The following is a 288358-nucleotide window of genomic DNA, read 5'->3' on the forward strand; positions in this document are numbered from 1 at the left end:
AAAACTATTTGCCCCCTTCCTGATTTCTTATTCTTTTGCATGTTTGTCACACAAAATGTTTCTGATCATCAAACACATTTAACCATTAGTCAAATATAACACAAGTAAACACAAAATGCAGTTTTTAAATGATGGTTTTTATTATTTAGGGAGAAAAAAAAATCCAAACCTACATGGCCCTGTGTGAAAAAGTAATTGCCCCCTTGTTAAAAAATAACCTAACTGTGGTGTATCACACCTGAGTTCAATTTCCGTAGCCACCCCCAGGCCTGATTACTGCCACACCTGTTTCAATCAAGAAATCACTTAAATAGGAGCTGCCTGACACAGAGAAGTAGACCAAAAGCACCTCAAAAGCTAGACATCATGCCAAGATCCAAAGAAATTCAGGAACAAATGAGAACAGAAGTAATTGAGATCTATCAGTCTGGTAAAGGTTATAAAGCCATTTCTAAAGCTTTGGGACTCCAGCGAACCACAGTGAGAGCCATTATCCACAAATGGCAAAAACATGGAACAGTGGTGAACCTTCCCAGGAGTGACCGGCCGACCAAAATTACCCCAAGAGCGCAGAGATGACTCATCTAAGAGGTCACAAAAGACCCCAGGACAACGTCTAAAGAACTGCAGGCCTCACTTGCCTCAATTAAGGTCAGTGTTCACGACTCCACCATAAGAATGAGACTGGGCAAAAACGGCCTGCATGACAGATTTCCAAGACGCAAACCACTGTTAAGCAAAAAGAACATTAGGGCTCGTCTCAATTTTGCTAAGAAACATCTCAATGATTGCCAAGACTTTTGGGAAAATACCTTGTGGACTGATGAGTCAAAAGTTGAACTTTTTGGAAGGCAAATGTCCCGTTACATCTGGCGTAAAAGGAACACAGCATTTCAGAAAAAGAACATCATACCAACAGTAAAATATGGTGGTGGTAGTGTGATGGTCTGGGGTTGTTTTGCTGCTTCAGGACCTGGAAGGCTTGCTGTGATAGATGGAACCATGAATTCTACTGTCTACCAAAAAATCCTGAAGGAGAATGTCCGGCCATCTGTTCGTCAACTCAAGCTGAAGCGATCTTGGGTGCTGCAACAGGACAATGACCCAAAACACACCAGCAAATCCACCTCTGAATGGCTGAAGAAGAACAAAATGAAGACTTTGGAGTGGCCTAGTCAAAGTCCTGACCTGAATCCAATTGAGATGCTATGGCATGACCTTAAAAAGGCGGTTCATGCTAGAAAACCCTCAAATAAAGCTGAATTACAACAATTTTGCAAAGATGAGTGGGCCAAAATTCCTCCAGAGCGCTGTAAAAGACTCATTGCAAGTTATCGCAAACGCTTGATTGCAGTTATTACTGCTAAGGGTGGCCCAACCAGTTATTAGGTTCAGGGGGCAATTACTTTTTCACACAGGTCCATGTAGGTTTGGATTTTTTTTCTCCCTAAATAATAAAAACCACCATTTACAAACTGCATTTTGTGTTTACTTGTGTTATATTTGACTAATGGTTAAATGTGTTTGATGATCAGAAACATTTTGTGTGACAAACATGCAAAAGAATAAGAAATCAGGAAGGGGGTAAATAGTTTTTCACACCACTGTATCACAAATAACATGGGAAATTACCAAGAGAACCATACAAAGGAGAAAAAGAGAGAATGGAAAAAGGCTCCTCAAGGATTATCTCCCATTATTGAATCCGTCCACTTAACAGGAGCTCTCCTCAAAACTATAGGGTTGGTGAAGCACTTTTTCTTCATACATTGAACTGCATTTTGATCAAATGTTCGCTGTCTGTGCTGTGTTCTTGCCACCATATACTGTATATGTATGTAGTACAAATAAAAAGAGTATTGTATAAAACAATTAGAATTAGCAACATAATAATTACAGATTGTTGTTATTCTTCACTGGAGAGTATAGGTAAGTCAGCAGAGTGGAGTCTGCTGCTACACCACTCAAAGAAAAAACACTAAGTCAGGAGAACCTCTAAAATTTGTGCTTGGACGAAAGTAAATAGAAATCTTTTCAGTTCTGAATAATTAATCAATTCCTCAATTCTGAATGTAATAATTAACAATGCATAAATGGTAATTTTAAAAAAATATTGCGTCTTGAATTTGTTTGGAATTTTTCTCTGGATATTCTAGTTTTCCTCACAAATTCAAAATATGTGAATGTTCGGGTGACTGCCAACTCTAAACTCACCCTGCGTGAATGACTGTTGGTGTATGCAGGAGTGAATGAACAGTCTAATGGACTGTTGCTCCATACAGAGTTCATCCCTCCCCCTTTGAACCCAGTGCTGCCATCATAGAAACCATGAAGTAGGAAACAGATGGAAGGATCTGGATGGAAAAGACATGGAATAGAAAGATTAATTCAACATTATATAAAGATCAGCTTTTTCTATGCACCACTAACAGTATGCTACAGCTTTCACAGAGCCTGTGTGACTGCTAGATGTCTGTTGGGTGTCATCTTAAGTATGCAGATGCAGGATTTTAGAGAGCATTTTGAAGGGGAAGTCTTTAGCATGGAGCAGTTTTTTTTTTTTTTTAATAGCAGAAATTTTCTTTCTTTTCAGTCATTCTGGTGTGTGTTCTGACCATATTGTATGTATGATATATACACTGGGTGTCCTAAAATATGTATACACACTTTGAATGATTATAAATAAAAGGTATTTAAAGATACATCTAAGTTTTTTAATTCAACTAAAGAACACTAATGTAGAATCAGTTATCACTGGCTGCTCTGGTCCATATTTACAGAATTTCATTTTGGTGGGCTTCTCGGTGCTAGAAGCCATGTGATCATTTAAACCATGCTAAATGAAAAAACAATTATAACTGTAAATAGCTGATAGTTTGACAGTTACCCCCACTTCCTCATGATGACAGTGCAGGAAGAAATAACTTGTCCAGAGTTTGATAAAAATATATTTAAAATAAAACTGTCAGCCTGGCAGTGTCCACCATTTAGTGCTGATGTAATCTGTGGCTTGTCATAGCACAACTACTGACTCACAAAGCTGCATTCCTAAGAGAGTTGAACTTGTAACTGCTGAAATGCACTTACTCACTGGCAATTCAGATCTTACGTAACAATGCAGTACACTGTCCCCAAAATCCATCATGACTGCATACATTGAGAAATATTTGGAAACTGAATTCTGTCAGTCTGACCCACCCTTTTTTTTCTTTAAGCAAACATCTTGCTTTCATCTGTGGGGACTTTCCAGATTGTTTTTGCTTTAGCTATAAATGAACCCACCAACCTGCTCTAGTTGGATACTATCTTGATTTTGTTAGTGTTTTCTGTGGGTGACCTCCCACATCTTGAGGACATACAAGTTAGATTTATAGCCCTGCATTGGACTGGTATTGTTTCCAGGCTTGTATCACACCTTATGCCCACTACTGCTAGAATAGACACTGGGCTCCCACAACCCTGAACTGGAGAAGGGGGTTTACAAAGCTTCCTGAATTTATCTGTCATGAATTTCTCAAACTATCTTCATACACTTGCAACAAATGCAAATATTTGGAGCAAATATGGTTAGAATGCAGGCTTGGCCACTGTCTGTGTAAAGACAGCATGTTCTCCCATTGTCCACATGAGTTTTATCCTGATGACAAGACACACAGCTGTATTTATCGACAGCACCTGAAGATCCTGACGCTCTAGCCTCTCTGATCCAGCGTCTTGCTTGCATTTCCAGATGGATGATCAGTAACTTTCTCACAATAAATAAGGAGAAATCAGAAATCTTAGTGATTTGCAAAATAGATAAAGTGTGGGTATTACAAATAAACTTGATCCCTTAGGTTTAAAAGTCAAGTTGGAGGTAAAGAATTTAGGGGTAACTATTGACTCTGACCTAAATTTTAAAACACATATTAATCAGATTACTAGGACTGCATTTTTTCACTTACGGAATATAGCTAAAGTTAGACCTCTTATAACTTTACAAGATGCTGAAAAATTAGTTCACACTTTTGTTTTTATTCAACTAGATTACTGTGATGCACTCCTTACAGGACTACCAAAGAAAGACATCAATTGGTTACAGTTAGTGCAGAATGCAAGAATCTTAACTAGAAAAAGAAAATCTGAGCAGATTTCACCAGTCTTACCATTGTTACGTTGGTTACCCATGTCATTTAGAATTGACTTTAAAATACTACTATATTTTGGAATGTTTGTCCCCTTACGCTCCAAGTTGTAAACTCAGATCTACTATAATTCCAAGAGCCAACCTGAAAAGAAGTGGTGAGACGGCTTTTTGCTGTTATGTGCCTAAAATTTAGAATACTTTACCAATAGAAATTCGCCAGGCTAATGCTGTAGAACAATTTAAAAAAACTGCTAAAAACCCTTTATTTTAAAATGGCTTTTTTTGTAGCTACATTTTAGTTGTATCCCTCTTAGTCTATATCTGCATTGAATTATCATTTACTTCTGGATTCTGCAATTCCGTACTAATCTGTACTATTCTCTGCTGTCTTTTCCGGATCTTCTGTGCTGGAGATCTGCACCACCACCACCACCTAATCAAGGTACCATGCTGCCCCCTGTGCTTATGCATTGAATGGCAGGTGTCCTAGATGTCCACATGACCATCATCTTCAATTTCTTCTATGTGAAGCTTGAAATCCATAAGGACTGATTTAGACCATTTATGTTAGGTAGAATGCCCAGTGAGGGCTGGGTGATCTTTTGGCCTTGGAGACCCTGTTTTTTTTTTTCTGTCCTCCTGGCCATTCGACCTTACCTTTTTCTTTGTTACATACTGTATAACATTATTGCCTAATCTTGTTTGTTTATGTTTTATATTAACTTTCTTTTATTTAATTTTGTAAAGCACTTTGAACTGCATTGTTTGTATGAAAACGTGCTATAAAAATAAATGTTGTTATTGTAGATTTATCCCAAATTTCAAAGAAGTGTGTACTACATTCATTACTCACTCTGAATTAGACTTATATAAAGAAGTATGCTCAGTACAGATGGGCTGTTGTTCCATTCAAAGCTGTGTTCTACCATGCACCTAATGTTGATGAGATGGAATAGACAGGTTCAGCATATAGATGAAAACAGAAGATGAATATTATTTTATACAGTCAAAATAATAGTTGCTACAGGAAAGTCAATTAATTCATCAACTATCCTTATGAAATAATAGTCACAACTGGGGGAAAATCCCTCTATTTGTAACAAATACCAAATTATCAAACTCACTTGAGCCAGTTAAAGTAAACTCACATGCACACTCACACCAGGCCATTTTAAAACCAGCTGTTAACCTACTGAGATACAAAATATTTCTATAGGATATAACAGCCAATAATGATCAATTATTGCAACTTCAATTTTACCTAAATGTTATTCATATAAAAATCCTCTGTTACTACCACGAGCATAATTCCTGTATAAAATGTTTCACCTATTTAAAAAGCATCATAAACATGTAGACACATACAACCTCCATGCTCTGAGCTTCATGCACATGATAATTCTATCCGTGTTTCTCCATGCTCTGAGCTTCATGCACATGATAATTCTATCTGTGTTTCTGCCTTGTACACTCAAGTTCACCATAATTCTGAACTTATCTTTTGCTTCCTATGATTTTGACCATTTAGCCCGTTTAATAACTATAATTAGTTCTAGCCCATACAAGACTTCCTGTATTTCAAGTACTGAATGCAGCCTTTTCCAGACCATATCCTGGCTTTTTTTTAATGCTGTCTGTTGTGTAGAATCAGATCCATGTTTATGAGTGGTTCAGATAGCTTTCAGTGTGCTTTGTTAGTGTGAAAACATAAAAAGATGTAATTGAACAAAATGTATGTGTGTATAGAAAATAGGACAGAGTGATGAAACTTGTTTGTGTTTGGCGTGCGTGACAAAAAGCATGTATACTTTCTAGAAGTTTCTTTTGATGATGTATGTGACAAGAAAATATACCTTTAGGGTAATGACTTTACAAAATTGGAAAAGTACAATGAGTCAGGATGCTATTTTTTGCTTACGTGGTCAACGATCAGGAGATTAGAAAGGTATAAAAGAACAAGGACATCTGCGCTCGAGGCAGATGAAGCGCGGTGTCCTAGGACTGTGTTTCTCTGACATTTTACCCTTGCCTGGTATGTATTAATAAAAGGTTTTGACTAATTTTAATTTTCTTCTCTGTCTTCAGTCACAAAAAGTGTCCACAGTTTTTGGCGCCCAACGTGGGGCAAGAGACGGCCGGTCGACTCCTCCGGCGAGACCATTTCAGTGATCCGTCTTACCAGCGGACTGCCGTTAACTTGAGCTCCGGCAGCAGAGCATGCAGCTCCGGCAAAAGTTAGGACTGCCCTGTCCTGAAACAGTTCTTGCGTGAGGAGCCCCTGGTCTCCTCTTTGCTACATCCACGGTGACTGAACGGATTTCCAGACAGAGCTTGCACACTTCCAGGCTGGGGTAAGCACCGGGGGATTTCCGAATATTTTTTTTATTTTCTAAATAACGGGAGGGCGAGTTTCCTGTTGACCGTCTAGTCATACTCATATCTCAACGGGTTGCTTAAGGTGATGGAGACTTGACCCAAGCAGTTTGACGCATACGAAAGGTCTGACGAAAGGATACTGGCCTCACCCATATCCTAGACTCGGCTGGACGTATTGATGTAGTATTCTGCTGAACCGAATCGGACACGAAGTCACCTGAGCTGGAATCCGGGGATGTGAGCGGACAGGCTAACGGGACGAGTAACGGGGTGGTATGGAAATATAAACCGAAAAGAGCACAGATTACAGGATTGCTGTTAGGACGGAATGATACGTAGCGCTATGGAAGATATGTAGCTATGGAAGATATGTAGCGCTATGGAAAAATAAATAAATCTACATACGGAATAAGCAACAAAACCGTGTTCTCCTGGGAACTGGATCAGTACCGATAGTTAGGTGTCTCCCCTTGAAACTAAGAAGGGAACAGTTTAGGTTTAGTGAGTGGCACACTTAATGCCTCGCTGATTCATACGTACAAGGGATTAGGCGAATCAGTATATAGTTGGAAAATTAAATACAGAACCCGGGAGAGCAAGGGGACATAATGGGAATTTATAACAGTAAGCCTGTTAATCGCCGCACAGGGGGGATCAAAATCATTAATGCTGGAAGGATTATTTTCGGAGGATCAACAGACGCCCCGTAAAAATGGGTCTCCTAGAAAATTTATAGAAAAGAAGACAGGTTTAGATTTCAAGAAGGCATGTAAGAAATGGAATAGACAGAGTGGTGGGCGTTGGCCAATAGAGGGGACAGGAGATGTAAGTGAAATACAGGAAACTAGGAAGATCCTGTGTAGGAATAAGCAGGGTTGTTATAATAGTGGACCGTATCGAATGGATATGATCGATAGAAATTTAGAAGCAGTACCCCCTTTATCCTATTATTTTTTTCCCCTCCCTTTATCCTATTATTTTTTTCCCCTCCTCAGAACCAACCTCAGGCACCTCCATTATCCCCTCCTCTATCCCCCATTCCGACTGCCCCCCCTGCACTACAACTAGCAGAAGTTTCTCCCGATGATTCCCCAGGCACAGATCACTATGACTCACCCTGTACTAGACAAACCCCCATCTCCAAATGCACTCGAAGTCACAAACCAGCTCCAACTTTTTTCTCATCTAATCCTTCACCTTCACTTACTTGCCCTTTAATAGAAGTTCCCAATCCCCATTATAACCCTGCCCATCCAGCCGGACCCCAAAATCCCACAACAGTTATGATAAATCGGAATTGGGACATCCAAGAACTAAAAGATGTCGTGAATGCACTTCCAGATCCAAAGGAAGTAGGAGGACTAAAATTTGTTGAACAACTTGATCAGTTAGATAGCATGTATAAGCCTAATGCTGCTGAATGGACCCAGGTACTTCGTCGAAAGCTTGGGACCACATGGGCCACTGTTAGCAGGGGTGTCCGCAATGACGTTCCATGGGTATGGGACCCAGCTTTAACTCGAGGACAGGGGATAGGTGGAGAAGGCGAATGGGCACATAGGATTCAAGATCTTATGGCTAATCACTCGGGCTTGGGAAATGCTGATGACCGCACCCGAGCTGCAGTTCCACCTTTTGTTTCCGGTTTGCGCCTTGATATACAAAACAAGGTCCGCACTTCCTGTATTGAGTGGGAAAGTGCCACGTTTGTTGAAGTCAAACGACATGCTGAACATGCCGAATCGAACTCTCATGCCAAATTATTGGCAGCACAGATGAACTATTATACCAGGAATACTCCTGACCAAGGTCGAGGATATGGCTTTAGAGGAAGGGGACGAGGACGAGGAAGAGGACGAGGTGGTTTTAGAGCTCCTCCTGTTGACCACACTAAGAATCCTTTTATTCCCTCTCCCTTAAATTCCAATGCTAATTCCTACTCTTGCTACGCCTGTGGTGAAACTGGACATTTTCGTCGGGAGTGCCCTTACAGACAGCAACAGCCCCCACCTCCCCTTATTCCACCTGTTTCCTCTGACACCCCTGACTAACAATACTGGCCATAGGAAAACGCTGGGACCTCCAGCCACTTTTTTCAACTACCTTTGCTCACCCATAATTCAGAGACTGATCCTTTACTGACATTGTTCGTTGATGGCACTGAGACTATTTTCTTAATCGACACTGGTGCCACTCGCTCGCTGGCAAAGGTCCCTACTTCGAACGAAACTGTTACTGTGCTTACTGCTTCTGGACAACCTCACCCTCTTCAAGTGTCAAAACTTCTTCAAGTCCAGTCACGTCCTGGCGGACATACCTTGTTCAACCCCAAAGTTGTTGTACCCCTTACCCCAAACCCTCTTTTGCAGCATGGACTTTAGATATTTCCCCACACACCATTTCTCCTCAAAGCCCTACACTCTTTTTCCCCTTGTCTTTTTCCCAATTTACAGGCCCCTGACATTTTACACTGTACTGCCCAATACTTCCCTATAGAAGTAGACACCACCTGGCTAGAATCTTTCCTTACTTCTGGTATTTGCCCCGAAACCCTTCACATCTACTGTGTTTTTATTTCATCCACAAAGGTAGCTGCTTCTGTTCATTTTACATGCTCACAGCACATATATTATCTTGGCAAAATAGTGCCTCATATTTTTCTTTAGCTAAATCACACACTGTTAAATGGGAGAAAATAGGACCATGGGTGGAAAAATGCTTTGAAAGAACAGACTGGTTACAAGTTACTCCAGGTATTTTTGATACTTCTGACCATTTAATAACTAAAGTAGTGTTTCAAAGGATAGCCCACTGTGAGCCTCTGGTGATCCATCCGAAATCCTCCTTCCGCCCGCACCGTGCCCAATATCCTCTGTCTCCCGAAGCAGAGGCTGGCATCTCCGCCGTACATCCCGATCTCGTCAAACGCGGTACCGCCGATGGACATGGACTGTCATGCCTCAGGGATACAGAGAAGCCCTTTGTGTTTCTGGTTAAGCTCTTGCCCAAAAATTTAGAAGGCTTTTGGCCGGACGGGATACAGTATGTAGATGGAAATGATATGTAGCGCTACGGGAAGAAAATTGTACAATAGATACCCAGAAATTGTTGCTGTTTTTGGGGGACAATAGATACCCAGAATGTTTTTGGGGGACAATGGCCATAAAGTTTCTAAGGTTAAGCTGCAGCTAAACAAAATAACAGGTTATGTCTGTTTTAGGTATTCTGGGCTACTGCAGACAGTGGGTTCTAAATTTTACTGAAAGAGCACAGCCGTTGCAACAATTGGCTGAGAAGGCTCTCTGTAACCTCAAAACTACTCTTTTATCTGCGCCCGCGCTAGGTTTGCCTGATCATTCTCGTCCATTCACTTTGTTCGTGGACGAAAAGCAGGGATTTATGAATGCAGTACTGACGCAACAACATGGAGATAAACAAAGACCGGTGACTTATTTTTTCTAAAAAAAAAAAACTGGATCCAGTGGCCGCAGCACTTCCTCCGTGTCTTCGTGCTGTGGCTGCAACAACAGAAGCTGTATTAGCAAGCACGGATGTACTTCTCATGAAATTTCTTCTGTCCTTTTCTTTTTTTTCTTGTGACGTGTGTATGTTTGTTTGTCCTGAAGAGTGGAACTTGCTTTTCTTCAGAGTCCATTTGTTTCTGTTTCCTTTTCTGCATTGTTTCCAAATATAGTGTAAATATAGAATAATACTGGGGTGAAGTGTGTTGAAAATGGTTAGGGGTGATTTTGTGTGTTATAGAGTGTATTAAAGGGATCCCTATGAGTAATTGGTTTAGCGCAAATGAATGTCTCCACTTTTGTTTAAGGCTTGTAAATATACAAAAATATTTTTCCTTTTAAACCCTGATCAAGTTTGAAGGAAAAATACTCTTTTAATAATATTACATGAGAAGGGAGACAAGTTTTTTGGCGATAAGCGGAATGTGTCTAATTGTGATATGAATGGAAGTTGTGTATTTTAGGTACTATAAAGGAAGAGCATGGTGACGCAGTGGTCAGCACACTTGATACGAATAAAGGTTCAAGCACGTATGTTTTCCTTGTTAATAATAAGCATGAAGGAAAAGACGCGTTTAAGTATGTTGCATAGATAACCTTTAAGCACAACTTAAGACCAGTACTGGCAAACCCATCCAACATCAGAAATTGATCGAATCCCTTTTAGAAGCTATAACCAAGCCATCGAAGCTAGCGATTGTTAAATGATAGCTCACACAGGATCCTGTTAGCAAAGGGAATGAATTAGCTGACCACTTTGCTAAAGAGGCTGCATATAATAACACACCAATTTCTTTATTCCAACAGAGAAATGACCAGGACCCTGATAATCAAATTATTTCTTTACAGAATGCAGCCACGGATATCGAAAGGAGAAAATGGTCCAAAGAAGGGTCCCTTTCTGATGGAGTCTGGACTCATAAACACACTAACAAACCTTTTCTCCCAAAAGCCTCTTTCCCAGGAATGGCAAAAATCGCCCATGGCCTCGATCACGCAGGAAGAGATGCCATGGTTCGAGATGTTGAAAAACATTGGGAAGCTGTAGGTTTCTCTACATATGCAGAGCAATTTTGCAGATGCTGTGCAATATGTCAAAAGTTTAATGTGGGAAAAGGTGCCCAGGTAAGTCCCGCCGTTACCCCTAATCCAATGGGTCCGTTTGAACACCTCCAAATGGATTTCATTGAACTAACCCCGTCTAAAGGGTACCGATATTGTCTTGTGATTGTCGATGTGTTCTCCCGATGAATAGAGGCTTTCCCTTCAAAACATAGCGATGCCAAAACAGTAGCTAAAGCACTAATTAAAGAGATTATTCCAAGATGGGGTATCCCTCAAAAGTTACAAACAGATAATGGCACTCATTTTGTGAACTCAGTTATAAATGAATTAACCACCTGGCTCCAAATTAATGTGCACCATTATTGTAAATACCATCCCCAAAGCGGAGGCATCGTAGAACGATGCAATGGCACTTTAAAAGCTAAACTCGCAAAAATTTGTGAACAAACTAATTTATCATGGCCGGATGCACTACCCTTAGCTTTAATGGGACTAAGGGGGACGGACACACCGACAACTGGGACTATCGCCGTTTGAGATTCTGACCGGACGTCCCATGCCCGTTGGCATGGTTGTAATGAGAATTTGCATACTGTGGACAATGATTTTCTCTCTGGTCTTGCAGGTTTGCGAACCTCGTTGAAGGAAATCCACCAGCAGGTTAATCAAGCCTGGAGGACCAGTCCCCTTTCCAAGGATTTACCAATTCCTTTGGGCACCTGGATCCTGGTTCGAGATACTCGGAGGAAACACTGGCATCAGCCTAGGTGGAGAGGATCATTCCAAATTCTTCTATCCACACCACACGCCGTGAAAGTTGAAGGACTGCCTGCCTGGATTCACGCCTCACATTGCAAGAGATGGCACCCTTGATTGCTGTGCTAATATGTTTTTCTTTTCCCTTGTCTACTGCCCTGGTCACCTTGACTTTCCCGTTGGGAATTACCACATCAGTGCAGTTTGATTTCTGCTCTATTATCAACTGTGGGACTGGTCGACAAGCCCAGTGGACCGGATCTGACAAATACGTGTGTATGAGGGGAAGTGACTGCGACAACTGGCAATGGGTTTTTGCTAACACTGGAACTGAGGACTGGGGTTATCAACCTTTTGAGGCCCAAAAATACGGTTTGAAAAATCGGTTTTCTATCATAAAAGGACATGCCTCTCATGAATGTGCTGACAACCATTGTAACCCCTTGATCATTACTTTGAAGAACCCCTCTTTACATGACTCAGGTATTTATGTATTAGGGGCATATGTATCTGGAACAGACCCTTTAGGGAGATTTCTAATTAAGATTGACGATCCTGTTACTAACACCCCTCATTCTCTGGCACACACACCCATCTCCCCAACTTTTGGTTCAGATTTTTCTCCTGTTAGGATTATGAATATTTCTACCCTTTCATCCACTTTTTCAGTAGAAACTGGTTATGGGAATCAGAATAGATGGTTGCAGTGGGTTCTCTATTCAGCTAAGCAAGTTAATCGTTCTCATTGTTATGTGTGTGCTGCAGCCCGTCCTCATTTAGCTACAGTCCCTTTCCCATTATCTAACATTTCTGACCCCGTGGGGTTGCCCTGCCTTCTGTACTTATTCACTACTTCCAAGAAACCCCTCTCTGGTTCAAAGTGTTCTAATCTATCTATTCTTTTTTCCCCCCACCCGTCACATGGATACCCCTATGTTTCAAACTCACGAAGGAAATTATACATGTTTCAAATCTTATGGAACGACATGGGTAGGAGAATTACCATTTTCTTTCTGTTCTCAAACTTTTCAGGTTAACTTTTCTCTGAACACCGTTCTGTCTTCCTTTCTTCTCTCCCAAACCACTCCTAGATCAGATATTTGGTGGATGTGCTGTAGGTCCAAATTATTTGCCACCCTTCCCCCTAACTGGTCTGGTACCTGTGCTCCAATCCAATTAGTTACTTCTATCCTTACCTCCCTCTCACTCCCCATATTATTCCACACCTCCTTTTTATTTCCGACATACCCGCTCTCTTTTCCATATGCCTACTAATATCTCCTTACATGGCCCTGGAGTATACATAGATGCTATTGGAGTCCCTAGGGGTGTCCCAGACAGATTTTAAGCTAGGGATCAAGTTGCTGCCGGTTTTGAATCTATCATACCCCAAATTACTATTAATAAGAATGTAGACTGGATTAATTACCTTTATTATAACCAACAACGTTTCCTTAACTTCACCAAAGACGCTATTGAAGGCATACATGAACAGCTTGATCGTACTTCTCTGATGACTTGGCAAAATCGTCTAGCCTTGGACATGTTACTTGCGGAAAAGGGAGGTGTCTGTGCTATGTTTGGTGATGCTTGTTGTACATATATTCCAAATAATACCACGCCAGATGGATCAATAACTCGTGCATTGGCAGGCCTCACTGCTCTCTCTAATGAACTTTCCACTAATTCTGGCATTGCAAATCCTTGGGATCAGTGGTTTACATCCTCCTTCGGATCCTGGGGACAATGGATAAGATCTGTTTTCATTTCTTTGGTTGTGACATTTTCTCTCCTCCTCCTGGTTGGTTGTTGTATTATTCCTTTGGTTCGCTATATAATATCTAAGTACTTTACCGCCTCTATGGAAAGGGCATATATGCTACATGAGGAGCGCATGTCTCGTATAGCTTCTTCCACTTCCTATCCCCCTTCCCCTTCATCAACCATTTCAAGATAGAATTATATAGGCCCACATCATTTTTGTTCAAAAAGGGAGGAGTGTGAAAACATAAAAAGATGTAATTGAACAAAATGTATGTGTGTATAGAAAATAGGACAGAGTGATGAAACTTGTTTGTGTTTGGCGTGCGTGACAAAAAGCATGTATACTTTCTAGAAGTTTCTTTTGATGATGTATGTGACAAGAAAATATACCTTTAGGGTAATGACTTTACAAAATTGGAAAAGTACAATGAGTCAGGATGCTATTTTTTGCTTACGTGGTCAACGATCAGGAGATTAGAAAGGTATAAAAGAACAAGGACATCTGCGCTCGAGGCAGATGAAGCGCGGTGTCCTAGGACTGTGTTTCTCTGACATTTTACCCTTGCCTGGTATGTATTAATAAAAGGTTTTGACTAATTTTAATTTTCTTCTCTGTCTTCAGTCACAAAAAGTGTCCACATTAGTCACTTAGAAACTGAGGCTGGACAGAATGTTATGTCTGCTTTAGCCAGAAAAGCACACAGCAACAGGCAAATTAAAACGAGTCTGACTGTTGGTGCTACAGTGTTCTATCTTTTATATGCTACTGCTAAGTGAAATAAACAACTGCCACTCCAATTACATAACCTGGAATGCCATGTTCTTTCTTATGGGATAAGGAATACTGAATATTTTAGGTAACAGATGAAACAGTGTTAGCACTGCTGCCTCACACCTTGAGGATCCTGGATTTGTGTCTTGTATATGATTGCTGTCTGTGTGCATGCAGGTTTTCCTCCTGCATTCTGAAGATGTACATGTTACATCAATTGTTGACACTTAATAGGCCTGGAGTCTGCACAAGTGTGGTCTTCAATGGACTAGTGACCCATGCAAGGTTAGTTTGTGCCCTGTGGGCTGAATCCCCACTGACCCTTAACTGGATAATACAGGTATGGAATAATGGATGGATGGATTTTCAGTTCTTGTTCATCATCATTTTGGTAATGAAGTGTTCCAGTTTGCCTCTGACTGTTTTTCATATTAGGGCAGTATGATTTTTTTCCTCTCCTTTTCACCCCTATAGTGGTTTTATAATAACTAAAGAATTTACACATACAAATGAACAATGAACCCCACGATCCTACACTGCTATGAGTGGGGAGGGGGTTGGATGGATGGATTTGGCCATAGTGATTCACGCCAGGCTAAACAACAACCGCTCTCCATGTGTTTTTCTTCAAGTCTCTCATAATGAAGAAATATTTCAAAATATATAACCAGACAAAAATAAGCAAATACAGCTTATTTCGAGAAGAACCAGTCACTCATCTTACCAAGTTTGTAATTGATACCTGACAAAGTCCAGTTTGCCTCTGACTGTTTTTCATATTAGGGCAGTATGATTTTTTTCCTCTCCTTTTCACCCCTATAGTGGTTTTATAATAACTAAAGAATTTACACATACAAATGAACAATGAACCCCACGATCCTACACTGCTATGAGTGGGGAGGGGGTTGGATGGATGGATTTGGCCATAGTGATTCACGCCAGGCTAAACAACAACCGCTCTCCATGTGTTTTTCTTCAAGTCTCTCATAATGAAGAAATATTTCAAAATATATAACCAGACAAAAATAAGCAAATACAGCTTATTTCAAGAAGAACCAGTCACTCATCTTACCAAGTTTGTAATTGATACCTGACAAAGAGTCACGGTGTTCTTGGTAATTTGGGGTGTATTCAAGGAAAAAGCCAACTGAGGACCTGCAAGGTGTTTGTTTCTCACACTACATACTCTGATGTCCTTTTCCTCTTATTCAATTGTCTATCTTAGCTTTTCCTTCTTTCTCTATCCTGGTCAGATCAAGTTTGTACTCTTCTCTCAAGACAATAATATACACCTTTGTATGAAATAGATAGATAGATAGAAATCTTCAGTTTCTTGGCAATCTGTCACATTAGAATAATGTTCATTCTGCCAAAAAAAAACCAAAAAAAGAGATAAGCTGAGGGAGTTTACCATTAAGACACTGAAGGAATGGCTGCTGAGAATGGAGCTTTGCTGTCATAAATGAATAATAAATTGAAAAAACAGTCATTTCAAGTAGTAATAACCATTAGAAAAACTACTCTTGGCTATTTTAAAATCAATTTAATAGTAACTTGATATAAGGGTAGCAATCTCTTGCAAAAACCTTTACATTTCTGGATGTGTCCAAATGCTTGATTGATAGCGTATGCTAAACCTAAACATAGCCATAGATAAATGTGTTGAGACAAAATGACTGAGGCAATTAAGATGTATCCATCTATTTTCTAAGTTGAGTATCCCGTTCACAATTTCGGACGCTGGCACCTATACCAAAGCAGTAGGTGCAAGACAGAAAAGAAGCCTAGATGAGGGCACCAATCACTCATAAACTCCCACAAAAGGCTAAAGTTAAATTCTCACCTAACCTATGCATGTCTTTGGAATATACCGCTGAGAGCCCAAGATTTTTTCTTTTCCCCTTTCTTCTTTACTTTCTATTTGTATATTTACTGTTACTCAAAAAACTAATCGTAAGACAATGTACAATAAAGTCCTTCACCAACCAAACATAATCCTGTTGCATTAAATTTTTTACATATATCATTTGTCATCTTTACCTTGTTTTTCGGCTTCCTTAATGAATATAAATACCATCCATCCATCCATTTTCCAACCCGCTGAATCCAAACACACCATTGAAGTTCAATTTTAAATTAAATGAACAGTAGATGACTGTTGGTCCATTTAGCTTTGTTTATATGAAATCTCCCAATCACCATTTTTAGCCATTCAGACGTGGACTTGCTCTTCTGATTTCAGTTGTTGTCCTGCTGCATAACCCAATTGTTCTTGAGCTTCAGATCACAGTTGACAAAACATTCTCCTTCAGTACTTTTTGGTCGAGAGTTGAATTCCTGCTTCCCTCCATTATGGCAAGTCACCCAGTTCTGAAGCAGCAAAGCATCCTCACACCATCACACTACCACGACCAGGTCTCACAGTGAGCACGATGTGCTTACTATGGAAAACTGTCATGTGTTACAGGACCCATGTCTTATAAAAGAGTTCCACTTTTCACTCATCAGTCCACAGAACCTTATTACAAACAGTTTGAGGGTGACCGAGGTGTTTTTGCCAAATGTTAGGCAAGGCTTTATATTCCTTTTGTTTAGCAGTGGTTTTCATCTTGCAGCTCTCCCACAGTTACCATTAATTGCCAGTGTCTTTCTAAAGGAATCATGAACGCTGACATCAACTAAAGTGAGAGAGGCTGGTAGTTCATTAGATGTTCATCTGTAATTTCCTAGATGAGTTTTCCATGTGCTCTTGGAGTAATTTTGCTAGGCCAGCCAATCCTGGGCAGATTTACCACTGTTCCAAGTTTGCTCCATTTGGAGATGATGGCTCTCACAGTGGTTTGCTGTAGTCCCAGGGTTTTAGAGAACGCTTTGTAACTCTTTCCTGATTATTTCAATAACTTTCTTTCTCAGGACTTCTGGAATTTCTTTTGACTGATGCATGGTGTGCTGCTGCCAACATCACATTGCTGGAAAGGTTGATTTTAAATGATATTTAAATTCAGTGCAGCTTGCAGTAACCAAACTTGGGTGTGTCTAGTCCAATTTAAATCCATTATCATTTAAACTTACTTCACCGGCTGACTTTTTCACATGGGTGACGTTGGCATTGGTGAACTTTTTTCTTTCAATAAATCAAATGATCATTTAAAAACTGGGTTGTCTTTTGTATCATACATTTGTTTGGATGGCAAAAACAAGTGTTATGAATGAGCACAAAATGAGGAAATCAGGATGACAGCAAAACACTTTTTCACTGCACTTTATACTATTCTCTAGATTTGTTAATCTTCACATAACACAACTAGTGGTTAAGTTCTTTAAAGGTAGTATTAATCCAAAGAATTTTAATTTTCACGCAAAATATATGGTATAAATATATAAATAGAAAACTTTTTTCATTAGCACAAAACTGTTTAAATTTGGCCAGGTTTAGTTTGCGTTTTACGTGTAATTCTACAAGTGGCTTCTTTGACTTTACAATTTATTTAGGGTTATCTACACAGTTTTTCGGTCATTACTATTAAATTTTGCAGTCCGAAAATGAATCTTGAGGTCATTACACATCTCCTTATATGGACATTATTACATTTTCTAATAATTTTGTGTTTCCTATATAAAAATCACTCATAGAAGAGAGTGGTTTCACAACAGCAAATGCTGTATTTTCTATGGATTAAAGCGATCACCTTGTCAGGACTGGCACTAACAACGGTGGAAAATCCAAGTCTTCGCTCCACGCCTGCAGCGCTAATTACGCTCCGTCCCATTTTCGAATTCTGGTCAGGTCGCGGTGGGATCAAACCCTCTTATCTGATAAGTCGGGGGGCACAAGCTTGGAGGCAATCTTTGATGGACACACTTATACCCCACACATGCACTTCCTCTCATTACTTCGGTAACATATTAATGATAACTAATATTACTCATAACGTGTTAGCATTATTTAAAGAGGCGTGGCAACTCGAAACGGCGGGTTTCGTCCTCTTCTACAGCTTCACGCTTTCCTTCTTTACCCACAACACACGCCACCTCCTGCGATTCCATTGCACTCCGTGCTCAGACGCAGAACGCGCGGGCGCCCCACGTCATCACGGGTCAGAGTTCAAAGTCCGCATAAACAAACAGCGGCGCGCACAGTAGCATGGCGCATTTGGCTGGTTGCGGGTCGTTCTTGCGGCCGTATTGGTCTGCGCTATGTTTTTGTCCATATGTAAATGTGCTACGGCCGTCTGCTGTCATGGTGCAGACAGCGCTTCGTGCACAAGCAAAACAGCATTGTCTTCTAACAGGCTGCGTGGTTGAATGCGGAGCGGGGCGCCGCTACAACTCTACCAGCTCCGAGGCCAAACACAGCGGTGGAGACGACCTGAGCGTTAGGTATCTGGATGGAGAGGACTCAGGTACGCTCCACCGCCTGTGCAGTAGTCCGGTATCATCATATTATGGAGGGTGTAATGGTGCTTCAAGATCATGGGAAGAGATGGGGGTGTGAATTGACTGACGTAAATGGGCTGGTGGGGAGGTTATACAAAACGCACCAGAAGGCCTTCCAAATGTGACCTTGCGCAGGGGCAGCGCATATTCTAACACAGCATGGCGAATGTGACATTGCCGTAAATTTATTATTATTTATCAGGAAGAGGAAACGTAATCCATTGAGATTCCCTTTCTTGAAATGCTACCAGTGGTGGACAAAGTCGGCCGTGGACTGCCGCCGTAACTGCAGATTTTCGTTGCCGCCAGTCTTTCAATGAGCAGGTTCTTTGAGGTTCTCAGATCCTGCACGGTATTATCATCGTGTTCAGACAATCTAACAGGATGGGTTCTGTCGTTCTCCGTATTATAGTGAACTTTTGCTGTTTACATTTATTTATAACACCACAGCCCCCACCTCGCGTCTTTCCAATGGCTTAGTACTTGTGATGCGAATGACAGGAGCAGTTTCGGACTTTACCTTCACATTAGTTTGCACGTTTTCCTTATTAAACAGGTGAATGTGTTACTGATGAAAAGCGTAAGACGCAACAAAACAAATGTGTGCTAGTAAGTTATTTAAAAGCAAAGTTGCCAATCACGCTTAGTTTAAGCAATGATTTGATTTCTATTTTTATTTTTATATTCCAGTAATTCCATATATTCCTGCATTTTATAGCGATGTACATTTCTGATCATCAGGCTGGCTGAAATGAAAACCAGGAGCTCCTTTGGCATTCTAGGAGTGAATTTGCCCAGAGTAGTGCAGCATAAAGTGTATGCGTATATGGTCCACCATCTTACTATATGTATGCTAACCTAATTTAAAAGTGTTTCTCCTTGTTCATTTAAGATGGACATGGAGTACATTTTTAAATTTAACCATTAAGCATCTAGCAACACCCATGATATGTATATGCATTTGGTTGAATTTTTTTCTGGACGTTTTGGTAAATAAGTGGCTACAAATTTAAAGGCGCCAACTGTTTTGCTTTAGGTAAGGGGTACTCAGATCCAGTCCTGAAGGCTGGCAGTGGGTGCAGATTTTTATTCTAACCAGTTTTGTAATTCCAAGCAAGACCTAGCAGATAATGAAACTTTAATTATGTGGTTTGTTTGTGCTTTCATTCTTCCATGACAAATCTACACATTGTAGAGTTGTTGTTTTCTGAGAATGTCATCCATATGTTTATTTGTCTGGAACAGATTTGTACCTCTTTGCCTTTCCATTCTCGTCTTATTTATTCCAAAATATTGTGTTACCACAAGATACTTAGTGGTGCATATACACAAGTTTAAATGAAAGCTCCTTAGCTGGGGAGCTAGTGATCCCTTTGTCATTTGCACCTTATTATGAAATGATGGCAGGTTAACTAAGACAGGCAATAAACGATTCTGAGTCCTTACAAATGAGTTAACTAGAACTAAATCCCCCCCGCCCAAAGTAAATATTAGTTATGGATAAATGAGTTATAAATAACTTGGTTAAAGCAAAATCCTGCAGCCAATGTGGTCCTCCAGGACTAGAGTTAAGTACCCCTTCTTTAGGGTATTGTGAAAAATTGCATGTTTAGTTGGCTTGGTGCAGAAATTGATAACATCTATATTCTGTTTACTTATATATGTAGTTGATGCTTTCTAGAATTTTAATGCCTTGGCATGCACACTTTGTGGTACTGGTTTCAATTTCTGTATGTTGAAAACATAATTAGAAGGGATTTTTTTCTGTTTAATTTGAAAGCTATATTCTTTAAGCTAATGACATGACCACATTGTAAAGTGTAATCCATAAGTCTGACCTATTGATTTGACTTTTGTTTGTCAAAGTTCTTGCTGATTGCTAGTAGGAGATGCTAATGTGCATGTCACTGTCCTTTGAGAAGGACTTGTAGCCCTGCCTGTCAGAAAGACGGAACTTCTTTCAGTGTAATCGGTATATAAGGTGGTTCACAGAAATTGAGTTTTTTTTTTTTGGGGGCAAAAAATATGCGGATTGAAGTTTCTGTTTGTCTTATTCATTCAGACATGTTGTTCATGTCTGAAATGCAGTAAACAATACCCTAATACACATTTGTTTATTTTATCGATTGATTGCCTGTATTATTTGTCCTTTGAGTCAGTATCCTTGTTTTCTATGTTTCTGCTGATGAATACATCTAAAATTGCCCTTGGGATTAATAAAGTTTAACTAACCTAATCTAAAGTTGAGAACCACATTTTTGAGATTTGCAGTTGTGTGTATGTGCTGCACTGTCCGTAACCTGAAAATATTTTAAATTCAGCAGCCATTAATAATTATAATTGATCACCATGGATTTGTGATCATCTGTTTATCCCAGAGTATCAAATGTCTGTGTTTAATTGAATATTTATTATAAAGATAATATTGGAGTCCAAGCAGTATATTATCCATTGTATCTTAACACAGTCTGTTTTAGTTCTAGTGAGGTAAATCTATTGTTCCTTTGTTATTTCCTTATCTCAAGTTATAAAAGCTAGTTATTGCAGGCAGGGATTTGTAAATAAAATTGCTGAGAATGGGTAAATGCTGAAGACATCCATCTTTATATTCATTTTGTGAACTGTTTTTATTGTTGTGTTTTTTGTTACATCTGTACAGTTTTGTTTTTGAATAGTAAAAAATAATAGCCACTTAAAATGAGCTTGTACAGTATCTGCAATTCACACTGGCAAGATGGAGTAGGGGAATAATATATTACAACATCCTTGTTCATAACATAAACAAGAGTTTGTTCTGTTTTTGTTGTGGTTCTCTTCCCCCTTGCTATCTTTGTAGAATATAATGGAATTGTACTTTTTCTATATCAAGACAAGCATACGTTTTGCAGTATTTGATGAAAGTAGTAATCTTTTTAAAATACTCTGCTTTTTACTACAGACGCTACGTAATTATTGTTTGACTGTTTTTTTTCTTTTGAATTAAAACAGTGAGGTTCAGAAACCTGAGGGTTCTGTGTCAGACAAAAAATAAGCCACACTCCCACGTTGTTTTCACTGATTTCACTGCAGTGTAGATAGTGCATTAATTGTTGCTGTTGAGTTCATGCATAATACTTTTCCCCCCAGATATTGCATGCATTAACTTATTGATCTATTCTACACATACAGTTGTAACATGTTCAGGAATACTGATGAAACTTAAACATGACACCATCTCTTGGAAATATATTTATTGAACTGAAAAATGGCTATGCAAATAGTGTATCCTAGCTTGGATACATGAGAGAAATATTTCAACAGTTTTGCCTTCAGCAAAGGAAATAATGGCCATTGACTGTTTCAGCCATCTCCTCTTGTTATCCCACATCCCTCTTACAATTTTAATGACAGTAAATAATCACATATTTAGAAGACATTCTATAGCTGCTGCAGATTATATTGATATAGCTCCAAAAATAATGAAGAGACAATAAAAATGTGGAGTGGGTAGCCTGCAGAGTTTAGCTTTTGGTGTATGAAACTTGCAGATATTCCGCTTCATGTAGCTTCGGAGGTTTGGAATTATACAGTCTAAATTTTTCTTATTGTTGTTTTTTTTTTTTTTTACCCCACAAAAAAAAGCTTAATGAAGAACACACATATAGGTGACAATAACAACTATTTAATTTTTGCCTGTATTTTTACTTGTAACTTAAAATTCTTTGAAAGCAATTAAAAATGAAACAGAGAAAGGTAGAAATGCAAAAGATTGTTGTTCACTAAATATCTTTCTGTAGTTCAAAGAGATAGGAAAGCCTCGTTTATTAATTCTGAGGCATCAGTCAGAAAACTAAAATGTCTCATGATTAAACAAGGATTTTAATGATAAGATTTATAAGTTAAGAAAATGGTTCAAATAAAATCATGTAGCCAGTGAGGACCTCCAGGACCAGAACTACACACTCCTAATATAAAGAAAACAGGAAGGATTGTTACCAGTCCTGTTAACTCTGTTTTTAGGAGACTTCTGATAGGGTACCACGTGAAAAGTTAGTGATCAAACTAAAATGTGGGAATTCAAGACATGGTGTGGTGCAAAATTGGCTCAAGCACAAGGAGCAGAGGGTCATGGTGAGGGGAGCTTTTTCAGAATATGGTAATGTTAAAAGAAGATTGGTTGTGGGGCCACTGCTCCTTTCAATATAAATGATCTACTGTATGTATGTATATATATATATATATATATATATATATATATATATAACCTGCTAGTTAGGTTCGTAGATGATACCAAACAAGGTAGAAGGGCAAATCATGCAGAATTATCTAGATTACTACCTGGACCGCATACAGGCTTGGGCAGATTTGTGAGAGATGAAATTTAATGTAAAATATCACATGTCAGAAGTTGAAATGTTAGATTTGATAATGCAATGGGAGGTCTCAAACTTGAAAAGTATGCCTTATGAGAAGGATCTAAGGGTTATAATGGACTCGTCACTGTCTACATCAACATAGTGTGCAGATGTGATCAAGAAAGCTAATAGGTTGTTATGTCTATAATCACAGTGTCTGGAGTACAAGTCAAGGGGGATTAGGATTAAGTGATATAATCAGGTGGAACACTGTGTATAGGTTTAGTCTACATATTGCAAATGAAGATGTAGCAGTGTCAGAGAAAGTCCAGAGGAGAGCAACTAGGCTGGCTTTGGGACTGAGAGAGGTATGTGCTCTGAGGAGAAATTGAAGGAGTTGAATCTGAAATTAAGCGATAACATGACTGACGTGTTTAAAATTATGCAGGGATTTGGTAAAGTTAATTTTTAAACAAGAACACTGTTTAAAGGGACACATTAAGGGTAATTTCAAAGTAAGGGGAATTTTCAATTCCACCTGGGGGGGGGGGGGGGGGGTAAACATTAACATTATACATAGTTATTGTCTGTTTTTACCTGCATTATTATCAATCTTTAATATTGTTTTTTGTATCAGAATGCTGCTGCTGGAGTATATGAATTTCCCCTTGGGATTAATAAAGTATCTATCTTTCTTTCTTTCTTTCTTTTGAACACATGAGAACATTCACATGAGGAACCAAAGATACATGGAGTACATTACCAAGTAGTGTGGAGGAGAGTAGGACTTGAGGGTGCTTCATATATTGATATGATGTTATTTTGATCAGTCAAGGTAAATAGGATAGGTGAGCTCATTAGGCTGAATGGCCTGTTGTCATCACAGTTGTAAGTCGTATGGAAAGATGTTTTGTTTACAGAAGGAAGAGTTTTTTTTTATTTTATTTTTTTTAATTGCAATTGTATTTGAATTGTAGTCTTGTATTGGCAGATGGTTTTCTTGCTTACTTACTTGGTCTTAAGGGTATTGGAAGAAGTATTATTGTTTCATTTATCATTATCCGGGGATTAAAACAGTGTATCAAATCAAAAACCTAAATCCATTTTCCAGTTCATATTCCCTTGCCCATGCTAGATTTAGTTATATGGAAAATGCTGTGACTTAATAACACTACACAGGAGCGGCCTACTTGGTGGAGGCAAAAACATATCCCAATTAAAGAAAATTTCTTATTTTAGTTTGACCCCTTTAATATGATCATCTTTTGTAGAGCAGTTTCAAATTTTTGCATCTCAATAACCAAAGTTTTCTTAATTCATTTTTTAACAATACCTAACTACAAAGAATAAATGCCATTTTTTATATTCAAGCTAGCATTCTTTACCAAGGTAAAGCAAAAAACTAAAGTCCTTCCTGTCAACCAAGCATGTTCTTAGTAGGCATCAAGAGATCAGATATTAAGAAACACAAAGTGCAGTTTCTAGTGTGATTGTAGTGCACTTTATTAAAAGCCTCAGTGTTGCTGTCCATGTACATTATGTATGATAGGGGCTGTTGGCTTTTTTCTGTGAGATTTTCTGTGGGTGCAGATTTTTGATCCAGCAAATTTCTCTGTTAGCTAACCCCTTCTGTAAATGCGAAATGTTATTTATTTTTATATATTAGCTCTCAATCTGTCATATTGGACATGCTGTGAATTATGCTGAAGTACAGTAGATTAGTACAGTTACATCCATTTCAACTTATTTCTTTTAAAGTGTTATTGAAGTGTATACTTTATGATGAACACACATAGGTATCAGTGAGACCAAGTTTAATTTTGGAGCCTTGTTATTTGCCAATTTTTAATAGAAAAGGAACAGACTCTGTGACTATTTAAGAGTAAAAGAAGCAATTAAGGGTTTTAAAAATCTTAAGTGTATGAACTAAAATTCATCTGAAAATGATTATCTATTTGTAGCAGTTGACTTCTAATTAAGAAAATTGCCTTCAGTGATATCTTGCAGCTGCTGTTGCCCTCTGGGAATTGGTTTGAAATCTCTGGTATATTGCTTTATGTACAGTATGTTATGCTCCCTTTGTTATGTGTTATATTTTGCTATTTCTAATATTAATTATTCCTTGGGGACAAATATCTATTGATCAATCGTCTCCCCCAAAAAAATACATATAAACAAGAAGAAGGGTTGTGTCTTCCCATGTCCCAAAAAGCTGTGTTAGGCAGATAATTCAAAATTATGAGTTACAAATGGATATATAGGTGAGTGTTGCCTTTGATGGGGTGTTTCATATTTGGCCACTGCCTTGTGCCAGTGATGCAGGATATGGGTTCTTTTCCCCATGATCCTAAGTTGGACTCGGTGAGTTTAGCAGGTTAGATAGAGGTGCAGAGAACAGACGGATGTTTATATTCATGTTGGTAGTGCCTTTCAAGTTATTCATGCATCATAATTTAATTCTATACAGCTCCCTCTCCTGTGCCTAAAATATATGGCAAGTCATTTTGATGGCTGAAACATTTTTATCTTAAAGGCAAGCATTTATTTATGTGAGTTGTCATATGCAGTTTTTGTACAAGTTGTTTTACCGTATAAAAGTTGGCATTTACTACCAAACAAGCTTGTCCTAAAAAGTAATAATTCGATGGGCTCATCCTTTTACATGTGAATGAGTTTCTTTACAGTACAGTTTTCTGAGAGAAATCTGAGTGACTTAATAAGAATGAACAGCCTTTGCTTTTTGCATAGTACTGTATATTACATCAGTTCATCTCTTTGCATTTATTTTAATTTGAGGGATTTTAGAGTAGATAAAGCAGCAATAAACAAAAAACATTTTGGACTTTGAAATCTGTTACATATACAGATTGTATAGTATTACAAATAATAATAATACAGAGAGTGCTGTTTATTAGTTAAGACATTATAATTAAAATAATCAGCATTTAATAGAATGGTAAGGATTGCTGCCTTTAAGCTCATAGCAGATTTACATTGGAGGGATTTTTGTTATGAGTTTTACCTCCGCTTAAAGTTACTTTTTATATTTTCATTATATATATATATATATATATATATATCTATAACTTTTATGGACAGAATTTCTAGGCGCAGCCAGGGTGTTGAGGGGGTCCGGTTTGGTGGACTCAGGATTGGGTCACTGCCTTTTTGCAGATGATGTTGTCCTGTTTGCTTCATCAGGCCGTGATCTTCAGCTCTCTCTGGATCGGTTCGCAGCTGAGTGTGAAGCGGCTGGGATGGGAATCAGCACCTCCAAATCCGAGACCATGGTCCTCAGCCGGAGAAGGGTGGAGTGCCCTCTCAGGGTTGGGAGCGAGATCCTGCCTCAAGTGGAGGAGTTCAAGTATCTCGGGGTCTTGTTCACGAGTGAGGGAAGAATGGAGCGTGAGATCGACAGGCGGATCGGTGCGGCGTCCGCAGTGATGCGGGGCTCTGCATCGGTCTGTCGTGGTGAAAAAAGGAGCTGAGCCATAAGGCAAAGCTCTCAATTTACCGGTCGATCTATGTTCCTACCCTCACCTATGGTCATGAGCTATGGGTAGTGACCGAAAGAACGAGATCGCGAATACAAGCGGCTGATATGAGTTTCCTCCGCAGGGTGTCTGGGCTCTCCCTTAAAGATAGGGTGGGAAGCTCAGTCATCCGGGAGGGGCTCAGTAGAGCCGCTGCTCCTCCGCATCGAGAGGAGTCAGATGAGGTGGCTCGGGCATCTGATCAGGATGCCTCCTGGACGCCTCCCTGGGGAGGTGTTCCGGGCACGTCCAACCGGGAGGAGGCCCCGGGGAAGACCCAGGACACGCTGGAGTGACTATGTCTCCCGGCTGGCCTGGGAACGCCTCGGGATTCTCCCGGAAGAGCTAGAAGAAGTGGCCTGGGAGAGGGAAGTCTGGGCATCTCTGCTCAAGCTGCTGCCCCCGCGACCCGACCTCGGATAAGCGGAAGAGAATGGATGGATGGATATATATATATATATATATATATATATATATATATAAAATACTACACTAGTATTGTGTTGTGCGATTTTCTTTGGCACTAGGTCTTATTTGTAGTGTTTTGTATTGAATGATAGCAACAGCTGGTTCCACTTTTATGATCAGAAATGTACGTTTTCTGTAATAGTCCATCCATTTTGCAAACACACTTATCCTGAGGGTAGTAGTCTTACTTGCAATGTAATGTTTAAACAGTGGCCATCAGTGTCATGGTCTGTGTGTTTTAGATATTGCTAACTCTGTTTTTTTCCTCACGCTTTTGCTTAGTCATAATCATTTTTTATTTATCGAGTAAATTAACTATGTAATTGTAGCATATGTTGGTCCTCATAGGTTGTGACACATACAGATTGACATTTTATATTTTTCTGCGGTATATAAATCATAGGTTTGACAAAAAGAAAATAGACCAGGGTCAGAAATTGAACGTAAAAATAAAATGATAGGTGCTCTATTCTGTCATCTTTTTTTCAACTGTGACTTTGGTCATCCTTTTTAAATTTGTGGAGGTTACATGAAATTCTTACTTCAGTATGTGGTTCTTTTGGCAGTTGGTACATGTTGTGGTATTTATTACACTTTACTAGTGTAATAAATAGCCTTTTTTAACTAAAGAGGGTGATGCACACTGTGTTATGGCAATGAAAGGGAATTTCATGGCCTTCATCCACCCAAAGTACATTTTCATTTTTGAGTTAATCTGTCCACATTTTGCTGTTTCTGGTTGTTAGCAGTCCACTCAGCTGTCAACATTTTATTTTATATCTTCTCTATGTTTAGCAGTTGAGGTTTTTGCAGTTCAGGAAATCTCTGAGCTACTGTAAGAATGAATATACAGTGATCCCTCGCTATATCGCGCTTCGCCTTTCGCGGCTTCACTCTATCGCGGATTTTATATGTAAGCATATTTAAATATATATCGCGGATTTTTTGCTGGTTCGCGGATTTCTGAGGACAATGGGTCTTTTAATTTCTGGTACGTGCTTCCTCAGTTGGTTTGCCCAGTTGATTTCATACAAGGGACGCTATTGGCAGATGGCTGAGAAGCTACCCAACTTACTTTTCTCAATCTCTCTCTTGCGCTGACTTTCTCTGATCCTGACGTAGGGGGTGTGAGCAGGGGGCTGTTCGCACACCTAGACGATACAGACGCTCGTCTATGGTTTCTACTTCGCAGATTTTCTTATTTTGCGGGTGGCTCTGGAACACAACCCCCGCGATGGAGGAGGGATTACTGTATACTGTGGTGTGAATGCTGTCATTCTTAGATTTTTTTTATAATTTTATAATTAAAGCTACATTTTTTTTTTTTTATAAAATTCTAAATACTGTCTAACCCTGTTCATTGTCTTTTAATGTTGAGTATTTTTTTTGTCTGGTTTCTATCTTTTCACATGTCATCTGGAAAATGGACATTTTTGTACACATTGATTGAAAAGTGGTAGATAGGTAAATTATATAACACCATAAAGCTGTGAATCTCTGTTTTGTCAAATTAGGTACTAAATCAATATTTTCGGTAGTGTTAGGTGAAATTATGTGATTTTTGTTGTCTGTTTACAGGACCAACAAGATTGACCCATAGTAGCAAGTCATATTTGATGCAGTGTGAGCTGAGAATTGGAGTTCATTTGTATACATAGCTGGTGTAAAGGACACATTGTTATGAATTATGATATTAGTGAGGATTTTTTTTTGCTATTAATCAGTCCTTTATTAGCAGACCTTATTTTATGGAACATTTCTCCAAATTTTGTAACTGCATTTTAAATATACAGTAATTCGATATTTCTATGGGTTGAAGAGAAGGCAGGGGCCATCCACGGTGGTTTACCATGTCAGCCCAATGTAAGATTCACTCCTACATTTACTTACACTCACATGGGCATGGACAAATTTGTTGGTAGCTCTCCCCGAAAAAAGAACCCACAATTGTCCCTGAAATAGCTTGAAACTGACAAAAGTAATTGGCACCCATCATTGTTCATTTTGTATTTGACAAAAATCAGACTTTGCTTTAGAGTTTTGCTTCAAAAGAACATTTCAAACAACAACAGAAATGAAAATGGCATAGGGAAGAATAATGGGACCTTTAATATTTTGTTGCACAGCCTTTAGAGGCAGTGACTGTAATTGTCAATAAGACTTCTGCCCCTGATGATAGGTATTTTGGCCCACTCTTCCTGAGCAGACTGCTCCAGCAGGTTCAGGTTTGAAGGTGCCTTCTCCTGACTGAATGTTTCAGTCCTTTCAATAGATGTTCCACAGGATTCAAATTAAAGCTCATCTAAGGCTACTCCAGAATACTCCAATATTTTGTTTCTAGCCATTCTCGGGGGCTTTTAGCTATGTGTTTTGATCCTGTTGGAGAATCCATGACCTATGATTGAGACAGAACTTTCTAACACTGGCCAATACGTTTTGCTCCACAATGTCTTAATAGTCTTGAGATTTTATTGTTCCCTGCACAGACTCAATGCACCACATGCTAGTCGTGGCAAAGCAGCCCCAAAACATAACGTAGTCTTTGTTTTACAGCAGGTATGGTGTTATCTTTGAAAGCTTCATTTTTTTTGTCTGTGGACATACAGCTGATGCAACTTTCCAAAAAGCTCCAGTTTTGCCTCATATCCAAAGGACATTCTTCCAGAAGCATTGTACCTTGTCAATATGCATTTTAGCACATTACAATTTAGCTTTTTTCCCCAAACAGTGGAGTTCTCATGGATCTTTTTCCTTTCAGCCCGCTGTCACTCAAAAAGTGATATATGGTGAGATCAGACACTGATGGACCCTGACCTTGGAGTTCAGCTTGTATCTCTTTGGAAGTTGTTCTTGGCTTTTTGTCATCCTTTCTCGCAATCGTCCTGCCCATTTTGGGGATGATTTTCCTCTTGTGGCCACGTTCAGGGAAGTTAGCTACGGTCCTATGGACCTTAAATGTCTTTAATATATGCTGCAGTTGTCACAGGAACATCAAGCTGGTTGGAGATGATCTCATAGCCTTTGCCTTTAAAATGCTTTGTAATTTTCTTTCTGATCACCTCAGACTACTGTCTTCTTTGTTCAGTGTGGGACACAATGATACAAAACAACAGAGTGATTTATTTTCTCCATTTAAATAGGCTGAATGACTGCACGATTGGAGATGTGTGAGACTAATTACTGTAATGAAAGCAACTAATTTGAAAAATCACTCTAATCCAATTATATATGATCTTTTCTAGAGGTACCAGCAAATGTGTCCAGGTCATTTTAGAATATTTGTGCAGAATAAGCAATACTTCATCTCTTTTCACACTTACTTTGCTTTACTCAAACACATATCAAATGTATGCAAGTGTACATGGGACAATTGTTTTCATTTAATCACTTTTCAGGAGGCATACAATACCAACAAATTTGTTCACATCTACTGTACCTTGTAAAGGTTTTAGTATCGATAACAGAGTTGTTGTGCTGTAATTTTGACTTTTTGGTTTGGTTTAAAGCCACTGTTTGTTTTTGTAACCTCCATTTACATAAAGTAACATTGCAATCTCAATTGCACATGAGAAGTGGTCTATTATTTATGTACTGCATGTTCAATCTACTTTTAAACGGCTATCAAATATCTAATCAGTAGTGTACAGTGGGATGTCAAAGTCCTTAAAGTTATTGACATGAGCGATTAGGACATGACTTAAATTACACCTTCTGGTTTAAATCTAATTCTATCCGAATATTGCTTAAGTCTGTGGTACTCAATGTGTTTCAGATGGATGTATAACGGCCAATAGTCTGATGCAACAGATGTGGCACATGTCACCAGCTAAATGGAATTAAAGGATTACTGTGGTTAGAGATGGGCTTTCCAGGTTGATATTAAAGTAAACGTAAAAGAAAGACATGTAGAATCTTGTGAAGGTTGGACTACAAACAGACTGATTTACCAGAAGTGAGTGAGCTCTCATTGCAAGTGAACAGGGGTACAGTAGGTGGGTCAGCATTGAAGTAAAAAAATGTTATTTTGGTTCAAGGCTGCTGTGGCTGCAGGTTCTTTCTACAACTCGGTTGCTTTCAGTCTACCTCTTCAAATAATGTTTATACTGTAGATATTTCTTTTTTCCGAGAGTATCTTCCAAGTGATTTGTAAACTGGGTCAGATTAATACTTGCCATTTCTTCATTTTTAGCTTTTCTGTTTCTTTCCAAATAATTTTTTAAACCACATACTCTGTGATGAGCACACACTGTTGTAAGTGGGACCACATTAGGTACATTTTTCTCTAGTTCAGTCCTTGGCAACCTCTGTGGCTGAAAGTTTTTGCTCCAACTAATTTCAGTATCAGTAACTCATTGTACCTCCAGCTGATCTCATTGTTTGTTTCACTAGTGTTTTTTGTTCTTCTCATTCTCTGCAATCAGAAAAACACATAAGTATGATATTTTTACATTTATAAGAAATGAAGAACATTGGTATTCTTGCCAGTGTTTTAAATGATTAACTTTTTGACATTTTTCAGTTCAGATTGTTGTTCCTTGGACTTTGTTAGATTAAAATTAATAGAGCAATGACAAAAAACAAGCAGCATAGGATACACCATGAGAAGACAACCTGCAAGACTGCATCTACTGTACTTATATCTTGCATGCTCATAAGTAACATTGGTTAAATAACCAGAATGGCTTTAAAAACAAAGTAGAATTTTTTGTGATGGTGATGAAAATCTTAAAAATCAAGATTAAAAACATTTATCCTCATTTTACATGTATAATGCTTGGTACATTCCACTAAAACCCGGTTATCTATTTAAATTGACCCTAAAACTTATAAAAACCAAGAAATAACAGCTCAGAATAATTAAGATGGCAGACTGTTTAACAGCAGAAGTTACTTGGGATCAAAACCTGCATCCACAATGGACTCCGAGTACTGAACTTGAGAACCATTTAAAGCAACCATTTAGAAATAGTGCATGCAACTACTTAACAATAAAAGAAGCAATTAAGGAATCAGAATCTTAAAATGTTAGGTAACTAAAATGAAGCACAAATGTGTTGCTTGAGTTTTTTGCCTAAGCAGCAATAATTAGTTTTAAATTGATAAATTGGGTTAGAATGAAAACCAGTAGCCACTGTTTCCCTTCAGGGCTGCACATAAGGACCTCTGGTATGGTATATACAGCAGTCCTCTTATTAAAATCATTACAGTAATGTAGAATGGTGTTGGAAATGAGCATTGATGCCAGTGTGTAAAAAGTAGTTAAGGAGGTGTGTATACTTGTTCCTTTTATGCATTATAAAGTTCTTATTTGTGTTCATTAATTCTTTTCGCTCATTGTGAATTTACTCCTGCCTACACAATACAAAGTTAATGAAGCATTATACTTGCCATTAGCGAAAAAGTCAGCTGGTGTGATTAATGGTGATAGTTTTGGATCTAGTTTGGTTGTCAGGCAGTAGCCTGGGAGTTTTAAATTAATATCTTTATGACAGCGTGACATATCTGAGCAAATTAGAACTCCTCTATGATATGAGGAATGTGACTTTGTGAACGGCTTTATTCATGATTGTTGATCTCCGGTGGTATGTAGATCACACTATTTGAATCATGGATATAAGGTTCCAGACTGCTTGCTAACTTAAATTGACCCATTCTTAAACCATCACTGGACAGATTAACAATCATTCTCCACACTATATGCAGACATGTGAAACTTGGTCATTTGGGGCCGGAAAGCTGAATGTTTTTTGTTTTAATGAACTTAATAACAATATTGGCACTGCTGTGTGAAAAAGCCTGTTAGGCCTTGAAATACATATAAGTCTACGAAAATGACAAAATTTAATAATTGATGATGATTACCTTCAATATTATAAATGCAATTAATTATTTCAGTTAAGAGAACAATGAAATGTGCACCTTGTTTTGCCAACTGCATACATTTCATTCTTGTTTCACAGTATATATAGCAGAACCTCCATTTCTACAGGAAACCACTTAAATTGTTAATTTGAAATTGTTAAATTCTGGATTAGTTGGAAAATTAAAAATGTAGTTTTTAATAATGATTCCTTTTTTACAATAAAGATATTGGCTATTTGTTATAAAATTTGTCAGTTTTTAGTATGGTAAATTATAGATATAACACTGTTAATAAAATTTGCATAAAATTTTTCCTTTTTCCTTTAAAATGTTTCTTTTGAAAAGCCAGCCATCAACACCACTCACCATTTCAAAAAATATAAAATGGGGGGGGGAAGGTAAATATGGAAATATTATATTGGATTTCTGCTCTAGAAAACAAATGTTACAGTAACATAAGATTAAGAAGTTAGAGTGAGCACTGCTTGATAGTTTTGTTGTACATACATGTAAGCACATTAATTGTAACAATGTGCATAGCAAGCTCAAAAAGAATTTAGTTAGTAATGCATTGTTACATGCTGCTGCCAGACACGCTTAGTCCATGAGCAGTGGTGTCCATATTCTCTGAGAATACCTAAGCTACTTCAAACAGAACATAAATCTATTTAACATTTTAAAGGATGTGGTTTGGAGTCTTAAAATGCATTTAGCATTTAACACATGGTTGGGCAGCATCGATCCTGGAGGGCTGCAGTGGCTGCAAGTTTTTGTTCTAACCCAGTTTCTTAAAGAGAGATAAATTGTTGCTCATTTCTCAAGTAACATTTTGATGCTTTATTGTAGTGGTCTGTCTTGTTAAGGTTCTCCACCCTTAATAGCTTATTTCAGTCTTAAACAGCTGCATTTTTTGTTTTTAATGGTACCTTATTATCAATAAGATGCAAATGACAAAGGAGCCAGTCGTTCTCCTTTTAACTTGATTGCATTTACACCTGTGTGGATTCATCATTCACTATTTGGTTTAATAAAAGAGAAAAATGTGACAGACTGAAAAGTATCCATTTTAGGCTTCAAATAATTTGGATGATATCATTGGAAAGGAAAAAATCTACAATATAAGAACCTAACATTGCAGACTAACAAGCCATAAAATTAAATAAGGGCTAAGTTTGAGAAGGATTACCTTTCAATTAAGCAACTAGGTTTGAACAAAAACTTGCAACCACTGTGGCCCCTCCAGGACTGACATTGCCCACCCCTGATTTAGCATATAGTAAGTTCTGTAAAGTGACTGCATATGATTTGCCAGTGCCTTAACAGCTAGTAAATGTGTTTGTGCTTGATCACTATACACATGTTCGCTGCTTACAGTGGTCTATAACTGGGGGAGTACTAAATGAAATATAACAATTGTTTCCATGATTAGTATATTGTGGCTGTCATAATCGCAAATAATACACAACTGTCCAGCCCTAGTAATATGGTAGAAATATTTTATAAGCATGCATTTCTGTTTTGAGTTAATGTATCTTCAGGGCTTCTGTGGTTGGTAGATAGGTCTTTTTTAATAGTTCTGAGTAATGTGCTGATGGTGGTGTTATTGTTGTTCATGTTTTTAGCAGGTGTTGCAGTAGCAAGTAGTACAACGCAGCAGTCCATTTTGAGAATGACAGCATTGTAAAGATGGGAAGGGGAGAAATTTAAATATAAAAGTGACATTAGATTAAATCACTGTGTAAAAACTGAATTTTAGTGTGTTTTGGGTAATAAAAGCTAAATTATTACAAATATTATGTTTACCTTTGGGTTAATTTTTGCCCCTGTCCTTGTATTTTATGGGGCAAAATGTTTCCCCTGATTATTTCCTGTGTTTGTCCAAACCCAAGTTTGCATAGTACATTGAACAGATGTCTAAGATGACTGGTATCAAAAACTTTTTCTTCATTTAAAAATAGAAGGAATACTGCAAATACTGCAGTTAATATATGTTACAATATTTAACTAATCCATTTGATCTTGTGATGTTATAGAAAAGTGCAGTTTGTCTACAGTTTGTTAAAACATGTCAGACTGTTGACATTATTGTTCAGGATGAAAATTGGTCTGTAGGATGAATCATTTTTTTGTTTATTGGAAAAAACAGAAAGTGATACCTGGTGAAGTGTGTTTTGCAATATGTTATCTTGTCTAGCTTCCTTAAACCTAGCTAATATTAACTGAGCTAATTTAACATCTTTTTTTTTTTTTTTTTTTAAGATTCCATTGAGTAACCATCTGGGTCTGTGGTTTTCTCACTGTGTAAGGAATTTATAGCATCTTACATTTCAGAGCGTTTCAATGATTTATTGAGCCCATCCACGCACATTGCATTAAGCTGTGACATTTTTATTTTACCTGGGGACAGCTTTGGCAAGTGCCTCACTGTTTATACAGTCCAATGTGTATAAAATCTTGCAGTTTTCTTAAATATGTTTGCTATATTTCTTTGTGCCAACTATATTAAATTTTGCATCAATTTTCTGAGCTAAAATCATATTAGCTTTAATGTTCTTAATGGAAATGATGTAGCATAATAATTAGTTGCTTTGATGCTATTATGGTCAAAAAGCTTAATTTTGATACCCTTTTACTTGTAATTTATTTTTATGCAAATTGTATAAAATGTTTTGGCCCCTTAAATGTGCTTTAAATGTTTCCTAGAGTGTTTCTGCACAGATCTCTGAAAACAGTGCATTGATGTATGTGAAAATACTTCATGTAATGAAAATGAATTTATATTAAATTCTGTATCAGTCTTCATCAGCTAGTATAGCTCAACAATTAGAGTGGAACAGTTAAAGACGGCATTTGCATTATAGTTGCACAATTTGAGTGAGGTCAGTAAACTCTTAATAAATATAAAAAAAACATCAAAGGTGTTTGGAAAAACCTCCATGGGTACATCCTAATGAAATTAAGGTCAATTTTTGAATCAGTTCTCAAAGACGAGAGATATGAAAGCTCTTTTGCCTGTTGTGTTTACTCTTGAGAGTTATTCTTGAATGTTTCATCTTATAAAATTTAACTATTGATTAAAATCATTTATTTTTTTATTTCATTTGTCACAATAAAGTTTTTAATCTTTTTTAGCTTTCATCAGAAATTCTAGATTTTGTTTGCCACCTTGGAATATTTGCAGTGTTTCAGGTGCCAACCAGTGATATCTCAGAAAGGCTAAATGTGCTTGGAATATGATGAACATGACACAGAATCTGTTTAATGCCACAGAGCTAAAATTTACATTGTAATGGGTGTGCCTGATTGTTGAGGATTTGATGGAATTTATTAAGAACCAGATCCTCCTAAAGCTCTTATTGCACTGATTTTTGTTCCACTCCAGTGTCCCTACTCTGTGCTTTAATATGGCACTGGAGTTTGATTTTTGTCTTGGGCATGCATGATGCCAAAGACACAGATTAAGCCAATCTGATCTTTCTCTTTGCAGAAGAGTAAATAAAAACATATGGTGAGTGAGGCAGCTCACTAAAGTTTTTAAATCTATGCAAGAAAATAAGCTTTTTTTCTATAGTTTTTAGATGTTTCCAAAGTATTTTCATTGATTTGTAACTGGTTATCAATCTCCACCCCAAAGTATTTGTAGGATGTGACTCGTTCTACTAGCTTATCTGGCGCTTGTTTGTATATAATGTGAACAGTACAGGAGACAATATGCTACCCTGGGACATTCTGGTATTAATGTTTCTTTTAAATGTGGGATGTTAACATGCATTTTATATCATGAAGATGGGCACCAGCCATTAATTTTACTCAGTTTTGTTCAGTTTTTTGCTTATACCATGTGCCCAAGTACTCCATTTTGTTATTTCTGGTTTTGAATAATTTACACCCTCTTTCATTTGTTTCATATCCATCCAACTTTAATTATCAACCTTCTCAGTCCTTTAGTGGAAGGCAATGTCTGCGTCCCAGAAAGACATAATCACCAATTTTTGATAGCAGACATGTTGTTTGGAAAACCATAATGGAGTGCACTTTGCTGTAAGTTTTTATAAGAGTAGCTGTCATGACCTGTAATTGAAAACTCTGGAGCTTTACTCACAGATGTTTCATACAGAGTAGCATTGTGAGACTCTATGATATTGTTTATGTTGTGGTTTATACTTGTGTGTATTCTTAATCTATCTACATTTTTTTTTATCTATGTGTAAAACTCATAGAGTAGTTATGAGTAGTTAGCAATTATTTGTGTGTAACATCATGGGTTCCAGAACTCCTTGTGGGCCGTTTGGTATAAAGGTTGGAGATCAGAGAGACTGCCAACTGCCTTTATTATTATTTTTTTTTTTTACCATAGTTGGTATAATATTCAGTGTACTATATTATATCCTCATCAGATGAGATTAGTGCATTTCTTACTGTGAATAATATTTCCCATGGTAATCTGTAAATATCTCTCTCTCCTTCTTGATGAGAGCTTGTGTACTTCACTCTAGCAATGGAACAGTAATGGCCAATACAGATAGATAGATAGTATTTCCCGCATTATATCTGTTCATACCACTTTCCTTAATTTTTTTAACTTTCAATGCAATTTCAGTTTTAGTAAGTTTCCGAATTCACTGATGACACAATGAAAAACAGGATTTAAAAATATTAAATGAACTGTAAGTTTTGTTTTTAAGTGCATTATTACCTTTAGAAATAGGCTTAGTTTGAAGAAAACACAAACTGTATTATTTGTATGCAGCCTAAGAGAGGATATACAGTCCTTATCATTTTAGTGCACTTCAGGTTTGGGGCTTCTGTTTACTGTTAATGAGTTTGAAATCAGTAAAACTTTAGCTTGAGGAGCAATGTATTTTGGGGTCTTCACACAGATGCACTCAAGTGTGTGTGTATATATATGTATATCAATAAAATATAGTAATTATCACCTCAATATTATCAATATAACTTTGGAAAGTATAATTTGTAATATTTTTGTACATTAATAATTTTGGCTTATTTTGTTTTAACTTGTTTTGAGAATTTTTATTTTTGTCCATATCAAAGAAATGTTCCTAAATGATCCTGTATTTCTTATCAATTAACCAGGTTGCTGCGCTGCCTGCTCATTTGTTTCATTTAGTTGATTTCTCCAGGATTTTATTAAACATATTAAAAAAGGTCTATTTACATATTAAAGTTCTTACTGTTAATATCTATACACCATTATACATGGTAATATTATCACAGTTTGTGTCAGCTATTGCTTTAACATTCGATGTGCAGTACAGTAATTGTAAATACTGGATCGAGACATCCCCAAATGCAGAATTATGGCAAGGAGACATATTTTAAGAAAAGCTGTATTTATTTATTTTTTTAAAGAAAATGTAAGCACACAGACAGGGTTAACTAACTAGATAGATAGATAGATAGATAGATAGATACTTTATTAATCCCAAGGGGAAATTCACTTACTCCAGCAGCACCTTACTGATAAAAAAAACAATATTAAATTAAAGATTGATAATAATGCAGGTAAAAACAGACAATAACTTTGTATAATGTTAAATGTTAACATTTGCTCCTCTGCCTAGAGATGACACTGTTTGGTGGATGCAGTGGATTTTCCATAATTGATAGGAGCCTGCTGAGCGCCCGTCGCTCTGCCACAGATGTCAAACTGTCTAACTCCATGCCAACAATAGAGCTAACTATAACTATAGGTCACAATGCAATGTACAAGTAAACAACAAAGCAAACCCCGTTGTCCCACTGAGTCATCTTGTAAAGGTACTGATCCCTTCTATCTCTCTCGTTCTCAATTTCATTTTGTCTCTTTGATATACCTTTTTCCTGGCCTTTCAAAAATTTACCACTTGCTGTACTCCTACTTTTGCCCTCCTTGAGTTTCTGACCTGGAGCTGGTTATTAAACCTGTTCTTGGATTTAAATCTGGCACAGCCTAGGAATGATTTTGGGATCAGCAGCAGCCAGGTCAAGTTTATTTGTATTTTTTGTAGACACCAGACAAAAACTCCTATATGCGACCCCTAAGTCCCCCTCACGGAATCATTTATATACAATAGAGCACATTGTCTCTATAGTGACAAACGTTTTGGAAGAATCATGTTCCGTTTTTGGTTTACTCTTCTGACTATTTGGCATTCCATGATGTTTCTGGTCATAATGCCGCCTGAGTGTTTTTTGCCATTAAACATTGAGGCAAGTATATACTTTCTTCAAATTAAGTGCATTTTAAGGCAGCTTTGGAGAATGTGAGCTACATCTTTTGTTCAATAGTTTGCCGTTGTTGAACAGATGTTACCAAATCAGTTTGTAGTTAAGACCCAGAGGATTGCTGAACACATAAGACCATTTTGTATATTTGGGATCAAGCTGTTGAGTATTAAAATGTACTATATCTATAAAAGTAAACTTGTAGTATTAAGTAGTACTCTGTAACTGGTGTTAGTACATTGCACACTTCAAGGAAAGCCAACTGTAAAAAATAGCTTGGCTGAACCCAGCATAACTAGGCCATAATGGTTTATAAATGTTCAAAATAAAACATTCTCCATAACAGAAAATGTCTGGTTACCAAGTGTGATAAACTCAATTATGTCCTGAATAAGTGGTTCTTTTTTCAGTCTACCATATTGTTTTAACTTTTATCAAGTACAGTATATATGCTCAGTAGACAAAGAAACAGCAGAGAGGTCTATATAGAATGCTTCCCTTATGCTTTGCTGAAATATCAATACTCATCCTGATACAAGGAAATGAGTTGGCTTTTATTTACTTATTTTTTTATTTATTGCATTTTTTTAACCTGTTCCCACCACAGAACACATTGGTAAAATGTTTGTTACGTATTCCTTGCTACTGGCATTCACTGTGAAAAATGTTCTTTAAATTGACATTTTAGTTGAGCAAATTGCACTAATTTTCCAGTAAATTGTTGCAGCAGTGGAAATATTAGTGGCTATGTGAGCTAATTTTAAGCCATTAAAGGCTAATTTATCATGGGACCATACTTCACTGTGATTAGTCAGTCATACCTATTCTTTCTTTTGTTTCTTGTAGGAATCGTGGTAGTTGGAATAAATAGGCCAAAAGCAAAAAATGCAATCAGCAAAAATCTTGTGAAAATGGTAGGTAATAAATATAAAGCTCTTTATAGCAGTTTCCAGATTTTAGTTTTATGTTACCAAAAATAATTTCCTTATTTTCCTTAATTTCAGATGAGTGAAACGGTGGAAAACGTGAGGGGAAACAAAAGCATTAGAACGGTAATTCTCTGCAGTTTAGTGCCTGGGATATTCTGTGCAGGTAAAGACGCTTTTTTCCAAATCATACATCAACCTGATTTTGTTTTATTTTTGTTGTTCTTACTGTGGTATATGAGAATTGTTGTTCTGTGCTTTGTGGTAATACAAATAGAGCTGCTATTCTCATATGAAAATCTCTCTCTCTCTCTCTCATATTTTTTTTTTTTTTACAGAATAACGTTTTATTGACATGGAGAGTGGTGCTGTGGTTAATTTTGGTGCTTCATAATTTCAGTGATCTGAGCTTCAGTCCTGTACCCAATGAGAGTTCATTTGGAGTCTGCATTTTCTCCTTCCGTCTTCATTGGTTGTCTTTTGTATACTGCTGTTTCATCTTACATTACCAAAAAAGTAATGCAGCATAGGTTAGCTCACAACTCTAAATTGGTCCTTTGAGAATGTAGCTATATATGAAAGTCAGTCATGTCATGAACTAGTGCCCTTCCTGGGGCATGCTTCTTTGTGCCCTGTCCAGCTTTGGTAGGATTCCCATGCAACACTATAAATTGGATTAAGTAAGTATTAGAATGCTTTGTTGTGTTGATAGTAACCTGACTTGAATAGGCGGAGCCATGTTTGCATATAACGTTGGGCTCATAAAACATTCTCTTCCTTATTTACACACCCTTTATGTCAAATACCAATTTAAACACAGAAGTAAATTGTCTTATGCAAAGTTGGGTTTAGCTGTGAATTACTAAGGAAACATTTACTAGTTTTAAATGTGAATAAGACTGGGTAGACAAATTATCTATAATAATAAAAGGCAAAGCCCTCACTGACTGACTGACTGACTGACTTATCACTAATTCTCCAACTTCCCGTGTAGGTGGAAGGCTGAAATTTGGCAGGCTCATTCCTTACAGCTTACTTACAAAAGTTAGGCAGGTTTCATTTCGAAATTCAAAGCGTAATGGTCATAACTGGAACCTCTTTTTTGTCCATATACTGTAATGGAAGGCAGCAAGATGGCCGTAGGAGACTGAGTTGCGTGTCGCGTCATCACGCCTCCCACGTAATCACGTGAACTGACTGTGAACTCAGTACGTAGAAAAGAAGGAGGAGCCCCAAAGAGCGCTGAAGAAAACACTCATTACACAATTGACAAGGCAGCGAAACAATAAGAAGCGAGTGAGTGACGCATACAAGCATCTTCATAAGACACGAGGTATAAAAAAGCACGGTGTAAACCGTAAGTCTAAATTAACTTTATAGAAACGCTCCCGCTGCCGTTTGCAATACCATATTCGCGAGATACAAGTTTAATGAGAAGACACGAGGTATAAAAAAAGCACGGTATAAACCTAACCTTAAATTAACTTTATAGAAACGCTGCCGTTTGCAATGCCATATTCGCGAGATACAAGTTTAATGAGAAGACACGAGGTATAAACTAGAGTTTGCATCACTTTGTAACAGAGTTAAAATTGCTGTAGCGAGAACTTTTAACTGCCGGGTCTTAGCTAACATTAAATAAACCCGTGGACATCGCAACATCACACAAGAGAGCGGCTCACGTGAAGTGACTGAACGCAGCAGGAGTGATCACTTCCATGAATCAAACCTCTTCAAAAAACACATTACACAATTGATAAAGTAGGAAAAGAATATGAAACAAAGCACGGTATAAACCGTAACTTCAGATTAAGTTTATAGAAACGCTGCCGTTTGCAATACCATATTCGCCCCCTGCGAAGCGCGGTGATTTTGCTATATATATTAACTATTTCAACCATTGTATGATCTGCTTCTCGCAACTGAAAGAGGGCACCGTGGCAGAAGTTAGCCGACTTGCTCACCAACCACAAGCGTTACCTGGTAGGTAACCACCCATACAATCAGGTTGTGAATCAGACTACGAATGCCTGCAATGTAATTACCCCGATCTACATGCTGTCAAATGAACGAACCACACGCCGTAGCACAACGTTAGGGGCTTTGCCTCTACGTCCGAGGATCGATTCCAGTAAGGGAGTGCAGTGACTGTGTACTCCTAATGAGCCCACAATTACGGCGAAACACGTGTCGCATACTATGCATCTTCAAAGCACGGTGTAAACAGTAAGTTTAAATTGAGTTTATAGAAACGCTCCCGCTGCCGTTTGCAATACCATATTAGATGACTTTGTAACAGAGTTAAAATTCCTGGAGCGATAAATTTTTAACTGCCGGGTCATGTCGCGTGTTCTTGGGTAGGTACACCAAAAAATGTATACATTTATGCATGTAATGGGCAAACAAAAAATGTACTATACCCGAAAGCACTACAGTAGTACTCAATGTATCTTTACTTCTTAAATGTTAATGTTTTACTGTTTAATAATTTATACGCTTCTTATATGTTATTCAGATTCTTTTATCAAAATACCAGTAACAGCGCACTGCACGATAACGTGGAGTGAATATACTTGACATGACCATTCATAGTATTTATCCTCTTTCTCTGTACGTTTACCATTCGTTTGCTCAGAGGTTGATGAGCTTGCTGCTTAATGAGCAGCTCTTCACCCTAGCGTCCCGCTGCTTCTCTTCTTTCGTCGGCATCTTTTCCCGTTAAAAACTGATTTTTTTTGAAAACTTAGTATGTTTTCTTTAATTTTTCAGTTAAGCTGGCACTTAAGTCTTCAATCTGCCTCAAGAATGATTAGCGGAGGTGGTAGACAATGAAAACGTCAGCCGTACGCATCCGCCACGCACGCACTGGTGCGCGCAGCTGTCAGTTGACTCTACAATAAAATAAAATAAAGATAAAAAGAGCAATAACTTGCAGCACCGCTATTCAATTACACTTGCCTAACGCCTCTCCTAAGGGGAAATACTGTGGGATCTGGGCATCCGTCAAAGCAGCAATCACAAGCCCGATTAGAAAGCAGGAAGCTGTGATTTGTCCTCTCCCTCCCATGTAACAATCGCAGCCCGTGTTGCAACGCACTATGTATGTATATGTATATATGTGTATGTGTGTGTATATGTATGTGTATATATATATATATATAATATATATTTGTTCATATGTGTGGGAAAGCGAATAGTAGACGTGACGTAGTATATGTGTACCAAATTTCAAGTCAATAGGTGAAACGGTTTGCGAGCTACAGGTGATTTAAAATCCTGGACAGACAAACGAATAGCCACGGTAGCGTATTATAGAAGAACATTTTACTGTTTAATAATTTATATTTATATGCAATGTGCTTCTTATATATTACTTCATATTCTCATATGATAATGATGTTAATGTTGTTTATATTGATTTCTATGTTATTGTAAGTGCCCTTTATTTGTGGAAAAATAAATTTGGCAATTAAACTTATTTTATACATACATTTTATTTTTTTCTCTTGCACTCAGTGAGCGAATCCACTGGGTAATCAGCTATATATATATATATATATATATATATATATATATATATATATATATATATATATATATATGTGTATGTATGTGTATATATATATATATATATATATATATATATATAGATATGTATGTATGTGTATGTATGTAGATAGATATGTATGTATATGTATATATGGGTATATATATGTAGATATACAAATATGTATATGTATATATGTGTATATATATGTAGATATACAAATAAGTATATGTATATATGTGTATATATATATATATGTAGATATACAAATATGTATATGTATATATGTGTCTGTATGTGTATATATATGTTGATATATGTATATATATATGTGGATGTGTATATGTATATATATGTATGTATATATGTTTATGTATATATATGTTTACATAACCTCTTTAACACACTACTTCTCCGCTGCGAAGCGCGGGTATTTTGCTAGTAAATGAATATAGTAGTCTGGGCGGCACGGTGGCACAGTGGGTAGCGCTGCTGCCTCGCAGTTGGGAGACCTGTGGACCTGGGTTCGATTCCCGGGTCCTCCCTGTGTGGAGTTTGCATGTTCTCCCCGTGTCTGCGTGGGTTTCCTCCGGGGCACTCCGGTTTCCTCCCACAGTCCAAAGACATGCAGGTTAGGTGGATTGGCGATTCTAAATTGGCCCTAGTGTGTGCTTGGTGTGTGGGTGTGTTTATGTGTGTCCTGCTGTGGGTTGGCACCCTGCCCGGGATTGGTTCCTGCCTTGTGCCCTGTGTTGGCTGGGATTGGCTCCAGCAGACCCCCGTGACCCTGTGTTCGGATTCAGCGGGTTGGACAATGGATGGATGGATATAGTAGTCTGCCAGGTGTACTTTGTGGTAGCCTTGCTTTATATACAGGGTATGGGGTTACCTGCAACTTTTTACAGCAGTGTTTATTTTTAAAGTTTTGTTCCACACAAATGCATAGCACTCTGTCTTCTACTCCAACAGAAAGACAATCAGCAGCTTCGAAGAGAATATGTCAGTAAATAAATGAGTTTTAAAGGATTATGCAATGTTCACTTTTTCCAGTTTGGCCTGAGCCGATGGTCGATGATATCATCCATCTCCGATTGGCTGGGCATATCACCGTTGTATATACACATTATTGACTGGCTTCAAACATTTGCAGAAATTTCCTCAAAGTGTTAAACTGCTGTCCCTTTTTTTTTTTTTTTTTAAAGCTGTTAGGCACTCATATTCACAGTGCATGAGTGCTTAGCTTTTTAGCAGAAATGCGGTGGAGTTGAGGGAAGGCAGCCTGATCAGTGCATCGTGTGCAGAGTTTGAATGGGAATAGTGCATGTGTATTTGCAGCCCCACACTGCTCTGGTGCTTGCAGGCTCTGACAGAGCTGGTACCAGTGGTGCTTGATGCTTATATACTAATATACCTGCTCCAATATCCAAGGGGGATTCCTGACCCCTTTGTGTAAAAGTAATAATTAACTGAGAGGAAAAAGACACAGATTAAACTTTTGTTCCACATCAAGCTCTGCTTGGAGGAAGATAGTGTAGTGTCTCGGCTGTAAAGTGACATGTCTGTTTTAGCATGTCATTTGTTTTTTGGCACCAGTGCGAATGTCCACCGCCAGTGGACCTTAACCAGTGCAAATTAAAACCGGGGAAAGAAACTTGAGGGCTAATCTGCCCGGTCTCCCTGAAAATAATGATATTTACAGGAGATGGCCTCATGCAGCTCTCTATGCAAAGAGAGGAAAGGGTTAAAACAAGAGCTACAGCTGGCTGGGTAGGTTTGGAAGGGTTAACGAGTAACAAATGGGACTAAAAAGAGCACAAGTCACATTAGTGAGTTGGTGTGCTTTGGAGCTGAATTATGTGCCAGAGCAACAGTCAGGGTGTTCTCCACTGACTAGTCCCTGGGATGGAGAAGTGGCAGTCAGGGATAATTGTAATATATTTTATTTATATAGCTCCTTTCCCATGCTCTAGGTGCTTAAAACAAAATGATGCACACAGTTTCTGCATAGAACAATAAACAGATAAGCACAGGATATACAAAAGCATTAAACGGAATAAAAGACAGAATAAACCAGAGTGTAATACTAAATTCAATACTAAAAGAAATGCCTGAACAAATCACATAATTTATAGTATAACATACCCACAAATTATCCTGAGCATCTGGACAGAGAGGTAAACTGAAACAAGGGGCAGAATTAGGCTAAGGTAAAAGCCTTCCTGAACAGATGAATTTTAAGTTGTTTTTACAAGAATGAATGGCGTCAGCTGATCTAACTAATTTTAAGCGTTCATTTCAAGTCGGGGTGCTATATAACTGAAGGCCATGTCTCCCATAGAGTGCAGGTTAGAGTGGGGCACAACAAGATTGCCACAATCAGAGGACCTTAGCGGCGAACAGGAGCATTGTGTTGGAGAAGTTCACTGATGTAGTCTGGTGCAAGGCCATTTAAAGTTTTGCAGCTTATTAATCTGATTTTATACTCAATCTTGTAAGACACAGGCTGCCAGTGAAATCAAAGTGGCGTGTGTGGGGTATGTGTGATGTGCTCACTGTTGCTGGTTCATGTAAGGACTCTTGCAGCGAAGTTTTAAATTAACTGGAGATGTGATCTAGGATTTGAAGGGGTACCTGTTAGTAGGAAGTTAAAATAATAAAAGCAGGATGTGATAAAAGCATGGACAAGTTTCTTATCATTAGAAAAGGAGAGGAATGAGCACACACAGGATATGTTACGGGGGTGGAAGTAAAACTTTCTTAATGTGGTTTATGTGGGCAGAATAAGAAAGGGAGGAGTCAAAAATGACACCAAGACTCTTTGCATTAGAAGAAGGTCTAATGAGATCATGGGATGCAAATAGTTATAGCTTATTGCTTTTCTTACTGTAACATCACTTAAAGACACTATTCCTTTTTTAGTCATTATTGAAACCTTAAATAAGAATAAACCTTTTTAACTTTTTTTTTTTTTTTTTTTTTTTTTTTTTTTTTTTTTTTAGTCCACAATTCATATTGTCCTCCTTTCTCCTCTATTCATGTAGAGGGTCACTACAATAGGAATGGAGTTGTACTGTCTACTGTCTTAACTCTTGTACATTTCTGTTATTAATAATTATTTTAAAATGCTTGATTAACATTGAGTAACATGTCAAAGTTAGTGTGCACATTGAGAGGATGTCCCACCTACCTACATCATTTTAGTGGTGTAAGATTAGAACGTTTGAATGTCTGTCTCACAGGACAATGCTATTCATTCCTTGACACCTGCACATGTGTTTTGATTTACCTGAACACAAGTAAATTTATGTCCCCTTTGTCATATTTTAAAAAAATATTGTCAACTGTTGTCTGAGACTGCGAGGCTTTGAGCTTGAATCAAGTTTTGTTAGTCTTTGTGAGAGTAGTTTTATGCAAATTGCGTTACATTTTTACCCATGTGCGTATTTAATCTTTTTTTTTCCACCCTTTATTTGTTTTTAGTGCTTCATGTTAATCCTCAACTCATTATGTTATAAAGGAAATTCCACCATTACTAACAGTAGACAACAGTGTGACATCCACAGCACGTAAAATTTTGTACATAATGTATAGTATTTCATGAAGTTAGATCGGTACCATGTTGGATCACATGCATACCTCCAGCGAATCACTCCAGGGTTCTCTTGATACAGCACTAAGACCACCCATTTGTAAGGGTCTCGGTACGATTGTTTTGGTCTGCACTTAACGAGCCAGACTTTTGCGAAAATTGCACCACTGTTTGAAGAAGCTAGTCCAAGTGAACTAGGATTGAAAATGTCTTAAATAAGAGCATTGATAAAAAGTGTCAGGTTATTAAAGGTAGCAACTGCTGCTAAAAAACCCCAACCCCATTAACCCCTGAACCATCAGCTACTTCAGGATAACAATTTCATTGTCTAGCTGGATTACAGCATTTATCTTTGAGCACTGTTTCTCAACCTTTATAGCCCTGTGATCCAGTTTTACCTATTTAAGTCACTTCATGGCCCACAGACATTTTAACAGCAGGGTTGTTTTTCCCTGTTGTGAATCAACTGAAATTAGAGTAGTGGGGGGAAAGTGTCCCCTTGGTGAAACTAAAGCAGTTGGGTACTTTTCTGTATTTAATATTTGTATTTTTATTTATTTACATGTTATTTTTGATACATGGTAATCAATGGCCCCATAATTTAGGAAACTCAGCAAGCAAGGTAGGGTAACTTAGCTAGTTAGTAAATTTAAATATAGCTTACTTTTTTTAATTTATTTTTTTAAAGTAATGATGAACTTTCCATTTTGGAAGATGTGCTTTGCTGACAATAATAACAAACAGATATTATAAGAGCAAGACTTCATACCAATATTTAATTAATAGGTAACTAATGTCACATGCATTTTGGGATGTGCACTTGTAATTTGATGACATGCAGAGTAAGTGTTCCCTGCATCTACAATCAGGGCCTCCAACACTGCTCTTCTTCTGTCATCATGAAATACTTTCAAGTGCCTTACCTTCCCAGATTTCCTTGTTAGCGTGATTTTGGCGCTTGCACAAAAAAATCAGTCAAGTTTTTATTACATTTCCCTCTCTTTAGAACATTAGAACACTCTAGATGAGAACAGGCCATTCAGCCCAACAAAGCTCGCCAGTCCTATCCACTTATTTCTTTCAAAAAAACATCCAGAAAAACATCATTTCTTCACACTGACTAAAATACTTTTAACAGTAAAGAACAGTTCAGTTTCCTATGGAGTGCATTGCTTCCACAATCATACTTGTTAAAAACGTAAGCCTTCCTATGTGCATTCTGCATCAGTGCCTACAAACATGGAATGCAGGACCTGTCAGTGATACAGATAAGACAAATTTCACAAGAGGTGTCATCAGATGTGAAATGACAATTTATCATGCACCACCTCCTCAAATGAAAATTTAATAAAAAAAAAAAAAAAAAAGGAACCAGCTGTGTTGAGCACATCAACCCTGTAAAGGTGGCGTGGGTGCACACTGCACATGGGCCTGTAAAAGGAATCTGGAGTGCAGAAGTAAGATCATTGTGAGTAGGTTTCCAGGAAAAATTATACAGTCAAACAGCACCAAAGTAGTTCAGCTTCTAATAATGAAGCACAAGGTCTAAAAATTTTTACCTACTTTCCATCCAGGATATGAAAAAGCTTGCAGATGTGTTGAGCAAATACCCATTTTTACACAAGTGGACAGATATTAAATTTGCATGCATGGACATTGGTATTTAAACAGTAATGTACAGTGCAAATTGTAAATGCAGTTATATTTGACCTTAGGAAATGTCAGTCATTATGGTGTCAGGAATTTCAGCTAATAAAGTTTTCATTCAAGGTAATAGAAACTGTATTACAGATGAATAAATCTACATTTCACTGTATTTATTTGGTGATAAATCATTTCAATGAATAAACTCTAGTTGAGAGTCAATAGTTTTTAGTTTAAAATATTAATCGTAGATTGATTTGTATTCTAAAATTTTCTTACAGTATATATGGCAATAGATCCAAACATTTTCTTTTATTGATATTCACCTTGCATTTTCTTTCATTTTCAAATTTCAGTAGGTTAGATGATTTTCTTTTACAAAAAATGCTTAAATGTCTAGAGAGCCATATGAATTTCAAAGAGTCAAAGTTATCAAGAAAAGTCTCAATATTTGAGGCTTTAACCAGTAAGCACAAAACAGCTATGAAAGAAGGTTATTCAAAAAATCGGAGAAAAAGAAAATTTGAATCATGGACCTGGAGAAGATTAATGCCCATGGTCTGCTACATGGACAGATTAGTTGGTTTAAATTTTATTTTATGCTGGAGTTATAGTCAGGTTTAAGCTAAAATATTTCAGTTGCATAGTAAGGAAATTTAAAGCAAGAAATATCAAACAAGATAGATGCCTAAATGGCATAAAGCAAGATACTGTAGTGAATAGTCGTCCCTTTCTCCCACAGTCACTAACTAAGATATTTTAATATACGTGCCTGGCATGTTGTTAAATTGTTTGATTTTTCCCAAAGCCTCTGGGTTTTTGAATTTAGTATATTTGCTATTCCAGCCTTTTTATTAGTGTGTCTGAATTCGTGTCTTTTGACTGAACAATGTACAGTTTGCCTTCTTCATCCAAGGACTGAAAATATTCTAGGGGTTAATCCGGAAACTTCCAAAAAGCAAAAGTTGAATCTACTGCATGCAACCCTGTTCTCCTGTTATCACCACCTTTATAAAAGAAAACCTCTTTCTCGCTCACTTATCCTACATTGGCTTCAGAGCACTACCAGCCTTTGAGAGAAAACCTGAATTGAACATGTGTGAAAGTCGATGTTTCTGGAAGAATGCAACTGTTTTTTCTTCAGGATTCCTCTGTACTTCAATACTGTCTTCACTCATAGCATGGTTTATGGCAAGGATGCTGTTCATGGGATGATGACCAGTAATATATGTTCTAAATGTGTTGGCAATTTTCTGCACTGTGGTGTGCTGGGCTGGAAACATCACTTCAAGAGAGGCTCACTAAATCAACAAGCTAATAAATGGACAGGCTCAGTTATGGGATGCACTTGGTACCTTCAGAACGTAATAACAAAGGAGAGAATTGAAACAAAACTGAGTGCCATTATGCTGCACTTCCTGCCTCTGACGTACTGAGTACTTTAAGTCGGCAAAGTATTCAGCAGAAATATTCCAAGAAACGCTGCCGGGGCTCCTTCCTACCTTTTATAACAATATTAATGTACATTTAATATATCTCCCATTGTGAAACCCATCTAATCTATTTCAGGCTTGCATTGGGCCAGAAACATCCATTGCAGTCCACTCAAGAACGTGACCACACTCGCACAGTTTGTAACCCTAACATGCATTTCTTTGAGAATGTGGAAGGAAAAGTGTAGTATCTGGATTTAAACCTATGAAAACATGGGGAGAAGATGTAATCTCCATATTACCAACATCTGGCTGTGGGATTCCAACCCAGCACACTGTATCTATGAGGCTGCAGTCCTCACTGTGTATGTGATTTGTGTATATTTACAGTCATATGAAAAAGTTTGGGAACCCCTCTTAATTCTTTGGATTTTTGTTTTATCATTGGCTGAGCTTTCAAAGTAGCAACTTCCTTTTAATATATGACATGCAATATGGAAACAATAGTATTTCAGCAGTGACATTACGTTTATTGGATTAACAGAAAATATGCAATATATATCCTAACAAAATTAGGCAGGTGCATAAATTTGGGCACCCCAAAAGAGGTATTACATCAATACTTAGTTGAGCCACCTTTTGCAAATATAACAGCCTCTAGACGCCTTCTATAGCCTTTGAGTGTCTGGATTCTGGATGGAGGTATTTTTGACAATTCTTCCATACAAAATATCTCCAGTTCAGTTAAATTTGATGGCTGCCGAGCATGGACAGCCTGCTTCAAATCATCCCATAGATTTTCGATGATATTCAAGTCAGGGGACTTTGACGGCCATTCCAGAAGATTGTACTTCTCCCTCTGTATGAATGCCTTTGTAGATTTCGAACTGTGTTTTGGATCATTGTCTTGTTGGAATATCCAACCCCTGCGTAACTTCAACTTTGTGACTGATGCTTGAACATCATCCTGAAGAATTTGTTGATACTGGGTTGAATTCATTCGACCCTCGACTTTAACAGGGGCCCCAGTCCCTGAACCAGCCACACAGCCCCACAGCATGATGAAACCTTCACCTAATTTGACAGTAGGTAGCAGGAGTTTTATTTGGAATGCGGTGTTAGTCTTCTGCCATACAAAGTGCTTTTTGTTATGACCAAATAACTCTCAATTTTTGTCTCATCAGTTCAAAGCACTTTGTTCCAAAATGAATCTGGCTTGTCTAAATGAGCATTTGCATACAACAAGCGACTCTGTTTGTGGCGTGAGTGTAGAAAGGGCTTCTTTCTCATCACCCTGCCATATAGATGTTCTTTGTGCAAATTGCGCTGAATTGTAGAACGATGTACAGATACACCATCTGCAGCAAGATGTTCTTGCAGGTCTTTGGAGGTGATCTGTGAGTTGTCTGTAACCATTCTCACAATCCTGCACATATGCCACTCCTGTATTTTTCTTGGCCTGCCAGACCTTGGTTTAACAGCAGCTGTGCCTGTGGCCTTCCATTTCCTGATTACATTCCTTACAGTTGAAACTGACAGTTTAAGCCTCTGAGATAGCTTTTTGTAGCCCTCCCCTAAACCATGAGACTGAACTATCTTTGTTTTCAGATCTTTTGAGAGTTGCTTTGAGGATCCCATGCTGTCACTCTTCAGAGGAGAGTCAAAGGGAAGCACAACTTGCAATTGAGCACCTTAAATACCTTTTCTCGCGATTGGACACACCTGTCTATGACGTTCAAGGCTTAACAAGCTAATCCAACCAATTTGGTGTTGCAAGTAATCAGTATTGAGCAGTTAGATGCATTCAAATCAGCAAAATTACAAGGGGACCCAAATTTTTGCACAGCCAGTTTTTCACATTTGATTTAATTTCATACTACTAAATACTGCTTCACTAAAAATCTTTGTTCAGAAAACACTCAGATGTTCCTAGGAAATGAAAGACATACCACTGTTATCTTTTTTGTTGAAAGTAGAGTAAATTATTCCCAAACTTTTTCATATGACTGTATACAGTAATATATACTCCCTCACAGTACATGTATATGAAGTAATCTATATTATATATATATCTAAAGTGTTTTTCTTAATCATACTAAGCGACTGGTAAAATGCAAAAAGCCACCAAGATCAAATTTTACTGTGTGACCTTGGTGACTTTGAGTGCAGTAATGAGAACTGGATTTTCAGTGGTTAATTTTCAATTCTTCGTTGACTCACTTCTAAGAAAATTGTTATGAAAGATCCCTTTAATAATTCTATGGCTGTTGCTTTCATCACGGAAATGTTTTTGAGAACTTGACTATAATGAACTGTTTTTAGTCTAGTTAGTTATTAGAATTAATGAGATTTGAATTGAATTTGTGTAGATTTTTTTTTTATTTTTCTTCTTTGTTCTGCAAGCTTAGTTTAGATTCTAGAGCAGTTCTGAATTGTCCTCCTGTATTTAGAAACTTGGAAAATATTAAAAAATGAAAGTAAAAAAATCTTTTTAATACTGTAGTATGAAAATGATTTAGACTTGTCTTTTTTTATGGGGGATCTTTCACAATGAACATGTTGAATAACAAATAACTGAACTATATACAGTAATATGCCACTATTAAACTTTTAAGTAAGCTGGTAAAAACCATACATTTTGCATTATTGTATGCATAATGAAATTCATGAAACTAATCTATCTACTATATAATAAAACACTAAGGTCTGTGTGTCCAGTTCCTATGAGCAATCTGATTGGTCAGTTTGGCTTTGGTGTTGTGACAGAAGACATTGCGAATGTGAGGCGAATTAGGAGGAGTTAAGGTGCACTCTGAGAGAGTTTCCTTCAAAGACGGAAGGTATAGATCTTCACAGGAGGTGAGAAAGGTGCTTTGAAACGAAGCAGGCTTTATGAGAATGTGCTTGAGAGAGGGTGTGCCAGTGAAGAGATGTTCACACACGCAAGTAGAGAGCAAAGGAGCTGAAGATACAAGTAGGGAATTAAATAACAAATTTTTAAAATTATTCTATTACCTGTGTTTGACTGGTACTGTGCCTAGTAACTTAAACAATAAAACACAACTTCAGTGTAAAATGACAGTCATTCTGACCTGTAGGAGGTACTCAAACAACAAATTTATAGACCTTTCTACATCTAATACCTCTCTCTCTCTGTCTTTATTACCTATTTTTTCAAATTCCCTTTGAGCCTTTCCTTTCACTATCAGTGTTACTAGACAGAGCTTTTAAAGCCACCCTAGAACTACTTCCCTACAAATCAGAACTCCAACCTTTATTAAAGTAAGTACGAGGGGCTTTCGATAATTTATCTACCCCAGTAGGAAAGAAAAGCTTTTTCAAAAAAATTTTGTCCACTTTTCCTGCAATGACTTTAACCCTTTTGAAAAAAGAAAAAAAAAAATCTTCTGTTTGACCTTCAAACAAGGACGTCACAGTTGCCTTGATGTCTTCATCACTTGAAAACTACTGTCCACAGAGAGATTTCTCTCTGGATAATCTGAGGGAGCCAGGTCAGGACTGGGTAGATGGTTCAGCTGCTGGAACCCACATTCTCAGATGGTAGCCTGTGAGTGATGTGACATGTGAACTGGTGCATTGTCGTGAAGAAGCATAACAATAGTACAATATCTTGATCTTTTAGTTAGCAGTGAGTTCCACTGCATCTTATGTTGTTTATGTTGTTTTTACAACTTCTTTTTGAATTTTAGAGGTAATTTGCTACTGCTTGGAACAGATTGAAAGATACAAACAAGATAAACCCATGGATACTTTTACAATGTTCCCATACTGTGCATTAATGTGGCTATTTTTCCTTTAAGTAAATTAAGGGCTGAACTGGTTGAGATCTCTTTGTAGACTGACTGTAAAATGTTTATTTAGTAGTCTACAATAAAGGAATGTGATAAAGAAAAGCAAAGGTATAATACAGCAACACGAGTACAAAACAGACAATACTGTTAGTGATTGAAAAGTCAAATATGAGGGAAATACAGTTGCATGACCTTCATTTTAAGGCGTTGTCATTTTTTTACTTTTCCAGATGTGAAGTATTAGTAATTACTCCATGTCAACAATTATTTGTCATTTATCATTCAACACTTCTCTCTCACTGTTTGATTTGCCATTTTTCACTTCTCACACGTCGTTCTCATTTCTGTCTCATCAGCTGTCACATTTCACTGTCAGGTTTTATTTTATTAATAAAAAAAATATCATGGTCGAGTAGTGAGTGGGATGCCAGTTTCACATGATAAAGTGAATTGGACAAAGTTCATGTCAAATTTTTTGTGTGGTGGAAATGCCATGTAAAATAAATATAATCTCGGAGTTTACTTAGATTATCTTTCGGTCTGATATGCTGGTATCTGATTCAAAGATCAGTATTGGTAGTTTTTATGCTTATGTAAGAAAACCTTTTAAAGATTTCCTTCAGTTAGACTTGAGAATGCAACAATATTTTGGGAAAAATATCTTGTTAAAGTCACTAACTGTGCTAGCTTACTTACAGAATAACATAATGTTCTGAAGATATCAAAATTAATTTTTAATTTTTTTTAAAACATCCTTACAAGTGAAGCAAGATGAAATATATATCTGCACTTAAACATTGTGATAATTATTAGCATAGTTGTTTCAATTCTGTGGCTTTTTACATAGAATGATTGTGTTACTCAAAATTCAGATTTGATGCAATTTGGAGGAGTAATCTAATCATAAAAATAAGTTTCAGGGGACTTTCTGTATACAATGGCTTGGTTCCTGTCTGGGTGAAATTTGCATATTCTCATATGTGGGCATTCTTATTCCTTTGGGTTTTCTTTTCTCCCCTCCCTATATATTTAGTGGGTTATTGACAACACCAAATTAACTTCCCCAACTAGGGTTTGTAGTAACTGTGTGAGGGAATGCAAATTGTTGTTGCAGTAGGAATAAATTTAGATAACAATAGCACTTATTTCTGTGACTCATTTTCATACACTGGATGTAGGTCAAAAGTTCTTTACAATATATTAAAGATATGGTTACAAGAAAAAAAATGAAATTGGTGGAGATTGATAATTAATAATTAACATACAAAATATAAATCAACACACACTTACATTAAATAGATAAATAGATAATATTATTATTAGAAATGTGGTGTCCATGGTCAGGTGGCTGGAGAGGATAGAAAAAATAATAAACTCCATATATTTTGGAGACAAAAAGAAAATCTGCATGGGCTCCAAGGCCAAAAGAATGCACAGCCCCTACTAGGCATTATACCTGACAGAAATGTTCTAAAGTAGTATCTTAATGTTTTTCAGGGTTTGTCCTAAAAAATTTGATGCATTGTGTCTTGTGGAAAATTAGGCATCTTCTTTCATTTAAGCTTCACAGGCAGCCACATAGAAAAGAAAACAACAAAAAAGAGATTAATATTTATTGCAAATTAATTGAAGAATATGACAATTCTATACATGTATAGTCTTATCAGGAGTAGAACTAAAATATAACAATGAAAAAGCCAAATAAAGTGGGTTTTTAGCAGTTCTGTAGTGTTCACCTGGCATATACTGTATGTATTGGTAAATTTATTCTTGGTTTTTTGGTGCATATTAGCAAAGGGCCATCTCACCACTTCTTTTCTGCTTAGCTCTTGGAATAGAAAGTAGTCCACCATTAGAGGATCCAAGGTTACAACGTGGAATGTAGGTGTTGTTTAAAGTAGTTATTTGTAGTCAGTTCTAAAGGACGTGGGTAACTAATATTACAATACTAAGACTGTTGAGATGTTCTTTTTCTGGTTAAGATTCTTTCTGTTGCATTTTTAATCTACAGTACAAATAGATAAAGTACATACTGTTGAGGATGCAGTTACTGCAGATAGTTTAGTAAAGTTAATGCCAGTATTTGAGCTGGGTTGTTACTTTTCATTATTGTGAAAGCTATATCAAAAAATATTGCTAACTGCTTTAACGCAGGTGAAAGAAAAGTTGCAAGTTACTTAAACGGGTGATTCATCTCATCCGGTGAAAATTTGGCCTATTGGTCATTAAATTATTTTATTTTTCCTTCACTTGTCTTTTTCTTCCAATTGCGTGTCTATACTTTGTAAGCCATTGTTGTTGTTATGAGACCATGAAGGTGATTGTTAAAAAGTTAACATAATCTAATTTCCTGTTAGTCAAAATTTGATGTTGTGGAGGTCAAAGCCTTTCTTGGCAGCACTGAGCGTAAAGTGATCATTAAACAACAAAAATATAATTTGGATTACTCTGCATGCCATCTCTACTACATGAAAAAACTAAAATTACTTTTTTAAAATATTTCCATAATTTTCATTGTTCAGTATATGAAACAGTTGTTGTGAATCTGGAGGCGGCACTGAAATATTTAATTAGGTGCCATTTTATCTGGATCTTGATCAGTTTGATTGTGAACAATAAAGTAAATGGAATTTTTGCTGTAAATAATATAGGGACTGCCCTCCTCCTCCCCCATCCTTTTCTGAGAAGGGACCAAATGTTCACGCAATTGAAAGTTGTAGGTGGTTCAGCCATCATAAAAATCACTACTTTTTTTTTAACAGTGTAGTAGAATCATAACTGTTGTATTAAGCACATTTTTCTTTACGTTGTAGAATAAAGTGTCCTCTAGTTTATAGTGGAACAACCTTAGAATTTACATTTATTCATTCATGCATTGTTTTCATACTGTACATCACTACTTCATAAAGATATAATGCAGCCAAAAAAAAAAGTGAAACTGGTTTTAATTAAAAAGTAAAAAGGACTTGGACCTTCCACTGATGTGTAAAATTTTAATATTGTTTTGTTTGGTATTTTTATTTATTTATTTATAGATGTCTTGAAAATTGATTTAGGATTTGGAAAGAACTTTAAAGTCAGTTTTTCCTGGTAGTAAGAGTACATCTGAAAGCTTTGATGCATTATGTCACATAGCACATTTTCCAAAGCAGTCTTTGGTGATTAACAAGTATTGATCTGCAGGTGGTAGTTATTAATCTTTCACTATGTATATTAACAGATTAACTGCCTACTTAATTACAGAGATGTTCTGAATCTACAAAGGATTTATTTAATTGTTTATTTTTACTTAATTACAGTAATGCAAAGAAAGCAGTTGCATAATTTTATTAGAAGACTTGTAAATAGCAAAAAAAAAAAAAAAAATTGTCAGTCACTTGTTTTTTTTGTAAATATTTTGTCCATTAGTTATGAATACTCAAATCTAATAAATGATATCCTGTCGTCCACCAAACAAAACTTTGCTGGGTAGTTCATTATATGGTTCTTTATTTTTAGCCAGGTCAGCCCAGCATGCACTCTCTTAAGGAAATATTTTTGATCAACAAAACCTTTAATTAGAACTTGTTACTTTTGTTCAGAGCATGTCGCTAATTTGTTTTGTGCAATCATGAGTATAGATTTAAAGTATGAGATATTGAGTTATATTTTTTCAGTAGTGCTAGTTTAAAAAAAATTGGTTGCATATTAAGCAAAATTAGAATTAGGTCATGCTTTAAATGGAAAGGTGTCACTGAAATATCCATTACAAAAATGCAAAAAAATTTAAACACACCTTTGACCTGGACCTTTTAGTCTTTGAAAACAATTCATATTTTTTACATTTGTAGTTGAGAGGATGCTTGTTAAATTAGTAATAATAATTTTTATTGCATACTAATATAATATTCTTTCAATGTGCAATCTTTTTCTATTTAACAATTTCCTGCTTTAACACTTTTCTCTTTTTTTGCTACTTTTGTTTAGCTATTGTCAACCATACAAATAATTTTCTTATTTAAATATTTGTTACCTAAATTTTTTATATAAATATTAACCACATGAAAGGGACATTTCTTTGTTCATTATTTTGGTCATTGCTCAGTAATGTCAAATTCATTTTGTTTCGTCTATGCCTGTTTACAAATAATAAATATTTCAACCAGCACATTATTTTCTCTTCACAAATATTTTATATAATGTTATCAAGTAAATTAATGTAAATTAAACAGACCAGACTAGTGACCCAACAAGTTCTGTGACCATGCAACTAAAATAGTGCTCAAACCTTTTCAAATTCTTTTTATTTTAATTTATTTATTTTCATTTTTTTAATTCAGCAAATAAAATGTAACTGCATATTACCATTTTCATAAAAATAGCATTTAGTTGTTTACTATAAAAAATTTACTTTTTTTTTTCACTTCAAATTCAGCAAAATATGTTATTTGGCCAGTGGTGTCCAAACCCTTGCATATATTGCATTTATTTTATAATTACACCCGTGCATGTTTTAATTTTGCTTTTCTTCAAATTTTTAATGACCACACACATTTGCAAAATTATTCCAAGACTGAATTCTTTTTTTGTTTGTTCAGGAGCTGATCTCAAAGAAAGATCAAAGATGCACCCTAGTGAAGTGGGGCCATTTGTATCAAAAGCCAGAGCTTTAATGAATGAAATTGGTAAGTACTAACCTGTTGACATTGAAATAAATGAAGTGATTAAGGTAAATTGTTCAGTGCTATGTAAAAGTTTGGGCACCCTCATGAAGTTGCATGATAATTTGCTCCGTCTTCATAAGAGAAGATCACAGCAATGTTCCATTTTTTTTACTATAGAAATGTAAACAAGGGGATGTTTATCAGACCAAAATTCTCATGTAGCATTATTGAGTTGTGTGAAATAAAAAAAAAAAATGTAAAAAATGTGAAGTGCAAACGTTTTGGGCGCCTTATAATTGTATTAATTTGAAGACCTGTAGTCATTTAATGCTGACAGGTTTCAGCACAAAATTGCTTTGTTTAGCTCATTAGATCTTAAACTACAAAGACAATTACAACCAATAATGAAAAAGGTTATTTAACATAGGTAATTGCTAGTTGTGCTTGTCCTTGGTTCTCTCTTAGAGAGTGGCAACATGGGAACCTCTAAAGAACTCTCTACTGACTTAACAAAACTAAGATAATTTGTTGTTATGAATTAGGAGATGGGTACAAGAAATTATCACAAAGGTTTGGACTGTCAGTCTCCACAGTCAGAAATGTAGTTAGGAAATGGAAGGCCACAGGAGCAGTCCTTGTGAAGGAAAAATGTGGTAGGCCAAGAAAAATATCTGAAAGGCACACCCTAAGGCTGGTTAGAATGGTCACAGACCACCTCCAGAGAGCTATAAGAACATCTGGCTGCTGATGGTGTCATTGTACATCATTCCACAGTTCAGCACACTTTGCACGGGGAACAGCTTGGTGGAAGGGTGATGTGTAAAAAGCCTTTTCTGAGTACTTGCCACAAGAAGAGTCACATGAGGTATGCAAAAGCGCATCTGGACAAGCCAGAAACATCTTTGAGGAAAAAAATACTGTGGTTCAGATGAGACTAATGTAGAGTTATCTGCTCACAACCAGAGGCGCTATGTATGGGGATAAAAACTCACAGCATTCCAGAAGAACTTGCTGCCTACTGTGAAATTTGGTGGAGGATCCATTATGTTATGGGGCTGTGTGGCTAGCACAATTACTGGAAACCTTGTTAAAGTTGAGGGCCACATGAATTCCTCCCAGTATCAGCATATTCTTGACAAGAATGTTCAAGAGTCAATCACAAAATTGAAGTTACGCAGGGGTTGGGTGTTTCAGCACGACAATGATCCAAACCACTGTTCAAAATCTACTAAGGAATTCATGCAGAGGCACAAGTACAATGTTCTAGAATGGCCATCCTAGTTCCCAGACCTGAACATCATTGAAAATGTATGGATTGATTTGAAGCAGGTGGTCCACGCTCAGAAGCCATCAAACCTGACTGAACTGGAGGCATTTTGTATGGAAGAATGGTCCAAAATTACACCAGCCAGAATTCAGGGACTTGTCAGTGGCTGTTGGAGGTGTCTACAGGCTGTTGTTTTAGCAAAAGGAGGCTTTACTAAAAATTGATGGAATTATTCCTTTGGGGCGCCCAAATTTATGCACCTTCCTATTTTTGTTTAAATGCACATTAAATTGGTTCTGTTGGTCCAATAAAAATATTTCACTACTGAAATGTTGCTGCTTCCATAAGGTATAAAATATATTAAAATGAAGTTGCTGCCTCAAAAGCTTAGCAAGTTATAAATTGATAGTGATTTTTATCAGAGGTGCCCAAACTTTTACATAGCACTGTAAATACACCAGAAGTAACCACACTTCTTGTATGTAATAAATTTTGTATTTATTAGGCTCACTTCCCAACCTCCTAATCTACACAAGGGCTTTTATGATAAGTTTGGTTTTAATACTCAAATATATATTTGCATTATTTCACAAAAATGATAGTTATTATGCAAAGTATTTTGTAAATCTTCCATGGGCTCACCACCTACGGGAGGGGCCAAGGAGGTCGGGTGCAGTGTGAGCTGGGGTGGTGGCCAAAGGTGGGGACCTTGGAGCTACAGAAGCTGGCTCTTGGGACGTGGAATGTCACCTCTCTGAAAGGGAAGGAGCCTGAGCTAGTGCGCGAGGTAGAGAGGTTCCGGCTAGATATAGTCGGGCTCACCTCGACGCACAGCTTGGACTCTGGAACCAATCTCCTTGAGAGGGGCTGGACTCTCTACCACTCTGGAGTTTCCCCCAGTGAGAGGTGCCAAGTGGGTGTGGGCATACTTATTGCCCCCCGACTTGGAGCCTGTACATTACCCCGGTGGACGATAGGGTAGCCTCCCTCCGCCTTTGGGTGGGGGGACGGGTCCTAACTGTTGTTTGTGTATATGCACCAAACAGCAGTTTGGAGTACCCACCCTTTTTGGAGTTCCTGGAGGGGGTGCTAAAGGGCATACCTTCTGGGGACTCCCTTGTACTGCTGGGAGACTTTAATGCTAACGTGGGCAATGACAGTGAGACATGGAAGGGCGTGATTGGGAGGAATGGCCCCCCCGATCTGAAGCCAAGTGGTGTTTTGTTATTGGACTTAAGTGATCATTACGGATTGTCCATAACGAACACCATGTTCAAGCATAGGGGTGTTCATATGTGCACTTGGCACCAGGACATCCTAGACCTCAGTTCGATGATCGACTTTGTGGTCGTGTCGTCGGACTTGCGGTCACATGTCTTGGACACTTGGGTGAAGAGAGGGGCGAAGCTGTCAACTGATCACCACCTGGTGGTGAGTTGGCTTCGATGGTGGGGGAGGATGACGGTCAGGCCTGGTAGGCCCAAACATGTTGTGAGGGTCTGCTGGGAATGTCTGGCAGAGTCCCCTGTCAGAATTAGCTTCAACTCTCACCTCTGGCAGAACTTTGACCACGTCCCGAGGGAGGTGGGGGACATTGAGTCCGAATGGGCCATGTTCCGTGCCTCTATTGTTGAGGCGGCTGACCGGAGCTGTGGCCGTAAGGTGGTCGGCGCCTGTCGTGGCGGCAATCCCTGAACCCGTTGGTGGACACTGGCAGTGAGGGATGATGTCAAACTGAAGGAGGAGTCCTACCGGACCCTTTTGTCCTGTGGGACTCTGGAGTCAGCTAATAGGTACCGGCAGGCCAAGCGTAATGCGGCTTCAGTGGTTGCTGAGGCAAAAACTCGGGCATGGGAGGAGTTTGGGGAGGCCATGGAGAACGACTTTTGGATGGCTTTGAGGAGATTCTGGTCCCCTGTCCTTAGTCTCAGGAGGGGGAAGCAGTGCAGTGTCAACACTATATATGGTGGAGATGGTGCACTGCTGACCTCGACTCGGGACGTAGTGGGTCGGTGGGGCGAGTACTTTGAAGACCTCCTCAATCCCACTAACATGCCTTCCAATGAGGAAGCAGAGCCTGGGGACTCGGAGGTGGGCTCCCCCATCTCTGGGACTGAGGTCACCGAGGTGGTCAAAAAACTCTTTAGTGTCAGGGCCCCGGGGGTGGATGAGATACACCCGGAGTTCCTCAAGGCTCTGGATGTTGTAGGACTGTCTTGGTTGACACGTCTCTGCAACATCGCATGGGCATCGGGAACAGTGCCTCTGGATTGGCAGACTGGGGTGGTGGTCCCCCTCTTTAAGAAGGGGGACCGGAAGGTGTGTTCCAACTACAGAGGGATCACACTCCTCGGCCTCCCTGGAAAAGTCTATTCGGGGGTTCTGGAGAGGAGGGTCCGTCGGATAGTCGAACCTCTGATTCAGGAGGAACAGTGTGGTTTTCGTTCTGGTCGCGGAACAGTGGACCAGCTCTACACCCTTAGCAGGGTCCTGGAGGGTGCATGGGAGTTTGCCCAACCAGTACATGTATTTTGTGGACTTGGAAAAGGTGTTCGACCGTGTCCCTCAGGGAATCCTTTATGGGGTACCGGACCCCCTGATAAGGGCTGTTCGGTCCCTGTATAACCGGTGTCAGAGCTTGGTCTGCATTGCCGGCAGTAAGTCGAACCCATTTCCAGTGAGAGTTGGACTCCGCCAGGGCTGCCCTTTGTCACCGATTCTGTTCATAACTTTTATGGACAGAATTTCTAGGCGCAGCCAGGGTGTTGAGGGGGTACGGTTTGGTGGACTCAGGATTGGGTCCCTGCTTTTTGCAGATGATTTTGTCCTGTTTGCTTCTTCAGGCCGTGATCTTCAGCTCTCTCTAGATTGGTTCGCAGCGGAGTGTGAAGCGGCTGGGATGGGAATCAGTACCTCCAAATCCGAGACCATGGTCCTCAGCTGGAAAAGGATGGAGTGCCCTCTCAGGGTTGGGAGCGAGATCCTGCCCCAAGTGGTGGAGTTCAAGTATCTCGGGGTCTTGTTCATGAGTGAGGGAAGAATGGAGCGTGAGGTTGACAGGTGGATCGGTGCGGCGTCCGCAGTGATGTGGGCTCTACATCGGTCTGTCGTGGTGAGAAAGTAGCTGAGCCATAAGGCAAAGCTCTCAATTTACCAGTCGATCTATGTTCCTACCCTCACCTATGGTCATGAGCTATGGGTAGTGACCGAAAGAACGAGATCATGAATACAAGCGACTGAAATGAGTTTCCTCCACAGGGTGTCTGGGCTTTCCCTTAAAGAGAGGGTGAGAAGCTCAGTCATTCTGGAGGGGCTCAGAGTAGAGCCGCTGCTCCTCCGTATTGAGAGGAGTCACATGAGGTGACTTGGGCATCTGATCAGGATGCCTCCTGGACGCCTCCCTGGTGAGGTGTTCCGGGCATGTCCAACCGGGAGGAGGCCCTGGGAAAGACCCAGGACACGCTGGAGGGACTATGTCTCCCGGCTGGCCTTGGGAACACCTCGTGATTCTCCTGGAAGAGCTAGAAGAAGTGGCCGGGGAGAGGGAAGTCTGGGCATCTCTGCTCAAGCTGCTGCCCCCGCGACCCAATCTCGGATAAGCGGAAGAGGTTGGATGGATAGATGGTATTTTGTAAATATCATTGCTGCTTTATTATGGCATTACCTCTTTTATGAAAACTTTTCAGAATGCAGGCTTTGCTGGCATACATGCTGCAGGCAATGCTGTGTACATGTGGATTTCTGTCTTCTTGGTAAAACTGGAAGATAGACAGTTTGATAATAGCAGCGTTTCAAGAAGAGTACTGAAACAGAAGAAAGGCATTTTAGTATTGCAAGTTGAAAGAGTACCAAAGATAGGTTTTGACAGAAAGATTTTGGACCTTTTTTACTCTTTGTTCATAACAGCTTGAATAAGACTAATTTAACTATTAGCTGTAATAATGTACTGTTGAAATACTGTAACATTTGAGATGTATCATGGTAGCACAAGAACAAAAGACTTTTGACAAACGAGAGAAGACAATTATCACCATCAAAATTATTTTTGTAGCTGTTAAATGCATTGCTCCACAATTACATTCAAATAGTTTTTAAAAGTTGTGAAAATTTCCACTTCCATTGCTTCACCTGGTAGTTTATTCCATATACCCATGACTGTTTATGTGGAGAAATGCTTCCTTTCTTATTTCTTATAGGCATGTTCTCTTAATTTCCACCTATTTCATTGAGTTTCAATTGTCCTTAAGTGAGTGATTGACTGTTTAATTGAAACAGTTCAGCTGGATGAACATCATTGTCTACTGATACATTTTGACAATTTCAGAATGCCTAGATTGGTACTTATACAGGCTTCTTTGTTCACAACTAAGAGATTAAAGGAGTTGAATTCCCTGAGCCTGTTAGAGTAGTATATGCACTTTATTCCAGAAATGCACTTGTTTGTTCTTCTTTTGACTGCTTTCAGAGCTGCTATGTCTTCTCTTTTATAATACGGTGACGAAAACTTCACAATGCACTGATCAGCCACAACATTAAAACCACTGACCGGTGAAGTGAGTAACATTGATTAACTTGTTACAGTGGCACCTCTTTAGGGATAAGATACTGAATATTAGGCATCAAGTGAACAGTCAGTTCTTGAAGGTGAAAATGAGCAAGTGTAAGGATCTGAACGACTTTGACAAGGGCCAAATTTTGATGGCTAGATGACTAGAGCATTTCCAAAATGGCAAGTATTGCGAGATGTCCCAGTATACAGTGATTATTATCTACCAAAAGTGGTCCAAGGAAGGACAGCTGATGAATTACTGACAGAGTCATGGGCACCAAAGACTCATTGATGCATTTGGGAAGTGAATGCTAGTCTGACTGGTTGAATCCCACAGAGTAATCATCATCACACAAATTGCTGACAAAATTAATGCTGGTGATGAAAGAAAGGTATCGGGACACACGCAGCCTCCCAGTTTGCCAGGAATGGGGCTGTGTTGCCTCAGACTGGTCAGAGTGCCCATGCTGACCCCTTTCCACCTCATAACACGCTTATAGTGAGTCATGTAAGCATCAGAACTGGACCATGGAGCAATGGAAGAAGATGGCCTTTTCCTTTAGATCATGTGGATGTCTTCATGGTTGTGCATCATTCATTTTGGAAAGAGTTGGCAGCAGGTTGCATGTACTATGGGAAGAAGGCAAGCCGGTAGAGACAATGTGATGCTCAGGGCAGTGTTCTGCAAGGAAATCTTGGGTCTTGGCATTCTTGCGGATGTTGCTTTGACATTTACCACCCACCTAAAGACTGTTACAGACCATATACACCACTTCATGGCAACTGTATTTTCTGATGACAGTGGCTTCATTTAGAAGAATAATGTGGCTGCCACACTGCAAAAATTGTTCAGGAATGATTTAAGGAACATGACAGAGAGCTCAAGGTGTTGACTTGGCCTTCAAATTCCCCAGATTTCAATCTGAGCAAGAATCTAAGGGGTGTGCTGGAAAGACGAGTCCCCTCGACGGAGACTCCAGCTTGAAGAATCTACAGCAGACATCCTGGAGCAGATACCACAGACTTGTGGAAGCCATGCCTCGACAAGTCAGACCTGTTTTGGTAGTACAAGGGTCACCTACAAAACATTAGGCAGGTGTTTTTAATGTTGCAGCTGAATGGTGTAGACTCCAGATATCGTTTAAAACATTTTGAGCTTGAATATGACTTCGCTTGATTTATATTTTTACAATATAATTTTACATTTTATTTGCCTTTTTAATTGATATGAAACCCCCTAAATTATTTTCTATGGTTCTTTCTTGTACGTCAGTATTTCCTAGCTTGTATCTCTTATTGATTGTAGCTTTTGCCTGTATATAACATTTTGCACTTTTCTACATTAAACTGCATTTTACAAGTTTTTACACAGTTTAGAAATTTCCAAGGTGTGTTTGAATTTCTTTTGCTGCACTCTTGAACTTGAATGTCATCTGGAAATTTCTCAGGTTTGCTAGTAACAGAATGTACTGTATGTCTGTACATAAAAACAATTTAAAATTTACTTTTGTAAAAGTCACCTTTGATGCCATTGGCTTCTTTCCATTTTTCAGATTACCAATCAAAAGTGATAAACGAAATTTGACTAACCATTTCAAATCACTTTCTTTTCTTTGAAAAACAATCCCATCACCCCCTGAGGATTTTTGCTTATCTTTTAACACAAACACTGCTACAAGCACACCTGATTCTTTGGTTTAAAAAATTTTTAAGCATACAGGTATAGTTCCTTTTCATTTCTGCCTGAGGCATTACACTTCTTTTTTTATTTCTTCTTATTTTGCAAGTAAGCAGGTATTTATGTATTTTTTTTACATTTTTGTTAACATTTTCTTGTGCATCTCTAAAGCCTTGTTTCATTTTCTCTTTTAACTTTTGAATGCTTGTTTCATAGTTACAGTTTACAGCATCCTTGGTCTGGTTTTTATTTTTTAATGATAACCTTTAATTTCTTTTGCAGCTTTTCTTTTCTGTTTTATTGTAATTAGATATTTTTGAAAATACCTTTCTAGCTCTTGATCAAAATGATCGAAGTGATGCAGTCTCTTATATTTACAGGCAATTATTTTTATTTTACTGCCTTTTATAGGCAACAACAACAACATTTATTTATATAGCACATTTTCATACAAAAAGTAGCTCAAAGTGCTTTACATAATGAATAAAAGACAAATAAGAAATTAAAATAAGACAACATTAGTTAACATAGAAAGGAGTAAGGTCCGATGGCCAGGGTGGACAGAAAAAACAAAAAAAAACTCCAGAAGGCTGGAGAAAAAAATAAAATCTGTAGGGGTTCCAGGCCACGAGACTGCCCAGTCCCCTCTGGGCATTCTACCTAACATAAATGAAATAGTCCTCTTTGTAGTTCGGGTTTTCACAGAGTCACTTGATGCTGATGGTCATACAGACTTCTGGCTTTTAATCCATCCATCCATCATTGTTGGATCATCATGGTGCTTTGGGTAGATGGTGGTGGCACACGCCACCACCAACAGGACACCAGAAAAGGAAACAGAAGAGAGAGTAGGGGTTAGTACAGATTTTGAATGAATAGTTATTATTAGGGATGCACCGATACCACTTTTTTGGAAAACGAGTACGAGTACTTGCATTTCAGTACTTGCCGATACCGAGTACTTAATAAAAACATGATTAGGTATACCCCATGTCTGGGGCATTTCCTCAAACACATGCGCTATAGCCTAGCTGGTGTGCGAGCCGCGGAATTGTTTTGCATGTAATATGGCTCGTTGCGGCGTGAAACTCTCGTCTATCCACTGGGAGGTTAGGCTAATTAGCGACACGGGGCTAACACTGCTTGTTAAAATATCCGTGGTGAAACTAAACGCAGAGGAGGCTTGCAGTAGGCTGTGGATATGTTTTTTCACGGAGTCGTGTAGTTTAGGCAGCTCCGTGTCAGTCATGTAGCGGCGGCTTGGGACATCATATCTGGGCTCCAGAACATGGAGGAGACGCAGGAATCCCACATTTTCTACCTCCGAGAGTGGCTGGTCACTCAATGCAATGTACTCGATAATTGCCTGTGTTATTTTCACAGCACGTGGATTGTCTCTGGACATTTTCTCTCGTCTTGCAAGAGTTTGCTGCAGCGTGGGTTGTGTTGGTTTAGAAGCGTGGGTAAACTCTTTGTACTCGTTGTCGTGTTGGGATTTTAGGTGCTTGATTAAATTACTTGTGTTAAATGCGCTACCTTTTGAGCCTCCTCTGGACAATTTCGCTGAGCACAATTTGCAGTCCGCTTTTGTTTTGTCGTCTTCATTCACTTTGAAATAGTTCCACACGTCTAGGGTTACCACTTTTAATACAAAAAAATAAGGGACGCATACTGCAGCGGGGGCCACATCCCGTATTACCCAATCAAAAGTAGGAAAGGAGGCATCTTCATAAAATACGTGGGGGATGATTTGCATGAGACGCTGCTTTAAAAAAAAATGATAAAAAAAATACGGGACAAAACCCGTCCCGTATTGATTCAAAACGGGACGCGCAATTTCATTCTCAAATACGGGACGATTCCGTATTTTAAAGGACGGGTGGCAACCCTACACACGGCTGACATGTCTCGCCTCGCCTTCTCCCCGCTCTGAGCTGCAGCCGGGGCCCTGGGGCGGGCACTCGGCGCCTGTGATTAACCCCTTACACGCCGCTCAAACATAGACATTTCTCAGACCGTGGTATCGGTCCCCGGTATCGGGGGACTTTTAACGAGTACGAGTACTTTAGAAAATGTGGTATCGAGGCCGATACCAGATACTGGTATCGGGATCGGTGCATCCCTAGTTATTATAATGAATTGGATATACAGAGTATCAGGATTAAATTACAGTGAAGTTATGAGAAGGCCATGTTAAAATAATGTGTTTTCAGTAGTTTTTTAAAGTGCTCCACTGTATTAGCCTGGCGAATTCCTACTGGCAGGCTATTCCAGATTTTAGGTGCATAACAGCAGAAGGCCGCCTCACCACTTCTTTTAAATTTTGCTCTTGGAATTCTAAGGAGACACTCAGTTGAGGATCTGAGGTTACGATTTGGAATATAAGGTGTCAGACATTCCGATATATAAGACGGGGCGAGATTATTTAAAGCTTTATAAACCATAAGCAGAATTTTAAAGTCAATTCTGAATGACACAGGTAACCAGTGTAGTGACATCAAAACTGGAGAAATGTGTTCGGATTTTCTTTTCCTGGTGAGGATTCTAGCAGCTGCATTCTGCACTAATTGCAAACAATTGATGTCTTTTTTGGGTAGTCCTGAGAGGAGTGCGTTACAGTAATCTAGCCGACTGAAAACAAACGCATGAACTAATTTCTCTGCATCTTTCGATGATATAAGAGTTCTAACTTTTGCTATGTTTCTTAGGTGAAAAAATGCTGTCCTAGTGATCTGATTAATATGCGATTTAAAATTCAGATTACAATCAACGGTTACCCCTAAGCTTTTTACCTTCGATTTGACTTTTAATCCTAATGCATCCAGTTTATTTCTAATAGCCTCATTGTATCCATTATTGCCAATCACTAAGATTTCGTTTTTTTCTTTATTTAATTTGAGAAAGTTACTATTCATCCATTCTGAGATACAGGTTAGACATTGTGTTAGCGAATCAAGAGATTTGGGGTCATCAGGTGCTATTGATACATACAGCTGTGTGTCATCAGCATAGCTGTGGTAGCTCACGTTATGTCCCGAGATAATCTGACCTAATGGAAGTATGTAGATTGAGAAGAGCAGCGGACCCAGGATAGAGCCTTGTGGAACACCATATAGAATTTCATGTGTCTTTGAGTTATAATTACCACAACTAACAAAGAATTTTCTCCCTGCCAGGTAGGATTCAAACCAATTTAAGACACTGCCAGAGAGGCCCACCCATTGACTAAGGCGATTCTTAAGAATATTATGATCAATGGTGTCAAATGCGGCACTCAGATCTAAGAGGATGAGAACAGATAAATGGCCTCTGTCTGCATTTACCCTCAAGTCATTTACTACTTTAACGAGTGCAGTTTCTGTGCTGTGATTTGTTCTAAAACCTGACTGAAATTTATCAAGAATAGCATGTTTATTGAGGTGCTCATTTAACTGTATAATGACTGCCTTCTCTAGAATTTTACTTAAGAAAGGCAGGTTAGAGATGGGTCTATAATTTTCAAGAGCAGAGGGGTCGAGATTATTTTTCTTAAGTAGGGGTTTAACTACCGCAGTCTTAAGACAGTCTGGGAAGACCCCTGTATCTAATGACGAATTTACTATGTCAAGAACATTATCAATAAGCACGCCCGATACTTCTTTGAAAAAATTTGTTGGTATTGGGTCAAGGGCACAGGTGGAGGGTTTCATTTGAGAAATTATTTTATGTAAATCAGGTAAATCTATCCTAGTGAAAGACTTTAATTTGTTTATTATGGAGTAGTGGGGTTTAGGAGGATCCTTAGTGTTGGGGAGATATACTATGTTATTTCTAATATCATTAATTTTTTGATTGAAAAATACAGCGATAGCCTCACAGGTTTTACTGGAAGTACTTAGGAGGCATTCCTTTGAGTTACCTGGGTTTAACCGACGATCAATCGTCGAGAATAAAACTCTGGGATTACTAGCATTGTTATTTATAATCTTAGAGAAATAGCAGCGCCTCTCAAGATGGACTGTGTTATTGTATTCTGTTATTATAACTTTTAATATTTCATAGTCAATAGTTTAGTTTTCCTCCATTTACGCTCAGCTCTATGGCATGTTCTCTTTAAATCAGACACTCTTTGGGTCTTCCATGGTATAACAATGCTAGAAGATTTTTTAACTGTCTTTTCAGGTGCAACTAAGTCAACAGCAGCCCTCACTTTAGTATTAAATCTTTCCACCTTACTATTTACATTCTCCTCGCTATTATAGTTGGCACTATAAACGGACTGATTGGTTAGAATGTTTGTAAGTTTTAAAGTTGCTGATGAGTCAAAGAAGCGTTTTTTAACAATATGCTTCTCATGAGTGTTTTCTATCATTATTTCTATATTAAAAAGTAGAAGAAAATGGTCTGATAGACCCGTATCAATGACCTGCTTTATATCAACTTTTAGTCCTTTAGTAATTACTAAGTCTAACGTATGACCTGCTTTATGTGTAAGCATTAGTTTACATTAATTCTCCAACTCCCAGATAGAATGCTGTAGCTTCAGTCAGACCAGTAATTTAGCATCTGTTGTTTACTTTCCTTAAGATGTGACAAAAAAAAAATATTGATTTTTCAGAGTTCTGTTATGCATCATGCTTCATTCACAGATCACGCCTTTCACGATCCATAGTACTAATCATCTGATTTTGAAAATAGTTTTACTTGTTTCTGCCCCTGCATAGTGTGTGAAAGGCTGTGTCCAGGACAGTGTTCTATCTGTATGTTTTATGTGTTTATTTTGGTGTTAGAGTGCCATAAATCTCCATTCTGTTACATGCTGATTTGCATGCAATTTATGCTTTTATTTCGCATGAAAAAAAAAACATTCTTGACATTTTATGTTAGCAAAGTGATCTTTGCTTGAGTGCTGTGTGAGTTAAAAGTTGTATTAGTTTAGAGACCTCATGTTTGAGGAAATATGCCATCCTTATCAGATGAATCACTTGATTAATTTTTTCCTCTCTTTAAATGTTTGTATATGTCTTCGCTGTGAATTGATTAAAAGATAACTTGGAAGTCTTAATTGTAGCAAAGTTTAATTGAAATATCAGGTAAAGCTCAGTGTTCAATATTAATCTTAAATAAAATCACTGCATTATGGCAATATAGCTTAAGATAAGTTTATGTTTAGGTTGCCAAACAAGGTAATTGTTTTTACCTCACAAATTCTGCGTGTGCTTTGAAAAAATATCTTTAAATATAATATACCTGACAATGGATGATTGTCTAGCAAAGGTAGCGTGATTGGCGGATATAGTGGCTAAGAGGTGTTCAGGGCAAGCAGAGAACTGTTATGATCAAAAGAAGCAACATTATTGAGAACTTGGGATACTGCAAGTTGTGGTGTGTGAGGTATCCTGAATGCCTGTTCTTTCAAATAGCTTGGTGCTTGGTGATGTATTTTTTGTTCGTTGTGTCATAGTGACAACCTTATAGTAACTTTGAGGGCAAAGAGTTTTGAACTGTTGTGCACAACTCAGCAGGGACTGCATACAAATGCAAATACAGAGGTACTTATGAATAAGATGGAAGGATCAGTTGGGATTACTTACGGCAAATAGGTCTTTTTGTGCATTTCTTGTTTTACAGTCTATAATTCGTTAAGTAATGTTACGTGGTTTAGTACTTTGAGATATTGTGACATTTTATTCTAGGGGTGGACTGACAGCATAGGGCTCATTATAACAAGTAATATAAGGGGCGTAATAATACAGGCCTGCCGTGGGTTGGCACCCTGCCCAGGATTGTTTCCTGCCTTGTGCCCTGTGTTGGCTGGGATTGGCTCCAGCAGATCCCCGTGACCCTGTGTTCGGATTCAGCGGGTTGGAAAATGGATGGATGGATAATGCAGGCATTATCGGTTTGTTCTCCCTGGATCTTTGAAATGATGCACTGTTTGAGCTAAATGCATCTGTGCTGCTTTTCATTAATTTTATTTGGTATAGTAGTCAATACATATTTGCATCTAATTTTTTAAAGTGGGGATATTTACAATTTTGCTTAAACCAACTATGCAGTTGCTATGGTACTCCCACAATGCAAGAAGCTATGAAAGGAAAATACAAGGATATGGCATCATTATGAGAAGGTATGTGCAGAGTGGGGGATGAGGCCACAAATCTGAGTATAGAAAAGACAGGTGTACATAAAAAGTGAAAAAATGGGCTCTTGCATGTGGACTTCATTTTTTTTGCAATATTTTGTTGTACAGGATGTTGAGTCTTTAACTAGTATTGTATCAAATGACGTGGGCCTGTTATAGGATGAACACTTTTAGTCAGATACCTGAACAAGTAACTTTTGCCACACTTATTATAATTGATAATAGTAATGCTCCAAATCAGCTGTATTTCAACTGCACTTAACATTTTTAGTCCTTCCTTCGTTTTCCTCATTTCCTTTTCTGCAATACTAAATTTATGTTTTAGCACCGTACCAGTGCTTGCCAATTCCCACCCAGTGGATTAATGCTCTCTATGTCACTGTTTTAGGCACTGTCCTTTGAAGGATAACTCTCTGTTGTTGAGCTAGCTGGAATTTATGTGACTTTGGCAGACCTACTGTTTCTATTGGTTTCCCTGCAGCTGCCGATTTAAATGGTGGAGCTCCAGGTCATACTGTTGGTGATTCCAACTGATGCATGCTGTCAGCTTTATTACATTTTTTTTTTCTCCTGCTTACTTCTGTGAAGTAAATCTGCTTGGAGCATTTTTTTAAAACTTATGTGATTTTCAGGTCTGTTATGTATACACAGAGTGTTGAACTAACAGTTTCAGCTTACCTGGATAGATCTGACCTTAAGAAATGTCAAAAATGTGCAGCCACTGTTTTAGTGCTGTTGTATGTGGCAATTATTTGAAATGTAACAGAATGTCATTATAGCTTTCAATCTGTGTACAGTCATTAAGCACAGGGTATTTTACTCAGACTCTCATATCACTGACCTTCAGAATGTCCGTATCAGAGGGCTGTCCAATGTAATGTGGTCTTCTTTTCTTCTTGATTGAAGTGAGCCAGTGTTTGACACATGGTTCAGGATTATACTGCTCAAGATGGACTTTCTTTGCTGATTTTGACTAAATCCTCCAAGGTTAAGACATTGAGTGGGTTTCATACTTTGGTTTCATTCTGTTCTGTAATGAAAAACCGCATTCACACTGAGCTGATGAAATTGGCAGAAAAAGCAGGATCTCAACAAGATGTTTATTATTGTGGAAATCGGTACAATAAAACTCTTTTGTCAGTAAGACTTAACAAGAAATTGTTGTAACACTTTTCTGAGAATCAGCCTTTAATCAGAATTTTTAACAATCTCTTCCATTTGTATAGCCTTGACATCATATGCATTCTTCAATAGGACTTCTTGGTACCGTTTAATTAAAGTGTCAATCTCATTTTCTCCAAAAGTGTTTAAATCATCTGGCCATGAATCATGACAGAAGAATGAGAAGCAACTTATGATCTCAGACCCATGTTAGCTTTCTTGCTGTGATTACCCCTCATATTTACAAACTGGCTTTCCAGTTCCTTGACTCTAACCTCCGCTGTTTTCTCAGCATGCAGTTGAAGATTATGTCTAATGTTGGTGAGACTTGCGCCTTTGAGTTGGATATCTATATTACTAAACGACAGTTTAATTTATGCACGGCAGATGCACCGAAGCGCATGCGCACTGCGCCGCAGCGCCACAGAGGCAAACCCAGCGGCTTCCCAGAGTCAGTAGGTGGCGCACAAACAACACAACCTGTAAACTAAACTTGCTCTAATCCACTGTGCCAACAGTCGGTGTCAGCAGAGGCAAAGGAGTCACGGCTCCAAATGGACAGAGCTCGACGATTTGTAATACAAAACCGAGCCCGTAGTTCCCAGAGTCAGTGCGTGGCGCCCAAACACCACAACCTGTAAACTACACCTGCTCTAATCCACTATGCCAGCAGTCAGTGTATGTAAGTTGGAGTATGCTTCCTAACAGTAAACGACTTCTACCTAACGACACAGCCACAGAACAACAAAGACGAGACTGCATGGATAAAAACAATACACGGAGGCTCCTACGATGCGCTTCAGACACACCAGAAGCAAAGATGTCACGGCTCCACAATGAAAGAGCTCAACTAACGGAAATACAAAACGAGCCCGTATGGATAAACAAAATGAATGAACGCGCCCACAACGCACTTCTGACACAGCATAGGCAAAGGATTCACGGCTCCAAATGGAAGGAGCTCAACGATTAGTAATACAAACACGAGCCCGTATGGCTACGACCTGTAAACGAGCTCGTATGGATAAAAACAATGAATGAAGGCGCCCACACAAAGAAACCGCTTTAGTACAAACATGTTTATTTAATTAAATGAAAACTTTACCATGGCTATGACCTGTGAACTAAACCTGACGTAAAGCGTGCACGCAGGTTGTACAGCCGCCCGAACGCGACCGCCCACACCACCGCATATACCAACTTCATTTAGTAATGTAGCTCTCCATGCCCGGATCCGCCGCCATGGTCACTTCAGCACGCGAATCCGCCGCCGTCAGCAAACGACGTCTCCCTGATGACACAGCCATAGAAAAACAAAAAAGGGACTACATGGATAAAAACAATAAACGAAGGTGCCTACAACACGCTTCTGAAACACCAGAACCAGATGAGTCACAACTCCAAAAAGAAACCGCTTTAGTACAAATATGTTTTTTTAATTAAATGACATTTCCCAGGACGCACCCACCCTCCATGATATTTCATCCCTCCAAATATCGGAGGGAACAGAAAGTGATTGCTATTCTTGGATTTGCAATTCTTTCGAGAATCGCGGGGTTGCTGGTTGTATTGATACTACTCACTGACTTTCCCTGCCTTTTATTTTCCAGTCTGTCTGAGATCTGTGTGTTATCCCGGGGCACCACATTTTTATTCTGAGCAAATGATTCTAGCCCAGTGTACTGCAGAAACTCCTGCAACTTTTCTTTCCTTAATGGTCTGTCTGATATCCTATTGATTTGTGAGAACACAACTGCCAATAGCTGCTGCGCCTTGAGGCAAAATTAAAGAAAGCAGGGGGCAGGTGTTTCTACAGCTCTGCTCCAGCTGTGAAAATCAGTACCTAATCAACCCCCCCTACAACCCCCCGTGGATGAGACAGAAGGCCACAGTAGACATGAAGGTGATAAAAGGTTGTATAACGTTTTTGAAGAATATTAGCTAGCTGTCTGTTGTCCATTTGTAAGCAGCAGACAGGGGGTACACATTTCTATGACCCTGCTCCAGCTGGGGCAATAACTTTACCTTGCAGTGGATAGGACAAAAGGGCACAGTGGAGAGAAAAAAATGACCAAAGTCTTCTTAGATTTTTTTAAATACAGTGCATCCGGAAAGTATTCACAGCGCATCACTTTTTCCACATTTTGTTATGTTACAGCCTTATTCCAAAATGGATTAAATTCATTTTTTTCCTCAGAATTCTACACACAACACCCCATAATGACAACGTGAAAAAAGTTTACTTGAGGTTTTTGCAAATTTATTAAAAATAAAAAAACTGAGAAATCACGTGTACATAAGTATTCACAGCCTTTGCCATGAAGCTCAAAATTGAGCTCAGGTGCATCCTGTAACTGCACTGTAGGTTTAGCTCAATTTTAGCCATCCAGTGTTCATTTTGTAAACAGAAGAGCATTTCAATGACGTAAGGCTGAGCTGAGGAAATGAGTGTCCCTTCCAATCAATGTAATGGAGAGGCACATTAATTATGAAAGTTCTATAGAAGACTTTCTTCAGCTATACAGTTTTGATTTTCCAAGCAGCTGACAGGAGCATGCATTTCTGAAGCAAATGCTCAGCAGTGGCAATGTGGAAATGAGTGTACCCTCTGGTGGAAGGGGTGGAGGGGCACAGTAGAGATAAACATGCTCTTGAAGATTGTCTGATAGGCTTATTAAAGATACTGTGCAGCAGTTTAACTACACAGTTTTCACAGTTCGATCAGTTTTAATCTTCCATGATCAGCTATGCATGTAATATACAGGAAAAAGAGTTTTATAGGATAATGATACCTTCTGTGAAAATAAGATCCTTTAATGGACAGCGGTGAAATTTAAGTTCCATAACAAAGCCTATTCTATTTAAATTTTTTTTTTCCCCTTGAAAAATATTTGAGTAAATGTTTAAGAGAAAGGCACCATGTATGGTGTGAAAGTGGATTAGGACATTTATTCTAACAATTTGTCTTTAAAATGTATTTGTACAGAGTTATTGAGTGTTGAGTAAAGAATTATTAATTATATAATTAGTATTAATTTTTTCCTAAATCTTATTTTTCATGTTTCTTTGTTGATGAGCTCACATTGAAAAATTTATTGATAAATGAATATATAGTGTGCATGCAAAAATGACTGAAATAACAACTAACAAACTGGCATTTAGCGATACCATTTTAACAAAGTTTATTATCCACCGTTAATCACACAGCGTCCCAATAAAATGACAATAACATGTAGTACACCTGCAACTTTAACACACAGATGCACCACATTGCTGTGCATGAGGAAACATCAGGCAGACGGCTGTGCCTGCATGTTTACTGACAGACAGGCTGGCGTTTTTCATTGAGCATGCGTTAAACCAAAAGAGAAACAGCATGCAAAGATGTTTGAACATGAAAAAATTCATGACAATCACACCTTAGTGTGCCTGCACCAAATCAAAAGGGACACTGAATTCCACGGGGCACAGATATTTTCATAATAATTTAGACATGATGGGCAGATGAATTTCAAATGTTTTGCATGTCTTCCTTGCGTTTTGATGACCTGTCGCGTCATATTCAGCCCATCATTCATCATTCTGGAACAAACGTAATCAGCCTGTCCTTGAAATTCACCATATGGAATTCACGGCTGGTGCCTCAACCATGTTGTGTACTTAGAAATATTTTCTAGCATGCATCTCCAAGTCATATGTCGTTTTTGTTGTTTGTCCCTTGCACCCTGTGCGAATGCATGAAGTGTATAAACCAGCCTTAAGTGTAATGTGGCTCACAGATATCCAAGAGGGACCGGGGAACACAGCCTGATTAAGCCAACAGGACCCCATTATCCTCAAAAAACAGATATGTGATCCTGAGGCCACTGAACTGGACACCCATCACTTCTTGGCTGTGCCTAGAAATTCTGTCCATAAAAATTATGAACATAACTGGGGACAAAGGGCAGTCCTGGCAGAGTCCTACACCCACTGGGAATGATGCTGACTTTCTGCCAGCAATGTGAACCAAGCTTTTGTATCAGTTCTACAGGAGCCAAATAGCCAACAACAGTGGGCCTGTTACTCCATCTCTCGAAAAACACCCCACAGGACAACTCAAGGGACACAGTCAGATGCTTTATCTGTGTCCACAAAACACATGTAGACTGGTTGGTCAAACATTCATGAACCTTCCAGAATCTTTTCTAGGGCAAAAAACTGCTCTATTGTTCTGTGCCCAGAATGAATTCTATATTGTTCCTCCTGAGTCTGAAGCTTGACCAACAGCTGGATCCTCCTTTCCAGAACCCTACAGTATACCTTCCTAGAGTGGTTCAGTGGGGTGATTTCCCCCTAAGGTTGGAGTACACCCTCTGGTCGTCTTTCTTAAAGATGGGTACCACCATCTCAGTTTGCCAATCCTGAGGCCAGGCATTGTCTCTGACCTTCACGCTATTGTGAAAGAGGCATGTGAGCCAGAGCCTTTAAGAACTCTGGGCAAATATCATGTATTCCTGGAGACTGGCCAGTGAGGTTTTTTTTTTTTTTTTTTTTTTTTTTATACTACCTCAGTGACTTCAGCTTTAGTGATGGGTGAGTCCTCCTCCGAGTCCCCTGAGACTGCTTCCTCAATGAAAGGTGAATTAGTAGGATTTAGGAGGTCCAAAAAAGGGTTCTTCTACTATCTGACTGTATCTCCGGGTGACGTCAGCAGCAGTCCATCCCTGCTATAACCGTATGGGTAAGGCAAGGCTTTTCCCTCCAAACTTGCCTGATAATTTACCAGAATCATTTCAAGGCTGACCAAAAGTAAACTACCACGGCCTCCTTGAATTCCTCCAACAACCGAGTTTTTCCTTCTAAAAATGCCATTGTTGTGCTCTGCTTGGCTTTTCTCTACCTGAGAAGCTTGAAAAACCCTCCTCTTAGAGTCTGATGGCATCCACCACCAGGTTTAGGGATTATCACTTCAACAGACACTAGTGACCTTTTGACAGCAGTGGAGTCACAGAACATGGCCCATTCGATTCAGTCTCCCCTGCCTCCCTTGAAATGCAAGAGAAATTTGTTTAAAGGTACGATTTGAAGATCTCCCAGATGGGGGAATCTGCCAAACATTTTCAGCACACTCTCACTATTCATTTGGGTCTAACCCAGTCTTTATAGCATCTTTCTTCATCATCTGATCCACCTTACAATCTGGTAATAATCAGTTGACAACTCAGCCCATCTCTTAACCCGAGTGTTTAAGACATATGGTCGTGGATCTGATGACACAAATATGAAATCATTCATTGACCTATGGCCTGGTTTATTTATGCTTGAATGTGGCTTTTGTTATAGACAAAGTGTGACCTGCACACAGTCACACCTTTCCAAATTTCACTGTCCTTGCCCATGAGAGCATTAGTCCCCCTGTGGTTGTGGTTATTTAAAGCCACCTTCGGATGCAAGCCTCTCTGACATTTTGCAGCATCTCTTCCCTGACCTCGCTGCAGGCCGTGCAGATTCTTTCCTCAAGCTGTGACAGGTTACGGGGCTTAGTGGCATACACCTTGCTTTTGATATAGCCCCACAAAAAAAGTCACAAGATGTAAGGTCTGGGGAAAACTGAGCCCATTCGAGGAGCCCCTTCGACTGATCCATCAGTCAAGAAACTTGATGTTCAGGAAATCTCTGACTAACCTGGCAAAGTGGGGGGGGGGGGGGGGTGGGGGATCATGGTTAAGGGTATAATACACTTACAAAAACTGCAAAGCCTAAGTTGTCATGCTGATGGCTTCAGTCTCTCCGAATGATTCCTGGAACGAAATAGAATAAAGGAAGTGTATAGTGACTTTTGGGACACCCTGTATATTGTTTTGATCTTTTCATGTCATTCAGTTTGAAATTGGTTGATTTTACTATGTATTTTTAGCCTACCTACATTTTTTATTTAATTAGTAGCTTGTGAAGTTTGTTGCTATATTTTTGTCTGTGAACTTGTTACAGCGTTCTTTTCCTGCACTCAATGTTGAATGTTATGCAAAAAATAAACTGAAGCTGACCAACTCATTTAACGTGAATTTTAACTGTGGAAGGGGCTTCCTGAGCAAAACATTCCTATGACATTTAATAGGTTATGCATATAGATAGATAGCTGGGGATTAATAAAGTATCTATCTAAGGGGAAATTCACATACTCCAGCAGCAGCAGCAGCATACTGATAAAAAGCAATATTAATTAAAGAGTGATTAAAAACACAGTGCAAGTTAAAAAGTGCAAGGTGGAGAGTGCGAGGCAGGTATAACAGACAATAACTTTGTACAATGTTACCGTTTACCACACCTCCCCACCCCGATGAAATTGAAGAGTCGCATAATGTGGGGGAGGTGCTCAGCGTCCGTTGCTCCGCCACAGATGTCAAACTGTCCAACTCCGTGCCTACAATAGAGCCTGCCTTCCTTACCAGTTTGTCCATGCGTGAGGCGTCCCTCTTCTTTATGCTGCCTCCCCAGCACACCACCACGTAGAAGAGGGCGCTCGCCACAACCGTCTGATAGAACATCTGCTGCATTTTATTGCAGATGTTGAAAGACGCCAGCCTTCTAAGGAAGTATAATTGGCTTTGTCCTCTCTTGCACAGAGCATCAGTATTGGCAGTCCGGTCCAGTTTATCATCCAGCTGCACTCCCAGGTATTTATAGGTCTGTACCCTCTGCACATAGTCACCTCTGATAATCACGGGTCCGTGAGGGGCCTGGGCCTCCAAAAAATACACCACCAGCTCTTTGGTTTTGCTGGTGTTCAGTTGTAGGTGGTTTGAGTCGCACCATTTAACAAAGTCCTTGATTAGGTTCCTATACTCCTCCTCCTGCCCACTCCTGATGCAGCCCACGATAGCAGTGTCGTCAGCGAACTTTTGCACGTGGCAGTACTCAGAGTTGTATTGGAAATCCGATGTATATAGGCTGAACAGGACCGGAGAAAGCACAGTCCCCTGCGGCGCTCCTCTGCTGCTGACCACAATGTCAGACCTGCAGTTCCCAAGACGCACATACTGAGGTCTGTCTGTAAGATAGTTCACGATCCATACCACCAGGTATGAATCTACTCACATCTCTGTCCGCTTGTCCCTAAGGAGCAGAGGTTTGATGATGTTGAAGGTGCTGGAGAAGTCCAGAAACATAATTCATAAATCCGCTCCTCTGCCTCTGTCCAAGTGGGAGAGGAATCGGTGTAGCATATAGATGATGGCATCCTCCGCTCCCACCTTCTCCAGGTATGCAAACTGCAGAGGGTTGAGGGCGTGGTGGACCTGTGGCCTCAGGTGGTGAAGCAGCAGCCGCTCCATGGTCTTCATCACATGTGACATCAGGACTACAGGCCTGAAGTCATTCAGCTCACTAGGACGTGATACCTTTTGGGACTGGAGTGATGCAAGATGTTTTTCATAGCCTCGGACTCTCCCCTGTTCTAGGCTCAGGTTGAAGATGCGCTGTAGAGGACTCCCCAGCTCCAGCGCACAGGCCTTCAACAGTCAAGGTGATAATCCATCTGGACCCACTGCTTTGCTGGCACGAAGTCTATTCCGCTCTCTGCTTACCTGGGCTGCTGTAATTGTGGGTGGGGGAAAACTCTCTCCCTCTCCTATGCTGGTATCAGCAGAAGGATGGGTGGATACAAATACAGTACTCTGAGGTGAGAGTGAGAGTGGGTTAGGGTGGTCAAACGTGCTAAAAAAGTTGTTCATCAGGTTTGCTGTCTCCCTGTCTCTCTCGATGGAGGCACCCCGCTTCGAGCTGCAGCCAGTGATGATCTTCATCCCATCCCACACTTCCTTCATGCTGTTATTCTGCAACTTTTGCTCCAGTTTTTTCCTGTACTGCTACTACGCTGCATTGAGCTGGACTCTGAGTTCCTTCTGCACGAGCTTGAGCTTATGGTGATCACCGCCTTTAAAAGCCCCTTTCTTTTGGTTCAAAAGGCCATTGATGTCACTTGTAATCCATGGCTTGTTGTTAGCATAGCAGCGTACTGTTCTTACTGGAACTATATGCATATAGAAGTTGATGTAGTCAGTAGTGCAGTCAACAACCTCCTCAATGTTGTCACTATGTGTCCCCTGCAGGATATCCCAGTCTGTAGTTCCAAAGCAGTCTTTCAGAGCCTGCTCTGCCTCAGGGGACCACTTCCTGAATGAGCGTGTGGTTGTAGGTAGCTCCCTCACTCTTGGTTTGTATTGAGGCTGAAGCAGAACCAGGTTATGATCTGATTTCCCAAGCGCAGGCAGCGGGGTGGCGCTGTATGTGTCCTTAATGTTTGCATACAGTAGGTCAATAATCCTATTTCCCCGGGTGTTACAATCCACATACTCGGAGAAGGCAGCTAATGTTTTGTCTAGCGTTGCATGGCTAAAATCTCCAGAGATTAGCACAAGTGCCTCGGTGTGCTGTGTTTGTAGTTTAGCAACAGCAGAATGGATGATGTCACCTGCTATCTCCACGTCTGCGTGAGGAGGGATGTAAACAATAACAACAATGATGTGTCCAAACTCTCTGGGCAAGTCATAGGGACGCAGACTTATGGCCAACAGTTCGATGTCCCTGCAGCAAGTGGAGATTTTGACATTTACATGTCCAGAGTTGCACCACCTTGTGTTCACATAGAGAGCGAGTCCTCCTCCTTTCTGCTTCCCGCAGGTATTTGCGTCTCTGTGCGCTCTAACTGTGCTAAACCCGGGTAGCTCTACATTAGCATCTGGGATGCTAGTTGTTAGCCACATTCCTCAAAAACACAACAAACTGCATTCTCTGTAGGTCCTGACATTTTTCACCAGTGCAGCCAGTTCATCGATCTTATTTGGTAGTGAGTTCACATTTCCCAGAATGACAGAAGGCACCGAAGGCTTGTATCACCACTTCCTCGCTAGACGCTTAGTGTTTAGCTTAGCACCGGCTCTGCTGCCACGATACGGCCTTCTTACCTCGTCAGGTAAATAGGGAACCACACTGGCACGGGCCTTTGTTCTCAGTGCTAGAAGTTGACTACCTGAATAGATGAGTCTCGGCGTGTAAAAATGCATGTCCAAGTAGTAAAAAAAAGTGTCCAGGAAACGAGTCCACATAAAAGAAAGTGGTAGGAGTGATCAGAGAGATAGAGAAAAAGGTAGAAAGATAAAGAAGATAAAGTCCTACACGGAGCTGCTGGAAAGGCTTCCACTCACGGCGATGCCTAACTAATGTGCCTGACTTCTTAGCACAATAATATTTATATATATAATAATATATCACAAAGGAAAAACTCAAAATGATTTTCAGCAATGGCATTTTTCATGTTTTGAGCTAAACAGAGTTAAAGTTGTTCAAATAGATTTGAATTGTATGCTTCAGAGTTGAATCTTGTAACAGGAACATTCAAAGAAAAAAAACCTATTGGTCCCAGAACCAAAATATAATAAACATGATATCCTAATGCAGACACATACATAGTTAGAGATTTAATAAGTATGATGAAAACTAGCTAACAACAATTTCTGATGGTTCAACCAAATTCTGTCCAAAATTTTTCTGTCCTTGCAGCCATCTGATCTTACTTTAGGCTATACTTAGTAACAATGAATAATGTTATTTTTGTTTCATATACTGTAAACTTTTCTTCCTTCATCTTGTAAAGCATTTTGAGCTACACCATTTATATGAAAATGTGCTATATAAATAAATGTTTTTGTTAATTAGAGATTCATCATGTTCTTATAAGTAAATAAATACATTCTGAATGCCAATTCCAAATTGACCTCCGTGGGTATGTGTGGATTTGTACATGATAGAGCCCTATACAGAGCAATTTCCTGCTTGGGACCTGATGCTGCAAATGAAGCCTTTGGACCGCCACATTCCGAAATTTGATGAAATGGGTTAGAGGATGAGAGGATACCTTTAAAGCAATTAAAATATTTCAACCATGATCCAACCCACTTAATCTAGCTCAGAGTCATGAGGGCCATCATATAGAACTCAGAATTTTGTTCATTGTGATGTTTATCATATATATTGTTTAAATATTGAAAGTTGAGAATGGAAAAGTATATCACTGTTGAAGAAAGAGGATATTTGGAGCCAGTTTGCAGTTGATGAGATCATCTTCAGGGATAGGTTTGATAAGTTTGATAGAAGGTGGCAGAAGTAGTGATCAGAGCCACCCTCCAGTCTATACATGGTCTGTACTTGTCATGCTGCCTTATGAGATCTACTAAGATAGAAGATAGATCAGAGACCCCACCCACCCAGCCCATGGATGGACTGTTCAAATTTTTTGCCCTATGTCAAACGCTACCGCATTTTGCAGTGCAAGACTGCTAGACTCGGTAGGATTTTCTTCCAACAGGCTATAGGACTTCTGAACTCCCACTAACGACAATCAACATCCTGACCTGCTGGGACTGTTAAATTCCTGAACACAGGCTGTTTGAACCTATATATTCAGAATCGCACATCTCCTAAAATGCTGTTATTTCTGTGCATTATTGTAATGTTTTTTGTCACTTGAACACTTTACAGCTATTCACTAATTTGTCTGTTGGATTATACATATATTTTCTTTCTTTGAGGTCTGTTAAGTCTGTCTGTCTGATGTACTGTATAACGTGCTCTTGTCTATATTTGCTTTTGTACATTGAGCCTACAGAAACACAATTTCATTCAGCTATGTACTCCATCTTGTATGGTTGGAATGATAATAAAGTAAATCCAATCCACTAGATAATGACCCTCTCCATTTAAAAAAAAAATATATATATATAGCGTTGTGCTCAAGAAAGGTGATAAAGAGCTCAGGTTGATAGCTAATGATGTGCAGGCAACTCTTGCAATTGGTAACCTCCATACCTACATAAATGCAGTGTGAAATGATCTGAATGTGCATGGTGTCAATAGGAGGCTGGCTGCCTTGTAGAAAATAACTTTAGAAACTTGTTGCCCATGTCATGTTTTCTAAAGACTATATTTTTCTATCACAATACTAATAATGAAATGTTATGTGGACAGGTGAGAGAGATTTTTGATAAAGTACACAGTATTTGGGGAGAAAAACAAAATCTGTATACCAACACCAAACCTCATCCCTTGTCTGTGAAATACTTTGGAGCAAGCACTGTGGTAGGTGACTGGTTTTGGTGCATCCAGTCCCTGAGGGAACAATGAAGTCAAGTAATATGAGGAAACTTTGTGATCTGCAGTTAAAAAAAAAAAAAAAAAAATGAACCATGCAGCATTACAATGACCTCACACAACAGTAAATCAAGGTTAAACAAATGAAAATGTGTTTCGGAATATTCAAGTCAGAGTCCTAAGTACAGTCCTATAGAAATTTTGTGGAAGGATCTAAAGCATGCCATCTTCTCAAGACATTGCAGAAACCGAATTGAACTGGAGTAGTCCTCTAAACAGAAATGGAATAGAATACCTTTGTAAATGTTGCACTGTTGCTACAAAAATTGTTTGGTTTCAGTTTTTGCTGCTAAAAGGAAGTTTGTATTGTTTAGAATTTTTGACATTGAATATTTAAGGAATATTATTAAGATTAAATGATTACTTTTGAATCCCATATACCCTGTACACACAGTTTCAATTTGGATTTTTTCCACCTCTGTTTTTTTTTTTCACAAAAGATCTGATTGAGTGGATTGTGTAATACCCCAAGTCCATAGTTGGTTATGCTTGCACTCACTGTTTCTGGGATATCCTTCAGCCCCTGTAATTGTTGCAGTTAATATTGACATGACAGAATTATATTTTTGTGTGCTGTTTGTTTCATTGGACTGTTTTTATCTATTATGTCAAAGATGAAGATCAAATCACATTTTAGGAGCCACACATTCAGAAATTAAAAAAATACAAACGGTTCATAAACATTCCTATCACTGCATTTAAAGTTTATTATATAGAATGTATACATTGTAGGTGAGTCAAAAGAATAACACTATTTTATCATTTAGTCAATAATAGATGTTTTGACTGGTCTTCTCTGTATGATATTGCTTGACTGAATGACCTACTATAACAGTTTAGAACTGGCATGTAAATCTCTCCTTCACATTTGTTTTGTTGAATGTTACCAGTGACGCAGATGATGATAATTAGAATTAAACTGTGACTTATGCTGTGAGATGCATGAAACCATTACCTTAGTAAGCCTTGTTATTCTTTCTTCAACTTGGGGGGATGACTATTGTTTGTTAATACCTTTTTTTGTTACGTATATTTTACTGTGTAAATGTTTATTGTTTACAGTTCCTTTAATGATTTTAATTCCCTTTTATTATACTTTTTACAGGTACTCTTCCTGTGCCAACAATTGCTGCTGTAGATGGTGTTGCCTTAGGAGGAGGCCTAGAAATGGCATTGGCTTGTGATATAAGAATAGCTGGTAAGGTTGGAAGACTTTTTTCTTTTTTGTGCAATTAGACTTAAACAACTGTTGTAAATACCAACAGTCAGCTCCGACCTCACAGTTGTACATACTCAAAGATAAAACTGCTGAATACAGTATTTTGCTACAGCTAACTTGTATAGTAAGCTTGTGGTGCATTGTTGTAAATGAGTTCTTTTCCTAGAAACTATGAAAGTAACCTATTACATATTTAATCGTTTCAATAAGAAAACCTACACAAGAATGGCCAGAATGGTACCAAGGTCTGAGTCATAAAGTAAATGTCCAATAGATATCTTATTATATCACTCTCATTCGCCTGAAATAAAACGTATAATAAATCATCATTATACAGTGCAGTATATACACAAATCAATAAAATCTGCCAGACACATTAATTAAAAGGGGAAAGCCAGATCTTTATCCTTATATACCTATTCCATGCGAAATATAGTTATTATAATAAATATTATTTGCTAAAATCAAAAATGGTTAGTGTAGACTTAGAAGCAACAAGGCACACAAGGAGGTCGGAAAAGCTTAAAATGTAAAGAATAGCAATTGATCAAGATCTAAGATTAAATGTCTTCTGTAACTAAGCTTAGAGAAAAGCCAAGCAAAATGACACCTTTTATTGGCTAACTAAAAAAGATTACAATATGCAAGCTTTCGAGGCAACTCAGGCCCCTTCTTCAGGCAAGATGTAATCTTGTAAATCTTGTAATCTTGTAAACTAAGTTTAGGAAACCATCTCAGAGAATGTTTAATCCCAGAAAAAAACATACTACTTGACTTAGAGAAAATAGCAAGCTAATAAAGAATTAGTACAAGAGGAAAAAAAACTTTGTGCATTTTTGAATAAAAGCATGTCAATTACATTTTTTAATAGATATTTTACAATCCTAATGCCACACAGTCCTCGGCACGTCACAAAAACCTTGACTTGGGGGGGAAGGTGATTAGACAGAAATGCCATTAGCGACAGGCTGGAATCAAATCATTTCTCCAATTATAACCATTATCCTACATATTTTAATCAAGTTTTATATGATGTCATTTTCTTTCCATATTTAAGCTGGTTAGAAATTTCATTTTACCGAATCTATGCATTTTAATTGAATTAAATTAATTTCTTTGTGGGTGCCACATAATTTTATTTTTGGTCGCATATGACCAACAAAATCTTAGTACAAGAAAAACATTTACTTTTTACTTTAAAGTGAATTTTTTAATAAAATCGTGTCACTTAAAATTTTTTTTACATGTTACAGAAATTTTGGCTTAGGTGGGAAAGTGATTTGACAGAAATGACAGTAGCGAGAGAGTAAAAATGAACTTACAATCTTAAAGTGACACGTAACATTCATTCTTGTTCATTTCTTATTTCAGAAAATCCTAACCACATTTGAAACCTTACACATGTGAAGTACTGGAAATGTGCATTTGTCTGTTGGTGAATTGAACCTTTCTTAGAAAATCCCAACACTTTATTCCCAGAGCCCATATTGCCAAATCATTGAAAAGAGTATTTCACTAAATTTGCATATAAGTGATGAAAAATTGTTAAATTAAAAAAAAAAAAATTAGCTTGTGTACATTGATTGTAAACATTCAACCATTTGATTGAATGTTCAACATGCTAACCACTTGACCAATGCTGCTTAACTGTCATATCGAAGTAATTTAACAAAAGTTCAATATCAATTAATCAATGATTTTTTTTTTTTATCATTAATTTGCCTACATTGATCTTGAATGTTCGACTGTTTGATCGAAGGAGAGGTTCATGCTTTTAAAGCCAGATGGGCAATAAGAAAATATAAAATATGGTCCAAATTTTACTTGTTACATATATTCTTTTTTTGCAATGCAATTACTTGAAGAGCCAGTTTGTAATTTTCCAGAAGATGTGTCCAGAGCCAAAACGTTTGCATTGATATGTCTTTACTCCCAACGATTTACTAATGAGAATTCAACAACATACCTTTTATTTTTAGACAAGGTTGTAATTGTTAACTGAACATTGTTTCTCCCCCTTGTTCCCATAGTTTCACAAGAGATAAAATCTGACTTCCCCAAGAGGAGATTATGAACTTATTTAAAATTTGTTGTATTTAAAATCGCTTATGACAAATTGCAATTTCTTGGTGTACAATTTCCTGACAGACCAATTCAGTAATTTTCCATGTAGAGGACTGGTGACTGCAGTGATAAAAATTGTAGAAAATTGTATAGACATATATGAGGAACAGAATTTTACCATTACGAATTTTAACCTGTATGAACAGCATCTTGTTATAACCACTGTATTTTTGTGTTGTATGCTGTTTCTGCTTTTATTATCTGCAACAGTACTGTCCAAGAAAAAAGCATAGTCATCCGGTTGTATAAGAGTATTCAGTATTCACTGGTGGATTCGAGTTTCCAATAACATAAAAGTACAGAAGACTTATTTTTTGATGGTTTAATGAATGATGATCGTAAACTAGATTCATACTGTAAATTTTTTTTTTGATAGTTAACAGTCTCTATTCTTGTGTCTGCTAGGTTTCAAACCGACTGAAATGCTTAAGAACAAAACTGCTATCTCTGTACATTTCTTTTTATTGCATCATCTTATTTTTGGAAGAAAGCAAAAAAGGCACATACTGGATTCATTTTGTATTTGGGTCTTTTCAATAACAGAAAATAAAGGAAAATTAAGTTTAGTTTAAATTTATTTAGTAAGTTTAGTACATCTCACTTAAGGTCCCAACTAGCCTTTTTGTCAGATGTTTCTATGGTATACTGAAGTATAATTACAAGCATTTCATAAGTTTGAAAGGCTTTTATTGACAATTATAATAATAATTTTTAATAATTTTTTGCATTTATATAGCGCTTTTCTCACTACTCAAAGCGCTCAGCAATTGCAGGTTAAGGGCCTTGCTTAAGGGCCCAACAGAGCAGAGTCCCTATTGGCATTGACGGGCATATGGTGGTCCAGATCTAACTTTGCAATCATTGCATTGCATTAAAAGTTGCATTGTTAGATCTGTACCACCCTGTACATTAAGTTTATGCAAAGAGTCAATATTTGCAGTGTTGGTCCTTCTTTTTCAAGACCTCTGCAATTATGGTATGCTGTCAATCAGCTTCTGAGCCAAATCCTGTCTGATGGCAGCCCATTCTTGCATAATAAATACTTGGAGTTTGTCAGAATTTGTGGAGTTTTGTTTGTCAACCCACCTCTTGAGGATTAACCATAAGTTCTCAATGGGATTAAGTACTGGGGAGTTTCTTGGCCATGGACCCAGAATTTCAATGTTTTTTTTCCCCAAGCCACTTAGTTATCATTTGTGCCTTATGGCATGGTGCTCCATCATGCTGGAAAAGGCATTGTTCGTCACCTTACTGTTCTTGGATGGTTGGGAGTAGTTGCTAGAATCGATTGCCTAATATGATTTGAAATTCTTCCTTATGAATGGGGTCTAGTAAGCACTTCCAATCAAGGTGAAGGCGGGTTGAGTTTTCCGATTGGCGTGATGCAGGCGAAGTTGGATCTTGGAGTGGACAAAATAATGGTCTGACCCACAGAAATCGCTAAATCCAATGTGTGGCCTCCCTTATGCGTGGGCTGGCTGACATGCTGAATCAGATCAAAAGACTGCAGTAAATTCAGGAATTTTCTTGCTTTCAGGTCACAATGGGTATCCACATGAAAATTAAAATCGCCTACAATTCGATACCTGTCATAGTTTGTTGTTATTATGGACTAGCCAACCCGTGGCATAATTATTTATTGATGGGTGAACACTTCCTGAAAGAGACAGTTGTTCAAATGGGGTGGGTTTGAGGATACAACTGTGAGTGAATGAAAAGATGGAACTCTGGAGAGAGCAACATACAATTGTCCGTGACAGAAAACTGGTTTTGGCAGATACAGGCGTATCTTTTTGAAAGTTTGGCCCTGTGCCTTATTAACTGTCATTGCAAAGGCGAATCTAACAGGAAATTGTCTGCGTGTAAAAGTAAAAGGCAAATTTGAATCTGATGGGGTCAGGGAAATCCGGGGAATATGGACAGTTTGTGAGGTAGCAGCTGCGATTGTTTTACACTATAGTACATTGCAGTGAATGCTGGTAACAGTCAGTCTAGTGCCATTACAGAGACTTCTTGCATGGCATGAGGTTTCTGAGAATCAAGACGACTGGACCAATTTTAAGTTTGAGTTTATGCGGAGGCATGCGAGTGTGAGTAAGACTGCTAAGAAATTCTTCGGGGAATGAAAGTTGATGTGCAGGATCGTCTGTGACGATGGAGTCCATGCTGGTGAAAGTTACTTCGTCGGTAGGGATAAGTTTCAGTACCTGCTCATTAAGGTGTAGCGAGTCTTCGTTGGTGACACTTAATATAGCTTGCGTACTGAGTTGTTCCGGAGTCACAGTTGAGAAGTCGATGTCGCCACATAGTTGTTGAACGGGATCAGAAATAAAAGGAAAACAATGTGAAGGTAATGTTGCAGGTGTTCCGTTTTTCCCGTCTTGCGAAATCTTGTTCGTGAGGAAGAGCTGTCATATTTGTCGTCAGTGTAAGTACATGCATGTGACGCCACAAAGGTTGCTTGTTAATGCAACCGGTGACAGTAAGTGCTAGAGTTGGCAGGTGGGGCTCTGTCGTGCGTACCCCATGATGCGGGAGGAGGGTTAGAGTTGGCGAGCGGGGCTCTGTCTTGCATGCGTGCGTATCCCGTGGTCGGGCGACTTGGTGGATTATATATAGAAAAGCAGCTGGAACCGAAAAGAACAATGAAAAGTCAACGTGGCTCAGAGATGCATGTGGACTGTAGCAGAGACGAAAGTGACTGAGGCGGTGTTTAGTGAGGTGCTGCATGCCTTGAGAGCGAGGGTGGACTTGGGAGGAAGGTTAGAGTTGGCGGGCGGGGATCTATCGTGCGTATCCCATGGTCTTAGAGTTGGTGGGCGGGACTCTGTCTTGCAGGCGTCTTGCTTGTCATGGTCTGGTCTCTGTCTTGCGTGCCATGGTCGGCTGCTTAGTGAATTGTTGGTGGTCGTGGCCCATGTCTTGCTTGCCATGTCTTGCGTGCGTCTTGCTTGCCATGGACTTAGTGAATTATATATAGATACTAAGCCTGAGAATTCCTTGATTAACTTGTACAAGTAGTCATCTTAGCAAGTAGCCATTAATGAAGTACAGTAAGTAGCTAATACAATGAAATTTCATCTACATGGTGGCCAGTTCACTGCCCCACCTGTAACTTTTTTTTGACCCTGACCAAGTTACTGAGATATTCTTGCTTTCATTAAAGTTTGCATTAATTGTTATACATACGCACAGTGTGGTGATATTTTAACTAACATGTTTCCCAAAAGGTGGTGGCAGTACAAGTAAGAGTGTAGAATTTGCATGTTCTCTTGTGTGTTGTTTTTTTCCTCCTACATCCTAGAGATTTGTGGGTTAGTTTATATGGTGGCTTTAAATTGGCCCTTGTTAGTGCAATTGTGTTTGTGTGAACAAGCCCAGAAATAGACTGGTACCCTGTCCACAGCTAATTCCTTCTTTTAACCCAGTCTTTTTAGGATAAGCTCTTGGCTCCCACTGACCTTTTTTTTAATTTTATTTACTTTATTTGCCTTACACAATACCTACCTCTTAGCACTGCCAAAATGAACCATATCTTACTTCCCTATTGTCACTTCAACAATTTTTGGCTACTGTACCTCCCACCCAGAGACATTTTTACCACAGTACACCTCCTCGGTCCATACTTGCTATGCCATTTGGACCAGAAATTAGGTACTTTTTGGGGTCCATGATAAACATAACATCTAGTTCTCCAGCTTACAGCTTGCTATGTCTGTTGTAAGCATTTATGAGAATAACTGGATAGGGCTGTATTACTCTCTTAAATTAACTAAACTAATTCTATACTACCAACAAATACCAGGGTCTTGGTAGTCCCCTATCCAGTTACTCTTACACTTTCATTTGCATCTATAGAAACCCCAGTGCTCTTCCCTATTGATTAGGCCACTTAAATTCTCATGTTTGGGGCATTGGCTAAATATGAAATGATTCCTTTCTCATGGCTTTTCAGGTTAATTTCTGTAAAACATCCTTTTGTGGAATGGGTTACAGCAACACAGAATGTGCATCATGGCTTTTCAGGTTAATTTCTGTAAAACATCCTTTTGTGGAATGGGTTACAGCAACACAGAATGTGCAGACTTACAGCACTCTGTCATTCAAGTCATTTACCAGGGTTATCACATCCCTAGCTTGATTCATGTCTCTCTTCCTCTGTCTGGTTCTGCAGGTGCATTAATTAGTTTTTGAAAATATACAAACAGAATGGACTGAAAAAAGTATTGAAACAATAATTAACAAAAATGGCATCCTGAAATCATTGGTGATTATGATGAGCTATGGTTTGTCCCTGGAAATGAGAAAACTGTAGGCTTTTATTCTAATGCTTAAGTTTTAAAACAAATATTAAATATTTGCAGATGAGTTCAGGTAGTGAGAACATATCCCAGCAGCAAAAACCAATTCCTGGACATAGCTTCAGTCTATTGCAGGACACACTCACTCAATTTAGCATCATCGATTAATGTAACTTGCTTGTGTGTATAGAAAAAAAACATGCAAACTCCTCGCAGTTAGTGTCTGGGCTGAAATTTGAATCTAGGAATTTAGATTTGTTTGTTTATTTAATGCTCTTAGCTACTATTTTCCTTTGTGTGTTTAAAAAACTAAACAAGTAGATGCAGTTCATTGTATTTTAATAGTTAATGGGTTTTGTTGGAGATCATCACTGTATGTAACAATTAAGCATGATTCACACTTATACTCCAAGGGCATATGCACTATTAATACTTTACGGTGCTTCCACATGACGTTTTGGCCACCCGTCTTCTATCCAACAGGAGCAACACTACTACTGCATAGTGGCACTTATAGAATCGGGATGCTGAGTGGAGAGACCAGAACATTTAAATTCAATTTTATGTATTCAAACTGTAAAAACCTGATATAAGAACAAAGAGCAGTATTAGTGCATCCCTAATTATTAACAGAAATGTAAAAATAAAATTTAATATCAGACAGGAAACCAATGCAAACTTGCTAATTGAGGATAAAGCAATCAGTGGTTCTGGTTTGAGCCAACTCTTTTGCAGCATCATGTTTAAACTGTCATAACATGTTGTTAAAATATGTGGAAAACTGGAAAATGATAAAACCATGGCAAAAGTAAATCGGAGCCATAACAACTTAAGCAGAACTAGATATTTTTTTTCCATTATAAAATGATTTTCAGATTGCAGCAGTACCTTGGGATTCAAATTGATGTTGCTGTCATGGGTTGTGGCAAAACTTGTAACAGAAGATGATTTTTCAACATATATGGTTGCATATGAGGGAATCAGAAATTTTGAATTGGCCATGCAAACCTAAGAGAAATAACTTGTTTTTTTAAACATGATTTTTCTTTGCATGACCTGTTAAAACAGGATATTTGGTGTGCCAGTGTTTAAGGAAGTTAATAAGGCTGGTTATCCAGGAATTCTAGTAAGTCAACACTCTGGATCTGAGGGTGTATTATGTGACTTTATATTACAGGGTCTGACGTTATATTTCCAGGTAGATACAAGCAGGAAAAATAAAACTGAGAGGATAGTTTTTCAGTCCTTCTTTTTTGTTCATGATCTTATAGAAACTGTTGAAAAATTCTTTCTGCTTTTGTCAGTAAAGATGTGGAATTCTGAGTGCAACAAAGTGGCATTTAATGAACTTCTTGGATTTTAAGTATTCACTTTATAAATGATTTTTTTTAATCATTTTCATTAATTATTTTTTCTATTGTAAAACTTTCAAAATATATTTAAATGTAAATGACTTTTAATCTTAACATTTTATCATTTTAAATCTGGTCATAACATTAATCTTGTCAGTTATGTTGATTATGTAACCTAACTACATCTATAATTAAAAGATAATTATAGTCTTGATATAATAACATACTTTAAATACATCTTTCTCTTTCTCCTATAATTATATAGTGGTTTGAAGGCTTTGAAGTAAGTAAACAATTATAGATAAAAATCACTGCCATAAATGAATGATTATTGGTGTGCAAAGAATTGGAATTTTAAAGTATAGCATTAAAAGTAAAGCCACCTTCTGTTTTGCACTGTATTCTTTGTGTGGTTTGCATTGATTTAGACATTAGAAGTGAAGGCTGTCATAACATTCTTTTGTCACACCCAGTTATTTATGCAATGTTTGAATGAATGTTCTTGTTCTACTTTCTCAAACACTAATTATTTTAGAAACATTCTTACAAAATAATTTGACATTTGATTTTTGAGTCACTGAAACCTGTGGTAGGAATCTATCTTGGGCATAAATTAATACCCAAACCTTGGTCTTTATTTTAATATCAAGCGGAGTGATTTCATGTTTGTTCTACAAATGACATTGTGTTTTTTCTGAGTTGTATTTGTTTGGTTAAAAACAATTAGAACGTGGGACTTCATATAGTTCAATATAGCAGAATGAGCCTTAAACTATGTGTAAATTGTTGAAATTGTAGCATATAATAAATACCGGTAGTTGACTTATGATCTGATTTTTGAACTGTATATAGATGTACTATAATGTGGCTGACTATATGTAGTTGGACTTGCCCTTTTGGTAATGGTATGGCTCCTGTACCAGCAATCTTGAACTGGACCAGGTGGATGTGATACTGGGTAGGTTGGATAATAAATGGGATTTGCATACTGTTATTACTGAAAGAGGTTAAACTTTACTGTATTTTTCCCTGTAGTTTTTGAGCATAATCCTTTTCAAGACCCTTTATGCCATGACCTTGAAACAATCCAATTAATAGCTTATTCTTCTCAGATTCAGACTTAGAGTTAAGCAATGGGCTAAGAACTTAACGTGTTCCTCAGCCATGTAGGCAAAGTGTTGTCTGCACGTTACAGTTTTTGTAGGTTTTATGTAGGATTTTAACTTTATTAACAACGCTGCTACTAAGATATCTCATCAGGCAATGGGGTCACAAATTGTATTTGCTTTAGGAATGTGGAAAGATGCAGAGGGAATCAACAAAGTTCAACTGCAGTGCGTAAAACAAGATGGGAATAGATAAACAAAAAAAAATCTGTGTTTTACAAAATATATGGAAACAATTGGAAAACTAAAAAAGGTTAAAAGCCATTTAATTCTTCCTTCATAATAGTGAAATACTGTACGTGTATATGCATATTAATTAGACAGACTGAAACAGTCCCTGCTCTCCACATTTGAGTAAAGCCAAAATTGAGCCAGAAGCTTAAAGTGCAAAAAGAACATCTGTTCACAGTTTAGCTTAGTCTTGCATTTCCTGTTTAAGCAAAGATAAAGATGTTATAGCCATCACATTGTATATTTAGCAATATGTGTCATTGTTTATAAGGGAAAGAAAGTGTTAGTCTTATAATCACCAATCTACAGATCTATCCCCACTCCAAAGTTTTTAGTGCTGGTCCGTACCATGAAGATTCCGCTTAATATTATATTAAATAAACAAGTATGCACTACATTTTTTTAACATACCACCTTACCTGTTTTTTTGTTTTTTTAACACTTGTCTACAAAATGAATTTACTCATGAATATTCTGATAAAACAAATCGCCAGTGTTTTGGAAGATATGCTTAGAATGCATCCTTTCCTTTTTAACATCAGTGCAACAGTTCCCACAGCCTTAAACACAGAAATTGCAGACAGGGGGTTTTACATTGCAGAGGAGGTATTATATTTGTTACACCACAGACACAAAGGCAAATGTGTGCACAGGACTACATCAGTACTCTTTTCCATCACTATACTCCACCCACTAAGGTCTACTGATTCTTGTAATCTCATTGTACCTCTAACTAATCTGTGCTCTGTGTGTTGCAGAGCCTTCAGCTCTGTAGTGACCAGGCATTGGAACAGCCTCCCAAAATTACAGAGATGAGCCAACTCAATTTGTTCTTTCATAATCAACTTAAAACTCATTGTTCAGGAGGCATTAAACTTACTCTGGCATTCTGATCCTCCTTTCTGTTTACCCCCTTTGTCCAGTTGCCCAGGAAGTAAAGATGCTCCAAGTTTGTTTTTAAGGCCAACACCGATTACTGGTTTTCATGTTACTTGATTGGTGAATTCCGATACAGATATATATACATATATACATTTTTTTTTCCTTTAACATTAGAATCCCTGAAGCCTATGAAAAAAGTCGTAATGCCGGACCACCTTAAATTTCCTCGCACCTCTTCATCAGCGTCTTTGTTTTGCAGTTGTGTCGATCACCACAAGTACCAAACAGCCTGCTATGCCATTCCCCACCAACGCACCTGAAGTCAGCAGCAAAGTTCTCCCAGCTCAAGTCTGTTTATCTGGATGTGAGATGCCTTGAATTGTATAGGGTAAATAATAGACCATTATTTGGAATACATATATTTCATGCGTGTTCCATGTCTACAACGATCTTGGTAAATGAAGGATGACTGGAAATGCGAGGCAAGAAATGTTGAACACATAACTAAAACAAACTTTTTTTTCATGTACTACTAATAATTGTCAAAATGCTGACGGGAAGTATATAATGTATAAAGACTGAAGTCTAAATATCAAATAAATACTTTCAAAAAAAGTATAACAAAACAAGTGCACTTTTATTCAAAAATATAAGCAAAGAAAAATAAATTATTCAATTAAATTGTTGCTGTCAATGTGAAAAAGCTGACACTCAAATATCAATTGACATAAAGTCGACTGTCCGCTTGGCTAGTGTAGAGGTAAAAGCTGTTGCCATATAAGCAAAAGGTTGCGGGTTCCAGCTTGGGCTGTCCCCATTTTGAGTAGTGGTATCACATCCTAGTGAGCTGAATGACTTCCAGCCTGTCGCTCTGATGTCACATGTGATGAAAACCTTGGAGCGGCTGCTGCTTCACCACCTGAGGCCACAGGTCCGTCATGCCCTCGACCCTCTGCAGTTTGCATACCAGGAGAAGGTGGGAGCGGAGGATGCCATTATCTACATGCTACACCAGTCTCTCTTCCACTTGGACAGAGGCAGTGGTGCTGTAAGAATTATGTTTCTGGACTTCTCTAGCACCTTCAACACCATCCAACCTCTGCTCCTTAGGGACAAGCTGACAGAGATGGGAGTAGATTCATACCTGGTGGCATGGATCGTGGACTATCTTAAAGACAGACCTCAGTATGTGCGTCTCGGGAACTGCAGGTCTGACATTGTGGTCAGCAACACAGGAGCGCCGCAGGGGACTGTGCTTTCTCCGGTCCTGTTCAGCTTATATACATCGGACTTCCAATACAACTCGGAGTTCTGCCACGTGCAAAAGTTCACTGACAACACTGCTATCGTGGGCTGCATCAGGAGTGGGCAGGAGGAGGAGTATAGGGACCTAATCAAGGACTTCGTTAAATGGTGCGACTCAAACCATCAACACCTGAACACCAACAAAACCAAAGAGCTGGTGGTGGATTTTAGGAGGCCCAGGCCCCTCATGGATCCCGTGATCATCGGAGGTGACTGTGTGAAGAGGGTGCAGACCTATAAATACCTGGGAGTGCAGCTGGATGATAAATTGGACTGGACTGCCAATACTGATGCTTTGTGTAAGAAAGGACAGAGCCGACTATACTTCCTTAGAAGGCTGGCATCCTTCAACATCTGCAATAAGATGCTGCAGATGTTCTATCAGACGGTTGTGGCGAGTGCCCTCTTCTAACGCGGTGGTGTGCTGGGAAGGCAGCATAAAGAAGTGGGATGCCTCACGCCTGGACAAACTGGTGAGGAAGGCAGGCTCTATTGTAGGCATGGAGCTGGACAGTTTGACATCTGTGGCAGAACGACGGGCACTGAGCAGGCTCCTGTCAATCATGGAGAATCCACTGCATCCACTGAACAGTATCATCTCCAGACAGAGGAGCAGCTTCAGAGACAGACTGCTGTCACTTTCCTGCTCCACTGACAGACTGAGGAGATCGTTCCTCCCCCACACTGTACGACTGTTCAATTCCACCCGGGGGGGTAAACGTTAACATTATTCAAAGTTATTATATGTCTGTATACCTGCATTGTTATCACTCTTTAATTTAATACTATTTCTTTATCAGTATGCTGCTGCTGGAGTATGTAAATTTCCCCTTGGGATTAATAAAGTAGCTCTATCTATCGATCGATCGATCGAGCTGCTGTTATTATTATTACTATAATATAATAAAACATACATTTGATTTGAGTCTGTAACACTCAGTGTAAGTTTTTGCTACTTGTAATTCAGTTTTATTCTCTCAGTCACGTTCACATGTTACATCAAACTTACCTCTCCCTCTCTGAGTTGATGCCATTTATCTCCACTCTTTTCATAAGAACAGCGATGACCACAGTTGGTGCTGTGGTTGATGCCTGCTCAGAACTATTTGTTGTAACGGCAATCATAGCTATGATGGCCCGTGACTGCTATCAGATTATCATTTGGCATTTGAGATTGGGCAAGGTTGGGAAAAAAAAAACATGTTCAAATGACATGACGTTTTCAAATAGTGATGTTTTCATGTATGAATGTGTGTGTGCATGTGCAAGAGAGGCAGAGACAGATTTGAGGTCATTCAAGTGGTTATTAGAATGTAAAATTAACACCTTTGCAAAGGTATAATGAAACAAATGTGCTTTTATTCAAGAATAAAACCGAATAACAAAAAATTCAAGTGACAACAAGTAAACAAACTTGAGCTGGGAGAACTTTGCGACTGACTTATATATCGGTGCATGCTGCTTGACACATTTGCATAACAAAGACACTGATGAAGAGGTGTGAGGAAATTTAAGGTGGCCCAGCATTACGACTTAACCGTTCATTTTATATTAACAAAATGAAATTCTGTAGGCCTATTGTTCAGTGACCATAAAATACTAAAATAAATAAAATTTCCTTAAAATGCATACTTTATATTATGAAGGAATTTGAGAAGGCAGACATGCAATATGCTGTAGTCGTTGTGGTGTGTCGGTTAGAACACAGGAACTAATCCAACCATTTCAGAAACATTGCTTTAATGTTGAATTGCCAGAAACTCACATGAAGTAGAACAGCTGTACAGGTAGGTGAGCAGGTGTTTGTGCGGTCATTTGGTCAGCAACGCACAAACTTAAACTTTCTCTAACGGCTCCAGTAGTTCCGGCTTTCACGAGGTACATCTCACAAACTCACATGCTCACTGCACACTCCACGGTTTTCACGTGACCATGCTTCAGCACCTTAAAGGCATATAAGCCTTTTTTTACTCTTTAATTAATATATGTACAAAAATATTTATCCATAATACATCTAGTATAAAAGAAAATGAAATGCTACTCATTTTTACAAGCTGTCATATTGTTTCATTTTTTTACTGAAATATACCAATATGAAACAATTAATTAAAAAGAGTACTTTTCAGCATTTCTCTAATAACAAAAATATATATATGTACACATATTCTCACACATTTAATTGATATTGGCAGTTAAACACTGCTTAAATGTAAATATACTTGCACTTAACAGGTTTTAATCATTTTAAATCATTAATTGAACTACAGCTTTTTGCTGCTAAATTATACATTTACTATATTTATATATGTTTTGTATTTTCTTTCAGTATATCAGCTAGGCATTCGTAATTTTTGATGTGCAATTATAAAATTTGAATTACCACTTTAATTATGTAGTACTTATTTCTTACCAAACCTTATGCTGTATGACACATAGCAACAAATTGTACATACAGTAAAAGTGTTTTTTTTTTTAAAAAAAAAAGAGCCCATTGTTTACTAAGCAGTAATTTCAAATTAATCTTTATCGTTTCTTTTTCCAATTGAAAGCGTAAGCTTCTGCATTTTAAACAAGCACGCTGTCCAAAGTAAAGCATTGTCCATTTTAAAGGACAAAATAAAGGTTTGAATTCCTTAAATTAGCTTTTCTTGCCATTTGTCTATTCGTACAGGACAACTGCGCCGATTACTTTTTTTCAGTTTATTATTTCACTTTCTTTAACGTAAAGTCTAATATTCCAATTTCCTCTCGTTTACTACTAAAACAAACCTCCTCTCACTGTTGTTTGTTTACAATACAGGATGTTTGCTGCAAGAGAAAAAAGAAGGATGCACGCTGGCTCAACTGCCGCCTTATTTCACGTAAAGGAACACGGCAACTAAATTACAGTAAAGCTTAGAAAAGCACGGGCTGGAAAATATTGGTTTTGGTGATACGCCTTTTTTCTGTATCACCGATAGGATTTTTTTTTTTTTTTTTAAATTCACAATATTGGCCGATTGATCGGAGCATTCCTACCAGGTAGATTCGTTTTTGTACCACAAACTGTTATTTGTTCATGGTTTACTTGTCCATCCATCCATCCTCTTCCGCTTATCCGAGTTTGGGTCGCGGGGGCAGCAGCTTGAGCAGAGATGCCCAGACTTCCCTCTCCCTGGCCACTTCTTCTAGCTCTCCCGGGGGAATCCCAAGGCGTTCCCAGGCCAGCTGGGAGACATAGTCACTCCAGCATGTCCTGGGTCTTTCCCGGGGCCTCCTCCCGGTTGGACGTGCCCGGAACACCTCACCAGGGAGGCGTCCAGGAGGCATCCTGATCAGATGCCCGAGCCACCTCATCTGACTCCTCTCGATGCGGAGGAGCAGCGGCTCTACTCTGAGCCCCTCCCGGATGATTGAGCTTCTTACCCTATCTTTAAGGGAGAGCCCAGACACCCTGCGGAGAAAACTCATTTCAGCCGCTTGTATTCGCGATCTCATTCTTTCGGTCACTACCCATAGCTCATGACCATAGGTGAGGGTAGGAACATAGATCGACTGGTAAATTGAGAGCTTTGCCTTATGGCTCAGCTCCTTTTTCACCACGACAGACCGATGCAGAGCCCGCATCACTGCGGACGCCGCACCGATCCGCCTGTCGATCTCACGCTCCATTCTTCCCTCACTCGTGAACAAGACCCCGAGATACTTGAACTCCTCCACTTGGGGCAGGATCTCGCTCCCAACCCTGAGAGGGCACTCCACCCTTTTTCGGCTGAGGACCATGGTCTCGGATTTGGAGGTGCTGATTCCCATCCCAGCCGCTTCACACTCCGCTGCGAACCGATCTAGAGAGAGCTGAAGATCACGGCCTGATGAAGCAAACAGGACAACATCATCTGCAGAAAGCAGTGACCCAATCCTGAGTCCACCAAACCGGACCCCCTCAACACCCTGGCTGCACCTAGAAATTCTGTCCATAAAAGTTATGAACAGAATCGGTGACAAAGGGCAGCCCTGGCGGAGTCCAACTCTCACTGGAAACGGGTTCGACTTACTGCCGGCAATGCGGACCAAGCTCTGGCACCGATAGTACAGGGACCGAACAGCTCTTATCAGGGGGTCCGGTACCCCATACTCTCGGAGCACCCCGCACAGGATTCCCCGAGGGACACGGTCGAACGCCTTTTCCAAGTCCACAAAACACATGTAGACTGGTTGGGCGAACTCCCATGCACCCTCCAGGACCTTGCTAAGGGTGTAGAGCTGGTCCACTGTTCCGCGACCAGGACGAAAACCACACTGTTCCTCCTGAATCCGAGGTTTGACTATCCGACGGACCCTCCTCTCCAGAACCCCCAAATAGACTTTTCCAGGGAGGCTGAGGAATGTGATCCCTCTGTAGTTGGAACACACCCTCCGGTCCCCCTTCTTAAAGAGGGGGACTACCACCCCAGTCTGCCAATGCAGAGGCACTGTCCCTGATGTCCATGCGATGTTGCAGAGACGTGTCAACCAAGACAGCCCTACAACATCCAGAGACTTGAGGAACTCCGGGCGTATCTCATCCACCCCCGGGGCCCTGCCACCAAGGAGTTTTTTGACCACCTTAGTGATTTCAGTCCCAGAGATGGGGGAGCCCACCTCCGAGTCCCCAGGCTCTGCTTCCTCATTGGAAGGCATGTTAGTGGGATTGAGGAGGTCTTCGAAGTACTCCCCCCACCGACCCACAACGTCCCGAGTCGAGGTCAGCAGCACACCATCCCCACCATACACAGTGTTGACACTGCACTGCTTCCCCGTCCTGAGACGCCAGACGGTGGACCAGAATCTCCTCGAAGCCGTCCGAAAGTCGTTCTCCATGGCCTCCCCAAACTCCTCCCATGCCAGAGTTTTTGCCTCGGCAACCACCAAAGCCGCATTCCGCTTGGCCTGCCGGTACCTATCAGCTGCCTCCAGAGTCCCACAGGACAAAAGGGACCGGTAGGACTCCTTCTTCAGCTTGACGGCATCCTTCACCGCTGGTGTCCACCAACGGGTTCGGGGATTGCCGCCACGACAGGCACCGACTACCTTACGGCCACAGCTCCGGTCAGCCGCCTCAACAATAGAGGCACGGAACATGGCCCATTCGGACTCAATGTCCCCCACCTCCCTCGGGACATGGTCAAAGTTCCGCCGGAGGTGGGAGTTGAAGCTACTTCTGACAGGGGGCTCTGCCAGATGTTCCCAGCAGACCCTCACAACACGTTTGGGCCTACCAGGCCTGACCGGCAACCTCCCCCACCATCGGAGCCAACTCGCCACCAGGTGGTGATCAGTTGACAGCTCCGCCCCTCTCTTCACTCGAGTGTCCAAGACATGTGGCCGCAAGTCCGATGACACGACCACAAACTCGATCATCGAACTGAGGCCTAGGATGTCCTGGTGCCAAGTGCACATATGAACACCCCTATGCTTGAACATGGTGTTCGTTATGGACAATCCGTAATGTGCACAGAAGTCCGATAACAAAACACCACTCAGGCTCAGATCGGGGGGGGGGCCATTCCTCCCAATCACGCCCTTCCAGGTCTCACTGTCATTGCCCACGTGAGCATTGAAGTCTCCCAGCAGAACGAGAGAGTCCCCAGAAGGTATGCCCTCTAGCACCCCCTCCAGGGACTCCAAAAAGGGTGGGTACTTCGAACTGCTGTTCGGTGCATACGCACAAACAACAGTTAGGACCTGTCCCCCCACCCGAAGGCGGAGGGAGGCTACCCTCTCATCCACAGGGGTAAACCCCAATGTACAGGCTCCAAGTCGGGGGGCAATAAATATGCCCACACCCACTCGGCGCCTCTCACCGGGGGCAACTACAGAGTGGTAGAGAGTCCAGCCCCTCTCAAGGAGATTGGTTCCAGAGTCCAAGCTGTGCGTCGAGGTGAGCCCGACTATATCTAGCCGGAACCTCTCGACCTCGCGCACTAGCTCAGGCTCCTTCCCCTTCAGAGAGGTGAAATTCCACGTCCCAAGAGCCAGCTTCTGTAGCTGAGGATCGGACCACCAAGGTTCCCGCCTTCGGCCACTACCCAACTCACACTGCACCCGACCTCCTTGGCCCCTCCCATAGGTGGTGAGCCCATGGGAACAACAACAACAACATTTATTTATATAGCACATTTTCATACAAAAAGTAGCTCAAAGTGCTTTACATAATGAAGAGAAGAAAAATAAAAGACAAAATAAGAAATTAAAATAAGACATTAGTTAACATAGAAAGGAGTAAGGTCCGATGGCCAGGGTGGACAGAAAAAACAAAAAAAACTCCAGAAGGCTGGAGAAAAAAATAAAATCTGTAGGGGTTCCAGGCCACGAGACCGCCCAGTCCCTTCTGGGCATTCTACCTAACATAAATGAAATAGTCCTCTTTGTAGTTCAGGTTTTTCACGGAGTCACTTGATGCCGATGGTCATACAGACTTCTGGCTTTTAATCCATCCATCATTGTTGGAACATCATGGTGCTTTGGGTAGATGGTGGTGGCATGCGCCACCACCAACAGGACACCGGAAAAGGAAACAGAAGAGTGAGTAGGGGTTAGTACAGATTTTGAATGAATAGTTATTATAATGAATTGGATATACAGAGTATCAGAAATAAATTACAGTGAAGTTATGAGAAGGCCATGTTAAAATAATGTGTTTTCAGTAGTTTTTTAAAGTGCTCCACTGTATTAGCCTGGCGAATTCCTACTGGCAGGCTATTCCAGATTTTAGGTGCATAACAGCAGAAGGCCGCCTCACCACTTCTTTTAAGTTTTGCTCTTGGAATTCTAAGCAGACACTCAGTTGAGGATCTGAGGTTACGATTTGGAATATAAGGTGTCAGACATTCCGATATATAAGCCGGGGCGAGATTATTTAAAGCTTTATAAACCATAAGCAGAATTTTAAAGTCAATTCTGAATGACACAGGTAACCAGTGTAGTGACATCAAAACTGGAGAAATGTGTTCGGATTTTCTTTTCCTGGTAAGGATTCTAGCAGCTGCATTCTGCACTAGTTGCAAACGATTGATGTCTTTTTTGGGTAGACCTGAGAGGAGTACGTTACAGTAATCTAGCCGACTGAAAACAAACGCATGAACTAATTTCTCTGCATCTTTCGATGATATAAGAGGTCTAACTTTTGCTATGTTTCTTAGGTGAAAAAATGCTGTCCTAGTGATCTGATTAATATGCGATTTAAAATTCAGATTACAATCAACGGTTACCCCTAAGCTTTTTACCTTCGATTTGACTTTTAATCCTAATGCATCCAGTTTATTTCTAATTGCCTCATTGTATCCATTATTGCCAATCACTAAGATTTCGTTTTTTTCTTTATTTAATTTGAGAAAGTTACTATTCATCCATTCTGAGATACAAGTTAGACATTATGTTAGCGAATCAAGAGATTTGGGGTCATCAGGTGCTATTGATAAATACAGCTGTGTGTCATCAGCATAGCTGTGGTAGCTCACGTTGTGCCCTGAGATAATCTGACCTAATGGAAGCATGTAGATTGAGAAGAGCAGTGGACCCAGGATAGAGCCTTGTGGAACACCATATAGAATTTCATGTGTCTTTGAGTTATAATTACCACAACTAACAAAGAATTTTCTCCCTGCCAGGTAGGATTCAAACCAATTTAAGACACTGCCAGAGAGGCCCACCCATTGACTAAGGCGATTCTTAAGAATATTATGATCAATGGTGTCAAATGCGGCACTCAGATCTAAGAGGATGAGAACAGATAAATGGCCTCTGTCTGCATTTACCCGCAAGTCATTTACTACTTTAACGAGTGCAGTTTCTGTGCTGTGATTTGTTCTAAAACCTGACTGAAATTTATCAAGAATAGCATGTTTATTGAGGTGCTCATTTAACTGTATAATGACTGCCTTCTCTAGAATTTTACTTAAGAAAGGCAGGTTAGAGATGGGTCTATAATTTTCAAGAGCAGAGGGATCGAGATTATTTTTCTTAAGTAGGGGTTTATCTACCGCAGTCTTAAGACAGTCTGGGAAGACCCCCGTATCTAATGACAAATTTACTATGTCAAGAACATTATCAATAAGCACGCCCGATACTTCTTTGAAAAAATTTGTTGGTATTGGGTCAAGGGCACAGGTGGAGGGTTTCATTTGAGAAATTATTTTATGTAAATCAGGTAAATCTATCCTAGTGAAAGACTTTAATTTGTTTATTATGGGGTACTGGGGTTTAGGAGGATCCTTAGTGTTGGGGAGATATACTATGTTATACTATGGGAAGGGGGACCCACGTTGCCTCTTCGGGCTGTGCCCGGCCGAGCCCCATGGGTGGAAGCCCAGCCACCAGGCGCTCGCCATCGAGCCCCACCTCCAGGCCTGGCTCCAGAGGGGGGCCCCGGTGAGCCGTGTCCGGGCGAGGGAAAACGCTGTCCAAATTTTGTATTCATCATGGAGGTTTTGTTGAACCGCACTTTGTCTCATCCCTCACCTAGGACCAGTTTGCCTTGGGTGGCCCTACCAGGGGCATAAAGCCCCGGACAACAGAGCTCCTAGGATCATTGGGACACGCAAACCCCTCCACCACGATAAGGTGGTGGTTCGAGGAGGGGATAAGGTGGCGGTTCGAGGAGGGGTGGTTTACTTGTAGTACTCATATTTTTGTATTTTATTCTAGTTTATTGTCTCTTATTCTATTTTAATGCTTTGTATATCATGTGTTTATTTTTATTTAGAGCTTTATGCAGATGAAATGTGTAACCATCACTGTATTTGCACTGTTGTTCTTCTGAATTTCTTTGAAGCACTTTGAGTCTGGGAATGGTACAATATAAATAATATTATTACTATATTAAAGTTAAAAAGAGAAGATAATATTTATATCATATTATTATCATATTATTACCGCTATATACTGTCACTAAGTTCTGTGGGATGCAGTGCATTCCACACCAGCAAAGTTACAATTTAATTGGCTAAATCTGTGTTCACTACCTATGTGGAGTCAGGAGGTACTACATCACAAACATTTATAAATTGGTGTATAGGAAGATGGATGTAAGCAGCCAAAGTCACATAAACTAATGATAAAGGATTTTTTTTAAGTGTTCCTGAAAGATTGCTTTTCCAGGCTGCATCAGCAATCCAAATGCGATGTCTGCTTCATCAGCAGAAATGAGTGACCATTCACTTGCAGTTCTGGTCGAAATAACTGTTTATAATGCAGCATCACAGCAAGGCACAACTTCTTCCAGTGATTCATCTAGACTTATTAAGCAAACAATACCTTTGCTTGATTGTAATCAATATTGTGTTTAATAGTAGTGTGTTATTTGTTTTTTTCCCTAATTTTTAAGAGATTTTTTCAGGGCTTTTAGTAAACTGTCACTTACTTCATGACAGCAGCTGGCACACTTTGTATTTTCAGATGTAGTATTTTTTGCATTTCACTCTATTTATCCTAATTACTGTTGAATGAATCTGAAACCTGTCCCAGCAGCATTTGACCTAAAACAGTAAACCAGTTCTGGACAGGAGGCCATCTAACTCAAGGTACACCTATGCTCACACTCATATACATCCTTGTTTGTGTAAAATTTATACTGACCAATTGGCTTATCATTAATTCTTTAGGCTAAGAGACAACTGAAGATCCAAAGGAAACCCACATAGTTTTTATGTTTTGAATGAAATTGTAGATGAAAATTGTTGAGTATTTACATAAAAAATTATGATGCAGGTGCAAGTTCCTAATGTTATCCCTAATTACTAGCAGACTTACATTCAGTTCACACTTTATTTTATATAATACTCAGAAGAGTGAAAATGAATTTGAAAAATAGCCAGCATTCTGTCAAGCTCTGATGAGGAGAACAGGTGTAGGTAATTGCCTAGTAACTACCTCATGGCAGTTGCTGATTTTTATATACAATCGTATGGAAAAAATAAGTAAAACAAAATTTTTTTTGAACATTTGTGGACATATTAAGATCTGATAATGTAATTTAAAAAGTATATTTAGAGAAAGATGATGTAATTGTGGAAAAAACAATGTAAATGTGACTGTAATAGCAGGTACTGTTCCCCTCTGGCAGAAACAACTCCAAGTAAGCATTTCCTATAACTGTCCAGCACTAAGTTTTTCCCACTTCTTCATACAGAATTCATTCTGCTGTGCAGTGTTTGAGGGGTGATTTCTTTCTAGAGCAGCCTGTTTCAACCGCACACCCAAAAAACAGCATCTAGATTCAGTTTGTTAAGTTAGCCATGCTAAATCCCTCCATTTATTTCTTTGGAGCCTTTCTTTTTTTGCTTTACTCTTTAACGTTTAGGGTCATTGTCATGGTGCAATTCAAGGTCCAGTTTCATTTGAGCTTCAGTCTTCTTACAGATGCTCTCACATTATCCTCAAGAACCCTATGGTACAAGGAAGAATTCATAAGGGATTCTGTGATGGTGGGAAGCCCAGGCCGTGAAGTAGCAAATCAGCTCCAAATCATAACATTTCCGAAACAATGCCTTACATTGCTATCAGGTTGTTCTGCTCAAGTGCTGTTTTTGGTTTATGACAAACATTTTTTTTTTGGTCCTGAGTCCAAATAACTCTGTATTTACCTTGTCTGGCCATTGCACGTTATTCTTTTTGGACAGCAAAATTTTCATTCTGGCACATGTATGTAGATCCAATTTGCGTAGCCCTTTTCAAATGGTCAATTCAAGCAATTTGACATCAACAGCGGCAAGTGCTACCTGCATGTCCTGTGATGAAATTCTGGGAATCTTGGAGACATATTTCAGCCTCATGAGTTCTGCTGTTGGACTGGGGGTGGTCTTGTTTGAACAAGTTGGCAGTTATTTGAAATCTTTTTCACTTTTAGGTGATTGTCCAGACAGTATACTGGTTGAATTCCAATTATCTTTGGAGACCTTTTTAACTCCCTTCCCAGACTCCTAGGTGTCTAGAACCTTTACTAGGGAAGGCATTAGAGAGCTTTTTCAATCTAGGTATGGTGATAACACACACTTCAGTAACAAGGAGCAAAACAAACTAAATGCCTGAACTTTAAATAACTCAAGTTCCTCTGTAATGATGTTCTAATCATTTGTGTATGATCTGAAACACCAGATTCTAATTTTAGGTATTAGATACTTTATTAATCCCAAAGGGAAATTCACATATTCCAGCAGCAACTTACTGATACAAAAACAATATTAAATTAAAGATTGATAATAATGCAGGTAAAAACAGACAATAACTTTATAAAATGTTAACGCTTACCCACCCGGGTGGAATTGAAGAGTCGTATAGTTTGGGGGAGGAACGGTCTTCTCAGTCTGTTAGTGGAGCAGGACAGTGACAGCAGTCTGTCACTGAAGCTGCTCTTCTGTCTAGAGATGACACTGTTTAGTGGATGCAGTGGATTTTCCATAATTGATAGGAGCCTGCTGAGCGCCCGTCGCTCTGCCACAGATGTCAAACTGTGTAGCTCCATGCCAACAATAGAGCCTGCCTTTATCACCAGTTTGTCCAGGCGTGAGGCGTCTTTCTTCTTAATGCTGCCTCCCCAGCACACCACCGCGTAGAAGAGGGTGCTCGCCTCAACCGTCTGATAGAACATCTGCAGCATCTTATTGCAGATGTTGAAGGACGCCAGCCTTCTAAGGAAGTATAACCGGCTCTGTCCTTTCTTACACAGAGCATCAGTATTGGCAGTCCAGTCTAATTTATCATCCAGCTGCACTCCCAGGTATTTATAGGTCTGCACAATCTGCACACAGTCACCTCTGATGATCACAGGGTCCATGAGGGGTCTGGGCCTCCTAAAATCCACCACCAGCTCCTTGGTTTTGCTGGTGTTCAGGTGTAGGTGGTTTGAGTCGCACCATTTAACAAAGTCATTGATTAGGTCCCTATATATGGCTTGCGCCACCACCATCTACTCTAAGTACCATGATGTTCCAAAAATGATGGATGGATTAAAAGCCAGAAGTCTGTATGACCATCAGCATCAAGTGACTCTGTGAGAACCCTAACTACAAAGAGAACTATTTCATTTATGTTAGGTAGAATGCCCAGAGGGGACTGGGCGGTCTCGTGGCCTGGAACCCCTACAGATTTTATTTTTTTCTCCAGCTCCCTGGAGTTTTTTTTTTGTTTTTTTTCTGTCCACTCTGGCCATCGGACCTTACTCCTTTTCTATGTTAACTAATGTTGTCTTATTTTAATTTCTTATTTTGTCTTTTATTTTTCTTTTCTTCATTATGTAAAGCACTTTGAGCTACTTTTTGTATGAAAATGTGCTATATAAATAAATGTTGTTGTTATACTCCTCCTCCTGCCCACTCCTGATGCAGCCCACGATATCAGTGTCATCAGCGAGGCAGTGATAAATATACATCCAAAAAATATAAAAAAAAATACGTAGTTTAGTGCTCTTAAAAATAATACAAAATGTGGTCATGACCTGCAGTGTTAGCAATAAAAGAAAATTATTTCACTTTTCTGTTAATCTGTAAAATTGTAGATTTTCATATTTGTGGTACACAACAACAACAACAACAACAACATTTATTTATATAGCACATTTTCATACAAAAAAGTAGCTCAAAGTGCTGTACATAATGATTCATAATTACATGTATGAACACATACATGAATGCCTTATGCAACTCACATGCAAACAAATAATTCAAATGAATAAATAAGTAAATGCAAGTTTGCATTTGAAAAAGACATCTAGGAATTTGTTTTGTTGTATGTAATATTTTTTTTCTTATTTACTTGATTATTTATGTCAGACCTTTTATTTGGTTCCATAATTTGACCATCTGGTGACATGATGGAATGATAATTTCTCAGTGTATATGGAACCTGTCTTGAAATTAAGGAAATGTTTTTTAATGCCACCATAACCATTCTACAAGCTTTTCAATTGATTGCTCTCGGATTTAACAAGGTTTGTTGTAGTTTGCTTCATTATTTGTATCCTGAGCAGTAGCAAAAGGTCTGAGTGCATGTTTTTAAACCCCATTTCAAATGGAACACAAAAGTACTGAGCACCGTTATGCATGAAGCATCAATAAGTGCAACAGAAATATACAAAATGTTATTGTGATCACAAATGTTTCATTAACATAAGAATGCCTTTGCCAAAAGTAGCATATCAGTACTTTCTCATCTGTTGTATTCACCAGATCTGTCACTCTGACTTTTTTTAGTCTTTCTGAAGATAACGAAGCACCTTAATGGACAATATTTTCAATTGAGTAGTCCAAGGACCTCTCAGAAGAAAATTTCCAAAAATGAAAGAAAAATGGGTTTACATGGCATAATCAGTACAAAAATAACCCACTTTATTTTAGTTGTCTTTAATTTCATGATAGAAATTATTTCATTGAGAGCACTTTTTAAATATTGAATATAGCAGATGATGTTGATTTTTAGACTTTTACAACAACAGAAACTGTTTGGCTTCAAAATAATATCCATCTCCTGTATCACTCATTATTCTTACCTAAGGTCACAAAACAAGGTGTGTGGGTTTCTTTGAGCATGAGCACAGCTTCTTTGGCCTTGATTGGTCCATTAAGTTAGTGTCACATTTTTGAAATTAATATTTTAATAAATAATTAATTGCATCTTCTTGATTACATTTTATCAATGAAAGATGCTCTTATTCACTGTTCTAAAGAAAAAAGCATGGGGTAAGGCAGGTTTACATGAATAAGCTTGTCACTGTGGTAAGTGGTAACCAGCATCGGTCTGTTTTTTTTATATAAAATAATTTGAGTACTATTCTAGTACTGTTTGATTTCAAAAGTGCACCATAAAAAAAGAATAACAAAATCAATTTTTTTTCCAGCCTTAACAGTGCATCCATTTATTATGATTGGTGTAATATACTTATCTATTATAAAGACAAAAATATTCTATGCAAATGCACATTTTATTTTAACACTATGATCATACAGACCAAGGCCTATATGTTTGCACTTTTTAGAATGGCAAGTGTTTAAAAGATACTTCAAGGTGCACAGCCCAAAACTGCAGCAAAACGCAAGCAATTTATGGAGTAGAAACCTACCTGTAATGGTCACTCTTATAAAGTCTTCTTTCAAGAATGCTTTTTCTGTCATTTTGAAATAAAGCTAGACGGATCGTAAACCAGAAGAACTTTAAAAATAGACAGCAGGTTTCTGTCTTTGACCTAAATATTTTTTATTCTTACAAGGACATAATTCCAAAGTATAATAGTACATGTATCAGTAATACCATATACAGGATTGCAGGTTGTGCATTTGCAGCAGAAAATAAAGATAAAATAGTTTTTTTTTTCTTTATTTTGCACATCAGGTATATTTTTTATTTCTTCAACTTCTTATACTGTGGATGTCTGTTAATTTAGGAGGAGTGTCATAAAAAGCAAGCAGTAAATTGAACTGCTATGTCGAAAGGCAACATGACTATATTAGCAGATTACTTCTTTGTGCACAATTCAATCTGTATCATTTACAAGTAGCTGATCTCAGAAACATATTTACATCTTAAGAGATCTTGTTTGCAATGTTTCTTCCACTGGTATACCAGGCTCATTGGGTTCATACAGATCTACCCAGTTTCAGATAAATAGGCCCATCTTCTGTTGAATTTGCCTTAGATAAACACAGCAACTGGATATTATACACCCTATTTTCCATGACACAAATACAAAAACAATCAGCAGTTGGATATGAGTTTTAAAACCTTGGTCAAAACACAATGGCACTGGTTTACCCACATTTCCCACATTTGCTGCGACATGGAGAGGTTTTCCCACATTGTGAGACAGTACAGTCTGTCATGTCAGTAAGGCAATGTGTAGCCAATGATTTTCTTTATTATACCTAAAATTTATGGGATTTCAAACAGTGTGTAAAGTAACCCGTGGTAATCAGGAGTCATGTTACTGCTCATTCTTTTCCAATCTCTGATACCTTTTATTGGCTAACTAAAAAGATTACAATATGCAAGCTTTCGAGGCAACTCAGTATGTAATCTTGCCTGAAGAAGGGGCCTGAGTTGCCTCGAATGCTTGCATATTGTAATCTTTTTAGTTAGCCAATAAAAGGTGTCATTTTGCTTGGCTTTTCTCTACATTCATAATGGCTAACACGGTACAACACCCTAGTACTACAATCTCTGATACTATGGAATAAATCAACTATGTAGAATGCTGTTACTTAGGATATGCAAACATTAATTAGACCAATCACATCATACATGGATATGCTTTGTGCAAACTAAAGCAACACCACCTTGCACTGGTACCCATCAAAGAGAGTCTACATCTTTTGTGACAAATGTATACTTGGGTATTGTGCCTGAAAGACTTGAACAACTCCAGTCTAATCCTTTCCTCCTGCTGAATGCCAAATAACAGTGCACCAGGGGCTTCCTCCCATTTATTCTTGCATATTATCCTAGCTGCAGGGTACTGAAGTCCTAACAGGTTCGTTACAACAGTGTGTCCTCAAGTAAACTTTGCCACTCAGTTGGACAGGGTCATTCTCTTCACCGCTTTAACGTAATACTTTTCTGTGCTTCTAATTGGCAATTGAAAAGTGCATTAAGTTGAATAGGGAGACTCAAAAAAATGATCCCCCTCAGCGTTCTGTTAGAATATACTCCTTGGCATAAACACATAAGCTAGTACAGATTCTGACTTCCGGTAATTTATAAAGTATTAATTTTCATAACTTTATAATTTTTTTTTGCTGGAAAAACAGGTTCAGTGGTGTCCTAGTGGGAGAAGTACCACTGAGATTTGAATGATAGAGAAGGAGAGAAACACACTCTCCTGTGTTCTTTCTCTGTCCTATGCTAGCCCTTTCTCATAATAATAATTCATTACATTTATATCCCCATCACAATTTCCAGTATTATATGCTTTGCTCATATTTTGGCTATGTAATACCTTCTTTCAAAATCAGTGAAACTTCATGGTTTTTTACTTACTGATTTTTCCCTCTCTCTGTTAGAGACTCAACTACACTTTTAAAATACAATTTGAATCTACAACCTGGTATAAATGTTATAATGTATGTATTATAATTTACTGCATACAGCTTTAATAAATCGATTTATATTTAAAAGTGCAAAATGACATGCATATAAAAGTTTTTGTAAAGTTTGCCAAATTTATATCTTTGATTTCAGTTTCTGGCAAAATCAACATATCATTTCTTCATACAGGAAACAAAATCAATTAACCAGAGTAGCCTGATTGCATATGTTATGATTTCATTTGAATACATTGGGAGCATTTCCAACATGATGTCTTGCTGAATGGAAAATTGAGAAAATAACAGGTTCATGGCTTTATGTTTGACTCATGTCTACATATCTTATTCTTTTTAGAGGCTTTTCAGACTTGTGACATGATAGTAATGCAACTCTAAAGTATCTATCAAAATACACTGGAATAGCTCTTAAATGAAATTAAAAATTAAATGCCAAAAGAAATATATATATGTTACATAGTTTACTGTCAAATAATGCAAAGAGTACGCAACACGTGTTTCGCCCTTATTTGGGCTCATCAGGCGTACTCCACACACTCCACTGCACCCCTCACGGGGATCGAACCTCGGACGTCAGCGTCAGAGGCGAAGCCTCTTTATGTTGCAACATGGCATGTGGTTCGTTTATTTGACAGCCTGGAGATCAGGGTAATTACATTCATAGCATTTTTAGTCTGAATCACAATCTGAGGGCACCGTGGCGGATGTTTGCCGACTTGCAGACCAACCACATGCATTACCTGGTAGGTAACCACCCATACAATCAGATTGTGATTCAGATTACGAATGCTATATATATATATATATATATATATATATATATATAATATATTGAGAGAAAGGTGCTATATAGCGCCCAACCCGGCACAGACTGACACAGAGGCACGTGTAAAATCCAAACAAGACATTTTATTTTCTTCAGCTGGAGGACACGTCTTCCCCGTGAACCCCCCAGCCACAACACGGTCCCAAAAGCACTGAACCCACAACATACAATCCTCCACCTTGGCACCACCACTCCTCCCAGGCAACCTCGTCCTCTTCCTCCCGATTCTGGCTCTGAGTGGTGAATGCTGGCCCTTTTTATAGCCATACCCCCCCCCCCCGGGGGGGGGCTGTAGAGGTGTCCAGGTTGGCTCCGAGATCCATGCAGCACCCCATGGCGGCCACCCCAGATCCCCATAGGGTTGTGGAGAACTCCATCTCCCATGGAGCCCTACAGGAAACTAAGGCACCATCGTCACCCAGAGAGGCTGCCACCAAGCGTCCTGGGGGAGGTACTGAGGAGCCCATGGATGCTCCCCCGGAACATATGCAGCAGGGTCATTCCGGCCGGGCACGGGACCCGGCCTTCCGTCACAATATATATATATATATATATATATATATATATATATATATATATATATACACACACACACACACACATACAGTTGAGTACTTGTTCAAAATTACTTAATATGGCACTAATCTATAATTTATATTGTACATGTATATTCAATGTTGATAAGAACTGTAAAGTTAATTCTCTTCATTTAATAAAAATAAATGAAACTGATAATAAAGTGTTATTTGGGAAGGTGCATTAAGCTGTACTCCTGAGTCAACACACAATTACATGGTACTCTTAAATGCTTCCATATACTACTTTCTATGTTTTAATCTGCCAAACACTGAGATGCATATTCTGATGTCAACCTGCTTGCTATTGTAAACCATGGTTAACCTTAAGTGAAAAATTGCTTTGGTCTGAGCCACAAATTCCCTATCTAAAGCTGGATTTATTTATGAAATATATGCATCCCTGAAGGTAACAATACTTCTTTTTGTCAGTATCTGTCAAACACCTAGTTACTGAATGTAACTGCTCACTGTACATGTCCAAGTTCATATTTGGATGTTTACTGGTTGAAATTTTAATTTACTTTATTGTACTAAACGTTGATTTTTTTTTGTCACACAAATCATTTACATGCTATTGTGCATACATAGCAAGTAAAACCAGAAAAATGCAAAAGGTTGGTGTACATTCACTGCCCTTTCAGGGCCTTTCCAAATTTTTTCTGCCATAAATCTAATCTATTTCTAAATGTCAATAATACTCATTTCACACGTACTGTATGTTCATATAATGGTTGAAGACCAAACTCTTTATTGACTACATTTACAGGAACTGATTTCTCATTTGTGACACTGTGATGCTGGGCATATAAATAGTTAGTTGGTGTACATGGATTATGTTTTAAAATTCATAATCTGCTAGGGGCCCAGTGCTCTCATAAACATAGCTTCAGTGACCCCTGGAGCACTCAAACATTTCCACCATGCTAAGATTACATTCCTATGAGGGACCTACAAACTTGGAACTTACTTTTAGCTGATCTTCCCTATTGTATGTGATTAACATCTTTTGTACTTGCAGGCTAAGCTGATATAGTTGTCTTCAATACAGTATGTTGCCCTTCTCTAACCGGTAAAAGGCATAAGGAGCGTTTTGTCCCTATCTGTGGATTCTGTTACTGAATTTAATTAAAGCAGTATTAATATTCTTAAAGTTAGGTTGTATTCAGGATTTATCCAATATTAATCCATTATAAATTATCCATTATAAAAGCATTAATTCAGGAGTTTCTTTAGCCAATTAGACTTTTGCAGATTGCTGAGAGCAAAGTCACTTTAATTTGGTTATACAATGAAACTGTACTGCAAGCAAATGACTTTTGTTAGTGTGATAATTTTCCCTTCATGAATTTAAATGTATGTCATATTTAAATGGTATAGTTTCTCATATTTCAGGCTTTCTCAGAATTTATTGCTTTATATAAACTCTTCACTGTTTCTGCACAATTTGTGAAAGCATTTTCTGATAACATACATACATTGTCAAGCCCATAGTGCTTTTGTCATTTACAATTATGGAATACTTGAAATAAGCCCAGCAGCAAAATGCATTAATGCAAAAAAAAAAAAAATACTAAACACCCAAACACTATGCAGTGTTTATATAGCAGTGTACACATATAAAATAATATGTACAGCCTATTTTTGTTTTCTCAAAGTTTGAAAGTAGTATTAAGCAACTAGTAAAATATCTCTCAAGATGTAATGAGTAAAACAAAATGCAGAGTCACCTTTGCTGGGTACGCTGCAGTAACAGCATGTTCATGTCTCTGACTAGCAGATCACAACTGGTGAAGTTCCATCATTATTATTGAGAATTATAATGAAAATGTTCAATTTAAATTGTCAATAGCACACATTCCGGTGCACAAAAAAAAAAATTTTTATTTTGGATATCTGCATATTATTCTTATAATAAGGGTCCTTCAGAGAGCTTGCACTTTAACACAGATCACAATTATCAGTCAAACACTTTCATGAAATAACACATTCATACATAAAACTTTAATTTTCTGTGAATCTGTGTGTCTATACTGTACATTTAATATTGAATGGAGTAGAAGCTTTTTCAGGTTGATCACTAATTCTAGTTAAGCTTATTTAAAATTTTGATTCCTGGTCATGTCACCTTTTCTGATTTATTTATTTTCTTTTTTCTTACAGCAAGTACTGCAAAAATGGGCTTGGTTGAAACAAAGTTGGCTATTATTCCAGGAGCAGGTAAGCTTTACTTTATACACAAACATTTTCTTAGCATTGTTTATACAAAGCCTGCTCATGTTTTAGTTAAACTACTATGTTGTGTGTTTTTTTTTGGGAGAAATGCACAGCTTTTGAGCTTAATTGTTGGCATATACTGGAAAGCTATATATTAAGAGGAATGTGATGTATCTTTTCACAGTTGAATTGATTGTTGAATATTTCAGTGCATACAATGTAATTTTGACCAAAATAGTATTACGGTAAGTATAATACTTTGTCAGGAATGTCAACAGTGCATGTAATCGGTTCCATACATTTGATACAGTCCTTTTACAAAGAAAATATTGTAACCACCAGGGGGTGACCCTGAGTCCCAAACCTCAGAGGCAGTAATACCAACATGATTCAGGATAAAATAAAAGATATTTATTCATGCAAAGTACCCTCACAATAATCACCCTTTCAAAGATTAGCCAAAATACCAATAAATCAAAAAATTATTCATCCATCCGTTCTCCAGTTGAGTGTTGCGTGCTGCCTCCCAACTCTGTCTTGATCTATGTGCAGCACTGGGTTCTATTTTAAAGTCGACCCAAGAACTGCTGCCGGGTCCCTGTTTCAGTCCTTTGAAGCACTTCTGGGTTGTACATGAACCAGGGCAGTTTTCCCCCCTGGCGGTTCCCAAAGACCCCAACAATGCTGCTACCTCAGACTCCACCCTGAGGGTGTCCTAAAGTGGTCCAGCCGTGAGAAACACTTCCACCTGTTGTGTGGGAAAATAAGCTGCTCCTGGTGGGCTTGATCATCTGCTCCTTCCATTATCCTGGCCAGGATGCGGGGCCTTCCTTCTTGGCACTTAAAATATAAACGGACCCAAAATGTACTTTATATAATTTTCTTTTTTCTCTAAAAATTATTATTCTTGGTTTCAGTCTCCAGCTGAAAATGGACTAGACTAGAAAGCATTTCAAGGGCTAGGGCCATTTAGCTTGAATTCTCTGACCATACATGGAAATAATGATTAGTTTCTACTATTAAAGCCGCTGATTGCTTACCACAACACAGTCAAAACTTTTCAGTAACTACATTAGCAGCTCAGAGTTGTTAAGAAATATCTGTGCTATACCATCTGTTAAACAAACTACAGACTCTGAGAGCACCTAAATGTTTTTATGCATATGAAAGATCAAAATTGGTGATAATCATTTTTATAGCATTTAGTTATTTTGATGCCCGAGTTTACCTTTTCTGATGTCTCGTCAATACTGAAGGTTTATTGACCAATGAAAACACAAAAAAGGATGTTTTTAGTAAATAAATGAAAACTGTTAGTATAGCTATTAGTAGAATAGCAGTCATAAAAATCACAAGAAATAGAAAGGGAATCTAGTTGCCAAGGTAATTGTCCTTCATTTCATTTAAAATATAACTTAATGTACATCACCATTCTTGTTTTGTCTTTGATGACTGATCAATAATTAATAAAAATGTAAGCATTCTTTCCAGCTCAATTTTTTAGAGTGTGTTTAAGTCTTTGTAACTCTATTCACAATGTTGCATTGCTCCAGTAATGAGCATTTACCACTTATAATTACACATCCAAGAATATTCTCTGATTATGTTGTGGACAATGCCACAGCAAAGTAATACTACGGATTAACGTCAAGTAAGCAGAACATATACTTTTACACACATATATACAGTGCATCCGGAAAGTATTCACAGCGCATCACTTTTTCCACATTTTGTTATGTTACAGCCTTATTCCAAAATGGATTAAATTCATTTTTTTCCTCAGAATTCTACACACAACACCCCATAATGGCAACGTGAAAAAAGTTTACTTGAGATTTTTGCAAATTTATTAAAAATAAAAAAAATTGAGAAAGCACATGTACATAAGTATTCACAGCCTTTGCCATGAAGCTCAAAATTGAGCTCAGGTGCATCCTGTTTCCCCTGATCATCCTTGAGATGTTTCTGCAGCTTAATTGCAGCACACACCTGTCTATATAAGGTCCCACAGTTGACAGTTCATGTCAGAGCACAAACCAAGCATGAAGTCAAAGGAATTGTCTGTAGACCTCCGAGACAGGATTGTCTCGAGGCACAAATCTGGGGAAGGTTACAGAAAAATTTCTGCTGCTTTGAAGGTCCCAATGAGCACAGTGGCCTCCATCATCCGTAAGTGGAAGAAGTTCGAAACCACCAGGACTCTTCCTAGAGCTGGCCGGTCATCTAAACTGAGCGATCGGGGGAGAAGGGCATTAGTCAGGGAGGTGACCAAGAACCCGATGATCACTCTGCCAGAGCTCCAGAGGTCCTCTGTGGAGAGAGGAGAACCTTCCAGAAGGACAATCATCTCTGCAGCAATCCACCAATCAGGCCTGTATGGCAGAGTGGCCAGATGGAAGCCACTCCTTAGTAAAAGGCACATGGCAGCCCGCCTGGAGTTTGCCAAAAGGCACCTGAAGGACTCTCAGACCATGAGAAAGAAAATTTTCTGGTCTGATGAGACAAAGATTGAACTCTTTGGCATGAATGCCAGGCGTCACGTTTGGAGGAGACCAGGCACCGCTCATCACCAGGCCAATACCATCCCTACAGTGAAGCATGGTGGTGGCAGCATCATGCTGTGGGGATGTTTTTCAGCGGCAGGGACTGGGAGACTAGTCAGGATAAAGGGAAAGATGACTGTAGCAATGTACAGAGACATCCTGAATGAAAACCTGCTCCAGAGCGCTCTTGACCTCAGACTGGGGCGATGGGTCATCTTTCAGCAGGACGACGACCCTAAGCACACAGCCAAGATATCAAAGGAGTGGCTTCAGGACAACTCTGTGAATGTCCTTGAGTGGCCCAGACTTGAATCCGATTGAACATCTCTGGAGAGCATCTTAAAATGGCTGTGCACCGACGCTTTCCATCCAACCTGATGGAGCTTGAGAGGTGCTGCAAAGAGGAATGGGCGAAACTGGCCAAGGATAGGTGTACCAAGCTTGTGGCATCATTCAAAAAGACTTGAGGCTGTAATTGCTGCCAAAGGTGCATCGACAAAGTATTGAGCAAAGGCTGTGAATACTTATGTACATGTGCTTTCTCAGTTTTTTTTATTTTTAATAAATTTGCAAAAACCTCAAGTAAACTTTTTTCACGTTGTCATTATGGGGTGTTGTGTGTAGAATTCTGAGGAAAAAATAGAATTTAGTCCATTTTGGAATAAGGCTGTAACATAACAAAATGTGGAAAAAGTGATGCGCTGTGAATACTTTCCGGACGCACTGATTTTATATATATATATATATATATATATATATATATAAATAAAGTAGATTAGAGTATGATCCATAGGACCAGAGGGAGTCAGTCCTCCTCAGGTTCTTAAGTCCCCTGCTGACCAACTTTGTGGTATCCTCTGTTACCTCTGTTACTTGTTGAGTCTGTTACTAAGGCTACAGAAAGTGCTGCTGCTGTGAAAACCTCTGCATTTTTCCAGTTCTAAAGAAGGCAGGTGTCTCTACCTAATGACTACAGACCAGTGGCACTTACAGTACATCACACTTCATTAAGACCTTTTAGAGGCTGGTCATGGACTATATGAGCCTTGCTGTGGTAGATCACCTCAACCCACAGCAGTTTGCTGATCATGCAAAGATTAGAGGGGATGACTCAACTATCTATCTGTTGTGCAAGGTTTGTTCCTATCTGGGTGAAGCTGGCAGCACCATACAGATTATGCCTTTTGATTTCTCCAGTGCCTTCAATACCATCAAGCCATTCTTGTTAAGAAGTGAGCTCAAGGGATATTCAGATAGATGAGCCAATGGTGTCCTGGATGATAGACTGTTTGTTGAGCAGACCACAGTTTATGAGGCTTAATGATTTTTGTCTCTGATATAGATATGAGCAACACTCAATCACCACAAGAAACTTTACTGTCTCCTTTTGTGTTCACTTTGTACTCCTCGGACAAAAAGCGTAACACCAGGTTGTGTTACTTGCAGAGGTTCTGTGGTTCCGCACTAATGGAGTGTATTGACATGGAAGATGAGACCGAGTATAGGAGTCAGGTGGTAAGCTTTGTTTCTTATGAAGGAAGAAATGTCTTAAACGTGACATCATCTAAACTAATGAACTGTTTATTGCTCTTCACTGCACAGAAGATCCTCTGTGTCCGATCACTATTCAGGAAGTAGACATTGGACGTGGTGCGTTGTTGCGCTCTTTTAATTTGGTTAGTGACATCCTTTATATGTTCTACAACTCTTTCATGGCCAGTGCGATTTTTCTAAACTGTTGTGTGCTGGGCTGGTAATATCACCGAATTAATAAGCTCATTAAAAAGGCAGGCTAAGTTATGAAATGCACTGTTGACCCTCCTGGAGCTAGTAGTGAGGCAGAGAATGAAAACAAATCTGAGTGCCATTATGTACAATGCTTCACATCCTCTCTTTGACATTCTACCAGTTAGTACTTTCAGCTAATAAATTATTTAGCAGCCATGTGTAAAGAAACGCTAAGGGGGCTCATTTTTACCAATGGCAATACAATTTTTATAATATCTTACTGTGACTTCTTTTTTTATTTTTGGCCAAGTTAGAAGTTTTCTTTTAGTCATTCTGGTCTGTATTTGAGAGGGTATTTGTTGTTGTTTGTCACAATATAATAATATTTATTTATTCATTCATTCATTCATTTGTTGTGTCTGTGAAAATCCACATTTCACCCAGGGAAATAAAGTGCTATCTATTTATCTATAAGTGCATTTAAACCTCAAAGCTGTTCACAGTTCATTCATTCTATATTTTTGCATACAGTACAATTCTACTAATGTTGCACTAAAATGTAGTTTCCTTTTAAATAGGTTTTCATTATGTAATGTCATCAAAATGATTAGTAATGCTGTGTTATTAATTTATATTGTGTTTTTGATTTTTGTGTAAGATATGTGTTAAATACTTATATTTACCAAAGGAAAAATAACTTTCTTTTATACTATAAATATAACTTTTTTTTCTTGCACTGTATATAAAATAACACCTTTTTTTTTCCCCTCCCCTGACGTTGTGAATACCCGTAGCTTTACTGATAACCAGAAACCACCTCAACTGAAGTCTTTGTAATTAGATGTGAGCACTTTTGTTCTTGTTAAGGATATTGTTGCCTTCATGGAGTTCTACACATAATTTTAGCTCCATATTGAGATTACTGTTGGCAAAAAGTAGTGGAGACAATACGCTTAGGTAGTGGAATAAAAATTTCATATAAACCTAAGAGTATAAATCATTATGAGGTCATTTAATCTAGTTGCAATTGTACAGATAAAATATTAAAGTTGTTGTTTGTCTGTGATTATATTGCATTGGAGTAACAGATAAAAGCTTGTCTGTTTTGGAGTACTTCCTGTAAAGGTTACATATTCTAAGTGATTAGTGGACAACTGGATTATTGGTATATTGTTGAAAGTTTGTGTTTATAGGGGCACAAAGCAGTGCATATAAAGAAGTACAGCAAGGTTTAGTTCCCTTTGCTGACCAGGCTGGTGTAAATTAATTGCTTTGTGCCGATTTTCAGATCTTTATAGTATGTATTTGCTAGGGAATCCATTCCCGGACGGGTTTATCCATTCCCGGGAATTCGGGAATCCCGCATTTCATTCCCGGGCGCCCGGGATGACACAGTGCACGGGCATCTCACATGTGAACGGTTTTAGAACGACTGACACTTATTTTTAATAAAACTACTGCAATATGTTGACACAAATAAAAGACTGACCTTATCTACAAGCAGTTCATGCTGTCATATAAGTACATGTATCTTTAGTTGTGCTTTCTACACTTTTATTACCACAACGTCCTCACAGGTGGCGCAGTGGTAGTGCTGCTGCTTTGCATTAAGGAGACTGTGGAAGATTGTGGGTTCACTTCCCGGTTCCTCCTTGTGTGGATAGCACTTTGAGTACTGAGAAAAGCACTATATAAATGTAATGAATTATTATTATTTTTATTATTAACGTGTCCAGCGTGTGGTCGTCCACGCTAGAGCGCACCTTCATGCAGAGTACGCCAGCCGCTAAGAAAACGCATTCTGCCTCAACTGAAGTAGGTGGCACAATCATCACAAACTGATACTCTTGTTCTAAACAACGCCCGCGCTTACCGTTGCTCTGAAGCAGCGCCATTTCACCTTTTACTGATGCATCCAGTTTCTTGTCATCATTCTGTGATGGCAAGTTTCTTAGCACAGATAATGTGGATGCAACAGACTGACGCATTGCAATTTCAAGTTGCTGTTCAAAGCTGTTGTCTGATGAAGTGCAAACTGCAGCAATGGCACCACCTTAATTATTTTCAACTATAACTCTGTTATTTCTTGATCGATTTTTACACTTTTACACGCTATACAGTGGTGTGAAAACCTATTTGCCCCCTTCCTGATTTCTTATTCTTTTGCATGTTTGTCACACAAAATGTTTCTGATCATCAAACACATTTAACCATTAGTCAAATATAACACAAGTAAACACAAAATGCAGTTTTTAAATGATGGTTTTTATTATTTAGGGAGAAAAAAAATCCAAACCTACATGGCCCTGTGTGAAAAAGTAATTGCCCCCTTGTTAAAAAATAACCTAACTGTGGTGTATCACACCTGAGTTCAATTTCCGTAGCCACCCCCAGGCCTGATTACTGCCACACCTGTTTCAATCAAGAAATCACTTAAATAGGAGCTGCCTGACACAGAGAAGTAGACCAAAAGCACCTCAAAAGCTAGACATCATGCCAAGATCCAAAGAAATTCAGGAACAAATGAGAACAGAAGTAATTGAGATCTATCAGTCTGGTAAAGGTTATAAAGCCATTTCTAAAGCTTTGGGACTCCAGCGAACCACAGTGAGAGCCATTATTCACAAATGGCAAAAACATGGAACAGTGGTGAACCTTCCCAGGACCAAAATTACCCCAAGAGCGCAGAGACGACTCATCCGAGAGGTCACAAAAGACCCCAGGACAACGTCTAAAGAACTGCAGGCCTCACTTGCCTCAATTAAGGTCAGTGTTCACGACTCCACCATAAGAAAGATACTGGCCAAAAACGGCCTGCATGGCAGATTTCCAAGACGCAAACCACTGTTAAGCAAAAAGAACATTAGGGCTCGTCTCAATTTTGCTAAGAAACATCTCAATGATTGCCAAGACTTTTGGGAAAATACCTTGTGGACTGATGAGACAAAAGTTGAACTTTTTGGAAGGCAAATGTCCCGTTACATCTGGCGTAAAAGGAACACAGCATTTCAGAAAAAGAACATCATACCAACAGTAAAATATGGTGGTGGTAGTGTGATGGTCTGGGGTTGTTCTGCTGCTTCAGGACCTGGAAGGCTTGCTGTGATAGATGGAACCATGAATTCTACTGTCTACCAAAAAATCCTGAAGGAGAATGTCCGGCCATCTGTTCGTCAACTCAAGCTGAAGTGATCTTGGGTGCTGCAACAGGACAATGACCCAAAACACACCAGCAAATCCACCTCTGAATGGCTGAAGAAAAACAAAATGAAGACTTTGGAGTGGCCTAGTCAAAGTCCTGACCTGAATCCAATTGAGATGCTATGGCATGACCTTAAAAAGGCGGTTCATGCTAGAAAACTCTCAAATAAAGCTGAATTACAACAATTTTGCAAAGATGAGTGGGCCAAAATTCCTCCAGAGCGCTGTAAAAGACTCATTGCAAGTTATCGCAAACGCTTGATTGCAGTTATTGCTGCTAAGGGTAGCCCAACCAGTTATTAGGTTCAGGGGGCAATTACTTTTTCACACAGGGCCATGTAGGTTTGAATTTTTTTTTCTCCCTAAATAATAAAAACCACCATTTACAAACTGCATTTTGTGTTTACTTGTGTTATATTTGACTAATGGTTAAATGTGTTTGATGATCAGAAACATTTTGTGTGACAAACATGCAAAAGAATAAGAAATCAGGAAGGGGGCAAATAGTTTTTCACACCACTGTACATGCGAGCTTGGCCGTTCCCGTTTTCCCGGGAATTACAGCAGTTTCATTCCCAGGAATGAAAAATGTCCGGGAATCCGGAGCCCGGGAATGGATTCCCTAGTATTTGCTGCCCAGTATTAAAAATTGAAAGTTAGGTAGTGCTATGCTCCTTCTACTTTTGATCTTTTATAGAGTCGCTTTTTGAATGCATGGATGTGTCAAGTTCCAAATAAATTTAGATTATAATTGGGTCTAGTTCCAAAAAGAATGATCTGTTAATGTTTATTTTCTTTACTTAACAGACACCCTTGGTGTCCCAATCACTCCGAAATCATTAACAGCTATATTTGGTGTACTTCCAGAATGGATAAAGTTGGTAAGGGCAATTTGATTGTAAGAGCCTATATGACACTACGAGGCCACAGACTTGTCTTGCTTACCTGAAAGAATCCCCAACCTCCTGTTATAACTCAGTTGGTAACTGACATTCTGTATTATTTGAAATGGGGGGAAAAATCTCTCTAAAACTTTTTTTAAAACATGCTCTTCTCTCTTTTTCTTTGGGGGAATGAATTTTTGTTCTTTTAAGTTTTGTTTTTTTTCTGTTTTCTTCATCTTATAGTATTCTGAAGTTGTTCCTTTCCCAAGATTGTTTTTGAAGTTATTTGTTGCATAAAGTCTGCCAATTTTATCTGCTTGATTTTATACTGTTACTTTCTTGAAAGAAAATTCAATAAAATAAATAATAATTGGATAAAAATGTTATTATATTGCTGGATTACGGCTTTTGTCTAAGTAATTTTGTCATATACATTGTGTTTAGCTGAGGCAAATTTCCAAAAAACATTTTTTGCCGGATTATTTTCACCTAGGCGTTTTTCTGAGAAATATATGGGTCCAAAATGGGTGTACAATGTTGTAAAACCCTTAGGGAACAATGTTCCTGTATTTCAACCCCACGAAAAATCTTTTTAGTGAGTTTCACAGTTGTGAAATTGCATGCAAAATTAAATTTATCATCAATTTCACATTACTGTATGTGAAAGGAAGCTCAGCTCATCCCTACCTATTATATTGTGAGGTTGTATTATAAGCGAGTTTAGAAAACAGATATTTTACATAACCAATGGTGTGAAAATTGGACTGCTGGAAAGTACGGTATGGCAGACTGCTCTGTGTTGGTCAAATGAGCAGATAGGAGTTTCATTGCACTGTGTAAACAAAGCCTTACATATTTCAAAAAGCCAACACTATTTTACTGTACTATCAATACTATGTGTGATAGATATGCACCAATCAAATAGAATAAAATGCAATTTTTTTAGTGTGTCTGAATAGCTGTTCAATATAGTAGAAAGAGAATGACTGAGGACAGCATGAGTAGCTTTTAATGTTTCCTGGTGGTAGACATTTCATGATGAGGCAGTTATATTTAAACTTTGATGCTAATTTAGCACAGCGATTTCCAGAAATTCAACTTGAATGAATCAACTTTGAATCGTCTTTATAACATTATCGAATCCCACCACTGGTGCTCTCTTCTGTAATAGTACTTAGACCTGCAAAGACATCTGTCAACCCCAGTACCCCACTACTGTAGATTTTTTCTCTGGTCCATTGAGTCGGTTATTCAACAAGCCATCAAGTTTCTTAATGTGGGATTAAACATTAGTACAGCCATACTAAACTAGTAAATACAAAAAAATAGTAGTGTTCATGGTCCCAGCCCTGCAAGAATTTATTGCAAATATGTAATCTATTCATACATAAAAATAACCAATTCTTGAATCCTGAGAGAATAGAAATTGATAGTTCTCAGAAAGGTAGTGGAGATGATGGATGGGACACTAGCATTTCTGTCGGCATTAATAAATGGGTGAAAGTTTACGAAGTATATAAATATTTACTTTCCTACCTTAACCTGTTATACCCATGCAACACCAGGTACTTCATTCAGTTAGTTTAGATAGATAGATACTTTATTAATCCCAATGGGAAATTCACATTCTTCAGCAGCAGCATACTGATACAATAAATAATATTAAATTAAAGAATGATAATAATACAGGTGAAAAAACAGACAATAACTATGTATAATGTTAAATATTAACGTTTACCCCCCCGGGTGGAATTAAAGAGTCGCATAGTTTGGGGGAGGAACGATCTCCTCAATCTGTCTGTGGAGCAGGACAGTGACAGCAGTCTGTCGCTGAAGCTGCTCTTCTGTCTGGAGATGATACTATTTAGTGGATGCAGTGGATTCTCCATAATTGATAGGAGCCTGCTGAGCGCCCTTCACTCTGCCACAGATGTTAAACTGTCCAGCTCCATGCCAACAATAGAGCCTGCCTTCCTCACCAGTTTGTCCAGGCGTGAGGCGTCTTTCCTCTTAATGCTGCCTCCCCAGCACACCACTGCGTAGAAGAGGGCGCTCGCCACAACTATTTTTCTATTGTATAAAACATATTTGACATTAATTGCCTAACATTTAAGTAGTTGATGTTGGCTAACTTAACTATTGGATGATATTTGCCAAAATGTACTTACTATGCTTTCCAAATAATAATTTTGTGAAAATCAACATTGAAGAATTGTGTAATTTTAACAGAATTACCAAAGGGCTAATTAGTTAACTAATGACTGAGTAGTAACTGAAGGGATGTTAAAATGCACAAGTATTAATACATTGTCACAAATGGTTTTACAGTGAAACTGCCAAAATTTTACTCCTGTCATTGTAATACATGAAGGAACATTTGAACTGGGCAGGGGAATATGAACATTGAAAGATTATAAAAACGTTGCATAATCTGGTAAATTCCAAATGAATACTTGGTTATGCTGATGAGAGGCAAACAGTTTCATAGCCTCATTAGCATTCTTCCAGTTTTCAAAAGGTGTTTGTGTAATGAGTTGGAGTGTTTTTTCATGGGACACATATAAAATCCCAATATACAACTAGAGCCATAATTGAATGCCATGGGATCTCTGAATGTTAGTTTGAATTGGGTAATGTTTTTCTTGACGTTAATGTACCCACCAGTGATAAATTTGTGTTGTTTTTTTTTTCCCCTCCAGTGGGATTGTGATCAGTGATAAAAGGCAAAGAATATCTAAGAACAGTTTACTAAACTTAACAGTGAATTGAACATTAAACAGAGACATCTGCATGCGTAAAAACCATCAGACACATTGTAGTTGACTTGGGCCACCTCTGTGTTTCCCCTTTGACATTTTGTTAAGTCCAATAAATTCAAGTTGTTCTGTGGTCAAATAGGAAATGAGCATTCTGTTCAGTTGGTGTCACCCATTAAATGCCACTCTTTGTTCTCTTTGTAGTAGAAGTTAAAAAGGACCTCAGCAGTGGCCTCCTCTTCTGCGTCCTACTTTCTTTTGAGTCCATCATCTGGTTAGGTTGATTAACATCTGAAACCAAAAGGCTATCACATAATGGGAGGGATGGATAAAATTGAAAATTGAGGGCACCCACTGGTTTGTTTGCTTTTTTTAAACAGTAGCCTATATTTTTGTGACATTTTTGCTAGATTTTGATCTTGCTTTTAGTTTTATAGATTCTATTTTGATCTTTTTTATAATTTTAGACTGGACTAAACTGAACTTGAACTTTATTTCAGGGCAGGGTACTAGGAATTTCATTTTGTATAACATATGTACACATACCAAAATAAGCATAACCACACAATATATGCCACTATCACAATTTTATATATTAGCAGTGTTAAAAAATATATTGCACAAAACCAAAATATATCAAAAAGCCAGAGCTTCACTCGTGCAGTATTATATAGGCCTCCTCTTTATAAATTACATATAAATAAGGATGGTTGGAGGAGCCTGGAAATAAGGGAGAGACAGAGAGAAATAAAAGATTGTCTTTAGCCAGAGTGACTGCAGTAGGAATTAAACTATGTATGTGCTGAGTACTTCTTACTTTTAGTGAATGCTAATGGTTCCATAATGCCAATAACTGAAAAAGATGGTTACTGGGATGAATGTGGTCTTTAATTGTATCTCCTTCATACTTTCTGAGCTATGATGTATATATGTCCAATACAGTGTGGTTTTAGACATACGATCTGTTCTGCTTTCCAAATGACACACTGCAGTTTGATTTGAATGAGCAGATATATTGCCATACCAAATAGTTATGTAGAAAGTGAGCATGCTTTCAAAGACTGATTTATCAGATGGAATCAGTACTGATTTGGACAGGTGTTAAATTTGAATATGGTGGAGAAAAAACATGTGCTGCTTAGCATTTTAGTAGAAGTTGCTCTATGTTTAGACCCCAGTTCAAACTGTGAGCAACAGTAGTGCAGGTCAGGTCAAATTGGGGAGCATGCACTGGTACAGCACTTTGCCACACCCACCACACAACAAAACCGCTCAGAATCCTGGTTGGCAACCCCCCAGGCAGGCAGACAGGTAGTACAGTCCCACCCTCTGAAAATGACCATCTATATGCCACAGCCAGGTGTTACATGGGTGTCCTGCAAGGATCCTGAGAGCTGGATCACCCTCCGCGAATCATGTCGCATGGCCATAGTGCCATAACTGATGCTACCTCACAATATAAGTAATGTACCTCATTCTGGACTCCGTGAGCAACCGTTTATTCAACACATAGTCAAACCATGGTGCCCAAGGATTCTCCTAAGAGACACAGTACCGAAGGAGTCCAGTCTTTGTCTCAGGTCACTGGATAGTGTCCATGTCTCACAACCATAGACAGGAAGCACCAGGACTCTAAAGACTTGGACCTTCATCCTTTTGCATAGATATCGGGAGCGCCACACACCCCTTTCCAGCAAGGTAAGTAAACCTCTAGACATGGTCAACACTCTCTTCACAGATAGACACACTGCTGATGTCTGTGCCTAAGATGTCATTAAAGGCCTGGATCTTGGTTTTTATCCAGGACACTCGCAAGCACAGACACTCAGACTTCTTGCTCGGTCTCTCCGATCAGAGCCTCCATTGACTCCATGAAGATCACAGCATCGTCAGCAAAGTCAAGATCAGTGAATCTTTCTTCACCAGCCAATGGCCCCTCAGCTGCTGGACCCCACGTCCTTGCCCAACAGCCAGTCCATGCAAGCATTGAACACACCCCTGACGAACCCCAGAATCAACTGTGAAAAATGCAGAGGTTCTGCCTCCAATCTGCACAGCACTCACAGTACCAGTCTACAGGCCGGCCATGATATCCAGCAACCTTGAGGGGATCCCACGAAGTGTCAGGATGTCCCACAGGGCAGCTCGATGAACTGAGTCAAATGGTTTATGAAAATCATCAAAGGCTTCGAAGAAACTCGGCCAATATTCATGTTTGAGCTCCATGAGAACCCCCCAATGCCAGAATGAGGTTGATGGTTGATTTCTTAGGCGTAAAACCAGACTCCTCCGGTCGCTGGTAGGTCAGCAAATGATCATGGATCCTATTGATGATGACCATAGCAAGGACCTTACCCAGCACCGAGAGCAGTGTTATTCCCTTGTAGTTGCTGCAATCCAGGCAATCACCCTTCTAGTTCCAGATAGGCTTGACAAGTCCTGTTTTCCAGTCAGTTGGGATGATGACCGTCTCAAAAATGAAAGCAAAGATTGCTTGAAATGCCAGGTGGACAGCCTTATCACCAGCCTGGAGAAGTTCACCTCTGGATACCACAGATCCCTGCAGCCTTCACTACCCTCATCTGGTTCACCACTTGTGCAATCTCGGGGAGATTGGGTGGTTCGCAGCTAATTGGAGGATCAGCCTCAATAGCCGTGAACCCAGAAATATCCAATGTCCTAACCGGAGGATCAATTTTATACAGCTACTCAAAGTAGCCAACCCAGCAGGTCACAACTGCAGTGTCATCCATCCCGTGAACCCAGAAATATCCAATGTCCTAACCGGAGGATCAATTTTATACAGCTACTCAAAGTAGCCAATCCAGCAGGTCACAACTGCAGTATCATCCATCCATCAACCACCCTGACATTCGACTCTCTGAGGAACAGATTCGGATGTGTGTAATGTTTTAATTCCTATGTAAGCAGGATGTGGATCACTAGACCATGGATGATGTGTAACTTGCTCACACATGCCTCTAACAAACGGCTCCTTATCTGTCCTCAGAGCCCTCGCAGCCATCTTTCTCAGTTCCCAGTACAGACTGGAGTTGCCATCAAGCAGTGCACTGCGACTCCTCTTGATGATATCCAGAGTACTCTGCGAGATAAAGGACCTCTATCTTGGAACACCAGCAACTCCAACACAACCATCAGCAACCTTCAGGGTCTTGTCACGAAAGGTCTCCCACATCACATTAGGATTGGCAGTTGCACCCAAGTCTGTAAGTTCCACGCTCAAGCTGTGTGCAAACTTGTCAGAAACAGCCTGATCTTACAGTCTGGCCAGGTCCAGTCTCATTTTCCTAGTAGGTGGAAGCCTACTTGACCTAAGCTGGATCTTCAGAGTACCAACAAGAAGTCTGTGGTCATAATTCACAAACTGGGCACTTCTGTAAACCATGCAGTTTTGTAAGAGACTCCAGCATCTGCCCACATGGATGTGATTGATCTTCTTCACTATACCACTAGTATTGGAGTGGAGTACTAAGTCCAAGGACATGGCTCAGAGAGTTGGATCCAGCAATCCACAGCCCCTGACCTTTTGCAAAGTCAATCCTCATAGCCAGCCCTGTCAGTGCCTTTAGTTGCATTGAAGTCACTCATGACCAGAGGACTGTCAGCTTGTGGGCACCCATCAACCACAGAGCGAAGTTACAAATAAAATGTCTCCCTCGCCAAGACATCACTCACCACGTAGCATACACTGAGACAACAGACAAGTCACCTAGAGAGTTCCGTAATCTGAGTCTCATAATACGCTCGTTGAAAGGAGTGACATAGGACACCATAGGAAGGAGCCGATCCACTATAGCAACAGCTACTCCCCGAGTGTGATAGCCATTAGAGAGACTATACCAATGAAAGTTGTACCCACCTACAAAAATCTGGCCCCTGAGTGCTACCACTGAAATGTGGAGTTCATGAAGCTCCTCCAACAGCAGAGGAAGATGATCATCATACCGTAAAGACAAGACGTTCCACATGCCTACCTGGATGGGCCGCCTCAAATCAGGACCCAAGCGCTGCCATGCAGCTGACGATGCCTCAGCACCACACCAGGCCTGATCCCGTTGGCTCTCAGACGGTTTTGACTCATCCGGGGATGGGGCTTCTGAGGGCATTCCCCCATCCCATTCATAATGCGAACATCCTTCCTATGGGCGGCTGCAGCAGAGCTACTCCCGCAGAAAGCAGAAAGGAGTACAGTGGAACCTCGGTTCATGACCATAATTCGTTCCAAAACTCTGGTCATAACCCGATTTGGTCGTGAACCGAAGTAATTTCCCCCATAGGATTGTATGTAAATACAATTAATCCATTCCAGACCATACGAACTGTATGTAAATATATATATTTTGTTTAAGTTTTTAAACACAAATATAGTTAATTAAACTATAGAATGCACAGCGTAATAGTAAACTAAATGTAAAAACATTGAATAACACTGAGAAAACCTTGAACAACAGAGAAAACTAACACTGCAGTAGTTCGCTCTATAGCGTTATCAACTGCTGAGTAAAAACACTTTTTTTTAATGAGTTTTAAGCACAGGGAAATAAATGAACATTTGAAAAAATCCGTAATTTAATAAACCACCAAGAAAAGTAACATTGCAACAATGCACGCTACGAACCGATCGCTGTAAACAGAAGTGAAAACAAAAACAAGCCCAGTGCATTCTTTAACTGCCTTCCTACCTTATGCATCCAGCTCTCTCTCTCTCGCGCTGCCTGTGTGTGTGTGTCTCTCTCTCTCGCGCTGCCTGTGTGTGTGTGTCTCTCTCTCTCGCGCTGCCTGTGTGTGGGTGTCTCTCTCTCTCGCGCTGCCTGTGTGTGTGTGTCTCTCTCTCTCTCGCGCTGCCTGTGTGTGTGTCTCTCTCTCTCTCTCGCGCTGCCTGTGTGTGTGTCTCTCTCTCTCTCGCGCTGCCTGTGTGTGTGTGTGTGTGTGTGTGTGTGTGTGTCTCTCTCACGCTGTGTGTGTGTGCCTCTCTCTCGCGCTGCCTGTGTGTGTGTGTGTATGTGTGTCTCTCTCTCTGTCTCTCGTGCCTGTGTGTGTGTCTCTCTCTTGTGTGTGTGTTGCGCTCTCTTGCTCTCTCTGTTGCTCGCTGCACAGGAAATGCACAGGGAGAGACTGAACACGTACAAACCGAAAGGGAAACTGGCTTGTTCGTATACCGAGTGTGTGGTCGTGAACAGATGCAAAAGTTGGGCGAACTTTTTGGTCGTAAACCGATTTGTACGTGTTCCGAGACGTTCGTGAACCGAGGTTCCACTGTACTGTCTATTGTCTCAGAGCTGTGTGAAGTTTTTTTTACAGTGGCTGGAGTGCCAATCCTGCCACCAACCCCCATGATTTCCCTGCAAGCTGGAAGACTGCTTGCAGGGCCGGATGCAGTTTAACGTCATACCCAGGACATAGTGGTGACAAGAAATTTAATTTATAGTAACAGTGATCCACATTCCTCTGATATGGCATTTCAGGGTGGTACAATCCTCAGGCCTCGGCTGATTTAAAGATGGGTCACTGGAGGTGCAAGTTCTTATTTTTTGGTATGAGAATCTTTCAATGCTGCAAAGTGTAACGGAGAGCCATGTTTACTTTGTCTTCAACTGGTCTGTTGTGCTCAGTTTTTATTTCTGGTTTAGTTATTTTTCTGTCTATAATGGGACTTAACAATACTATGCAGAGTTGCTCTTGGGGGCTTGTGGAATGGCATGGTAAGCATCTGAGATAGTGCTGTAGCAGTGGTCTAAAAGCACATTTTACTAACTGCTTATGTATGGGGAGTTCAGTTGCCAAGGTAGAGTTAATAACAACAGCCAAGATAATGAATGCTGAATCCAGGTATTCGCAACAGTTCAGACTTAATTTACTGTTGGTCATATTTGATTGAGGGGGAAATATAAAATCTTTGAGCAGATAAATTGATTTGCAATTAATTATCTGAAATTCCAAGTGACAAGCAGCTTCTTTCCAACACAGTGACATCTACCACAAATAGTCAATAAACAAGCGCACACTGCAAGAAATACAAAAGGTGGCAGAGATCATTACTTCAGTCAGCTTTAAATATATATTTAGGAGGACTGTCGGCCTTGTCACTAATATTTCAGCCAAACCTTGGTTAAGTAAAACCCTGAAGTGAGTGAGAGTAATCAGTCATAGAGCCTACAAGCAATTGCAAGTTATCCATTTTATTGGACAGTGAGTGGAGGTTTGAAAGAAGCTTACCTAGTAAGGAAATGAAGTGGAGAAGAGTCTCAACTGTACAACCCTGCTTTCTTTTGCTAGTGTTGGCAGCTGTCCAAGCGTACTTCCCACCTCCTTTATGTTTAGCTCTCCTGTAGTCATGTGGGACAGTGCTTGCAGTGTTGACCTGTTGTTGTGCTTCAGTTAAAGCAGAGATGTGAGTAATCCTGTGATATTGAAAAGTGAAAAAAAGCAAAGTTATCTCATACCTGTGGTGTTGTGTGGGAATTTAGTTACTCTGAAGTACATTTACAAATAAAGTCACAAAACTAAGAGAGACCATAACATCTTGTGTGCCGTACTTAAGTTATGCAATTCAACATTTTGCCTGTCTACCTGAGCTTATGATCTCTCCTCTCTCTCTCTTTTTTTAATTAAATATTTTTTGCATGTCCATTGTAATTTCTACTTAAACAATCTTTACTTGTCTTTATTCTTTTCTTTTGATCTCTGCCTACATGGTTACTTGATTAATGCTTTTTGCAACACCTCATCTGAATTCATCTTTATGGCTGACTTTTGAAACTAGCCGTGCACAACATGGGACCTTCTTGAGGAGTAGTATAGTGCACTTCTGTTGAGTAGAGTATGAAAAAAAAGAGAAATTTTTTTATTGTTTGGTGAATGCTGAAGTATGAGACAGCTGTTGCTGTAAGCTGTTGAATGTGTGTCAACTGAACTGATGATAAATGTGTGCCCAGCTATACCTAATGTGTAGCACAAGGACAATTATTTGGCCCCTTTTTAAATTCCTCCATAATTGAAAATTTTGGACACTAAATGTCAAAATTGTCTTTAACCAAAATGGGAATTAAATATTTTTTTTACTTATGAATGAACAAAGTTTCTAAAACCGGCTTGGGACTGTGAGGAAAATGTAATTGCCCTTTACATTTAATAAACTGTTGACATGTTTAGTTGAAGTGACCATACCCAAATGCTTCCCTTAATTCATTATCATCTGTAAGCCCTTGTAGACTGTAACAGATGTGTATTAAAAGTAAATAAACAAAATTCCCAATGGATTGCTGCTCTTTAAGTTGCCCGTTTATATTTTTGCTATCCTTAAAAGGATAACTTACTTAGCCAGAGGTTGTGTGACTTTGGTAGGCTTGCCGTTTTTATAAGAACTGGTACTCAAGCTGTTCATCTGAGTGACGACTAGGGGGCTCCGACCCCTTCTCGCTTCGCTCGCCAACCCCTGGTCTTGGGTAACCCGAAATAGATTTGAAAGAGATTATTTATCTCCGTCAGTTGTGGTCTTTTGTTTTGAACCCGTGCCTGCTTTGCTTCCGCAGTTTCAGACGTGCGTTGTAGGCGCCTGCGTTCATTGATCTTATCCAGGTGGGCTTGTGTTTGTATCGTTGAGCTGTATTTTGTTTGAATTTGGTGTAAAGTGTTCAGCAGTTTGTACAATCCCAAGCAGCACATTATTCCTGACTTCACTCCGCAGTAGTGCCACTCACAATATGGCGGTGACGCCTGCGCCTTCACTCCACAGTAGTGCCACTCACAATATGGCGGTGACACCTGCGCCTTTCATACTGTCTTTGTGGACCTGTGGGGCCTCCATAGCCTCTCATGTTTGACTCTGGGGTGCAGCGCAGAATCCTCTTTTTTGTGTGGTTGTGTCGTTAGTGGTAGCTATGGGCGCGTTGTTGCTTCATTTCTCATTCACATTAGTTGAGCTCTTTTGTTCTTGGACCGTGACTCCTTCGTTCGCGGTGGATACGACTTCGCTTGCGGTTTATGAGACGCGCACCTGCGCAGTACATCTCATGGTCCCATTGCCGTGTCCCTGCGTCCATATCCGGTTTATTCTCGGTTAGTAATATGGATATGCCAGTTGATACTATTAATGACTCATCCCGAGGCTGATGCAACTTGTCAGCACCATTACAATACTGCATATATTTTCTTCAGCTGCAGCTGTATGCAAAAGTTTAACATTTCTGCTAGTAAGGATGTATAATAAATTATTTGACAAACAAAAAGAACCACTGACAGCTCAGACTGGAAGACACAGAGAAAGTCTTAGATTTGTATAGTGCATTCATCATTTATAGCATTCCAAAAGCTGATAGTCTGAGGTAGTATTTGAGATAGATGCCTGCCACTTTGCAGTGCAAAGCTAAAGCTGATGTGCACTCATTAACACAGAAGAGACCTATCAAGCGATTGTTAATTTTCAAAACATTCATTGCATTACTTAATTGCCAGTATAGTCAATAGTTACAGAGTCATTAGATGACTCTTCAGAAATCTTCTAGGCTGTCTGTTAGCGCACTAAAGTGCAATTTAGTCATGTAACAAGACAATGTTGTAAAGCGCATAAAAAAAATATCCGGTTGAATGTTTGAAGGAAAACAGACTTAAAGTAGAAGTCACAATAATTTCTCAAAACTCTCAAAGATTATAATTTCCTTAAATCTCAGATGTATTGAGATGACATGGTTTCTGTATGGGGAAAATGTATTATATTTACTGCTAAAAGTGACGTATTATTCAGTCATGGGGAAATTCTGTTTTTCATATAGAGCACTGAATATTACAGATCCTACTTGAAAAATTTGCATTAAATAAGTTTCAAAATATTGTCTTAGTTCATTAATGAAGCGGTTTATGTTTCTGTTTGAGGAACTGATAACATTCATCGTGAAATATTTGCAGTACAAAAATACAATGAGGAATACATATAACACCTTTGTGAGATTTTTGGAACTTGTTAATGATGTTTTGTAGCCTTTATAAATGCCACCAAACATTCTCTGAAAGAAAATAGCTGGTGTATACTTGATTTAACAGTTTTACTGAAAAAACTATTTTCATTATTTTGTGCCTTTGATACCGTGATGTCTTTATTTAAAAGTCAATGTACTATATGCTGTTGATTAATGTATGGATAACTTCCACAGAATGACTGAAGCACACACTTAAAGCTGCCTTTTAGCTTATTTTTTTCTGACTAGCTTTTAGGGCTTATTAGTTTGTTTGTCACTTTTGACAAGGCACCATGTTTACATAATTATATATTTTAAATGTCATCCATCACTTACCTACTTAAATCAGTACACCTATGTGTTTGTTTATTTCTTCATGAATAAATAACCCTATATGAGGAAGAGTTTTACCCTTAAAAAATGTTACGTTTCACTTATGTATTCTTTGAATGTTTGGCATCATAAACCAAACAACTTGTGAGGCTGGCATTATTTGCTTTCCTTTTCCTCTTAACTTTTCTGATCCTGAATTGTAAAATAGTGATAACATTATTTAATAAAAACAATGAGTGTATGCACACAAAGTGGCTCATTACACTTTGAATATTTTCCATATAGCAAGGAAAATATATATTTCTTTTCACTTGTTCAGTGTTGGAGAGTTTGACATCATATACCAGATGGCTTATGATGTTGACATTGTTTGTTTTTTCTAACTTTTCTGATCCTGAAATTCAAGTGTTACTCAAGACAAATACACTAAGCACCTTATTAAAGTTTGAAGTACCTTGAGCATTGGAAGGGAGATATATAAGTAAAATGTATTATTATTTTGAATATTGCCATCACAAGCTAAAGTTCATTGTGATAACCTGAATAATTATGCTTCCCACTCAATACTGGCTACAGCTACAAGGTATTTTCCCTTGTGTACAATGTGTTGTACATGTATCATGGTGTCCATATTGGATTTTCAAAATACCAGAGCAATACATTGAGCTAAGATGTTGTCCTGAGTCTGTCTTTTATTTGTCTGCCACCCTTAGGTTTTCCTTTATAGTTTAGACTTGCAAAATGTTTTTTTCTTTTCCTTCAGAATGATTATAATATTGTTTGTCACCCAGTCAATTTCTTGTCCAGCAATGATAACAATGATTACTTGCATTATAAATAGAATAAATGGAATAAGAATGCAGGACCAACATGGCATGTCCATCTTGGGATTTATTTCTTCCTTTGTTGTTTTTAATTAGAGACATATGGAATGAGGTCATCTTGTATTGACAATAAGCCAAGCATTATATATAGTAACTTTGACAGGACCCAGTTTTAAATTGCTGTTTGTTAGAACTTGCTTCCTGTGGTAGAAGAAAAAAAAAACAGGTCAGCAAATTATAAATAGATGAAATGATTCCAATAAAAGGAAAAGGTTTATATAGCATCTAAAAATACATTAATGAGCAGGTTGTAGAATTCTGAATTTTTTTTGTTTTTATCTAGGAAGAGGAGTGTGTCTCTGTTAACAGCAGATAGTGTATACCCTGAGATGTCTTCTCCAGTGCTTGCTTCAAAAGGCTGTGTGCAGTATTGCAGAAGTCTATTTTATCATCTCTCTAGCTACTTACTCCTCTGTCGTGTTAATAAAACACCTTATATCTAGTGAATAGTTTTATAATATTAGAGTAATACTGTAAATACAGAAAGCATTAGTGCTCATTGAAATTCTATAGGATACTGCAGAATTGTGTGAAGTGCAGTGTACATCAGAAAAACTTTGATAATGGCTTTAGGGGCACTTATTTTTATCTTGATTTTCACGTGTAAAATTTAAGAATTAACAATAAAAGAAAAACATTTTATCTTTCTATGTTGTCTTCATCTTATATAACTGTTTTGTTAACTAGCCTGCATATTGTTAAATCATCAGTATAAAATCACTAAAATTGTTTGTAGTCTATAGAAAACTCTGTAGTCCAAAGAGTCAAATAATATTGAATGATAAAACCCAGTTATTAAAGCTGTTTGAGAAGAAAGGTGGTATTGATAAAGCTTTCAGTATGTATTTCAGTATGGTGATTTAATAAGAAGCATTGCTACTAATCTCTTGTACTGCTGGCATATTTCCCTCTTTGACAAATGGCAACTGAGGACCCTCAAGAAATATATCAAATAAAGTAATAAATTGGGCAACATGACATGAGAAGATCAGAAACCTTAGCAAACTACTTTTGTTTAACAAATGTTTTTGTCTACAGACAAAGAATAATTAAAGGTCTTGATGCAGCTAACATATTCTAAAACACCTATTTAACATTCTTGGCTGTTAGATAGGTGATCTTATTGCTTATTTTAAAGTGATAGTTTTGAATAATGTTTAGTCTGGGGTTTGGTTAGTGGGTGGTTTTGCCAGTTACAGCCATGAAAGTGAAACGAAAGTGTCAGGAAGATTAATAGGCAAAATATTCTCATTGTAATCCTCTGTTGCTACCATAAAGTCACAGTAGCACATACCAGCACATTTCGTTCTGTTTTTCTAGATTTACAGAGAGAAAACCCTTATTTAAACAGTTTTAAAATAGAATTAATTAATCAACATAGTACATGTATAATAGACTTAAGTGTTAGAACTTTCTGATTTAAGATTTTTTCACAGCACATGGTGTACAAGTCTGGTATACATTTTTGAAGCTTTATTGAAATAAAATGATCTTTGTCAAGGAAATAATGTAGGCTATTATATGTGTTTAAAAAAAATAAAAATAAAGCATTCAAGTGTTGTTACTGAACCAGTCAAAGGTCTGTCACTAGCTTAATGGCTTTTGCCCAAGCTTTTGAGAGGTATGCCAGGCACCCTGCTTCTAGAAATAGATGAATGCATTGTCAGCAAATACTGCTTTTAAAGTGGCATACATACTTCTCAGAGCAGTGAAACTGATTCATTTGCTGACACACTCAATGCATGGGGCAAGTAGTTTAAGACACTGATTCAAGCCATTAATAGTTAAATTGTTTTGGGACCACTTATACATCAACATCTTTGAGCTATTTTTAAGTATTATGTAATTTCTAACTTATGAATCATTTTTCTTCATGCTTAGGATATAATTAGTTTGCTGTAAGATTTTTAAATAGCACAATTTAAAAGTGTTAACGTGATACTCATTTTCAGTAGAAATTGAAGAAAGATGCTAGCTTGAACAGTCTTCTTTCATTTCAGATATTTTTTTCTCTTCTCAAAGAGATTTTTTTTTTTTTTTTTTTAATTTTATTGATTTTATTGCAATCATTCCATACAAATAGATCACTTTTTTTTAGAAAGAGAGCATGGCCAACGGAGTAAAACTTAAAGCTAGTAAAAATAAATAAATTGATGAGTTTAATAGGTGGATAAAGATAAATGGAGAAGAAAAACAAATGGGAAGAGAATCTGCTTCCTCGGTGCTTTAAGAGCTTATTCTAAAATATTATTGATTAGATCCTGCCAGGTTTTGAAAAAGTTCTGCACAGATCCTCTAAGTGAGAATTTGATTTTTTCCAATTTCAAATAATATAAAACATAAGTTACCCACTGACTTAAAAGAGGAGAGTTAGGATTCTTCCAGTTTAGCAAAACAAGTCTGCGTGCCAATAGTGTAGTAAAAGCAATCACAGTTTGTTTGTCCTTCTCCACTTTAAGCCCATCTGGATGAACACCAAACACAGCTGTTAATGGGTTAGAAGGAATTGTGACACCAAGGCTGTCTGAAAGGCACTTAAAAAATTTTGTCCAGAATGATGTTAATTTGGTGCAGGCCGAAAACATGTGACCCAGTGAGGCTTGAACTTGATTGCAGCGTTCATAAGTTGTATCTTGCCCTGGAAACATTTTGGACAGTTTTAAGCAAGAAAGATGTGCTCGATATATAATTTTGAGTTGAATAATTGTATGCTTTTATGCGCATGGAGCTCGAGTGAATTCTCTACATTGCTACCTTCCACTACCTTTCTGAGATGTTGAGTGAGAGATCCTTTTCCCATTGTCCTCTTGGATCTTTGAAAGGGAGGGACTGTAAAATAATTTTATATATTGCAGAAATGCTGTCTGAGTCCTCGAAACTGAGCAATATTTTTTCCAACATAGAGGAAGGTGGGAGATGAGGAAAATCGGGCAGGTTCTGTTTAACAAAGTTTCTAATTTGAAGATAGTGAAGGAAATGTGTTGCTGGAAAGTTAAATTTGGAATGTAATTGTTCATAGGATGCAAAGATGTTGTCTATATAAAGATCTCTAAATAATTTAATCCCAAATGTTTTCCAGATTTTAAAAACTGCATATGTTTATGAGGGTTGAAAAAGGTGGTTTGCATGCAGAGGTGCCACAGATAAAAGATTCTCCATCTTAAAATGCTTTCTACATTGGTTCCATATTTTGAGTAAGTGAAGCACAATTGGGTTATTAGTATATCGGTGATAACTTGTATTAATAGGGGCACAAAGCAGGGAATATAAAGAAGTACTGCAGGATTTTATTTCTATTGCGCACCAAGCCTATGTATGTTCATATATTTGTGTCCAGGTTTTTATAGCTTGTGTGTTTGCTGCCCAGTAATAAAACTGAAAGTTGGGTAGAGCCATGCCACCTTCTGCCTTAGGTCTTTGTAGGGTCGCTGTTTGAATACGTGGATGTTCTAAGTTCCAAATAAATGAGGTTATGGTTGAATCCAATTGCTTAAAAATGATTTATTGATGTATATTGGAATGTTTTGAAATAGAAAGAGAAGCTTAGGAAGGATAATCATCTTCCATCCATCCATCCATCCTCTTCCGCTTATCCGAGGTCAGGTCGCAGGGGCAGCAGCTTGAGCAGAGATGCCCAGACTTCCCTCTCTCCAGCCACTTCTTCTAGCTCTTCCGGGAGAATCCCAAGGCGTTCCCAGGCCAGCTGTGAGACGACGTCCCTCCAGCGTGTTCTGGGTCTTCCCTGGGGCCTCCTCCCGGTTGGACGTGCCCGGAACACCTCACCAGGGAGGCGTCCAGGAGGCTTCCTGATCAGATGCCCGAGCCACCTCATCTGACTCCTCTCGATACGGAGGAGCAGCGGCTCTACTGTGAGCCTCTCCTGGATGACTGAGCTTCTCACCCTATCTTTAAGGGAGAGCCCAGACACCCTGTGGAGGAAACTCATTTCAGCCACTTGTATTCGCGATCTCATTCTTTCGGTCACTACCCATAGCTCATGACCATAGGTGAGGGTAGGAACATAGATCGACTGGTAAATTGAGAGCTTTGCCTTATGGCTCAGCTCCTTTTTCACCACGACAGACCGATGCAGAGCCCGCATCACTGTGGATGCCACACCGATCCGCCTGTCGATCTCCCGCTCCATTCTTTCCTCACTCGTGAACAAGACCCCGAGATACTTGAACTCCTCCACTTGAGGCAGGATCTCGCTCCCAACCCTGAGAGGGCACTCCACCCTTTTCCGGCTGAGGACCATGGTCTCGGATTTGGAGGTGCTGATTCCCATCCAGCCGCTTCACACTCAGCTGCGAACCAATCCAGAGAGAGCTGAAGATCACGGCCTGATGAAGCAAACAGGACAACATCATCTGCAAAAAGCAGTGACCCAATCCTGAGTCCACCAAACCGGACCCCCTCAACACCCTGGCTGCGCCTAGAAATTCTGTCCATAAAAGTTATGAACAGAATCGGTGACAAAGGACAGCCCTGGCGGAGTCCAACTCTCATTGGAAACGGGTTCGACTTACTGCTGGCAATGTGGACCAAGCTCTGATACTGGTTGTACAGGGACCGAACAGCCCTTATAAGGGTTCCGGTACCCCATACTCCCGGAGCACCCCCCACAGGATTCCCTGAGGGACACTGTCGCACGCCTTTTCCAAGTCCACAAAACACATGTAGACTGGTTGGGCAAACTCCCATGCACCCTCCAGGACTCTGCTAAGGGTGAAGAGCTGGTCCACTGTTCCGCGACCAGGACGAAAACCACACTGTTCCTCCTGAATCCGAGGTTCGACTATCCGATGGACCCTCCTCTCCAGAACCCCCGAATAGACATTTCCAGGGAGGCTGAGGAGTGTGATTCCTCTGTAGTTGGAACACACCTTCCGGTCCCCCTTCTTAAAGAGGGGGACCACCACCCCGGTCTGCCAGTCCAGAGGCACTGTCCCTGATGTCCATGCGATGTTGCAGAGACGTGTCAACCAAGACAGCCCTACAACATCCAGAGCCTTGAGGAACTCTGGGCGTATCTCATCCACCCCTGGGGCCCTGCCACCAAGGAGTTTTTTGACCACCTCGGTGACCTCAGTCCCAGAGATGGGGGAGCCCACCTCCGAGTCCCCAGGCTCTGCTTCCTCATTGGAAGGCATGTTAGTGGGATTGAGGAGGTCTTCGAAGTACTCCCCCCACCGACCCACAACGTCCCGAGTCAAGGTCAGCAGCGCACCATCCCCACCATATACAGTGTTGACACTGCACTGCTTCCCCCTCCTGAGACGCCGGACGGTGGACCAGAATCTCCTCAAAGCCGTCCGAAAGTCGTTCTCCATGGCCTCCCCCAAACTCCTCCCATGCCCGAGTTTTTGCCTCCGCAACCACTGAAGCTGCATTCCGCTTGACCTGCCGGTACCTATTAGCTGCCTCCAGAGTCCCACAGGACAAAAGGGACCGGTAGGATTCCTTCTTCATCTTGACAGCATCCCTCACCGCCAGTGTCCACCGACGGGTTCGGGGATTGCCGCCACGACAGGCACCGACCTCATTACGGCCACAACTTCGGTCAGCCGCCTCAACAATAGAGGCATGGAACATGGCCCATTCGGACTCAATGTCCCCCACCTCCCTCGGGACGTGGTCGAAGTTCTGTCGGAGGTGGGAGTTGAAGCTACTACTGACAGGGGGCTCTGCCAGGCGTTCCCAGCAGACCCTCAACACGTTTGGGCCTGTGGGTTCGCTTCCCGGTTTCTCCATGTGTGGTTAGCGCTTTGAGTACTGAGAAAAGCGCTATATAAATGTAATGAATTATTATTATTATTATTATTATTATTACCAGGCCTGACCGGCATCCTCCCCCCCACCATCGAAGCCAACTCACCACCAGGTGGTGATCAGTTGACAGCTCCGCCCCTCTCTTCACCCAAGTGTCCAAGACATGTGGCCACAAGTCCGACGACACGACCACAAAGTCGATCATCAAACTGAGGCCTAGGGTGTCCTGGTGCCAAGTGCACATATGAACACCCCTATGCTTGAATATGGTGTTTGTTATTGACAATCCTTGACAAGCACCAAAGTCCAATAACAAAACACCACTTGGGTTCAGATTGGGGGGGCCATTCCTCTCAATCGCGCCCTTCCAGGTCTCACTGTCATTGCCCACGTGAGCATTGAAGTCTCCCAGCAGTACAAGGGAGTCCCCAGAAGGTATGCCCTCTAGCACCCCCTCCAGGGACTCCAAAAAAGGTGGGTACTCCAAACTGCTGTTCGGTGCATACGCACAAACAACAGTTGGGACCCGTCCCCCCACCCGAAGGCGGAGGGAGGCTACCCTCTCGTCCACCGGGGTAAACCCCAACGTACAGGCTCCAAGTCGGGGGGCAATAAGTTTGCCCACACCCGCTCGGAGCCTCTCACCGGGGGCAACTCCAGAGTGGTAGAGTGTCCAGCCCCTCTCAAGGAGATTGGTTCCAGAGTCCAAGCTGTGCGTCGAGGTGAGTCTGACTATATCTAGCCGGAGCCTCTCGACCTCGCGCACTAGCTCAGGCTCCTTCCCCTTCAGAGAGGTGAAATTCCACGTCCCAAGAGCCAGCTTCTGTAGCCGAGGATCGGACCGCCAAGGTCCCTGCCTTCGGCCACCACTCAACTCACACTGCACCCGACCTCCTTGGCCCCTCCCATATTCATCTTAACAACGTTAATTCTTCCAGCTAGAGTGTGATGAAGGGTTGACCATCTATGCAAGTCTTGCTTAATTTTTTTCCATACAGACGTTGAAATTTTGTTGATAAAGAGCTTTATGTTTACTTGTGATCTTTACCCCTAGATATTTAAACTGATCTGAAATGATAAAAGGGAAGGTGTCCAATCTAATATTGTGTGCTTGAGAATTCACTGGAAAGAGGACACTTTTATTCAAATTAATTCTGAGACCAGAGATCTTTTGAAATTCTGTAAGTGCTATTAAGACTGCATGCACAGTATTTTGTGGGTCTGATATATACAGTACCATATCATCTGCATATAGAGAAATTTTCTGTTCAAGTCTTTCTCTGCTTATCTGATAAACATTTCGACAGTGAACTGCCAGTGGTTCAATGGCGATTGCAAATAGCAGTGGTGACAAGGGGCATCCTTGTCTTGTGCCATGTTCTAGTTTAAAGTAGTCTGAACAAATGTTGTTAATACAAACTGAAGCTTCTGGATTGGTATACAGTAGTTTGATCCATGCACAAATGTTCGGGCCAAACCCAAATTTCTCTAATGTAGTGAAAAGGTACTTCCATTCAATCATATCAAATGCTTTTTCTACATCCAACAGTAATAATATCTCTGGGGTGTTTGACTTTGCTGATGAATATATTACATTAAACTGGCGTCGAAGATTGGAAGCTAAGTGTCGGCCTTTAATAAATCCAGTTTGATCTTGTGATATTACCGAAGGCAGCACTTTCTCCATCCTTCTAGCTAGGACTTTGGAGAGTATCTTAACATCATTATTCAGAAGTGAAATTGGTCTGTCTGGTGCACATTGTAATAAGTCCTTATTTTGTTTGGGAAAGACTATGATTAATGCTTGGCGAAAAGTTTGAGGTAGAATTTGATTGTCTCTAGTTTCTGTAAATGTTGCTAATAAGAGGAGAGCTAGCTGAGTGGAGAATTTCTTATAAAATTCGACAGGGTAGCTATCAGGGCCTGCTGCTTTCCCACTCTGAAGCACTCTGAAGTGACTTTATAACATCTAGTAATTCTGATAGCGCCAGAAGTTTATCCAATTCCTCTGCACTAAGAGTATCTATTTGTGGTATCTGTAATGCATCCAGAAATGCATTAGATTGTGTATTGTCTTCTTTAAACTCCGTAGAATATAAGGATTTATAGTAATCTCTAAATGTGTGTATTATATTTTTATGGTCAATGATTTTATCTCTTGTTTGTGTTGATTTCTGGGATTGCATTGCGAACTTCTTGCTTATGGATTTGTTGAGCTAAGAGCTTATTAGCTTTTTCTCCGTGTTCATAGTAATGATGCCTTGATTTAAAAATGAGTTGTTCAGTTTCCTTAGTAGTTAAGAGGTTGAGCTCTGAATGCAGAGCCTGTCTTTTCCTATGAAGAGCCCCACTTGGACACCTGGCATGTTCTTGATTTATTCTAGTAATTTCGCTGGTAGGGTCTCATCCGTTACGGGAGATGGATGTCTGAAGCGGAGCTCCGTTAGCATCGGCTTTATTTTGTCACTTCTTTCTTATTATCCCGAGGTATCCTGTATTTACCCAACCCGAGGAGTTTCTAGTACAGTATATAAACATGAGTAACAAGAAAGGGGGTCAGATAGAAATGGAAATGAAACCTAAAGCTACATCCAAGTCTAGACAGGCATCAAGTGTAAGGTACAGCCTTTCAGAGAGTGACCTGGAACAGGCAGGCGAAAGCACAGACTTCCCAGGACCCTGCTCCACTGCGTCATCTCCAGTCGAGAGCGAAACTGAGAGTGAAGGTGCAAGTCATGCAGGTCACAATAGCTCACTGATTCCAGAAGATCACTTGAAACTGGAGATGGCCTTGCAGTCCGCGCTTTCATGTACTCCTCGCGAGCCGGAAGCATCGGCTGTAACGGGGATTGCCACTTCACCCGTGGAGCACGAAAGCCAAATCAATCTGTCTGAACTGAAGCTAATGATGGCAACAGTAGCCACGGCCATGGCTACAAATGTGCTCAAGAAAGACATTCAGAAAAATATAAAGAAAGAAAACAAGAAGACAAACGAGAAGCTGCGGCTGGAGCTGCAAGAGCTGCGGCAGGATAATAAAGACCTGGAAAAACGTGTATATATAATCGCTTTGATGCAGCCTTTAAAGGTATGCTGGGGAAAATTGAGGGGTCTTGCTCTCTTTCTGTCCCCCCCTTATCCCCCACCCCCCCATTTTGCCTCCCCACATGAGGCTGAACCTCACTTCACAAAGTCCCAGTCCTCTGACATACCTAGAGACAGAGCACATCCAAAACAAAACAAGCCCCCCAACAGTGGCGTTTGAGGATTAAAAAGTAGAGATATCAATTGCCGATAAAGTCTAAATACTATATGCATAAAACATAATCTTCAACAGTCTTGAAATATTAAGATAGTAAACCCAGGGAATGGTGTTAAAAAGTGGCCCTGGACAAGCATAGTAAACCCTAATGTAATAATAACACTAACAATAAACCAAGGGTATGATGTTAAACAGTCTCCTTTAGAGTAGTTATAAAAAACTACTCTCACCTAACAGGTCTTAATGCTAAAATAGTATTTTTACAGGATACCCACTTACTAAGCAAGGATCAGTTCTGGCTGCAAAAAAGACTGGACTGGCCAAATGTTCCATTCCAGCTTTACAAAGAAAACTAGAGGTGTGGGAATTCTCATACATGATAGAACAGTCTCATTTGTAGCATCAGATGTAGTATCTGATCCTGAAGGGAGATATGTGATTGTCATGGGCAATTTATTTAACTGTAAAGTAATTTTGATAAATGTTTATGCACCCAATGTCGATGATAGGGATTTCATGTAAAATATATTTACATCCATTCCCAAGGTGAACACTCATAAAATTATAATGGCTGGGGACTTTGTTTTTAAATCCACTCTTAGATATGTCTCCTGTCACAGGGGTGATGACATCTAATACTGCAAAGACAATTGCACAGTTTTTAAGTGACCACAACTTATCAGACCCCTGGAGGTTTCTAAACGCAAACTCAAGAACATATTCCTTCTACTTACCATTGCTACTCAAGAATTGATTATTTCTTTATAGATAATAATTTCTTGCCTACGATTAAATCTTGGAAGTACGACGCTATTGTTATTTCAGACCATGCACTTCTGATCTTGGAGCTAAAATCATCATGCCCCACATACTCATCTCGCAGATGGCGTCTTAACCCACTTCTATTAGCAGACGAGAACTGTACAGAATTTATATCAAAACAAGTCAGTTTCTTTCTAGAGACAAATACATCCTCAGAGATCTCTGCAGGAATACTCTGGGAAACTCTAAAGAGGACAGATTTTTTATATCTTTCCCACAGAAATAAATTAGAAACCAAGAAGGTATCAGAGATTTGTTTATTTGATAGTAGGAAGACTGTCAAAAGTATGTGAAAGTTTTATAAATGAAATCTATTTGGTGCCTGGCATTTGAGCAGCCTATTTCTTTTGTAGTATGAAACAGCACCAAAGAACCTTAAATTAGGGAAAGTCTCACCCAGCAATGTAACCTGTACTAGCCTATTGTATCTTGAGATTTGTACTGAGCAATGAAAATACTAGAGATCTAGGAGGAATTAAACTTGCTCTCTAAGACTGTGTGTGGCGAACCAGGTTATCTGTATTTACTATAAAATTGGATTTATTTCCTAAGGTTTTCATCTTTAATTTATTGTGTATATAAAAAAGAGAGGATAAATTTTGACAAGAGCAAGCCATTCATTCCAACTTACAATAGCTTGTTAATTCCTATTCACTTGTCTTTTGTAAAATAGCATCGTCAAGATTTAAAGGTCCCTGAAGTATTATATTAATTTATGCTGCTTTTATAATTTATTCCATGTGCCTGTGTTTTATGGCATGATGTTTAAGTACTTTGAATTTGTGTGAAATTTACCCTTCACCAGCTTTACCCTTTGTTCCTGTTTATAAACTTCTGTAAATAGCAGGTAATGTTTTTTCCTAAGGGTAGCACACTTCCACTTAGCTGCATAGCTTTGAGTTAGGGCTGTCAAAGTTAAAGAGTTAGCACTTGTAATTCATTTCAGAGATATAATGCATTATTTTTCCTTAATCACATTTAATGCATGAATTTGTTAACACTCCTTGCCATGTAAGCTAGTAATTTTCAAGCTGAAGGATGCAGCACTTGACATTATTAGCATACATCAATTTAAATTTTAAAAGTGTTTTTAAATTGCTAAGTTTTTAAATTATATAGGTAACTGAAAATGTTCTTCAGTTGTTACGTAGAAGTAGTTGTATATCAGCATAGTTATACATGAGCACAGCAATTCTCAACTTGCATGTACACAAACAGCTGTCAGGTAGCACGCGAGGAAGTGAAACAAAAGGGGTAAAAAGTTGGACTTAAAAGGACAATTGGTTACACAGTGACCAAACCTGAGTCTACATGTTCAGGTTTGTTTCAATTCCACTGCTCAGTCTGATGCTCCAGCTGTAATACTCCACTCCTGCCTGTCCAACATCCGTCCTTTTCCATGACCATTGCCTGCACCAAATTAAAATCTTCTAGTGCTTACATCGGCTCTGTAGTTACTGCTTCCTCTTGTTTCTGCACCTCTTTGAGCTGATTCATGCCAGGATGAAGACTTCTCTGGAACCATGTACCAAGATCAGTGGATTTTTGCAAAAGTGAGTACCTCAAGTGAGTGCCATCTTTCTCACCCCTCCATCCACATGAGCAGACTGCATATCATGTCTGTCTCTCTCTCAGGTCTGGTCCTCCAGTGTTACAAGATTTTTTAGTTTTGGTTTATCTTGTTTTTTATGACTTAATTTTAGAATAGTTTTAGAAATTTGTTGACCTAAGGTAGAAGAATATGCATACACTATAAGAACAAAGATGAATTCAAATAGTTATTATTAATGCATGTTTTTAACATCGTATTGTAGTATTACCCTAAGTTCTTGTCTATAAGCCGCGGCTTATCTAAGGAAAAAAGTTGTGAAAATGAAAAAATAGAATATCGGCTTATACATAAGTCCGGTTTATACAGTAATCCCTCCTCCATCGCGGGGGTTGCGTTCCAGAGCCACCCGCGAAACAAGAAAATCCGCGAAGTAGAAACCATATGTTTATATGGTTATTTTTATATTGTCATGCTTGGGTCACAGATTTGCGCAGAAACACAGGAGGTTGTAGAGAGACAGGAACGTTATTCAAACACTGTAAACAAACATTTGTCTCTTTTTCAAAAGTTTAAACTGTGCTCCATGACAAGACAGAGATGACAGTTCCGTCTCACAATTAAAAGAATGCAAACATATCTTCCTCTTCAAAGGAGTGTGTGTCAGGAGCACAGAATGTCACATAGAGAAAACAATCTCTAGCAAACAAATCAATGGTGCTGTTTGGCTTTTAGGTATGCGAAGCACCGCGGCACAAAGCTGTTGAAGGCGGCAGCTCACACCCCCTCCGTCAGGAGCAGGGAGAGAGAGAGAGACGGACAAAGTGAGACACAAAGTGAGACACAAAGTGAGACAGTTTGTTTTTCAGTCAAAAATCAATACGTACCCTTCGAGCTTTTAAGTATGCGAAGCACTGTGCAGCATGTCATTTCAGGAATCCGCTTTACAAAAGACCCATTGTCCGCAGAAATCCGCGAACCAGCAAAAAATCCGCGATATATATTTAAATATGCTTACATATAAAATCACAATTTAAATGACCGCTACGCGCGCGTGTTGACTCGGCGACGCCCAGAGCAGAAAGAACGCACTCCGGCCGCTCCAACCGCGCCATGCGGGGAGTGAGAGAGACGCCAATATCTCACACTCTCTCCCCCCTTAAAGAAATTAAATGGGTGCGAGTGAGACCACTGACCTCCCTCCCTTCTATTAGTTATAGGTTATAGTACGTTCGGCTTATCCATGAGTCCGGCTTATCTATGATAAGATTTTATTTTAAAAATTCGTATGATTTTTGGTCTCCGGCTTATACACGAGTCCGGCTTATAGACAAGAACCTAGGGTATTTATATTAACCATCAGTGTAAAGCTGATGTTTCACACTGAATTACCACTGTTTTGTAACCTTCATTCTTCTTTTCAAAAGACATATAGGAAAAGGCTGTAGTTAAAAGCAGAACTCTGCTTAAAGTTATTAAAAATGGAACCCACCTTGACAATAATGAGCCTATAAAACATAGGGCCACTCAACCTTCACAACTGTTATTTTCCTGATTTTTAACATGAAGTCATATGTAACTTGAGTTATTTTTCTACTTCTTTTGTTATAGATTCATATGTAACTTTAATTTCGTTATAAATTAAAAAGAAAATTTTAAGCTTTTCAATTTGTTCATTTTCATACAGACCTACTGTTCCTACATTAAAAAATAGTTTAAAAAAAGCATTTGATATAAAAAAAAAAAAAAAGTTAAAACAGAAATGACATACACAACCATGTGAAGAGAGAAGTTTATGCCGTTGGGTATTTTAAATAAATAATAATAAGTCCCAAAGCATGTGAGCTCCAGTTAGGTTCAAATGCATGTGAGAAAGTGCACGTTCCACTCCAAGATTGATTGGGGTCCTGACTGCCCACTCATTCGTTTACAAATGTAAGCGCATCTGTCAAGTACTTTGTTTATGCCTTGGAGCAGGTAGATGACTGCACCTGGACCCTATTTGTGCTATAAAGGGAATATGCATGGTGAAATCAGGGAGGGACAATGTGAAAGAAGGGAAGGTAAAGAAACCAAATTGCAGCAGCAAGTGTGCAGGAGAGGAGACAAGACAGAACGACCAGGCTCTTTGAGCTGACTGAAATGAATGGCGCTCTGAGAATTGTCCCCATTGAACAGTGCAGGAGTGAAAATGTGGCTCTGCTCTGGTGTATGGGGTGACTGAGCTCTGGCTGAGCACATATCAGATGATGCTGGTCGAGGCAGGTAGGACGGGAGTCAGGAGTAGTGGTCATAGCTGTCTGCATCTCTGCCAGTCAGAAGGTGAGCTGGGGAGACATGAGTATTCTCATGTTAGCAGGACTCTTCATTAATTATTATCTTTGCTTTTATCTAAGGGATGGAGTGGTGGCTCTTAGACTAGGGATCTGCGCCAGCAATCGGAAGGTTAACAGTTTGAAGATGCACTGGGCTGGCTGAGGAGTAACACAATGCTGGAATGTTTTTATGTGTATTTGAATGACTGTTTTATTTAGATTTTAGAATTGTTGCTTTTTATACTCCATGATGTGCACTGGAGTTTTATGAATTATTTATTTACTAGCAAAATACCCGCGCTTCGCAGCGGAGAAGTAGTGTGTTAAAGAGGTTATGAAAAAGTAAAGGAAACATTTTAAAAATAACGTAACATGATTGTCAATGTAATTGTGTTGTCATTGTTATGAGTGTTGCTGTCATATATATATACATATACACATATACACACACATATACACACATATAGAGATATATTATATATACATATACACATATATTTTTTATATATATATATATATATATATATACACACATACATACATACATACATACATATACACACATAGATGCACTTACAATAACATAGAAATCAATATAAACAACATTAACATCATTATCATATGAGAATATGAAGTAATATATAAGAAGCACATTTCATATAAATATAAATTATTAAACAGTAAAATCTTCTTGTATAATTTGCTACCGTGGCTTTTCGTTGGTCTGTCCAGGATTTTAAATCACCTGTAGCTTGCAAACCGTTTCACCTATTCACTTGAAATGTGGTACACATATAATACGTCACGTCCGCTATCCGCTTTATGGGTGATGATTGTATTACTCTTTTTATGTTTATTTTATTTTAGAATCAACTCCTATCTGCGCACACCAGGGTGGCCGTGGGCAGATGCGTATGGTGTATTCACTCCATGTTATCGTGCATTGCGCTGTCACTGGTATTTTGATAAAAGAATTTGAACAATATATAAGAAGCGTATAAATTATTAAACAGTAAAACATTAACATTTAAGAAGTAAAGTTACATTGAGTACTACTGCAGTGCCTTCGGGTATACCTAATTTTTTCTTTGCTCATTACATGCTTAAATGTATACATTTTTTGGTGTACCTACCCGAGAACACGCGACATATAACCGACCGTGGGAGAAGCATGGATTTTAAACACGCGTTGAGTTCATCTGCTGGTCTCCCTCGTGGAATAACTGGTAATGTTTGACTAAAATCTACAGCGAGTAAAACGACATTACCTTTTTTTTTTTTTACGATCTCTGAGATCTTGCTTTTTTCGGATCAAGGCTTCATAAGCTCTTTTATGTTCCATGGTGTACTTAATAAGTACTAATTATCCCAAACCATCATCTTTGAATGTTGCAAGACTTTCGCCTTGTATGTAGATCGGGGTAATTACATTCATTGCATTCCTAGTCTGAATCACAATCTGATTGTATGGGTGGTTACCTGGCACTGTAGGGTTGCCACCCGTCCTTTAAAATACGGAATCGTGCCGCGTTTGAGAATGAAATTGCGCGTCCCGTTTTGAATCAATACTCGACGGGATTTATCCCGTATTTTTTTTATCATTTTTTTTTTAAAGCAGCGTCTCATGCAAATCATCCCACACGCATTTTATGAAGATGCCTCCTTTCCTACTTTTGATTGGGTAATACTTGATGTCATCGTTAGTTTGATTGGTGTTTTTAACTGTCCAGTGAGGAGGGCGTGTCTTTTAAGTACAGTCTGCAAAGTGTTGGCACTGAGATGTGGCGTCAGCGCCATAGTTGAAGCCCCTAACGTTGTGGTCAGCAAGTCGGCTAACATCCGCCATGTGCCGTCTTTCAGTTGCGAGAAGCAGATCATAGAATGGTTGAAACTGTTGCCCCTAACGTTGCGCCACGGCGTGTGGTTCGTTTATACCTCCTGTGTTCTCATTAAACTTTTATCTCGCGAATATGTTATTGCAATCCTCAGCGGGAGCGTTTCTATAAACTTAATTTAAACTTACGTTTTACACCGTGCTTTCTTTCCCTTATGAACATGCTTGTATACTTAACTCGCTCCGTTCTCAATTGTTTAATTAATTTTTTGCTCTTAGCTGTTCGCGGCTCTTCCTCCATTTCCCCCTACTTCGTTCTTTTATCTCGCGAATATGTTATTGCAATCCTTATCGGGAGCGTTTCAATAAACTGATTGAAAATAGTTTTGCATTTACCTTTTTAGTAAAAGGCGAGCTTTTAAGCCTGAGAAATCAGCCCGTAAATGCACACGTTTAATTGCACATGTGTTAATATGTATGGTTAAACAGTATTAAAAGACAGTGAACAACGTCAGTTACCTTTGTTCCCGCGTTTGATAAAAGGTGAGCTTTTAAGCCTGAGAAATCACCCCGTAAATGCACACGTTTAATTGCACATGTGTTAATATGTATGCTTACACAGTATTAAAAGACAGTCAAAAATTAACGTCATTTACCTTCGTTCCCGCGTGTGACTCGTGCTGTAAATCTCTTCCTTGTTTTTAGTTCACGTGATTACGTAGGAGGCGTGATGACGCGATACGTGACTCCGCCTCCTCCATTACAGTGTATGGACAAAAAATATGTTTCAGTTATGACCATTACGCTTTGAATTTCGAAATGAAACCTGCCTAACTTTTGTAAGTAAGCTGTAAGGAATGAGCCTGCCAAATTTCAGCCTTCCACCTACACGGGAAGTTGGAGAATTAGTGATGAGTGAGTCAGTGAGTCAGTCAGTCAGTCAGTGAGGGCTTTGCCTTTTATTATTATAGATTAAAGATGCACTTCATTTTAGGAATTTATTAAAAAAAAAAAAAAAAAGCACTGAAACACTTTGTACCTACCCTTGCTGATTGTATGTCCCAATATGATACCAAGATAGGTGGATTGGCAGATAGTTTGGAACCTTTTAAATCATTACAGAAGGACTTGGACAGCATATAGGCTTGGGCAGATTTGCATCAGATGAAATTTAATGTCAGTATATGTAAGGTATTATGCATAGGATGTAAAAATGTTAGGTTTGGATACACAATGGGAGATCTGAAAATGGAGCGTACACCTTATGCAAAGGATTTAGGAGTCATAGTGGACTTAGCACTTTTAACTTCCGTACAGTGTTCAAAGGCCATTAAGGAGGCAAACAGAATGTTACTGTAAATTATATACTGCCCTAATGTGTGGAGTACAAGTCTAAGGAGGTTGTGCTCAAGCTTTATAATGCACTGGTGAGTCCTCATCTGGAGTATTGTGTGCAGTTTTCGTCTCCAGGCTACAAAAAGGATTTAGCAGTGACTAGGCTCATTCCAGGGCTACAGAGGATGAATGATGAACAAAGATTAAAAGAGCTGAGCCTTTTCAGTTTAAGCAAAATAAGATTAAGAGGAGACATGATTGAAGTGTTTAAAATTATGAAGGGAATTAGTACATTGGATCAAGATTGTTATTTTAAAATGAGTTCATCAAGAACGTGGGGACAGAAGTTTACTATGGGTAAATTTTGCACAAACATTAGGAAGTTTTTCTTTACTCAAAGAACCATAAACACTTGGAATTAGCTACCAAATATCGTGGTAGACAGTAAGACTTTAGGGACTAGACTTGATTTTTTAGAATTAAGTGAATACGAATAGTGAGATTTATTGAGCTGAATGTCCTGTTCTTGTCTAGATTGTTCTAATGTATTTCCCCCTCATTTGCCATGCTCATCCTCAGCCTATGATCATTGACAATTCTGGGTTGAAGTTGCAAGGGCTTGTGAGACAACCCGGACTATCACAAACCTTGCAAAATCTCTTTGTAATCAATTCTTAAAATCCCCAAATGCAATTTGGGACAGGGGTAGGAATTAAGAAATCTCACTTTTAGTTTTGCCTAACACTTAACAGTTTAAGACTGAAAGAAAATGAGTGTACTTAAAAATATATTTAAATTCCTGGAGATTGTATGCCAAGAAAAATGGTAGAAAATGCCTGGGTTAGGTAGAGTGCATGACATTTAATTTCTTGTGTCAATAATCTGCTGTAGTTAACTATTAGCTTTAATTAATTGGTCTGCTATTATACAAAATTATGCACTTACTGAGATCTGGCATCATGCTCTACTTTACAGCAGTGATTTTATATTAGTGCGTGCCCTGAGCAAATGGTACAACATTTTGAGGGGCCTTAACTTAAAATTTAGGTACTCCTGATTTAAGCTATTTCATTAGCCCAGGCCCCTCATGGACCCCGTGATTATCAGAGGTGACTGTGTGCAGGGGGTGCAGACCTATAAATACCTGGGAGTGCAGCTGGATGATAAATTGCAGTGGACTGCCAGTTACTGATGCTCTGTGTAAGAAAGGACAGAGCCAACTATACTTCCTTAGAAGGCTGGTGTCCTTCAACATCTGCAATAAGATGCTGCAGATGTTCTATCAGACGGTTGTGGCAAGTGCCCTCTTCTACACGGTGGTGTGCTAGGGAGGCAGCATAAAGAAGAAGGAAGCCTCACGACTGGACAAACTGGTGAGGAAGGCAGGCTCTACTGTAGGCATGGAGCTGGACAGTTTGACATCCGTGGCAGTGCGACGGGCACTGAGCAGGCTCCTGTCAATAATGGAGAATCCACTGAATAGTATCATTTCCAGACAGAGGAGCAGCTTCAGTGACAGACTGCTGTCACTTTCCTGCTCCACTGACAGACTGAGGAGATCATTCCTCCCACACACTATGCGACTCTTCAATTCTAATGTTCGGTAAACATTAACATTATTCAAAGTTATTGTCTGTCTGTATACCTGCATTGTTATCACTCTTTAATTTAATATTGTTTTTTATTAGTATGCTGCTGCTGGAGTATGTGAATTTCCCCTTGGGATTAATAAAGTATCTAGCTATCTAGATAGCTAGCTACAATGGCTATAAAAGATAACATTTATAATCATTGCATTTGTGGTAAAACTCTCCTAGATGGTTTAAAAGACAAAAATGTTTGATACTTGTAAACATCATACAAGTAGGTTTAAGTACCATAGAAGCACATCATCCTTCACTTATCATCTAAGAAAAAAAATATGTATGAGATCCTTGTTAAAAACTCTGTTAGGTAGTGAGATCTGCGGCAGACAACCGAAAACGATATTTCCTGTGTAGATAAAAGCTGACGTTTGGCAGAATGGTATACTGAGGGCAGTAGGTATCCATCAAGCAAGGATATTTCAATATATCAAAAGTTAGGGGTAATAAACCAACCACAGAAAAAAAAGGAATACCCCTAAAATCTCAAAAATGACTTGATGGATTTTAATTGAAATTTGGTAACGTAGAAAAAACAATTAGCAAGACACTCCCTCAGCAACCCCCCACCCCCCTCCACAATTCTTGATATTTATCATTAATCGTGCTCTAATGAGTGGGACAACATTCTATTACACCATGTTCCCTGTTTCACCACAGCACTGTCAGCGATCTCACAGAGAAATGGGGCATGCCAGATTATGTGAAGTAAAGGCATGTATAGAAGTAAAGTGAATGGACAAAAGTTCAGTGCTGCAGCTGTGAGCATAGTTAGTTTTGTGTGACTGATCCAGTAAAAAAGGTTTTTCTTGTATATTACCAATTAACCAATGGATCCAAGCTACCATTGAACAGAATGAAGCATGATTTTTTTTCTGTGGCTGATGGAGATGGTGTATTTCAAAATATGATAAGAAGAAAACAAGACCGTGCTTTTGAGTAAGTAAAACTAATTTGCGTGTGTTTTTTTGTTGGCACACATTTATTCAAACCCACTGTATACTGAAGCAGTACTTATTTTTGGCCTTGATGTTAATGGAGTCAAGATTTTTTAGCGGTTTTTAGTTTTGAATTAATCAACTTACATGTAATATTACTGAATACCACTTTAATATGGACATCTGCTGCATTCTCTTTCACACCAACACCATCAAGGACTGCTTGTAGCATGTTCAACAGTAAGCAGCTCAAATGAACTAATAATAGCCCTTGTTTAAAAAAAAAAAAAATACAAATGCTGCATAAAGAAAAGTACTTAGTTACACCGTACTTCTAATTTATCTGATTAACCAATAGCATTATAACTGAGGCCATTGAATTATTAAAATTTCACAGCTATTTTATTTATATAGAAACATTTTACTTACAATTTTCACTCATTTTAGGTTGGCAAAATTTGGGAAGCACATCATACACGAGACATAACTTTAATTACGTATTTTCAGAAGCCTGCACAATAGGAATGTAGATAATTTAATTCATTATGTTTGTGAAGTGCTTGGTTCCATCTGTGGTACCACTTCGCTCTTGGGTGGAGCCGCATGTTACAATTATCGCCTCTTACTTTGGACGTTGGTGCTAATCTTTTGCTAATGTCTCAGTCTGCACGTACATTATACTGCATTATAGTCAATAATTTAGACTTGGATCAGTGGACTTGACAGTACCAAGTGGGTGGCTGTTGTATCCTTCAGTAGGTAACAATTTTAATTTTATCTGGTATTTTAAGCCCTTAGAATTAAATGAAGGATAAGTTATACTGCAGCAGAAAAGCTGTTGGTAATAAAATATGCAGAAACTAATAATAATCGGGCATGGTTAAGTTAAATGGAGTACATGGTTAAGTGACGGTAATCGCACATTTACTGCCGGTGGTCGTATGCGTCAACCAGCTCTCTCCGAACTGGCCAAATGGATTCTTGGCGCTTGGAATGAATTAGATGCATTTATATATCTTCACCATGGTTTCCTCAGATGTTCTGTTTCTAATAATGTTGCTGGCAGCGAAGATGACATTTTGTGGGAAGATAAACAGGTGTCATCATATGATGATAATGATGGTGATATTTATTATGATGATATCAATGACTAGATCAAGAGCACTAGATGAGTTTCTCAGTAGTAACAGTGATGACGACTTTTTCCCCCAGTTAGGTACTGTATATCTATATTTAGAGTTGCATATTTATGATTGGGTAATAATTGTTGTTACCTATGGATAGATTTGTAAAAAAAAGTACACAATTTAAAATAAAATCTTGCCAATTTAAAAAAAATTGTTACCTAATAGGTACTTATCTACTTGTTATTATAAGTTTTGTTAAAAATGTAATGTACCTATTTACCTAATTTAAATAAAAAATGTTTTGTTTAAAAAAAGACTGCAATGTTAATAAAATCTTGAAAAGTTAAGGGTGAACTTTCTTTCCAACTATGAGGGAGGTTTCTTGCGTGATCTTACTTTTACTCAAAATTCAAACACTCTTCATTATTTCTTCATAAATAAGATAATATAACAGTGTTGCAAATTCCTAATTGACTATTAAAGGCAGTCAAATACTACTATTTTAAGGGATACATAGATTGTAAAAATCTCTTGTAAATCACTGACAAAAAGTTTTTAGAAATGAGAGCCAATGCTTTTCAAGAAAACATTTAGTTTTCCCAGTATTTTAGCATTGCTTTTCACAGCCAAAAATTTATTAAATTCCTTGAGACAAAGTAAATTATCTGTGCAGCCAGTAAGCAATATGATGAAGGTTACAAGATGATCAGAGTTACTACTGATGCATAACAGCTGGAGAAATTAGAATTTCAGGAGGTCTTAAAATAGGGAGAGGAGCAGCTGTTCTGTGTCTGAAAGGCCACAACCTGACCCCACCTTACCCCTCAGGCACACTGTTGACTCAGATACTGTGCTTTTGAAATAAAGAAGATATTTACTTCACACTAGGACAGTGATAAACTACAAAGAACACTTTAATGCACCTAAGTATAGCAAGTGTGGAAAATAATCATTAAATAATACACAGTGTGATTTTAATAGAGTTTCAGTTATGTATGCTTTACCAGCCCTCTGGAGTTTTTTTCTTTGTTTTTTCTGTCCTCAATATAACATTACTACAGTTTAATTTATATGTTCTCTAAAGTTAGGAAAAATCCAGTTTTCCTTAGGAGAAAAGGTGCAAAGCTTTTCAGAATTTACCTTAGTTCTGTTATTCTTTAATACACATAAAATTAAGAATTGTATTGTCATTGGCTTTTTGATGACATTGCTCCCTGTACTGGGAAGAGAGAGAGTTTGAATTGCTTATTATGATTTAATGAATGTTAATTTTCTGGAGTGTTACTGATTTATGTTTTGCTTATTGTAATGTGATTTTTAAGCATAAAGTTTATATTTGTTAATTTACTGTCTGATTTTGTTTACTTTTGTTCATGACAATTTCTAGAAGATATTATTTTACATGTATAATATTTAATCGAAATATCAAATTAATATTTAGCCTATTGGCTTAATATATGATCATATATATGATAATATAATGGTAGGCTGCTTAGTTAGAAAAAAATTGTCAAGAGTAGAAAGTGTGGAAGGAGAAGCAGCACTCTCTGCCTGCACTTAGTGAAAAGCTCAGAGTACTATACAAAAATAATTTGATTTGATTTGAGTATGCCAGTGTATGAGAGTTTTCCTTTCATTTTACATATAATGTATTTTGTGATTTGCTGCTTCCCTGGCACATCACCTCTTGCTTGTGCGGTCTTTAATTCTCTCTCTTTTGCAATTCAAATATGAATTCTCTCTCAAACAAACACTTGTGTCTGCTATTTGTAAGTTTTTCGGTATAAAATAAATGAAAAATTCACAATCACAAAAACATCTAAAGACTACCTATAGTCACTTCTAGGTTAAGTTGTTTTTATTTTTGAATGTTTAGCTTGTCGTTAGTAAAATGGACAGGGTTTTGCTGCTTAAATGCAGCTCTTCTTAATGTCACCAATGCTCATTGTAGGTCCCTTGGGTTACATGCAGTTTCACTTAAAAAGTGTAGCCAAACAATTAGGCTAAAGAAAAAAAATGAAGATCATGTTTACACTTTTATTAAAAGTTTTGCTGTAACTGTAAAGGGAAAAAAACAGTGAGTTTAGTTTAGTCTGATCTGTTATTCTTTTTCTGCCTGGTACACTGAACTGGCGTTCCGAATACACACTATCTTCCAGGTGTGTTTTTGTTTTGTTTAGACGGCTGCTTTTATTCTAGCCATGGAACTAAACAAACTATTTTTACCTTACTTTAAAATTTTGTTCTGTATTGTTTATTAAATTCCCAGTAAACATTGACTTGCATTACACATTATTTTGTAAGTCGCTTTGAATCAAGGTGTATGCTAAATTAATAAGAAGAATGTAAAGCAAGTGTCATTACCATGATACCATTAGTGCACGTTTCATTTGTAAAACACTCCAAGACCAGTACCTGAATTTTATATAAATGGGGTTGGTACAGACATTAGGCATTCTAGAGCAAACAGAATAATAACTGGGGAATAAGAAAAAAAAATAGATTTATAACTGTGCTCCACTTGTTTAAGTAATCAGGAGTGATTTTTAGTCTGAAAATGGTTATTGATAGTTATCTTCTTGTATGATTTGTTTATACAAATATGGTTGTAAAGTCTGTTGCTTTATTTTTACAACCAATCTACAAAAGGCCAAGGAACCTTTTATTAGCAAGATAAAAAAATTGTTAGATGCAGGCAAGCCACCAGAGAAAAAACAAACCATGCACCTCTGAGAGGAAAGTGAGGCCAAGGATGGAGTCTGTCTGAAATGTTTGAAGGAGATCTGAAGAACATTAACTTACTCAGGAGCATCCTTTGAAGAACAGACATTCCCACCTGAACTTAATATCTCAAGGTCAGAAAGTGTTCTCAACTACTAGGCAAGCAACCTAGTTCATTCTTCCTCCTTAGCTGCTTTAGCTTGAAACTTCTGTCAGCACTGTAAACCTATGTGAATAGTGTTCACTGTTTTATTACAGCTTTAGGAATTATAGATAAGAAGAAATGTACTGATCTGTGATAGAAATCAAATGCTGTTTTTTTCAGAAGAAATGTACTGATCTGTGATAGAAATTAAATGCTGTTTTTTTAAAAAGCACATGCCTTACATATGAAAGACTAGTTAGGCTATATATTTTTTGCACATGTGAAGATTACAGTTAGGTTAAGTTTAAGAGTTTTTTTTTTAATTGATATTACATTTTATGGGCGGCACGGTGGCACAGTGGGTAGCGCTGCTGCCTCGCAGTTGGGAGACCTGGGGACCTGGGTTCGCTTCCCGGGTCCTCCCTGCGTGGAGTTTGCATGTTCTCCCCGTGTCTGCGTGGGTTTCCTCCGGGCGCTCCGGTTTCCTCCCACAGTCCAAAGACATGCAGGTTAGGTGGATTGGTGATTCTAAATTGGCCCTAGTGTGTGCTTGGTGTGTGGGTGTGTTTGTGTGTGTTCTGCGGTGGGTTGGCGCCCTGCCCGGGATTGGTTCCTGCCTTGTGCCTTGTGTTGACTGGGATTGGCTCCAGCAGACCCCCGTGACCCTGTGTTCGGATTCAGCGGGTTGGAAAATGGATGGATGGATGGATTACATTTTATTAAAAGAATTTATTTCTAGTGTTGGCTATTACAAACACAAGAGTTCTGTTTAATTTTAATTAAATTAATTTTTTTTGTTGTTAAACAAATAGTAAATGTTCATTCTTCTTTAAACCAAATGAAGTTGTATTCACTATGGCTTATTATAAAAATATTTTTTCTAATTAAAAGTACTTGTATATATTGTAAAGTACCATAAAAAAAGCATGTAGTCTACAGTTATTTTTGAATGTGACTGATTGTTACAGAAATATTTCATAAACAAAAATTTTATAACTGATTTTTCAGGTCAGTTTCCTAACTACTCAAATGTTACACCATGCATAAATGTTCTTTACCCCAAACCCCTTTTCAAAGTGCATGCCAGGGCAGTGATACCAAACTGTATTGCAGCTCTGTTAATCAAAACATTCCACAGAAATCTCTCTTTTAATTGTTGAAAGTAAATGCTCAGTATCCAACCAAAATATAATGTTTGTTTCAGCACGTGATGTGGAAGTATGGCTAAGTTAGATGGCAAACTAAAAAAATCATACAAATCATACAAAAATCATACATTGTCATGTAGTTAGCTCAGTTTTTAATATTCATATGATATTATCGAACCCTTCTAATCTAATTCAGTGTTTTGGGCTGGGTAGTGGTAAGGGTGGGGCAGGGAAATACCAATCCCATTCTGTCACCACTGGGCACTAGACAGGATTGCAATATTAATCTGAATGTATTCTGTCAGTATTCATCTATGATAGTCCTGGTGGCAGTGTTAAGGAGTGATGTATGTAAATTGCAAGAAAATGTAGCTATATTGAACTGAAGTGCTTTTGTGTGACCACCTCAGCTAGTCAAAAGTGAGTTAATTTCCTGAATTGGTGTACATGCAGGTCACAGTAAAGGCAGCATGTTATCGTATTCAGCTTTGAGATTGCAAACGAAATTAATTCAATAAGGCTTTTTTTTTTAAATAAAAAGTGTTCTTTTTAACTCTGCTTTCTTCAGCCATATACCAGCTTTATTTAAAATTGGGGTAAGCACATTTTTGCTGTAAATAAATTAATCAATAAATCAATGCTTTTTATTCTTTCTAATCAATTAAATCACTTTAGTGTGCCAGATAGCCCGCGACTGGAAGCATTCATGGGTAGCAAACAAAAGCTGTGGGTGGTAGCAAAGTAGTGTGCAGAAGATGTATGGGGAAAGTTAGATACAGATGCAAAAGAAAAGCAAAATTTATTTTGTGTGGAAACGCTTGTGAATCTCTCCATTGAGAGTACCATACCCTGCAGGATAAGAAGGTTTAAAGTGGAGTAATTAGAGTGCTTCAATAAAGTACACTTTATTGTCCAGTATTTATTTGAGTAAAATAACTTTTCTTTGACTGACTTGGCTGAGAGATGTGTGTGTTTACTCTCTGCACAGAGAACAAGGCAGGAGTTTGTGTCCCTTCCAGCACTGGGAGTATACAGTATATTAGGAGCTGTATCAGACGGACCTTGACACATATACACACTGCACTCTGGTGCTAAATGATGAACTGTCATGTTCTTATTGGTTTGATCTGGACACCAAAATTTCCTGCCAGTGTTCAAAAGTATTCTTTATAAACTGAAATTGGCCCTGTGTTACCAAGCTTAAGAGATTTGTGGTTCTATTTTATTCAGATCTGTTTTCTTACCCACAGCTCTTACCCACATTCAGAAAACTGATGAGTAAATAGAGTGTATGCCCTTATTAATTTATGTGGCTTATTCAGAGGTGGATTTGGAATAGTTTTTAAACGTAGACCATGACAAGGAATCCAAGCATGTCATAGTGCCCATACGTACGAGGAAGTCTTAATTTCTTGGGATTCTGTTTGTTTTACCAAAGTGGATAATGGGGTCTATGTTGATGACAAAGTAGAGTTAACCGCAAAAGTTACAGATCTGTTCAGATTAAAATGCATTTTTCTACAGAAATTTCTTTTACTTACACATACAACACATCACTATTAATTACATGTCAATGCATTTAAAATAGAGATAAATTAGCTTTCCTAACCTCTACATTACCAAACTTCAATGCAGGGGATTTTTGCCTTTTCTTTCCATTAGCTAGCATTCTTCATTCTTTTTGTATTTTATCTACCCTTTGTGGACACAATGATGTTCTGCTATCTGTTAGTATTGCCTCCCATTCTAACACACCTGATAATGTTGCTTTACATTAAAAGGAGCCTTTTTTATAAAATGGCAAACTGCCAAACAACTTATTTAGTTCCTCATTTAACAGTAAATATTTTATGTTTAATATCATGTTTAACTTACAAACAACTTAAAACTAATAAAGGCCCTTCTTGATTATTGCTTATTACAATAGGTAAACTCAAGTAAACAGATTTGTACCAAGTACAGCAAGCTGTAATCTCCTGCATTTCTATATTAGATACATACTATACTGCAAGCAACCTGTTCAGAGTATCTCAGTAAGGCAGTCATGAGATTTGAGCTTAAGGGATCGAGACAAGTCCTTAGTCCAAAAGGCTACAATGCTCGTCTTTTTGGAAGAGTCTTCTTTTGCCTCAAAAGAATTGAATCTTGATCAACACTTTTTCTATAATCTAGAGAGAAACGTGGAAGAATTTTTTGTATTTCATGTCAATTGATATTAAAATCACAATAATAAAACACAATATATGTGAAGTTCTTTTCTTAATGAGTCAGATCCAAGTACTAATGTCTATTTAGGTTTTTTTCTCTGTTAAACTCCACCTTACAGATGTGTTTCCTAAAATTAAAAAAGGTTGTTTTACCTGAAATTTTACTTACTACCTTTTTAATTATGTATTTAATAGAGGTATTCTAAAAACTCATTCAAGTAAATACCATTATAATTTACATTATGAATGTATAGTTTTTCCACCGTCAGTAAAATTCTAATTTGTCCCTAAATCTGCCTTTTTTTAATTTAAGTGCTTAAAATCAAAGTTAAAGGAAGGGACACATTTCAGTAAGAAATTAAGGTATTATTCATTTATTCAGGATTTGACTAATTAATGATTCATCCTGCCAGAAAGTCTGTATGATTAGACTTTCAAGCAAGAGTGTATGTGACAATACAGTTGAACTTGAGAACACTGATATGTTTGTATTATAGCTGATTATGCCATACAGGTTACTCTACATTTAGTTTTAATCCTATCTGAAAAGAGCATCTGTGCATGACTCACAAGTGACTCATATGTAAGATTCAGAATGCTTTGTTAGCGTTTCTGTTTTAAGCAAGGGAATTTAACAGCTGCATCTGTACAGTGTAGCCTAAACAATAATTGCATAGTAGTTCATCTGGAATTAGTTAATAGTGTTAAAACTATAAACAATTTGATTAACACCAAAATAAGAAAATAAATGCACAAAATAATGCATGCAGAGGATATTTTTTCCTTCAAAGTCAAATTTTTCTCTGCTTCTGCTGTAAGAGTATGTAACACTCTTTTTTTTATATATATTTTTTTAGATTAGATACAGTTTATGGAGAAATTAATGGCTTATCTTGTATACAGTTTTTTTTATTTACATTTTGTGTGATTATGTAACCCATCATACATTTATTAATAATAGTTTGATATATTATGATTGCATTAATATAATTTTTTTTTTGCCTGTATTTTATGGTTGACTGAGTTTGTATTGTGGCTGATTAATAACCAATGCTCAAGAAAGCCTTATTAAACAACAGTTAGCTCCCTTGGCAACAACAATTACATGGCCTAATCCAGCAGAAGTTCACCCTAGCGTTTAGCTTATGTACAATATATAGCTGTCTGCCACTGTATAGGTATCTTTCTGTGTGAGACAAAACTTTGTTTCTCAGATATTTAAACCTCCACATTGTCCTTTTAAAAAAAAAAAAAAATTTACTATCTATTTACAAACATATTTATTCAGTTTAGGATCAGTGGGAGCTTTTTACCCGTCCTGGGGGGGCTGAATGTTGGGCAGGAAACAGCGTTCAGACCAATGGAGCCAGTCAGTTCCAGAGCACTGTCATAGTTTTGTAAATGCCTACATTCACTCAAAGATGGCCAGTTGTCAATCTCTGAATAATTTAACAGTTACAACTTCTAGATATTGGAGGGAAACCAGTGTACCTGGAGGAAATACATTTAGACACAGGGAGAACATGCAAACTATGCACAAAAAAGAAAAATAAAAGATGTTGCATACTCTTTTATTCTGTTTTTCTGCTTCATGCAAGAGTGTTGCAGACTGTTTAGTGCAAATTTTCATTTACCCGATAAGAAAAGAAAGACACTATCGAGAGAAACCTGAAATGCTTCTTTTTGTCAAAAAGAACCTGTCAATAACATAAGTTCAAATGACCTCATTCAGTTTAATTCTTTTGTTAGATTTATTTTACATTTAAATTTGTGGTGGATTGTTAAATGTTTTCAATTATATGGCTATTTATTTATTTATATATATATATATATATATATATATATATATATATATATGGAAGAGAAGGTCTGTGATACGGTTTGCATATTTGCAGTTGGAGATCCACAAAGGGAGAAAAAACGAATCACGTATCATAAAATAGTTTTATTCCTGACCTTTCAACCCCTATCAGGGATCTTCATCAGAGGATAATGCTTAGACTTACAAGAATCAAAGGCAATATACAGCATCACATTCAATATGGGGGGGGGGGGGGTGGGGATGGCGGTGACTAAGTCAGTATGATCAAGGGGGGGGGGGTGTATCATTTAATTAAAGTGCATATGTCCTTCTTAAGTTGGCATATGCTGGGTTTATGTCCAAGTGTCTGTTGATGGCGTTTTCATCTGATAGCCAAGACTCAGCCAACTCTCTGGCGCTTTTTGTACTGGCCTTAATATATATATATATATGGTTGAAATAGTTTACTGTCAAATAAATGCAAAGAGTACGCGACACATGTTTCGCCCTCATTCTGGGCTCATCAGGCGTACACACTCCACTGCACTCCCTCTCGGGAATCGAACCTCGGACGTCAGCGCCAGAGGCGATGCCCCTAACGTTGCGCCACGGCGTGTGGTTCGTTTATTTGACAGCATGTAGATCGGGGTAATTACATTCACGGCATTCATAGTCTGTGTCACAATCTGATTGTATGGGTGGTTACCTACCAGGTAACGCTTGTGGTTGGCCAGCAATCTGCTAACATCCGCCACGGTGCCCTCAGTTTGTGAGGAGCAGATATATATATATATATATATATATATATATATATATATGGAATTATATATCTATATATATATATATATATATATGGAATTATATATCTATATGGAATGTGTATAGCAAACCTTTTTGAAAATATGTTTTCACTTTTTATCATTATCTGTTATTTAGTGTAGATTGATAGGCAAAAGTGGCAAAATTTACCTGTTTAAAATTAAATCTACAACATGAAAAATTGTTAAGCTCTTAATTTAGTTTTCCATTGACACATTCATTTGTACAAATTATAAACTTCATCAAAAGATACATATCTTTTCTCACCCATATCTGTTCCTGAGGTAATATTGGCTGGTGTATATGAAGGCTCGGACAGCATCTCCAGAATATGTATATTATAGTTCAGTATGCACCAGGTATTCTGTAATTTAATTAGAAATTGCTAATTGTTCACATATATCTCATATAACATTGTCTGAAATCTATCCAGGGCAAGAGCCAATATAGATTTTCTTCATCATCATAACCTTCATTCTGCTTTTCCAGTTGTTCTGGTCATTTAATCAATTATTTACTAATGGTCATGTTAGTGAATCTGACACTGAATTAATTGGAGCCTATTAGCATTCATTCTCGTCCAAATGTCTGCTCTGCTTACGGTTATTTGTCATTTTTAGGATAAAATTGAGAGAGCCATCAACATAGAAGAAGACAAATTCCGGTAATATAAAAACAACAAAAAAGTTATACATTTAAATCTATAGCAAAAGGGTTCATCTAGAGTGCCTCTTTCTTTTGCATGATTTGGATCAAAAACTAATCACCATGTTGTCATCTCATAACAGGCTTAAGTTTCGAGTTTGGTATTTTTCCACCCAGTTGTTTTAGTTCCTCAAGAAACTGTGACACACAGACAGACACACACCCATCATCAAGATATCAATGTATTCAGTATCAGGGGACCCTAAAACGTTGAGATCAAAATTTCTGACCAATCTAAAGCTTCTGGTCCTCCCTCATAGATGATAGGTTATAGTGGGGGAAGACACAAAGTAAAAAAAATCATTTTCCCCAGGGCCGGATTTTCCTATAGGCTAACTAGGCTTCAGCCTAGGGCCTCAAGATCAAGAGGGGCCTACATTCAAATTGTTAGCAAAATTTTATTATCTCTCATGTAATTTACAAACTTAAAAATGGAAGGTGAAAGGGCCTCATAAGTGGAATAGCCTAGGGCCTCTTTTCATATAAATCCGGCCCTGATCTTCCCCCTTAATAGTTTCTTGTGCTGGGTGACCCACAAAATAATCGGAAATACTGAAACATCATTCTAGTAGGATAGGGTATAGAAACACTGCATTAGACATCAGAACATGTTCATGTTATCGTAAGAAATATGTAACACACATTAAAAGAACATTTTTTTTGCATGTAAGGACAATAACGGTTCAGTTTTGTACAGTTTTGGTTGGCAAGCTTGAACCCCATCAAGGTGGTGGAAGACATGTACTTTTTTAAAATCCTAAACAATAGCATTTATGCTTTTTTTAATGTAGATTGCAGAAATCCTTTTTATTCAACAGAGCTGAACCTGTGTAGCCCACTAACAGACATTCTGTATTTGCATGTTCTCTGTACTGTACAGATCCTTGACTCACACCTTCATTCACTTTTGACTTAGTATCTGCAGCCAGCCTTTTAGAGTCACTTTAGTAGCTTCTCCTATGATATCTAATTTTTGAGTCCAAAAGAATGCTTTAGTGATGCAATAATATGCAATCTTTGTGCAAAAATTATACCTTTGAATTAAACATACTTTCAACTTTTCACTCTATCTTTGAATATGGGCCATTGCAGTGTGACAAAACATGAATGACTTATAGCCTAGGTCACAAAAAGATAACCAGTATAACACTATAAAAAAGATTTGTATTACTGTCACTATTTCAGTTATACCTATACCATGTCATCTATTATGGTAGCATTACAGAAAATACTGCACTAACTTGGTTAATGTAATGTAGTATTTGGATAATTTTGGAAGCATAAGATTTTGAATAATATACAGAAACTGTCAACATTTTTGTAATCTCAGTTAAGAATTTTGCATTTTAGAATCTCATTCACTGATGAGATAGAACCAGAAATTGTATCATTGTTAGAGCAGTGTGTGTTAAAAGGGAGACTTTAAGGGGGAGGGAACCTTGGGGAGTGCTTCATTAAGGTTCAATAATTACTATTTTTCCTTTATTTAAAAAGTGTCTTTTTAAGATGTGCACTTTACATCAGGGGTCGCCAACTCCGGTCCTGGAGGACCACCGTGGCTGCAGGTTTTCATTCTAACCCTTTTCAGAATGAGTGACCTGTTTTTGCTGCTAATTAACTTCTTTTGAACTAATTTTCATTGACTTGCTCTTGAAGACTCAGACCCCTTAATTGTTTTTTCCTTAATTAGCAGCCAAACAATAACGAGATAAAAATGAGCCAAAACAACTGGTGTTCATCATACAATATCTGAAAATAAAGAACGATGAAGATCTCAGGAATGTTGGTCTGCTCAGGTCCCCAAAACATTTTAACAGTGCTCTTAGAAAAGAGAAAATCAACATTTTCAGAAATGTCTGATAATGCACCACGAGAGCAGCAACAAGCCACGGAATTAAAGAACGGGTTTAATTAATTACAAGAATTGGCACCTCATTAAGCAGCTGGTTGGAATGTAATAGGTTGGAGTTTGAGGCCCTGACTTAGCTGGTCTTCTGTTGGCTCACTCACTTAACATTTACTTTCTGTTTGGGTGCCATTTAAAGAAAGAAATGAAGCAATTCAGAGGAACAATGAAGAAATGCAGGGGAGCAAATCTTAAAAAGCAATTCAATTAAAATGAATTCACAAGAAGTTAATTAGCAGCACAAACAGGGTACTCATTAAAAGAAGAGTTAGAATGAAAATCTGCTGTCACAGTGGTCCTCCAGGACTGGACTTGATGACCCCTGCTTTATGTAGTACCATCTTGCAAGAGTAATTCAGTTCATGAGGAAAGCTTCTTGTCATCTTACATTCAGTGAAGGGTACTGCTCACTGTACAGTAATCCCTCCTCCATCGCGGGGGTTGCGTTCCAGAGCCACCCGCGAAATAAGAAAATCCGCGAAGTAGAAACCATATGTTTATATGGTTATTTTTATATTGTCATGCTTGGGTCACAGATTTGCGCAGAAACACAGGAGGTTGTAGAGAGACAGGAACGTTATTCAAACACTGCAAACAAACATTTGTCTCTTTTTCAAAAGTTTAAACTGTGCTCCATGACAAGACAGAGATGACGGTTCCGTCTCACAATTAAAAGAATGCAAACATATCTTCCTCTTCAAAGGAGTGCGCGTCAGGAGCAGAGCATGTAAAAGAGATAGAGAAAAGCAAACAAATCAATAGGGCTGTTTGGCTTTTAAGTATGCGAAGCACCGCGGCACAAAGCTGTTGAAGGCGGCAGCTCACACCCCCTCCATCAGGAGCAAAGAAAGAGAGAGAGATAGAGAGAGACAGTTTGTTTTTCAATCAAAGATCAATACGTGCCCTTCGAGCTTTTAAGTATGCGAAGCACCGTGCAGCATGTCGCTTCAGGAAGCAGCTGCACAGAAGGTAGCAACGTGAAGATAATCTTTCAGCATTTTTAGACAAGCGTCCGTATCGTCTAGGTGTGCGAACAGCCCCCCTGCTCAATCCCCCTACGTCAGGATCAGAGAGAGTCAGCGCAAGAGAGAGAAAGAGAAAAGTAAGTTGGGTAGCTTCTCAGTCATCTGCCAATAGCGTCTCTTGTATGAAATCAACTGGGCAAAACAACTGAGGAAGCATTTACCAGAAATTAAAAGACCCATTGTCCGCAGAAATCCGCGAACCAGCAAAAAATCCGCGATATATATTTAAATATGCTTACATATAAAATCTGCGATGGAGTGAAGCCGCGAAAGGCGAAGCGCGATATAGTGAGGGATTACTGTAGTGTTAAATGATTTGACATATAATTGTTTAACAGTTGTCCCTTGTCTTTGTCACCATGATGAATGATGTTTTGGTTTTGTTTTTGTTTTTTTTTTGTTAAACCTCTTGTGGTATTTAAGATAATCTTGTGATATTCATTTTTTTTATTTATATAAATGTTTTTGTGCTTACTGAAATATCAACGTTTTGACTAGTATAGGGCTCCTTTTTGTTTTTTCTCTCCCATTATTGTATTGCTGTGCCTTCCCTTCTGTCCTTCTATAGTCTTGTTTGAAGATGTTGACTGAATTCAATGCACTAATAAAGGTAGACTTCACCAAAGTCTAAAGTATCAGTACAAGTAATGTTGGAAAGAAACTCGGAGTATTCAGTCAGAAGGTAAAGAACATTAGAAGAAAGATATTCTGGCTTTACCAATATGCATCAGTTTTAAATTTATTTAAACACATTCTGATAAATATTTTGTTGTATTAGGCCTGGTAGGACATAGCATGCATTACCTGTAACCACAGAAAATTCCAGAGTGAATTCATTTTATTTTCCCTATGCAATTAGATAAAGCATGGAAAATGTGCAAGGTTTATTAATCCAATACACTGTTGTAAGGCATTAAATTTCCACTGTTTATATAAATATAGGCAAACTTTCCTTCAAATATATTTAAGTAAATTGTCGATTATCTGAATATCAATCAGGCAAACTTTCAAAAATCCCCCCTTCCCATTATACTAAAGTATTGCTTCTGCTGCTTACTACATTTGTTCCAAATTATTTATTTGACGACATATGCAGTATAGCTAGCAAAACACCAAACCTTTACTTCACGTAATGTTTCTAAAGTTGCTCCAAAAGTTTGTTTTGCATGTAATTTTGCAATTGCAGAATTCAAGACTCACAATTTTTTGGGGGGGTAAAAAGCAAGGAATATTGTTCCCTAAGGGTGATTGCATAGCCTGGCCTAACAATGCTATCTTATCTTTCACAGCTTCCATGAGAAATAACTATGCATGCAATAATTTAACTGTAGGCCTTATTACACTTCCATTTAAACTTTGTTTATTTGGTTATACAAACTATTTCATTAACTGAGACAACTCTGGTCCAGTTAGGTTGGTTAATCTACATTCTGCTGTATATGGCTTCATATCACAATACATTTGTCTTTGCCCTCCCTCCATATTTAACAATTTCTTAGCTCTCTAGTTTGCCTAGTTCTTTATTTAGCCCTGGTACAGCTAGTTTGAGAATCTGTTTTTCTGAATGTATTTAAGAAATCTGCACAATAAGTCTGTACCAGTCGAGATACTGACTTGTTCCACATATGTCAGGTATACTTTGGATCAGATATGCTGCTAGAAAATAATGAATTACTGTTCTGCATTGGAATAAGGAATGTGAGCATAATCACTAGTTTTGGTTTAAAATCACTTATTAAATAAACGGTGATTTTTGACCTTTTCAGCAGCAATCTAACAAGCACACATACATTATTTTGTAATTTACTTCTTTACTTTTTTTTTTTTTAAACTATTACCAGCACAGTAGGGTTGTCAATAAACAGTTGGCGCTCTGAGAATGTCTTGCACAATATCATCTTGCACAATATTCTTTTTAATTAGAAGCTGAGCCTTTGGTTTGTTGCCAGTAGAACAGCATATGGTGCAGCCACTATATTTTTTTTCATCATCTGCTGGCATTACTGCTCTGATGTTTGTTCATCTTTCAAAGCAAGTGGTAATTCTGTTTTATAACTTGAGAGTGAAACAGATAGGTCCCTGGTTCATATATGTTCTGGAGATGTTTGTTATTGTGTGTTTTATACTGAACAGATTGTTTAATTGAACTAATCCCACAGAAAAAATAAAGCTTGCCCAGAAACCTTTTAAAATGATGATGTAAAGCTGGTTAAAAACATGATTGAAATAAATTACAAGGGATTCTACTACTCAAACAGCTGTTTTATTTTCCTTGTGTACACAATTGCATTAATTTTCAAGTTATAGTGTTGGTGCTGCCATCACAGTAAACAAGGTTTCAACCAAGTTTGATAAAGGTCCACTTACTATTAGTTTTAATTGCTGCTCTTCATTTGAGGATTCTTTCATTCTGCTTGAATTCCAGGATGTCTATTAGTATTTTAGGTTTAATTTAAATTGAATCCAGTCAAAACCTTTAAACCATAGGGCTGGATATTGTATAGCAGCCTCTTTAGTAACACATCAGTCTTACCCAATTCATGCTTTCTGATTCTGTGCTAAAATTTAATGTTGCTACTACCGTAGTTTACAATATTATGGCATGTTATTGGCATAGACAGCAATGAGCATAGCATTTTGGTTAATTGCATGACATACATGTGACTAGTACCTCTTTCTATTTTTAATTTGCACTATTTTGCCTGTTTGTCTTTGGACAATCTAACTCTAACTTTCTTACTACATCCCCAGGATCCTTTGCTTACACAGATGCATTAAAGCATTTGTTTTTAATATTAACTTTTTTTGAAATCCCAAACAACCTTCTTCATTTTTTTGTATGACATTGCTGTAAGTCCCTCTACTCTTGTTTGCACAGTGATATTTCTAATTAAGCTGGGATCTTTCTCATTTAATATTCCACGTTTTTGGATGAACCTTCAGTGCTCAGATTACTAACTGGTCGAGATGACAGGTTTGGAAGAAAATATCAGAAAACAGCTTTGAAGTTTAAAATCTAGTTTAAGTTTATTGACATGTTTATATGGTATGGTGAACTTCTTACTTTCATGTCTCCCACAGACTTTTGTTGATAGTTGTACATCATTACCAACAGACAAAACAAGGAAAATGAATACAGCTTAATAAATTTAATGCAAAATAATATAGTAAACATTGTATATACAGTAAAACAGTCATTAGATTGTCAGTGTGAGTGGCTGTTGAATAACATTTTGACCTGTAAATAGTTCCTGGCCCTGAATGTAATGGTTCCAATGCTAATGGCTTCTGCACTGTTTGTCAGATTTGAGAAGAGACAAAAGTGCCATGTGGACTGCAGTCTTTAACAGTACTGATAGCTTTTAGTCCAACAATATAATTATCTACCAATCTTCTATAAATATTAAAGGCTATTAGTAAAAAAAAAAGATTATGTGGTAAGTTGGTAACCAGCCTGTGCCACACAAACTGAAAATGCTGGGGAGTTGGAGCTAATAGCTTTTTGGGAATTTTGACTTTTCAGCAGTCTCATGACTGAGCTGGTCACTCTTATGTATCTTTATATGCACATAAGGCTGTCTTGTTTCCATGTTAACCTAAATATAACCATATGTTAGTTTATGCTGTGTTGACATTTAGGTTAACTTCACTTTTTTTATTTTTTAATTTCTTCATTGTCTAAGCTTCTTACTCCCAGGCTTTCATGATGATAAGAAGAGAACTATGCACTTTCACTTTCAATAAGTGAATTTGCTTTAGCCTGTTTAGCTTGTTAATGGTCTGAAGGCAGTACAGGCCCGTCTTAAGTTTGCAGTGAACATCCGGCCTGTACATGTGCCGTCTTGAGCAAGGGACCTTGCAGGCACTGCAAGATGTCAATCCATTACGGCATAGTGTGTTACCAATGGTGTTCTTGGCATCTGTAGTCCCAACTGCCTTCAGATCATTAACAAGCTCCTCACGTGTACTTTTGGGCTGATCCCTCACCTTTCTTATGAATATCCTTACCCCATGAGGTAAGATCTTGCATGCAGATCCAGACCGAAGGCGATTGATGGTCATTTTATATTTCTTCCATTTCCAAGTAATCGCACCAACAGTTGTCACCTTCTCACCAAGCTTCTTGCTGATGGTCTTGTAGCCCATTCCAGGTCTATAATCTTGTCCCTAACGTCCTTTGACAGCTCTCTGGTCTTGCCCATGGTGGTGGAGAGTTTGGAATGGAAGGAATTGATTCTGTGGGCAGGTGTGCTTTATACACATAATGAGTTGAGATCAGGTGTATCTGTAATTCATTGACTGACTGATTGATTGTAATCTGTGTGCCACATGGGCACACAGCCAATCTGTCGGTGCCAGAATTCTGGCTGGGTTGTAGGGAATCAAATTCTTACTTCTCTCAATGATATGCAAATCAATTTATAACTTTTGTGTTATTTGCTTTTTCTGGATTTTTGGTTGATATTCTGTCTCTCTCCATTAAAATGAAACTACCATAAAATAGAGACCGTTGATTTCTTTGTAAGTGAGCAAACTTACAAATTCAACAGGGGATCAAATACTTATTTTCCCCACTGTATGTTTTGGAATATGCAGTGGCACAGTCAGTATGAGTTTAGTCCTTCATACATGCCTAGCACGATTAGTAATAGCTATGTTTTATCTAGACATTATGATATTTTCTCCACTGTTGTCATTTTGACCCCCACATCTCTTACATAATAGTTTCATTTACTTCTCATGGTAGATATATTTAGGTTTAAATTCATTGTACCAATGGGCGAATGTAGAGGAATTTAACTTTTGTCCTATAAGTGAAGTTTTTCTAAGGATGTTTTGTTTTTATTCAATATTAAGATGAGTCACATTTTCATTTTAAGGCTGAGATTATTGACCCCAGCAGGGTCCGTGATTTACTACTATTTAATTGCCAAAATGCAGTGCATGGTGATTCAGATTAAGAATGAATCAGTACAACTGGCATAGCCATGAAATAGATTTTCTAGCTTTTAACTGCACCATAAGGAATGTAGAATTGCACAACCAGGACTCTGTCACTGTGCTACACCATTGTAAACCTTTGGACAAAAGAAGTAAATTTTGAAGACCTGTGTTTTTTGCATGATAAATATTATTTATTAAGGTTTTGGAACACTTTGTCATCTCTTGTTAAATATTGTGTAATACAAAGGACAGGAAATAATGCAAACACAGTATTTGTTCTGCATTGAAGTATGTGCCAACCTTTAGTAACACCATCAGTGGTCTTTGGCAGAGGTTCAGAGTAATGAAAATTTACAGGAATTTTTTCTTGGTACAGTTGTAATTGTGCACTTTTTATTTTGCTTTGGCAGTAGTAAAAAAATAAATAAGTATTCAATTTCAGCTTTATTGCTTCCTTGTGTACCTTTTTATACGTTGGCTATCTCATGGATACAGCACTTTTATGTAATTTGGTGTTGTTATTGCACAACATAATGTGAAAAACCTATATTTAAATTGTCACTACTTACAGGCATCCATGCTTTTTCTGCCCCTTCAGATGTAGGATCATGGTGAGGTGGAGACCTTTCAAATAAAGAGCTGGGAGCATTAAGAGCAAGGCTTTAGCCAGTCCATTATAGGGCATACACACCTGCAAAGACTGTCACTCATACACAGTTATCCAGTTTATAATCACATAATGACCTAGCTTGCCCAACTTTGGATGATAGTTTAAAAAAGGAGAGAAAAATAAATATTCTGAATATAGGTAGAACATGCAGAGAAACTGACATGACTGTATTTTAAACCCAGTTATCTAGACTTGTAAGGCTATAGCACTAACCACTGTACTGTCTTGTAGCCCGTCACCCTTACAGAAGACAAAAAAGATACATTTTACTTACAACCTTTTTTTGGTTTTTGTCTTAAATTTGTTTATCTCCTTAAATATGGATCCCATTAAATATATTATTTATTGAAATGACACATTTATTGCATTTAAGGTGGAGGGTAAATCATGTGCATTGGGCTACAATAGTTGGTTTCTGATTCTGCAAAAAAAAGTTTAAATCAAGGGTATCAAACTCAGATCCCTGGAGGGCCTCAGTAGCTTTAGGTTTTTTATTTAGGTCTGTCTTAATTAGTAGACAATTATTGCTACTAATGGAACACACTTCTTTTGTCTTAATATTAACTGACTTTCTTTTGAAGATTTGCATTGAATTAAAGTGCACAGTTTTAATTACAGTTTACTTTTTACATAAGGCCCATTTTACCAAGCTTGAGTACTTGGTAACATTATATTGTGTCAGTTTGAGGACTGTGCAATTATTGAAACACTCTTAACAATAAAAAATTTTTATATTGGTACTTTGATTACTGTGATAGATTACTAAAACACTTTGCATGTTTTTTGCTTAAAAAGTGAGATATTTGAATATCACATTTGTTTCATATCAAATTGTTTCTTGTCTGGGTTTTAAGTGGTCTTTGGTTATTATAGTGTCTTATCAAGTGTGCAGGGGAAGCAATTCTTTTTTGTGAAGATCAGTAGCTGAGAAGGCAGACTAGAATAGGTGGAGTTTGTTTGTGAACTGGCTTTCATTGCAATGCCGTTAAGGATAATGTAAACATAGTTTCCAGTAAATGACCTTTGTGGGTTGCCAAATGGCAGTGTGATGTAATCTAATTGGGTGCTTCCTGTTAAGAATGAAATCAAACCTGCTGATTCTGATAGTTGCATAACAATTGTGCAAGAGTAATGAAAACCCAAATAAGACTTAACTGACTGCTTCCAGAGCAGGCTGCTTTTTGTTTTGCAAAAGGTTTTAACAGTGATGCTGGTTTCAGATCATGACCAAGGACTGGTTCTTTAGCAAATTGTTCCAGTACCTTGGAGCAATGCCTCAGTCCCTGTAGCAAATAAAAGAGAGGTGTCACTTTGTCTTGAGTAACAATACCCTTGTTAGATGTAGCCTTAGGAAAATTACTCTTAGTTTATATATACCAAATCTATATTTATCATCATTTTAATAAGTGTAGTCACTTTGCAAAGAGCATTCCAGTTCTACAGTTGCTGATTTGGATTTTCTACAAAGACAATTGTTAGTTTTAATACCTGGAGATGTGATTGCCAATTGGTAGAGTAAGATACCAAAGGGAAGAGCTGAGTTGCCATCCTATCCCTGCACTATACAGCAGATAATATACATGTGGCATTCAGACAACAACCATTAAAGGGGAGATGCATTGTTGAATCACTTACTAATCAAGAATGTCAAACTATAGATCACAACAGGGTAAGAAAACCAAGGTTGCTATTATTCTGAACCCTCCATATTTCAAACCTTTATAACATACATTTAACATGAGTGAAAGGTTGCCTTCATGTGTTATTGCATTAATTTCATCTAAAAATTGTATTAAGGGAGCCAGTTGTTTGGAATATGTTTGAAAACTTGGTGACAAAGAACTGACGGTGAACACATTTTTAGAACCTAAAACTGTATAAGGTCATAGATTGTCAGTTGGTTTGTAATAATCACCAAGCGCAATGTTGGAAGCTTGCCGTGCTGCTGGTTTTGATGAATGTGGCAGATTGTCCTACATTGCCATCTTCACCTGTGCTTAGAGAGAGCACAGCCAAAATACTTGCAAAGAGCCTGCTATCTAATAGCCTTTTTGTACTTTGCTGGTCGAGTTTCTGTGTTTGCAAACTGTGGAACTTGTATGCCTTGTCAGAAAGGTCAGTGAAGGGAGTTTAATGTCATGGATGGAAGCCTTGCCATTTACAGATACTCAGCAGTGTGCACCCAGATAAATATTTCTGGTCTGTTTATTAAAAGCATTTTCTTTTTCCAGGGAGTAGTTCTATCTACAGTATCTAGTTGTATTGCTAAGTCATGCATGCACAGAAATAAACATTGATCCTTTTTAAAGATGAAATGGGTTATTTTTACAGATTGGAATGTGAAAGTTCACATTAAGTGAACATAAATTGTCGCAGTCTGATATCTTCTTAACTATGAATTGGCCCCTGTAATTTCCATGTAATTGTATTACTCATGTTCACCTAAGTCCTTCGCTTATAATTGGATTCAGCGAACACATCCCTTTTTCTTGCCGATCACAATAAAATGGGTTGCTTTTCTAAATTTAATGTGTTTGTCATATGGTATTTAGATACATTGATAATGAAGAGTCTTTCTTTTAGGGGTGATCTTTCTTTTTTGTTTATTGCATAGTTTAATTTTGCTAATATATGTGCAGACTTAAAAAAGACAAATACTTTAGGAGAACAAAAGCTTATTTGTAAAAGTATTGAATTTATTAGATAGATAGATAGATAGATGGATACTTTATTAATCCCAAGGGGAAATTCACATAAATAACCTATTAATAATTATAACATATTAATTAAATAACATATTAATAACCTTTCCTAACAAAATACACAGTAGTGATCAAGTGTGTATCATACATACATTTCAAAATAGTCAATAATCTTTGAACAATTAATATTAAAATTAGAAGAAACTTCTGTGTTACTTTTGAAATTTACAGCTAGCAGCTGTTGTATCCTGCATGACATGTCCCTTTATGTGGATGTGCACAAGTGATCAAACAGTGTGAAAAGAACCATGTGCAAATGTGAATAAAGCCCACAAGTTAGCAAAATTCTAAAATGTTTAATTTTAAAAATAGCGATTAAGTACGTTGTATATTTTTTTTTTTTTGTGACATCTTAAACAGAAATTGGCTAACTACAGATTTATTCTTCACTTGGCACAGTGAGGCATCACTCAGTATTTCTTCCTATTTATATAGTGGGAGTGACACAGAATTATGGATTACACTCGGTGGTTAAGCAACATTCTGTATTATCTCAAATTTGAAAAAATGAAATGCACTCTTAGAGAATATGTCCAGACCTTTTTACAAACGGGAAGAATTCATTAATAATAATTTAGAATATGAAGTGTCTTAAGTTTCTAAATGTTCCATTGTATTTAAAACATTTTTTTATTTTGTTCAGGTCTCTTTTTTCTGTTGGGTGGAGATTGAAAGTAATCTTTTCTTCCTTTGTATTTCTATTGTTCTTTAATTTCGAAATCAATATAGAGAAAACAATGGTTGTATTTGTTATGTTATTATTACTTGTTGGTTTGAGTAGCATGCCATTGTAATTTTTTTGCTTTTCAGAAATAAAATAAAATATTACAGGGAAAAATGATCAATTTCATGAATTTTTCATATATCATACCTATGTACTGTAGTACCTGGCATCCACATTTGCTTACAGAACCCAAGCTAATCAAATGCACTCCATAAAAGTTCAACTAATGTTAGACTGTTCAGAATGGTTTATTGTGATGTGTTTTTTTACAATACAATACAATACAGTTTATTTTTGTATAGCCCAAAATCACACAGGAAGTGCCGAAATGGGCTTTAACAGGCCCTGCCTCTTGACATCCCCCCAGCCTTGACTCTCTAAGAAGACAAGGAAAAACTCCCAAAAAAACCTAGTAGGGAAAAATGGAAGAAACCTTGGGAAAGGCAGTTCAAAGAGAGACCCCTTTCCAGGTAGGTTGGGCGTGCATGGGTGTCAAAAGAAGGGGGCCAATACAATACAATACACAGAACAGAACAATTCTCAATAAAAAATAAAAAAATTTTTTTAGAAGTACGGAGCAGAATTTAACAGTAGATGATATCACATAATAATATCACATACTGACTGTTGTCAGTATTACATAGTATAAAGAAACATTTTTGGCCATTTGTTGTTTTTTCTGGGTTATTAGAGTTACAATTATTTCATTATCTCCTTAGTACCATTTGCTGGGAATCCTAGTGTAGCATATTAAATTGCCAGAGATGATGTTCTTCCATTATCACACAGAAAGTGCTTATGCTGTTCACATGAAGATGTTCATCTTGGCTTTGAAAAAAATAAATACATTTGGAAATCATGCAGTATTATTCACTTAGGGCATGGAGATGGTAGTGACAGAAAGAAAAGTGGGCAAAACATTTTAAAGGTAAATGTATCAATGACAACTCACCATTAAAGGCAATAATGATTACAATATCATTTGTTTTTTATTGTGTGTACAATTTCAGTTATCCGTAAATGTAAAGACACCATAGCACAAACTGCAGAGCTTGGCATGTAATAAAGATGGATTGGCAAGATAATACAATGGCAATGAACAAATTTGGGCAACCTTGCTTAAAATATCTGTTACTGTGAATGTTAAAGTGAACAGAAGATGAACTGATCACCAAAAGGTATAAAATTAAAGATGACACGTTTCTTTTTAGCATTTTATGCAAAATTAGTAACCATGCAAAAGTTTGGGCACCCCAAGATATTTGAGGTCTCAGATAATGCTTACCAAGGTCCCAGACCTTCATTAGCTCATTAAGGCTGTGGCGTGGTTACAATAATCATTTGGAAATCCCAGGTGATGCAAAGTGCAAAGCTGTTTAAATTCTCTTACTCCTCAAATCTTGTCCCAACAATCATCAGCCATGGGCTCCTCTAAGCAGCTGATTAGCACTCCGAAAAATAAAATAGTTGATGCTCACAAAGCAGGAGAAGGCTACAAGAAGATAGCAAAGCATGTTCAGGTAGCTTTTTCCTCAGTTTGTAATGCTATTAATAAATGGCAGATAATAGAAATGGTGTAGGTCAAGTTAAGGTCTGGAAGACCAAGAAAAGTTTCTGAAAGAACTTTTCATTGGGTTGCTAAAAAGGCAAATAAATCCCCCTTTTGACTGCGAAAGATCTTCAGGAAGATTTAGCAGACTCTGGAGTGGTGGTGCAGTGTTCTACTGTGCAGTGTCACCTGAACAAATAGTACCTTCACTGTACAGTCTGCAGAAGAAAACATTTCCTGTGTCCTAGCTACAAAATTTAGTACCTGAAGTTTGTAAACTAACGTCTAAACAAACCTGAAGCATTCTGGAAACAAGACCTGTGGACTGATGAAGTCAAATAGAACTTTTTGGATATAATGTGCAAAGGTATATTTGGAGAAAAAAGGTTGACGAATTCCAGGAAAAGATCACCTCTCCAAGTATTAAGCATCCATCATGCTTTGGGTTTGTGTTGCAGCCAGTGGCACAGGGAACATGTCATTGGTACAGGGAAGAATGGATTCAAATAAATATCAGCAAATTCTGGAAGCAAACATCACACCATCTGTAAAAAAGTTGAAGGTAAAAAGAGGATGGGTCCTACAATAAGATAGTGATCCTAAACACACGTCAAAATCTGCAATGGAATACCTCAAGAGGCTCAAGCTCATGGTTTTTGCCATGGCCCTCACAGTCCCCCAACCTAAACATCATTGAAAATCTGTGGATAGATCTCGCAAGTGCAGTTCATGCAACTGTAACTGTAAAGTGGAAAGTTTGACAAAATCGGTATTTATTTCAAAATAAGATGGAATGTCAATATCGTTTCTGAAAGCAGACTTTAAATACAACAGATTAGTAAAAGTCAAACTAAAAGCATATTTGCAACAAAGATATAAATGCAGTTCTCCATTCATTGTAGTCACATGACTAATAACTCAGAGGCCTGTGTGTACATAGACAATGTGAAAGGCAGGTATCTTGAGTGCATGTTGGCACTAGTGAGTGCAAGATGGCAAGAAATGGCCTTTGAAAGAGTATGGCCATCATTTACAAAGCACACTGTTAACCACATAAATTTGGCCAATTTGCTCTCCTCAATTAACATCTGACTTTGGAGGGTGGGGAAAAATGTATTCCTATTGGAAATCTGCATTAACATTGAAACTCCATACAGAAGGCACTCCATGCAATAAATGAACTAGGGTCTAAATGCTGTCTGGTGGTTACATTGCCTTCTTTGTCACCATGCCACATGTCATTAATTATTCAGGTTGTCATAAAACACTATTCCCGAGTTGAGAATTTGTGGCATCTCAAATGTTGTGGCCCAAAGAATTATTTCTTGAATAGCAGATTAAAAAATATTTATTCTCTAAAGCTACTGTAGGTCCATAAATATTTGGACAGAGACAACCTTTTTTTCTAATTTTGGTTCTGTACATTACCACAATGTATTTTAAATGAAACAACTCAGATGCAGTTGAAGTGCAGACTTTCAGCTTCAATTCAATGGGGTGAACAAAACGATTGCATGAAAATGTGAGGCAACTAAAGCATTTTTTAACACAATCCCTTCATTTCAGGGGCTCAAAAGTAATTGGACAAATTAAATAACTGGAAATAAAATGTTCATTTCTAATACTTGGTTGAAAACCCTTTGCTGGCAATGACAGCCTGAAGTCTTGAATTCATGGACATCACCAGATGCTGGGTTTCCTCCTTTTTAATGCTCTCCCAGGCCTTTACTGCAGCGGCTTTCAGTTGCTGTTTGTTTGTGGGCCTTTCTGTCTGAAGTTTAGTCTTCAACAAGTGAAATGCATGCTCAATTGGGTTAAGATCAGGTGACTGACTTGGCCATTCAAGAATTTTCCACTTCTTTGCTTTAATAAACTCCTGGGTTGCTTTGGCTGAATCTTTTGGCTCATTGTCCATCTGTATCATGAAACGCTGCCCAATCAATTTGACTGCATTTAGCTGGATTTGAGCAGGCAGTATGTCTCTGAACACCTCAGAATTCATTCGGCTGCTTCTGTCCTGTGTCACATCATCAATAAACACTAGTGTCCCAGTGCCACTGGCAGCCATGCATGCCCAAGCCATCACACTGCTTCCACCGTGTTTTACAGATGATGTGGTATGCTTTGGATAATGAGCTGTTCCACGCCTTCTCTATACTTTTTTCTTGCCATCATTCTGGTTGAGGTTGATCTTGGTTTCATCTGTCCAAAGAATGTTTTTCCAGAACTGTGCTGGCTTTTTTAGATGTTCTTTAGCAAAGTCTAATCTAGCCTTTCTATTCTTGAGGCTTATGAGTGGCTTGCACCTTGCAGTGCACCCTCTGTATTTACTTTCATGCAGTCTTCTCTTTATGGTAGACTTGGATATCGATATGCCTACCCCCTGGAGAGTGTTGTTCACTTGGTTGGCCGTTGTGAAGGGGTTTCTCTTCACCATGGAAATGATTCTGCGATCATCCACCACTGTTGTCTTCTGTAGACATCCAGGTCTTTTTGCGTTGCTGAGTTCACCAGTGCTTGCTTTCTTTCTCAGGATGTACCAAACTGTAGATTTTGCCACTCGTAATATTATAGCAATTTCTCGGATGGGTTTTTTCTGTTTTCGCAGCTTAAGGATGGCTTCTTTCACCTGCATGGAGAGCTCCTTTGACCGCATGTTGTCTGTTCACAGTAAAATCTTCCACATGCAAGCACCACACCTCGAATCAACTCCAGGCCTTTTATCTGCTTAATTGATAATGACATAATGATTGACTTGCCCACACCTGCCCATGAAATAGCCTTTGAGTCAACTGTCCAATTACTTTTGAGCCCCTGAAATGAATGGATTGTGTTAAAAAAATGCTTTAGTTGCCTCACATTTTTATGCAATCGTTTTGTTCACCCCACTGAATTAAAGCTGAAAGTCTGCACTTCAACTGCATCTGAGTTGTTTCATTTAAAATTCATTGTGGTAATGTACAGAACCAAAATTAGAAAAAAGTTGTCTCTGTCCAAATATTTATGGACCTAACTGTAGTTAATGTTGGAAGCACTTTCTAAATGTGTTTTGGCTTTCTGGGAGAAAAAATACACCATATAGTAGTTGAAAGATTATGCATTGCTGGGATCACCATATTTCTTAGCATTTTCTTGAGTTTGTACTAAGGAAAACATTATAAAATTTAGCAGTTATTCAGAAAATCTGTTTGGTAACAATTTTTTTTAGGAGACTGTGTACAAAATGTTAATTTTATTTGCTTTTGTAATATTAACAGTATTACTAATACTCTCTTCCTGCTTATGTTAGGCCTATTGGAGACACTACACTCCTACAGCAGTCCTATAGATGTCAACTTTGCAGTTTTAAAACACATAGATGGCTTCAGTTTCTGTTGAACCATGTTCATCTGCATTAGAAAATTATTCTTGTGCAAAGACGCATGATTCCAATTGATATACTGTTGTGCCTTACAAACTGGAGAAAGGAGTGGTTGTGCTGTGTTTATTTTACTACAAGGGAAAATGTTATATGGACTTTGTTTTTGTAGTATAACTACACAGGCTGTTTTGATTTATAGATTTATTTAGGTTTATAGGGTTATTATTGTCGCGTGTACAATGTACACCGGAATTCTTAAATAGACATTTGTGATGGAGAAGTACATTGAAAAGTAACTTCTAATTGGTGAGAGAAGTCTTGTACAACACTGTATTCGTGACTGACAACAGATTCACACTTTTTAGTATGTTTAAAACATGTTTTTGGAATTATAATGATCTTGAAAATTTCCCTGAGGTTTTAGGAATACATGGAAATTTATTTAAGTTATTTGATAAATTCATTTTTAGTTTCTGCAAGATTAAATCATACACAAAACCATCACAACACAGTCATTTATCTCAGCATGTGACTGCAGCATGTTCAAGAACGAACAATTGTACCTGCCTTCCTGTTGCCATTTTTGCTAAACTACAGAGAAGTCCACTGAAGATCAGTTACTCTTCCAATATTTTGTCTTCACAGTGAATGGATACAAAATTACAAATACGAAATTAAAATGACAATACAAAAATGAGACATTAGCTCAGTTGAGCTATCTAGTTTTAAATTAGTGTTTCTTAAACAGGGATGCAATCTTTATGCTTAATTGTGGTTCGTAAGTTTTCCTTTCAAAACCTCTCTGCTCCATGTTTGTTTATCTGAAAAAATGGTACAATGTAGAATTTAGATATATTCGGTTTATCTGCCGGAAGGAATGAGAGGTGAATTATTCACTGATTTTGTAATTACATAGAGCTTTCAGCAGTGCAGTAAACATTGTACAATACATACAGTACATAATACAGGCTCAGCCTGCTGAGACATGTTATATTCAGGCAGTTGCTGCACATCATGAGAATGTGATTAACAAGGATTTATTACTTTATTTGTTTGATATTAGAGTACCATTTTTATAAATTGTAAATTATACCTTGCAAAATGCAGGAAATAATAAATAGACCTGATATAATACAATTCAATGTATGCTTTCTCTCATTAATATTACCACACACATTAATGAAAATATCATAATAAACAGTAAAGTGTCCACTTCTGCTGAGGTGCCTACTCAATTAAAAAGAAAAAATCTATGCGGTGGTAGTTTTAAGTTACTTTGCATTAACTGTCCAGTTGGTTAAATAAGTAAATAGTCTACAAATATTTTACCCAGTATTTTAATTTTAAGTGGCCTGTTCATGTTTTTGAAATAATGTATTTTCAGTGCCATCCTCTTACATAAAAATAAAATATTTTGACATACAAAAACATTTCAAGGAAACTGTGTATTTAATTAAATATACCTTCTTTTTATGAAACTTTTTCCTTAAAAAAATCTTTGTTTCTTTCCTGTATTATTATATGGGCCCCCAATGTACTAGTTACGCTACTGTAAAGGAACCAAATTATATTCTGAAAAAGTTAAATCCAAAAATAACTAATAATCTCAAGGACAAATTAAATACTTTTAAAAAGAACAAAAACTGTAAAGAAGAAAAGTGTCAAAGTCTAAAATGGTAAAGGCAATGCCTGAGGACTGAACTTAAGCATTGCTCAAATTTTGTTCAGTCTGATCCTTTCAGGCAACTAAACCATATTTAATGGATGCATCTGTGTTACTGGCAATAATTAGAAGCCATGTCTCCTTAGCCTCTGGTCTCAACCCCTTACAGAAAAAAAGACATTTTGGTAAATCATGGCATATTGAACATAATAATAAAGTAGCCAATATAGGATTTGTTGTATTTTGTATGACTGAAGGACTATCTGTTTCAAACTTTTATTAGATTGTTTAATATGTGAATGTTAATATGTTGAAAAAAGTAGTTTTTGTATAATGCTAACAACTGACATTTGTTGCAATAGTTAAACATTTCGGCTAATTAGCAGTCTTTCAAAATGATGAGAGTAATAAACCATCTGAACAGTGCAGTTATCATTCTGCAATCTGATTAGTGCTGCAGTATTGATCTACAAGTACTGCACCTAATCATAAAGCAAGTCAGGCTTGCATTACTGAAAAGTTTACAAATAGGCTTGTTGAGTTTATTATAGTGGATGGAAATTTTACTTAAAGAATATTGTTTTTGCTCTAAAAGTGTTACAGGAAAATTTCCCACTCCCAGTTCTTCATACCTTCCGAATTTAAATAAATGTGGAAGTATAATTCCATACTTTTATCTTTGGCACTGGAAAGTTCTTTTAATGTAAACTTATCTGAAGGCCAAGAGAGCCCCTTTGATCTGAACATGGTGGTAGCATGGACCTGAACAACAAAGAGCAAACCAAACTAAATGTCTGAGGTTTAAATAGGACCGCTTCCTTCAAGATCCTCTCTAATGATCTTCTAATCATTTTCACCTGATTTGGTGCATCTGATTCTAATTTTAGTTATTTGAGGTAGAGATAAATGTATATTGTATAAATAAATGCTTATTTTTTCCACATGTGAAATTTACCTTTATGTTTATTTAAACTATACTGTACAATGAATTACAAAACATAGCTTGAATTGTCTGTAATATTACATCACTTTTATCTATAGATACTGTTTAAATGAAGATCAAATCCTTATGTTAAAAAAAATGGCTTTGGGTGTACTTGCTTTTTCACATGAATATTATATATTAAACTAAACTACAGCCAAACATACTGATAAATTTAATTTTTTTTTTTGTTTATTTCTTTCCTGATTTAGAAACTTAACCATCCTGTGGTCTAATTGTATTCTTTTCTACTAAAGTAAACATCTCAGAAGCTCATTATTACTAATATTTGAATGAGAGGTGTCCACTCCCTCTGTAGGTACATGTGAATTTCCCATTGGGATTAATAAAGTATCTATCTATCTATCTATCTATCTATCTATCTATCTATCTATCTATCTATCTATCTATCTATCTATCTATCTATCTATCTATCTATCTATCTATCTATCTATGTACACAAATTATGTGTAGTTTAAGCAGGACTTTTAGCTTAGAAGCTTTGGAGCTTCTTTGTGTGATGCTGCCATGGTTTTGGGTTGGCCCATAGTACTGGAAACACACCTTAACTGCTAGATAGCTGAGGTCACTGCTTTATTCCCATAAAGTATGAATGAGTCTTGCATAAATGGGCAGCACATCTGTGGTATTGTAGGTGTGGCTTTGGCACCATCTGCAGACATAAGTAAACTGATCCCTTAGATCAAGAGAATCCCATCTTTACTTTTCTTTGGTTTCATACCTGCTAAGCTTTGTTGTGGTTATGGGTAAAGAATATTTGTAGTGCTCTGCATCCAAGTCAGGAATAGCCTCCAATTTGTGCTTCTTTGTAACAGTGGTAGCATATTTTGTTTAATTTTTTGCCCTATTACTATCCCAACTACTTATTGGAGGCACACTCTGAGCAGTATCATTAGCTTCATTTGGCATTTTCCTTTAATACTGATGTATGCCTTTTTCTTTAATGAAAAGTTTTCTAAATAGCACACCGCCATATACAGACATCCCATATGGCTGACATAGTTATAATTAGATGCTGTCACAGTTCCTAGTTAATGTTGTTCTGTAATTGAGTTACGGTTACACATTGCTTTTGCAGATTCCTTGCCAACATGTTTGACACAATAAGAATGTGGCATTTATTTTAAGTAATTAACTCTGCCAAGAGGTGATGTCTTATTATGCTAGCCTCATCTGCTATTCCAAGTAAAATGCCTCTCATCAAAGGTAATTGCAGCCTTTCTATTTCCATCTTTCTATCGCTCCTGATCACTTTTCTCAGCTGTCATTTTGCATTAATTGCAGGTCATAATATTTTACTCACAGATGGCAGGAGTTTTACTCAGTATTATGACTGCCCAGTTCAAAATTTTGGTTAAAATTGTTTGGATTTAATGCTATGTTTACCTGTCAGGTAATTTTGTCATTTAATTGATAGTGCATTAATGCATTTGAGTGGCACTTTAGAGGGGAATACTAATGCTGAAAAGAAACTTGTTTTTATGCTTTATATTGCTGCTTTACTCTTAATGAATAATTAATAGTTGTTACTAAAATCATAATGATTTTATTTATTCTTTAATCTCTCATAAGAGTGTAACATCCCAGGGAGTAAAGCATTGTTTTTCAGGTAAAGGACAAGCATCATTGAGAGACATTCTTGGTGGCTGATTCACTAATACGGCATGTGATATTTTCATACAAAATTTTGCATTTAGCCAAGCAAGCGTCTGTCTTCATGACTGTACATTTTGTGGGAAGTTTTTTCTACATAAACTTGCTTTCTGCTTCTACGTTGTGTTGAGCAGGCAGTAACATCACTCATATTAGAGCAAGAGTTAGGAAATCTATAGATGGTGACATGCAGTTATTTTAATTTAGAGTCTTATTTTTAATAATGTAATAAGCTGTAATTAAAAGTGGTAGATGCTACAGTAAACCTTAGTTCTTTGTTTTCTATTTTTGATGAGCTGCTGATAATAGAGCTGTCTGTTTTGTCACTTTTAAGTAAGAGTGGCTGATACTGGCCTTTTGCATCAAACTGTGTGTAGTTGGAATTGACTGTAAAATGTTTGTGTAATCTGTATGAACTGCTTATGTCATGTTTGAAAATCTTTGACTTTTAAAATAGGTTAAGGGTCATCTAACTTTATTGAAATAATGTGTCTTACTGTGTAAAGCCCTTCCAGTAAATGGCACAGTAATGCAGACTTCCAGTAGTACAGTTTACTTTCAGTCAGAAAAACACATACCAATATGCCCAACAGAACAGAGAAAGCGATAGAATTTACTATCAATTACCTTTAGTTATGCGGCTGAGGTAAGTTCATGGTATTTGTGAGAGGAACCTAGAGGACCACATCTGAAATTGCAGGAATAAATTATGAGATTTTTGTTTTATTTCATTTCACTCACTTTTTAAGAATTTATAGTTTTTAGTTACTGTATTTGTTTTCTTAACTCTTAGCCAATCCATCCATGGGGCACAAATAAGCTAGGCAATATGTAATCAGCTAATGTGGCATCATTGGTGCCAGTATGAGTTCATTATAAAATATCCATTTTAATGAATATGTCAATTAGTAGATTAGCAGTACCTGATCACTGTGGTCCATATTTTGTTGAGTTCTACAGGAAAGTAAATTCATTGGTAAGAATTTCTCATTAGCAGAATATTCAGGTTCAAGGTGCAGAACATCTAACTCCATGGCCTGTTTTGTGACCACAGTAACATTTTTTGATTTATGTTTGCCATTAAATGAAAGTCCTATTGCATAGCTGTTTCATGTGATACACTGTATGAGAATCTTTTCTTAAATTATAATGCATCATGGAAAAATGAGTAGAGGGTTTATTTTGGGGTTATGCCATTGGTTGCAGAGCATTGGACCCAGGTTTAATTGCGTGGCCACTAATTCCTTCATGTGATGTCTGTTCTTGTATTTGCGTGGCTGTATGGTTTTCTTTCATAGTCTAGAGCAGTCTGTTATTTGTATAGACAAGTCTAAAATTGCTTTATGTGGATATACTGTATGAGTGTGGTCATTCCTTCTGAATGTGTCTAATCTAATATATGAGTGAGGCTTTTCCGTAAGTCTGTGGCTGCTGCTGACCATAGCATTGGCCACTATATAAAGAGATTGTATTTACTACATATGTCATTTTTTATTTGTACTATTTTGTACACAATGTTGCAATATACGTACATTATATTGATTATACTTTATATTTACTCAGTTCTGTTTTATATTTAGTCATATTTGTCTTTTATAACAACACATAAAAATCTGATAATTTGGTTGCATTATTCATCTTGTATACATTATTTGTCAGACATCTTGGAGTGAAGTTCTGTACTGTAAAATTTATACTCCATTTCAATTAGTTCATATTTTGCAAAGAGTAAATTGTTAGTTACATTATTTGTACTGTATCTTGTTAGAATATTGCAGTAAATTATATTTGCCCAGAAATAGAATAATTCAGAAAAAAAAAGAAAGAAAGAAATAGAAATGGGTGAAACCATTTTTACCAACCATAAAAAAGTTTGATGTAATTAGGCTGGCTATGGGACTAGCAAGCAATGAAAATTTAGAGTGCAAGTTAACAATGGAAATGCTTAAAAATCGCAGATGATTTAGCGTAATAAATTAGCAGAATGCAGCTGATCATTCCATTAAAAAAAAAATGAAAGAAAGAAAATAGAAGCTTTCCTTATTGCCAATTATGTTCTGTTCTGGTGAGTTTAGAAATAAAAGTATAATTTGTAAGTGCTTTTACAGCTCATTGATGTGACTAATCAGCTAAGACATGCAGCCGTTTAACTTTTAGTACATAACTTTTGAAAGAGGAAATTTAGAAAGGGCAGTGAGCTGGATCTCTGGCTAATGAAAACACCATACAAAGGCCAGAAAAAAGGGAATAGACACGATAATCGCACTTCGGGATGCTCTTCGCCGTCTCGTCCTTTTGGAGGAGGTCCCAAAAGAGTTTAGAAACCTCACAACAGTGACTTTGCTTTTTCTTGAACGAGTGGCGCACTAATAGGAATGTCATCACCATCACTGAACCACATAAAAACTGCATTTTCAATGTCTTCAAATGCAGCAGTTCGCATACGTTTGCACCGAGGCCCAAGGTTTGCAACCTCAGATTTTTCTTTTTTTTTTTTTTTGCTCAGTCTTTAAAGAAAATTGACAGTATCGATGGCGAAATTCTGAATTCACAGGCAACATCTTTTTTTTTTCTTTTTGCCATCATTGAGAGCCACACAAATTTCTAGTTTTTTTTTCTAATGTGAACTATTGTCATTTTTTCATGTCTGCCATTCCTATAGGAGGTGACAATGACTTAAATTTCAATGGACGTTTTTCAAATGTTAACGAGCAATAAGCAAAAGGTATCACAGAAAACAAACGCAGCAAACAACAATTCGAGGAAAGTTCGAAGAAAGAAAAAAATTTACAATGTTTCTGAGCTGCGACCACAGAACTAACTGATCTATGGATGATTCATTCAGGCATTTCAAGGTCTCTTTGGCACTTCGTTGTAATGAAAGTATCTGCTGAATGGATTTCATAGTAACAAGATTTCTAAAGACTCTGTCATATGGAGAGACTGTTGGGACCACAAAAATACTTTGTTGTAATGATATTCGTTGTAACGGAATTTGATCTGTATTTGGTTTTGGGGTTGGTGCATCAAAGCTCACCTGACACTGCTTGTTTTTGTTGCACAGTACGCTTGTAATAAATTTGCACCTTTCACCCCCCAATTGTGGTCTGTGTCTTTCCTCTCCGCTGATCCCGTTCAGCTCATGATCTATCAGATGTCCAAAGTGTGGGTTGGGTTCACTTTCCCTCCACACAGAATATCACAACTTGGTGTAAGGTGAGATCCATGCACACTCATGCACACATCCATCCTTACTCATTTAGAGGCGATTTAAAGTTGTCAATTATCCTAGAATGCACACCTGTGGGATGTGGAAAGGAAACACATACCAACTGTGGGAAGAGCATGAAAACTGTGGACAGGTAGTGCCAGCTACAGTTTTTGCATGTTAAAATCATAAAGGCAAGTTTTCTACCAATGTTTTTCTCTAAATCAGTGATGAAATGAGCTGCTGAGTAAATATTTAATAATTTCCTTTTTTTTCCCCAAATATTTGTATGTTTTTACTCATAGTGTTGTTTTAAAGCACCAGACAGACTGCCATAATCATCATGTTTTAATGGCAGTATGGAATTGCAGAGGCATAGTTATTTGTTCAGCTGTGCCTTTTGGCAGCTTGGACCCAGAGTGGTCCATAACATAACCAAGGGTGAGCCGGGCAAATGAGGACACACATAAAAAGGTCTGTGCAAAGTGCTCAGCTGCTTTTGTTTAAAAAAAACAGTGTTCCGAAACTGCAATGCTTCATCCATTAAATTAATTATTCATAAAAACAGGTGCTCTTTGTTGAAAGATAAGCCATAATAAAATGGCATAAAAAAGTGCATAAATCATGCTTCTCTTTCTTGTTATTCTCAAGTCCAGGGCATCTTCCACTATCTGTCTCCCCAGCTCACCCTGCCCCAGGCCTTGAAGCTGGTAAAGACACCAGCAGCTGCATTCACTTCCTCCAGCTCTCGCCACGACTGCCGCCGTTGGCATCTGCTGTGACGTTCCAAATCAGAGGATTCTAGGCCTTCTTAACATATGTGGTTGTACTACCATACTATGCAGTAATGCTGCCTTAGGATTTCTTTTCCTGTTTTGCAACAATCAGATTTTAAAGGCAGGCACACAGCTTTGTTAAACATGCCACCTCATTTCTGTGTGCACCATTGCCATTGTTGCTGATAAGCCCAATCACTGTAGTTAAACCAGTAAAGTTGTTGATGTGATACTTGTTCCTATTCCTTTGTTTTTACTTGATTGGTCAGCCTGATGCACACGAAAAGCCGTCTGGCTGTATTGCAGGCCTGGTGTCTCAACAGCATGCAGACTCTGCTACATATATCATAAATTAGTTTCTGTGCTCTAGATTTCATTGTAATATGTTCAAATGATAATAAACTTTTGTTTTATTATGTAGTAGCACATGTACTATAAATAGAGTACTGTCTTGGCTGAGGGAAGGCAACGGCTGTCAGGAGCTCCAGTATTTAAAACCTATGTAATAGAGGTTTTGTTACTTTGTTTTTTTTTTTCTTTTCTTTAACCAGCTGTAGTCTGCATAGTTGGACCTGTACAGGCCTAGACACCCTAATTTCTGGACCAGGTTAGAAGGGTATGAGGGTCTGTCAGCAGAACTTAATTCTTAAAGAAACTAGCATCAGTAGTGGATTTGAGCAGAATGTTTAAGATAAGGACTAAAACATCATCTGGGTTGCAACACTTTACCTTTTTAAGGGCTTAGTACACATCACGTCCAGTGAGTTGTAACTTGCTGGTTCATTGAATGACCTAAAGGAGCTTAATATTGAACTTCTAGCTCTACTGGAATCGATTCATCTGTAGTGTCAATTTCATAGTCATTCCTTTTAGATAGATAGATATTTTATTAATCCCAAGGAGAAATTCATATATTCCAGCAGCAGCATACTGATACAAAAAACAATATTAAATTAAAGATTGATAATAATGCAGGTAAAAACAGACAATAACTTTGTATAATGTTAACGTTTACCCCCCTGGGTGGAATTGAAGAGTCGCATAGTTTGGAGGAGGAATGATCTTCTCAGTCTGTCAATGGAGCAGGACAGTGACAGCAGTATGTCGCTGTAGCTGCTGTTCTGTCTGGAGATGACACTGTTTAGTGGATGCAGTGGATTCTCCATAATTGATAGGAGCCTGCTTAGCGCCCATCGCTCTACCACAGATGTGAAACTGTCCTGCTCCGTGCCAACAATAGAGCCTGCCTTCCTCACCAGTTTGTCCAGGCGTGAGGCGTCTTTCTTCTTAATGCTGCCTCCCCAGCACACCACCGCGTAGAAGAGGGCGCTCGCCATAACCATCTGATAGAACATCTGCAGCATCTTATTGCAGATGTTGAAGGACACCAGCCTTCTAAGGAAGTATAACCGGCTCTGTCCTTTCTTACACAGAGCATCAGTATTGGCAGTCCAGTCTAATTTATCATCCAGCTGCACTCCCAGGTATTTATAGGTCTGCACTATCTGCACACAGTCACCTCTGATGATCACGGGGTCCATGAGGGGTCTGGGCCTCCTAAAATCCACCACCAGCTCCTTGGTTTTGCTGGTGTTCAGGTGTAGGTGGTTTGAGTCGCACCATTTAACAAAGTCATTGATTAGGTCCCTATACTCCTCCTCCTGCCCACTCCTGATGTAGCCCACGATAGCAAACTTTTGCACGTGGCAGGACTCCGAGTTGTATTGGAAGTCCAATGTATATAGGCTGAACAGGACCAGAGAAAGTACAGTCCCCTGTGGCGCTCCTGTGTTGCTGACCACAATGTCAGACGTGCAGTTCCCAAGACGCACATACTGAGGTTTGTCTTTAAGATAGTCCATGATCCATGCCACCAGGTATGAATCTACTCCCATCTCTGTCAGCTTGTCCCTAAGGAGCAGAGGTTGGAGCTGGTGACAATTTGTAAACTCGGCCACATATATCATGAAATAATATCTGTGCCTTAAGTTTGTTGTGCACTTTTTGCCTGCATGATTGCCTTCTTAAATTCATATCTTATATCATATTTTAAATTTTAGTTTTTTTTGTTTTCTTTATATGAATATTCCTGTTTTTATTTAATTTTTTTTTTAGCTTAAACATGAATATTCAAGGAAGATTAAGAAATGCTGCGCCAATCTTGTATGGAATAATTAAAAATAGGCATATAAAATACTAGGTTAGGCTCTTTTTGGCAGGGTGGTTAATGCTAATGTTAAATATAGTTAACAACCTGCACCCATTGTTTGTCAGTGTGGAATTTGTGTGTTTTCATCTATCCGTCCTGGTTCATAATCCTTTATCTTCCATTTGAAATTATAAAAGCTTTGAAAACCAAATTTAATTTTTCAAAAGTTGTTTTTTATGTTCTTGACACCATGCCAGATGTGAATGTCAGTGATGGTGTTGCAAGTGAGTTGTGAGCAAATGAGAATTCAGAAAAGTCGGTTTAACTTTAAATAAGTGTGCATTTTGTCAGTGAATCAAAGTAGTGTAATGTTGCTGGGTGCTTGCACACTGTGTTTAGTATAGTTCTCTTAACTTGTACTCTTCCAAAACCTTACCTTGTATTAATAAATCCACATTTACTATTAATTTTAATAGTAAAATATCTTAATGGTTCCATAGCAATAACTCAATTTTTACGCAAATCTTCAGTAGGATTCCCAAGTACAACATATTTCTATGCTATAACAGTAGAATATAGGAAAATCTAAATGAAGTGAGCACTTTCACTTTAACTTCACGTTCTGTTACAGTTCCAACCTCAAGATGAGGTACACAGAAATTTTGAGGTAAGGTTGGTACACTTGCTGATCATGCCACCAGAGAGTGAGAATGTGTTAAATTTCGATTAGCACATGCAAGTGAAAATTTTGCTGTATTTTGTACATGTGACTGTATTAACCCAGTTAAACTAATGGTAAAATGTGAAAGTTATTGTTTCTTTGTAGGTCTATCTTTAATATTCCATACCAGTAAGGTAGTTAAATGCATAATGTAAGTTGCCGGTTTCTTCAGTTTCACAATGTTCACTAAAAGGAACTGACAAACTTTGTGTCTGAGAAGTGTTCTTACCAATACGTCAAGTTAAATATGACCCATCTAGGACCATCTCTGTTGGACAGGCTTCATTCCTTAGTGTTACAACAATGTCTGAGAGTGTAATTTAGGGTGAATAAAGCAAAATGGCACACTTTTTAGGTCATGCTGTTACTGCAAGAAAGAAGTATCAGTGGGTTTGATATGACTTCATTTTACCTCTTTAAAATAAAAAAATTTAAGTGACATCGAAATGACAACAGGAGTAATGACTTAAACATTTGGAAACTGTAACGCTCCTAGAATAGGCCCCAGCCCCCACTGACCCTGAATTGGTATTAATGAGTCTTGTGAGTATTATGTTTCTTCATTGTCTCCTATGAACATAAGGAGTAGTTCTAAATATACTGTGTGTTGCCAATTTCATCATCTGTCTGTGTTCTTGTAAGGGATATGACAGAACTGATGATAAACTATAGTAGTGCAAGGTCCAAACCCAAAGCAGTGGTTTAAAAAATGTAAAAACAATGGCATGGAAGTGTCTGAATTTCTTTGAGAGTGTGTGTGTCATTTTAATTTTGTGCACTTGCAAAATAGATATATCAGTCCAGACACAGAAGACGTGTAGTGGTACACAAACAGCTCTCATGTATGTAGTCAACTGGAATAATGTAAAAATGGTGTTGTTTTGTTTGTGTATAGGATCACGTGTATAGTAGGGATGAACTGACCCTAGTGCTGTTTCACTTTGCATTTTGTAAACCCTGCTTGCCACTTTTTTTAGATTCTGACACAGGCATTTTGGTTTGACCGTAGTACATATAAGGCTAGTTAACTACATTTTTCTTGATAAGTAATATGGTTAAAATAACTAAGAGGTCTACAGTAACTCACAAAAGTGAGTACACCCCTCACATTTTTATAAATATTATATCTTTTCATGGGACAACACTGAAGATCTGACACTTTGGTACAATGTAAAGTAGTCAGTGTACAGCTTGTATAACAGTGTAAATTTGCTGTCCCCTCAAAATAATTAAACACACAGCCATTAATGTCTAAACCACTCGCCACAAAAGTGAGTACACCCCTAAGTGAAAAATGTCCAAATTGTGCCCAATTAGCCATTTTCCCACCCTGGTGTCATGTGACTTGTTAGTGTTAAAAAGGTCGCAGGTGTGTTAAATTTGGTGGTATCGCGCTCTCATACTGGTCACTGGAAGTTCAACATGGTACCTCATGGCAAAGAACTCTCTGAGGATCTGAAAAAACAGAATTGTTGCTCTACATAAAGATGGCCTAGGCTATAAGAAGATTGCCAACACCCTGAAACTGAGCTGCAGCACTGTGGCCAAGACCATACAGCAGTTTAACAGGACATGTTCCACTCAGAACAGGCCTCGCCATGGTCGACCAAAGAAGTTGAGTGCACGTGCTCAGCGTCATATCCAGAGGTTGTCTTTTGAAAATAGACTTATGAGTGCTACCAGCATTGCTGCAGAGGTTGAAGGGGTGGGGGGGTCAGCCTGTCAGTGCTCAGACCATACGCCGCACACTGCATCAAATTGGTCTGCATGGCTGTTGTCCTAGAAGGAAGCCTCTTCTGAAGATGATGTACAAGAAAGCTTGCAAACAGTTTTCTGAAGACAGGTAGACTAAGGACATGGATTACTGGAACCATGTTCTGTGGTCTGATCAGACCAAGATAAACTTATTTGGGTCAGATGGTGTCAAGCGTGTGTGGCGGCAACCAGGTGAGGAGTACAAAGACAAGGGTGTCTTGCCTACAGTCAAGTATAGTGGTGGGAGTGTCATGGTTTGGTGCTGCATGAGTGCTGCTGACACTGGGGAGCTACAGTTCATTGAGGGAACCATGAATGCCAACATGTACTGTGACATACTGAAGCAGAGCATGATCCCCTCCCTTCGGAAACTGGGACGCAGGGCTGTATTCCAACATGATAACGACCCCAAACACACTTCCAAGATGACCACTGCCTTGCTAAAGAAATGTCTCCAGACCTAAACCCTACTGAGCATCTGTGGGGCATCCTCAAATGGAACATGGAGGAGCGCAAGGTCTCTAACATCCACCAGCTTCGTGATGTCGTCATGGAGGAGTGGAAGAGGATTCCAGTGGCATCATGTGAAGCTCTAGTGAGCTCCATACCCAAGAGAGTTAAGGCAGTACTGGAAAATAATGGTGGCCACACAAAATATTGACACTTTGGGCACAATTTGGACATTTTTCACTTAGGGGTGTACTCACTTTTTTTGCCAGTGGTTTAGACATTAATGGCTGTGTGTCAAGTTATTTTGAGGGGACAGCAAATTTACACTGTTATACAAGCTGTACACTGACTACTTTACACTGTATCAAAGTGTCAAATCTTCAGTGTTGTTCCGTGAAAAGATATAATAAAATATTTACAAAAATGTGAGGGGTGTACTCACCTTTGTAAGATACGTGTGTGTGTGTATGTATGTGTGTGTGTGTGTGTGTGTGTGTATATATATATATGTATATATATATATATATATATATCCATCCATCCATCCATTTTCCAACCCGCTGAATCCGAACACAGGGTCACGGGGGTCTGCTGGAGCCAATCCCAGCCAACACAGGGCACAAGGCAGGAAACAATCCCGGGCAGGGTGCCAACCCACCGCAGGACACACACAAACACACCCACACACCAAGCACACACTAGGGCCAATTTAGAATCGCCAATCCACCTAACCTGCATGTCTTTGGACTGTGGGAGGAAACCGGAGCGCCCGGAGGAAACCCACGCAGACACGGGGAGAACATGCAAACTCCACGCAGGGAGGACCCGGGAATCGAACCCAGGTCCCCAGATCTCCCAACTGCGAGGCAGCAGCGCTACCCACTGCGCCACCGTGCCGCCCTATATATATATATATATATATATATATATATATATATATATATATATATATAATATTATATTCAAAAACAACCTGTAATCAAGCAATATGAACACATATGCTTATATCAGTATATCCCTAGTTTGTACCATTCCACAAAATATAAAATTCAGATTTCTTAAAGACATCTGGCCCTGAGGATTAGATAAGAAAATAAGAAATGTATCTGCATTTGATTTTCTCCTGATATTGTTATGTCTTCCTGCATCCCCAAAGATTTGCAGGTTAATTGGCAACTTAATTTTGGTGTATGTATGAGACAGACAGACCGACAGAGATGAGAGTGAGTGCGTGTACTGTAATAGATGGCTCTGGTATCACAAGTAGATTTCAGAATGTTGCATGTTACGTTGCATAAATACATGCCCTTGCAACTCATGTTAAAGCTTCATTTTTGTAGATTCTCAGAAGGCAGAAAATGTAGAGTCAGATCAAATAGACAAATGTTATGATACCTGTAATGGTGGCTAACATTTCTATGAAATCTTTAAATAAGTACTTACCTAACTAATGGTTGCAATATCACTGCATGTTTGCTTTGTCTTCGATAGCAGAATTCTTTGCTGTAAGGTGAAATTTAGCTCCTTTGTTGTTTTTGTCCTCTGCTTTGAGCTGCACACATACTATATTCATGTGTAGCTCAAAGGCAGGTTTACAAATCTTAAATACAGTACAATCAAGTCATAACTTTAAATAGCACAGCCATTAATTATTGAGTAACTTTACAGCCCTGAATAGCAGAAGACAAAGTTGCACGCCACAGTTGACATTTTAAAAGTCTTTCTTAAATGGACAGTAAATATTCTGCACAAAAAAAAAAGTTATATTCTAAAATTTGTGCAAATTGGACAAGTATTCTCATAATACTAAGCTGTTTGACTAGCAGGCCTAGGTTAAATCCAAATTTTATCCCATTGCTGCCAGCCTGGTATCACTAAGTTTTACTGTACTTTACTCTATTTTCCTGTTGTCATCTGTTTATTGTCTTTTGTCCTATTTTAACTTTCATTTAATGGTAATCTTGACACCATCCCTTTCTTTTTATGTATATTTTTAGGGTGCTCTTGTAAGGTATGCACTTTTAGCATGTAGCAGGCCATCACAGTTTCTAGTATATACAGTACTGTACTGAATATTCTAACTGACAGACCAGTACCACTGGTGTTCATCCACAGTGCATGTTTATCATTTTCTCTTTTGAGATTATTTGTAGTTTAAGTTTAGCTAAATCCAAAGTTGTAATGGAATATACTGTATGACACTACAATTATTTTTGCATGGGCATGACTTACAAACTGAACATCGAAGTAGCAGATGACTCATGAGCTTATTCTCGGTCTACCCACATACTCTCTGATAAAGAATTTTATCAGGTTCAGCAACAGTGTTTTAATTAAAGGAATAACTAGTTACTTTGCTTTGTTTCTTCATATACCAGCTAGATACTTAAATGAAAAATAAATTGCATTTTAAGATCTGTCATGTTAGTCTTTGCTTTGTTGCTTATTTAGATATACAATTTACAGACAAGGTACTTGTATAGAAAAGGCTATGTTCCATGTATTGTAGGTGTTCTGCATGCAGTACTGCAGATATTTGAAGTACAATAAGAAAAACTTCCACATTTACATAATTTTTTTCACTCATGACTTTATTCTCTGGTTTATCCAAAGCAATGGCACTGTGACGATGCGGGTTCTGCTCCTTGCTCCCATCTTGCTTTCAGGAGCCCTTGAACACGACACCGTCGGTAATGTCACCGATGAGCTTAGCAGTGAGGCATAACAAAGGAACAAGGGTATGGTGCAAAAAGTGCAAAGTGCTTTTATTAAATAACAACAAAACAAAACAAAGTCCAAATTAAATAAAGTGCAGTGTATCAAAACGTCAATTATTAAAAAAAATAATCCATAAAAATGAGTGAAAAGGTGGAGGTTAAAAACACCATGGAAAAATTCTTTAAAACGAATGAGGTTAAAACAATGGCTGGAAGCTGTCCTTTAAAAATAAAGCACGGTGTATTCCTACTGCTGACTGGCGACTCCACTGTTTCTCCCATTCAGGCAATACACCAGGGGAGTCACCCTAGCTGCAGCTGACCAGCTCTGCCTGCTTCTGCTGGTCGGTTCACCTCACCGATCCCTGGCTCCAGTAGGCTTCACCAAATAGCGACTTGGGATCCCCAACGACCAGGGTGCTCACGCTGGTAAATCCACGTCCCAAGTCCTGACTCCCGCTACCTTGTCGGCCTTACGCGGCCAGCCATCCTTCTTCTGGTAACTCCCGCTCTTTACTAAATGTTCAGCGGAGCGACCACAATCAACTGCTCCTCAGGTGCCGGCCAAACACCCAGGCTCAGCTGCATGTGAGCCTGCGCTCTCTTGCTCGCTCTCCTGCACTGGCTTTCTCCTCCTCCTTCCTGCCTTCTCCTGCAAACTCCTGTTATTTCCTGCTCTCTTTCTTCTTTTTCTTTTTCCTGTTAGCCACCTCGCGCTTCTATTTAATATTACGGGGACGTGGCTCAGCTGTGGCAAATCAGCAGCTCCCGGGAACAATTGCGGATGCGGACGACTCCTCACCTGTGCACTTAAGCAAGGACCACCTGCATCACGATCTCCCCCGGGAACCGCTTTTGCCATACTACCACATCCCCTTTCTAAGCCGCGGGTGTGGTGATTATCTATTTAAAAAGTGGCCTTTGACATGAGCTTTGGACCCGCTATACCACAGGCACATTCACTGTGCCTGCACAAGACCCTGTTGCTTATCAGGGTTAGAAATCACACAGACCTGAGATAGTGTACTCCAACATTGTAACAACCACAAAACCAGCAGTAGCATTAGGATCCAGTCTTCTCTACCACAAGGCTAAAGCCCGTTGCAACTCATGAGCCCTCTATTAGCAGCTTATGCTTCAAATTCCTTATTTCTGGTTCTTTTCAATGCAAACTACTTTATAAAAATATATTTTTAAAAACTACAGAAACATAATACAGTTCCAATAAAGGGACGTGGGAGTAAGGTTAAGCAGGTTTGAAAATACAAACTGTGTTTTATTTTGATTTATTTTACTGAGTAATAATTCTTTTAGGTGCTACAACCCATATTCAGCAAAGTTTATAGTATGACATCTGGACAGAAGAGAGACAGTTCTTTTTACTTAGAGTGGACATTGGCTTGGACTAAGTTGGTAAGATCAGGATCGGAGGAGGGAGAGCACGAACGTGACTGAGAGAATAAAACTGAAAAAAAGCTAACTTTAAAGAACCATAAATTTACACCCGATCTGGCGCTGTTCGTTTTCAAATAATATTGCATTAGTGCAATGATGTTTTCTAATTGGTACTATTCAGATCATACAACGATTTGTTCAAAATGCCACATATATTTGTCTTTCTTTTTTTCCCCGGTGCTGCGTTGACATCATGGACCAGAAGGCGTGAGCTTATTCAGTGCGAGCAGAAACGCAGGTGGCCAGTTGCTGTGCATTACAACTTGCTTAACCTCATGGCGATCAATGGACATGTACCGTACAAGGCATGCACGGGTCCACTGAGAACAGTGTTCTTTGCTCACCTTGTAGAGGAACTTCGTCATTGCTTTTTACAAGCAAAGGTGATGGAAAAAGAGGATGCAACATCGACAAGCTTTTGTTCCAAGACTGCCGCTTCCCCCAGAAAAGCAAACTCAGTCAGTGTCAGGTGCCCCTTTAATGTAATAGGAACCACAGCATAGAGAGAAGTGTGTACATTGCAACAGGTCCACATGTCATAAATGTAGGAAGGACGGTCCTTCGGTATGTGGGAACTGTTAATATTTGAATTAAATGATTGCATATAGCGTGGAGCTGACCTCTCTTGTGCTATTTTTTCTCTGCATGTCCTGGAGTACAAAAGAAACACCACCATGCACCCAAATATGGAGACTGGGCAAGATCGGGGAAAAAGAACAAAACGCTGTCACTGATTACAACTGCAAAAAGGTCTGCGAATGACTACGAATAATATGAATAACTAGCCAACCCGCGGCATACCATACGCCGCATAATTATGTATTGATGGGTGAACACTTGCTGAACGACACAGTTGTCCAAATGGGGTGGGTTTGTGGATGCCATTGTGAGTGAATGAAAAGATGGACCTCTGGAGAGAGCAACATGCAATTGTCCGTGACTGAAAGCGGGATCGTCTGTGACGATTGAGGCCACGCTGGTGAAAGTTACTTCGTCGGTAGGGATAAGTTTCAGCACTTGTTCATTAAGGTGTAGCGAGTCTTCGTTGTTGACGCTTAATATAGCTTGCGTACTGAATTGTTCCGGAGTCACAGTTGAGAAACACTTTTTTAATATCTTTTAACCACAGGGAAAAAAATTAACATGTGAAACATCCGTAATGTAATAAGCCACCAAGAAAAGTAACATTGCAACAATGCACGCTACGATCCGATCGCTGTAAACAGAAGTGAAAACAAAATTGAGGCCGGTGCATTCTTTAACTGCCTTGTAGCGCAATGGTAGTGCTGCTGTTTTGCATAAGGAGACTGGAAGATTTTGGGTTCGCTTCCCGGTTTCTCCCTGTGTGGATAGCGCTTTGAATACTGAAAACACCGGTCTATCAATGTAATGAAGTATTATTATTCTTATGCGTCCTGCGCTCTCTCTCTCGCGCGCCTGTATGCGTGTGTGTGTCGCTCGCTCTCTCTCGCTCGCTGCACGTGTTTCTGCAGGCATACCAGTAAGTGAATGAAAAGATGGAACTCTGGAGAGAGCAACATACAACTGTCCGTGACTGAAAACTGGTTTTGGCAGATACATGCACATCTTTTTGAAAGTTTGGCCCTGTGCCTTATCAATTGTCATTGCAAAGGCAAATCTAACAGGAAATTGTCTTCGTGTTAAAGTAAAAGGCAAATTATCCGCGACAAACTGTTTTACATGCTGCATACCAACCTGCGGCGTAGTATACGCCGCATAATCACGCTGCTTTTTTAATGTTTTTTAAGCAGAGGGAAAAAATTAACATTTGCAAAATCCGTAACGCCGCTTTCAGTAAGTACAATGCACACGCGTTTAATTTGTCAGCCACTTTTTGCCAGCCATCTTTTCTGGTTTGGGCTGCTTTTGCAGTGTTACCACTTGTGCATATTAAATCTTGAAATCCTTCGAGTAACTTATTAACTAACTAGCACCCACTCACCCAGCTTGTGAGAAAAAAATGTGCCGTTCTTTCATCATTTTGTTGCAGCCTATCAAAGACTTGCTGATCATGTTTTCTCTCTCTCTCAGCAGCACACGAGCCTCCCCAGCCCCCCCCCTCTCTCTCTCTCTCAGCAGTACTCAAGCCTCCCCAGCCCCCCCTCTCTCAGCAGCACGCGAGCCTCCCCAGCCCCCCCTCTCCCTCTGTCTCTCTCAGCAGCACGCAAGCCTCCCCAGCCCCCCTCTCTCTCTCTGTCAGCAGCACGGAGCCCTCTCCCCCTCTCTCAGCAGTACGCGAGCCTCCCCAGCCCCCCCCTCTCCCTCTCTCTCTCAGCAGCACGGGACCCTCCCCAGCCCCCCCTCTCCCTCTCTCTCTCTCTCAGCAGCACGCGAGCCTCCCCAGCCCCCCCTCTCCCTCTCTCTCTCAGCAGCACGCGAGCCTCCCCAGCCCCCCCCCTCTCCCTCTCTCTCTCAGCAGCAGGCAAGCCTCCCCAGGCCCCCCTCTCTCTCTCTCTCTCTCTCTCTCAGCAGCACCCGAGCCTCCCCAGCCCCCTCCCTCTCTCAGCAGCACACGAGCCTCCCCAGCCCCCTCCCTCTCTCTCTCAGCAGCATGCGAGCCTCCCCAGCCCCCCCTCTCTCTCTCTCTCTCAGCAGCACGGGAGCCTCCCCAGCCCCCCCCCCCTCTCTCTCTCAGCAGCACTCCAGCTCCCTCCCCCTCTGTCTCTCAGAAGCACGCTAGCCCTCTCTCTCTCTGTAACATTGCAGCAGCTGTATAAACACTTTTTTTTAAAATGAGTTTTAAGCACAGGGGGGAAAAAAGGAACATTTCAACAAATCCGAACTTTATTTAAAAGCCAAGCAAGATAGTAACATTGCAGGAGTTCACCATTTTTAATCAGGCGACTGACAGTAGTGGAGTCAGGCACAGAGAAGGTCAGCTGCTGAGAAAGCGTCTCGACTGTTGCAGGGCGGTGAAGCAGGTGAGACGCTAATGAAAAAGAGGCACAGGGGTTATTGGTTTTTAAAGACTGCTTCCTTCATTGTGTTTTAACCTCAGTTTTAAAGGATTGCACGGCTCTCTCTGTCGCGCTGCCTGTGTTTGTGTGACTCTGTCGCGCTGCCTGTGTGTGCGTGGCTCTCTCTCGGGCTGCCTGTGTGTGCCTCTGTCTCTCTCTGGCGCTGCCTCTGTGTGAACCAAGGTTCCACTGAGGTTGACTAATGAAAAGTCAACGTGGCTCAGAGCTGCATGTGGACTGTGGCACAGACAAACTGAAATGACGGCATGTTTTCGGAGGCGTCGCATCCGAGTTGGTGGGCGTGGCTCTGTGAGTTGTTGTCGTATCCAATGGGCTTAGAGTTGGTGGGCGTGGCTCCTTCCTACGTGCGCCATGGGTGTCTTACTTGTCGGCAGCTTAGTGAATCCACGCCCCCTTCCGGCGTGCTTTACATGGTTGTCTTGCCTTAGTGAATTATATATATAGATGTTGCATTAGTGCCACAATGTTTTCCGAAATTCATACAATGAATAATTCCACATATCTTATATACCTATGTCTCTGTTTTTTGTCAGTGCGGCTTTGACATCATGCAACATAAGGTGCATACTAATTCAGCATGAGCAGGAACACTCAATAAAACTGAATAAAAAAAAATCAAGTGACAATGAGATACCAGGAAGGCATGATTCACCAGCGTTTGTGTGTCAGCTTTTATCCCTCCAGCTCAGAGAATTTCCAGTTCCATTGTCTCAAATCACCACTCACATCCACAGTTATTCCCAGTTTCAGAGAAAAACTAACAGCTTCAGATCTGGGGTGGTGGTGGTGGGGGGAGGGTGGTGCTGTATCGTGATAGTGACTGAGAGAATAAAAGTGAAAAGAAAAAAAAAAGTTAACTTTTACAAGTACTATAAATATTAACAATAAGAGCAGCTCACTATTCAAAATAGTAAATTTGTGCATCAGCCAGAATCGAATCCACAGTCTCTTGATTACAAGTCAGCAGTTCTTACTGCTGCACCATGGATGCTGTCGCATTATACTTGCACCTTTTGTGAAAGTGTTTATTTGATATTTGGACTTCAGCCTTCACACATTATACAGTTCATGTCTACATTTTGTCATTTTTTTCTAAAACATGAAAAATCTTTCTGTTTTAACGATGTGTTTACATAGATTGTTGTAGACACGGAACACACATGAAATGCATGTGTTCCAAATAACGATATAGTATTTACCCTCTAAAACTCCAGCACTTTCCTCCAAGATAATCAAGGCTTGAGCTGGGTTGAACATTAGATCAGTGGGGTGGGTGGGGGGATGGTAAAGCAGGCTGCTTGCAGCTTGTCTTGATTGGAACATTTACAAGACAAAAGAAGTTGACGGAGAGGTGTGAAGGGATTTAAGGTGGGCCGGATTTACGAGGTTTTTTTTTTTGTAGGCTTTGGTAATTCTAGTGTTAATAAGATGCACATTTTTTAAGAGCTTCAGAGAGAAGTAATCAAAAAGAAATAAAACTGTATTCACTCTATTTGACCTCAGCTACTGCACATAACTTATTATCTCAAGAGCTAATGAAGCTTTCTAAATAAGGCAACAATGTGAAATATGATCATGCTGTACTATAGACATAGTTGGGAGTAGACTGGGGGAGTGCAGGTAATTATTGTTTCTGCATACAACTTACTGGTAATTAAGTTGTTTGATTAGTGGAAACTTGTCTCTTCATCATAATCTTAATGTTTACTTAATCAGAAGGAAAGTAGCCACTTAATCAGTATTTTGGATCAAAGTTTAAGTTCACATTTTCCAAAAGTAATCAGGTTCATGATAGCAGATGACTTACCTGTTATTTTAAGAAATGACCTGACAACTACTAGCTACAAAATTCTCATAAGGTCCCATGTGATTCTTGTTTATATATATATTTATGTATGTATATGTTTGTGTGTGTGTGTGTATATATATATAATATAGACCAATATTTCTGTTGATATTTGATTTTACCCATTTCTGTTTGATTGTGTTTGAGCAGACTCAGTCCTGAACACCTAATAAATATTATGTGTAAGGCCATGCTGAAGCACGTATCTCAATTCTCAATTAAGAGTAATTTTTCCATGCAGATACTTTAATGTGTGCAAAAGTAGTTTCAAGGTGTCTGTCAGTCCATGGGAATTATGTTTATAAAGTACATAGTGATAAGAATTTTCTACCTTTTAAAACTTGTTTCTGGCATTTTAAAACGTATATCCTTCATTGGGGTGGCAATTGGTTGTCCCTGTTGAATTTAGAATAGATGTCTACTTTTTTCAAATCTATACTCTGTCAGAGCAAATCCTGAACATGTTTATGTCATTGCATGTTTTTACATTTTAACAATTGTTATTGAAAAGTTCTATTTTTATAATGCAAATTGTTTTGCATAAAATTAGGCATAATTTTAACAAGATAATGTTTTATCTATTTTTTTATATATGATGCTGAAATAAATTGGGCTGACTGTTGGAGCATCTAGCTAAGAAAATGGGTCTAGTTAATAAAGTATCTATCTATCTATCTATCTATCTATCTATCTATCTATCTATCTATCTATCTATCTATCTATCTATCTATCTATCTATCTATCTATCTATCTATCTATCTATCTATCTATCTATCTAGTTGAACATAAGGAAATGTATTCAGATCACATGTTACAATTCAAAAATGCTCTCTTTGCTGTGAAAACTATATACTACTCTAGCATCTTTAATACAGGAGGGAAAAATACTAGAACTCTTGCACCTCCACCAACCCCCCAAGTTGCCTTTTTGGATTTCTTCAACACAAAAACTGAAAAAATCCACCAGGAACTATCTTCTTCTACCCCAGTAAAAAAATTAAATACTTTCCACTATCGCCCATATTCCCTTACCAAACACCATTCTCAGAGTTCAGTTTACCAGCTGAAAATGATATCTCTGAGCTTATAACAAAATCTAATTCTTCCACTTGCCAATTGGATCTAATAATTTCAATCCTTGTTAAGTTCTGTTTGCCACATATTTCCTCCATGATAACTACTATAATTAACTCTTCCCTTACCACTGGCATGGTCCTCCTCTCATTAAAAATGACCTCAATATCACCGATTTTGAAAAAAACATGGCTTTAGACCCCTGATATTCTTCATAATTATTGGGCCAATTTTCAAATCTTCCATTTATATAAAAAAATCTAGAAAACATAGTTGCCTCCCAACTTCAGTCCCATCTTTCAAAGTATAACCTCTTTGAATAGCTTCAGTCTGATTTGTGTTCTTGTACTTCTTGATCTCAGCTCTGCATCTTACACCATATCCCATCAGATTATTTTGAAACATTTAGCTAGTTTTGGAATCTGTGGATTTGTCCACCAATGGTTTTCTTCCTACCTCACTGACAAGAGGCAGTTTGTTGAAGCGAAAGGCTTATCGGAGGATGCAGTAGTTACTCAGGGAGTTTCACAGGGCTCTGTTTTGGGACCGTTTTATTTTTCTCCTCTACATCTTTCCAATAAGCAATGTCTTTTGACACCATGACATTAAATTTCACTGTTATGCTGATGACACACAGCTTTATCTGTCCACTAAATCTTTTTCTGTTTTCCCTAACACATATACTTACAGAATGTCTCCAAGACATAAAACCATCGATGTCATAATTTTCTCCAACTAAATAATAATAAAACCGAGGTTCACCGCATTGGTTCTAAATCTACACATGTTAAGGATAACAATTCTTCCATTTTAATTAACAGTACTATTACAAACATCTCTTCCCATGTTAAGAGACTGGGCATTATTACAGACAGAACCCTCTCTTTTTCATCCTATATAAATAATGTTTCTCTGACTGCCTTCTTTCATCTGAAAAATTTCTAAGCTCCGCCTGCTCTTACGCATCACAGTATTGAAGTATTGGTTAATGCCTTAGTTACTCCATGTATAGATTACTGCAGTGCCATTCTATCTGGCATTCCTAAAAAAAACTTATCTGTCGCCTTTAGCTTGTACAAAACACATCACACCTATTCTCTCCCAACTCTGCTGACTCCCTGTCTATTATTGTATACAATTAAAAATACTGCTGTTAACATTTAAAACTCTCCACAATCTTGCTCCTCCTTACATCACCGATCTTTACCAAAAGCTTTACTTTCTTTACCACACATCAATCTCTCATAGTGCCCCTTCCCTCTCGCATCCGTTCGCTGAACTCAATAACACAATTTAAAACTGCTCTCAAAACATCTTTTCAGACTGGCACACCAACTATGATTTTACCTCTGTTACTGCCAGCTATGTTTTATGTTAGTTACTACTTTTGTAGCCTTATTGCTATTTGATTTTATTGTTCTACTTGCTTGTATCTTTATTGTGGTTGTTTAAATCTTTGTAAGGTGACCTTGAGTGCTAAGAAATGTGCCTATTAAATAAAATATATTAGTATTATTATTATTAGTATTATTAATCAGTCAACCAAGAATAGAATTTTGCATATTATATCCATTGCCTCATGTATTCAATTCAAATCAATATTCAAGAATTACATTTAGGTAGGACCTTGATATATATCGCTTCTGAAAATGATATTCAGAAATGCATTTCTTATAGGTGGAACTCAACGATTGCCTCGTGTCATTGGTATGGCACTTGCCAAAGAACTGATTTTTTCTGGACGCACAGTGGATGGAGTAGAGGCAAAGTCATTGGGTTTGGTCAGTCATGTGGTGGAGCAGAATGAGGTGGGAGATGCAGCCTATAGAAGAGCTTTGGACTTAGCACGAGAATTCATCCCTCAGGTAAACATTGCCTTCCATAATATATAGTAGATAGGGATAAGGAGAAAGAATCGATACAGCTGAGGACAACCATATTTCTTGTCAAGATATAGAGTAACTGATGAACTGAAAACAAGTACAGTGGAACCTCGGGTCACGGCCGTAATTCATTCCAAAACTGTGGTCGCAACCCGATTTGGTCGTGACCCGAAGTAATTTCCCCCATAGGATTGAATGTAAATACAATTAATCCATTCCGGACCGTACAAGCTGTATGTAAATATATATTTTTTTAAAGATTTTTAAGCACAATAATGGTTAATTATACCATAGAATGCAGAGTGTAATAGTAAACTAAATGTTTACTTACTTCTTCTGTAATGTTTACTTCTTGTGCTTGGGCTCTCTTGCTCGCGCTCTCTCTCTCTCGCTGCACAGGGAGAGACTGAACACGTGCGGAAATCATCGGCGCTTGCGAACCGGAAGGGAAACTGGCTTGTTTGTTATCCGAGTGTGTGTTTGTGAACAGATGCAAAAGTTTGGCGAACTTTTTGGTCATAACCCGATTTGTACGTGGTCCGAGACATTCGTGACCCAAAGTTCTACTGTATAAGGATTTTTTTTCTTTCTCTGTAGCAATGCTGACATAATGCATTACAGCTTGTGGTTAACAATTAAAGGAATGCATTTTATTATTATTTGTTACCTGCACCAAATGCTCATCTGATATTTGATTTTACTTGTTTTTTTACAATATTTTATAGTAATGAAAAAGCTTAGTAAAAATATTCATTTTGCAATTTGCAAGTATTGTCATATTAGAATTCAGCATTCAGGAATACAAGAAATAGGTCTCTATTTTACTGACTGCAGATAACAGGAGTGCTTGATGGTAGATTTATACTGCATATAAAATTCTTCAAGTGTACAATAAAATTGTGTGTTTATATTCAGTTGGAAAGTGTAAGGGATCCTGTGAGAGCTTTCTATGCTCCTGTCATGTATGGCCATAGTTAAACTTCACATGAAGTATAAATGTACACTCATTTGCTATGAATCCTAGTGAGTAAAAATGAAAGACAGCATGTATGATATGCCAATATACATTTAAAAAGCTCCAAGAATTTTAAACGAACACTGATGTGTACTCAAAGGTTATTTTAAATATGGAACATATTGATATCCATTATTGTTTGACATCTGTATTACAATAAAAGGTAATGCATAACTACTGCTAAATTACTTGAAAGTGGATTAAATTAAAGCAAGGATTTTTCTTATAAGTTGTAACATATTGACATGTTTTTGCTAGAAGGATATGATTCTAACTCTAACTTAAGTCATATAAAATGAAATAATAAATTTCTGTATCCTGAAGAACTGAATTACAGTACTTAACATTTTTAAAATGTACTATAATATTATCTTACCGTATTGTGACATAAGTTTTTAATATTATTATATCATGTCACCCTGGTAATCTTTAGTCATTGTCCATACTGTAATTCAAATCACTGTTTGATTATTTATTTATTTTTTATCAAGAGAAGAAAACACAAAAACAGTAAGCATGCTTCAAAAGTGCAATTAATAGAGTGATACAGATATTGGACACCTGCCCATCTTTCCGTGCCATAACTATTTAATTAAATTATACAATATTACCAGAGCCACACTCATTTATCTACTACAACATTGTTGGCTTGATGTCTGTTTTAATGCATCCTGGATAACAAATTGTGCTTTGTCACACCATAGCTTGAAAGGGCAGGAATAATCATCAATTAAAAATAACAAAGACGGACATGCTTCACTCACACAAATCCAAGACAAATTCCTGACCTGATACATTATATCAGAGTACTTGGTTACCCTAGTAACCAGTTTTTCTTAGATTAACAGTTATAACCACTTTTTAAAAAGTCTTTTATTTTCTTCCGTTTAGTAGTGGAGGTTTTCTTCCTTCCCTAGTCAAAGTGTAAATATGCTGTTATGTCTCATGTTCTATTCTCATTTCTATTTAAATATCTTTCTTGACATGTCAAACCTGAACACAAAAGTAAATATAAACTGAAAGTGGGGTGCTTTTCAGTAGCATAATTATATCTCATAATTTGGCTGACAAAGTGTTTATTGCACCAACAAGTTGAATCATACAAAATTTCACCTTATTCTTTTATGTTGTGGAATTCCATCCTTTACTTATACTGAGTATGAGTAACCTGGTAACCATTACATGGTTGTGATTGATATATTCTTCTCAGACAGCAATCAGCTAGTATTTCTGCAAGAACCACCAGTAAGCATTTTCTGCTTACTGTATGAGGAATGTGCTGTCAACGTTTATTTTTCTTCAGTATTGGTGCTTAGTATCTGAAACTGCATCACAAAACTGATATAAAGAAATACTTAGTTGGAAACTGTTATTATTCAATTTAGCCTCATTAAATGACATTTTTCTCTAAGTTTAAGTCACTTGAATTATATAGTACTTGGCTCTTTAATCCACAGTATTACAATAATTAGTTATGCTGATCTTCATAATTTTACATCTTATGAAACATCTGTTTTCAGACTTTACTTAATATTTCCCAGAAGTGTGTATAAAAAAATCTAGACTACAGTTTGAATTACCAAACAGAGTTTCGTGACACCCTCTGTTTGTAATTGATTATGTAACATCTATTCCAGTATGTGTCACTTTATAATTGTACCATAATAGCATGTATGTTATAATCCACCTTTTCCCAACCTAGGTGTTAATTTGGGTAGATGTTCAGTTCCACAGTACATTTTACAAAAGTGGGTTAAATCTACTAAGACTCTATATATAATGTAACTGGAAGACTATATTCAAAACACACATAAATAAGCAGACATCAAGTTCTAAAACAGCAAAGTAAAACCTCAAGTTGCAGTTTGTAATTGACCTGCTGGCAATTCAGATGTCAAGAACATTAACCCAAAATGTGTTTACTTATTACGTGAACTTGTATTAATACTGTTTTACATAGATACACACCATAAGGTTGCTGCTTCCTATTGTCTACCCATTCAGACTATTTACAGGGTACTGTACCATGCTGTCCAGTAAATACTCAAAGTCCCCATTCAGTTTCAGTAAATAATCAAAATGTCTCTAACATGCTGTATCATTTTATCTAGAGATATAAGAGGGCTTGGTGGGACAGTGTTTCATCTTTTCTGCCACCTGGATTCTGGGTTCTAATTATGTCTGTCTTATTTTTTACGTGGGTACTTAAGTTTTCTTTTCACACTTCAAAGATGCCCATGTTAGGTTAATTGACAATTATAATTTGGACCATTGTTTGTCTGGAGATTAATTGGTATCCTGCCTATGGTTGGCTCCACCCTTGAACCTTAAAGTGCGGATTTCTACTTTATGGATAATAAAAGCAATCTGAATGTGGATTTGAATATTTTATTGAATCTGAATTTGAACTGGATTTGAATTGAGTTTTATATTGTGATAAATATGCTTACTGCTAAACATCAACTGATGAATTTAAAGTGGAAGTAAACAGAATTTAACTCCTATCAGTGAACACTAAGAAGAAAAAATAATTCTTAATTATATGTTTTTCAGGGACCTATAGCTGTTAGAATGGCTAAGCTTGCAATTAACCGTGGAATTGAGGTAAGTCTTAATTTATTTTTGTATTGAGCAATATCAGACTGATTGTTGAAAGAAATACACAGTCTTTATAGATTAGAGTATATGGATCATTCTGTGCCACAATTTTGTGATTGTGCAGTGATTCAGTTAGGAGCTCTTACTTCACTTTTTTATTTGTACACACTTGATGTTTTTCAGAATACGTTGAAAGTGGTCAGATTTTTCTGATATAATAAATTACTGCTTTTCACATTATTATATTGTGGTCTGTGGTGAATTTGCATGTTCTTTACATGACTGCATGGATTTTTCCCCCTTAGTGTTGTGATTTTCCTTCTACATCCTAAAGACATTTGTATGAGGTAAAATGCTGACTCTAAACTGGAATTGTATGAACGAATACCGGTACAAGTGTTTGCCCTGTACTGTGGTTACACCCTATCTAGGCTTGATTGTGTCTTATTTCCAGTGCTGCCAGAATAGGCACATGTTCCCTGTGGCCATGAATGTTAGAACTTCGTTGGATGGATATGTGTATTGTTATGAAAATATTAAAAAAAATCAAAACAGTTTTTATATCAGACATTTATCAAAGGAAATTTTTAATTTAGTTTCTTTTCATGAGAGAAGAATTTGTTGGCCCTAGGTGTTATTCAGTATTGACATTTTATATCTTAGTAACTTACATCAGAAACACTGCAGTGAACACCTTGAGTAGCTACAGTGTGCTTCCCTGTTCAAATGAAATTATTTAAAAAAAATTGCAACTATGGAACTGTAGTAAAACATTTTTTCTCAGAGTTCAATCTTTAGTCAATAATTCAATTCAGGGTCATGAGTGGCCTCAGCTTATCCTGGAAGCATTAGGCACCAGACAGGTAGCAGCCCTTGCCATCTATTGCTGGGCCCAGTCTCTCACACACTCATACCTACACTAGGGTCAGTTTGGAATTGCTGGTTCTTCTAACCTTCGTGTTTTTGAGGATGTGGGAGGGGAAAATGGAGTATTAGTGGATAACCCATGCAGAAGTGATGAGAAAATTACGAACTCCACATGAACTACTGTATGGCTGCCATGAAGTTCAAACTCAAAATGCTGGATCAATGAAGCAGAAGCAGTAACAATTACAGTATACTACCATGTTGTATGAGGTCACCGTTCTTCATTCTAATTTATTTCTACAAACACCTGACAATCCTTTGTGTGTACCATGTGTTTCTGTGGCTCAGAGTATATTAATCCTTATATTTATTCAGGGTCATTTTCTATGCTGTGCTGGAGAAATCAACTAACATTAGCGATTTGGTCGTGTGTGCTGATTCAGTGGAAAATGCTCTTGTGACTGATTAGATTTCCTGATGTTGAAATGTTTGCCCTAAAAATGTTTCCTAATGGTGAAATTTATATAGTTACAGTTACAGTAACTTGGTAATGTCTTTCTTAATACACAAAACATTGAGAAATAATTATAATTAAAGTAAGTAAACATGTATCAAAAAATTCAAGTAAGCTTATAAATGAGAAAGCTGGCTTTTGCTAGGGGAAAAACATACATACAGAAAAAAAAGCTTAGTGCAACTTTTGGTAATGAGCACTAACTACAGTATTCCTATGGTATATCATTTCTTGTGACTTGACGACATTTCAGTGTAGTTTACAAGTAACAGACATTCCTTCTAGGTGCATGAAATCTGCTAAAATGCAAAATTTAAGTAAATAGGGTAGCATTTTTTATTATAATATTTAACTAAACAGTTAATCACTGAAATGTATCTTGCAGACTTACCTTATTATTTATGCAATTTTAAGCAGTGTTAATAAACTAAAAAGTATTTCTGTTATTCACCCGACAACAATGAATGCCAAAGATGTTTAAATATGTATGCTGTTATTCTGTAGTGCAATTTTTACGCGAACAGCAAGGTTATTTGTTGAAGTGGGAGCTACCACTCAACTATATACACAGATACAGCAAATGGGCAGGGCTGGGGCCAGGTCAGTGACCAAGATATAATGTTTCCTGCATCACCCATCAGGCAACAAATGCATTGCATCAGGACGCAGTGAACTTACAGTTACTTCTATGGCATGGCAAACCTGTGGGGTGCTGTGAACCTGCAGTTGCCTCAGCGATGGCCAAGCAGCCCTCGACAGACGCGTTAATCAAGTTTTGGCATGTCACTTCATTGGGGAGAGGCTCAAGGGAGTTAAAAAAAAATCTCATAACCCCCTTTAGCTTTGTCAGCACCTTTGTGGGCAAAGCAGCTGCCTAACCCAGGCTCGACCAGGTGTGAGAGACTGTCAACGCTGATGCAACCCTGGAATGGTGGCAAACATCAAAAGCAAATGGCTATAAACTAACTAACAAACCACCCTGTGAGCTGAGAATTTGTGTCCTTCTGTCTGTAGAGCCACTGAAGCTGGACGTGGTCATTCACCAGGGTAAACCTTTGCCCCCACAAGTAGTACCAGAGGGCCTCCACTGCCCACTTAATTGCTAAACATTCCTTTTCTATGGTTGAATAATTGTACTCCCTGGGAAGCAGTTTCCTGCTGAGAAATGTAATGGGATGTTCTTTCCCAACGAAACTTTGAGAAAGCACAGTCCCTAAACCTTGACACAGAATCTGGTCCGTCATCCATTGAAAAGTCAACCAAGCCCCATGGGAGACTGAAAGGGAGCCTGATGAACTTGAACAGCCCATCTGGGGTGGCAAATGTGGTTTTTCTCACAACTGTATTCCTTCAGGGGCACCTGCCAGTACACTTTCGTGAAATCCATGTTGGACATATACAAGGCTTGTCTGAGTTTCCCCAACAAATCATCTGTACGCAGCATCGGGTATGCATCAAACTTGGAAATATTGTTCAATCACCGGAAATATATAGAAAACCAAACCAAGCCGTCCAGTTTTGAAACCAGAACAATTGGGCTCCGCCAATCACTTTTGTTTTTGCAGATTACCCTCAGTTTGAGCATTTGTTTCACCTCCTGTGTATCACCTTCCTAGTTGTCTCCGGAATGAGATACAGGGGTACAAGTACAGTGACAGCGGGTGCAGTTACAATCTTGTGTTCCACATATGATGTCTGGTCAGGCAAGGCCAAAAAGACATCATCTGGCAAATCATCACCAATAGAAAGCTTCAGTCTGAGGGACTGCTATGGACGTGACCAGGGCCTTGTGTGGGTCGTGACACTCTTTCAGTAGATTAATACACAAAACCTGTATGGGCTTCAACTCACCGTGAATTCTGACTTGATATTTCACTGGACTAATGCATTCTTCCACTACTGCTGGGCTGAGCTATTTCGCTTGATCCCTTCAGACCCACAGAAATTTCAACACCAGCACCTGAACCCGAGTTTGGTTTTCTTGCCATAATTACGTTTTTGCCCCTCCTGTTCATGCTGCATATGTTGCACCCTAATACAGGACAATTTTGAGATCTGTTCTTGGAGCAAAATGATCCGATCGACAAATCTCCCCCAGCAACAGGGGAAAAGGCAACACTGTATCCCAGGAGGTTGGATCGTCATGGGACACCCACTGTATCATCTGCTTCAGCGTTTTATTAAACAGTTCAGTCAGGCATTTGTCTGGGAACAATAAACAGTGGTACTCAACTGCTTAATTTCAAGGCTTTCAAATAGCTGCTTCATGATGCAAGAGATGAAGGGCATACCCTGGTCAGTTAATATCTTGTGCGAGATGCCATTATGCATGAATATTTCTGAGAGAGCTTTAGCGGCCACCTCGGGGTATGTTGTCCCATAGTCAACCAACACAAGCATATACTGAAAACCATTTTTTTTCTTGGGGAGTAGGCCCACAATATCTAGCCCAACCCTCTCAAAGGGAACATCCAAAATAGGCATTGGTGAGAGGGGAGCCCTAGCGGGTCTATGAGCGGAAACAATCTGACAGTCAGGTGAGATTTGGCCAATAAAAGTGTTTTGAAATGCATTCCCTCATCTTCTCCATGCCAAGATGACACCCCCACCCCCAAAGACATGGGTGTGAGCAATTTTTAAAACCGTCTCTAATGCCCGCTTGGCACCGCCAAATGCTTGATCCGCCAGTCCCCCATGCAATCAGAAATCCCCCGATACAAGAAACCATCCTTAATTGAAAAGTGTTGTGTTTTAAACTCTGGGTCCTCCCTCTCCAGATAGTAAGATTCATTCGCGACCTGGGCTCGTTTGAATGCAAAGTCTTAAGTTACTGTTGGCTAATTGCAGACAGGCAAACTCTGTCTGAGTGGCAGTCTCTGCTTCTTCTGCACCTGATACAGCATCGTGCTAACCCCACGCTGCTGCTTTGTCGAGGTCCATAGCGGGCGTCTGGTCTGGGGAGGTTGCCAGCACAAGCGACGGAGGAGTAAAGTCCGACCGCTGTCCTGGGTTCTCTCTTGAGGATCTGTCTCCCATCTCACTGGACAACACAGGTTCAATTTAAAACCCAGCTCCTTTATTGGCGTTGTCAGCAGTGAGCTGCTCTCTATTTACTACAGAAGGAGGCACTCTGCATGTGGCCAACACCCATGGGAAAAGTGCATTCATCTTCCCTATTAAGAGGCCAGGGTGAAGTGTCTGATATAGCAGTCCAAACCTTAAAGATGGTCTTATATGTTTTAACATTCCCATTGATGCAGTGGATGTTCACCTGGTCTGTGGTCGTATAAGGGGTCTGCCAGTGCAAGTCACGGTGGACTACACAGAGGTCGCTACAAGAGTCCAACAGTGCTGGGATTTCATTTCTGGCCAACTTAATAGAGACCTTAAAATTGTTCTTCTCTAACATCTTGGGGGAAACTTATGAGCCGAATGCCTGGGCCAGACTGATATCCATCGTTAGTGCAGGTGGGAGGCAGCACTCCCAAGACAGATGTCCTGGTTGATTACAGTGAAAGCACCTGCGCTTCGTCCCCCCTATGGAGTTCCTACGATGGCGTCTTCCACCCGTGGTGTTGGTAACCCTAGGGCCTGTGCTGGCCTAGGAGGAGTTGCGGCAGGGATTAGCAGCAGCTGTCCTGAGAAGAGGCGGCCCCTTAGTTGAAGGTGGGGGCTGCAGCCCATAGCTTTGGTGATTGGTCATCTGGTGGGGCTGTGCTGGTTGGATTGAAGTCGGGACCAAGTCTGAGTAGCCCCTCCACTTCCAGGTGGCTTGGGCACCCTCCAGTCTATGTTTCAAGTCTAACAGCAAGTGTACATCATTTCGGAGCATCTCATTACAAAGGTCCTTGTCTATCCCTGACAGGTCTGCGTCAGTAACGAGCTTCTCTACAGTGCGCTCTAAGGTGTCCCCACAGAACCAAATCCGGTCCACCAAGTCCTGGACCTCTCCTCATATAGGGCGATCCAGGTCAATCCACCACAGACAGAACTGGCATCCCTTGGCCACTGGGCTCATAGCTGCACAGAGGAGGATCTGCTGGTTCAGGAAGTCATAATCAAAAAGCCAGCACGTCCCTGGGGCACACAAAGACAGGAGCACCCAGAGTAGCCTCATCTTGCTCTGCCGATAGTGGGATCTAATGTGCCTCTTCGGGTTCCATTGGTGCAAGACCCCACTTCTGGTACCATGTGATGTGTGAGTTGCTGCCTAGTACCCAAAACACAAGGCTGTGTCTAAGGACTCCAGGAAAACAAGCTTTATTCCACTCGAAATAGGAACATCAAGATTATTTATTGAAACAAGAACTACTGCTCTGCTATACATAAACACAGCAAACTGGCCAGAACCAGTTCAGTGGCCAAGTTATAATGTTCCCTGCATCATCCATCGGGCAACAGACACCCGAGGAGGCAGTGAGCTTGCCTCTGTGGAGGTGTGAACCTGCGGTTGCCTCAGTAACTGACAAGCAGCCCTCAACAGACGTGTCAGTTGCATTTCAGCATGTCGCCCTGTTGGAGAGGGTCTCAAAGGAGTTAAAACATCTCACAATATAGACACACACACATGGGTCGGCAAAAGTAGGTTTACAGTTGTTCGTATGGAAAAAGACATGCAGGTTATGACTAATACAATAGCTCAATACAAGTGTTCAATTTGCCGGCCTTGCTAATAACAACAACAACAATAATAATAATAATAATAAGAAGAAAAATAATACATATAAAAAAATACAATAATAAATTAATAATACAAGAATAAACTGTTTCTTAGGAGCACAAAATAATGACCCTGAGGGACCCAGTGTTCACCCGCCTACTTTGCACTACAGTTTGCACATCACTGCCACCTGCTGGCTCGGAGCAAGTAAAAAATTCAACCAGCCACACTACTTTCCCAGAGCTTAACATTATTACTTACTGAGGAAACGTTACATGCTGCTTCTCTCTAATGTGATATTACAAGGAGCATTGTATACTTTTGCGGTGGAGTCTTTAGTCAGTTGTCCACCTTGAACTAAGAGAACGAGTCAGATGTGACAGTGTTCATGGTTAGGTGCTTCCCCCATTTCACATGGTGCCATGCACTTCCCCACTTCTCAGCACATTCAGTCACTGTGCTGCAAATTCAAAGGGAGAAACACCAGTCTTCGATAGTAGCTCTCAGATTTCTAATAGAGAAGCCACAGAAATTGTGTCAAGACAATTGTATCTACTACTCTGCACTTTTTGCTCTTCATTTTAAAACACCATTTTAACACATAGTGTACCGGCCCTTTGCATATACAGAAGCACTCCATCAATGGGCTAACTGCATAGTAAATTGTAAACACATTGTTTAAAGTCTGATCCTAGACAACATTTTTTTAAAAATGTGAATATATTTCTTTTTTGTCTGCAACAGGTTTGAGAAAAATTTAGGAGTATAAGTAATGTTGAACCTAGATCATCTGACATATTTTAGATGTTTAAGTACCAAAATGAAGAGAATTGTTGGTAATCTGGAAATATTTTGATGGGGGTTGGTGGCAGGATTGGTACTCCAGCCACTAAAAAAAAAAAAAAAAAAAAGCCTCTTACTGTCCCATTGTGGTGCTGAGGTGTCACCCGCTGCACTCTGGTTCCAATCCATGTTTTTTGTCATGTGGTGGGTCCAACAATGCACTTATCAGTACATGCTCCCAGCCTCTCCTCTCTTCTTCCTCAAAAATGTACTGTAGAAACTATTTAAAACCACTGCAGGCAAACATTCATTCAGCCATTTAGTCCATTGTGAAGAGTTCATGAAAGCAAGCAGCAACAAGGAGCTTTACATCCGCAACACACATAACCATTAATTACCTGTTTATGCTAATGTATATCTATGTACCGCAGACTAGCAAAAGTAAAATCAGATGACAGTAGTCGTCATGCTTTGTTTATCAAAAGACAAATCTGTGAATAAAACTGTTTGAAATGAAGGTTTTAAAAACTGATCAACAGTCAGGGTAAAAGAAGTCATCCACTCCAGAATTGTTCCCCCAAAGACATGTTGCATTCCCTGTATTACAAATGACATCCCAAAATCAAAATGGATCTTAAAACAAGTAGTGCATTATGCATCAACAACCAATTTGAACTTGACTAGAACTATGGAAGCATGTATGAGCATAATGTTTCATTATACTGATTGGGAATATATGCTGAACAGAAGATGTTTGCAATGCTGCCTCTGTAAATGAGTGCACCTTTCATTACAAAATTTCCACAAAAAACTGGGATGCCACTACTCAAGGACTGAGCCTGGTAGCAGCATATAACAATATATTACTCTCTAAATACTTAACAATCTTACTAATATTGTTACATTTAATTATTTTATATACCAGTACACCACAGCTATCAGCTTTTGTTTAGATTAACTTCTTAATCTTACATTATTGTCATTCAAGATTTTATCATGTAGTTTAATTTTTACATACACATTCAATTTTTTTTTTACTACAGCAGAACACCAATTTAGCATTCCCATGTTTACTTTTTTCCACATATTTAATTTTTGAATGGCGAGTGATGGTGATGAATGAATGTTTTTTCAAAAGGAACATTAAAAGAGGAGGAATGGTTCTGTTATAATTGCACTTTATTATATTATTTGTATGTCAGTCTTATTTATAATTGTGCTGTATCTTTACAGTAGCAAATAAAAACGCTATTAAACACTAAACTTTTCATTTTTAACTAATCCAGCATTTATCAATTTCATATTAATATTTTCAGTGTTTCCCTGCATAATGAAGGTTGTATTGTACTGTACTGTGCGTAAAAAAGACAATCCAGGATAAGCAGTAGGCAAGACAAGGTGCATTTTTCATTGTATTGTTAATTGAAATTAATAATTGCAATTGTAATATGAAATACAATAACTGTCGATTATTAATTTTGTCATAATCATACACCCCTATTAAAATTAAGTTCTAAGTCAGTGCTGTATGTAATAAGTTAAAGTAAACCACGTTTCAGAGCATACAGTATTGCTTTTAATCTAAACCCTGCAAAACTTTGCAATGGTACAAGATTACAGAACAAACTGTTACGTTCAAATCTGCTTGATGCTATCATTTACAGGATCTGGTATGGGGTGAAATTATATTTATACCCAAAATTCACACTGTTCCTACTAATTTCCAGTTTTGATTCAAATCAATACAGTTTCCTGTAAAATTGTGCTTTGTAATGACTATGAACGAAGAAAGCCAAGCAGAAATTGATCTGTTCCAGGATTTTTTTTACTCAATACAAATTGTAGCATATTCCAGAGTTAGATAGATAGATAGATACTTTATTAATCCGAAGGGGAAATTCATACACTTAAACTCACATTCATGAGGTGCTCCAGTGAACTAATAATAATAGCCCCTGGTTAAAAATAAATAAACAAACAGGCCTGTTGTCCTTGTACATTTCCCAGGGGAAGCCAGGTAACACAGTTAGTATGATTATAATCTTAATAGCATTAAAAAGGTTATGCGGTTAAGATCAATAATTGTATTTATATAAAGATGCACAAAATAGAGGCTGATATTTCAGGATAAAGTTTTAACATAAAAAGAGGTGGATTTCACTGGGGCTATATAGTATTCTGAGTCCATTCTGGCTCTTATGCTGAAAGGCAGTGATAAAGCAAATCAGGTCTATGGGAGATTATGCTAGTAATCTTGTTCACATGATCAAAAGTATGGTAGAGCTGAGAAAAGTATTGAACTTGAACTTGAACTTGAAAGCCAGTTTGGGATAGAAAGCTTGAAGATCATTGTTTAAAAAAAAAAAAAAAAAGTTCAAAAGAGTGTTGTAGGTAGAGAGGCAAAAGGCATGAAAGAGCTTGGGGGATATCCATGTGTAGTTAATGTGTTGGGAGAAGCTCTCCTTAGGGCTTTCACTGTTGTAAATAGGTTTGTAAAAGGTATACTTGGCTTGAGGAGTAGTCCGAAGTTGTTGAGAACAAACTTTTTCAAATTGGTGTAATGTGTACACTTAGACAGCACAGCTATTTTGGAAAAACATAGGGAGCATCTTTCACATTGTTGATATATTGTTTAGCACATGCAAGTATACATTTTAACTTTACTCTGCACACATGACAATAATGACCCTATAAATTTATAAACCTGTTGGATGGAGAGACCAGTGGTGATTTGGTTGTGTTAACCACAGATAAACTGGCATAACAGTTATGGTACTCATTGGCCATTATGGATTGTAAACTGTATGAGGTGTTGTATGGTGTATGAGAGAGGCATATATGACCAAAAAAGCTGTGACGCAAAGTAAAATTGAAAAGGACTAAAATGACAATTATCATGTGAATACACAGAGCTTCACTGCAACTGAGACAGTTTAAATTAATTTTCTTCTATTATGCTCCTTTTTTCCAAGCCTTTTGTCAAACTGAATTTACTGCATTAAAAAGTAATATGTAAAAAGGAAAAACCTGGGATTGCTACTTCTACTTGTTCATTGTTCTTGTGATAGCATCTAATAAAAACCAAATGCATTGTATATTTTATATTGTTTGCTTGGCCAGTATGACATTTTTGCTGCATACCAGTTGTAGTATTTGTGAAATATGAGAGAAAATTGAGTTGTCTTTTTTTTTTCTCTTTTTAACTATTGCAAACAATATTGTTACCATTGTCTCTTCACATATTTCTGCTTTTTGTAGCTGTATGTCTGAATATTGTACATGCCAAGTAAGTTATGTATACCCAGATTAAGACTGTCTTGATTGATGCTTACTGAGTGAAGATTTGTGATCTTGTCAAAAGAATACCAAACATTTCTATGTTTAAAATGGGCTTTTGTAATTTCTGTCAACATATAAGCTGGCAGTTTCATCAAGTCCCTTTCCTACCAATGGTATTATCAATTATAATAACACCAAATTATATCAAATGCACTTTTAATGTTACATAAATGTCAGAAATAATTGTATGCAGAATGCTTATAACTTCAGTGAGATGTTCACTATAAGCATTTTCTCATGTTTATTCTTGAAGATGCAGTATTGTAGAATTATAATTAGCTGGCTACCCTGTTTGAAATCTAAGCAATCAAGATGGGCTAACTTTTGCAGTGCGCCATGCAATGCTTATGTTTCTGTTATATGCCAGTTGGTATGGGATTCATAAAAGCAGTGTTAATATTTGTGATGTGCCATGTATTTGAATAAAATAAAATGCATTGTATTTTATTACTAAAAAATGTTTGTGACACACCATCTTTTAGAATGACAGACATAGAAACTGGATACACAGACATTTACCATTTTATTAATGTGGATTTAAGAAGCTGTATTAAATTAAATTGATTCACTTTGTCCATCATTCAATATTGAAGTTTTTCTCAAAATGAAAAATTATAGAAAATTGTACTGTTTGTCATTCGTTTTAATTAAATTTCATATGGTATTTGTGGTACTTGAAAGCGTCAATAAAAAAAAGTTAATTCTAGGAGTGATTCATGTGGTTAACATGGCCCTTACATAAAATTATATCTCCAGCAAAGTTTTAAGTGGACTTTAACATACTATTAGAATTTAGTTAATATATATCTTGGAGTGCTTGGAAATTTCACATAAGTACCTATGAACTGTTGCAGGCAGAAGAAAAATGTGGTGTCTTCCCCTCAATTACTGCAATCCATACATTAATAACATGGTACAAAGGAAGAGATGAGCAATATAATTGGCTTATTCAAAAAGGCAGTTAACTAATATATATCTAAATGGCTGAACATTAGGTACTCTTGCAAATAAGGAAAACTATTAAAAAAATTGTATTATTCTGCAATGTAGAGTGAACATCAGTAGCAATTTACTGTATATTTCTGGAACAATCTTATTTCTTTTTAACAAAGGATTATGTGGCCATAAAAGAGAGAAAATCAATTACCAAAACCGTCCATTAACTTGTGACAGCAATTACATAATTATGTTGGAAGACTGACCCCCAGTTAGCAAAATTGTAAGCATTAAACTGAAATGTTGTTCTTTATTCTTAGGTTGACTTGGCAACGGGTTTAGCAATTGAAGAAGCATGTTATGCTCAGGTATTTATGGACAAAGTTACAGGGCCTTAAAATGTTCTGCCAGCTGCTCTCACAATACTCCTTTTCTAGTTGTATTATTCACTTACTGTTGTTACCATTCCAAAAGACAGTTCTTTTAATTACCTTTTTTATACAACCTGTCCTTTGCTCATTTATGTGTGCTTTTGTGTGGACAGTTCTTTTTTTATATGTACTTGCCTAATCAGTAGATTGAGCGATAAAATGAATACATTTGTTTTTAAAGTTCAATTACTTTATGTTCTTGTCAGTGCTGTATAATTTGTTTCTCTTTTTTACCCTTTATTCTGTAATGCTTTCAGTAAATCATTGTTTGATTTTTAAAGTTACTTTTTATATAACTCATTGTGAAAGGTGCTGTATAAAATCTTTGGTTTTCTTTTATGGAAGATATTTTTGAAAGAAATAAATAATAATGCATCTTTTCCTTATGTTTAGGTGATCCCAACAAAGGACAGAATTGAAGGTCTAAATGCATTCAAAGAGAAAAGACCACCTCGTTTTAAAGGAGAATAAATTTAGTAATTTTAAACAAAGCTTCATATTCCACAACTGGTGCTGTCATATTTAAACAGTACAATGCTGGTCATAAAACTGCTAAAGCTTTAAATATCTATATTCCTCAAATGTAAAAGGTCAAATTAATAATGTAAGTATCTGGCTCTAGTTTAGGACAAAAGTGTTAAACCAGCAGGAATGTAAATAAATTTTTCAAACTAACATGAGTTTGCTTTCTGCTGCATTCCACATTTCATTGAAAAATCATTTAGGAATAACCAATAAAACATTTATTTCAGGGTTAGAAAATACAGTTTATCTTCATTTTATTTTAATAGCTTTCTTTTTCTTTCATCCCCAATAATTTACTACATTCATAAAGTCCTGCTGTTAGCAGAATTTATTTCTTTTTGAAAATTCATATTTTAGTAATATAGCAAAGAAATGCAAATGAAATAAAATGTAGATATATAAATAAAGCAATTTATCCATCATTCATAACTGCTGAATTATTTTTATGGAAAAACAGTATAATTATTAGTGCTTGTGAACAATAATTATAATAGTAATAAAAAGTGTTGAATAACATAACTGTTTACAATGGTTTTATTCCCTTAATGTTTAAACATAAACAGATTGTAGGTTTTACTTTATATAGTGAACTGTTGTAAAACGTATTGACCTTTCTCCTTTAAACATAGCACAAAATTAGTTTATCATAATTACTTTAATTCAGTTTGCTTGTTTTGTTTTGGTGGAAAACACAATACATAAGCAATACAATATTGTTTAATCAACATTAAAGTTCATCAAGGTATAAGTGACACCAAGTGAGCACTGCAAGTCCCAAGTGAAGTATTTAAAGAAGTTGTTGTCTCTTCTAAGGCATTCTATTAGCTATATTGTTGTTCTACATCTTATATGTAATGTCACCTAGAAGAAACACCTGCTATTTCCAAGTTGTTGTCATTCTTTTAAAAAAAGAAAAAAAAAAGAGTAAAAGGACTAAAATCGATAGTCTCCTTGAATTCTATCTGAAATATTTGATTTGCCATTTGCATTTTCTGCTACCATTAGAACAGTCTAGATGAGAACAGGTCATTCAGTCCAACAAAGCTCGCCAGGTTCATCCATTTAATTCTTCCAAAATAACATCAAGGCTATTTTTAAAAGTCCCTTTTGTCCTACTGTCTGCCACAGTACTTGGTAACTTATTCAATGTGTCTGTGGTTCTCTATGTAAAGAAAAACTTCCTAATGTTTGTGCGAAATATACCCCCTAACAAGTTTCCAACTGTGTCCTCATGTTCTTGATGAACTCCTTTTAAAATATCCATTGTACTAATTTCCTTCATACTTTTATACACTTCAATGATATCTTCACTTAATCTTCTTTTGTTTAAACTGAAATGGCTCAGCTCTTTTAATTTTTCCTCATAACTCATTCCCTGTAGCCCTGGAATCAGCCTAGTCGTAATTCTTTGGACTTTTTCTAGTGCTGCTATGGCCTTTTATAGCCTGGAGACCAACACTTCACATAGTACGCCAGGTGAGGTCTAACCAGTGCAATATAAAGCTTCAGCATCACCTCGTTGCACTTGTACTCCCCAAATCAGAGCGCTATATAACCTAACATCCGGTTAGTCTTCTTAAAGGCTACTGAATACTGTCTGACAGTTGATATTTTTGAGTCTATTATGATGCCTAAATCCTTCTCATAAGGTGTACTTTCAATTTTCAGACTTCCCATTGTGTATTTAAACTTAACATTCTTACTTTATATGTGTAAAACTTTACGTTAAATTTCATCTGCCACAAATCTGCCCAAGCTTGTATGCTGTCCAAGTTACTCTGTAATGATTCAATAGATTCTAGATTAACTGCCAATCCACTCATTTTGGTAATATCTGCAAACTTAACCGGCTTGTTATTTGTATTCCCATCCATATCGTTTATATATATATATATATATATATATATATATATATATATACAGTAATCCCTCCTCCATCGCGGGGGTTGCGTTCCAGAGCCACCCGCAAAATAAGAAAATCCGCGAAGTAGAAACCATATGTTTATATGGTTATTTTTATATTGTCATGCTTGGGTCACAGATTTGCGCAGAAACACAGGAGGTTGTAGAGAGACAGGGACGTTATTCAAACACTGCAAACAAACATTTGTCTCTTTTTCAAAAGTTTAAACTGTGCTCCATGACAAGACAGAGATGACAGTTCTGTCTCACAATTAAAAGAATGCAAACATATCTTCCTCTTCAAAGGAGCAAACAAATCAATAGGGCTGTTTGCTTTTAAGTATGCGAAGCACCACGGCACAAAGCTGTTGAAGGGCGGCAGCTCACACCCCCTCCGTCAGGAGCAGACAGAGATAGAGAGAGACAGATAAAAAAATCAATACGTGCCCTTCGTGCTTTTAAGTATGCGAAGCACTGTGCAGCATGTCGCTTCACGAAGCAGCTGCACAGAAGGTAGCCAACGTGAAGATAATCTTTCAGCATTTTTAGACGAGCGTCCGTATCGTCTAGGTGTGCGAACAGCCCCCCTGCTCAATCCCCCTATGTCAGGATCAGAAAAAGTCAGCGCAAGAGAGAGAGAAAAGTACGTTGGGTAGCTTCTCAGCCATCTGCCAATAGCGTCCCTTGTATGAAATCAACTAGGCAAACCAACTGAGGAAGCATGTACCAGAAATTAAAAGACCCATTGTCCACAGAAATCCGCGAACCAGCAAAAAATCCGCGATATATATTTAAATATGCTTACATATAAAATCCACGATAGAGTGAAGCCGCGAAAGGGGAAGCGCGATATAGCGAGGGATCACTGTATATATATATAATATATATAATATTAAAAATAACCGAGGCACTAGCACTGACACCTGTGGGACAACAGTCTTAACATCAACTAATTCTGGTAGGGTTCCTCGCATCATAACACTCTGCTTCCTGTGTCTGAGCTAATTTTTGCATCCTACTACACACAATACCCTGAGATCTCATATGGCACCTTATAAAATGCTTTCTGAAATGTTGATCATCATTGTATGTTATCGACTTGTTAATAAACCAGTCCATACTTAGCAGTATTTAATAAGTGGAGTCCTAAAAGTTTGAGACAGAGCTTGATTTCTTCATTCTTACAGTAACAGGTTCTTAAAATTACAATATATTCTATTTCTACTAGCTGTGATAAAAGCTCAAAAGAGTCATACACAATTTAATGTTTAACTGGTAAGTGCTAACTTAAGAAGGTCACTTTTAACTGGAGATTATTTTAACAATATATTTGTGATTAACTGGCTAAAACAGAGTACACATTAAATACAGTTGTGCTTGAAAGTTTGTGAACCCTTTAGAATTTTCTATATTTCTGCATATATATGACCTAAAACATCATCACATTTTCACTCAAGTCCTAAAAGTATAAAAATATTATACTTGGTCATTTATTTATTAAGGAAAATGATCGAATATTACATATTTGTGAGTGGCAAAAGTATGTGAACCTCCAGGATTAGCAGTTAGTTTGAAGATGAAATTCGAGTCAGGTGTTTTCAATCAGTGGGATGACAATCAGGTGTGAGTGGGCACCCTGTGTAATTTAAGAACAGGGATCTATCAAAGTCTGCTCTTCACAACACATGTTTGTGGAAGTGTATCATGGCACGAACAAAGGAGATTTCTGAGGACCTCAGAAAAAGAGTTGTTGATGCTCATCAGGCTGAAAAAGGTTACAAAACCATTTCTAAAGAGTTTAGACTCCACCAATCCACAGTCAGACAGATTGTGTACAAATGGAGGAAATTCAAGACCATTGTTACCCTCCCCAGGAGTGGTCGACCAACAAAGATCACTCCAAGAGCAAGGCGTGTAATAGTCGGCGAGGTCACAGAGGACCCCAGGGTAACTTATAAGCAACTGAAGGCCTGTCTCACATTGGCTAATGTTCATGTTCATGAGTCCACCATCAGGAGAACACTGAACAACAATGGTGTGCATGGCAGGGTTGCAAGGAGAAAGCCACTGCTCTCCAAAAAAACACTGCTGCTCCTCTGCAGTTTGCTAAAGATCACATGGACAAACCAGAAGGCTATTGGAAGAATGTTTGTGGACGGATGAAACCAAAATAACGCTTTTCATTTAAACCAAAAAGTTCTATGTTTGGAGAAAGGAAAACACTGTATTCCAGAATAAAGAACTTTATCCCATCTGTGAAACATGGTGGTGGTAGTTTCATGGTTTGGGCCTGTTTTGCTGCATCTGTGCCAGAACGGCTTGACTTTATTGATGGAACAATGAATTCTGAATTATATCAGAGAATTCTAAAGGAAAATGTCAGGACATCTGTCCATGAACTGTATCTCAAGAGAAGGTGGGTCATGCATCAAGACAACGACCCTAAGCACACACGTCGTTCTACCAAAGAATGGTTAAAGAAGAATAAAGTTAATGTTTTGGATTGGACAAGTCAAAGTCCTGACCTTAATCCAATTGAAATGTTGTGGAAGGACCTGAAGCGAGCAGTTAATGTGAGAAAACCCACCAACATCCCCGAGTTGAAGCTGTTCTGTACGGAGGAATGGGCTAAAATTCCTCCAAGCCGGTGTGCAGGACTAATCAACAGTTACCGGAAACGTTTAGTTGCAGTTATTGCTGCAGGGGGGGGGGGGGTCACACCAGATACTGAAAGCAAAGGTTCACATATTTTTGCCACTCACAAATATGTAATATTCGATCATTTTCCTTAATAAATAAATGACCAAGTATAATATTTTTGTCTCATTTAACTGGTTTCTCTTTATCTACTTTTAGGACTTCAGTGAAAATCTGATGACATTTTAGGTCATATTTATGCAGAAATATAGAAAACTAGCCAACCCGCGGCGTAGCATACGCCGCATAATTATGTATTGATGGGTGAACACTTCCTGAAAGACACAATTGTCCAAATGGGGTGGGTTTGAGGATACGACTGTAGGTGAATGAAAAGATGGAACTCTGGAGAGGGCATCATACAATTGTCCGTGACTGAAAACTGGAGGACCGCCATCACGCCTCCACCTCCCAGAGCGAGGGACGGAGATGGACGGCGCTCGGGCGCGGAGGGCGGAACGGGGGGAGAGGGGAAGGACGTCCACCCCGGCCCCCCCGCCATTCTAGTCTGCTGATTTCTTAGTCACTGTTAGTACGCACTGCCTGCTCATAACTCCTCACCTGAGTCGCTTTCATCAGTGTACAGTCCACATGCACCTGTGAGTCACGTTGACTTTTCATTTTCCAAACACCGCCTCAGTCGCTTTTGTCTCTGCTACAGTCCACATGCACCTCTGAGCCACGTTGACTTTTCATTGTTCTTTGCGGTTCCGGCTGCTTTTCTATATATAATCCACTAAGTCACCCGACCATGGTAGCAGCGACGGGGGTTGTACAAAGGGCAGGGACTTAATCAGTGCGAGCGTATGACCCGCACTTACTAGGAATTCCTCGTTCGTGGGGAACAATTGCAAGCCCCGGTCTCCATCACGAATGTGGTTCAACGGCTTACCTACGCCTCTCTGCGCTGGGTAGACACATGTTGATCCATTCAGTCTAGTGCGCGTGCAGCACCGGACATCTAAGGGCATCACAGACCAGTTATTGCTCAATCTCACGTGGCTGAAAGCCACTTGTCTCTCTAAGAAGTTGGACGCCGACCGCTCGGGCGTCGTGTAACTATTTAGCAGGAGGGAGTCTCTTTCGTTATCGGAATTAACCAGACAAATCGCTCCACCAACTAAGAATGGCCATGCACCACCACCCACATAATCGAGAAAGAGCTATCAATTTGTCAGTCCTCTCCATGTCCGGGCCGGGTGAGGCTTCCCGTGTTGAGTCAAATTACGTGAAAGGCTCCACACCTGGTGGTGCCCTTCCATCAGTTCCTTTAAGTTTCTGCTTTGCACCCTTACTCCCCCTGGAACCCAAAGACTTTGGTTACCCGGTTGGCTGCCCAGCGGGTCATGGGAATAACGCCGCCGGATTGCCAGTCGTCATCGTTGATGGTCGGAACTACGACGGTATGTGATCGTCTTCGAACCTCGGTCTTTCGTTCTTGATTAATGAAAACATTCTTGGCAAATGCTTTCACTCTCGCTCGAATTGTTGGCGGGCGTGGCTCTGTCTTACATGCGTCTTGCTTGCCATAGACTTAGTGAATTCTTAGTGTTGGCGGGCGTGGCTCTGTGAGTTGTCGTCGTATCCCATGGTCTTAGAGTTGCGTGGCTATGTCGTGCATATCCCATGGTGGTCTTGTGTGCCCTGTCGGCTTAGTGAATTATATATATAGATTCTAAAGGGTTCACAAACTTTCAAGCACAACTGTAGAGTATTTGTTAAATACATTTTTCACAGATTGGTCCCATTTATAACTCTTTACTCACATAAAAGAATTGCCCAAAAATAAGGAAAAAGACAAAGATTAACCCTTTTCTGAATAAAAAGAATTTATATATTTCTACTTTTTATGAGTATAGTATACCTTGTTCCCTTTGCAATATATACAATATATTATCCCCAGCCATACTTAATAAATAGATGAAAAATATATACTCATAGGATATAAACTGCCAGACAGAGACATACTCAGACTGATGATGTGACTAAGGAAAGTGGGTGCTTAAAGACATCTCTTTAATGTAGGGTTTAATCCTAGGTAAATTTATTTTTGTAATTTAAGTCAAGAGATTTATGTGCTGTACAGGTTTGAACTGAATTATGTCATGTCTGGCAGAAATTGTTGAGTTATGTATTCTGTTTTAAAGTACTGCTCCCAAATGCGATTTCAAATTGTCTACACACATTGTATTGTGAAAGCCACTGGTAAAGTTGTGAAACTGTTCCTTCATAAGTAGTTGTTGTTTTGTAATAATAACAATATAAGAAAGACAATTACAGTATAAGTAAAGGAAATTACTTAGCTTCTAAGAGTATTTTTCTTCCATGTAATAAAGATAGATAGATACTGTATTAATCCCCAAGGGGAAATTCACATACTCCAGCAGCAGCATACTGATAAAAAACAATATTAAATTAAAGAGTGATAAAAATGCAGGTATAACAGACAGTAACTTTGTATAATGTTAACATTTACTCCCCCGGGTGGAATTGAAGAGTTGCATAGTGTGGGGGAGGAATGATCTCCTCAGTCTGTCGGTGAAGCAGGACAGTGACAGCAGTCTGTCGCTGAAGCTGCTCCTCTATCTGGAGATGATACTGTTCAGTGGATGCAGTGGATTCTCCATGATTGACAGGAGCCTGCTCAGCGCCTGTCGCTCTGCCACAGATGTCGAACTGTCCAGCTCCGTGCCAACAATTAGAGCCTCCCTTCCTCACCAGTTTGTCCAGGCGTGGGGTGTCCCTCTTCTTTATGCTGCCTCCCCAGCACACCACCGTGTAGAAGAGGGCACTCGCCACAACCGTCTGATAGAACATCTGCAGCATCTTATTGCAGATGTTGAAGGACGGCAGCCTTCTAAGAAAGTATACTTGGCTCTGTCCTTTCTTGCACAGAGCATCAGTATTGGCAGTCCAGTCCAATTTATCATCCAGCTGCACTTCCAGGTATTTATAGGTCTGCACCCTCTGCACACAGTCACCTCTGATGATCACAGGGTCCATGAGGGGCCTGGGCCTCCTACAATCCACCACAAGCTCCTTGGTTTTGCTGGTGTTCAGTTGTAGGTGGTTTGAGTCGCACCATTTAACAAAGTCCTTGATTAGATTCCTATACTTCTCCTTCTTCCCACTCCTGATGCAGCCCACGATAGCAGTGTTGTCAGCGAACTTTTGCACATGGCAGGACTCTGAGTTGTATTGGAAGTCCGATGTATATAGGCTGAACAGGACCGGAGAAAGTACAGTCCCCTGCGGCTATCCTGTGCTGCTGACCACAATATCAGACCTGCAGTTCCCGAGACGCACATACTGAGATCTGTCTGTAAGATAGTCCACGATCCATGCCACCAGGTATAAATCTACTCCCATCTCTGTCAGCTTGTCCCTGAGGAGCAGAGGTTGGATGGTGTAAAAGACAAGTAATTCAATTTAAAGCATTTATTTAAAAGAGTTAAATCAAAATACAAGTTTGAAGGTCTGTTTTATGAGTGTCATATTTTAAAGACAGCACATAGTACCTGCACTATTAAGTAAAATTTTCATATTTTAATACATTCTTGTTTATCATGGTGTGAGAGAGTCATAACCTGTTGTATGTTGTTCTGAATTGGGCAGAATCTCGCTGTACTCTGTACACGTAGCAATTTTGGGTGTGCTCTGGTGGAAAAACAAGTTGTATATTTTTCCCTTGTTATGGTTGCCTTTATGCTAATATATTTGGACTGGAATCACTGTTCCAAAACAATTAATTCTATTGTGTTTTCATCTTTCCTGATGTTTTGAAAACAATTCAAACACTATATATTCATTCATCAGTTACATTGCTGTATTTAAAAACTTAGCTATACATGAGTCCCTCACTATTTCTCACTAATGCCTCTATCTGAAAATCCACTGTTACAAATCTTGATTTTTTTTTTTTTAATCCGCCTTACACTATCCAAATCAAACATCCGTATTTGGAAGCTGCATCTGAAAAAAGTTGCAAAGTTATCTTCCAGTCCAGGGAGAGAATGTAGCATGTGGTACAGTCATGTCTCAGCTGTTTTGTTTTGTGTTGCCTTTTGCTCCATTAATAAATGAAACGTCAACAGAGAAGGTTGAGAATAGTATAGCTACCTACCTTCCATCTCTCACCTATTCGCAGTTTAGTTTTTCAGTTGGTAGGCAATCATTCTTTTAAAATTGCAATGTGTGCTTATTTTACTTGGATGTGTTTTTTTTGCATTTACTTTGTTTTTTCATTGTTTATTTATATTACAGTACATCTATATTGCAGTGTACATGGAAAACATAATTGTTATCTGAAACTGTATACTATTGTTGTGTTTACTTGCATACTGCACACAAATATGCAATCTTGTGAGTTTATTAAAGTCATAAACAATTATCTAATTGGCATTTTAAATGCTTTATGCTATGCAGAAATCCTCCATGGACTGTTATGTAAGGTGTTTGAATGTCTTAATGATATTTGAAGAAACGTTTTGAGAGATTACATTAAGAGTTGGAAACAAATTATTTTTCCAAATGAAATAATTGGAATATTAGCTTCAGCTATCTGAAAATTCTCTGTCAGACATGCTTTCAGGAAAAAATCAGGTTTGGATAGCAAGGGATTGTTTCGTTACTATGGTGTGACACTACATAACTTCTATTTCTTCTTAGGATGTTAGTTAGACCCAAAGACTAGGAGTGGTAAGAGGTCACAGATTACATGAGTCCCTAACAACTTTTTGACTTGTGCACCCTTTTCATTCTTGGCAACCAGCAACAGTGTATCTCAATATTGCTGGTAGTTATAGGTTCATAATGCAGAAGCTTATCATGTAGTTCCCAATAATGCTTAACTTAGTTTAGTAAATATGATGTGACCAGGTTAGTGGAGCAGTATTCTAAAAAGGATTTCAGATTTTTCTTTGATCAATTTATTTTAACAATATCTGTAAGATAAATGTAAACATTAGTTTGCAGCAACTGTGTATCTTTTGTCTGTTATAGCCGTTATACATGATTGCATGTTAGCAATGTTATAATAATTTTTTCAACACTATAAGAACCAATTGTATTAAATTGGTGAAGTGATTTTTGAGTGTAAAAATGAAGTAACTTAAAAAGTTGTTAACAACTGCTATTCAAGCAATAACACATGATTTAATTCTCATACATGCTGTATTATAGTCTTCTCCATTCAACCTCACATTCTTGAACTTCATCAGTTTCTTAGTATATATTACTAAATTGCATTCTAGTCTTGAATAAAATTTACAATTTAAAATCAATAAATGAGATGTTATTTGGGGTTTAATTTCTACATCAACCAAATATGTGGTTTATTTTAAACTTTCTTTTTTATTAGTACTATTGGTTGCTGTCAGTGTTCCTCAATTTTGTGCATTGCAACTCACCATATTCTCAGTGTAGTTTTTTTCAGAAAAAAATTCCTAGAAAAATATATTATTTTTGTTGTAGTTTGTAAACTTGTCTTCATATTTATACTGCAAGCCTGTTTCCAGCTGATGCAGCTAAAGTATCTCTGGAGGTCCTGTAATGTTCTAGATTTACCCTTGAGATTGTGTGTGTATGTGTAGTCGGAACTTTCTAGCTTAGCGATGCACCTTGACAGCTAGACCCCTTATTCTGTTTTGAATATTTTTTCATCAAGGCTATGCAATGCCAATCCCCAAAGAAATATGTATAGGTAGCCACAGTAATTTGAAATTGAAGAAGAAAGCAGATCAATATCTTGATGTCTTGCTGTTTCAGATTACTCAGTTCATAGCTAGTATACAGTATTTTCCTGGGCAGTGGGTGATTATGAGGAAGTTTATTTAGTTTTTAAATCTTTTTGGCTGTATTTTGCCAGATTATAATGATGATCTGATATCTGTTGAGGCAGACCTAGCACAAGCATCCCATTGTTTGATTATTTTTGTGATTCGGACAGTGGATGAACTTACTAGTCATTAGAAAAAGAGATACAGGTATTATTGGTTAGACAAATTAATGTTAAAACAAGTGATGGGTGCACTCATAAAGTAAAATTTTTATATTACCAGACCAGGATTTTTATCCCAAACACATTATTTTCTACTATAATTTAGGATTTTTTTTTTGTAAAACAATTCTAAAAATTCAGATGTAAATTTATTTTTCTTATACTGACAATCTTTACAGAAATGTAATAAAATGTAATTATTTTACTTAGATAAACCCCCGAAAAAATTCAGTGGATATATTTTTATTGTTTTGGCATGATATCAATGAGGTTTTGGATAAATTAGATTGATTTAATGGTAAAACAAAATTAGATTTTCAGAGTATAATAATTAACCTCCTAATTCTAATCAACAAGTAACCCTGCTTTTTATAGTTGGATTTCATTTTATTTAAAATAAAAAATAACCTTTAATACCAATTGTAAATAGAAGACAACTGAAGCAATTTGTAGTAGTAGTTAATGTAACAAAAACAAAATATAACAGTAATATTTTGAGATATTGGTAACTGTGTTATAAGCATGGCACTGAGATACAAACACTGAGCAATAACTCAGCATTAATTTCTTGTGTGTCAGTTTGGACAGATCTCTGAATAAAATTGATTTATTGTATTGGGTTGTAGTGTTTTCCTAAGTGAATTCTAATTGAATTTTCATGTTTTATTGAATGGAGTGTGTTAGGAAAATATTAATTTTTTTTTTAATAGTTTCAGTGCTTCTCTTTTAATTAGAGTCCTGATTCCAAAGTTGATGAGATGCATTGGCTGAGTGATTGGTCTAATCAAAAGTGTTCTTAAATAGCGTACTAGAATTTTAATCCACACCTGACTGAGTAGCTTACCAGATAGTTATAATGATAATGGAAACTAGGAGCTTTATGTCAAAAGTAATTATGAAGAATTCAGATAATTTTGTCATAATCAAATCCAACAGTGTGGTGGGAAAATACTATAATATGCATCCCACTGTAGATGGTGCTGAAGAATGATAGATTTTCCTGTGACATCATGTTTCTATCCATTTTCTGGGCTTCACTGATTCGGTACACCAGAGATGCTCTCCATCACTATCCTGCATAGGGCAGGCTGAATGAATTAGTTGCAACAAATAACAAGATTCTACTAATGTGATTTGTGGCTAAATACATAAACACACCAGCCTTTCAAAACACTGAAGAATTTTGAAACTTGTGATTTTATATCTGGTCACACTTAATTTCAGTAACATATCAGTAGTCTTCATGAAGTTCATAAAATCCCATTAAAAAGATTTTTTTTTCCATTCAAAGTGAGACCTTTGATGTTTCTGCTTTGATGTAGTAATCATTATATATATATATATATATATATATATATATATATATATATATATATATATATAATATAGGCACTTCAAAGAAATGTTTTAAATTACATAAGATTTTATTGGGATCAAATGCAGTACTCTGTGCAATAAGCTGTGTGTGGAACTGGAATGATGTGATGTATCTATTCAAACTGCAGATCCTGTTGCTAATGTAAGGGTGCTTCACATTACCCAAAGTCAGTCTCAACCTACAAGCAATTCAGAGGGAGCACGCCATCTAGCTTTCTGACCCCAGACCATTACACAGGCTTCAATTCACTTGTAAGCATTATGTTTTTTGCGTTTCTTTTTTTGTCTTCCATAGTAACTGTAAAATTAGTGGTATGTGTATGTATTTTGATATACTCTAACCCAGGGGTCGGCAACCCGCGGCTCTTCAGCCTCCTTGCAGTGGCTCCCTTTGGCCTTGACAAAAAAATAAAAACCATGAAAATGAATAATGGCAATTTCTTAATTTAACTTGTGTATATATATATATATATATATATATATATAATGTTTATTTACTACTACTACTACTGTTATACATTTTAACATCTAATTTAGAGAGTTTAATTCTGCGTTGACAGAAGCATTTGCCTTCACCGCCAACGACGCTGGCTTACCGGTGTGCTTAATATGTGGCGATAAATTATCGAACAACAAAAAATGTAACGTTGAAAGACATTTTCAAAACAAGCTCTCAGCATTCACTGAAAAATACCCAAGTGAAGATAAGCGAAAGAGAGCAATTTCAGAACTGCAACGGAAAGCTGAACAGAGCAAACATACTTTCAAAAAGTGGATCACTTCTACACAGTCAACTACAGCTGCTAGTTTTGTGGCAGCTCAAGAGATCGCAAGGAGGGGTAAGCCATTCACAGACGGAGAATACATGAAAGAATCGTTCATAAAAATATCAGAGCATCTATTCTCCGACTTTAAAAACAAACGGGAAATTGTTCAGAAAATGCAAGCTGCATTTAGAGAAAGATTCAGTGAGTTCAGAAAGGAAAAACACACACTCTCTCCTTCCCTGTCACACCCCTGGACATCGACCCATCCCTGCTGAACACATCCGCATTCACAGGAGTGAGTAAGTAAGCCCGATCTAGAAATTGAACTGGACGACATAGCAGATAAAGATTAATGGGTGTCCAAGTTCAAATGCCTGACAGCGGATCTTGAAGAAGTCACCCGTCAGAAGGCTACTCTCGCTAAAGAGCACAAATGGAGTGATATTGAAAACCTCCCCAAACCCGACAAATTTGTTTTCGACACATGGAGTGCCATTCCCGAAACGTATATGAACATGAAAAAATATGCATTTGGAGTCCTGTCCATCTTTGGCTCAACATACTTATGTGAGCAAGTTTTCTCAAGCATGAACTTCATAAAGTCCAAATATCGCTCCCGCCTCACACATGAGAGCCTGCAGTCCTGTGTGAAGGTCAAAGTCACATTGTACAGCCCCGACATAGAGATGATCAGCAGCGAACTTCAGAAACAGAAGTCACTTTAAACAGGTGACAACAATAGCATTTAATAAGCTATTATTTTTCAGAAAAACAAAACACATTCATTTCGGACCCGGAGCTGATGTAGGTTTTTTTGTATGTTCAGGTGCTTCAGTTGATTCAGCACACTGAAATGGAATTTTATGTTTACTTTTTTAAAGCTGCTAAGCTACAGCTAAATGTTTTATTTATATTAAAGTGGGCTAGTTTTTATTTTAATTTTACACAGGTATAGGAAGGACCCAAATAGGCCTGCATAGTTCAGTTTAATTTATTTCAAAGTAGCCCTACACATGCACACTGCACTTCTGTTTGTTGTATTCCGTGGTTGTAACATGTAAAATCTAAAAAAAGATTAAAACTTTTAAAAGTTTATAAGCTGTGTTATGTTTTGCGGCTCCAGACTATTTTTCTTTGGAGGAAGGGGGGGCAAAATGGCTCTTTTGATAGTGAAGGTTGCAGACCCCTGCTCTAACCTCTTTAGAAATACTGAAAAATGTCATGTTGTAGCAGGAGTTCAAGGTTTCTAGATTCACTGTAAAAAAAACTGACATGCCAAAGAGAAGGGTATTGAAAGTCTTTGAAAATAAACTCCCAAGAGCACCAGGAAGAGACTAGCAAATAGGGGTAGGTCTGACGTTGTTATTGAGCTCTAAGTAGCTTTAAATCAGCCAAATCATTTGATTTGTTTTCTGTTTCTCTTGAGTAGCAAGTTTGTACTTGCCTATGAGCTCTCTACTGTCACTTCCCTACCTTTACCTCTTCTAGCAGTTGTCAGGACCCTCACATCATGAAAAAGAATTGGTACCTTGGCATCTTGAGGTTTACCTTTGAGGATCCTGCAAAGGACAAAATACTCCCAGCCAAGATGCCACCCTCTTTCTTGCATTGCATTTCTAGCGTTGCTTTTTCCTACAACCTGTGGCTGTGTATTATGGGATATTCTCTGCCATGTACAACCTTGGCAGTACCCTAACCACTGGTCAAGATAACTCTTGCTTTCTAGGTATTCCTACCATATAGACCCTAAAGGAGCTTAACTGGACTTTTTTTTTGTCCTCCCAGCCATCCAACCTTATCATGAGGCTCATCTTTACAGGCTTAGACTACATTATATATTAGACTGTACTTTTCTACCAATTATTTATCTGTGCTATGTAAGCTCATATTGATTTTTTTTTTTATTACTTATTCATAATTATTCTTGTCTCATTTGCTTGTTTTTATTTTCTTGTAACTTTTTCTCTGATATGTTGTAAAACACTTTCAGCTACTTTCTGTGTATGAATAAGTGCTACAAAAATAAATGTTGTAGATGTCTGAGAAAGGACCACAAAATAAGTTGTTTTTGTTTCTGGCGGATCATTTTATGTGGGTGGCTACAGGTTCATATTTAATGCACTCCATTACAATGGAAATATAATTATATTTTGTTTTGTCCAAATTCATACCCTAGTGTAAAAAATAATTTTTTAAATTAAAAAAAATGAATAAAATCATAATGTTTTAGTTAAAGCAAAAGCATATTTGTACATGTATGTTTTATGAGAACTACACAAAGAAAATATCCTGGTGGGTTTACCTATTTTTTAATCATACAGTAGTTCCAGTGTCTGATTAAGTTTCTGCTTGATACAATCATGTAAAGTTTTAGAGACTTTTGTGGGGGATCATTTTTTGTTTGTTTTTGGGTTGATTTTGTACCACTTAGAATTGACACTAATTAAAAAAAAATAACAATACCTAGAATTATTGCATCCACTACTTCTGAAGGACTAAATTAGAAAAGAAAAAAAAGCAAAATGAATAATTTCATGTGAAACTGAAATGCTATATTGTAGTTGTGTCATTGTGTGTCAAATAAAGGTCCAAAATGATCACCACTACAAAAAAAAAGACTGAACACTGCAAATAAAAATGCACAAGTATAATCACGTTACACAACTGGCAGTCACCATGTTTGACCACAACTCTCTGAGATTATGTAAATGAAAGCTATGATGGAAAATTACTGGAAAATCATGTAGTGTAATGGAGCTTTTTTCAGACTCTTTATTACATAGATTATGATCAAAGTATCCCAGATCCCCACTACAGCCATCATATGTTTATACTTACCACCTTGTTATGAACCAAAAACAAGCAGGAGAAGTTTACACTTTATTAATGTTTTATAGATTAACATTAATTGAAGATTCCTAATTTGCCTAAAACTGAAGTAAAATAATTAGTATGAGGAAAAACTTATCGAAATACGTTCTGCATGGATAGCTGTTCTGGATCAGAGATCATTCATATTAAGATAATTGGATGGCTCTTCTATTATTCACACAAGAGGAGCTGCTATCCATCCAGGCTATAGTTTGAATTTAGAAATTTGTGGCAATCTGTTCAGGTCTATGTAACAGAGTCTGAAAGTGAGAGTAGGGTCACACTAGGACACTTCCACAATAAAACAATGGCTTAACAAAAGCAACATTTGTTTAAACTTCTTAATGATAGTGCACAGTAAGAAAGTTAGATGAAAGATATTTAAAATTGAAAGGTGTGCAGGCAAGAGTGTTAAAATGACTTTTTTCTTGCCGTTCACCAATTGATTCTTCTGCAAAATACCTTAAATTTCATGTAATTACACTGTTCTTACATTAGTTTGCAATACATTTTAAGAATGTGTAATATTTTCCAGAATTATGTATATTTATCTTAAATCTTATGCATCTTACATAAAACCATTCCACTCTCACTTAATAAAAATATTCTTGATAATTTCGCTCATTGTAACATATGCAGTTGCCTTCCAGTTTTTTGTTGAAACCCAGCTGAATGTAGTTAGGAGACAAATGTGCTTTTTGAGATTAGTAGTTCTGGGCCAGCCACCTCCAGACATGGGTAGGGCACCTATTATTGAGTTATGGGAGCTGGGAGTTGTTCAGTTTCACCAAGTGCCATCTCAATGTTAGAAATGTGTGCTTAGATGTATTAATCTTGCCAGTAAGTAACTTTCTTACTTCAGTCCAAATAAAAATTGTGCCAACTGAAGTGCTGAGTCACATGGTAAAACCCTGAGGGTTATGTAACATATGGTGTTACTCCCACTCTTTTTAAACTGCTAAGAAAATAAATCCTGCCAACATCGAAGAGTATTAGGCAACTCTTAATCGTAAGAGTCTACTGCTGATTGTATTGTCTAATTCAGTATTCCATTGTCTTTCTTCATATGATCATGGCAGTATGGCCCGGAATCTCATCAATTTTAGTTTAGGCATAGCTTGATGACCTGGTTTAGTTTATCTACAATGGGCTTGGTCTTTAATATTTAAAGTGTAACACTTATCTTAATCTGTTTATTAATGTGTATGTTGATCTAGACACCCTTAACCATACATCAGCTGCTTTCCTAGTGGTAGAGGAAAACAATAATATTCCTGAGCCAAAACAGCTGGAGAGTCAGTCAGGAAACTATAGCTGGGCAGCACTTGTCCAGTGGCAATGGCATTGCATTCCACTGCACTCTCTTTAAATTCTGCATATTTTGGGGTAGAATTATAAACTGCTTATGCCGTTGGTAATTATTCTGAAGTTAATTCAATGTATTTGCGTCTAATATAAGACTCTCATTATCATTTCCTAACTACTACGAAAATGCTCTAACAGCAAGCAAAGGTGTCGACTCCTTTAATTATGTCTGACACCAAAAGCTTAATTTCTGCTACTAAGATTACCTTGTCTTTGTAGCTTTTGGGTTGCTGTGTTACTTTGCTAGGTGGCTTTTTTAAATGACTAGGGGGCTCTGCCCCCTGCTCACTTTGCTTGCAAACCCCTGGTCGTGCACTACGCGTATGGGGATGTGGATGTACAATTTAAACAAATAGTTATTTTCATGAGAATTGTTACATATGCATAATAGACCTAACTATTTTACATTACGAGTAATTAACCATAGTAAAACATAGTGAAATGTAACAAATTGAAAAAAAAATTATTTCATGTTGCGTTAGAGGTATTCATTTTGATATACGTTTTCATTCTGTTTGGCTTTGAAATTAACACGCAAATACACTTTTACTGTAAAACTTCAGTAAAAACAATCTTTGGAATTAACTTTTCATCAGTATTGCATTGAATTTTGATTCCGTGTTTGGAGTTGCATCGTGACAATGCAACGTATAACTGCCCATGATTGAATATCATTTCTTTCTCTCTAATAAATAAACTGACTTTTTGGAATGTTTGTCCCTGTGATTTGTTAATTGTCATAGCAAAAGCTATTCTAACAGAAAACTGTAAACGCTTTAATACGAATGGCATATTAAGATCTCCTTTGATTTCTAATGTTATCCGCGGAAGATGTACTACATTACCTTTCTTGTCGCCAGTTAAAATTTTACATGTCAGAATTTTTTGACCACTTTTGAATACAACTAATCTTGTCCTATTGCGTAGCCCATCATTCATAAGTAAATTACGCAATAACATTACGATACATCCTTCTTTCAACAGTAATTCGGCAAGTGGAAGACCGGACAGTGTTAACAGTTGTAGATATTCTACAGGAAATTACTTCATCATTTCTCGGTGCTAGGATTGCCCATGTACTCATTTCTTCTGTTGATAACCCTTCGGGATGAAATTCTTCAGTAAGATTTGGACACAGTAAGTCTTCTTTTATTGGGAACTTAAATTGAGGAAAACGAAAAAAAATTTATAAGAGCTGAGAGCGCAGGAACTGTGTCTGACAAAAGCATTCACATGAATGAGGGGTGAGAGAACCGTGGGCATGGACCATTAACCAGAAATGGTTGAGAGGAGGGCGGGACTTGAAAAAAATCTCTTGACAATAGTCTCATCTTGTCTCAAGATTTTCTTTTATAATAGAGACATTTACTAATATGCCAGTTGTCATGTTTTTGTATATGCACAGACTTTGAGCGGAAGGTTCTAAGTGTTCTCACAGTGGCTTCTTTTGTGCATCAATTCCAGTCGCTTACTCATGCTATTTAAAGAAAATGGGTAAAACTGCTGTCACATGGATCTAGCATCCTGGTTTGAACCCCTCACTTGATTTCTACCTCTGTCAAGTTTGCTCTTTCTGCAAATGGCTTTGTGTTTTCTTCTAAGTAGTACAGGTTTTATCTCATATTTGTGTTAATTCTAAATTGTCCCTGTGTGAATGTGGATGTACATAAAGATGATGATCTGACATCTTTCCTCACGTTGGTTTCTGCCTGACCAGAACAGGCTGTGGCCCCAGTGACTCAGAACTGGATTCAGTGGCTTTGTGAATGTTAAGCTGTTCCCTCATTTGATAAATGTAAACTTAGGCATCAGTTGACTTTCACCTCTGTCTTTTCACTTCAGATATGTTCGTGAATTCTTTCAGAAATGGGTGTTAAACAGGTTTTAGCCCTAGATGGGATAGCAATCTATAACAGGACTCGTACGTAAACTGCCATTCAAATATCCCCAGTGGGAAATGTTTGTGAACAAAGGGTATACCCATGCAAACTTTGCACAGGGGGAAACAACAGCCTGCATTTTGTTAGCTATCATTTTTTCTCTATGGTAAAGTCTTGTTTTTACTTTGGAATATCTTTAACAAAGCCTATTTGCTTTAGAGCTCAGTGTTTACTTCATGCTTCAGTTCTTTTACATTTTCTCTTGAAAGTGAAGAAAGGCCACTGAACAGTCAAAAACGAGTTGGGGTGGCTTTGCAGAGTTAGTTTGGGACAGGGACCCAGTGATATAGGGAGTGATTCAGACTCCTTTTGACCCTTAAATTAAACAAGCCTAATAAATGGACAGGCAGATGAAATACAATTTATGAATGTTCATTTTGAAAACAACAATTTAGGTCAAAGGCAACCACCTTTTTAAATAAGACAAATACAATCTAAACCTTGTACTACACTAGGAAAATGTAAGAGTAGGTAGCAGGTCACCTCCTTATTTAGTCCATTTAGTACATTAATGTAAAGTAATTAATTTCATTTATAGATTATTGTCTTAAACATGGTTCATAGAGTTCTGTGGTACTTCTTTTCTTTACATTGAGCTACTGCTCAGAGGTTACTTGTGCCTGATATTTTTGATATTTTGCTTGAAAACAATAATATCATATTCAGAACCTCAAGGTATCTGATTTCTGCAAGATTTCATTCTAACTCCACTTATCAACAAGTGGTTTTTCAGTCCTTTAAATATAGGTTTCTAGAGTATTATTGTTTACGTAGAGGTTCACCTGTTCATAATTTTGGTTCACCTGTGCTATATACAGGGTAGTTATGCCCAACTCTGGTGTGTATATGAATGCTAGCTATATCTACTTTACAGCTCCCCATGTGTACAGCTACCTTAAGCACACCGACACTTCAGTGTAGCCGCTTTATAGTGTCTGGTGTGTATGGCTTATCCTCACACGGTCAGCTGCCTCAAGCAAAGAGACACCTACTAGTTTGGCATAAACAGACCAGACGGTTGTCCTCAGACCTGAGCGTCACTCAACCCCTTTTCAAACTTACAGAACAGCAAGTACCCACTCGCCTCACTTCTTCTTTTTTAAAGATTATATGCTGATGAGGATGAGTTCCTTCAGTCCTGACTGCATAACTGCTTAAAAAGTTTCTTCAGTCTGCAGAGGTCTTTTGTCTTGCCATTTTTAGTTGAAATACAGATGTTCTGTCCGGGCGATGATGAAAATCTTGTCTCTTCTTATGTTGTTTTCTGTGTCTCATACATCCCAAACACAAAGGGCTCTCTCCACGTGGAGTTAACAATGATTACGCAAATGAGCGCTAATCCTGAAACCACTGTCATGTTTACATTACAAAATTATGTTCTTTCCCAGACCGATGCTCATGCCTAACTTACTTAGCCTATAGTAATAAAAAGGTGTTTTTTGACATTGCTAGCAGTCTAGTATTCTTTTAAAAAAAAAAAAAAAGACAAAGATTCAGAGTTTAAATCAATTCCTAGAAGTTTGCCCCCTTACCTTAAACGCAGTTACTACCTTACCATTTTATGGCTAATCCCCAAGTATTATGTCATGTTAATCAAATTGCACGAACATTTTGTTTAAATGTACACTATAATTAATCTGTACTTAATTAAGCATCTCTTTTTTACCCATTTCCACATGTCAGCGTTTGTAGAAATATTTTTAAGCCTGGCATTTCCATTTACTGTAGTATATCATGAATGCACCTATACACTGCAGTGTTTTTTGTGTCATTTGACTGGGTGTTTAGGGATGAGGTTCTTAAGGGTAATGAAGTAGAACTGAAATATCGGTTACTTCGCAATGTGCATAAAATGCAAATCACATTACTTGTGTATTGACCATTAGAGTTAAGTAAGGGTTACACAATTGCTCAATGAAAAGGCAGGACACCAGGCTTTGCATGAAGTCAAAATGTCTTTCAGACTACATTAACTCCCTTCTACTGACTTGAGAAACTGAAAACAAGAAGCCAATTTAAAAGGACTTTGATTAGAATTTCTCCAGATAAACATACCCCTCCAGGAAATATGATTGATGCCCTTGTTCTATCTGTTTTTTTTTTTTTTCTTCTTTTCTTTCTAGATTCAGTGCCTCCATTATAAAGGTATGGGGGACTGAATTATGTCCTGGTAGCGCTTTGCACCAGACACTGACCAATCCCATTGCAGGGCACACTTGTGCACACACCCCCACTCATGCCCATGGGGCCCAGTTGAATATTGCTGCCTAGCTTCATTTGCACATTTTTAGAGTGAGGGAGGGAGGACACTGGAGGAAACTCCTGTAAATGCATTCGGGTAGTGAGCTTGCCAGCAGTTAGACACAGTTCCTTGGTGCTATAAAGGAGCCATGTTAACTGTCCTAAACTCCCTGTTCTACAAAAGAACATAAGTCCTTTTCAGAGGACCTCTGTGTGCCAGGTTTCATTTGTTTGAATGCAAAACATTGACCTTTAAAAGTTTCACTCAGAGTTTAGAAGGTTGATTGTTGCTGTATTAGGTAAAGTGTTCTTTGTGTTTGCCATTAACTTCTCGCAGCTAACTAGCATTTTTAACGGAGGATGATCACAGATGTGTCCTTAATGGATGGCAGTAAATTGGCTGTCATTTGATCATAGATGAGGAGAGAGGGCTTTCTGTTACCCATCTTGTAAACCCTGAATTCGGTTAAGTGGTTTTAACAGTGTTAAGTACTAAAAAAGTCAAAACCTAAACCATGAGACCAATTTATGTCAACCTAGATATAACCATGAGAAAAAGCAGGTATCTGAAGGTAATTAAATTGAAAAGAGCCACACCATAGTTTACTGATTAGAAAGAGTCTCTTAGATGACAATGATAGAAATTAGATCATAATTAGTTAACATTGAAATTACAGGTTTACTAAACTGCATTGACATAGAGAAAGAAAAGCCCATCACATAACTTCTCTGAATAGAGTTTCAAATTAATAGATGAAAATGTTAACAGGTATCAAAAGTTATTTAGAGCAATAATGGGCTTGATAAGTAAGAAATGTGAACCTTCTGACCTAACCTCACAAAAAATGTTAGGGACTTGCTAATAAACACCAGGACATTTAAGACTCAGCTATAGTCTTCTTGTTTTACTTGCACTTTTTAACCAATACACAATTCTATGACTGGAATCTGAAAAAAGCAAACTACCTCTCCATTAGACCCAAATGCAGACTGATTTTGAACAACTCACTTGCTATAATAACAAAACCCACACTAAAGTGACCTTAGCTTGTGCAATTTATTAGGTAACAAGTTAACCCCAGCTGTTTGTCTGGGCTTGGACTAGTCAAGACATCCTGGCTCATGTTAACTCATCAAATGCATCAGATCTCTCACTCTCTCTCTACTAGTCTAAGGCCATTTTTTGGGTTTGGCCAGCTTTATAGATTGTGACTCAAATCTTGGGGTATTGGGGTAGAAATATTTAAAGCCAGATATCCTTCATGACACCAATTTTCTTTAGTCACCTTTTACAATGTGCAAGAGGTATTGTAACTTTATTCTGTCCCAGGATTGCAGGTGTCTAATGTATATCCCCTAACTTTTGTAAATTAACAAAACACGCTACAATATTCTCTGAATATAGCAGTGTGTTTTTTCTGATGTTTGTGACATTTGAAAATGGCTCTGCTCCTATCTCCAGGCCAAGTGTATGCCAACAAAAACACCTGCCACACCGTTGCAAATCCTCGACAAACTTCATTTTTGATACCTGGCAGGATGGGCCTGCTGTGAACACCTGGAGCTTTCTCCATATCCTGGTCTTCACATCACTGTATTTCTACAGGGTCATCCATTTATCAGAATTGGCAATGCTTTTTCAGTCTTGGAGTGATTGTGTTTCTTAGCACACTTTATTTTGCTATCTGGTTTATAGCTGAAGAAATTGAAAATTATTGGGAGCATGAGCCACTGTATTTCATTTGTGAAAGGTAATGGCGAGGTAGTGGCATTTTTCAATGGTCTGGTTCTGACTGGCAGGGTCTTTTTTAATATAAAAATATATACTAATAAGAGTGGACATTGCATCAATGATGGAACTCTTAATAATGTGCCCATGCAGTGTAAGTATTATGGTGATTTATTTGTTGGACACGTTTGCCTAAGACAACTTATTAGATTAATGTACATTAACGTTATTAAAGTTTTTACTTTTGGAGTATAGCAAGGTGAAGTGATAGAGATGGGGGTCATGCAGTGATTCAGATCTTACACGGCCCAGACACTGTGCCACACTGCCTACTTAATCAATTCATCTTTGCAATAAGCCATTGTGTCTGACTCTGACTTACTGCAAGAGCAGTTCTGTCTAGACCTGTATGTTCAGATTAATTAAAAATTAATTTTAAATTCATGTTTTGTTGGTCAATGTTTGCCTCACAACCCCATCCTTATGAAACGCATCAAACTTTGTACCCTGGTTATAGTTCATATTCAGGCAGTGCCCTTCCATGTTAGTTACCGTTGCCAGTTCCTAGAATCTTGGATGTGATTGACTTGAATGGATTGCTGTTGGGAATCTGCCTTAGTTGAAAACCCAGAAGCCCACCACCTGGTTAAATGCTGCAGCAAAAATCGTTTCATCCTGGTGTTCAAAGGGATCAGACTTATTACACTGGTGGAAGTGCATCCCCTTCTGTGCGACTGCCAGCTCATGCATGGACATCTTCAGATGCTGAAATGTAAAGCAGGAGCTTCTGATGTGTCTGCTAGAAAACTTGTGGTGTGTAATCTACACAATTATTCAGATTTTATTTTATTTGCCACTTTTTGGAGTGTGCAGCTTCACATGTCACTGAGAGCAATAAATATTGGGATTACTACAGTGTCTATAAAAAAAAAAGTGTTCACCACAAGTTTTCAAATGTTATTATACAAAAGTGATGCTTCAGGTGTGTCACTTTAAAAGGGGTGAATACTTATGAGATCAATTACTTTTTTTTTTAATTGTAATAAATTTAGGCCACTTCGCAGAGACATTAAAGAGTCTTTGATGATCAATGTCAAAAAAACAAATTGAATCCACTGTGATTGAATGTTGCATAAAAATTATTTTCTTGTAAAGTAAGAAGTAATATGGTGGTTGCAATTGTTAAAGCTGTGACCACAATATGTCAGAGCTGTTCCAGTCTACCAAACTAGGAATTCCATAAAAGAAAATCTGCAGTAATCCTGATTTAAAAATATACACACCAACTTATAACAAATTTTTATGATTTTTTATTATCAATCATTGGGTGGTAAATATGACTCGCCAAATCTGTCAAGTCTCGTGGCTTTATATGGTAGCATACAGTGGCACGAAATAACATTTAGTGGTGCAACATACTGTATATATAAACACTGGATAAGTGCAAGGCAAATTAACTATACTATTAATAAATACTTTGGATAATGGTGAATGAGTAATAAATTTAAATAAACAGTAACCAATAAAGACAACTACTACTAATAAAAAAAAAAAAAGAAACAAATGGACTGCATATAAATAAGCTATTAGGAGCAGAGGGGACAGCACTGAGTTCAGGGTCTGGACAGCCAAGGGGTAAAAGCTGTTGTAGAACCTGGTTGGATGCTACGTGATGCCCCGCCAGATGGAAGTGGCACAAAGAGATCATGTGTGGTGTGCAATGCTTGATAACAATGTCTTTAATGGCGGACAGAGAGGTCTGTAGGGCCTTATTGTGAAAGACACTGTAGAACTCAAAACAGACAGTGATGCTGCAGGTCAGAACTCTCTCAATGCTGCCCCTGTAGAATATGGTGAGAAAGGGTGGAAGCAGGCTTGCTTTCCTCAGCCGTCGAACGAAATGGAGACCATGTTGGTATGTCTCCTTGACTAATATTAATGTAATGTTACTTGAGTAAGTAAGGTGTGCTGCCAGGTGCACACCAAGGGATTTTGTGTGTGCTCTTCTCCAATTCCACCACAGACTATCCAATGTGCAGTGGGGTGTGGGCATCACAGGCTCTCCTGAAGTCAACAACCCATCGCCTCTCATCTTGTCTGCATTAAGGGACAGGCTGTTGCACTTGCACCAGTCTGCCAATTGTCGTATCTCCATTCTATAAGCTGACTCATCCCCAGAGCTAATGAATTCCACCACCATTGTGTCATTAGCAAATTTGTAAGAGCTGTACGCAGCCGTACAGTTGTGAGTCGGCAGAGTGAACGGAACTGAAGAAATTATGTGTAATTAGATTTTTTTCCTTTGGTTTATTGCTGTAATTAGAATATGTGGCTATAACAACTCCACGCATCTCCAAGCAGGCTCTCCACAGCCACTCCAATCACAGACTGTGTTACTTGTGCACCGCGGTGACTGTGTCACTCAGGTCACACCAACAAAATATTAACAAAAAAAAAAAAAAGGAAATGGACAAAGCACTGACTACACAATCTAAAATTATATCTAAATCAGTCAGCATTGTTGACATCTGTGATGTAGTTTACCATAAGAGAATCCAGAAATATCTTTGGTTAATGTCAATTTATTTATAGGGCACATTTAAAACAACATCAGTAAGTGCTTTACAATCAAATATACAACATACATAAATACAATTAAGTACAGTAATACACACTATAAACCAGCAGTAAATTGAAACAAAGAAATGACTAAGAGAAGGGATATCATCAGAATCACTGACAGGCACAGAAAGCGAGAGAATAGAAATGTGTCTTCAGTCTAGTGGTAAGCAGTTCAGTTGAGGGTGACTCCTTAATGTAATGAGGTAAAGAGTTCCACAGATGAGGTGCAGCAGCTGCAAAAGCCCTGTCCCCCTTAGTACGAGGGACAACAAGTGACAACTGACTGGTAGAACGAAGCTCTCTGGATGGCTGGTGTATAACACACAATTCGGATAGATAGATATTAGCATACCCATGTGTTGATTTAAAAACCAGCACCAAAATTTTTAAATCAATTCTGAAACTAACAGGTAGCCAGTGTAAACAGGCTAAAATTACAGATACAGAATCAAACATTCTAGCCTCGACCAAAAAAACAGGCAGCAGCATTCTGGACCAACTGCAACCTGCATATCAGGGATTTGCTGATCCCAGAATGCAAGTTGCAAAAAGCAAGGTGAGAAAAGATAAAAGCATGGGTAGCTTTCTCAAGATCCCTAGGAGATAAAAAAAAGCCTTAACTTTAGCTAAAAGACAAAGCTGGAAAATGCAACTCTTGACCACAGAATTAATCCGTTTCTCAAAAGAGAGGTTACTGTCAAAAATGATATCAAGACTGCGGACTTGAGGTTTGCAAAAGTCAGCGAAAGAGACGAGAAGTTCAAAACCAATTTGAGCTTTGGCTGCAGAACCAACTATCAGCACTTCCATTTTATTTTGATTTAGATTGAGAAAATTGTCAGCCATGCAGGATCTTAATTATACAAGACAATTGTGCAGCCAATACAATGACAAGTTACACACAGGAATATAAACCTGCATGTCATCAGCACAACAATGAAAGAAACATTAAACTTCCTAAGAATAGCACCTATAGAATGGAGATATACAGTATAGAAAATAAAATAGGACCCAGAATGGATCCCTGAGGAACACAACATTTAACAGGAGCAATTGAAAGTCCTTGAAGAGTGAGATATGACCTGAACCAGTCAGAAGCAACTCCACCAGATGCTCAAGCCACAACAGCAAGATCACATGATCGAAAGTGTCAGAAGCTGCTGAAAGATCTAGAAGGAGAAGAACTGCTGCCCCACCTGAGTCAGTAGTAAGAGAAAAGTTAATAGGACAGTCTCAACACCATGATAACACCTAAAGAGATTGGCAGATCTCATATAAATTATTGGTGTTAAGATGATCAACCAATTGATTATAAATAATTCTTTCTGATATCTAGGTTGCAGCACCGCATGTTTAAAAAATGAGGGTACAGCACCGTTACTAATAGAACCATTTACAGTTGCCAACAATACTGGACCAACGCTATCAAAAGCTTCCAGTAAGAGGTGTGGTGGGACAACATCAAGCAAACAAAATGTAGGTCTAAGTGTGTCAATGGTACTTTTCAGCTGTCAAAGTGAAACAACTTCAAAGCAGTCCAAAATAATACCATGAGTAACAACAGGAAGTACACAACCCATTGTGCCAGAGCAGAGTGTATCGATTTTCCTGACAAAGAATGAAGGAAACTGCTCCCATGAAGGAACAGTACTATATAATGCCGTTGTTCAATGAGGGTAAATAGCCGCATTAATTGCATTATTAAGACCCTGGGTTTCTTGGAATGAGAGGATACCAAATCTGAGAAGTAATCATGTTTACATTTCTTAACTGCCTCCTGGATGTTAAACAGAGAAGTCCTAAAAATCTGCTTAGATACAGTCAGCCTGTCCCTTCCACTGTTGTTCAGCCATCCTGCAGGCGCGGCGCAGCTGCCTTGTGATGTCTAAGCCATGGAGCAAGTCTTACCTTTATACAGCGTATTTTGAGGGGAGAAAGAGTTTAACACCATTTTACATGATGAATTTAAAGCTAAGACAAAAACGTCAGTACTATTACACTGGCCTTGTAGATCAAAATTGGAAAACATTAAATGGAGGCACTGGACTGCTTGTTCCCTGTATGAGAACTGCCTGCCATCCTGGCACAGTGTGCTAGTTCTCCGGTTGATGTGAACCTGATGCTCAGTGCACATCTCATTGGCCGTATCTTGTGTCTGTTTGGAACGTGACTTTATGACTGGTGATTAAATAGAAGAGTATTGTGGCAAAGCTAGCATGAAAAAACACAGCCAGAGCAATGCCTCTATAAATTACTCTTTGGACAAAAGTCTCATCTAAGAATTCTTCAAAATCTTTTTAAGTCTAGAAACCTGCTTTGGGGTACACACACGGGGCTGTCTCAGGAAATATGGAACATCTGGGCACGGGGCGGATCTACCATCAGGATGTTCTGGGTGTGTGCCCAGGGGCCCGAACAGCAAGGGGTCTCTTCACCAAAAAACGTCAGATGAAAGTTTGGAGTATCTGTGCACCAAAATGATCAAGAGAACCCATCCCTCCAAACCCAAAGGGCTCTTGCTTGAGTATCCGCAAGTTGAAATAACCAAGGAGGAGACACCCACCACCTGCTTGATTGAACAATCACGTATCTGCAAGTCAAATTGACCAAGGGGGATGCACTGGGGAGGGCAATGACGCGATCGAGTATGGTGCTGACCTCAATAGTGAGAAATAGTACGTTGCATGAAAAACGACAAGGTGTCCCTACTCTGCATTGTTAAAAGTAAGATCAGCTCTCTGTTAAGGAGCTAAGTCACCCAGGGGCCGTTGGTGGTCTGGTCACCCTGTGTGTTGTAGTCTTTATTTTGATTTTAAGGTCTAAAGACCCCTTGTCACATTATAGAAGACTTTTCCAGCAATTTTCAATTGTAGCCTTCCTAGTACGTAATCTTAGTAAGTCAAAGGTAGTCGTTTGCGTTGTGTAATTTGACATACCCAGCAAGTGACTCCAAGTAGTCCATGACCTGCCCCATTGTAGGGGCAGCTGTGGGTGCAAGAGAGCTGAGAACCAGTGGATGCTCAGACTGAACCACAAAGCATTTTTAATGTAGCAGCAAGGAATAAGGAACACAGGTGATTGCAAGCTCAAGAGAAGCTCATCTGTCATCTGTCATCATCTTGCGTTTTATGTACCACAACAGAATGGAATAAAAGGTAAAAGAAAGGGGCAGAAATTGCAGCTGAACTCGCCATGCCTGTTAACCCTTCATACAGCCGTAGCTCCATTAAACAGCACTCTTACGACGTCCACAAAAAGACAGGCGACCAAAACTTTGCTGGAAAGTCGTCATACGGTCATTTAACTCGGCAATGAGCTCGGCGACAGCATCAGCAAGTCTGACGTAGTTTAAGTGAAACCAGGCAGTGTGCTTTCTATGGCGTACTGCAGTGCATTCTGCAAGGTAGTAACAATTAGATTTTTTTTGTTTTTCTTTTTGCACATTGCTTTATCACTTATACAGTATATTTTACAGGAAGGGGTGGCAAATACAGGTGGAGTGAAGAAAGTGCACTGCAGTCATACAGAAGAGTGCAACCACACCCTAGTTCGGGAAGTTGAACATGCAAGTCCAGATGGTGGCTTACATTCTTTTGTACCGCTATGTTAATTTCAGTGATGTATGCCACAGTGGAGTGTACAGTGGGGTTCTGAAATTAAAAAGACAGCTATTGATAGAATTTGGGGCTGCCATGAAGAGCTGGACGGCTCTTAAAAACTCCTCTTATCAGACTACTTTACTGTTGGGACATGTTTAGAGCCATTGGGGAATAACAAACCCTGTGTAGTCTTTAGATTAAATATTTGGGCAGATTTCAGTTTTAAATGTCACTTCAAACCTGTTTTATTTGATCTACCTTAAGTCAAGTGACAGAGGAAAAAGTATATATTCCTGGAAATGTCAGCCGTGAGGAATGTCTAAAAATAATGAGAAATTGTTACCTCCATCTTAGTTATTTTTTCCCTTTTTGATGGACTACATATATAGTATATAACATCTGAGTTATAAAATAAAAAACAACAGACAACGTGCCATCTGTTTTTATTTTTAGAACAACCGTAATGACATTTGCACAGCAAAATGTGGAAGCGAAAAGAAGAGAGTTTGAGCGAGGCCCATTCAGCCAGCAGATCCACTTAACGCTTGACGGCCAACCACTGACCCAGCACCTTGGAAGTCCACCGTCTTCCTGATGAGCTCTCGCAAATACAAAGATCAAAAACAAGTAATAGTTGTGTTATGTTCTCCATAAGTGCAGACTTGTCGGATTTTAGAGAAATTCTGATTCACGTCATACTTGTTTTTGACAGACCTCACATCTTCCTACCCGTGATACGGCAGGCTTGAAGTAAGCACTTGACTAAATGATGGCTGCACAAAAAGGTTTCAATGACTAATTTAACCCTTCTGATTGCAAGCAGATAACTCTGGTCACTCTTCAGCAAATGAGTCGCATACTGTACAGTGACAATTTTAATACAGAAAAAAGCCATGTCTTGGAAAAAGTATAAATGTTACATCTGTCATGTCTTCAGTGCTGCCCCTTCAAACAAAACAGGGAGACCAGAAGGTACAGACAAGCAAAGCAAAGCACACACGTACACAATGCAGCAGTGATGTCCCATTTCCGCCACATCTCTCACAAATACAAGGCTTGGGGCAAAAAAAGCAGTTAGTCAGCCATTAGCCCAAAGACAAGTGGCGCGGGATCATTGAGTGTTTGGCTACCACCCTGCATGTGTAAAGAGAGGTTTTTAAAAAGCAGGGTTACCGACCTCATCCCGGTTTTGTATGCATGTAAACGCGCTCATTGAGAAAAGGCAAGTGCCACCTTCACTGCCTCAGCTGTGTTGGTCAAGCTAAACCTCGAGGACGCAGACTTGCACAGTGAGGACACGACTGTTTTCCAAGATGGAGGTCACATCTCTGGCCTTTAGAAACTGATGGCAGGATAAGCGGTACATTTTCCTTTTCGATCTAATACTTCATATAGTGACTTCTGGGTGATTATACAAGGAATATGAAAAATATGCCTGTGTGTGTAACAAGCCGTCGTTTTTTCCCGTCTGTTTCTAAGCACACATTCCTGCTTGTCGAGGGACGGCTGCCTCACACAAGGAGGACAAAACTGAGCAGGCACCCCAAGAATGATAATTCATTTATAAGAAAAAACAAATACATTCTGCTCCTATTTGTTTCACTCACTTCTGCTTATGGATGTGCTTGTACTTGGTGAGCCATTGACATGTTTGAATATTTCATTACTCGATGAATCCGTGAAGACTCATTATGTTGCTGTTACTGAGTTGATAGAATCCCTAAAAATAGGACATTTTTAAAGAGGAAAAACAAAAACTGTTGAGCAATCAGCTCTGTGGCTTGGATTACATTGTCGTCCCCCAGAAGACCACTGATTGTGGTGCTGGTGGAGATGTGAGTGTTGCACCAGGGATAAGGGAAGTGGGCTAACAAGACCCCTGGGAATTTCAGGAACGTAAAGTGGAAAATGCTGACAATGCGCCACACTCACTCCCTGTTGTTTCTCTCTGCTTTGGACTCCATTACCCTCATGAGATGAATACCAAGTTTAGTCAACAAGGCTTTAAAGTGACAGAAATGGAAATTCATTCATGTTGCGTATCTCACCAGTACAGAGCCGTGAGTAGATGCTGGCCCCTTTGGAGCAGAGCGCACGGACTTGCACATCCAATAATAATCTCGATGTGTTTGGGATGGCTAAGGACAGCGGCAGAAATGTCACTTGTGTAGAGTACGGTGAGGTCCCCACTTGCACGTCCTACCGACCTGCTAGACATCGCCACACTCCGGCGCAACGTTAAACTGCATAACTTCATGTGCTTTAATAGAAAAGGCAATTCGGCTTACCTGATGCTCCCCTCACACCTGCGTCCATGCCACATAAACTCAAGGAGGACACGTAAATGCCACGAAGGTGGGGTTGGCTGTTGAACCCTGGCGCTGATGTGTCCTACTGTGCCATCATGCCATTTAGTCGTGGAAATGTAAAGTGGCAGTGGATCCTTCTGACAAGGGGCCCCCGTCCTGACCGTATAATACCTGCTGTGCCATCCGTTCTCTTCTTTGTGCATCTTGTCTCTCATTGTTGTCTTATTTTCCTCTCATTGAAGGTGCCTGCTTTGTCCGTTCATCTTTTTGGAAACTCTGTGTCCAGGCCAGTCATGTCAGTAACTGGGCACCTCCTGCTGACAAGTGATTACCAACCAACCAGCAAACTGGTACAGCAGCCTTTTAGCTTTTAGTCCTTTAAAAATACTGACTGCAATAAAACACATTGAGCCAACAAGATTTCAGACAATGGGAAATTGTACATCCAGCGTAAATAACAACTGCTCTGGTTTGGCTGGGCCACGTCGATTTAAATGACTGTCACACTTGGCGACTACGTGATGACCCTTCAGCACAGCCACGCACTCCCCCTTTTATGACAGCCAATGGCGTGCTGATTGACAGAGCCGGTGCTGTACGAAGGGTTAACGGGTATGGCGAGTTCAGCCACAATCTCAGCCTTTTTGCTTTTTGTAATTCTAAGGTGGAACGTAAAACACAACACGTAAGACAGGTGTCTGTTTGTGAGGCCGAGATGCCCACAGTCCTTACTCCTCGTCACCATATCCTGCGCATTGTACTTCTGCTTGAGCATTATTTGGTTGTCGGCTGTCATGAACACAGAGCCCACCCTTACAACTAAGGACAAAGAGAAACCCCTTTGATTTTATTGTAGCGAGTCACAGACTAGTTGGCCTTGTCATTGGGTTTGTCACATTACGCGACTGGACCGACCGCTGTCTTGTAGCTGCGCTACTGGTGCTTGAAACTGCAACTCCCAGCAGTCCCTACAGTGGCTCTGATTGGTCTTCTTCTGAGGGTGCAGGGGCTGTTGGGTTCAAGGAGGGCCGATGAGACCAAGAAAAGAGGTGTCGGGGGTCTGGATTGTCCACATCAGAGGCTGCCTGTTACATGAGGACTGAATGTGGATTTATGGCCATGTTGTGAAGAAAGGAGTGCTCTTGAACCCATCCATCCGTCTTCACCATTTCAGGAACTACCGGTAGGACTATCTTTACATTCCCCCTTCAATGTGTGAATCACTGGACTATTTACCTTCATCTTTACGTCACATCTGTTGCCATTTTTTCATTTACTTTTCTGTGTGTGGTTTTTGTTATTTAATGTATAATCGCCGTAAGGGGAACTGGGGTGGGATCGCTTTCATTTATTACTGTTAATACATTCTTTATTTGCTGTTTTATTTCCAGTGACTTTTTATCTCTGTTTGTGAGTGCGTGAGGGTCGGGCCAAGGCTGGATGCGCCCATGGAATCTCCACTAAAAAACTAAATAAATCACGGTCTCATCGACCGGACCGCTACAGTCTACCTTCAACTTTGGCTAAGACTGAAAATCTCTGGTAACGTGACACGGCCTTAAGAGATGGAAAGACGATTTGACATACGGGTGTCTTGTTAGCTCAAAGTTACTCTTCAGCTGCTGTCCAGGCCACATTCCATTAACACGTGAAGGATATAAAGACACTGCCTGTGATACGCCATTAGTAGTTCAAGCCGCGAGTTGCACAAGTGGAGATCAAAGATGTTTCAATAATTCAAACCAAACTAAAAATCAAAAATACATTGCCACCTGACTGTTTTTGTCAATGTTCTTTGCTATAGATGACATCTTGTTTCTGTTTTTTTTGTTCCGTGTGCCGCCGTCACCAAGATGAGGCGGGTGAAGTTACCGTAAAGTAATGTTAGGCTGGGAGTTTTGTGAGTAGCCAATGTAAAAAACAAGCTGGCGAATAAGGAATTTGATTAGCTCACAAAGAATGATTTGCACATGAGCCATTCTGCTTCTGGATTTGCCTGCCTGGGTAGGGTGCTTGTTGGGTTCCTGTGTTTGCAGTTTGCCAAGTTGGCACGTCCTCCCTCTGGCTGACTGGCTGGCTTTTCTCCTGGTAATTCCATTTCCTCTCACATCCCAAATCATTTCGGGTTGATAGGAGACTCTGAATTGTCTGCGTGTGAGGAGCGTGTGCTTGTCTGTGATGAACTGGAGTCTTGCCTTGAGTGCACTGCTCTGGACCCTTGTGACTTGGCATTGTTATCAGCTGCTTTGGGAAGCGAATGCTTGGATTAGTGCCACCTGGAGAAAGGAAGACCGGAGTTCTTCGGCCTCCTCCTTTCCAGGCTAACAACTCCCTTGGAGTTCCAAGATGCGCTTTCTCTATGAACTGGGATGTGACATCAGTGATGTTCCCGGGGTCCTCAAATGTCTCAGGTCTTTCAACATCATACATTCTCACCTAGGCGGTCCACCTGGGGTTGATCACATCCCAGCAATCTTCCACGGATCAGTTCTCTTGATCCATAAACACCTAATGGCTTTCTCTGTGGCTTCTGCCACAGCTCTTACGGCCCTCCTTTTTGCAGCCCCCAATTGAGACAACACCCTGCAGAGCAACCAGCCTGCACAGCCCACCTCGGTTGGCTCACTTACATTCTGCCAATCATTAATTTTCTTTCTTTCTTTCTTTCTTTCTTTCTTTCTTTCTTTCTTTCTTTCTTTCTTTGTCTCTCCCATGCCTTCTTTCCAGGGCGCTGTGAGTTCAAGCATGACCAAATGTTTGGTGGTCTCTGAATCATGGAGGTCTGTCCGGCATGGTGTTTGTGTGTTATGGTCTGGAGATTTGAACATCTTGCCCAGCTCTGCTCTCATCTTCACATCAGAGGCTGCGGTGAGGAGACCAGTCTTGGATTTCGGCTAAGTTTTTGGGCTTCTCTCCTGCCTTGATGAAGTTGGGCGGTGGTGTCTACTGGTGTTGATTGCAGTGGTCACCTGTCACCCACTGGTAATGCTGCTAAGGAGGAGCTCCAATGACGCATTCCCAGCAAAACAAAGGAAAGCAGCTGTCCTGGTCTTACCCCAGATATGAATGCTCGCAGAACTTGGGTGGACATCACAGACAGCTTTGCCTGGGGTCTGTCTACCCGATGTTCTCCCAAGTTATGCTACGGTGGAGTGCTTGCTACTGCCAAAGCCCCACCAAGATATCAAGATATGAATGAGATGACATTGAATAACAACACAAAATGAGGGCAGCAGATCAGCAGACCCCAGAATTTAAGAGAAAGGGTGCAAACGGTGGAGCATCTGAGCTTCTATTCTAAATGTACTGATTCTGATCATTCTTGTTATAAATTCAGCTTGCAACTCATTGGCAAAATTAGTCCTTTTTTCTGCAGATTTATTATGTAGGTTGTTCATTTCACTGCCAATGGGTGGGTATAAGGGCCTGTGGTGGGCTTCATCTTGGGAATTGAAGCAGCCCTCTCAAAGCTAGAAACAAGAAGCGGCTGGGGTGCCATAACAGACAGACCTGCAATTGGGGACTTTACAGGAAAATTATAGGAACTGGTCATGAAAGCAGAGAAAGGGACAGCCAAGCAGGTGAATGGGTGCAGCTGTCTATTGCCTCCCAAGGCAGGCTACTGTTTTATGTTTAAGTGTACCCGCATGCCCTAGCCCCTGACTCCCACTTGTCAATCTGCAGCCATTCTGTAGTTTTCAAAGGCACTTTAATGACGACCTCGCTGCATTTGTCTCCAGCAGTCTGTTAAGTCACTAATATCCCACTGAAGTGACCTCCAAGCTCCCCACTGCTCTTCATTAAAGTGCAGTCCCCAGGTTGCCGAGCTTCCAAGTGCACAACCATCTTTAGGCACTCCTGAGCCTTACATTTGTTGTGATGGATTCCCAATTGTTTGTCGACTTGCTCTCAGTTTGCATTTTCTGTTCAGTTTGTGGTCCCAGGAAGGCCACCTCACGTTTTCTTCCCTCTACGTGGGGTTTGGGTTGCTTATCTTCATTGGGTACTTTGACTTTGTCTCAGCTGTAAATCGAAATCAATTTCTTTAGGAAGAACAAAGTCAGACGTCAACCATGCATACGTTTGATGAAAAGCAGCTGCCATGATTTCATGTGCCCACCAGTCTGTCTATTCCGCTGTAGTGGGCTACACCAGTGGTCATAATGGTGGTCTCGTCTGCTGAGTGGAGTTGCTGGAGAGGAGAAGAGACTCGACTGTTATTACAGTAATGCCTAAAAACAGCACAGGGCCTACTGGGGTTTGGGGGGCTGCTCCTTCCATACACAGACCCACCATAGCACATTTACGGGACCATCTCAGACATTTTGTAAAAGCAGAAGTAAACAGCTGATTTTTATGTTGTAATTAATTACACTTCATAATTGAAAGTTAATAAATGAAGATTCCCTAAAATGGGGTCACAAATGTTTTAAAATGTCATATGTGTCATAATGCACATACTTCAGACTTGGAATTCAAAAATGTTTCTGTGGTCTCTGTCTCAGATCTAAGCAAACTCGGCCTTGGATCAGCATCAGCAGATCGCGCTTGCCAGTAGTCACCCAACGGCACCACGAGTCTGAAGCTTGGAGGTCCTAAAGCGAGCGTGAGCGGCCCGCATGGCCTCACCTCCTGCACGCTTCATGTCACTGCGTCATTCAGGCACCAGGCAGGAAGCGGGTGTAGGAAATGGACAGCTGGATGGATTCTTTGGTTTTCTCTGTGAGACACGTCTTGGTGGCGCTCATTATGAAGAAGCTGCAATTTATACCCTAAAGGAATAACAAGGTAGGGGCACCATGACGCTTAACTCCCTCAAGATGAATGACAGCAGCCCAAGCTTGCGCTACTTTTGCAATTTTCCGGTCAGTGACCACCATGTGTGTAAGCATTCTCAGCCGCCGTCGGCCACGCACTCCATGAAGAAGCTCCGACTGAAAAGCACCACAACGATGCCCACCCAGTTTGCTGCTGTGATTGGGAGATTTTTGTTGCAGCTCAGCTGTGCCTGGGCTAAAAATAGCACAGCAGCAAATAAAGTGCTGACGTCTCCATTGACGAAAATGTCAACAACGAGAAAGCTGACCCCACAGATGATTACCACGTGCAGCAAAGCTGCTGGCCGTCGGACACCAAGGAGCGCCGGTGCAACAGTGGGCCGATTCTCCAGGGCTCACTGATGCTGCTGCTTTCTTTTGTTGTTTTGTCTTCTGGAACTTTCCCAAGTTATTCAACCTCTGTGAACGCGGCTCTTCTTAGTTCTCTTTGTCTGCACACATACAGAAGTGTCCTGTCGTGTGTTTGATCTCCTCTCGTAATGTGAGCAGATCTGTAAAGTGCATTCGTACGGTTAATGCTTGAGGCAAATGAAGCTCTAGAATTGGCCCACTTGACCCCTCTGATGTTTGAGCACACACAGCTTTTATGGAATGCTCATTTTTAAAGGCACTATATATATATATATATATATATATATATATATATATATATATATATTGTAGCAGATAGGCGTGTTGTCCACCTCTCGAACCCTCAGGTACCACTTCTTCAGACCAGGTGAAAATATAACAACTATTTATTTTGTTGTCGTACCGTGCACAAAGCACTCCTTCCACCACACTCATAAACACAATAAACTATTTCTCAATACAATACTCTCTCCTCCTCGCCCAGACACTTGCCACCCTACCTCCCAGCTCAGCTCAAATGTCTGGGCTCACCCAGAGTCCTTTTAAAGCCCCTGACCCGGAAGTGGCTCTAAGCCAAACCCACAAGTCCGTTTTCCTTCCGGGTCAGGGCAAAGTCCTTTTCTTCATCCCGGGAGCACATCGCTTCTTCCAGTCACGTGACTGGGATGCACTCCCGGGTTATAGGGCATGCCAGCGCCTACTAGCCCCCCTACAGCGACTCCTGGCGGCCCCCAAGGTATCCAGCAGGGCTGTGTCAAAACACTACACAGTCCATGAGGCCCTGCTGGAACTCGGGGCGCAAATATGCTGTCCGGAGGGCTCCTCCTAGCGGCCTGGGGGTGACGACCGGAGTCCATAGCCGGTCGTCTGTCACAATATATATATATATATATATATATATATATATATATATATATATATATATATGTGTGTGTGTGTCTGTATATACTGTATGTGTGTGTATGTGTGTATATACAGTGGTGTGAAAAACTATTTGCCCCCTTCCTGATTTCTTATTCTTTTGCATGTTTGTCACACAAAATGTTTCTGATCATCAAACACATTTAACCATTAGTCAAATATAACACAAGTAAACACAAAATGCAGTTTGTAAATGGTGGTTTTTATTATTTAGGGAGAAAAAAAAATCCAAACCTACATGGCCCTGTGTGAAAAAGTAATTGCCCCCTGAACCTAATAACTGGTTGGGCCACCCTTAGCAGCAATAACTGCAATCAAGCGTTTGCGATAACTTGCAATGAGTCTATTACAGCGCTCTGGAGGAATTTTGGCCCACTCATCTTTGCAAAATTGTTGTAATTCAGCTTTATTTGAGGGTTTTCTAGCATGAACTTCCTTTTTAAGGTCATGCCATAGCATCTCAATTGGATTCAGGTCAGGACTTTGACTAGGCCACTCCAAAGTCTTCATTTTGTTTTTCTTCAGCCATTCAGAGGTGGATTTGCTGGTGTGTTTTGGGTCATTGTCCTGTTGCAGCACCCAAGATCGCTTCAGCTTGAGTTGACGAACAGATGGCCGGACATTCTCCTTCAGGATTTTTTGGTAGACAGTAGAATTCATGGTTCCATCTATCACAGCAAGCCTTCCAGGTCCTGCAGCAGCAAAACAACCCCAGACCATCACACTACCACCACCATATTTTCCTGTTGGTATGATGTTCTTTTTCTGAAATGCTGTGTTCCTTTTACGCCAGATGTAACGGGACATTTGCCTTCCAAAAAGTTCAACTTTTGACTCATCAGTCCACAAGGTATTTTCCCAAAAGTCTTGGCAATCATTGAGATGTTTCTTAGCAAAATTGAGACGAGCCCTAATGTTCTTTTTGCTTAACAGTGGTTTGCGTCTTGGAAATCTGCCATGCAGGCCGTTTTTGCCCAGTCTCTTTCTTATGGTGGAGTCGTGAACACTGACCTTAATTGAGGCAAGTGAGGCCTGCAGTTCTTTAGACGTTGTCCTGGGGTCTTTTGTGACCTCTCGGATGAGTTGTCTCTGTGCTCTTGGGGTAATTTTGGTCGGCCGGCCACTCCTGGGAAGGTTCACCACTGTTCCATGTTTTTGCCATTTGTGGATAATGGCTCTCACTGTGGTTCGCTGGAGTCCCAAAGCTTTAGAAATGGCTTTATAACCTTTACCAGACTGATAGATCTCAATTACTTCTGTTCTCATTTGTTCCTGAATTTCTTTGGATCTTGGCATGATGTCTATCTTTTGAGGTGCTTTTGGTCTACTTCTCTGTGTCAGGCAGCTCCTATTTAAGTGATTTCTTGATTGAAACAGGTGTGTCAGTAATCAGGCCTGGGGGTGGCTACGGAAATTGAACTCAGGTGTGATACACCACAGTTAGGTTATTTTTTAACAAGGGGGCAATTACTTTTTCACACAGGGCCATGTAGGTTTGGATTTTTTTTCTCCCTAAATAATAAACACCATCATTTAAAAACTGCATTTTGTGTTTACTTGTGTTATATTTGACTAATGGTTAAATGTGTTTGATGATCAGAAACATTTTGTGTGACAAACATGCAAAAGAATAAGAAATCAGGAAGGGGGCAAATAGTTTTTCACACCACTGTATATATATATATATATATATATATATATATATATATATATATATATATTGTGGGGAACAGCCCAGATACAGACAGGTAGACATTATTAAATGCACAACAACACGTTTATTTACAGTATTATTTACAATTATGCCACACACAACCCAGTGCCACAGCACCAATCACCCCAAAGTCCAGGCCTCACAATGCCTCTCTTTTTCTTCAGGTCTGCCTTGCCTCCTCTCCTCTCCTCTCCTCTCCTCTGACCTCCGTCCTCTTCCACCCGACTCCAGCCATCGAATGGAGGGAGGCGGCCCCTTTTATACACACTCGGATGTGCTCCAGGTGCCTCTCAGTGAACGACTACTGGCACTCCCCGGTGTGGCGGAAGTGTCGGCTGTGCACCCGGAAGCACTCTGTGTGTCCCTGGTCGTCTTCCCCCCAGCACTTCCGGGTGTGGTGGAAGTGCTGAGGACCAGGGCTCTTCAGGCATCGGGGCGCCCCCTGGCGGTGACCACGGGCCCCTATACGGTGGAGCTTCTAAACTGTTCCCGTGGTCCCCAATGCCAGCAGGGCGGTCTCCCACTTGTGGTCTGGAGGAGGCGTAAGCCCTCCTCTGGTCCTTCCGGGCATCCCGGTTGGGTGCCACCCCCAGCCGTTTGCCACAGTGCCCCACTGCAAGCTGAGACTCATAATTGCCAGCGGGCCATCCGGCGAGGGCAGGTCTCCCATGGCTGGAAGCTGACACACTCAACTCCAGGGCCCGGTCCTGCAAAACATAAATCAGAACAAGGGGTGGAGACGTTGCCCTGACGCTGCCACTCGGCGTCTGTTTGTCTCTTATACAGGCAATGCTCCCCCCTCTGACTGGCACCCCAGCACTTGCCACTTCGGCCCCCCTTCCAAGACCTCCGTGCCCCGCATGTTGGGACATCTGATGGGACCGCACACGCCCCTGTCACCTCAGCCGGCTGTGGGGTTTCCCTCTGCCTCTGCAGAGGGCGGTCCTTCTCTGGATGTGAGCAGCCTGCCTCACGTCCTCTCTTATCGGAGGAGCCGGCTCTCTTCCTTCGATTCTTCCTCTTTCTCTGGGACGCTGTGACAGTTTGGGTCTCCCTATGGGAAAGGTATAGACCCTGTCCTGTCTGCTTCCCTGTGGAGCGGTGTTAGACCGTCACTGGCTCTGGGCGTAGGGCGCTAGGACCCACGGCACTCATCAGCCAGCATCCTGCCTGCCCGCCCTCTCGCTCTCTTCTCCCTCACCACGCGATCGGCTCTAACTGCCACATCCACTATCGGAGCCCCCTACTTGAATCCGATCACTTACATTACGGTTCTTTTCGGCAGGGTCTCGCTTTTTCTTTACGGGGCCGGTTCCACTTGCAAAGCAGCAGCACTACCACTGTGCCAAAAGGTTCTTGGCAGTAATTATTATTAATGGTGCTATATAAAGGCAGGCTACTTAAAAGTGTGATTTTTTTTTTTTTTTGCTCTGTAAGACCCTTTACAAAGAGCCCTCCATGCCTATCCATCCAATTTCCAGCCTGCTTCATGGCATTTCAAGGTGTCAGCCCAGGGCTTACCTGATAACACCGGTCTACCATGCCAGTCCTGGATGGGATGCCAGCTCTCTGACTGGCACTTTCACACACACCTCCACACTTCTGTATCAGTTTGAAGCTACCAGTGAAGTGTCTTTGGCAGCAGATGGGGAAAACCCACAGTGACATGGAAATAACCTGCAGCCTCTGTGCAGCCAACGCTTTGTTATTAGATGGCTCTGTAAAGTACTGAGGGAAGGTGACATACTAAATCAGGCCATTCTGTGACACTTGTCATGATTCAGCTACATGTCAAGTGCTAATTAAAACACTTGGTGGTCATGGAAAAAAATGGATGGTGCCCACTAGCGAAGGCACTCTCTGAAAATCCTCCTCCTAATGTTTGTGTGAAATTTACCCTTAACAAGTTTCCAACTGTATCCCAGTGTTCTTGATGAACTCATTTTAAAGTCAGTCTCGTCCACTCATCTACTTCCCTTCATAATTTTAAACACTTCAATCATGTCTCCTCTTAATCTTCTTTTTCTTAAACTGTAAAGGCTCAGCTCTTTTAATCTTTCCTTATAATTCAACCCCTGTAGCCCTGGACTCAGCCTAGTCGCTCTTCTCTGGACCTTTTCTAGTGCTGCTATGTCCTTTTTGCAGCCTGGAGACCAAAACTGCACGCAGTACTCGAGATGAGGCCTCACCGGTGTGTTATAAAGCTTGAGCAGAACCTCCTGGGACTTGTACTCTGTACATTGTGCTATATAACCTAACACTGTTAGCCTTCTTAATGGCTTCTGAACACTGTCGGGAAGTCGATAGCTTAGAGTCCACTATGACTCCTAAATCCTTCTCATAAGGTGTACTCTTGATTTTTAGACCACCCATTGTGTATTCAAACCTAACATTTTTACATCCTATGTGTAATACTTTACATTTACTGACATTAAATTTCATCTGCCACAAATCTGCCCAAGCCTGTATGCTATCCAAGTCCTTCTGTAATGATATAACGGATTCCAAATTATCTGCCATTCCACCTATCTTGGTATCATTTGCAAACTTAACCAGCTTTTTACTTATATTCCTATCTAAATCATTATTTTATATTAAAAATAGCAGCGGCCGTAGCACTGACCCCTGTGGAACACCACTCTTAACATCGGCCAGTTCTGATGAGGTTCCTCACACCATCACCCTCTGCTTCCTGTGTCTGTGCCAATTCTGCACCCATCTAAAAACATCACTCTGAACTCCCACTTCTTTTAGTTTGATGCCCGACCTCTCATGTGGCACCTTATCAAATGCTTTCTGAAAGTCCAGATAAATAATATCATAAGGTCCACTTTGATCGTATGCTTTTGTTGCCTCCTCATAGAATTCCAGCCTGTTAGTGATACACGACCTCCCTCTTCTGAACCCATGCTGACTGTTCCTAATAACTCCTGTCCTTGCCAGGTGTTGCTCAATCTTATCCTTAATAATTCCTTCCATTAATTTTCCTGTGATGTTTGTTAAGCTTACTGGCCTGTAGTTGCTTGGATCTTCCCAGTCACCCTTTTTATATGATGGGATGATATTTTTCATTTTCCAGTCCTTGGAATTTCTCAGTGTGCAGCAGCTTCTTAAAAATATGTGTCAAGGGTTTATATCTGTACTCACTCGCCTCCTTAAGAACTCGAAGGTAAATATTATCTGATCCTAGTGATTTGTCAGATCTCCGCCTTTTTAATCACAAATTCCAAACCACTCCTTACCTCCTTAGTTGTCCCTTACTACTGACACAGACCACCCTCTTCCTCACATGTGAAAACTTCAGAATATGTGAGTTTGGAGCATCTGCTATTTCACTGTCTGTATCTTTTAATTCCCCTTTACTATTCCCAATGCACTTCACCTCCTCCATGACTGCTCTTTTACTACTAAAATACTGAAAGAGTCTCTTTAGATCATCTTTCGCCTTTTCTACAGTGTTGGAGGGTCTCTTCCAGTGGTCCACTCCATGGTGCTTTTGTGTGAGATGTATCCACTGATCAAGGGTCTCAGAATAAGAAATATCAGATGGCTGAAGTGATTTATGCTTTTTATTGGTATTTCAAGTTGTTGAGTTTCATATTGCCCTTGGCAGACTTTAAACGGATTCAGTAGATTTGGTGATGGATTTTATATTAAAGAGCTTCATTTTAATTTGTGCACTTATTTTATTACAGTTGGCCACTAATGCAGTAACTCGTAATCTGATATACATTTAAAAACGCAATTGAACTAAACTCACTGATCAATTTATTAGGACCACCTGTACAGCTGCTTATCCATGTAGTTATCTAATCAGCCAATCACGTGACAGCAGCAAAATGCATAAAATCCTGCAGTTACAGGTCAGGAGCTTCAGTTGATGTAAAAATGTAATCTCAGTGACTTTGACTGTGACATGATTTTTGTTGCCAGACAGGCTGCTTTGAGTTTTTCTGTAACTGCTGATCTCCTTGGATTTTCATGCACAACAGTTTCTTGAATTTACTCAGAATCTGTGAAAGATAACAAACATCCAGTGAGTGGCAGTTCTGTGGACAGAAATGACTTGTGGATGAGTGAGGACAAAGGAGAATGGCCAGATTGGCTTGAGCTGACAGAAAGGCTATGGTATCTCAGATAACCTCTCTGATCAACCGGGGTGAACAGAAAAGCATCTCAGAAAACACAACACGTTGAATCCTGAGGCAGATGTGCTACAGCAGCAGAAGGCCATTTTGGGTTCCACTCCTGTCAGCCAAGAACAGAAAGCCAAGGCTGCACTGGGCATAGAACCACCAAAACTGGACAGATGAAGACTGGAAAAACGTGGCCTGACCTGACAAATCTCAGTTTCGGCTGAGATACACGGATGGTATGGTCAGAATGTGATGCCAAAAGCATGAATCCATGCACCCAAACCTGCCTTGTGTCAATAGTCCAGCCTGGCGGTGGTGGTGTGATGGTGTGGACTCATTAATACCAATCAATCATCACTTGCATGCAATGGGTCATTTGGGTATTGTTGCTCACTATGTGCATCCCTTCATGGCCACAGTTTATCTGTCTTCTAATGTCTACTTCCTACATGACAATGCACCATCTCACAAAGCAAAAGTTGTCTCAAGGTGCTTTCGTGAACATGACAATGAGTTCCAAATCTGAATCCAGCAGAACAGGAGATCAGCAGCAGTGGCATGATACAGTCATAATAACATGGACCAGAACCTCAAAGGAGTGTTTCCACCTTCTTGCTGAATCCATGCCATGAAGAGCTGTTATGAGGGCAGAAGGAAGGCCTGCTCACTGTTAGTCCCCTGTTCCTAATCATTTGCTTCACCACTGTATATTGGATTAAATGTGCAGTGTTAGCACTAATGCTTCATACTCCACTTTGCTTTTTTCTCTTTCTGCTCATAGGTTTTCTGTAGGGTATGCAATTTCAGCTGAGTGGCTCCTCCATGACAGTTGGTGACTGTCAGTCTGCCCCCCAGTATGTCCGGCTTTAGCCTTTCTTTGTGGCTGAGGTCGGCGGATGGGCTCTGTATGTCTCCCCGACTTTGCAACTCTAAATTGGACAAACCCGATCAGAAGATGGATGGACAATTTCATAGTGGTAAAATTATCGATGGCTCAGGAAAGACAGAACTGACGACTAAGCGTCGAGCAGCAGTGATCAACGTGCAAGCAGTGGCGTTAGACGGACGGCATGGCTTTTAGGCAGCATTGTATTTTGGAGGTACGCATTGCTGCACGGGGACTGACACGGAACGGACAGACGAAAGTGATTGAAATGTGAACTGCTTGAATCTCGAAAATGAAGAGCTGGGCACAGTCTTTACTGAAAGTCCAGCCACAGGACCGACGGAGGCAGGCGCGTTTACATCTCCGCCATTCTTTAGCGTCTGCAGTGCGGAGAGACACCTAAAGAAGGAAAGGGCAGCCTGAATCAAATAAAAGATTTCATGTTTGAGATCCCAACAATAGGCAGCATACAAATGCGCACTTTATAAATATTCAAGAGGGGCGACGCGCGTGACGCTGGCATTTTAAGTCAAGCCCGGTTTGGGCTGAGTGATGACAGCGATGCAGCCGGTTGCCATGGTTTCGGCGGCGCTGACGTCAGCGAGTTCAGGTGAAATGAATCATCGCAGGTTATTGCGGCTGGCAAGCGGTGTGCGGGAGTAGTAGCGGGGCGGCTTTGACGAGCGCTTCATTAGGGTGATTCCGTCATTTAAAAGACAGTCTCGCAGATACAAGTTTCAGGTGAAGCCTTAGAAGTGAGCAGCGGTTAATACTTTAAGGCACGATCACTTTGAGGTACGTTATGGTACTAAACGATATCGGACACTCCTGATGTGCGAATGGGTAAACACACAAGGAACATTGCCGTTCACAAACCACTAACCTGCCGCCGACCTGTTAGGATTCACCTCAGTCATCATCAGGCTGAAACTCCAAAAGGCTCATTAAGCGCCCAAAAGTTCATCGATCGTGCCAGGAATCGAACTCAAGTCCCAAGAGCTGTGAGGCACTGATCGCGGTGTCAGCATCGCTGTGTTTATTTGCATCAATTTGTCGATTTATTGAACCCCAGCTGCATTAGGAAACTGGAGGAAATCAGGGATGGCCACCTCACACTAAGCCAAGCCAATATAATTTAGTATAAAAGTTAACATAACACGCACTTTGTGACATGAGAAGACCCCACATGAACACGGGGAGACCTCGTAGACAGCGGCTTTGTCGGCTCCATCACTCTCTTTGTGACTCGGACTCACTCACTTTAGGCTTATTTACACGCAGTCATCCGTTCCTCGAATCTGTACCCCGTCCATTATAGGCAAGAAGAGAGTCGGAAACTTACAATTAATATTTTCGTTTCGTTTGTATTTATTTATTCATTTCAAACAAATAATAGAACTGAGTGTTAAATGGTCACTTTTGACTACTTAGCTACCTCTTCGCTGTCTCATTTAGGGGATTAACATTTCTGTTTCTTTCCTTTTGCAAAAGCACCCTTGACTCTTTCCTTCACTAAATCCTAATTTTTAAATGACTTGACATTTCAATGGACGTTCGTTTGAATTTTATTTTTTTCATCAATCTGAACTGTACAGTATGTGTTGATGTATGATTTATTTTTTGAACGTTTACTTCATTTCTCCATTCCATTTTTATTTACTCATTAATAGTTTTCTTCCTTTTGATTACTTGGATATCATTTTGTATATTTGTATTATTAATTGTTAAATTAATTTTTAGGTATTTGCACTTGTTCCTTCCATTATCAATTTCTGAACCCACTAATCTCACTCGAGGAGCTGGGAAGCAACTGCTATAAACTTTAAAATGAACGCTTCAGGAGGGTCTTTAGTGTGACGCCAAAGGGAACCCAAAAGAACCATCCACATGAAGATGCCACAAGAACCTTTTATTTAGGTTGTTAACAGGCTCCGAAAATAACCATGAACAGAGGACAACAGATCTGTGAAGTTCTAATGAGTTCCTGATTTTAAAAGGATTTCTGCTGCCTACACACACAATACACTACGTTTAGGCGTTTCTTGATCTGCTGTATCCTTCTACACTCTTAATAATAAAAGTGCCAAAGTGTTTCTTCAGGGCGATGCCATAGGGGAACTCTTCTTGGTTTCCGTCCACGTGAAAGTTCCAGAAAGAGCCTTTTATTAAGATCCTTAGAAGGTGGCAAACAAAACTATGACCATGGAAATAGATAACCTCCCAGTGGCAAATGAGACTACTAAGGAGGTCCTGAGTAGTTTGGAAATTGTAAAGAGAGACATATTGCTTAGATTAAACAGACTGAAATCCAACAAATCAACACAACCAGATAATATTTACCCTCAAGTTCTTAAGGGGGCTAGGAAATACGTGTATAAACCCTTGACACATATGTATAGGAAATCAATGCACACTGTAGAGATTCCAAAGAACTGAAAAATGGCAAATATTATCTCACTAAATAAAAAGGGGTGACCGGGCAGATCCAAGGAACTATAGGCCATGCAGTAAGCTTAACATGCATCACAGGAAAATTTAATGGAAGGAATTATTAAGGACTAGACATTAAGCCCGTTACAATAATGGGCGCTAGAATAGTAGTGCATAAGCATTAGTAGGTACAGTCTATATTAAATGGCAAAGGACCGTCTATTTTCTGTTACAGTAATACTGGCTTGTATGTGGCAGTAATATGCGTCACTGTATTGTGTGCCTTTAATTTTCTCTCACAGTAATACGTCTCTCCAGCAAGTATTTTAATCTATACTGGCGTGCAGCTGATTATTGTATGTATGGCGTCTCCCCAGCAATGGATTTTATGTGCGCGAATATAAATCTACTTTTAAAAGTCATCCTATTGTAATATCATGAAAATTCGTATATTTAGGAAAACACTTTACCGGACCAAGTTTGTTAATGGCAAATCTGACATCCTCAGAGTGAACACTTGCACAGCAACAAACACTAATCCCATCTCTTTGGGGAAGCAGCTCTCCGCATCTTGGATTTTTCGTGCGTTATGTTTTAGGTCTTACCTCATTTAGCGAAATCTGATTTGATCGGCCGCGCGATATTTTATAGGTCCCGCCCCTCTCTGTCTTGTGTGACGTATCAGGCGGCCTTTGAAGCGTTGCACCGTGCCCCGCGCATGCGCACTTCACCAGAAGACACACACACGGACGCACACAGGGATTTTATTAAAGAGGATACGCTCGAGGAACACATGGCAATAACAGGAGTTTCACTGAACAGTCAGCTTGGGTTCTGATGAGGAAGGTCATGTTTTACTAACATGCTGGAAAGCATTTGATGAGGTGCCACATGAGAGGTTGGGAATCAATCTAAAAAAATGGAAGTTCAGGATGTTGTATGGAGATGAATGCAAAATTGGCTCAGACACAGGAAGTGAGGGTTATGGTGCGAGGAACCTCATCAGAATTGGCCGATGTTAAGACTGGTGTGCCTCAGGGGGTCAGTGATAGGGCTGCTGCTATTTTTTATATACATGATTTGGATGGGGGCGGCACGGTGGCGCAGTGGTAGCACTGTTGCCTCGCAGTAAGGAGACCTGGGTTTGCTTCCCGGGTCCTCCTTGCATGGAGTTTGCATGTTCTCCCCGTGTCTGGGTGGGTTTCCTCCGGGTGCTCCGGTTTCCTCCCACAGTCCAAAGACATGCAGGTTAGGTGCATTGGCGATCCTAAATTGTCCCTAGTGTGTGCTTGGTGTGTGGGTGTGTGTGCCCTGTGTTGGGCTGGCACCCTGCCCGGGGTTTGTTTCCTGCCTCGCACCCTGTGTTGGCTGGAATTGGCTCCAGCAGACCACCGTGACCCTGTATTAGGATATAGCAGGTTGGATAATGGATGGATTTGAATCAAGCTGGTTAAATTTGCAGATGACACCAAGATAGGTGGATTGCCACTTGAATCATCATAGAGTGATTTGGACAGCATACAGGCTTTGACAGATTTGTGACAGATGAAATTAAATGTAAATAAATGTAAAGTATTACATGTACAAAGTAAAAATGTGAGGTTTGAATACACAATGGGAGGTCTGAAAATTGAAATTATGCCATATGAGAAGGATTTAGGAGCCATTGTGGACTCCACACTATCAACTTTCAGACAGTGTTCAGAAGTCATTAAGAAGGCTAACAGAATGTGAGGTGATATAGCATCCTGATGTGTGGAGTGCAAGTCCAAGGAGGTGATGTTCAAGCTTTATAACACACTGGTGAGGCCTCTTCTGGAGTCCTGTGTGCAGTTTTGGTCTCCAGGCTGCAAAAAGGACATAACAGCACAAGAAAAGGTCCAGAGAAGAGCAACTAGGCTGATTTCAGGGTTATGAAATTATGTGGGGAATTAGTACAGTGGATCGAGACTGTGACTTTAAAATAAGTTAATCAAAAACACATGGATGCAGTTGGAAACTTCATAAAGATAAATTTTGCACCAGCATTAGGAAGTTTTTCTTTGCACAAAGAACCATAGACACATTGAATAAGTGACCAAGTAGTGTGGCAGACAGTAGGATGTTAGGAATTTTCAAAATTTGACATTATTTTAGAAGAATTAAGTGGGTAGGACTGGCAAGGATTGTTGGGCTGAGCAGCCTGTTCTCATCTTGATTGTTCTAACGAATAGAGGATTCCTGATTTTAAAATGGACCATTCAAGAACACAGTAACACACACTAAGTTCAGGTTTTCTTGATCGCATGTAACCTACTAGGTGTAGCCTACTATTCATTAAAGATTTCTATTTTTTTCCACATATTAGGAACTTTTTCAAAGCCCAAAGAAGCACCATCCAGAATGAAAAGGTTCAAGCAAAGTGCAATTTTTGAACCAGTATTTTTAAGAGTGTAATGTAAGAACGCCCCCTAAACAATCCAGGAATTCATTAATTGATACAATTATACTTTATTCTCTTAGTTTACATACCTGCAACAGCAGAGCAGCTCATCCAGTATATCATGTTCTATTCTCCCATCCAGTCTGTTCTTTTCTGCCCAGTATCAGGGAAAGGCAGGGAGCCGACCAGGACAATCAGTCGACTTGTGCAGTGAGGCCTGAAATTAAAGGAACACGCGAAACATACAAACGGTGACCCCGTCTTCATTTTATTATTAAATACTTCAGCCCTCTTCTCCGAGTCCTGGCTGTCAAAACGATCTCTGGTAACATACAACGACACACTTTACATATGACTAATAACATGATGAACACACATGTAGCACAGGAGCAGCCATCCATTCATCCTCCCAATCCTCTAATGCTGGGCGGGTCACGGGGGCAGCTGGAGTCGATCCCAGCATGCATCGGGCGCAAGGCGGGAACAGTACACGACCTGGACTGCAGCCCATTGCATCGCGACATACAGGTACGCGGTAGTTAAAACATGTAGTAAAATACACGGATCGATGTGATTAGATTCTGAGTTTCTGTCCATTGTGGAAGGGTGTTATACCGTCTTATCCACTGTGGATGCAATAAGAAGGCAAGCAAAATTACACATTTTACAGGCTAACTAAAAAGATTACAATATGCTTGCTTTCCAGGCAACTCAGGTCTCTACTTGATGTTTGACTGCTTGACTTCTAGATGTCTGTCCAGAAATATTGTCGTTGAACCACCGCCAGGTATCAGTGGTGGGGAGGGTAACCAAAACGCCAAGCGGCAGCAGCACTGGAGAACGTACACCACAGCTTGAGTTTGGTCGATTATAACGCAAAGAGAAAGTCTATAGAAACGTACATTTGCGTTTTAATACAAAGTTCACAAAGGCAAATGTGCCTTAGAAAGTATCAGCATAGGTTATCGTGAGACTTGATTGCTTAGTTAATCTGTCAATGCTTAAGTCATGGCGAAGGGCTTAGCTGCGGTGTACAGTAACCTCTAATGGTGGACACACGGTCGCACTGCACTGTCATTTTTGCTGCTCTAGCGCCATCTTGTGCTTAGCTTGGTAAATTTCAGGGAAGATCTCCGCTTTACAACTTTCTGTCATCCCTGAAAAAAGCGTGATTGCTAGTCTTCACGGTTAGCACAGAGGTGGACTCAGCACCTCCCAATATGGCTGATGACAACTTAACTGTCTTGTGGCCTAAGAAGCCGACATCAGGGTTACGGGCTGGCGCTCCTCCTGCTCTTCCTTCCTAAATTGATGTCTACGTGTCTCGTGTGGAATCGGAGGTCCTCACCTCGACTGTGACATGTAGCCATTCCTTTAGCCACCAGGCGTTAAACAAGCCCATAAGGACAGAGCCCCCTTTTATGCAGAATACGACTCATTCAAGGCCTGTTATCAGCTTACTTTAAACTTTAGAAACTTAAAAGAATTTTGGGCAAGCAGTTTGGAACACAGGTGACTTCTGCAGCTTCAGAAATTCTAAGTAAAAGTCTTATGCATGATGAGAACAAATGGAGTGCATTTCCACTAGCAAACCCAGAGTGTTATAAATATGGCAGGTTACATTTTAGGGTTATGTTACTTACAGTCCCCGCACATAAAGCTGTGAGACTGCCCAGATTTGTTTCCTTGGGACCCTCATTCAGTTTTGTGACCCCTGCTCTCTGGATGCCTCTTTCTACACTCTTAGAAATAAAAGTTGCCAAAGTGGTTCTTCAGAGTAGTGCCATATGCCATTTCTGAGTCCCAAAAGAACCAACCACATAAAGGTTCCAGAAATAAACTTTGATTATTTATATCGATAACAGACTCCGTAAATAGCCATGAATAGAAGGTCACATCAGTAGGTTCCTGGTTTTTAAAGGACTCTTGCTGCATACAGTCACACAGGCTAATTTCAGGTTTTCTTGATCCGTTTTCTCCTGCTGGGTAACCTGCTATACATCACAAATTTCTGTTTTGGCTCATGTTAGGATCCTTCCTAAGCCCAAAGAACCAACTTTGTGGACAAAGAGCCTTTATCATATTTAAGTGGTTCTTTGTCAAGCAAAGTTTCTACGACTTACCACATGCTGACTTGGGACTTCTTGTATCAAATAATTGTCAGCGTTGGCAAAAGTAGAGGCCCTGGAACAATGTGGGCCTGCGACTGAAGTCTCAGTTTACTTCCCCATTTTTATATTGCTTACAGCAAGAACAGGAGAACTGGAGCCATTTGATACTCTAAAGGAATGAGCCAGCATCCATTAGCTGAGAGTGCTGTGCTGATTTACAATCAGTGCACTCACACTACAGTTACGGATGTCGTTCTGCTGAGGGTGATGTTACACTGAACTGCATGACATGTAAATGAAGTGCCTTGGACCCTCTCTGCTGCGTAGTAGTAGATGGAAATTGAGGGGCATTTGTCGTAAGAATCATTCCTGGTCTTGCTCCATCAGCCTCATGCACTTTGTAAAATATTTAGACAACAAGCTTTTTCATAGGTTTTGCTTCCTGAAAATTTTTTGATGATTATAGTAGCTTCAGACTGAGCACAGAAATAATGTAATTGACTGTGTCATGTAGGAATTTGGAAAAACATGAACTTAAGCTGTGTTTAACTTATTGTGTTTAGTCGCTTAATGATGCTGACACATCACATTCGTTCAATTGAGCTGCAGTAAACCTGATCTGCTGTTGATTTTTGTTTGTACTCTACATCTGACGCTTTTCATTTTAGTGTTTAGCAGTAGTTGATCAGCATTGGTGGAGTCCATTTGGCCTCATATTGCTTTTTAACACTAGAATTTACAGAGCCTACGAAAAAACTTGTAGATCCGGCCCACCTTAAATTACATCGCACCTCTCCGTTAGCGTCTTTTGTCCTGTAAATGTGCCGATAAAGACAAGCAGCAAGCAACCTGCTATTCCATCCCTCCACCACTGGAGAACGTGCACAAAGTTCTCCCAGCTCATGCCATTATCTGGGAGTGAAGTGCTGAAGTTTTAGAGTGGAAATAATATATTGTTATTTGGAACACATGCATTTCATGTGTGTTCCGTTTCTACAATAATCTATGTAAACACATTGTTAAAACAGAAATGTTTTTCATACTTTAGTAGTAAATGACAAAATGTTGGCATATACTATAAGCCTGAAGTACAAAGATCAAATAAACACTTTCACAAAAGGTTCAAGGGTAAGACAACAGCTTCCGTGGCGTAGCGGTAAGATCTGCTGAATTGTAATCAAGAGTCTCCGGTTTGATCCCGACTGCCTCCTATATTTGCCGTTTTCAGTAGTGAGCTGCTCTTATTGTTAATATTGTACAATAAAAAACATACATTTAGTTTACGTCTGTAACAGACGGTAGACATTTATGGTACTTGTGAAAGTTACCGTTTTTTTTTTCACTTTTATTCTCTCAGTCACGATCGCGATACATACTACCACCCTAGGGATCTGACGCTGTTAGTTTTTATTTGAAACTGGGAGTAACTGTAGATGTGAGTGGTGTTTTGAGGCAATGGAACTGGACATTCTCTGATCTGGAGGGATAAATTAGTGAATCTGCCTTTTTCGTATCTCACCATCACTTGATTTTGTTTATTCAGTTTTATTGAGTGTTCCTTCTCATGCTGAATTAGTATGCACCTTATGATCTATGAAAATCAGAGACATAGGTATATATGATATTTGGAATTATTCATTTTATGATCTGTATAGTACATTTCGGAAAACACTGTGGCACGGACGCAATTTTATTCATATTATTCATATTCATTCGCTTAACATCTTGCGGTAGTAATCAGTGACCGTGTGGTTTTTTTTTCCCGATCTTGCCAGTCTCCATGTTGCTGAATGGTGATGTTTCTTTTGTAATCCAGGACATGCAGAGGAAAGAATAGTAGGCCTACAGAGAGGTCAGTTCAGCGCTATATGCAATCATCAAATTCAAATGTTAACAGTTCCCACATACCTAAGGACCGTCCTTCCTACATTTACGACATGTGCCACCTGCGTGTTCAGCACTGAATAAGCTCATGCCTTCTGGTGCACGATGTCAACGCAACACGGAAAAAAAAAAGAAAGAGACAAATATATGGGACATTGGGTATAAATTTATGGTACTTGTAAAAGTTAGCTTTTTTCAGTTTTATTCTCTCAATCACGATCACGCTATAACCCCCCCCCCCCACTCCGCCCCTCCTGACTCTAAGTAACAGTGCCAGCATAAATTCACACCCGATCTGACGCTGTTCGTTTTCAAATAATATTGCATTAGTGCGATGATGTTTTCTGATTGGTACTATTAAGGTCATAAAATGATTTCTTCAAATTGTCACATATATTGTCTCTTTCTTTCAGGTGTGTAATAGAAACCACAGCACAGAGAGAAGTGTGCGCATTGCAACAGGTACACATGTCGTAAATGTAGGAAGGATGGTCCTTGCGCGTGTGTGAACTGTTAACATTTTTTTTTTTAAATATTTTATTAATTTTTATTGTAATCATTCCATACAAATAGATCAATTTATAACCAAACAAATTAAAGACAAATCAAACCCCACCCCTGAGAAGGAGAGCTTAGCTAAAGGAGAATTGCTTAGGGCTTTTTAATAAGACAACAATAAGCAAAGGAAAGGGAGAAATAAATATATATGTAAATAAGAGATGGCAAAGGGAATTAAATGCGGTAATAGTTATTTCTCTTATTCTAAAATAATATTGATCAGATCCTGACAGGTTTTGAAAAAATTCTGTACTGATCCTCTAACTGAGAATTTGATTTTTTCCAATTTCAAATAATATAAAACATCGGTTTCCCACTGACTTATCAGAGGAGAGTTAGGATTCTTCCAATTTAACAGAATAAGTCTGCGTGCCAAAAGTGTAGTGAATGCAATCACCGTTTGCTTGTCCTTCTCCACTTCAAGTCCGTCTGGAAGAACACCGAACACAGCTGTTAGTGGGCTAGGAGGGATTGTGACCCCAAGGCTGTCTGAAAGGCACTTGAAAATATTTGTCCAAAATGATGTTAGTTTGGTGCAGGCCCAAAACATGTGACCCAGTGAGGCAGGAGCTTGGTTGCAGCGTTTGCAGGTTGGATCTTGCCCTGGAAACATTTTGGACAGTTTTAAGCAAGACAGATGAGCTTGATATATAATTTTTAGTTGAATAATTCTATGCTTTGCGCATATGGAGCTCGAGTGAATTCTCTGCTTTGCTACCTTCCACTCCTTTTCTGATATATTGATTAAGAGATCTTCTTCCCAATGTCCTTTCGGATCTTTGAAAGGTAGGGACTCTAATAGGATTTTATATAATGCGGAAATGGTGTTTAATTCCTTGGCATTGAGCAGTATTTTTTCCAGCATGGTGGTGGGTACGAGGTGAGGAAAATTGGGCAATTTCGGTTTTAACAAAATTTCTAATTTGAAGATAGTGAAAAAAATGTGTAGCAGGGAGGTTAAATTTTGAACGTAATTGTTCAAAAGATGCAAATATGTTGTCTATATAAAGATCTCTGAGCATTTTAATTCCAAAACTTTTCCAGGTATTAAAAACTGGATATACTTGCAAGGGTTGAAAGAGGTGGTTTTCTTGCAGAGGTGCCACTGATAAAAGATTTTCCATCTTAAAATGCTTTCTAATTTGGTTCCATATTCTAAGTGAGTAAAGCACAATTGGGTTATTAGTATATTTGTGATAACTTGCATTTATTGGAGAGCAGAGCAGGGAGTATAAAGAAGTATTACAGGATTTTATTTCTATTGCGGACCAGGCCTGTGTATGTTCATTTATTTGTGTCCAGGTTTTTATGGCTTGTATGTTTGCTGCCCAGTAATAAAACTGAAAATTAGGTAGAGCCATGCCACCTTCTGCCTGGTCTTTGCAGGGTTGCTCTTCGGATACATGGGTGTTTTGAGTTACAAATGAATGAGGTTATTGTTGAATCTAATTGCTTAAAAAATGATTTATTGATATACATTGGAATGATTTGAAATAAAAAAAGAAGTTTAGGAAGGATATTCATCTTAACAACGTTAATTCTTCTGGCTAGAGTGAGATGAAGGGTTGACCATCTATCCAGGTCTTACTTAATTTTTTCCATACAGACGGCAAAATTTTGTTGATAAAGAGCTTTATGTTTACTTGTGATATTTACCCCTAGGTATTTAAACTGATCTGCTATGGTAAAAGGTAGGGTGTCCAATCTGATATTATATGCTTGTGAATTCACTGGAAAGAGTATACTTTTATTCAGATTAATTTTAAGACCAGATATCTTTTGAAATTCTGTTAGTGCTGTTAGAACTGCAGGGACAGTGTTTTCTGGGTCTGATATATATAAAACCATATCATCTGCATATAGAGAAAGTTTCTGTTCCAGTCCTTCTCTGACAATCCTCTTTATCTGATAAGAATTTCGGCAGTGAACCGCCAGTGGTTCAATGGCGATTGCAAACAGCAGTGGTGACAAGGGACATCCTTGTCTGGTGCCACATTCTAGCTTAAAGTAGTCCGAGCAAATGTTATTAATACAAACTGAAGCTTCTGGATTGGTATACAGTAGTTTGATCCATGCACAAATATTCGGGCCAAACCCAAATTTCTCCAATGCAGTGAAAAGGTAATTCCATTCAATCATATCAAATGCTTTTTCTGCGTCTAATGATAGTAATATCTCTGGGGTGTTTGATTTTGCTGGTGAATATATAACATTAAACAAGCGTCTGAGATTGGAAGATAGATGTCGCCCTTTAATAAATCCAGTTTGATCCTGTGATATTACCGAGGGCAGCACTTTCTCCATCCTTCTAGCTAGAATTTTTGATAGTATCTTAACATCATTATTCAGGAGTGAAATTGGTCTGTATGATGCACATTGTAACAAGTCCTTATTTTGTTTAGAAAAGACGGTGATTAATGCTTGACGAAATGTTTGAGATAGTATTTGGTTGTCTCTAGCTTCTGTAAATGTTGCCAATAAGAGGGGAGCTAGCTGAGTGGAGAATTTCTTATAAAATTCTACGGGGTAACTATCAGGGCCTGCTGATTTCCCGCTTTGAAGTGACTTTATAGCATCTAGTAATTCTGTTAGCGTCAGAGGTTTATCCAGTTCCTCAGCACTTAAAGCATCTATTTGTGGTGTCTGTAGTGTATCCAGAAATGCATTAGATTGTGTGTTGTCTTCTTTGAACTCAGTAGAATATAAGGATTTATAATAATCTCTAAATGTGTGCATTATATTTTTATGGTCTATAATTTCTTCTCCATTCGTGTTGGTAATTACTGGTATTGCATTGCGAACTTCTTGTTTGTGAATTTGTTGAGCTAAAAGCTTATTAGCTTTTTCTCCGTGTTCCTAGTAATGATGTCTAGACTTATAAATAAGTTGTTCAGTTTCTTTAGTTGTTAAGATGTTAAATTCTGTATGCAGGGCCTGCCTTTTCCTGTGGAGAGCTTCGCTTGGACGTCTGGCTTGTTCGTCATCTATTCTAGTAATTTTGCTTCTTAGCTCTGATATTTTCTTGGTTTCTAATTTATTTCTATGGGAAACAAATGAAATAATCTGTCCTCTTAAGAAGGCCTTTAGAGTTTCCCAGAGTGTTCCTGCGGAAACCTCTGTGGGCGTGTTTGTCTCTAGGAAGAAGCTGATTTGTTTGGATATAAATTCTGTGCAGTTCTCGTCTGCCAGTAGAAGAGGGTTAAGGCACCATCTGCGAGGTGAGTGTGAGGGGCTTATTGATTTTAGCTCCAAGACTAGAGGTGCATGGTCGGAGATAACAATTGTGTCGTATTTGCAGGATTTAATTGTAGACAAGAAATTATTATCTATAAAAAAATAATCAATTCTTGAGTAGCTATAATGCACTGGTGAGTAGAACGAATATGTTCTTGAGTTTGGGTTAAGAAACCTCCAGGGGTCTGATAAGTTGTGATCATTTAAAAACTGTGTAAGTGTCTTTGCAGTATTAGATATTGTCCCCCCTGACACAGGAGTCCTATCTAAGAGTGGATTTAAAACACAATTAAAGTCCCCAGCCATTATAATTTTATGAGTGTTCACATTGGGAATGGATGCAAATAGATTTTGCATGAATTCCTTATCATCAGCATTGGGTGCATAAACATTTATCAAAATCATTTTACTGTTATACAGTATAAGTTGCCCATGACCATCACATATATCCCTTCAGGGTCCAATACTACATCTGATGCTACAAATGGAACTGTTCTGTGTATGAGAATTCCCACCCCTCTAGTTTTCTTTATAAAGCTAGAATGGAACATGTGGCCAGTCCAGTCTTTTTGTAGTCTGAACTGATCCTTGCTTAGTAAGTGGGTCTCCTGTAAAAATACTATTTTAGCGTTTAAGCCTGTTAGGTGAGAGCATACTTTCTTTCTCTTTAATTCTTGATTCAGGCCTTTAACATTCCAGCTCACAAAGTTAACTGTCCCATCATGGAGACATTGATTCTGAGTTTTTAATGTCATTTTATAGTCTTAACTGGTAATGAGGGAATTTCAATCTTAGTTTAAAATTTCCCCATGAGTTATTGCATTTTAGCCTATTGTTGCATTGATATTTATAGTTATAGGGATTAGAAGAATAGATTAGATATAGCCTGCTCTCCTTCCCTCCCCCCATTATCCCCCCACCCCCCCATTTTGCCTCCCCACATGAGGCTTGATCCCACTTCACGATGTCCCGGTCCTCTGACATATGAACTGTTAACATTTGAATCTGATGATTGCATATAGTGCTGAACTGACCTCTCTGTAGGCCTACTATTCTTTTCTCTGCATGTCCTGGAGTACAAAAGAAACATCACCATACAGCAACATGGAGACTGGCAAGATTGGGAAAAAAAAACAACACGGTCACTGATTACAACTGCAAGATGTTATGCGAATGAATATGAATAATATGAATAATGTTGCGTCCGTGCAACAATGTTTTCCAAAATGTACTATACAGGTCATAAAATGAATAATTCCAAATATCATATATACCTATGTCTCTGATTTTCATAGACCATAAGGCACATACTAATTCAGCATGAGCAGGAACACTTAATAAAACTGATTAAAAAAAATCAAGTGACGGTGAGATACGAAAAAGGCGGATACACCAGCATTTGTGTGTCAGCTTTTATCCCTCCACATCAGAGAATGTCCAGTTCCATTGCCTCAAAACACCACTCATATCTACAGTTACTCCCAGTTTCAAATAAAAACTAACAGCGTCATATCAATAGGGCGGTAGTATGTATCGTAACTGAGAAAATAAAAGTGAAAAAAAGGTAACTTTTACAAGTACTATAAATGTCTACCATCTGTTACAGACGCAAACCAAATGTATATTTTTATTGTACAATATTAACAATAAGAGCAGCTCACTACTGAAAACGGCAAATATAGGAGGCAGTCGGGATCGAACCGGGGACTCTTGATTACAATTCAGCAGATCTTACCGATACGCCACGCAAGCTGTTGTATCGTCCTTCAACCTATTGTGAACTTCAGGCTTCATACATTATATAGTTTATTCCAACATTTTGTCATTTATTACTAAAATATGAAAAACGTTTCTGTTTTAACAATGTGTTTACACAGATTATTGTAGAAACGGAACACACATGAAATGCATGTGTTCCAAATAACGATATATTATTTCCACTCTAAAACTCCAGCACTTCACTCCCAGATCATCAAGGCATGATCTGGGAGAACTTTGTGCACGTTCTGCGGTGGTGGGGGGATGGAATAGCAGGCTGCTTGTCTTTATCGGCGCATTTACAGGACAAAAGACGCTGACGGAGAGGTGCGATGGGATATAAGGTGGGCCGGATCTACAAGTTTTTACGTAGGCTCTGGTAATTCTAGTGTTAATTGTTGCAATGTCCTTGAGAATCCTTTCACCAAGTTCATCACTGACTCCGTCAGGATTAGCAGGGAAAAAGTCCAAGTGTGAATGCAGAAAATGAATCTTTAGCGACATGTTACACTTCATGGATTTGTATACTTGGAGCGTAGTTGCCAAGAAAATTCTCAACAACATCTTTGAATGCCTTCCATGTTACTTCTTCTGGCCCGACTAGCAGATCTTTGAAATTGCTTGTCATTGATGACGTGTCTCATTTATGGACTAACAAATATGTCTTCCTTAATAATGTCATCAGTCATTTGTAGTCTGAAATATCATAATCCTTCACTGTTCTTGTTCATTGCTTTCACAACATTTTTTTGCAGTCCAAGTTTTAGATGAAATGGAAGCCATAATATCTTTGTTGGATCAACGAGGGGTGTAAATGCCGCACTTCTCTGCATATGGAGTGGCCTGCACTATTTAATGCAATCAAAATCTTTAGCATGGCTGTCCCATTCACACTATTTGGTGTTTCCAAGCTGCATTCCTAGTAGCAGGGCCACTACTTTTAGATCACCACAGATGTTGTATATGTACATGTATGAATGGAAATCACAAAAATTTGCAATTGCAATGAAATATTACGTACGAAGGGAAATTTGAAAAGGTGATTTTAGTGATCACCAGAACAAAATCCATAACATACACCCAAATGTGTTCAAAAAGCAAAATTTTCATTGTCCAGTTTAATTAGAATTGTGTTCTTTTCAGGGATCCGCTGCATTTTAAATCTAGTGGATGCCGAAGTTTGGCATTTGTCAGCTTTCAAAGTAAAAATGTCGATGTCTTATTGCTTGGGCCTAAGCAGGCATGCTTTCTCTGTGTAGTCTGCCTGGCTTTTCGATGGAACATGCAGCTCAAATCTCTCATGTCTGGCTTAAGACGTATGCCTCAGTATGACCGCTTTAGTTGGCGAGTGAGCTGCAGTTCTCCATCCAGGTCTTCAGTTCCTGAATCTGCCTGTGTTCGTTTGGAGTCTTGTGGAGTTGGAGCCTCTCCTGGATGTATCTGACGAAAGGAGCCAGGTCTGGGTAGCATTAGATGGCTGACCTGATTGCATAAATAATCATTTTGTTTTGTTGTTTCTTTATGATTATACTATTACTAGCTGTGTAAACCCATTCTGTAAAATGCTCGGGGTCCTAGAAAATATTGTAATTGTCAGGAAAAAAAACCTGAAATGTAGATATGTCAGGTAATTTAAAGGAACTACTCTGGGTGTCTCTCTCCAAGGAGGTTTCTTTTTGCCAACGTCCTCGCCTCGCTTGTGTATTAGCGGCTCGAGGAAAAGTAAAAGGGATACCATTTTTGCCAATGTGCTTACCTCGCTCATGTATTAAGCAGCTAAGCGAGTGTCTGTTTCTTCCAAGGTTTCATTTTGCCGACGTGCTCGCCTCACTTGTGTATTTCCTTAAGCGAGTTTCTGTTTCCTCGGAGGTGGAGCCCTTACCCCGACTCCACCTGTCACTTCCGGGCCGGACAGACACACAAACACTTCCATTCGTAGATGTTTATATATAAAATATATTATACCATTGATGGTAACATCTGTGCCATTTTCCTTTAACATAGACTTTTAGTGTTTTTGCATGTATGACACCACCAGTCCATGTTTCTGGTTTGTTATTACTGTCTCCATGTTTTGTGTTTGTCTTTTAGGGTACTACATGGTTGCTATAATATGTCACATGAACTGTGACATTTGCTTGAGTCTGGGGTACTGTCCGTGTGAAGTGTTTATCTTTGTGTTCTCCTGGCATTTCTGCTTCCTTGAAAAGTCCAAGGCATCATTGACTAGTATCTCTAATCTGACCTTAACCTCACTGTTATTATGCCCTTCCCCTTCCCCGACCCTAATCTTTACATATTTATTTTATAGCCCTAATCTTAAAAACTATACTGGGGCCCTAAGGTTAACTATCTCCCTTGGGTCTCCAATACTGACCCTGGCTACACCCCTTCTTTTTAATTTAATAAATACCTCAATTGAAATATCAGTTTTAAACCTTAATTTTGATGTTTATTTTTAAGTCCACTTGTTTGTGCTGTTTTTATATCAATTATACAAAAGTTTTCTTTTTAAAGAACAATATTTAATTTGTTTTATTTGCAGTTTTAGGGGTGCCAGTAGCCGGCAATCTTCTTGAAACCCCATTGTTTTTAAACCTTTTTTGCTGCAATTTTTAACAGACTTTTTATACATATTTTATTCATGGATTCATTATCCTTTCAGCATATAACAATAGGCTTACATAGAACAAATTGAGATTTTTTTTTTATTTTAAATCGTGTGAGATGTTAGGGATGGATTAAGACATTAAAATTGAAATAATTTTTAAACAAGAGTGCCCATGCCTTGCTCTTCGAAGCTTTTACATCTCCTCTACTCTAACCTCACCTGAGCTTTAGTGGATGTACAAATGAGCATGGGTGGCTGTTAACTGGCATCCCATCCAGGACAGACCCCTGCTTGTGTGTTGACTCTGACTGTGTCAAAGACATCCTGCTATGTTGGCTGGCATCTAAGAGCTTTAGTGGATATGTAAACAAGTGTGAGTGGCCATTAACCGGTGTTCCATTTAAGGTGTGTCAACTCTGACTTGTGCTGCCATGTTGGCTGGCATTTCTAATCTGACCTGGTATAAGAGCTTTAGTGTGTGTATATGAATGTGAGTGGCCGTTAAATGACTGCTGTTCCATCTAGGACAGTCTGCTACTCCTGTGTTGACTCTGACTCCTGCTGCCATGTCGATTGTCATCTGTAAATGGCACGATGGAGTATTATTGCACACTCGTGTGTGCTGATGTG

At 38.8% G+C, this 288358-nt stretch overlaps 1 protein-coding gene across 1 annotated transcript; it reads left to right on the forward strand.

Annotated features, from left to right (window-relative positions):
* Nucleotides 1–18479: 18479 nt before the first annotated feature.
* On the forward strand, nt 18480–226607 carry auh (AU RNA binding protein/enoyl-CoA hydratase). Its single transcript, XM_028804872.2, has 10 exons — nt 18480–18783; nt 40089–40156; nt 40247–40334; nt 58771–58857; nt 85911–86003; nt 116996–117052; nt 210584–210771; nt 214358–214408; nt 225822–225869; nt 226326–226607. Exons 1-10 carry the CDS (start codon nt 18525–18527, stop codon nt 226401–226403), a joined length of 1017 nt encoding a protein of 338 aa, XP_028660705.1. The 5' UTR covers nt 18480–18524; the 3' UTR covers nt 226404–226607.
* The last annotated feature ends 61751 nt before the right edge of the window (nt 226608–288358 follow it).

This window comes from Erpetoichthys calabaricus, chromosome 7 (assembly GCF_900747795.2).
Source record: "Erpetoichthys calabaricus chromosome 7, fErpCal1.3, whole genome shotgun sequence".
Taxonomy (NCBI): domain Eukaryota; kingdom Metazoa; phylum Chordata; class Cladistia; order Polypteriformes; family Polypteridae; genus Erpetoichthys; species Erpetoichthys calabaricus.

Coding starts and splice junctions, on each gene's coding strand:
- auh (XM_028804872.2), top strand. CDS start 18,525: ATGGCGCATTTGGCTGGTTGCGGGTCGTTCTTGCGGCCGTATTGGTCT. Junction 40,157..40,246: donor GCAAAAATCTTGTGAAAATG/GTAGGTAATAAA, acceptor CCTTAATTTCAG/ATGAGTGAAACGGTGGAAAA. Junction 58,858..85,910: donor AGCTTTAATGAATGAAATTG/GTAAGTACTAAC, acceptor TACTTTTTACAG/GTACTCTTCCTGTGCCAACA.